This window comes from Culex quinquefasciatus, chromosome 3, assembly GCF_015732765.1.
Source record: "Culex quinquefasciatus strain JHB chromosome 3, VPISU_Cqui_1.0_pri_paternal, whole genome shotgun sequence".
Taxonomy (NCBI): Eukaryota; Metazoa; Arthropoda; class Insecta; order Diptera; family Culicidae; genus Culex; species Culex quinquefasciatus.
The window spans coordinates 45,998,959-46,281,582 of NC_051863.1; the positions used below are offsets into that span (position 1 = coordinate 45,998,959).

At 36.4% G+C, this 282,624-nt stretch overlaps 2 protein-coding genes and 3 long non-coding RNA genes across 7 annotated transcripts; 3 read left to right on the plus strand and 2 right to left on the minus strand.

Annotated features, from left to right (window-relative positions):
* The first annotated feature begins 9,402 nt into the window (after window positions 1-9,402).
* On the plus strand, window positions 9,403-204,825 carry LOC119768692 (homeobox protein caupolican). The gene is made up of 2 exons (XM_038259274.1): window positions 9,403-11,075; window positions 200,562-204,825. Exons 1-2 carry the CDS (start codon window positions 10,096-10,098, stop codon window positions 200,842-200,844), a joined length of 1,263 nt encoding a protein of 420 aa, XP_038115202.1. The 5' UTR covers window positions 9,403-10,095; the 3' UTR covers window positions 200,845-204,825.
* LOC119768693 lies at window positions 114,335-115,371 on the minus strand. Its single transcript, XR_005278154.1, has 2 exons — window positions 114,594-115,371; window positions 114,335-114,532 (listed from the first exon to the last, which is right to left on the minus strand). It is a non-coding gene; the product is annotated as an uncharacterized LOC119768693 (long non-coding RNA).
* On the minus strand, window positions 162,981-171,203 carry LOC6044717 (antigen 5 like allergen Cul n 1). 3 transcript variants are annotated; one of them, XM_038259276.1, is made up of 4 exons: window positions 171,174-171,194; window positions 163,664-163,920; window positions 163,342-163,583; window positions 162,981-163,272 (listed from the first exon to the last, which is right to left on the minus strand). In XM_038259276.1, exons 1-4 carry the CDS (start codon window positions 171,190-171,192, stop codon window positions 163,026-163,028), a joined length of 765 nt encoding a protein of 254 aa, XP_038115204.1. In that variant the 5' UTR covers window positions 171,193-171,194; the 3' UTR covers window positions 162,981-163,025. The 3 variants fall into 3 exon arrangements, with proteins under 3 accessions (XP_038115204.1, XP_001862170.1, XP_038115203.1); XM_001862135.2 differs by lacking the exon at window positions 171,174-171,194 and adding an exon at window positions 163,978-163,997; XM_038259275.1 differs by lacking the exons at window positions 162,981-163,272; window positions 163,342-163,583; window positions 163,664-163,920 and adding exons at window positions 170,173-170,464; window positions 170,533-170,774; window positions 170,859-171,115 and having other exon boundaries at window positions 171,174-171,203.
* Window positions 198,084-198,577, plus strand: LOC119768694. Its single transcript, XR_005278155.1, has 2 exons — window positions 198,084-198,113; window positions 198,191-198,577. It is a non-coding gene; the product is annotated as an uncharacterized LOC119768694 (long non-coding RNA).
* A 13,731-nt stretch (window positions 204,826-218,556) lies between the features above and the next one.
* On the plus strand, window positions 218,557-219,425 carry LOC119768702. Its single transcript, XR_005278161.1, has 3 exons — window positions 218,557-218,658; window positions 218,728-218,784; window positions 218,969-219,425. It is a non-coding gene; the product is annotated as an uncharacterized LOC119768702 (long non-coding RNA).
* The last annotated feature ends 63,199 nt before the right edge of the window (window positions 219,426-282,624 follow it).

Below are 282,624 nucleotides of genomic sequence, written 5' to 3' on the forward strand. Positions count from 1 at the left end.
GTGCAGCTATTAATGGCTCATTTTTTGATCTTCACAGATGATCAAAAATCGATGTAAATCCTGAGATGTTTATACAAAACAAGTTTCAATTTTGACGTGCTATCTTGACACACCCTGAAAATTGCTGCAAGTGCGACAACTGGCCAAAATGATTTCAGAACGCGTTTGACACACGTACATGCCCGACTTCCGTAAACATTTTTAATTGGGACTCAGCAAATAAAATTCATTTTTACTTTATGTTCCAAATTAAAGTAAAAAAAATTGTTATCACATATTTCGACGAATAAGACATTCTATTTTGTATTGTTAGTTAAACTTTTCACTTTCGCCTCGAAATCGTTAAATCGCGTGGCTAAACTGCTTCAACTTAAAACCTCTCCCTGCCACTAGAAAACGGAAGTCATTACCCATCGAGGTACGTTCGACAGTTCATTAATCGCAAACGAGAGTGATTCATTCGGCGAGAAAACCAGCTGTGACACGCCATGCGCTGAAACTGTGCCAACCGGAGCCCTCGGGGGAAAGAATCGAACCGTGTCTTCATCAATCTTCCGTTTTTCGTTGATGGCCCGTCGATCCGTGGACAATTTCGGACCCCGTTCAAGATTGCTGCCTGTCCGAGGGCAAAAATATGATGATTTTAAATATCACCAATTCCTTAGAAACAACCATCAAAGCTGTTTTTTTGCATTGATGCACATGCAAAAAGCAAAAAAAACTCGTCTAAATTAATTCAAAGGTTACCCCTCGTCGAAGACCTAGACCACTAGGGGACCGCTTGGACCTATCAAAGGTGTCCAACTTGCGCCATCCTGAATTAGACGCGCTTAGCCGTTGGCCATCGGGCACCTGTTTGACCAGATTTTACTATAGAGCCACGGGCAAAATGAGAAGAAGAAGCAAAAAACTAATTCCAATCAGCCGATTTCGCGAACTCACCTACACGGCGACGGTCATCGGCTGCGAGGAGGTTCGTGGCGTATGACACAGCAGTCTCGCGGGGGTTGGACTCGGGCGCGGTAGGTTTGCCTCGCGGATACGGAAATTTTTGAGCATACCTACTTGAGGAAATCGGTGCGTGATACAAGTGGTAGCAGGTTTTTTTTTGAACATTTTTTGAAACTGTTGTCTTCACGACATGATACACTCAATTACTTTGATTTATTGGGCATGATAAGCTAAAATTGCAGGCAAAATTTATATTTGAGAAGGCAGGTGAATTCTAAATGCTTTCAATACCAATGGTTTAGATAAAAGTTGGTAATATAACGATAATTCATACTATTTTGCTTTCAAATTTTTTAACAAAGAGGAATTTTATATTTTTTATGGCAAAAAAATACTTAGATGGTAAAAAGTTACTTAAAAACATTATTCATGATAATTTGAATAACTAAGTGAAAACAAAGGCTTGTTTTCACTTACCTAATTTAAATACTTTACTTAGCTAAAGTTTTGAAATGGTAGAAAATGTTAAGTGACACTTATCGTGACTTCACTGCTAATAAATCCATTATGATATTGGAAACAGAATCTCTACTTCTCGATTAAAGTGCGCACCGACCCGTAAGGCCCTGACCATTGGATTACATTAGAAAAGTGACCATAAAACCAAAAGTCGTGCAAGTTCTTTCGTCCTCTGAACCACAACCACGATCACGTCCCCCACCTGGTCAACAACGGCCGTGGCGGCAGCGATTTACTGACATAATTTTTATCTCCTCCATTCCATCAATTCCCGGCGCGAGAGCTAATCACTTTTACTTTTCAAGCCCCCCGACCGGACTTCCCAGGCAACCTGTGTTGATGGCTGGAGCCGGTTCCACCGTGTGCCGCTAAAGGAGACTCGTTCTCTGCAAATCCCAAAAAATATCTTATTTTTTATATTTATGTAATATTTTGTGAACTGATTTTTTCAAATCGTTTTATATTTCTTTTAAAAATATTCAAAAACTCAATCAAGATCCTAAAATGGCGACTTCCCAAAGAACCTTCAAACTCCTCTCCACGGGGCCAGGCGAGAAGCCGAAAATTTCCTGTCGCACAACAAACAACCTTCCGTAACGTCATGATTCGAATTCCCGGACGCTTCGAAACCCGGACACTTCAACTTGTTTCATCAATTATTTGGATATAAGTTTGCATTATGAATGTCAAAACTGTGTTATTTGTTGAATTCTAACAGCAACTTTCATTTAAAGTTTGTTTAAACGCTGTAGTTAATGCCAAAACAATTAAATTGAATTAAATTATATGTTCACCAAAAATGCGAAACATTTCAACGGAAATATTTCATAGGCGTCCGAAGCACCGGGAAGGCAAAGCAAAAATTTATGTTTTTGATTTTCTTAAATTCTAGTCATTTTTTATATAAACTATCAATTGTTTTGATGTTAACAGCTTATTTGAGACCTAAAGAATGCCATTCACTAACATTTCAGTCCAAATTTGTGCGATTCATAAGCAAAATCGAGTGTCCGGAATTCGAAGCAAAAGTGTCCGGATTTCGAATCAGCTTTTAACAGTGTCCGGGATTCGAAGCACAACAAGTCATTTTAATTTTCAAATTCTGATCAAAAATGGCTAGAAAAGACATATTTTGCAAGCATTCTCTTAAAACTGACTGATTATACTAAATCCTGATGATATTTCTACATTTCCAACTTATTACATGATTTTTTCCCAGCTATAACAAAAATAATATGGTGCTAAGTGTCCGGATTTCGAATCATGACGTTACATGGCTTGAGCCTCCAGCAGCAACCACCGCCAGGGGTCCTCGCTGGAAGAGTTTTTTTTGCACGCGTTGTCGTGGACGTTTCGCTTTCATTGGGTCGTGCGGGATGTCCCCTCCGCCTATGGTTTGGCAGTTCAGCAGTGGCTGCTTATCAAACTGACTGTTTTACCTTGTTGGTTAAGTCACAAAACTAAAGTGGTTAGAGGAAACAATGAATGGTTTTAATTTTGAGAAAATGTTTTTTAAGGGATTATAAATATAAATGTTCTTTAAACTAGTTTTATCATCAAATGTGAACTCTTTTAAAAAGAAATCTTTTAGTAGTTAAAAGAATTTCTGTGTAGTATCGCATGCATAATAATACACATAACCTTTGTGAGTAAAAGCCCTTTTCTCTTCCGTAGGGGAGCTGTGGGGGTAAGACGGCCAGGCGGGGTAAGACGGCCACCCCACTGTTTTACTAAGTATACTAATGAATATTACTAAAATGTTAAGCAATACTGTTCCTCATGCTAAATAAAGCATATGGAGTCACCTATGCCAAACCTATTGTTTGGAATAGTAGAAAAATAGCTCAAAATAAACAAATATTTTTTCTACTTGAAACTGGATGTAATTTTTATGATTTACAACTTAAGCATTTTGATCAGGTAACTTTATGTGATACTTTCTTTAAATATTTTTTCATGTTAAATAAAAGTTTTCCCAAGATTATGTCCCTCGAAAAAGTTTAAAAAATGCGTTGAGGTATTTGCAGTAATTTGGGGGCAAGACGGCCACCTCCACGGGGGGTAAGACGGCCACCCGTTATTTGTAAATTTGGTTTGATAAAGGTTGCATTTTTGAAGGATTTTAGACTGTTAAGGCATATTTAAGACATATTTGACATACTTTTGATAAAACTATCATTTTTTTATCAAAATGCTGTTAACTGCCGGTTCGTCAATATCCCTTACTGTGATATAGCAAAATTCATTGAATAGTATGAAATCCATTCAAACTTTTAATAAAAGTCGCTAATTCAATATTGTTTACATAATTTTGATTTACTAATTCTAATTGAAATACACAAACCAGTTAATTTGCATTATATTGGGTATATTTTCGTGTAAAATTTCATAGTTTTTCATGAAATGTGATCGCAATAATATGAAATTCACAGAGCCAAAATATAAAATTTGTTGAATAACATTTTTCTTCACATTTGAAACTTGTTTTTTTTTTCAGCCAAAATAGTCATGATTTTAAGAGAAGTCTGTTCAACCAATCATGTAGGTATTTGGGTGGATTTAGCAAAGTTATCAAATTAATTTATAGCACTGACCGTCTTACCCCACATGGGTGGCCGTCTTAACCCGCGTGTTTCATATATATACGATTTCAATTACTTTTTTAAAATTGTTGAACTGCCCATGTTCGCATAAATGTCCCATATGCAAAAACAGCAAGCTGAGAAAAACGCATTTGAAGTTTGTCCCACACATAAGGTTACGTGTTACGTTGTTTCCTCCTGATTTCTAGAACAAAGTATTGGATGTTATAGGCTTTTCTGAAAGATCTCGCGATTCTGAACAAAACTGCATCACTAACTCAAAACCGATGAAAATGCATATGGGACATTTATGCGATCAGGGACAGTGAAAAGTATTGAAAATTGGTTTTTAGACCAACTAATTTATGTCATTTCTGTAATGGACTATTAGTAGAACAATATGTACCTGATTTGAGATCAAAATAATCTGTGGTGTTAATTTTATGAGACTTCTCCCTTAGGGTGGCCGTCTTACCCCCATCTCCCCTACATGCTTTTATTTTACACATTTTCTCATACAACACTACAAGCTTTTGCTCACAAAGGTGAGGTGCGTACTTTTGCACTGATTGTAAATTGTAAATTGTAAATTGTAAATTGTAAATTGTAAATTGTAAATTGTAAATTGTAAATTGTAAATTGTAAATTGTAAATTGTAAATTGTAAATTGTAAATTGTAAATTGTAAATTGTAAATTGTAAATTGTAAATTGTAAATTGTAAATTGTAAATTGTAAATTGTAAATTGTAAATTGTAAATTGTAAATTGTAAATTGTAAATTGTAAATTGTAAATTGTAAATTGTAAATTGTAAATTGTAAATTGTAAATTGTAAATTGTAAATTGTAAATTGTAAATTGTAAATTGTAAATTGTAAATTGTAAATTGTAAATTGTAAATTGTAAATTGTAAATTGTAAATTGTAAATTGTAAATTGTAAATTGTAAATTGTAAATTGTAAATTGTAAATTGTAAATTGTAAATTGTAAATTGTAAATTGTAAATTGTAAATTGTAAATTGTAAATTGTAAATTGTAAATTGTAAATTGTAAATTGTAAATTGTAAATTGTAAATTGTAAATTGTAAATTGTAAATTGTAAATTGTAAATTGTAAATTGTAAATTGTAAATTGTAAATTGTAAATTGTAAATTGTAAATTGTAAATTGTAAATTGTAAATTGTAAATTGTAAATTGTAAATTGTAAATTGTAAATTGTAAATTGTAAATTGTAAATTGTAAATTGTAAATTGTAAATTGTAAATTGTAAATTGTAAATTGTAAATTGTAAATTGTAAATTGTAAATTGTAAATTGTAAATTGTAAATTGTAAATTGTAAATTGTAAATTGTAAATTGTAAATTGTAAATTGTAAATTGTAAATTGTAAATTGTAAATTGTAAATTGTAAATTGTAAATTGTAAATTGTAAATTGTAAATTGTAAATTGTAAATTGTAAATTGTAAATTGTAAATTGTAAATTGTAAATTGTAAATTGTAAATTGTAAATTGTAAATTGTAAATTATAAATTGTAAATTGTAAATTGTAAATTGTAAATTGTAAATTGTAAATTGTAAATTGTAAATTGTAAATTGTAAATTGTAAATTGTAAATTGTAAATTGTAAATTGTAAATTGTAAATTGTAAATTGTAAATTGTAAATTGTAAATTGTAAATTGTAAATTGTAAATTGTAAATTGTAAATTGTAAATTGTAAATTGTAAATTGTAAATTGTAAATTGTAAATTGTAAATTGTAAATTGTAAATTGTAAATTGTAAATTGTAAATTGTAAATTGTAAATTGTAAATTGTAAATTGTAAATTGTAAATTGTAAATTGTAAATTGTAAATTGTAAATTGTAAATTGTAAATTGTAAATTGTAAATTGTAAATTGTAAATTGTAAATTGTAAATTGTAAATTGTAAATTGTAAATTGTAAATTGTAAATTGTAAATTGTAAATTGTAAATTGTAAATTGTAAATTGTAAATTGTAAATTGTAAATTGTAAATTGTAAATTGTAAATTGTAAATTGTAAATTGTAAATTGTAAATTGTAAATTGTAAATTGTAAATTGTAAATTGTAAATTGTAAATTGTAAATTGTAAATTGTAAACTGTTAATTGTAAATTGTAAATTGTAAATTGTAAATTGTAAATTGTAAATTGTAAATTGTAAATGGCAAATTACAAATTGCAAATTGCAAATTGCAAATTGCAAATTGCAAATTGCAAATTGCAAATTATAAATTGTTAAATGTTGATTAACAACAATGCTTCCAATCAGCTCAGCTTTGGAACCAACCCTGGAGGATAGTCTCCCCTTTTCTGCGCGATCGAATAGTATGTGGCCGATAAAAAACAAACCCACCGATAATGGGCCCGCTTGGCAGGAAGCTTTGCACGCGCGTGGAGAAAATCAGCGAAAATAGCCTGACCAAAAGGCCCGCACTCACACTCGCGCGAATGATAATATTTACATTTTGGGCTCTCGGCGGGACTTTGCGGCTTGAAACGCCGAAGAAGAATCCACTGCTGGAAGCTCGAAACAACCGCGCGAATTATCACGATCTTCGACTGGATCGCGTCATCGCGTTGTCGTCGTCGGAGATTTTCACTTTTTTTTCGCGATCTCACACGAACTGTCAAGCTGGAGTGATTTTGGGGCTGTTGTGTCGCAAACGATGTGTTTGTGTGATTGGAAATTTGCCTCTTTTGAGGAATGCAGACAAACAAACGCGCGAGCAAACAGTATCAGTGACATCGAATTAAGATCTTAATTGAGTTGCTGAATTGAAGCAATTGTTTGCGTAGATTTTGTTGCTAGTGCGGTTACACAAAAGTGTTAGCTAAGTTATCTACGGCAATCTTCTGTGCATAATTGATTAATATATAACACAACTCGACATTTTTTGAGTTGATGTAAGTAAACTCATTAGATTCGTCAAGGTATGATAGATTTGGGCTCCCTGAATGCGCTACGATTAACAACACAATTGAATATCAGTGACTTCACTGTCAACAAATAAGATTGTAAATTTCGGGTATAAATGCTATGAAACTGTGTAAGGAGCGGCCGTGGCTGACTGGTTACGGTGTTCGCTTTGTAAGCGAATGGTCCTGGGTTCGATTCCCATCTGCTCCCAACGAGAAATCATAGAACATATAAATCTTGAAACTCTGAACATTAACGAAAAATCAAAGTCGCTCGAGTCGGGGTTCGATCCCCCGTCCTTTGGATTGGTAAGCAAAAATGCTAACCACTAGGCCATCGCGACTTGGTAGGCTATAATTGGAATAAGGAATACTGTTACTGTTACTATATACGTGCTGGGCCCTTGTCCATTTGACAAGGGTTCGGAAGTTCTAAATAACGTTTGAATCCGATTGATGCAAACGTTCTTCAGGGTGGGGCTTGTCGACTCAAGCTGAGGGACCTCGCGCTCGGCTAGCCAGCGTAGAAATGGGTCACCGAAGCTCGGCAGAGCTAACACCATCCAAATGCCTATGCGAGTTATTTGCATGTATAGAATGTAGATCTAAAAAAAAAAAATGCATGGAAACAACTCAATTTGTAAGAAGCGACCGCGTGGTCCCGTTTGGTTGGTTGCACACATACATACATACATACACATACATAAATGCTATGAAACTGTGCATACACGATTATCTAAGGAGGTTGCAAAAATAAGGGGGTGCGCATTCCCATTTTCTACCATTTGTACGCGTAATTTACAATTTCATTTGTTGGCAGTGAGTAAATCTTTCCCTGTTCCTGAGGGGAACACCCGTGAAGGGTATCGGGGCCGGCATTTACAAAGCGGATTCAGTGACAGTTTATTAAACAACTTAATGTTAACATGGTAAGGTTAATGTTAACATTCCATAGGTTGTCTTCCTAAGGTGTCGTGATAAGGTCCAGTTTGTGACGACCTTCCCTTTACTAAGCAATCGAATCCAGAAGGGAAAAAATCGCCGGTTGTGTTGGTCCGAGCCGGGATTTGAACCCTGATCTACCGCTTACGAGGCGGAAGCGTTACCACTGGGCTACGTGGCTCGGTCTATTTGTTAGCAGGAAATTCACTAAAATTCAATTCTGTTTATTGGAATGTGTTCAGAAAGGTCAAATATATCATACCTTGACGAAACTGAAGAGTTTACTAAGACATCAACTTGAAAGATAAATAGTGACAGGATCACCTGAAATGATGTTCTAAACATAATTACAGTCCAGACTCGATTATACTAAAACCTCAGGAAAATTTACTTTGGATAATCGAATCACGAAAAAACAATTAGGAATCTCATTTTAAATTGTTTAGCTTGAACTAAATCCCTAAACCTTCAATTAATATCATCTAAAATGAATATTGACATGAAATTTTCAGACGTACTGATAAATTCGATAAAAACAATAAGTTGAATTGAATAAAATAAAATGGAGTTCATTAGTTGTTTTTTTCTTTTTTGTAAATTAGAAAAATGGTCCTAAAAGTTAAAAAAATATTTACTTCCGCTTGAATTTTAAACATTTCCTGGGAAACGGAAAATATGGGGGGGCACATTGGATGGCAGAGCTTCGTTTTCTGGAACCTTTTTGCTGAGCCTCTGACAAATTTGTTGGAGGGTTAGGATGGAAAGTTTTATTATATTTTAAACACAACAAATATGTTCATTTGAACGTGATCGTGCTATCTTGTCGCAGGTTGTAAACAATAACAAACGCGATTTGTTTGACAGACCACTATCTGCATTGTTACGAAATTTGGTTGCCGGAGTCCGGAGTTATGATAAAAAATGTTTACAGTAGTCGGGAATGTACGTGTGTCAAACGCGTTCTGACTAAATTTCCTATGGCCAGTTGTCATACTTACATTAACCGAGCGGGAACAAGATCCGCCGCCGCCGCCGTATGTTTCGGTAAAAGTGGCTAAACCCGATACCATTAACTAATCTTTCCAGTTATTACATTACCACCCAAGCTTTTCACGCCACCTCTCAGCCAACTCTCCCCCTCATTGGGACAATTCGCCGTCGTCACCGTCGTTTCGTTTGCATCTCTCTTTCACCACTCTCACATTTCTTTTTCACTGTTTGAACTGAGAGTTGCGAGAGATTGAACGATTCTCTGGCTTGAGAGAGTCAATTCGCGCGCACATGATTCGCTGAAAAAAAACAGGTTTCATTCACACTTTTTCGCCGGTCTCAGCAACATTGTACTCGTCGCTCCGGAAGCTTCACTCTCTCTCGTAAAAGCTCCGAAAGCTCGCTCTCCCTCTCCGCAAATCAACGCGCGATCAAGTCAAGTGGATCGCCACCTGGCTCACCTGCACGTGTGCGGGTTAGTCTACCTTCGACGGCCGCCCAAATCGCATCGTTGAGGCGCTGAACTCACGAGTCTACTCGCGAACGTAAGATTTACTCCCGCGATCGCAGATCATTCGCGCGCGCGCGCGAGAGAGAGTGTGTGATAACAACAAGTGAAAGGAGGGCGCGATCGCGCGGTGAAGAGATATTCCCGAAGTGTGGTTGCGAAACTTGACGTGCTGTGGTGTGAGGAATTCGGGAATTCGTCAACGGCGAGGACGACGAAGAGGAGTCGGGTGGTGGAACAGGCTCGCGGGAAGGTTGTGTTATTGTTTTGAGCGTTGCGAGGATCGGCGTTTGGCCAGGTGATTCCGTACAATAGCTAAGGGGTTTTGAAGAAGAAAAATCAGCGAGCGGTGAAAAGTTTCGCTTTTCGCGATTTGGTTCGGTGGAGACGAAGACGAGGTTCTGAGATTTGACGGTGCAGGGAAGATCGGGCCTGAAATCGAAAGGGCCCCCGGTGAGGAGTTACTCTAGTGTGACGGGACGGGGTTTGTGCGTTTTGTTTGGGGCTTTTTTTTCTCGTGTGTACGTAAGTGTGAAGAAGGCCGATGATGATGGCCGGTAGTGCTTTGTGGTCGCCGACTGGAAAATAATACAGCGACAGGAAGTGAGAGATTTGAGTGTTGTTATTTTTTTTGAGGGGTAGATAGTCAGACGATAGAGACGAGGACGCGATGGAGAGCAAAGCGGAGATTCGCTCAAAGCCGATCCTGAGTCCGACCCGCTCGTTGGACGAGGGTTTCGAGAGTGACCCGGACCGTATCTCGACGGATTCGGAGCACGGAACGGCGCAGACTGCACCGGCGTTCGACGTTCTGCAGCGAACCGATCGCGATGGAGTTCAGCACACACAGATCGCACGGCGAACCCAGGACGGTGGTCCGCTGGCCAAGGACAGTGGCCCCGAGAGCATCCTCTGCCTTGACGGAGAGATCGAGAACGAACTTCGCAGCAAGCTCGAGAAGACTACCCTGGGACGACCTCCAACGGGACTCCAACCGCAGAAGCAAAACCCCAACAACCAGCAAGCTTCCCAGCAGATCCGTTACCGTCGAATTAAGACACGTGCACCGCCACCTCCCCTGGGAAGCTATTACTACCAGAAGCGATCCCAGTCGGTGGATTCCATGAACCGCGCTAATCTACACCACACAAACCCCTACGAACCACCCGGTGGCGGAATGTCCCCCCACCTGGTCGACATGGTCAACAGCCACGGCGACGTCCTGGCCGGCCGGTTCGTACGTGTCTCGGTTGATCCGCGCCACCAGGCGCCGCCACAGCATCAATCGCTCCAGCATCAACCGCTCCAGAACCACCCGTACCGCCACTCGTCCCTCTCGACCAACAACATCTACAAGTACTGTCACGCATCGACGCCAATGACCCACCACCACCAAATGCACTCGATGCATCACAACCATCACGGTCACCAACATCACCACCACCATCACCACTCCAACCCGCAACGCAACGGCAATCTGTACTCACTGCCGCCGCAGTACGGCGGATTATCCGCCGATCCGGACCCAACAATGATCCAGTCACAACCTCCGATAAGCGGAGGAGCAGGAGCAGGAGGAGGTCGCAGCTACAAACATTTCAACCACGTTCCAGTGTGCTGGACGCAGTCGATACCAAGGCAAACTAGACGGTAAGTTCCGCCGCGCAAAGACTTCCGAGGGCCGGTAACGGATTGATTGTGCGGGTATTCGAGGCACGTAGGAGCCGGCGCTCGGCCGGTGCGTGGCTTAAAACTATTGGCAAACATGGCACGATTAGCGCAGGACATTCTGCGTTGGTCAGTGCCCTTGACGCGGTGCGTGCGCGCCGGTGCGGCCGGTGTTGTAGTTAACGGTGCGGCAGGGGTGAAGAAGGATAAAGATTTAGAACTATTATAGGTTTATGAGCCAGCATGAGCCGTTTTCATGGACCATCATAGATCGGTGTTAACATGGACTTCAAAATCATTATAGAGTTGTAAATGACGTCAGCTTGTAAAACCTAGCGCGATATCATTTGAGTATTGCAGAAATTTGAACGCGGTATTTGAATACGTTTCGAGATTATGAAATAAAAATTGTCGAAATTGTTGGTTTGACTAAAAATTGGTTCGTCCGTACAAGTCTCCAAACAATGTTGGTAGCTGTCCTTAAAACTGGTTTGTTAATATAAACTCTATATTAACTATATTAACAGATAGGGGAGTTTGGGGTAATATGGACAGTGGGGGTAATTTGGACACCCCTTTAAAAATCACGTTTTCTTCGGATATAAAATGAAAACGGCAATTTAAGTGATAAGGCTAGTACTAGTAATGGCCTAGGAGTATGCACAAACCAAAAAAGTTGGAATAGGTAAAGTAGTTTTGATATAATGTGTAAAAGTTTCCAAAGGCCGGTTGACACTGCCTTAAATTCTAATATCCTAACCTTCAAGGAAATAAGGTTTTGCAGGAGTTATATGGCAAAAAAGTGGACATTTTTTGTTTAAGGGGGTTGCTTAGACGATGCCTGAGATATGTACGTATACAAATTGTGCATTTTATCCTTTTAGTATAGTGTGCCTGATCCAAAATCAATGTTTAAATCATTTCAGTATTAATGATTAAATTATGTATACTACACCGAACTATTTGTTATCTTCCTATTGAATTATAGTTCTATCACAAAATCATTATTTAAACCTTAGATGAAATATTGTAAGCAACACTTCAAAATATGAAGCAATTACAAAACCAGGTTGAAGGATAAAAAACATGCTCAAAAAATCAAATGTTAAACTTATTCTTCAACGTGTGTCCAAATTACCCCACAAAAGGTGTTCATATTACCCCACAAGGCATGTCCAAATTATCCCACAAAAATGTGGGGGTAATTTGGACACCTTTTAATTTTTGCGATAAAAATGGGTTTTTCATCAAAATTTATCTAAATGAATGACATTTTTCCATCAAATATGGTCTCTATTATCCTCTGGTGTCATCCACATTCCTTTAACATATCCATACAGCCCGTAACAGAGAAATTTCCTTAGGGTATCCAAATTACCCCACACTCCCCTACACCCTTATAATTTGACTTAGTTTTTCATCAAAGGTGAAGTTAGACAACTTTTGTTCACGAAAACATTGTTTTAGTTGTTTTTAGTTTTAGTTGATTTGAATATATTTTCATGAATATGTGCTTTATTAGCTTAGAAATAAAATAAAATAATATTTAAAAAAAAACTAGCCGTAATTATAAATAGTTTAATAGTTTAGAGTTTCTAGTATTGAATATCTAATTTTGAACAAAATATTGCTCTTTTAAAAATAATAGAATTTACCTCATTTGCAATATAGGTTTGAAACAAAGCATCGTTTAAACAGATATGCACTGTATAATAATTTTTGTTCAAAATATTAAAATTTCCATAAAATTCTGTATTTGAAAAAAGGTTTATTAAATGTTGTACACTGTTTTTTTTACAAATTATCGTTAAATCTAATCAAATGAAAATCTATACAAAATTTTCGCTTAGGCAGATATCCATTATCCAATGTACATTATCCTTTCTACAAATATTGTAAATATCAAGCGGTATTTGAAATATATCTAATTGAAAATTTAAAACTAACGAACTTTTGCATCGTTAAATACTCAAAAATGAAAGTAATATTCATCAGGGAATGGTGAAAGGTTTTGTGTCAAAAAATGTGTAATGTTGTATCAGGAATTGTTGCATTTTAATCAGTTTCTGGAGAATTTTCATCAGGTTAAAAATTTTAAACACTTTTTAGGTGAAATCACTCAAAAAAGAGAGTGTAAATTTTTTTATGTGTTTGTGCCTTACCCAATAAATCTACCCCTAGATTCCTTGAAAAAGGCTCAAAACGGGTCGAAACGTCGGATGAAGAGTACATACAAGTGTTTTGATTCCCCAAACAAACCAAAAGCCAAACCTAACCTAAAAAAAATACTGATACGGTCGAATAAACAGCAGGATCAAAAAAGAGATTTTTTATGTTCCAATATTGCAAATTAAGAAAAGTAGCATAACTTGATTTTTTTTACATCATTTAAAAAATGGAAAAAGACTGCAAAGGTTTTGACTGATTTTTTTTTAAGAAGTTATTATACTTTCTGTTATCGCTAATTACTAAGAGCCGATAAAACTACCGATTTTCGATAACGACAACAAACATTACGATCGTTAAGAACCTAGAAAAATCGCACCGAAATCGATGATTGTACAAAATGTGCATGTCAGTCATAACATCCCCATTAGGTATTTGAAAAAAAAAATGTAAAGTAGAACTACAAATAACTAGATAATTGGTTTAAAATATAAAAAAAAGTAGGGGCGCCAAAATCTATTTCATACTTAATGCTAAATTTATTTTTTCATCATATAAGGGGCGCTCAAAAGGCAGAAAGTTGAAGGGGTTTTAGAAGAGCTTCTCAAAATAAAAACAGCATTAATGTTTGGACAGTTGCATAATGAAGTTAGAGTCATACCTTCCCGACTAAAAATTGTCCCACTGTATGTTATTTGCATGTTAATTTTGCTGTGAACTACAATCAGCCAAATTGTGAAAAATATGGTCATATTTTGAGCTTCTTTGAGATGGGAATTATTTTAATATTAAAGCATATACCTTTCTTTTGAAATTTGGACATTCCTGAGTTTTTTAAAAATGGCCTTTGAAATGTTTTCAGCATGATTTCCCCTTTTAAGCAACTTTGTGCATTAAAATTTACATGCGCTTTTCCAAAATACTAGAGTTTTAAAATAGGAAAACTGCTGTAAATTTTCACCAATAAGATCAATATTATAAGAACCCACAAGTTGTTCTGAACATCACTTTTTTAGTTTTAGCTTAACTGCCCATAATTGAAAATTCGGCTATTATGCCAAATCAAGTATTCCGAGAAAAACGCGTTTTAGTGTTTGACACAAAATCTCCGTCAAGGTAATTTCCCATAAGAGTGGCATATTAGCCGTTTGGTTTTTTGCACCGGCAGCCAAGTCTAGACACTATTTCAGTAAAATTCAAGTTCCATAAGATGCGTTGGAACGTCCTCTACCACCTGGTGCTAATATCTCGTTTTTGCCAAAAGTGGATATTAGCCGTTTTTTTCAATGGTGGGCAGTTAACCGGTGTTGTAAACTTATTAACTTTGAACAAAAAAATATTTTATATTAATATTTTTTGTTTTATGGAAACAGGTTTGCTTTGTGCAAAAAAATAATTTTATAGAATATAAAATTTAATTTAACGAATTAAAATATAAAAAAATGAAAAAGAAAATTATACAAAACATTAATAATTAAAAAAGGTCAAATTATGAAAAAAAATCGAGCATTGTATGGGCAAACCACTAAAAATGAAAAAAAAAAAACAATCATATCTTCATAATAAGATTTTTTTACGTTCGACGTCGGTGTGTTTTTCGATTTTTTCACCTGCCTGCGTGTATCTATGAAGGTACGGCTGGCTCTGGTTCAGGGTATGTAGATAAATAAGGTAAGGCGGGTTTTCAAGCTGTCAAAATAGTTAGCACGAAACCCGGATTTTATATGGAGATTTTCAGAAAAGTGAAGCATTCGACCATTTTCTGGGCAATTTTAACCGGATTCTTTTTCTGTGGGGTTTCTAAGCATGCCAAATTGAACACAAATAATTTTTTCAAAAAAATAAATTCAACTAAACGCGTTTTTTGGTTCAGTTTGGCATGCTTAACAACCTCACAGAAAAAATCGGTGAAATTTGCCCGTAAAATGGTCAAATTTTCACTTTTCTGAAATTCTCCATATAAAATCCGGGTTTTGTGCTAACTATTTTGACAGCTGGGAATTTCCGCTTTACCTTATCTAATCTACATACCTTGGCTCTGGTTGTCTCGAAGACAGTTGCGCCAGTCTGATTTTCGATGCCTTTCCATCGGGTCGCATTATTTTTAATCATTGAGAATTCTGTGCATTAATCTGAAAAATAAATTAAAAAAAAAACAAAACCCTGATGTAATAATCGATTTTAATGAAATCTGAGAAAATATTCTTGCAACTTTATTCCTACAATAATTTTTAATTCAGCCTGTCTCATATTATTTAAAAAACGAAACATAAAATAACTGTGCTCCTGAATTTAGTCATAAGGTCTCTAAATTAAATTATAAAATCAAAACTCGTTGAAGCAATCATTGAAAATTAACATCAATGTATTAAAATGCTCGTAAATTTGGGAGAGGCGCCAAATTGATGTTTCGCCAAGGGTGCCGTGGACCCAAGGTACGGCTCTGTCAATATCAATTTTTTTGTAATGCTATATCTCAGCAACTGTCAGATTTCAAAAATGTCCATCTGTAAAAATTGTAGAGATTTGTGTAGTCCAGTCCATGTCCATTAGGGTGCCCAGAATATGGGACTTTTTTTCAAAACCTTGCTCCACAAGCTGAATATTGTTCCTTGACCTATTTTAGGACTCTGTGCCAAATATGAGCAAAATCGGTCATCATTTACCCATTGATACTCGGAGGTGAAGTTTGTATGGGAAAAATCGAAAAAATGTATGGAAAACCCAAGTTTCTTACGGTTTGGTCTGCACGGTGCGCTTTTTCCATGCAAATATTCTCAAAAGTGGAATTCTTATTGGAAATTTAATGCTCTACAATTTTGTAGAACATTCCAAAGCTGAAAAACTCGATCCTGAAAAGTTATTAGCGATTTAAAAAAGTCATTTTTGTATGAAAAACATTTTTTTCACCAACTTTAGGCTCGGATATCAATGGGTTAATCCCAACCAATTTCGCTCAAAATTTACACATACACGGAGAAAAAAGAGTTCCTAAATTCGTGAACAAGCGTTCATGAAAATGGGAACCTCGAACAAAGTGTTCAAATTCCATGGTACGATTTTGAAAAACGTACCATGAAATTTGAACACTTTGTTCGTGGTTCCCATTTTCATGAACGCTTGTTCACGATTTTGGGAACTCTTTTTTCTCCGTGTATGCTTAAAACAACCCAAAAAACCGTTTTCCGCTTGTGGAGCAGAGGGTCATTTTTTCTGAGCACCCTAATGTCCATATATGAAAAATAAGCGATGAATTGTAAAAAAAAATTTTGGAAAAAAATTAAACGGAAAAATATGATTTTCAATCCATATCTCCATATAAAAGTAAGTCCACGATTTCTTCAGCTCAAAACGTGCCTTTTTTCTTGCTTTAAAAACAAGAAAAGATTATTGTTGATAATTATACAATTGTGACCTGTGGTCTACACTGTGTAAAAAATAATGTAAATTTTGAAGGTGTAATTTTGGAAGGTTATCTACTCTTTTATGGTGTAATTTAACCACAATTTAGACTAAAAAAGGGACATTACACCTGAAAAGTGGTAAAATTACTCATTTTCAGAGGTAAAATTACACATTTTTTTCTGACATAAAAGATGTACCCCTTCCCAGATGTAACTTTTGACTAAAGCAATATAAAGAACATTTCATAGCTTCTATGTTCTGTTGTACTAACCAGATATGAATCCTAGCAAGATTATCAGAAGAGATCCATCGATTTGTTGAATTATTGTTTTGAGGATTTCACTTGTTTTATGTGATTTCATCAGTGATTTGTGAACCCCCTAACCAAATATTATGGTTTGCAAGCTTTTTTCCCACTTCTTCAGATGAATTTTGCAGTTCATCTCTTTGAATACAATTTGTTGCACCTGAAAACCCAGTGATACAATTTTACAAACAAAATTTAGGTTCTAGAAAATATGAGAAAATATTAAACATGCAAAAAATACTGATTGAAGGTTTAAGAATAGGTTCATTATTAAAAAATAAATAAACAAAAACTGGTAAGATAAATGCATAAAAATACTAAAATGTTAAAGAAGAAAATCATAAAAGGAGTTTTTAAATTACCATTTCGATATAAGATATATTCATTAAAAATTATATGAATCATAGATTTGGTTATAGGCTTGGCCATTTAGGCCATGATTTCAACAGGATCTCGACAAATTTCCCCGTTTCCCAATTCTCAACCCACTATCGAGTTTCTCTAATTCGATGATGAATTCTTAATTGACAAGCCTGAAGAGAAATTTGCCCACCGTTCGATGATCTCCACCGGACCGAGTCAACGCGATCGTGCTATGTTGTCGTATGGCGCTTTTTGACGTTTCGGGAAAACAATATTTAATGTTTGACTTTGGATAAACAAAAACAAAAGCGTGCAGTGTAAACAAGAGTAACAAAATGGCGTCAAACTGAAAATTGAAAAAGCTTAATCTGAACTGTATTTCATATCAAGATTCAAATAAAGTGAATAAACCCGGGCAGACGGTAATAACAAAATTAATAATATTTCAATAACAAATCCTGTTAAAATAACAAAAATTGTTATTATTTTATCCTGAAGTTCAACTTCAAGAAGAAAAAATAATAACAGTTTCTGATAAAATAACAAAATTTGGTATTGAAGTGATATTATATTGAAAATGTTTAATAACACGCTAATAAGAGGAAATGTTATACATTTCAAAAACTCTCCTAATAACAAAATTTGTTATTCGTTCGGTATACTGACTTAGAAATAAAAGTACCATAAATCGCCCAAATGGAAAAGTTTCTAAGTGTCCATAACACAATCTGTTATTATTTTTTCTTTTGTTACATACATATGTTTAGATCTTTGAGATAATTTTGTCTAATTTCGTCGGGGTCCTTATTTTGGCCATGAAATGGGGTCCTTAAGCTAAAATTATTCTAAAAAGTTGAAATTTTGAAAGTTGATTTTTTTAATTATTTGATATACCCCCTAAGGGACTCTACTAAAATTGGCAAGAACTATGGGATAATTTTGACCAATTTCGTCGGGGTCATTATTTTGGCCATGAAATGGGGTCCTTAAGCTGAAATTATTCTAAAATGTTGAAATTTTGAAAGTTGATTTTTTTAATTATTTGATATACCCCCTAAGGGACTTTGCTAAAAATGGTAAGAACTATGGGATGATTTTTACCAATTTCGTCAGGGTCATTATTTTGGTCATGAAATGAGGTCCTAAAATTATTCTAAAAAGTTGAAATTTTGAAAGCTGATTTTTTAAATTATTTGATATACCCCCTAAGGGACTTTACTAAAATTGGCTAGAACTATGGGATAATTTTGACCAATTTCGTCGGGGTCATTATTTTGGCCATGAAATGGGGTCCTTAAGCTAAAATTATTCTAGAAAGTTGACATTTTGAAAGTTGATTTTTTTAATTATTTGATATACCCCCTAAGGGACTTTGTTAAAATTGGCTAAAACTATGGGATAATTTTGACCAATTTCGTCAGGGTCATTATTTTGGCCATGAAATGGGGTCCTTAAGCTAAAATTATTCTAAAAAGTTGAAATTTTGAAAGTTGATTTTTTTAATTATTTGATATACCCCCTAAAGGACTTAGTTTAAAATGGTTAGAACTATGGGATAATTTTGACCAATTTCGTCAGGGTCATTATTTTGGCCATGAAATGGGGTCCTTAAGCTAAAATTATTCTAAAAAGTTGAAATTTTGAAAGTAGATTTTTTTAATTATTTGATATACCCCCTAAAGGACTTAGTTTAAAATGGTTAGAACTATGGGATAATTTTGACCAATTTCGTCAGGGTCATTATTTTGGTCATGAAATGGGGTCCTTAAGCTAAAATTATTCTAAAAAGCTGAAATTTTGAATGTTGATTTTTTTAATTATTTGATATACCCCCTAAAGGACTTAGTTTAAAATGGTTAGAACTATGGGATAATTTTGACCAATTTCGTCGGGGTCATTATTTTGGCCATGAAATGGGGTCCTTAAGCTTAAATTATTCTAAAAAGTTGAAATTTTGAAAGTTGAAATTTTGAAAGTTGATTTTTTTAATTCTGGAGTTTTTTTTGAAAAGGACCAAAAAACCAAATTTCCAGTTTTTGCTTTTTGGGTGTTTTTGAAACCGCCTTGAGTCAGGGGTATTAAAAAACACCCAAAAAGCAAAAACTGGAAATTTGGTTTATTGGTCCTTTTCAAAAAAAACTCCAGAATTATTTGATATACCCCCTAAAGGACTTTGTTTAAAATGGTTAGAACTATGGGATAATTTTGACCAATTTCGTCAGGGTCATTATTTTGGCCATGAAATGGGGTCCTTAAGCTAAAATTATTCTAAAAAGTTGAAATTTTGAAAGTTGATTTTTTTAATTATTTGATATACCCCCTAGAGGCTAGAACTATGAAATAATTTTGACCAATTTCATCGGGGTCATTATTTCACCATGAAATGGGGTTTCAAGCTAAAATTAATCCGATAAATTAACTTTTGAGAGTTCTTTTTTTTTATTTTGTTATATTCCCAAACGGAATTGATTAATTTATTGAGAATTTTTGATGTGTGAATAACAAAAACTGTTATTATTTTCACAGAGCCAGGAAGTCGGAGCTGACGTTGAAGTTCGAGCTGGAGTGTGACCTCGGAGACTGCATCGGATTCATCTAATTTTCAGCAACTTTTACTTGGAGTCGGAATCTGTGAAGTCGGGTATTTTTGGAGAGCTGAAGTCGTCGTTGACGTCATATCCTGCATCCAGAGTCGGAGTTGTCTTCAAAGTATGGATTCAAAGTCGCTTGGAAGTACCCGACTCTGCAGCCCTGACTAGTACAGAGGAGTTATGGCAACTGCAGGTTTATTTGCAAATTACAAATAAACCAAAACAATAACTTTTTTTGTTACGGAGACTTACCAGTTCAATAACATTTTTTGTTATTATGCTGCTGCACCTCTCCGCACAAAATAACAAATCTTGTTATTCCTTCATGATTCCTTCTGTGTTATTGGTTTGTTATTGCAACAACAACATAATAACAGTTTAAGTTATTCTTCGAACAAATCTTTGTTATTGATTTTTGTTATTTTAACAACTAATCCGATCATCCCAATAACATATTTCGATCTTCTCACAATATCAAAAACTGACCTTCCCAAGTTATTTCCGTCTGCTCGGGAATTGAACATCTTAGGGTTGGGATATGTGAAGGTCAAAATGGTCAATTAAAAATACAAAATGGCTCTCCTAACTAAATCTTAACAAAAAATCCCGTGCGACAACGTAACACGACCACGACGAAGTGTGATCTACAGCCCTGTCATCTCTAACTGCTGCCCGAAGGAAGGTCGTCTGAATGCAAAACATCTCCGCCCCGGATAAGCTTGGGCAAATTTCTCACGTATTTCGGTCGTCGCCGAACCCCTCGTCGTCGATCCCGGCTCTCCTCGCGATATGCAGATTCTTCGCCACTTGAGCATTCCGGTTCCGTCCGCTCCTGGGAATGATAATAACCTGAATTCCGTGACAGACCTTGGGTCGGCTGCTACTTCAGCGGTTCCTCACAAAAAAAAATCGTTGAAGATGGGCACGGCGGCAGAACTTGGAATTTTTCTGCGCAAAAATGTTGGCAATTTGGAGGGGAATTTTTATGACGCACTTGGGCACGTGGACGCAGGTTGGACCTGGAGGACCATAAAATTTGTTTACGTTGTTTTGGTCTTTCGCTAGATTCTAGATTTCAATCTCTGCATAGAAGAAGGCATTCTGACGACAGCTTGATTGCGGCTACATTCTTGGACGACCAAAGGTTTCTAACTGTGTATAACGGTTTAGATTACGCAGCAAATTTGTATGCGTAGACCTTTTTGGGTTAAATTAAATTTCTTTTTGCTCGTCTATAATTTTTTTATGACATTCCTACCTAGTATCAAATGGCAACTTTTCAAACCCCTTCCAAATTTCTTCCAATTCATTCCGAAAATTAACTGCCTTTGAAATCGCACTTTCGATCTCACCCAAATTCAAAATCATCAAAGCGAGCCCAGCCAAAAATTAACATAATTTCCACTAATTAATGCACTGGTGGGTTCCGTAATTGAGCGGCGCCACTTTTCCCATCATTATCGTCAGCCAGTCCATCTTCAAGTCCGGGCCGATTGGCCTTACGGACCACCCCTCATGTTCGGTTGTGGTTTGAAAATGGGCAAAAATTGGGCTTTTTGGCTCAAGTTTAACGAATCATGCTGGGTTTATGGACTGTTCAAATTAGTTGGTGATTAAAAAAGATTAATCAAGGGAACGCAAAATTTTGAATAAAATGCATGTTTTTTAAAGATATTTAATGAAAATAAATCAAAATTCATCAATTCAAATCTGACAAATTCTCCCTCTATATTACACACTCATATCTCATTACCCTAGATTACCCAACATCTCCAACCCATTATTGTCACACTCATTCAGCGCTCTCGAGGTCAAAAGGATTCCCCACACACAAAACTGTATTTTTCCTCAATGGTTGAAAGATACCGTTCACAACAATCACTTCATTCAAAGCGACGATACGTGATCTGCGTGGTATTTGGCCCCACAACAGAGTGATCCACAACAGAGACCCCAGCTGACCAATCCGCACCACTCCGTATAGCGATGATGAAGTCTTCGCCCAGTCCGATGACCATTTATGTAACACACGTGCCCCGAGAAATCGAGCATTCACCAGCCAAGAGTCCAAGTCCAAGAGATGCTGCGAATGCGAAATAGCAAAACACATCAACGGCCATTATATCCCAATTACACGCGGATGCCGCAGATCTCCGGTGGAGTCCGGTTGCCGAAAGCCTCCACCACACGGCGCGCGAAAGGGTTCATCGGCCCCGGTTGACCAAGGCATCGGCCAACGCAAGCTGCGACGAGAGCCCCTCCCGAAAAGCCCCCACGGGTTGACCGCTGGAGAGTCCCTAATTATGACGGCTTACACTTCATCAAAACTGCGTGAAACAACGGTTGGCGTGGTTCTTGAAGAGATTGCGGTTTGAACTCCGTTTTCCGAGAACACATCGGATCAACATTACTCAACGTTCTACGGAGTACTTTTTGCTTGATGGGTTCTGTGGTATTCAGAGGTACCTCTCTAGAAAATTCTGAAAGTGATAGCTAATTAGTCCACTATTGAACTTTTTTCTCGCACTGTGTAACATAACAAAAAAAAACACACTCTTTCGCAACTTCATTTTCAGACGGGGTGGTCTCGGTGAAATGAATTGGCAAATTGGCCGAGAACTGTGAAAAGTAAATGCGAGTGTTTGTTTGTGAAGGGGGGCTAACAACATGGCAAAGCAGACGCAATGTGCCCAAACGTTTGATCAGGCGGGGTTTGGGCCGGGAAAGGGGATCTCATAGGTGAAACTGTAAACGGTAGAGTTTGGGAATGGTTCGCGTGAAAGAGAGTGTAAAAAATTGGCAATTCATTCGAATATGATCGATTGTGATCGATGAAGTAAGACGGAATTGATACTTGTTGTGGTTGATCCTCCTATTCTTAAAATAAAGTTATAATTCTAAAAGAAAATTATCCATCTATCTATTATTTCTTTACACTGTTTATATAAAAGTAAGGGCAATTTGACGCTATTGCTATATTTTTTGTTATGAGGGTCATCACTTTAAGGTTTTAACCTTCAATTGTTGAATTTGTTCATGAAATTTGTGTTGGAATTTCTAATAAAGTGTTGAACACATTGACAACAATATGAAAACGATCCTATACCACTACAACCAGTGTTATTCTCCTGTAGACGCACTTGGCAGGAACAATACACTAATACACAGAGGTGGCTAAAATAAAAAATGCTACCTTTTTGAATATTTCAGAAAATTTCTGAAATTTTCAAATGGTCATAATAAATAAATTCTATACATATAACTTTTGAATATTTACGGATTTCGCCTTGTAAGCGGAAAGTGATGGGCACGATTCCTGTCTGGCTCGGCAAAGTCAGATCCCTTAAAAGAGTAAATATGCTCACTGGGAATACTGACCGGTAGGGGATGGGTTTCGCCTAGCGGTGTGCTGGGTTTCCAACCCAGAGGTCGTGAGTTTGATTTTCGTACCGGGATGATGAAGTTTTAATAATAATGCTCACAATTTTTATTTCTTTAGTTTTTTGAAGAACATTAAAATAATTAGTCAAAAATTTCAAATTATTAACTTTTTTAATCCACTACTTAAAAGTCCGGCCCAGTTGAATAGGCTAATCTTAATAGTATTGGTTGAAGTTATTTGTCATATTTTTTTGTTTTGAAGCTTGTTTTGGAGTCAGAGTTAAGGGGTTAAGGTGTTACATTAAGATCTGTAGGGGAGAGTGGGGAGACTTGATCCCCTTTTTTTGTATCGCACATAACTCTGTCAATTTCTCACAAAACTATGATCTTTTTGCGTGAATTGAAAGCTTAAACATTCAACTATGTTTGGCTGATAAGGGTATTTCATCAAATAAACTCTTCGAATCATGCCAAGCGTTTAAAAAAAATATTTTAAACCGGCATTTTAAAAATGTAAGAGGTAACTTGATCCCCCTTTCAACATTTTGAAGAAATCTTAAGCAAAATGTTTCTTATTCATCCAAACTTTAAATTTTCTATAAGTTACAGCAATTTCACATAAAACCTGTACGTTTGTGTTCAAAATATAACAAGTTTAGTATGTAAAATATTTAAAAACTTAAAATATTATTTTTTAGACCAAAATCAAGCATGTTTACAAAAGCTGGAAATTTTTGTTTACAAAACTTTTGAAAAAAGGTTCAAACTGCAGTATGTTATGTACAACTATACTAAAGGAAACTATGTATGAAAACCCAGCCCAATTAATTAATCTAGAGGCTGATTCCAGTGACTGTAAAAATGCAGGGATCAAGTCTCCCTAAACGCACTTTTTTAAATAATTGATTGTAAAAATAGTATGACGATAAATTTAACATCAAATGCGTAAGGGTTTTGGAGTTGATAAGTTTATCAAACAATTCACATATAAAAAATATTTTTTTGAATATTTTTTAGTGTTTTCTATGCATATCAAAAAAAGAAAAAAAGATCTCTTGGAAGTTTTTTGCAGCACTTTTTAGAAAATTGTGTGTAACTCAATCTAAACAATTTTTAATATTTTTTCTTTGTAATCTACAATGAGTTTTAGTCAATTTCGCACAACTTTCTAGAACAAAGCTAATTGTTTTACCCACATGCTGACGAGATACAGGCTTGGGATCAAGTGTCCCCGGGGATCAAGTCTCCCCACTCTCCCCTACACAGTAAAAAAACCATAGAAATATTACATCTGGGAAGTACGTCTTTTATGTTAGAAAAGTGCATAATTTTACTTCTGAAAATGTGTAATTTTGCCACTTTTCTGGTGTAATGCAACTTTTTCAGTCTAAATCGAGGTAAAATTATAACATTCAAGAGGTAATATTCAACCTTACAAAATTACAACTTCCAAATGCACACTTTTATACTGTGTAGGAATAATTCGATTAATAAAAAAAGTTGATAATAGAGTGACACGTGAAAGTGAACTATTCAATAAAGCTGAAAAGTATCTTTTAAGGAATACAAATATGTTTTCTTGGTAATACGTTTAGTCATGTTTTAATTCCTGGGCACCTCATCTTGTTTAGTCAATTATTTGTAAATAATTTTGCATAGTTAATGTCAAATCTGAGTCTTAGATAATTTTCACATCAATTATCTTATTTATATGCTGGAGTCGATCCAAATAAATAAATGAGAAATGAGCGTGATCACAAGTAAAACCATGTTTTAATATAAAAAAAATCGATTACCATCCTATTTACAGCTTATTTAAGACCTAAAAATTTCGTTCCTTAACAATTTAATCTAAATTTGAAAGTGAAATAAGCTAAAAAGAGTGTCTGGTATTCTTAGCAAATTAAGACACTTTACTTGCATGTCAGCCATTTTTCATTTATGGGGAAATTAATCAAAACTAGTTTTCTAAATTATCAAACTCTGAAAAAAATATATAGACTGACAACATTAAATTAATTAAACACATTGATCTCACAAAAAACTGGGGTAGAAAAGTATCCCCCGCAATCCACCGCGATCAATTTTTGACAGTTCGACGCCATCGAATAATTTGATGAATTTACCGCGGTTAACCAAAATTAAATTACCAATGCAACTTTGATGAGTTCATGTCCCTTTTTCGCAATGAAATTATCCTCAAAAGTGGCAATCCAATTGGCCAGTGCCAGATTCATAAACAATACTAAAAATCTACCTGATTTGCTGATGAGCGCTCATTGAGCGCGAGCGCATGCGTTGAGCATAAGCGAGCACGAGCTACCTGTTAAGACCTCATGCTCATGAATGAGCGAGCACGGATTCTGGCTCGCTCGCTCATTCGCAACCCTGCATACCACTGACTATAAAACAGCTCATTTACCAGTAAGAAAAAGTCATGCTTGTGCTTGAACAGCCTTCTACTTTGTAGATGTAAACAAAGTGGGATCATTCGAAAATCACGTTACGCATTCTCTATATTCATCACCCAGGTCCAGATCGCAAAAATTAATAGAAAATGGAATTGTGAAGCTTTCGTGCCTTCAGAAGACTTGTTGCAGATGAAAGGAGCAACTTTTGGATTGGTTGAAGATTAGAGTGGTTCACGTTAAGGATGATTTTGAAAATCGCACATTTCAGGAATATTTTTGAGAATTTTTTCGTCTTGCAGAAAGTTGTTGTTCTTGCTAATCCAAGCAACTTTGTCGAAGACACCAAATTTTTAGCTCGTAATCTACGCCTTCTACGATCAAATATAGAGAAAGCTTCTAAGCAAGCCTTCAAAAATCAGTTTTTTGAATGTAGCAATTCAGGGTTAACTTTTAGAGCTCTAAAAAACACGCATTTTCATTTTTGGCAAGTCAATTTGGACTTAAAGGTCAAAAGTTGCAGACATTTTAAGGTAAAGAAGATGCAAATTTAAAACTTAAATATCTTGAAAAGACGCAATCCAAATTTCAAGTGGCAGGTTGCACTCGAAAAATTTTTTGCATGTAATTTTGCCCACTGAATCTGAATCTGCCATCAGGATAGAACCAAAGTGTCAAAATATTGATTTTTGGTCATATTTTAGGTTTTTATTTTATACACACACTGCAAGCCAGAATTTCAACATTTTGAAATGTATTAGGTTGATTTGCAAAAAAAAAAAAAATAAATTAAAATTAAAAATGATTTTTTCATGAACCCGAATATGCTAAAAATGATTCTATACTCAGCGGAATGCATTTTTAATTGATTCAATTTCGAAACAAATTTTTAAGTTTTTAGAAAAGCTTGTTTTTGCCACAATCGAATCACAAGCTTTTTTTTGTCTTTTTTGGATTGTGAAGCTAAAAAATGAACCCTAAACTACGCTAAACTGGTTTTGAAGTTTTAAATCCAAGATGAGATCCAGAATTTAAGACCAAAATGGCGGTGATGAAATAGTGAAAATTTAGTACTTTAAAAGGCAATCAACTATTCAAATTTGACTAAAATGGGGTCACAGAACTCGAGTATTATGTTACAAATAAGAAAGTAAAGGCATTCGAAAAAGAAATGTTTTTGTTCATGTTTCATACAAACCATCGGATAATCGAGATTCAGATAATTGAAACCCTTCGGGTAATCGAGACTGGACTGTACAGCATTTTTATACAGCATTTAACCACGAAAACAGCAAGATTCGAAAAAAAGTTCTCCGATCGAGCTCAAAATTTTTCTGAGAGTTCCTTGGCCAAAACAATTAGATTCGTATTTTTTTGTTAGGCCATTTGGGTGACCGACGCCGTGTTGGAGTGGTCTGAAAAATTGCCATTTTCGTAATTTTTCGCAAAAACCACTTTTTTTCAAAAAATCATATCTCCACGCCATTCAATTTGATTTTAACTGTCTTAGATGCAAAAGAATGGTGATTAGTTTGGCTATTTGGGAAAAATATAAGAAAGTTCTAGAATCTAGCTTAACATTTGAAAAGGTCGTAAAAAAACGTAATATGGGTCATTCCACCTGAAGTGTGCAAGAAAAAATGCAAATTTGAAAATTACCATCTCCGATTCTGCTCAAATTTAGCAGAGCTGATGAGACTATCAAAACATGCAAAAATCCCGAATTTCATCCAAATCGGACCACCCCCTCCATTTTTGTACCCTCCCAAAGACTCCCAAAAACTTTAAAATTCGATATCTCTGGAACGAAACATATTCCTTTCTGTCGATAAGTGATTCTTATGTAAAATCGGACGGGGAATACGATGGCGAGGTCAAATTCAAAAAATAAATAGGGCTGTTTTGAGATACGGCCATTTAAAGTTTTCAATTGCGCAATACAGGTAGAAAACATATTTTAATCTAAATTTTGATCACAGAAATGGATTCTACGTCCAATTTCCTTCAAAATTGAGTCTAAGACCGACCCTCTAAGATTTGTGGTTCCTGAGTTATCGCCGTTTCAAGATAGTGGTTTTGCTCAAAAATCGCCAAAAAGTCGATTTTTTGGGAGGGTACAAAAATGGAGGGGGTGGTCCGATTTGGATGAAATTCGGGATTTTTGCATGTTTTGATAGTCTTAACAGCTCTGCCAAATTTGAGCAGAATCGGAGATGGTAATTTTCAAGTGCTGTTCCGCTTCAGATGGAATGACCCATATGCTGTTTTGAAGGTCTCGGGTCCAAATAGCCTATATTTGAAAATATGTTTACCTGATTCCTCGGAAAATTTTACATAATATAAGTAGTACAGTTTTGTTTTCAATTTTCTGAGATACAATTTTGTAAAAATAAAAACTGGGTTTTTTGACGTGCCACGCGCAAAAATGGAAAAAATTCGAAAACGGCAAAAAATTTACTTTTTTCACTAAAACTGCAATAACTTGAAAATTTCAGCGATGAAAAATTGCGTATTTCAATTACGAAAATGTTGGGACCCTAACACGTCTGCTGTAAAAAGATATGACGTGTCACAAGATAGCACACAAGCGACGATATTTTAAAATGGCCCAAAATTAGCATCAGGTTCCTAGGTCCAAATAATCAGATTAGTATTTTTTTATTTACAATTTTGGATGGAATTTTGGTTAATTGGTTCCAAAAGGCCAAATTTTCAAAAAGCCAACAATAAATATGTTTTTTTTCAAAACCCCATTTCATTGAGTTCATTGAGTTCATTAGAGTTTTTCAATTTGACTTGCCTTATTATTTACGTAAGCTTATTTACTATCCAGGTTTCTACCACACTGAAAAAAATATTCTATTTACAGTTATGAGCAATGTAATTAAACTTATATCTGTAAGCCCATACATTTAATTGAAATGTGGTCAAAGACAAACTTATGGGAAATTGGACGAGCCTAATTCCTCAAAAATTTTGAGCAAAATAAAATCGTAACATTAACATTAACTATTTAACTTAAAAACTGAAAAATCTCATGTAAGGGGCATGTATTTTTGTTTCAGTGTATTTTTTTCAGAAAGCTTGTCCAATTTCCTACAAGTTTGCCTTTGACTACTATTTGATACGATGCAACGGCTTCGAGATACAGTATTTTTTAAATTGCAAAATACCAAAATATTCAAATAACTTACGCCCTTCTCAAATGTTACTTTCGAGTACTATTGGCTCCATGTACACAAACATGGCTTATATAGGCCTACACCCAAAATTCAGAATCGAGATAATCGTTCTCTCAAAATTTATTGAGGGCTCAGTGCCAAAATCGATAGAATAATGGTACCAACTCACACCATCATAACAAATGAGTTCATTCGTTAGTTGAATCAATAAATCACCAACAAGTGTCATACATCGACTTCTGACTTCTCCTTGGTCACTAAGCTGTGGTGGCCGAGGCAGCTAAGTCATTGGATTGGTTTGTCAAAGGTCTCTGGTTCGATTCCCGTTTTCGACACTTTTGGTTTTTTGTTTGACGGATGAACTTTTTTTGCAAATGAACCTCGAGAGAATAGTTCTATCGCCCATCTCGAGCTGTGTTCTCTGCGTCCGTGAATGGTACCACTATTCTCTCGACTCGAGACCATCATTCTCTCGGACTAGCGCTGCCAGTTTTGGGTGTAGTATAACATGTCTGCAAAGTTTCATTGAAATCGGAGAGGGTCGGGTACAAAAGTACCAGAAAAATTCCTGATTTGAGCTGGAATTGCTCGAATTTGTGTATGATTTTCCCTGTTTCAATTATTTTTACTTATCAGCATCTTCCTTTTTCAAGAATCAGTTCGTGAAGACCTAAAAAATAATTTTCAAAAGATCATGTTTTTGCTCATCTTATTTGGTAAATCGTTCAAAACATATTGTATTGAGTCATTGGTGGGTAAAACACACTACATTGTCAACAATCAGGCCTCCTCAAAACAATTGATTCTCCCAATCAATAGCATCAATCACCCAAACGAAACCAAAAGTAAATTTCACTATCATTCACCATCGATTTCCCCGCTCTTTTCACCAGACTTCGCATCACCCAAAACGAGAATCACTTTCGTTTCACACAATTTTCCCCACCATCGCACAATCCGCACCGGCGGCCAAATTGAGCTCAAGAAGCATTGTTTTCCCATTGAAATGCGAGCTTTTCACTTTTCTTTTCAACTTCTGGCACCTGTTTTTTTTTTGTGTTTCTTTTATTTTGGCTTCTTTTTCTTCTAGTTGTGTGTGCATCAGTTCCACCACCCCCACGCTGAGCCGTCATAATCGGCAGCAGTGAGTCATTCATTAACGCGCGCGCGCGCAGTTGTTTTGAGTTTCGAGAAGGGGAAAATTCGGTCAAGATGAACTGCCTTTCCACTTTCGATTGATCGCAAAGTGCAGTAAAGGATTGCGGGAAGAAGAACACGTTTATTCGAGTATTTTTGAAAATACATAAGTTGGGCAAATGGGTTCTTGGATAAACCCGCAAAATGACCTATAACATTACCGAGCGATTCAGCCGCATATTTCCCGCAAAATATAACCAGATTTACCAGAAAAGCCTGCCTCCCAGCTATAAACCTAACCATAACGGACCAGAACCACTAAACTGTCCGGAGTTCCAAAAGCATTAAATTATCACATCTTCAAGGACTACCACTAGAGCCGACGCCAGACTCTATCGTCAAACGTGCTGATATTCTTCAACACACAAATTCGATTTCGGCAAACATTTGAATAAAATCACCATAAATCGGACTCCAAATCTATATTACGTTTGCGGCTCCCCGTTACGGGTGACGGGGTGACATTTGTATTCGGCATTCGGATTGGTTCGTCTGAGATAAAAAAGTGGAGACGTTCCGCGTGGACTTAATTCACTTGGCCATTGGACGGGCCATATTTCGTGATGATGACACCGGCTTGTTATTTCATGGTAGATTTTGTATTTTGCATATCTGTACAAAAAAGTTCGTCATTCATCGAGTTGTACTCACGGTTACGACACGACTGTCATCCACATACAAAGCGAGTGAAGTCAAAATCGAACCAAGATCGAACCAAGTTTTTAGCGCGTGGCATTTGAAAAGGTCGTATGCGCATCGGACATAAATTCCATAAATAAAAACTTTTTTCAGTTTTTTTTCTTTAGAAAGATTTATGTTTAATTTCAAATTTGAACCAAGGGAACAGCATATAATTCCATTGAGAACCTAATGTTGGCATATCAGCACTTTGGTGTTCAGTTACAGCTAGTTTAAAGCTATTTCGACAGTATTCTGAAAACGTAGTTCATTTTAATACAACGGAAATTAAATATCAAACAAATTTTATTTTGTTTCCAGGAAACTGAAGCTATTCAGTTCTCGATTCAGTTTTTAGTTCAGTTCAGTGTGTTGTGTTGTTTTTATTGAATGGCCAAGTAGAACTTTGTTTTATTGATCTAATAAATGTTAAATGTAAAAAATAACGTAGTGCTTGTAACTATCTCGCATATATATGCAAAAAAGTAAAAACCGAGGTAGAAACTAACAAAACACATAATTTGAGAAAAAAATGTATTTATTTCATACGACCTTTCAAAAAACCATACGTAAACAATATTGACAGCGCCTCTGGTGGGGACTTCAGGAAACTGCATGCGTGTCAGATCCCTGGTTGTACTGCGGTTAAAGAGATAAATTATAATTTCAGATCAACCCTAGTTCAACTGCGAAGGCAACTCATTTATAAATAGTACCCACAAGTGGCTTTTTGCAAGTAACAAGTTCGTAAGGCCAAGATTTGACGCGCAGCGGCTTTCTTCTTTGAGAGCCATATGTGAACGGGTTGCCCCAAAACCGGTCTTCAGCGGAGACGATTCGGCCGGACGACACTAGCGCAGATATTGCGTTACTACTGTACGGTGAACGCACCGAGCAGATATTTACCTTGCTGGCTGGTTACTACCTCGACAGGTGAGACCTGTTTTGGCAGTATTCGGTAATTGGAAGTCTCTTCTGGCGACGCGGTTGGACAACAGCTGCGAGCGTTTCTGCAAGTTCAAAGGTCACTGAAGGGTTTCTGATGGAATGAACTTTGTATGCTGGAAGAGTTGTGAAGAGGATCAATGAGAAAAAAATTCAAACTCTGATTTTACAGTTTTCAAACAAAAAGTATCAAAAGGTATGTTTCTATTATCCGAATATCGATTATTCATCAGTTACAGGCTGTAACTTACAGTCATGAACTTAACATACAAAAGCAAACAAACTCAACGTCCTGGTTCTAGAGTTTCTCCACAAATGAATCTAGATTTGGTCAACGCTTAACATCTCGCGCGTGTCCAAACCACTTCATTCTACAAATGAGGAAACAAAGCACCTTGGACCAGTCCACCTTTGCCCAATAATTACTCGAGCGCTCCCCATCATTGCAGTCGAACCACCCGACTCTTCTTCCCTCAACCGAGAAACTTTTCAGGGATAACAAGTGTGACACAAGTTTTGCGCTCGCCGCCACCTCTTCAGGTTTCGTTCACTCGCAAGGAAGCTGCGCCATTAAAGTCTTATTGCCGTGCCCCGGAGTTGCCACGTACATATGACGGCCCGCCGAACTTCCTGAACCCCACAACACTCTCGAGGCGCTACTTCCTCGTTTCTGCGGGTTCCCAGCCTGATGGCTATTACCTCGTTGAGAACCTCTCGCTCTCTCGAGCTGTGCGCGAGCCCGTGATCGGCACAATCTCATCGGAGTTTTAATCTCTTCCTGGCCCCATCCATCCAACCCCGAGCGCGCGCTGACTAGACTGCTGCAGACAGCTCAACTCAACTTCAGCGGCAGACTTTGGGCTGCTGCCGGGTGTGGGCATTCCTGTGAGAAAACTTGCTCGTGGCTTGCGGGGGAAAATCTGGTCGCAGCTCTTGAGGCGATCGTTGAGCAGAAACGAGCTTGTGAATAATTGCAAGCGTTTAGCCATTAGCCACATCGAGAGCTTGGCACCTCACAGCACTGGCAGGTGAGAGGAGGTTGGCAGCTGCAGCAGCAGGTCGTCGGAGGGAGGCGACATCTCTCTGACGTTTATTGGTGTTTTTAGCGAAATTTTGGTTTGAAACTCAAGATTTTTCAGTACATTTTTTTTCAATCTCTGAATATGCTGAAAAATAAACTATAACTGACAGAGAAATGTTCAAATTATATCGAGATGCAGATTTTAACAAAGTTTTAGTAGTTTAAAATGTTAGAAACAATAGTTACGATGAGTATGCTAAAAAAAATTTTTTTAATGATTTTCTTATGAAAATTAAGTTCAAATCTAAAAACTGACTCCAATTTCTTTATTCTTTTGAGATATGATGTGACACCTCTGAATGCAGAATCATCTATTTGAGTAGTGTCAGAGAAACTTTTTCTGAAAAGGCCTACTCTAAGTATGCTTTTGAAATCTAAATCTTGAAACACTCGAGATTTGTTGAAAAATCATTTCAAAATAGTGGGAATTCCTACGACGAAATGTTTTTAACATTTCAATTCTGTTTTTGACTTAACGGTTGAAATTCATTCATTTGGCTCAAAAAAGTTGGAATGATAACTTCAACTCAATGGTTCTCGGGCATAACTCAACCAATCAAGATGATTTTTCTTTCCAGTGATTTGTTAGGATGTCTAAATGATTCTAGAATTTTGCAGCACTTACTTTGATCAAATATTTAACTTTTGCGATCAAAAACATCGTTCCAACTTTTTTTTCGCGTTTAAGGAGGAGCAGTTGTTTTAAAAAAAGTGGAACGATTTTTTCGGTCGCAGAAATTTTGGTGAAGACTCGTTAAACCTGTCCCGTGTGCATGAAGAAGGCCGGTTTTCAAAAAGTTTATTTAAAAAAATAATAAAAATATTAATTTGCTTTTCATATAAAAAAAATTAGTGAGATTTTTTATTTTTGCATTTATTCAAAACGTAAAATTTCAAAATCGTCATACTACGAGATATTCCTTGAGGGTCTTCATCCAAAATTTCAGCCAATTTGTGCCTTCCAATCTCGAGACATCGTGGCACTCGTTAATCAACTCTGTGTTTCGAGAAAAACGCTCAGAAAGTTTGACAGTTCGTTTTACGCATGGCATAATTTTTAGGTTAAATCTTCTCTAAATCAGTTAAATCATAAAATATCTTCATAAAACTTTCAGGAGTGGTTAAAAATCAACTTTTTAGTGAATTTAATAAATTTTCTGTAATATTAAATTTTGTGAATTTCTACATGTATCAACAATCAAAAAAAAATTTTTTTGAATCTGATAAAAAAAAATTAAAAAACTAACTTAATCCACCTAGGTATGTGGTTGGAGCCTTCCTCACAACAATGGCTGTACACAAGTTTCATCAATTTTTTAGATCCGGCTTCCAAAAAGTACATCGATATCACTTAAGTGGCCTCGTGTCTCGAGACAGGGTTGCCAGATCTTCGATGTTTTGCACTCGTTGGAAAGGTCTTTTGATAACCTAAACAACAATGGGTCGGATAGTGAATCCGTACATAGTTTACATACATTTAAGTGAGATCCGGCTTCAAAAAAGTACATCAATATCACTTAAGGGGCCATATCTCGAGACAGGGTTGCCAGATCTTCAATGTTTTAGACTCGTTGGAAAGGTCTTTTGATAACCTAACTAACGATGGGTCGGATGATGGACTCGGACATAGTTTACATACATTTAAGTGAGATCCGGCTTCAAAAAAGTACATCAATATCACTTAAGGGGCCATATCTCGAGACAGGGTTGCCAGATTTTCAATGTTTTAGACTCGTTGGAAAGGTCTTTTGATAAGATAACCAGCAATAGGTCGGATAGAGGATCCGGACATAGTTTACATACATTTAAGTGAGATCCGGCTTCAAAAAAGTACATCAATATCACATAAGTGGCCATATCTCGAGACAGGGTTGCCAGATCTTCAATGTTTTAGACTCGTTGGAAAAGTCTTTTGATAATCTAACCAACGATGGGTTGGATGATGGACTCGGACATAGTTTACATACATTTAAGTGTGATCCGGCTTCAAAAAAGTACATCAATTTCACATAAGTGGCCATATCTCGAGACAGGGTTGCCAGATCTTCAATGTTTTAGACTCTTTGGAAAGGTCTTTTGATAATCTAACCAACGATGGGTTGGATGATGGACTCGGACATAGTTTACATATATTTAAGTGAGATCCGGCTTCAAAAAAGTACATCAATATCACATAAGTGGCCATATCTCGAGACAGGGCTGCCAGATCTTCAATGTTTTAGACTCGTTGGAAAGGTCTTTTAATAAACTAACCAACAAAGGGTCGGATGGAGGATCCGTACATAGTTTACATACATTTAAGTGTGATCCGGCTTCAAAAAAGTACATCAATATCACTTAAGTGGCCATATCTCGAGACAGGGTTGCCAGATCTTCAATGTTTTGGACTCATTGGAAAGTTCTTTTGATAAGTTAACCAACAATGGGTCGGATGGTGGATCCGGACATAGTTCACATACATTTAAGTGAGATCCGGCTTCAAAAAAGTACATCAATATCACATAAGTGGCCATATCTCGAGACAGGGTTGCCAGATCTTTAATGTTTTAGACTCGTTGGAAAAGTATTTTGATAACCTAACTAACGTTGGGTCGGATAGTGGAGCCGGACATAGTTTACATACATTTAAGTGAGATCCGGCTTCAAAAAAGTACATCAATATCACATAAGTGGCCATATCTCGAGACAGGGCTGCCAGATCTTCAATGTTTTAGACTCGTTGGATAGGTATTTTAATAAACTAACCAACATTGGGTCGGATGAAGGATCCGGACATAGTTTACATACATTTAAGTGAGATCCGGCTTCAAAAAAGTACATCAATATCACTTAAGTGGCCATATCTCGAGACAGGGTTGCCAGATCTTCAATGTTTTGGACTCATTGGAAAGTTCTTTTGATAAGTTAACCAACAATGGGTCGGATGGTGGATCCGGACATAGTTTACATACATTTAAGTGAGATCCGGCTTCAAAAAAGTACATCAATTTCACTTATGTGGCCATATCTCGAGACAGGGTTGCCAGATCTTCAATGTTTTGGACTCGTTGGAAAGGTCTTTTGATAACCTAACCAACGATGGGTCGGATGATAGACCCGGACATAGTTTACATACAGTTAAGTGAGATCCAAATATATGTGAAAACACATTTTTATACATAACTTTTGAACTACTTATCGAAACTTCAATCTGTATAAAACTCGATCTATGGGATCCTAAACCAAGTCGAATGCAACAAGTTCGGGTCAAATCGGTTCAGCCAGTGCCGAGAAACATGAGCTAGTTTGTTGGTCACATACATACATACACACACACATACACACACACATACACACAGACATTTGTTCAGTTTTCGATTCTGAGTCGATATGTATACATGAAGGTGGGTCTACGACGTTTTTATACGAAGTTCATTTTTAGAGCAGGATTATAGCCTTACCTCAGTGAGGAAGGCAAAAAAGTTAAAATTTAAAATGCATTAAAATACACCTGTCCAGTTGTTTTACAATCATAAGTTAACAAAATTTCTACGTATTGACGAAAATATTATTTTCGTGACAAAACAAGTTTTTGCACAAAAGCTAAATATGATTATCATTTCAGAAAAAAGGTGTCTTAGATTGTTTTGAGTTGATTAGACTTCTATTTCCATTGAAATTGTCCTGTTTTATGAACAAAAATTGTTTTTCCCCTTGATTTTTCGAACCAATTTTGAAGGAGATCGACATAAACGTTGAAAAATATTTGCAACGGCCTTACTTTTTATTTGACAATAAATTATTCATTTTTCTAAGCACCAACTCCACCTCTTAATAAATGAAAGAAATCATTTTTTTACCAATTTCGAATCTTTATAAAGCATCAGAACTACGAACAGTTTAGATTTTAAAAAAACTTCGAATAGCAGAGTTTACTTGTTTCATAAAAAACTTAATCAATGTTTTGCAAAAAAAAAAAATTTCAGGGATCTTTTGACACCACTTTGTAAGACTTGAAAGCTTATAGTTAACGCCACGAAATTTTTCGAAATATGTCTCGTATGATACCAAAACTTGCCCCACACTTAAATTCTGCTACAGATTCGGATGAATTTTCTACAAGTAATGACCATAGATAACTAATTTGAAGTAGAACTTTTCATCGATCACTCCGTGACGCTACAACGGCATGAGAAATAACGAAATTTTGACCCTTTTTGGTATCATACAAATTATTAAGTCAAGTTTAAGTTGTTATAAACATTTCCAATTGGTAATTAAAATTATTAAAATGTAAGACCTGCCAGCCAAAATGTGTCGTTTTTTGTCGTTTTGTGTCTACTGTTTATAACAAAAAAAAACTAGAAAAATCGAGAAACTATAAAAACTGAAAACGAGTGAAGCTTAAATCAAATCGGAAGTACTACATATTTTTTTACAAAATGTAGGTACAGTTTTCAAGTTAAACCTACATTTAAGAATACATAGTTTTTAGGTTTTTTTTTAAGTTTAAAAAATAACTCTGTTCATTCAAAAGTTCAAGAGCATTTTCGTTAAAAATATGTTTGAAAAGCTTTCCTATAATTTTTATCGGAAGCTTTCAGAATCGCGCAATTAGTTTCTTAGGTACAGTCTTACAAAGTATTCGAATCGATAGAATTGAATTTTTCTAAGTGTCACCTAATTAGCTTGTAATATTGGTCCGATTTTCAACGTTTGCAAAATTTTCTGATCCAATGAAAAATTTCCATATGGATAAAAACCATGAAATATGGAAAATAATCTATTTTAAGACCTTTAGAAAAGTTAAGCTTGATTTTAAAATATTTTCACTGAAAACGTTAGCAAATTTCGCAATAGTTTCAATTTTTATCATTGAAACTCGGACCAATAGTTCCAACATTGCAATGCATTGAAGATCGTGTACTTTTGGAAGGTTGTTTAGCCTCACAAGCTGGACTATTTTCTGGACATCTTAGGAAGACGACCTGGTGAATATTTACATAACATCAGAGCAATTCTCTACGAAATCGGTCTTTTTTAAGAATTTTAATTTTTGTGTGAATACAAAGAGGCGAGTTGTTCCTTTTAATTCCGCTATATATTTTTAATATCTTGACAGATACGTATTTCGTCTACTACTTGCAGACTTCATCAGTGTTCTGTTCTCGACTATTTTGTAATTTTTGTATTTTTCAATTCGGCTGAAACTTTTTTGGTGCCTTCGGTATGCCCAAAGAAGCCATTTTGCATCATAAGTTTGTCCATATAATTTTCCATACAAATTTGACAGCTGTCCATACAAAAATGACGTATGAAAATTCAAAAATCTGTATGAAGGAATTTTTTGATCGATTTGGTGCCTTCGGCAAAGTTGTAGGTATGGATATGGGACCATCCATAAACCACGTGGACACTTTAATGAAGTTTTAGTGGCAAAAAGTTAAATAAAAAATCACAAAAAAAATTATCGTGTATCATTTTTTTTTTCAGTGTACTCCCTATCCATACCTACAACTTTTCCGAAGAAACCAAATAGATAAAAAAAATCCTTCAAAAGGTACAGAATTTTGAATTTTCATATATCATTTTTGTATAGACAGCTGCCAAATTTGTATGGAAAATTATATTGACAAACTAATGATGCAAAATGGCTTCTTTGGGCATACCGAAGGCACCAAAAAAGTTTCAGTCGGATTGAAAAATACAAAAAAAAATCGAATGACCGAAATCTGAGAGAACTGCTCATCAAGAACATGTTATTTTTAAGAGTGTACCCCTAAGGAACTAGAAAAGGCAGCCTTAAAAAATGTTTTATTTTTCGAGTGATTCTAGCGCCTTTTCTTAGTGTGAATGGCAAAAACTGTAAACATACTACTTCTATTAAACCATCATCGCCGTATGCAAAACAAGCATTCCGCAAGCAGGATAGAAAGTAAAAGTTCACAACAATCTATGACGCAGTCTGAAGAGGTTGACTTCTTGAACCAACGATCACTCGAAACAACAACAACAACAACAGTGATGATGATTCAACCCCTCGGCGGGCTGAGTTGGGTTGGGTTTTGGATGAACCAAGGGCAGAGCAGCCCAAGTGGACGGACGGCGTCGAAATCGCAACGCATGATTAAGATTTATGACACTTTAGCACCTGTGTGAAATCCACCTGCTGAAAAGGTGATGATGGCTATGGCCGATCAACGTGCGAGCATCCGTCCGAAAAAATGTGTAGTTAAGGATGGAACACATTGAACGCGTTGTCGTAGACGCAACTAACATTCCGTGGAAGTTCAGTTCAATGTCTCTGCAAAACAAATTCCACTTTTGAAAAACTGAGATAACATTTCAATGAAAACAAACCAAGGAACTATAGCAGTCCAAGAAAGTGAACAGAAAACATCGTATAGCTATGCATTGATCGCCCCTTAATCTGTGCATCACTGACCTTATTAAATTATCCCGTTTAACTTGAGGAATGTTTCGCATTCCATTCTCTGGAATGGCGTTAAAGTTGATCTAATTAAAATAGCTTCATTCGCGTGACCTGGACTTACAACGCTTTTGCTTTGGACTTTTTAAGACTTTTATTAAATTTATAATAATTTTTAACATATAAATTCGTCAATATATGACAAATTTGTTGAAATTTATTTTCATCACTCTGCAACCAACACCAAGTTATCTCCCCAACATGAGGGTTAACCGACTTTGAACCCAAAAAAAGTGCATCTAATTTTCACCACCCCTTCTCGAAGCGGGTGCTCAACTTGATTCACTATTAGTGAAAATTGCGCTCCGGCGAAACTGGTGCATGCAGGTCACACACTGCTGTGGCTGCACAATTAATTACGATCGCCCAATTAGATGCAATCTTGCGAGGAGAGCGCGCGCGCTAGCGGCTTTAGTGCTGGTTGAAGCCACAGACCGCACCCATCAGCAGCGGGCCCACCCTTAACCCTGTTAGAGTTTTTTTAATACCCGAGCAGACGGAAATAACTTGGGAAGGTCAGTTTTTGATATTGTGAGAAGATCGAAATAAGTTATTGGGATGATCGGATTAGTTGTTAAAATAACAAAAATCAATAACAAAGATTTGTTCGAAGAATAACTTAAACTGTTATTATGTTGTTATTGCAATAACAAACCAATAACACAGAAGGAAATCGTGAAGGAATAACAAGATTTGTTATTTTGTGCCGAGAGGTGGAGCAGCATAATAACAAAAAATGTTATTGAACTGGTCCATAACAAAAAAGTTATTGTTTTGGTTTATTTGTTATTTTGCAAATAAACCTGCAGTTGCCATAACTCCTCTGTACTAGTCAGGGCTGCAGGTACCTCCAAGCGACTTTGAATCCATACTTTGAAGACAAGTCCGACTCTGGATGCAGGATATGACGTCAACGACGACTTCAGCTCTCCAAAAATACCCGACTTCACAGATTCCGACTACAAGTAAAAGTTGCTGAAAATTTGCTGAATCCGATGCAGTCTCCGAGGTCTAACTCCAGCTCGAACTTCAACTTCAGCTCCGACTTCCTGGCTCTGTGAAAATAATAACAGTTTTTGTTATTCACACTTCAAAAATTCTCAATAAATAAATCAATTCCGTTAGGGAATATGACAAAATTAAAAAAAAATGAACTCTCAAAAGTTAATTTTATCAGATTAATTTTAGCTTGAAATCCCATTTCATGGTGAAATAAATGACCCCCATGAAATTGGTCAAAATTATTTCATAGTTCTAGCCAATTTTAATAAAATCCCTTAGCGGGTATATCAAATAATAAAAAAAATCAACATTCAAAATTTCAACTTTTTAGAATAATTTTAGCTTAAGGACCCCAATTCATGGCCAAAATAATGATCCGGTTGAAATTGGTCAAAATTACCCCATAGTTCTAGCCAATTTTAGCAAAGTCCCTTAGGGGGTATACCAAATAATTAAAAAAATCAAGTTTCAAAATTTCAACTTTTTAGAATAATTTCAGTTAAATGACCCCATTTCATGGCCAAAATAATGATCCCGACGAAATTGGTCAAAATTATCCCATAGTTCTAAACATATTTAACAAAAGAAAAAATAATAACAGATTGTGTTATGGACACTTAGAAACTTTTACATTTGTGCGATTTATGGTAATTTTATTTCTAAGTCAGTATACCAAACGAATAACAAATTTTGTTATTAGGAGAGTTTTGGAAATGTATAACATTTCCTTTTATTAGCGTGTTATTAAACATTTCCAATATAATATCACTTCAATACCAAATTTTGTTATTTTATCAGAAACTGTTATTATTTTTTCTTCTTGAAGTTGAACTTCAGGATAAAATAATAACACTTTTTGTTATTTTAACAAGATTTGTTATTGAAATATTATTAATTTTGTTATTGCCGTCTGCCCGGGTAGAAGGTTAAAATCTGGAGTTTTTTTTTTTTTTTTTTTTTTTTAAAGGTCCGATAAACCAATTTTTCAGTTTTTGCTTTTTGGTTGTTTTTTAATACCCCTGACTCAAGGTGGTTTCAAAAACACCCAAAAAGCAAAAACTGGAAATTTGGTTTATTGGACCTTTTCAAAAAAAAATTCCAGAATTAATCAAAAACAATCAAAAGTAACTTTTAAACAAAAATAAACGGGAATTTACTAGCTTTCAATTCTGTTGATTGGAGAGTGTTTAGAGAGTCCAAATAAATCATATCTTGACGAAACTGAAGTGTTTACTGATATCCATTTCAACAAATTTAATATTTTTATTTCAAATCTTTTCAATATTTTTGAACAATAATTCGTAACCAATCTCTCTGTTTCTCAAATTGAAACATTCGAGGGTTAATGTGCCAAACCAAACGACAGCAAAGAGAAAAGTGTTCCACCGCTGAAAACGCTCTCGACCTGCTGTTGTAAATCTCCGCTCGCGACTCCAAAAGCTCGCCAATAAAATTTCAGCGAAAAGCCTGTCTTGCCGAGAGTGTTGTTATCTTGATGAAAACAGAAGAAAAATGCTCCGAACCCAGAGAGACCTTTAACAAGGCAGAAAACTTGAGTGTGAGATTTGCTCCAGAAGTTCCAGCAGCAGCAGCAGCAGCAGGAGGGACGATTTGGCAGTTTACTGCAGTTTTATGACGACCCAATTTTGGCTTTAACATTTCTTCTGCTGAATATAGGGTCAGATTCGGAGGCACCCACCGGTGCGGACGGAGTGACCTATACAAAAGCCCCTGGCAAGACCGAGAGATATGGCCTTGCCGTGGACAATTTGTACTAATAAAAGATCATGGGGAGCATGAGAAATGCATGTACTAAGTGGTGTAGCTTTCGTGTGTAAGGTTGGCTGGGTTTATGTTTTATGTGAAATGTCGGGAAAGTTTACTTTATGAATGGGAACTATTAGTTAATGGTATTAATAAAACTGCACAGATTGTCTGGACGTGATATTGTTGGCCAAAAGACGTGATATGAATCACTTTTATTCCAAGGAGTTTGACATTTTGTATGAAAGAAGTGGTTCAATGATGTCACAAAATATTTCTCAGTATAAAATATCAAGTTATAATTAATAAAAATTTATTGAAATTCAGCGAAACATAGACATCAGCCTGTCCCATTTTGAGGTCATGTCGAGGAATTTCAGGTGCTCACTTCTTAAATGATAGATTATGATGTAAGGAAAAATGTTTTCTTAGACAAGAAAAAATAATAAAATACTTTCTCGCACCCCCTAGTCAATTTACTAAAAAAAGTCACTTTTTTGAACAAATTTTCTAAAATCGCTTGGAATCAATACAAAAACTGTTTCGATCAGGTGTGTATTATCTTCAAACGATAGGTTTTTGTCCATAGATTAAGATGCACTATCAATATTGGACCAAAATTTAAGTTTTTGGACTCTCCCAGGCGGATTTGTGTCGAAAAAATCGCTTTTTTTCGAAACTTTTTTCAAAAATGTTCATTTAATTTAGGGTAGAGAGCTCATTCCAAAAGGGTATAGCTCCAAAACATCACTGTTTACACGAAATTTGATTTCAGATTCGGATTCAGCGGCCAAAATTACTATAAAAAGCATACCCTGACCGTTGAGACATATGCTTGCTACATCGTGTAATTAGTAGGCCTTGCTTCTGAATTCTGAGAAATTTTGAAAATTGGCACTTTTTTCCTCACTAAAACTCAAATATCTCGGCTCTGGAGTGTCGAAATTGGATTTTTTCAGAGAGAAAAATGTTCGCCATAAAATTTCCTATAAGCTGCATGTATTGATTTCACTGAGAAAAATAGGCTACCCTAAATTAAATAAACATTTCTGAAAAAAGTTTCGAAAAAAAGCGATTTTTTCGACACAAATCCGCCTGGGAGGGTCCAAAAACTTAAATTTTGGTCCAATATTGATAGTGCACCTTAATCTATGGACGAAAACCTATCGTTTGAAGACAATACACACCTGATCGAAACAGTTTTTGCATTGATTCCAAGCGATTTTAGAAAATTTGTTCAAAAAAGTGACTTTTTCAGTAAATCGACTAGGGGGTGCGAAAAAGTATTTTATTATTTTTTCTTGTCTAAGAAAACATTTTTCCTTACATCATAATCTATCATTTAAGAAGTGAGCACCTGAAATTCCTCGACATGACCTCAAAATGGGATAGGCTAATAGACATTCATCAAACTTAAGTTTAATCTGAATAAAATAAAACATAAGAAAATGACTAAAAACTGGAAAAAAAATATTAACGTAAAGATCGAAACCAAATCAGGAAAATTATTCAACATTACGTGTGCAACAGTTTTTTTTCCTTCCCTTCGAACCGATAACAAGCTTGAAAGTATGGACTTACGCGTAGGTGGCCCCAAGGTATTTACCCTTAAGGTTGTAGGAAGTGCAGCAAGGGCAAAGAGTTTTGAAGCAAAATAGCAGCGCATGCACTCATGTTATCACACCATTCACCTCGCAGTGAAGCTGGCTCAATGGTGTGAGATTTGTCTGATTAAAAAAAACGAATATTTAGCACTTTCATTATGGGCTGGTTGGTGCTTTACTTTCAATTCGTGAGCTGCTTTCCATAGGTGTTTGATCGTTTGTTTAGGGCCTCCCCTTTTCAAAAGGGATTCTATTTAAGCTAAAAACATTTATCAAGTAATAGATTTCATAACTTAACATAATTCTAGTTGTTTAAAACGATTGAAAACTTGAATTTTTGAAAAGTTTAAAATATTTTGAAGAAAAGTGTTAAAATTTTTGTGAAAACAAAATAATTAAAATAAGATTTCTTGATATTTTTTTTTAAATATGTAATTGAAAAAATCGCCAAACCCTAATCCGTAGAAGAGAGAGAGTCTTTGCCACACTTTGCGCAATCAACTGCGCGCACGGATGGGATGCTCTCGTTTGTTGTGATCGCAATAAGCTGCTAATAAGCTGCGATGTTTACATTTTGGATAGTAGGAGACCACAAACTACGTTGCTCGGAGACTATGTTTTAAACGTCGATTGTTCGACAACAACAATAATGCGAAGCAGAGTGCAAAAGTATGAGTTATACTGAAAAAAAGCTTTATATCCACAAAAAAAATATTTGTACGTATTCACCATAATGATTTCCATAATTTGATTTTAACAAATTGGTACAAGAATCGAAGCAATTCATTTATGCAACAAAAATAAAGCAAGATAACATAAGAACCAAGGCTGTTAACAATAATATAATCGAGCTTCGATGACGAAGGGTTCGATAACGAAAGATCCAACCAAATCATTTTGAATTTTAAAAGTTTTCACTATGAATATATTTTTTGGTAATACTTACTATATTGCCAAAAAAAACTAAATTTAAATAAATACCCAAAAAATAAGGGCAATCCTCCGCCAACTCACACAGCAGTTGCCCTCTTCGATTTGCGTGAAACTTTGTCCCAAAGGGTAACTTTTGTCCCTAATCACGAATCTGTTTTTTGGAATACTCGTGACGGAGGGACGGTACGACCCCTTTCATTTATGAACATCCGAAAAAAGAGGTGTTTTTCAAATTGCATCCAAATTACAGCTGAAACGGTAATGAAATAGAAATTTGGTGTCAAAGGGATTGTTATGTAAAATTGGACGACCGATTTTATGGCGCACTCAAAATTTCTAAAAAAAAACATATATAGCATCGAAAAAAAAGACTAAAAAAGTTTTTAAAACGTTGCCATTTTCCGTTACTCAACTGTAAACATGTTTGGAACATGTCATATTAAAGGAAATTAATGTATTTTTTTAAGCTTCATTGACCCAGAAGGTTTTTTTTTTTCATTTAGAAAAAAAAATTCTTTTTAAAATTTCGTGTTTTTTCTAGCTTTGCAGGGTTTTTTTTTTCAAAAGTATAACAATGTTTTACAATGTTGTAGAGCAGACAATAAAAAAAGTGTGAATTATAAACATGAGGGGTTTGCTTGTAACAATCACGAGTTATTGCGATTTTACGAAAAAAAAAGTATAATTTTTGGTGATATAGCAACATAAAAATACTCAAAAAAATAACAATAAATCGTATTTTTCGAAAATATAGAAAAAAAATAATTTATAATATTAATATCAAACAAAGTGAAATTTTTATGCATTTTCAGTTTTGAGAGTTTTGTTTGTAAAATACTAAAATTTTCAAAAAAAAATCCTGATTTTTTCCGAAAATACTCACATTTTTTAAAATCGTAATATGTGTAACAAACGAACCGAAATTTTGTATGTATTTTCACTTTAAAGCGTTTTTTTTTTTTTGAAAAATACCAAGATTTTTTCAAATTTTCGATTTTTTTTCGAAAATACTCACATTTTTTAAAATCGTAATATGTGTAACAAACGAACCGAAATTTTGTATGTATTTTCACTTTAAAGCGTTTTTTTTTTTTGAAAAATACTAAGATTTTTTCAAATTTTCGATTTTTTTTCGAAAATACTCAATTTTTTATAATTCGCTATTTGTGTAACAAAAGACCTAAATTTTTGTATGCATTTTCACTTTTTATAGATTTTTGTGTAAAAAAAAAACTAACAAAATACAGTATTTGTTAAAAATTACTCAAATTTTATTCACAAAAAATATGGTTATTTGTGAAAATTAGAGTATTATGCAAAAAAAATTAATCATGTGAAAATACATGCGAAATCCACTTGGTTTGATACCCATATTGCAAATTGTACAAATTTGAGTAGTTTCGAAAATTTGGTATGGCTGGTACAAATTAAATTTAATGTTTTTGTCACCCCCCTCTTCAAAGTTGGTCCAAAAAAAACAGGGGGCAAAAAAATATTTTCTCATAAACATCAAAATTTCAATGAAAGTTTAAGAGCAATCAGCTGAAATCAATTTATAAATTTTTTTTCCCCTGCGTAAAGAATCATTTTTTGCATATTTGATTTGAAGTTATTTGAATTTTTGAAAATTTTAGATGTTTAGTGACGCAAAAAGTTATTATGCGCTGAAATTTTTGTTTTCGTCAAATTTTACATTTTTTTAAAACTAATGAGGCTGGTACAAATATTTTTAAAAGTTTTTGTCACCCCCCCCCCCCCTCTCTTCAAAATTGGCCCGAAAAATCAGGGGGCAAAAAAATATTTTTACAATAAACTTCAAAATTTCAATGAAAATTCAAGTGCAACCAGCTGAAATCAAATTAAAATACATTCTTCTGCGTTTTAAATCATTTTTAGCATGTTTGGGTTTATTAAAAAATCTTAAGATTTTTTGAAAATTTTCGATGCAAAATCTTTTTTTTTCGATACAATTTTTGTTTTTGTCAGATCTTAAATTTTTTGAAAACTAATGATTGCAAAACAACTGAACAAGTGTAAAATGCATTTTAAAACACATTTTTCATTTAAATCTGTAGACTATGGCTTGTTATTTAAATTTTTATTTTTTTGCCCCCTTGACCTCGGCCAGGGCCGAGGGACAAAAACTTTTTTAAATATTTGCATCGGCCTGAGTGCAAAACAACTGAACTAGAGTAAAATGCTTTTTTAAACACTTTTTGCATTGAATTGTTGAGTCTACGGCTTGTTATTTGAATTTTTAGATTTTTTTATTCCCCCCCCCCCTCGACCAAGTCAAAGCCAAGGGACAAACACTTTGAAAAAAAATTGCAATTTGTAAAAATAACAGTATTATACAAAATCACTTGAAAAAACTAACTTAATCCACCTATGTGGTTGGAGCCTTCCTCACAACAATGGCTGTACACAAGTTTCATCTATTTTTTAGATCCGGCTTCCAAAAAGTACATCGATATCACTTAAGTGGCCATATCTCGAGACAGGGTTGCCAGATCTTCAATGTTTTGCACTCGTTGGAAAGGTCTTTTGATAACCTAACCAACAATGGGTCGGATGGTGGATCCGGACATAGTTTACATACATTTAAGTGAGATTCGGCTTCAAAAAAGTACATCAATATCACTTAAGTGGCCATATCTCGAGACAGGGTTGCCAGATCTTCAATGTTTTGGACTCGTTGGAAAGGTCTTTTGATAACCTAACCAACGATGGGTCGGATGATGGACCCGGACATAGTTTACATACATTTAAGTGAGATCCGGCTTCAAAAAAGTACATCAATATCACTTAAGTGGCCATATCTCCAGACAGGGTTGCCAGATCTTCAATGTTTTGGACTCGTTGGAAAGGTCTTTTGATAACCTAACCAACGATGGGTCGGATGATGGATCCGGACATAGTTTACATACATTTAAGTGAGATCCGGCTTCAAAAAAGTACATCAATATCCTTTAAGTGGCCATATCTCGAGACAGGGTAGCCAGATTTTCAATGTTTTAGACTCGTTGGAAAGGTCTTTTGATAACCTAACCAACGTCGGGTCGGATAGTGGAGCCGGACATAGTTTACATACATTTAAGTGAGATCCGGCTTCAAAAAAGTACATCAATATCACTTTAGTGGCCATATCTCGAGACAGGGTTGCCAGATCTTCAATGTTTTGGACTCGTTGGAAAGTTCTTTTGATAACCTAACCAACGATGGGTCGGATGATGGACCCGGACATAGTTTACATACAGTTAAGTGAGATCCAAATATATGTGAAAACACATTTTTATACATAACTTTTGAACTACTTATCGAAACTTCAATCTGTATAAAACTCGATCTATGGGACCCTAAACCAAGTCGAATGCAACAAGTTCGGGTCAAATCGGTTCAGCCAGTGCCGAGAAACATGAGCTAGTTTGTTGGTCACATACATACATACACACACACATACACACTCACATACACACACACATACACACACACATACACACAGACATTTGTTCAGTTTTCGATTCTGAGTCGATATGTATACATGAAGGTGGGTCTACGACGTTTTTATACGAAGTTCATTTTTAGAGCAGGATTATAGCCTTACCTCAGTGAGGAAGGCAAAAGGCATTCAGAATTTCGCTTAGTTTGATATCCAAATTGTGAATAATGAAAATTTGAGTATGTTCACAAAAAATACAATATTTTGTGAAAATTCAAAAAAAAAAACTATTAAAGCCAAAACTTATACAAAATTTTGCTTCGTTTGATACCCATATTGTGAATTTCGAAAATTTGAGTATTTTAGAAAATATACGGTATTTTATGAAAATTTTAGCGTTTTGTAAAAATCGTTTGATTTGATACCCTGTGCTAGAAATTTTATTTAAAGTTTTTGTCGATGTTTAGTATCGCAAAACAGTTTTTGTCGCTAATTTTTTTGTTTTTTTTTACATTGCTCATAACTAAAAACATAGTACTTTTTTCAGTGTAGTATAGTAACCTGGATAGTAAATTAGCTTATATCTGTAAGCCCATACATCCAATTGAAATGTGGTCAAAGACAAACTTATGGGAAATTGGATGAGCTTTCCGGTAAAATATTTACGAGACTGAAAAATCAAGTTTGTCATATAGAAATTGCCAAAAACCATCAAAAAACCTATTTTTTCAACATTTTTATTTTTAAAACCGCTGTAACTTCAGGATTGGACTTAGGACAATGGTCAACATGGAGACTTTTATGTAAAATTGTCTGGAGAATTGACTCTCGTGTTCGGGTTTTGAAAATTTTGACGTTTAGAGCACTTTTCAAAAAAAACAATTTCAGTAAATGATTTTTGTATTTTTTTAGGTGAGTTGCTTCATCCTGCATTTTTCGTGAGTTTCGTGAGTTAGGCTATTTTCACAAAAAAATTGAAAAAAAATCGTGGGCTCACCTTCAAATTTGACTTCAAAACTTAAAAATCGAAAAATCTCATAAAAGTGGAGTTTTTTTCTTTCAGTGTATTTTTTTTCGGAAAGCCCGTCAATTTTCCTATAAGTTTGTCTTTGACCATTTTTTATACGATGCAAAGGCTTCGAGAAACAGCAATATTTAAATTACGAAATACAAAAATATTTAAAAACACTTACGCTCTTCTCAAATGTCATTATCGAGTGTAACTGGCTCCATATACACAAAAATGGCTTATATATTTCTAGGATATCATGTCTGCAAAGTTTCATTGAAATCGGAGAGGGTCGAGAAAAAAGTACCTAAAAAATCCGGTTTTGGGCTGGAATCGCTCTTCAAATGAACTAAATATGATTATAAACGCAGGAAAATGCTTTTTAAGTGATTTTCAGTTGAATTAACTATGATTTTCTTTAAAATTTTGAAGTTATTTGAAAAAACATTTTTTGCCCCCTGATTATCCTAGCCGATTTTGAAGGGGGGGGGGGGGGTATTTTAAATTTTTGAGCGCTAATAAATGGTATAAACCTCTAAAACTTGTGATGAAAAAAACCTGAAAAACTGTAGAACATGTTGAAAATATTATTTAAACGCTTCGGTACAGATAAAAAGCAACTGGGACCATAACTGACCAGTCCGGAACCGATTCTGTGTACCCTAGAAGAGTTCAATCATATTAATATCCATGAAATTGTATGTCAAGCTCTATTGGACCCTATTTGGCAGCTCCGGAACCAGATCCGGGCACCCTGAAGGAGACCAAATGACCATTTTGTTAAAACAATATCGTGTGACGTATCAAACTTATTAATTTAATCGTATCAATCTGATTTGATCAAAAAGTGTAGGTTTAAGATATTTTTGTGATCATATAATTTTTCACCTTAATTTCAAAACAAAGGGAAGCATTAGGTTACGTTGCATTCACCACACATTCACCGTAAGTTAAGAAAAGTGATTGTTTGGTGGTGTTGAATTTCCCCTTTCACGTGAGTGTTTGTAATCATGATGATGGAACGTGATCTATACGCAAAAAAACAGAACGTCAACAGACCATGGATAGATTTTGCAAACGGAACGCTTTGAAGCAAGTTGTTACTGCGCATCGTCTTGCCAGGTGATAATTGGAAACCATCATTGTGATGATGCACGTGCTTATTGTGTTGTTTTTTGACACGTGACTGTCATTTGTTTCGAGGGATTCACAATTGAGTAATTTTTTAGTGTTATACAAATGTATTGTTAAGTAATATTTCTAAACTCTGTTTCTGAACATGCATTTCAGTATAACTTTTATTAAAAATTGCAATAAAAAACATTTCTGTCTACGGTTACAAAGACGAAACCACGTTCAACCATCTCTAATTTAGCCAACCCCAGTTCAGTGAGAGTTAGTCAGAGTTCTTCTCACACACACTGCCTCGTGCGCACATTTACCACGTGTGCCTAATCACTGTTATTTAATGGCGAGTATTCGTTTTCAGCGAAGGGAAATTTCCCGCACACTTTCCTGCAAGAGAAAAGGAAAACGAAAGAAAATTTGCTTCACCCTCCCAAAGGGGAAACAATACAAGCAACTAACGCAACGCTAGTTAGGAACTAAGCCGTTGGCCTTTCGGCTTGTGTTTTTTTTTTTGCTTCTTTCCTCCCTTTAGTTTTAACTTTTCGGCGCCAATGTGCGGAGTGAACTTTTTCGAGGTTTATTGGCAAAAGGTGATTGGCTGCTGCTGCTGCTAGTCAGGCTAATCAAGCCGCAAGTTTTGCTTACTTTAGTAGAGCATGCTAACCCGCGTGTTGTTTCAGAAGCAGTTGGTGAAACGAAAGTTACCTTGCGAAAGGTTACTCACAAGTTTGGCAAAGGTCATTGAAATTAGTTGCCGCAGGTTTACAGAAATCAACGAAACATGTTTGCTTTTCAATTGCTGATTCCGGAACTGATGAATGGTAGTAATGAAGTTTGCGAAAAGTTAATGAACCTCCAATTCAAAAATATATACTAAATATAATATCAATAAAGTAAGCGTACGTAGCTAGTAACTGATGCATTTGTTGTGCATCTTAATTTTAAAAACTTTTTTCACCCGCCTTTGTGATTTGTGCCTTCCTCACTAGTTACCAAAAATGGATTACACAACTTACTTTAATATGCTAACTACATCATTTGAATTTGGTAGGAATCAAATTCCACAAAAAAGATCTTTTCGAGATATTCGTTCATACCAAACTTCCTGTCTAACTAAATCAATTTTTGAACTCGACAGAAAGCTTGCATTCAAATTCAATTTCAAAACTTGAGTCGAGGCAGGCTTCTCGTTTAACTTAAGAGGTCATATCTTGTGACAGGAATGCCAGATCTTCAAACTTCTAGAGTCGTTTGAAGTGGCATCATCCAGCGATCCAATATTGCAAAGGAGTTATTCAAAAACAAAATAGACCGATTCTTAGCGAAGCTACACTAAAATGTCACTTTTTTTCAATTTTCAATGTGATTTTTTATATGATAAATTTCATTTTAATTATGCTCTAATAATTGCAATGTGCTTTAAATCCGTTTTCTTATCTGAAATGCCAAAAATATTGACCAAATAAGGTCTGCAAGTCATTGATTGGGAGAGGAGTTTTTTCATAAATCTGCTCCTTTCGTTGTCCCGTCACGAAAAGAAATGGCTGGCAAAAACTCAAATCTCAACCAAATCTTTCAGTTCAAGGAGCAAAAGATTCGTTTTTCAATTTGTGATAATGTGTAGAAGAGCAAAAGTTTAAAAAAATCAATCTGGCAAAACTGTGTCGATTTTTTTGGTGTGCCTTTTAAAATTCCAGTTTTACGATGTTGTCCCGTCACGCTACATTTTCATTTCAGGAGAAGCACAGGTATAATATTGTTCATTATGCATGTCATTTCTATGTTGGGAAATCAATTATCTTTTCAAATATGTAATAACATTGGGGGGTTTCTTCTTTAATTGTGCCACTACAGCCAAAACGCTGAAAAAAACTTGGGAATTTTTTGAAAAGAAGCCGAAAAATCGGTCAATAGCAGATTTTTGATAAAAATCAAAAAATATTGTAAAATAAAATTTAATATATCTTCACACATTTTTTGATAAAGAGCACCGTTTAAAAGTTGCACTTGAAAGTTAATTATTCCAAGCAATTTTCAGTTTTGCAATCAAAAAAAAAGTTCATGAAGGTTAAGCAATCCTGCAAAAAAAATCCAAAAGATAAGAATATTTCCTACATTTTTCATTTTAAGCTTTGTTGATCGTAGAATTGATTGCTAGGAGAAAGCCTCCAAATTTTTTGAATAATGCGACAGCTGGTAAACTTAATAAAAATGTATCTGTTAGGAAATGTTCTGCTTAAAAATACTTAAAAGTGTACAAACTATTGAAAGGGCTTAAAACACTTCATAGGCATTTTCAAATGTTAGGCAAAATATTTTAATTTCAAATATATGTTTATATGAAAGAGCGGAAAATTTTACAGAAGTTTATTTTTTCAGCATTGAAAATCGGACCCATAGTTTAAGAGCTATCGCAAATTAAAATATGCGAGCTAATTAGATGAAACCGAGAAAAAAAAATCAAATTTTTACAGGCTTTATGGGAGCGTTCTTTTATTCCGTAACACAGTTGGGGGAGGAGGTTGAAAGCTTTGTTACACTCCATACAAATTAAAAAAAAAGTATGGAAATTTTTGTTACGAGGGGTAGGGGTCCAAAAATATTTGTTTTGCGTTACGTAATAAAAGAACGCTCCCTATACCCGCTTTATCGTCAACAACGTTATAAAAGTTGTAAAAAAAATTTTTAACTCTTCAAAAATATTTTTGCAATAATTTTTTTTCATCATGTGTTTTAAAATTGCAAAAAATATAATTTTTATATAGAAAAAAAAATTGTTTTAACTCCACTTCATCAAAAATATTGTAAAATCATTTTCGATTGCAACTTCAATTTTGCATCATAAAATTGAATATGTTTCACAAATATTTCGATTTTTCCAGCAACCACATTTATATGTTTTCGAAACTCTTTTACCAAATTTTGTAACATCCGTAATAAAAAGAAACATACTTATGTACAGTCCAAACTCGATTATCCGAAGTTCGATTATCCGAAGGTTTTTATGGGACTTGATTGCTTTAAAACATACCTAATTATTTTTTTAGTATTTTTCAAATTGATTTAAATCACTTTAGAGTAGTTTAGGGGCTGGGTGATGAATAGAGAGGATGCGTAACGTGATTTTCGAATGATCCCAATTTGTTTACATCTTCAAATTAGGAGGATGTTCAAGCACAAGCATGACTTTTTCTTACTGATAAATGAGCTGTTTTAAAACCAGTAGTATGTATTTTATTTTGTCTAGTTTTTAACATTTTTTGACGGAAAACTGTCGCGTTTCGATCGATTAGAAAAGATTTTTCTTTTTTATGAGTGACGAAGACCTGCGGTGAGAGTGTAAATTTGTAACAGATAAATTCCCTGGCTGATTTTGGAATCCTGCAGCTCTTGCTGGTCCAGCAAAAAATCATCGCCTATTCAGCGAAGCTGATCCAACAAACAGAGAAGTTTTTCTTTTAACCAGGTTTTCAAACGGAATCAAACAGTAAAACTGCTTCTGGATGGACACAACTGCATCGACTCTATAAACAACTTTCATTCATTGTTATAAAAGAAATGACGATCTCGCCTTCAACTTTCTTAAGATTTCTTGACTTCAACTCCAGGTACTCAAAAGCCATGCATTTTTCATTACTGCCAAAAAAACAATTTTTATTAATCGATAACAATACTTTCAACTTTTGGGGAACAGTAAAATGGATCCCCTTTGACAGTTCGAAATTGAGGTCGTTTTGCGAACCACTATTCAGCACCCAGTTTATGGGTATACTAAAGCTCAACAGTAAAAAATAAGAAAAAGAAAAAACATTTTTCGTTATTCGATTATCCGAAATCTTTCTGATGCCCTACAGTACAGCAATTCCCCACGAAAATAGCAAACAAAAAAAGTTGTCCGGACGGGCTCAAAATTGGACTAAGGGTGAAATTATTAGACCCGTACTTTTTTGTATGGTCTTTTTGTTGACATACCTACCTACCTACGGAAATATGACGAAAACGGGAAAAAAGATTTTTTTTTTCACTTAAACTGCAATTACTTTAAAATTTAAGCGATGACATATACATTTTTGGGTACCAAATGATGCTTATAACTCAAACGCTCGGGTAGTCATTTGACCCCTATTTTTTTTTTTAAATCTCATAACTTTTTGAAGAATTGACCAATTTGGATGCTTCTGGTTGCAAGAGATCCAAATTTGTCTATATTTTGAACTGTCAGATGGGGGACAAATATGGTCCATTTCCACAGGAGATATTCCGGATTCCGTTGGGGTACCTTGACCGTCCTATTTGGGGTTCGGATCAATGTAACAATAACTTTTTCACAGAACAATGCCGGAAATTATGCAAAACTTCAAGGCATCCTGCAAAAATAATTGACATGGTTAAGTCCTACGGGGCACCGGAGCCGGTCCCAGTTGGGGACCAATCTACATCAGCTCAGTGAACCGTTTCCGGTTGGGACCTGTTCCGGTACACGAAGGTCTCGACCATGTCATGTATCTATACAGGATGATGTATTTGGATGATGTCTTGAAGTTTTGCATCATTTCCGGCATTGTTCTGTGAAAAAGTTATTGTTATATTGACCCGAACCCCAAATAGGAGGGTCAAGGTACCCAAACGGAATCCGGAATATCTCTGGTAAAATCGGACCATATTTGTCCCCATCTGACAGTTCAAAATATAGACAAATCTGGATCTTTTGGAACCGGAAGCATCCAAATTGGTCAATTCTACTAAAAGTTATGAGATTTTAAAGAAAAAATAGGGGTCAAATGACAACCCGAGCGTTTGAGTGTTATTTGAATTACGATAATAGAAACTCATATGCAGTTTTATAAATGTCTTCATAAGCCTCATTGTGATACCAGATGCGACGTTCGTTACTTAACAAAGATCACATAATATATCCCCTTGGGCCTCAAACAATCGTTTCAACAAATTCCCCCCTTCGGGAATCCAATTCCCCCCGGCACTTTCTTTCACCGGAACCTCCACCAGCGTTTTTATTTTTTTTTCGCTAACTCAAATCTCGGACCCCCATGCTGTCCAACAAATCCGCGTCAACGCGCATCGCGTCCGCCTATGTAAATATGTGTATGTTGTATATCTGCATCTAACCAAAACCAGTCACCGGAGTTGGTAATAAATTTCAAACACCACGGGCGCGCGAAAAAAAGCCCGCGCTCAACGAGATAACACCCAGCGACGAACCCAGGTTCTCAGGCGCTGCGCGGAAGTCTTCGCTCGGCTCTGGGCCAAACTCACCCCCCGACTGGCAGGCTGATTGTGGCCTTTCTCTTTATTACATCACGATTAACAAAACAGCAACATCGTTCCGAACGGCCAAACCGGTGCGGTGTCCAGGAATGGGAAGAAAGGGTGAGGAAGGTTGGTGAGGTTGAAGTTGTTACCGATTTTTTTTTTTCGTCTTGTCTTGTTTTGTTTTTGTTTTGGGAGAAAGATTTGGAAAGGCAAGGGGAGGGTCAAGCTGCTCACGGCAAGTGAGTGAGCAAGGTAAAAGGTGACTAATTCAACTAAAACTTCAAGTGGGTCAGGTTATTTACCCTGAACAGTCAAAATTTTTGGACATTTTTATTTCGTGTTTAAAAATGTAATTTTTGCAACTTTTATTGTACAAAGAACTTCGCTTCTTTTGTATTTTGCCTTTCTTACTAAAGAAAGGTATAGGTTTTACTTTATGGCTAGATGTCATTTTCATCATCGTAAATAAGACGATTCAGCATGAATTTTAATCGGAAAAATCGCTAAAAAAAACACACTGCATCGATTTTCGACGCTCTATCGATTCATCTTGACAGAACTCGTATATCTTAAACTCTCAAATTTTGATGAAATAAATTCCGTGGGGATCGAGTGATGTTCGCGTGTGGTAAAATTTTGTCAAATTTTGTGTCGCGTTGTTCTCAGCTCCCCTAAATCAGATTTTGATTCTTCTGAATGCAGATGAAAGCTACTGTGCTTAACCTGGGCGAGTTGCCACTCAAATTTCGAAATATCCTTCTGTTTCAATTTCATATCTTTTCTTTGTCTCAAAATTGCATTTTTCGAGCTCTACAACCTCCCAAATTTTAATCGAGGTTCATAATCTAGTTCTGGTTCTAGTGGCAGTGCGTGGCCGAATGGTTACGCTGTCCGCTTTGTAAGAGGATGATTCTGGGTTCGATTCCCATCTGCTCCAACCTTCCATCGGATGAGGAAGTAAAATGTCGGTCCCGACCTTGGTTGTTAGGCCGTTAAGTCATTCCAGGCGTAGGAGTAGTCTCCATGCCATAAGTACAAACAACACACCAAACCAAGCCTACTCCGGTGGAATCGCTGGTGGCGGTTGGACTCGCAATCCAAAGGTCGTCAGTTCAAACACTGGGGTGGAAGGTTCCTTGGAGTAGAAAGAGGGCTTTCGGACTCCTAGGTTCGAGCAGAAACTTGCAATAGAGACCACAAAAGACTCGGGGGTCGTTAATGTGGATGGTTTGATTTGAATCTAGTTCTGGAGTTAGAGCCGTTTGATTGACCTACCATAAGAAAAAAAATCTCTAAAAAAAGGTAAAAGCCCACCTGGTGACTTTCGCCAACATTTTTCGTTTCTAATTTTATCCGAAATTTCTTTCTACATTCATAGTGCAGACCATGAGTGAGCATCTGAAACAAATTTGACATCTATCGGCAATCCCGATCAATTTTAAGAACGATTTTCTTTTTGCCTTTCTTACTAAAGAAAGGTATAGGTTTTACTTTATGGCTGGGCGTCATTTGCATCTTCGTAAATAAGACGATACAGCATGAATATTAATCGGAAAAATCGCAAAAAAATCACACTGCATTGATTTTCGACGCTTCGTCGCCAAGTCGTCAGGTTGAGCTTCGAATACTGGCGCGAGAATGCTGTCGCATATATTTTGTGGCTCGAGATATACTCGTTTGTAGTAGCTTGTCTACCGATGATTCCTACAACATGTAAGATATCGTAGCTTTTCGGTATTTTTTGCCCTGTCCATTTTTGCATAACTGTCCAATGTTTATGTTTTTTTTTTTTTTTTTTTTTTTTTGAAGATCGTTTTCAAGATTTGCAATGCTCGCGACGCCAATGGCTTTCTACCTAAGGTATCGTGATTAAGTTTGTAGTGGTGTTGTTGTAAAAATAGCTATCTCTGACTATCTCACTTTCGAAGCAGCTGAATGGCAAGCTTCCCTGCACCGTGCGGCACACGCGGTTCACTTGTACCTCAGTTTTGCTTTGCGCCTGCTTTGTTCGGTTTACACCATCTCGCTTCAAGAGATTTTTTGTTTTGTGACAGGCACTTTTTTGTGGCTTGAACTTTGGTTCATAGAGGAAAAAATCGTGACGCCAGAAATGAACTCAAATCACTCAAAGTTCATTTTGAGAGTGACTTAAACAGTTCGGCCTTGTTTGACAGCTAATTTGTCCCCTGTTTTCTGTGGGAGAGAAAAGGTCACTCACAAAATGAACTTTGAGTGATTTGAGTTCATTTCTGAAGTCACGATTTTCTCTTCTATACGCTGGGTTCATGCCACGGGTGAGTGTCAGATACGAAATCGTACCGCTGGTACGATGAACCAAAATACCAACACCCAAATGGGCTCGTACCGAAGCTAGAAAACCAAAACCGCGGTGTGCGTTGTCACTTGCGCATGGGAAGCTTGCCCAAGTAACATTTTAGGCTTTATCAAAGCTGTCACAACCGCTATAAAACCTATCAGCCAAAACCAACATTAAAACCCCTTAGTCGTAACAAACTCCCCAGAACCTTGATAAACCCCACTTAAAACCCAAAAGGACCTCCGCAAAAGGTTGTTACGGCCTATTTATAAAACCTACATAGGAGTTCAAGGCTTTACAACTGAATCCTAACAACATCCTCAAAGCCTTGATAAAACCTTTGTTAAAACCTAGTCAGGAGTTATGGAAAAATGACATTTCATACGTCTTCAAACGTCTTATGCCAAATAGGTTTTATTTTGGCAAAAATAAGTCTTCGTCTTGCCAAATGAAATTATGGAGATGGTTGTCAAAAATGGCGATGATAAATAAAAGATATTAGAGGTAATCCAAATAATTTGAAAGCTTATTTCTCGCAATTGATGGCTCAAATTCAGCTGCGGTTGAAATTTTATTGATAAATGTAGGGGAGATAGAGCCAAAAAATTCAACTCGCTTCATCAAAAATCAATATTTTGTAATCATAGTGTTTAATGTAAAAAAATATTTTATTGCAATTCTTTGAAAAAAATGTTCAAAATATTTTTAAACATCTATCGCTATATTAATCATACCAGAAATTCAGCATAAATGTGTGTTTTCATCAAATTTAAATCAAATTTTTCAGTTTTCTATTTTTTCAATCAAGATGGCGGTCAATCATAATCAATCATAGCACGCGTTTATCGCCATATTTATGCACTGCTATTTGGCCGCGATAATTGCTCTCTTAGGAGCTTATGGTTTTAAGTGAGCTTTTTACATGCCTAATGGCACTTGACAGCTACAACACCCTAGGTTTTAACAAAGCATGCGATAAAACCGTTTGGCATGGCATTGCCATCTGGTTTTCAAGCCTCTATTAAAACTTTCATAAAACCTTATTGAAAGCCAGTCGGCTTTTATTTCCACCCGGTTTTATGTCCGAGGCATAAAACCCTGTTAGAACCTATTAATTAGCTCTTGCTTGTTGGTTGCGGTGAATGCCCAAATAAAACTATTAAGCAATCAAGATGCTACAATAAAACCTCAATAAAACTTGGTGGTGGCTAGTTGGTTTAAAAATGTTACTTGGGTGCTACGCTCGCGTTTGTCATAAACGCTTGTTTGATTAAGAATATGTGCGATTAAAAATATGGAGTTTTTTTTTTGAAAAGGTCCAATAAACCAAATTTCCAGTTTTTGCTTTTTGGGTTTTTTTGTAACCGCCTTGAGTCAGGGGTATTAAAAACACCCATAAAGCAAAAACTTAAAATTTGGTTTATTGGACCTTTTCAAAAAAACTCCAGAAATATTCTTTTTGAATTTCGTTTTTAATTTCTTTTGAAAAACATATCACTTTGCTTTCATCATAATATTTTTTGTATCATTTCACTTTCTTTTGTGCTGACGTTATAAATAAACAAAGTCGATGTCATGAATTGAAAGAAGTTCTACCATAGTTATATTCTTTAGTATGAAAGGCTCTATCTCATTCCAGGTGCGATTAAATCGGAATTTAATACTCTTGACTGCAAAATAACTGACCCGGTAAAAAAAATTTATTTAAAAACACTTTTTTCTTTTTATTGCATTTTTTAAATAAGTTTTTTTTTATTTTGTCAGTACGTATCTTAATTAACTCTAAATTTTTAAAATGTCTCCTCATAAGAAAAGACATACCTGCTCAAAACAAGAGCAACCTTTTTTCCCAGGACGGCCTCGTCAAAGATCGCAGCTTACACCTCGACTTGAAAAACCAGTTCGCACTGCACTGAAGTGATTACCCGAAATAAAAATCTTGGTGAAGGTAATAAACAAGTAACGCGAACATTCATAACCGAAATCACGCGCTGGTTGATTTTATTTTTGGCATCATTTGTTCGCTAGAATCTGATGAGAATTTATAATATTTTTGTGATTGAATTGTTTTTTGATTTGAATTTCAAGCTTCTAATATTTTCTCTTTTCATTTCTTTTCAGGTAAGCAAATTGAAAACGATGTCGATAACCACACGTGTAAGTAAATTAAAAATTTCAGGGCTCCAACAGAAAACAATCGCAAAACTAATACATTCATCTAATGAATTATTACACCATTTTGGTTTCACTTTCTATGGATTTGCTGGCCTGCCAAGCCCGTTAGGCTCAGCTTGGTTTTCACAAATTTCTGGGTGGTCTGCAGCAGCAACCAAGTCCAGCACAATCTCCAGCGACGACAGGTCATCACCGTGAAAACTACATCTTACTTGAGGTGAATGTAATGCTGAGCGGACAGCGAGAAAAGCTGGTCAAAATTGGCTTATTTCTTGATGAAAAAAAGTTGTTTCACTGATATTTTGTGGAATTGTAATTGGTAACTTTTGACCACCTCCAATCCCATCGTGCACCCTCTCTCGTCAGCGAGTTTGAACAACGCGGAGCGCTCGAAAAATAACAACTGCTCGCGATGAAAATGATGAGCGAAAACATGAGATCATCTGTGCTAATTACCATTTGAGTCATAAATTGTGTGAAAAGAGACGGAAATTTGCCAGCGCCGTGGAAACTTTCCAAGGGGGAGAATTTTCCTTCACGCTTCCACGGTAGCAAAATTGAAGAAGCAGAAGAAAAAAACAGACGTCACGTTGCTCGTGTAATCTCAGTTTAAAAGTGCAAAATGAATAATATATGAGACTGGACGTGAAAAGTTCGTGGAAATCTGCGTTGGTGAAGTTAAAGCGACCTTTATTAACAAAATTAACGACACTTTAAAGATCATCCAGAATGGTGATCATTCTTAAGGGTGAGTCTTATAAAATACTCACAGATTAAATCTGAATCGACTTATTTACATAACTGTCCGTAAAGCATTGCTCATTTCGCACACACGAAACAATAAATACGCCGATAGTAAATTTTATGACTCATATTTTTCGCATCAGATGGTGCAGCAGCAGTGCTATAAATTCAGTGTTTTGTTTGATTCTGAGAAGTGTTTTAAGCGGAGATTTTATTTGTTGATTAAGAGGAGCTGCAGCAGTTCCATTGGCGGTGATATTATGGTTATTAGATAATTTATGCGCTCCAATGACCCGGTCATTTTATGGCGACTTGGGTTTGGAATGATTTTCCTTATGGCTTGGGCAGCCACGGGTGGCATTTAATGTTCTTTTTATATGATTTAGTTTATGTGTGCTTCCTTAGGTCAAAATTTCTAAAAAATAGTTTTACAAAAATATCACTAATATTCTATTTCTTTTACCATTGCAAATAAATAAAAAAATGCAATTTTAAAATCTCAAAAAAAAAATATTTTTTTTAGTAATGAAATTCTGAAAATATTCACGCATGCTTTATACAATTATATAATTAATTTAGCAATGAATTTTTAACAAAATAAATACCTTTATGAAATTAAATTTTGTTATCCTATGCCTAGGCTTAGTGATTTTTCACGCTCGAAATTGGCTAATTTCACGGGGACCTCAATTTTAAAACACCAATTTTCACGCAAATTTCGCGGAACATGAAAAATGTTTAAATAGCTCTGAGAATCTCATGTTTAAATCACAGAAACTACTTTTCTTGCTTCATTATATATTATTCTACAATAAACAAAAAAATCTTTCATAAATTTGAACGTGACGCAACAACAAATTCTTCTAATTTTCAAAAATGATTCCACCTAGTTTATGGATGGACTCTAAATATATTTTGAAATAAAATGTAGGGCATGCGTATTCTCATTTATTGAGCTGCTTTTTTCAATTTTTCGACACATAAAGTTTAAAAGTTTTCGTTGATTTGCTTCATTTTATTGAATTTCATATAAAAGTAAGATTTAACAGTCTTGTCCAGCAAAAATGAGTGAAATAATTTGATTTTTTTTGTGACATTTAGCAAATTATCATTTTTTTTTAAGTTTTCCCTTTTCGAAATTTAAATTTTAAATCAAAAGTAAAAAAATAATTTAGTTTGTAACGAAATCAAAACTTTTATGCAAAATGAAAACAAAAACAAAGTCGTTTTTTTACTTGAACAGGAAAAATCCACCCAAAAAATCAAATATCGTTAAAATTAAACAGGACTCAGAAAAAATCTGTAAAATTTTTATAACTTGATTTCAAAGCTTTCATTTTATTTTTAATAAAACAAATCATGATTCTTTTAATTTATTTTGAAACCATACTTTTCAAATAAAATAGCAGTAAATTTGTCATTACAGCAAATAAAAATATTACTAAACTAATGATAAGTTTCTAAAAACACTGCAAAAGCTGAAAAATTCTTCAGCTGAAAAAATTAATTAACAAAATATATTTATTATGTTGTTATTTTGAAAAAAAAGAAAACAAACATGATTTGAGGAAATTGATAAATTTTACGAATTTCACGCCGTCCACGAAATCGCCAAAAATCACTAACCCTATGTTATTAAATGAACAAGGGAATTCACTGACTTAATTCTACAGTAGTTCATAAGATTATGTTTATTCCTATTTGAGCTAGATAAATCATTTTGAGAAAAATCACTACAGTTTCACACAAACATAAAATTTCACGGGTTTTTGCGGAAAAGGCCAGATTTCACGAATTTCACGCTGTCCGCGAAATCGTGAAATTTCACTAACCCTACCTATGCCCAAGCTAATGCTAACATTTTTCAAGTTTTAAACCGAGTTATGATTTTTTGGATCAATACTGATTTAAAAAAAATCGAAATACTGTTCGCAAAAATCGATGCAATATCGAATTTGCAATCAAAAAGTACTCTTGTGAAATTTTGATAAAGGGGACCGTTTTCAAGTTACAGTCATTTTTAGGTAACTTTTTTGAAATTAATCGCAGTTATTTTTTTTTTAATTAGAGCCCATGTTTGCCCACTTATGAAAAAACATATTTTTGAAAAGTTGAGAAAATTCTCTCTATTTAGCTTTTATGAACTTTTAATAAATCAATATTAAGATTTCAAAAGGATCTAATATTAAATGTTTGATCCTTTTGAAATGTTAGTCTTGATTTAGAAAATATGAATTTTGCTTTCGAAAAGATCGCAAAAAAGATAATTTTCTCAGATTTTGTTATTTTGTTTTCAAAGGTGGACAAAAATGGGCAACAAATAATAACAGCGACTTTTTCAAAACACTTACCTAAAAATTGGTCAGCGAACGACTGGACAACGCGTACCATAGGTACATTATGTACCGTATGTACCGTAGGTATAAAATAGACCCACCAAGTGGTCCTTTAGCCTCTTGTCCTGTAACTCCGATACCCTGGCCTCCCCGCGGTGCTGGCCGGGATACTAGTAACCATTGCAGAGATCGGGTAACCAACCCCCGGTGGAAACTTTGGTAGTATGCTGACAGGGTAAGGGGGGCTCCACCCTCTTCGGAGGGTGAAGCTGTACCGTTAGGCTTCGAGACAAAAGCCCCCGTTACGGTGTCGAGAGAAAACCGCAGCTGGGTCCCGGAAGCTGCAAGGTGGCAGCCCCACCCCGAGACTAGGTATTCGCAGCCCTGGTTAGGCGGCATACCGAAGCAAATCACCAACTCAGAAAAACGAAAGAAGAAATTCAGGACGGATTAATCGGCATCAGACCAGGCGATGTAAAAGGACAACGATTGGAAACTCGGTACTTGGAACGTTCGAACTCTCCAAGATCCTGCACGTGCTGGCCTTCTTGCCCGGGAGCTGCACAAGCTGAACGTGCATGTGGCCGCCATCCAGGAAGTTCGATGGCCCGGTCATGGAGAGCGAGAATTCACGGCGGTGGACCCCATCGCCAACACCTCTTTCAAGTACCACATCTACTACAGTGGCGGCGAAAAGGCGATGCACGGAGTCGGTTTCGTAGTGATTGGGGATCAGAAGAACCGAGTCATCAAGTGGAAGGTGGTGAATGACCGGATCTGCGTGTTGAGAATAAAGGGCAAATTCTTCAACTACAGCCTGATCAACATCTACGCTCCGACGAACGACAAGCCCGATGACGAGAAAGACGCTTTCTACGAGCGTCTTGACAAGACCTATGGAGAGTGCCCAAGACACGACGTGAAGATAGTCATCGGAGACGCAAACGCGCAGGTCGGAAGGGAAGCCTTCTTCCATCCTGTCATCGGCAAGGAGAGCCTTCATCCTCGCACGAATGACAACGGCCTACGTTTGGTCAATTTCGCCGCAGCCAGAGGAATGGCTATCTGTAGCACCTTCTTTGCGCGCATGAACATTCGGAAGCACACCTGGCGACACCCGAATGGCGAATCGTGCACACAAATCGATCACGTTTTGGTGGAAGGTCGACACTTCTCGGACGTGATGGACGTCCGATCGTACAGAGGACCGAACATCGACTCTGATCACTTCCTGGTAGCGTGTAAAATCCGAGCTAGGCTGTCGAACGTGCTGACCCCGCGGACTGCGAGGATAGCGCGGTTGAACGTCCAGCGCCTCGCGAGCAGCGACGTTGCTGCAGAGTACAGTCGGAAGCTCGACGAGCGGATCAACGAGGACGCGCCTACGGGTAACCTGGACGAGCAATGGGGAGCCCTCCAGAGCATCGTCAACACAACGGCTACCGAAGTGATCGGCACGACCAGAGGACGCAAACCCAAAGGGTGGTTCGATGCGGAGTGCCAGCGAGTGACGGACGAGAAGAACGAGGCCAGGAAGCGTATGCTCGTTAAGGGTACGCGCCGAAACTGTGAGCGATACAGTGAGTTGCGAAGAGCAGAGAAACGAATCCACCGCCGAAAAGAACGGGAGTACGACGAAACGGTACTTGCCGAAGCGGAAGCACAGTACAACGCGAACGATAAGCGGAGGTTTTACGCGACTGTCAACGGTGTAAGAAGGAAAACCACGCCTTCCCTGTGATGTGCAACGACACGGAAGGCAACCTGTTGACAGACAAGACTGCGGTGGCGGCTAGGTGGAAGGAGCACTTCCAGCAGCTGTTGAACGGTGAGGCACGAGAGGGAATCGTCGAGGACAGGATACACGTTGAGGAAGATGGAAAAGCTGTGGACCCGCCTACGTTGGAGGAAGTAGCTAAGGCTGTTAAAGAGCTCAAGAACGGGAAATCCGCGGGAAAGGACGGACTTCCGGCCGAACTTTTCAAGCACGGGAGTACGCGGATGACCGAGATTCTGCACCAAATCATCCTACGCATTTGGTGCGAAGAACAGCTTCCGACCGACTGGTTAGACGGGCTCGTCACCCCAATCTACAAGAAAGGGCAAAGACTCGATTGTGCCAACTATCGAGGCATCACAATCCTCAACTCAGCGTACAAAGTACTATCCCGAATCCTGTGGAGCAAGCTGAGACCCTTGACCGAGACCTTTGTCGGCGAATACCAGTGCGGTTTTCGAGCGGGTCGGTCAACGACGGATCAGATGTTCACTCTGCGACAAATCCTCGACAAGTTCCGGGAGTACAACCTGCAAACACACCATTTGTTCATCGACTTCAAGGCGGCGTACGATTCAGTCAAAAGAAACGAACTTTGGAAAATTATGCTAGAACACGGCTTTCCGGCGAAGCTAATTAGACTGATTCGTGCAACGCTCGACGGAGCAAAATCAAGCGTGCGAATAGCCAACGAGACATCTGAAGCTTTCGTTACGTTGGATGGATTGAAGCAGGGCGATGCTCTCTCGAACTTACTGTTCATCATAGCGTTGGAGGGTGCTGCGCGAAGGGCAGGCGTGCAAAGAAACGGAACACTCATCACTAAATCGCACATGCTGCTTGGATACGCTGACGACATCGACATCATTGGTATCGACCGTCGTTCAGTGGAGGAGGCGTTCGTCCCTTTCAAGCGGGAAGCTGCGAAAATCGGACTGACCATCAACACTGCCAAGACCAAGTATCTGGTCGCTGGCAGAGCGCGTGGCAGTGCAGGTGATGGTGTTTCGGAGGTGGAAATAGATGGAGAAAGATATGAGGTGGTGGATGAATTTGTATATCTTGGTACACTCGTGACGTGCGACAACGATGTGAGCTGCGAAGTGAAACGGCGGATTAGTGCTGCAAACAGGGCCTTCTACGGTCTTCGTAGCCAGCTAAGGTCCCGCAGCCTAAGGACGCCTACGAAAATCACGCTGTACAGGACCTTGATACTCCCTGTAGCTCTTTACGGTCACGAGTCGTGGACGCTAAAGGAGGCTGACCAGAGAGCACTTGGGGTCTTCGAGCGGAGAATCCTGCGTTCTATCTTCGGCGGCAAGCAAGTAGGAGACCGGTGGCGCAGGCGCATGAACTTCGAGCTGTACCAAGACTACAAACATGCTGATATCGTAAAAGTCATCAAGCACGACAGGCTAAAGTGGGCTGGACATGTAGCCAGAATGTCGGACGAGCGGGCGGCTAAAACGATATTCAGCAGCGAACCTGGACGGGGTCGTCGGCTTCGTGGAAGGCCTCGTACGCGTTGGCTGTGTGCAGTCGACGAAGATGCAAGAGCGGCCAACATTGTGGGCGACTGGAGACGAGCGGCCCAAGATCGAGCATCCTGGAAATCTTCGATTAGTTCAGCGTTGGGTCGATAGACCTGTTGCTGATAAAGTAAGTAAAGTAAGTAGTAAGTACCTAAAAATTGGCTATAACTGGAAAACTGTGCACTTTATCAAAATTTCACTCCAGTACTTTTTGATGGCAAATTCAATTTAATATCGAAAAATGAAGTTGAACAAATTTTTGCGACCAATATTTAGATTTTTTTTAAATCAGTATTGATTCAAAAATTCATAACTCGGTCAAAGATTTGTTGTCCAATCTGGAAATTTCTGTAAAAATGGCATTTGATGTCCCCTAAAACAAATCAGAAAATAAAAAAATATTGTTATTTTGCAAATAAAGTTTTAGTAACAAAAAGTGAAATTAAAAATTACCAAAAATTGTTTACCATATATAATTTTTTTCAGTGTAGTTCTTATCTATGCCAACAACATTGCCCAAGACACCAAATCGATCAAAAAAATCCTACAAAAGAAACAGATTTTTGAATTATCATCTATCTGGAAAATTATATGGACAAACAAATGATGCAAAATGGCTTCTTTGGGAATACCGAAGGCAAAAAAAATGTTTTAGCCGGATTTAAAAATACAAAAATTAAAATTAAATAAAAAGACCCTTTTAAAATGTTAGAGTTGGTTTCAAAATTTGAAAAATATTTTTTGTGGTTTCTATGGTTCAAATGTTTTGTTTTTTTTTGCCCCCTTAAACATATCTAAAAGTTTCAAATCTAAAACTTAAAAAAAGTTAATAAAAAAAGTGCCAATTTTATCCGTGAACTGTTTTGAATTAGAACTCAATACCTAGAATTTTCTCAAAGACACCAAATCGATCAAAAAATTCCTTCAAAAGATACAGATTTTCAAAATACCACTTTTAATGGGCAGCTTGTGGAGCCTTGTATGAGTGAACCAATGACACAAAATGGCTTCTTTGGCTATAGAGATGGCGCCAAAAAAGTTTGATCCAAATCAACAATTACGAAAAATAGCAAAATCGGGCGGTTTCGTAGAGAAAATTTAAAATCTCTAAACAATTTTTGAAACATTTCTAAAATATTTTTTGATAGTGATTGAGATAGTAAAGAGTAGCTTAAACTTTTTTTTTTATGATCTTGAATTACCCTTTAATTTCCCTCAACAACACGCCAAACCCCAATCCAAGCACAATTATATCCCGCAAAATTAAGGTCACCGACGTTCCAATCCCTCGAGTACACTTCATGTGTACTACCTTTCCAAAAACCTCGAATATCTCAAACTGTAGCCACCTGAAGCAGTCCGCGCCAACCTCCGTCACCTTGCGCGATTACAGTGTGCGAAAACAATTCTCGGATTTCCCGTCCGTCGTCCAGCTCCGGGTCCAAGTCCGGTGACCAACAATAACGCTGATGATGACTAATGAGTTCCGAAAGGCACCTTGCCAATCCACAAGTCGTTCCATTTATTTTTTCCTCACTTGTATCGCCAAAATTCGTTAAGGTGCCAATGAGGCTGTGCGTACAAGAATTTCACCCGAAAATCACGATCTTGCTGTGTGGTCAAGAACGACGACGTCCCGGACCTTATATCTTTGGAGTACCGTAAACCGGGGTGACTTTGATAGGATTTCAATTTGTTTTTAGAATATTTTCCAACAGGTAAGGTTTTTCTCAAGATTATTATTTTTAAAACATGTACTGGGGTAGGCCACACAAAGTCCATGCACTATTTTGGAAAAAAAGTTTTTTCAATAGTGTTTAGAAAAATAGTTACGTTAAAAATTCTTGGTTTTAATTCCGGGGTGACTTTGATAGTCATAGTTTTTCTTGTTAAAATCATATTTAAGATGTTCAAACTTTATTTGTACGTTAAATGTACCATCACTAAAGTAGCTGATATAGTTTGTAAGAAAAAAAAAATCAATGTTGTATTAAGTTAACTAAGTTTATAAGCTTTTTAACAAAATACATATAAATTTTAGGTAAAATTGTTAAAAAGTCGGAATTTTGCCTGAAATTTGTTAAAAATAGTTTTGTTTATAAAATTATCGATTTATATTGAATTTTAAACTGAATTCGAAGCACGAATCACAAGTTTTCACATTTTACATGAAATTTGTTCAACTGAATTTGCCTATAAATTTGGAGATTTTTTTCAATTGTGTTTCAAAAACACATATTATTTATTATTTACAAACTTATTTAACCTTCTCCTAGTGGAAAATTGTCCAAAGAATCCGAAAATGCATTCCGTTTTCCGATTAAAAATCATGTTCATTGAGAAAATCATGACACTTTGAGAAGTTTAAAATAATGACTTTCATCCACATTTTCTTAACTATAATTTACTAACTTTATAAACTTTTCAAAAATTTATGAAAAGTTCTTCATGAGGTACTTTGAACACTTCTCTACCACGGTCAGTATGTTTCTGAACCATTCCTTACGTATTTTAATTGTACTCTTCATTTTGCGGAAAAATCGCAAACCTATCAAAGTCACCCCGGCTATCAAAGTCACCCCGTTTTACGGTACACTCAACCCCCGGTGGTTGGTCACTTTTTCGTTTGACACTCTTCAGTTCGTACCCCGTTGGTTGGTCAAAGTCAAACTAAAAAGTGACGAACTGTCACTTTTTACACATCTCTCATGCACACTATCAAAACAAGGTTTGTTAGTGTGAGTGAACTCCGTGTAAAAAGGGTGTCAAACTAAAAATTGACCCCGTTCGTTTGACAACAGTTGGTGTCAAACCAACGGGGTTTGAGTGTAACTTGAATCTGTATTAACATCAATTTTGAGTGTTACAACTTTTCAAAACATTACTCTGATTGTGTTTTGCCAATAAGGCACACAGAAAGGCTGCCGCCAAAACGTCATATTTGTTTTTTTTTCTTCTGATTCATTGCAAACCGCTCAACCACTTGAGGTCGTTGCTATGTCTGCTGCTGCACAATATTCCTTAACCAATAACAAGGTCCAAGCCTCGAACATGACCATAAATCGAAACATTCTTTTTGGGCAGGTGTCGGGCAGAGTGTTTATTTGTAGTTTGTAGTTGTTTTTTCTCGCCGCCAAACGAACACAACCTGTGGGTTAGCGCCGTTTTTTTCTCGTGTTTTAAGGTTAAATCGCCCTGTAGAGTTTGCTTTCAATAACAATCGGATTATTAAATAAACGTGTGCAGCGAACGCAACCGCTGGTTGCGTTGAAGGAAAGCTTGTCTGTGAACACCAGAAGCAATTGGGGCTGTGGACGAGAAGAAAAAATGTTTGGGATGATTCACCTAGAAGTGAGAAGAAAGTTAATTTATTCGAAAAAAAGATTGGATAATCTTCGAAATCTGCTTCAACTTACACAAAATTTTAGACAACTTTTAGGTCAAATTTAAAATATTGGCAAAAGGTAAAGAAATAAATAAACACTAACAAAACAAGTGAGACGGCCAGGTTACGCAAGGTGCTACACGTAGTGCAAATTGGATTGAATTGGATGATGGGAACGCATTACAGAAGCCATCAGAGCTGGAAGATCAGCAATTAGGTGGTGAAGATGATTCAATGCAAAAGCTTCGCTTTGGTGGTTTTGATAAACGTGTTGAAAGTAAAAGAGTCAGCAGTTAGTTGTGGTACTTTTAAACAAACAATTTACAAAATCAGGGAACTAAAGAAATTTGTAACTTCAAAATATGAGGTGTGATATTAGAAACATTAAACAAGAAACAAGAAACAAGAAACAAAAAACAAGAAACAAGAAACAAGAAACAAGAAACAAGAAACAAGAAACAAGAAACAAGAAACAAGAAACAAGAAACAAGAAACAAGAAACAAGAAACAAGAAACAAGAAACAAGAAACAAGAAACAAGAAACAAGAAACAAGAAACAAGAAACAAGAAACAAGAAACAAGAAACAAGAAACAAGAAACAAGAAACAAGAAACAAGAAACAAGAAACAAGAAACAAGAAACAAGAAACAAGAAACAAGAAACAAGAAACAAGAAACAAGAAACAAGAAACAAGAAACAAGAAACAAGAAACAAGAAACAAGAAACAAGAAACAAGAAACAAGAAACAAGAAACAAGAAACAAGAAACAAGAAACAAGAAACAAGAAACAAGAAACAAGAAACAAGAAACAAGAAACAAGAAACAAGAAACAAGAAACAAGAAACAAGAAACAAGAAACAAGAAACAAGAAACAAGAAACAAGAAACAAGAAACAAGAAACAAGAAACAAGAAACAAGAAACAAGAAACAAGAAACAAGAAACAAGAAACAAGAAACAAGAAACAAGAAACAAGAAACAAGAAACAAGAAACAAGAAACAAGAAACAAGAAACAAGAAACAAGAAACAAGAAACAAGAAACAAGAAACAAGAAACAAGAAACAAGAAACAAGAAACAAGAAACAAGAAACAAGAAACAAGAAACAAGAAACAAGAAACAAGAAACAAGAAACAAGAAACAAGAAACAAGAAACAAGAAACAAGAAACAAGAAACAAGAAACAAGAAACAAGAAACAAGAAACAAGAAACAAGAAACAAGAAACAAGAAACAAGAAACAAGAAACAAGAAACAAGAAACAAGAAACAAGAAACAAGAAACAAGAAAATTCAATTTTTTCAATGAATCATCAACAAATTTTATTTTTTTCGAAATTAGACAATGTTGAATGTGATTTTCGCATCTTCAGATAACAGTAAACTCTTCAATTGACCAACTTTTTGAACCGTAACTCGTAAACCCCAACGTCGTAAGTCTCGAAACCACCAGGGGGGAAAGGGGTGCAAGAGAATCTTCATTATCATCATCATCATAACGATCGTCGTCACCATTGCACCGTGAAGAAGTCACTTGATTTTACGACTTGGTCAATTATTGCTCTCGTGATGCGAAATAAAATTATTATTGAAGAAGAAGCACAAGAAGGTTGAGCAAAGTTTGGTGTCGTACAGTCTAATTAACGTAGCGTAAGGTGAAAAGGTGTGGCTTGATTGCGCTCTCGGGAGGAATTTCTGACCGTTTTGTAGGAGTATCGGAAGCTTCCGAAGTGACCAAGTAGCGAATTATTAAGCTTCGCGAAAGCAATGGGGAGTCATTGCAATGACACGTTACCGTTATCTTTCGTGGTGTCAATGCCATCGTCGCGAAATTGTGAAACGGTGCGATGGTGGTGGGCTTGAATGGCTTTTTTCAGTGGAGTCTGGCAGTTATTTGGCGGTTAAAAGTTATCTGAAAAGAATAAAAAGTGATGCTTTATGCTCAATTATGTCTGAGCACTCGAGTGCTGACGGAAGGTTTGCCTGTTTTTATTCTCATGTGGTGCCTCATACTTGAACCTTAAACCAGAACCGAGGGCATGACACATTTGCAACAGTTCAACGGTGTTATTCAAGGCCATAATGCGTGAAATTTTCTATAATTAATAATTTACTGCCTACTTTCAACATTGATGGGTGGAAAGATAAAAGATTGTTTTTTGTATCCTTTGCCATAACGTTACATATAAGTTTCTGGTTTTACAAAAGATAGGAGAGATAAAACTATTTTGATCACAATTCTATTTTCTGCTTATCAGCACTTTGACATTGAATTACTACTCTGCTAATAAGAGGAAATGTTATACATTTCAAAAACTCTCCTAATAACAAGATTTGTTAGTCGTTTGGTACTCTGACTTAGAAATTAAATTACCATAATCGCACAAAAGGAAAAGTGTCCATATCACAATATGTTATTATTGTTATTATTTTTTTTGTTGAATATGTTTAGATCTTTGGGATAATTTTGACCAATCCATCGGGGTCATTATTTTGGCTATTAAATGAGGTCCTTAAGCTGAAATTATTCTAAAGAGTTGAAATTTTGAAAGTTGATTTTTTTAAATATTTGATATACGCTTTAAGGGACTTTGCTAAAATTGGCTAGAACTATGGAATAATTTAGACCAATTTCATCGGGTCATTTATTTGACCATGAAATGGCTTAAACTAAATTTAATCCGATAAAATTCATTTTTTAAAGCTGATTTCTTAAATTTTGTTATATTCCCTAAGGGAATTGATTTATTTATTGAGAATTTTTGAAATGTGAATAACAAAAACTGTTATTATTTTCACAGAGCCAGGAAGTCAGAGCTGACGTTGAAGTTCGAGTTGGAGTCAGACTTCGGAGATGGCATCGGATTCAGCTAGTTTCCAGCAACTTTTATTTGGAGTCGGTATCTGTGAAGTCGAGTATTTTTGGAGAGCTGAACTCGGCGTTGATGTCAGGGCTGAGCTGTAGGTTAGTCGAGGTTAGTCGTCGACTAACAAGTTCATTAGCAAAAAGGTCGCCCTCCTTAAACAGTTTGGCGCCCTTAGCAGGGCCCAAGAGAAACTTCGCATTTTGCAAATTTGCTAAGTTGCCAAGTTGCGCCGCGAAACGCTACCGCGTTTGTTTTGAATCAACCAGCAGTGCTCTTCAACGTGTTTCGTTTTGATGATTCTTTCCTTTTTTTAGATGCTGCTACGTTGCTGGATCGCTGTTCGTTTTATGCATCGCTAGTGTTGGACCCCTAGGAACAACCCTGGATGCAACCCTGGATGAGCGACACTTGTCGTCATCCCGTTGACATCCACGACCGGAAACCGGTTGTCATAATCCGCGAGCTCAAGAAGACACACGCATAACTTTTTAATAAATTTACTTATTCGCAATAAATGCTTAATTATTTGTCTCCACTCGCGTGTATCATTCGTTGTTTGCACATTGCAACATTTTGGCGACGAGGAAAGTGAAATTACCCCGCAATTTCACCCGCGAAACGAACGCGCAGCACGATGGACAAGGAGTTTAAGGCGATGTTCCAGCAGCTGATGGAGTCGCAGCAGAAGCTCATCACCGAACTGGCCATGTCCCGGACGGCACCACCGACGACGCCCGCGCCTGGTACGTCGACGACGGATGCCCGTATGGAAGCTCTAGCCAACTCCATGACGGAGTTCCACTACGATCCGGAATCTAACCTCACATTCGAGAACTGGTACGCCCGCCATGAGGATACCCTGAAGTGTGACGCTGTCGGTTTGGACGATGCTGCCCGTGTTCGTCTCCTGCTTCGTAAGCTCAGCGACGCCACCCACGCAGAGTACATGAACCACATCCTGCCGAAGATGACGAGGGACTACAAGTTCAGCGAAACTGTGGACAACCTGACGAAGCTGTTCGGCGCTCACGTCTCTCTCTTCTCCAAGCGGTACCACTGCCTCACGCTGACCAAGAGGGCCTCGGTTGACTTCCAGTCGTACGCCGGGCAGGTGAACCGCTGCTGCGAGGATTTCGGTGTGGCCCAGTGCAGCGTCGACGCATTCAAGTGCCTCATATTCGTGTGTGGCCTACACAACAAGCAGGACGCTGAGATTCGCACATCTCTGCTGGCGAAGCTGGAAGGAAACGCGAACATGACCCTGGACAACCTCACCGCTGAATGTCACCGCATCATCAATCTCCGCAAAGATGCGTCTATTGTGGAGGTCTCAAGTGACAAGTCATCGGTGAATGCGATCACCCACGGCCGTTCTGACAGCACACGACACTCATCAGCTGATCAGAAGCCCACTGCAACACGATCGCGCTCCCTCACAACTCCAACAACAACAATCCACACATTAGCAGCAACAGTCGTGGTGGCAGCAGCAAAACAATAACAAACCACGAACACCGTGCTGGAAGTGTGGCGAGCTGCACTACGTGGAGTTTTGTCAGTACCTGAACCATCGCTGCCGGGATTGCAACCGGGTCGGCCACAAGGACGGGTACTGCCAGTGTGTGCGGTCGAATCCAGGTAAAAGCGTCGCGAGAAGTCCAGCCAGCCAGTGCACACCAGGGGATCTACGTGAGACAGCTAGCTGTTCACCGCAACCGAAAGTTTGTGACCGTGGTGATTAATCACGTCGAGCTTCAACTCCAGTTGGACTGTGCTTCCGACATCACCGTCCTCACGGAAGCCAGCTGGAGACGCATCGGACGACCACCATTGGAGCCACCGTCGCAGCAAGCTCGGACTGCTTCCGGACAGCCGCTGGACCTGATCGGCGAGATCGTCTGTGACGTCACGCTGAAAGGAGTGCATCGTTCAGGTAAAGTTTACGTGACCAACATTAACGATCTGAACCTTTTAGGCCTCGACTTCATCGATCTCTTCAACCTGTGGGATGTCCCCCTGAGCACGGTTTGCAACCTGGTGACGTCATCGAAGGACAACGTGGAGTGGCTGAAAGCGTCGTTCCCGCAGCTGTTTTCCGACTCACTCGGATGCTGCAAGAAGGCCGAAGTGAAACTTTACGTTTTGCCAGACGTTCAGCCAGTGTTCCGTGCCAAAAGACCCGTGCCGTTTGCCGCCCTGCAGCCGATCCAAACCGAGCTAGAACGCCTCCAGAAGCTGGACATCATCTCGCCGGTGGAGTTTTCGGACTGGGCTGCCCCCATCGTTGCCGTCAAGAAGAAGTCCGTCAACGGTGAGCCAAACAAAGTGCGAGTGTGCGCGGACTACTCGACTGGCCTAAACAGCCTCATCCAGCCGAACCAACATCCGCTGCCATTGCCCGAGGAGATTTTTGCCAAGCTTACGGGTAGCAAGATCTTCACGCACATCGACCTGTCGGACGCGTACCTGCAGGTGCCCGTCGAGAAGGAGTCCAGGCAGTACCTGACGATCAACACTCACCTGGGCCTGTTCGAGTTCAACCGCTTGTCGCCCGGTGTCAAGTCAGCCCCTGGCGCCTTCCAGAAGATCGTCGAGTCGATGGTTGCTGGCCTCGACGGAGTTGAGGTTTACCTCGACGATGTGCTCGTCCATGGCAGAACACCGGAAGAGCACCGCTCACGTTTGCTGAAGGTCCTGGAACGCATCCAAGAGTGGGGTTTCACCCTGCGCATCGAGAAGTGCTCGTTTTTCATGCCGGAGATCACCTATTTGGGATTCATCGTCAACAACCGAGGAATCAGGCCGGACCCGTCCAAGACGTCCGCCATCTGCAGCATGCCACCCCCGCATGACGTCAGCAGTTTGCGTTCCTTCCTCGGTGCGATCAATTTCTACGGAAAGTTTGTTCGCAACATGCACGACCTCCGACACCCACTCGATGCTCTGCTGCGCAAGGATGCCAAGTGGGACTGGAACGAAAGCTGCCAGGAGTCGTTCGAGCAATTCAAGAACCTGCTCCGGTCGGACCTGCTTTTGGCGCACTACAACCCTGAGCTGGAAACTATCGTCGCCGCTGACGCGTCCAACTACGGTGTCGGCGCGTGCTTAATGCATCGATACGATGACGGCTCGATCAAGGTGGTGTGTCACGCGTCCCGGACGTTGACGTCGGCCGAGCAGAACTACGGTCAAGTTGAGAAGGAGGCTTTGGCGCTGATATTCGGTGTTACCAAGTTTCATCGCTTCATCTGGGGACGGAGGTTCACACTTCACACCGACCACAAGCCGCTGGTCGCAGTGTTCGGGTCCAAGAAGGGAGTCCCGGTTCACACCTCCAACCGCCTTCAGCGATGGGCGCTGATCCTGCTGTCCTACGAGTTTGACATCGAGCACATCTCAACGCAAGACTTTGGCTATGCTGACATGCTCTCGAGACTGATCGACGCGCGGATCAAACCGGACGAGGATTTTGTGATCGCCGCAATCCAGCTCGAGGACGAACTTGCAGCGGCCATGAACGAAGCACTCAACATCCTGCCTGTTACCTTCAAGCACCTACAAGTGGCCACAAGCAACGACAAGCTACTACAAGACGTCATCAAGCATGTCCAATCTCGCTGGCCCGGGGCAATCAAGCTGGTCGATGCTGAACTTCGCCCGTTCTACGCGCGAAAAGACGCTCTCTCCGTTGTTCAAGGGTGTCTCATGCTGGCTGATCGCGTTGTCGTTCCCCAGCAGTACCAGCAGCAGGTGCTCAAGGCTCTCCATCGAGGACACCCAGGTCAAGAGCGCATGAAGAAGGTGATGCGAAGTCACGTGTACTGGCCAGGTGTGGATCAAGACGTGGACGACTTCGTTCGTTCGTGTCACGGCTGCGCTGCGGTGGCAAAGACCCCCACCAAAACTCTGCTGTCGTCGTGGCCCCTAGCAGAGCATCCCTGGCAGCGCCTCCACGTGGATTTCGCTGGTCCTGTCGAGGGTCACTACTTTCTGGTGATAGTGGACTCGTACAGCAAGTGGCCTGAAATATTCAAGACACCAACCATCACAGCGAGGACAACAATCGATCTGCTTTTCGAAACGTTCGCTCGCTACGGGCTCCCAGAGACGATTGTTTCTGACAATGGTACGCAGTTTACTAGCTCGCTCTTCAAGGAATTCTGCGAATCGCTCGGCATCATCCACATCCGCACTGCCCCGTATCATCCCCAGTCAAACGGGCAGGCCGAAAGGTTTGTGGATACGCTGAAAAGGAGTTTGAGGAAGATCATGCCAGGAGCTGAGCATGACATTGGACGATCGCTGCAAATCTTTTTGTCAGCCTACCGTGCCACTCCTAACAAGTCAGCACCTGATGGACTGTCACCTGCTGAAGTCTTGATGGGGAGGAAACATCGCACAACTTTGGACCTGCTCAAACCACCGTCGGAACACCGGGCTGCGCTGCAGAGGAACCAGCGGCAAGAAGAGCAGTTCAACAAACGGCACGGGGCACGAAAGCGTGAATTTGGCAAAGGCGATTCGGTTCACGCAAGCACATTCGTTCACGGCAAGCTGGTCTGGCAAACTGGCACAGTAATCGAACGCGTTGGCAACGTGATGTACAACGTCTGGCTGAACGACAAGAAGCGGCTCATCAGGTCTCACACGAACCAACTCCGTGCTCGGGGGGGCTCAAAAGTCGAGGCCTATCCGGAAGAAGCTGAGTCGGAGGTCAAGCTACCTCTGCACATCCTGCTCGAGGACTTCCAGATCATCGAGGATCCAGTAGTAGCCGAGGATGAACAGCAGGCGCCGCCTGCACCATCGCAACGTCGAGCCAGGGTTCGACCACCGTCGATTCTTCGCCGGTCAACAAGGATTCGTCGTATGCCGGAGAGGTACAACCCGTACTTCTACACCTAAAGGGGAGGTGTTGGACCCCTAGGAACAACCCTGGATGCAACCCTGGATGAGCGACACTTGTCGTCATCCCGTTGACATCCACGACCGGAAACCGGTTGTCATAATCCGCGAGCTCAAGAAGACACACGCATAACTTTTTAATAAATTTACTTATTCGCAATAAATGCTTAATTATTTGTCTCCACTCGCGTGTATCATTCGTTGTTTGCACATTGCAACAGCTAGCATACAATGACCAGTGCTATGGTATATCAGAGTCTGGTCTTTCTATGACATAAACATTTTTGTTCGCTGCGATGATTAAATTGGCTATTTATTTCCAAATCAATAAATAATTACCTTCAGTAGGGATGGGATAGGGAATTAGGACAAAATTAATTTTGGAATTTGTAATTCCTCAGTCTTTTCAATGAAACTTAATTCTGCATAAATGGCCATGAAGGGTGGCATCTTAAAAAACGTTTGCTGAAAATGTCACATTCCTTGAACAAAACATGTGTTTTTGGCAGCAATATATATTTGGGGTACGATTTTCACCAAAAATTTCATAAAATCAACCTTTTGCCTTCCTCACTGAGGTAAGGCTATAATCCTGCTCTAAAAATGAACTTTTGAAAAACAGGTCAAAGACCTATATTCATGTATACCTATCGACTCAGAATCGAAAACTGAACAAATGTCTGTGTGTGTGTGTATGTGTGTGCGTATTCCCCTTGGTACTCAAAATTCTTGCCAAGTTTTCTCGGCACTGGCTGATCCAATTTGAGTCAAACAAGTTGCATTACTTTCGGTTTGGTGCCCCATACTGCACTATTGAATTGTTTGAAGATCCGATAAGTAGTTCAAAAGTTACGTATAAAAAAGTGTCAGAGTTGCGAATCGAGTGCTGGAATTTTGATGCCGGATCTTACTTATCTATATGAAAACTATGGCCGGATTCAACACCCAACCCATCGTTGGTTAGGTAATCAAAAGACCTTTCAAATGAATACAAAACATTGAAAATCTGGCAACCCAGTCTCGAGATATGACCACTTAAGTGATATTTATGTACATTTTGAAGCCGGATCTCACTTAAATGTATGTTAACTATGTCCGGATCCATTATCCGACCCATCGTTGGTTAGGTAATCGAAAGACCTCTCCAATGAGACCAAAACATTGAAGATCTGGCTACCCTGCCTCGAGATATGACCACTTAAGTAATATTTATGTACTTTTTGGAAGCCGGATCTCACTTAAATGTATGTAAACTATGTCCAGATCCACCATCCGACCCATCGTTGGTTAGGTAATCGAAAAACCTTTCCAACGAGTCCAAAACATTGAAGATCTGGCAACCCTGTCTCATGTTATGACCACTTAAGTGATAATTATGATCTTTTTAGAAGCCGGATCTCACTAAAATGTATGTAAACTATGTCCGGATCCATTATCCGACCCATTGTTGGTTAGGTAATCAAAAAACTTTTCCAATGAGTCCAAAACATTGAAGATCTGGCAACGCTCAGTTTCAAATTTTGACCGCTTAAGTGACATTTGTGTAATTTTTTTTATTGAGGAATAGATAGAATTTGTGTCCAAACCCATCATATCACCAAATGTTGGTAAAAAGTGAGGAAGGCACCAACCACATATGGGTCATTCCATCTCAACTGTGCACGAAAAAATGCAAATTTGAAAACTACCCTCTCCGATCCTGCTCAAATTTGGCAGAGCTGTTGATACTATCAAAACATGCAAGAATCCCAAATTTCATCCAAATCGGACCACCCCCTCCATTTTTGTACCTCCCCAAAAAATCGACTTTTTGGCGATTTTTTACCAAACCTCCTAGTTTCAAACGGCGATAGCTCAGGAACCACAAATCTTAGAAGGTCGATCTTAGACTCAATTTTGAAGGAAATTGGACGTAGAATTCATTTCCGTGATCAAAATATTGATTTATTTATTTTTTCTACCTGTATCGTGCAATTGAAAACTTTAAACGGCCGTATCTCAAAACACCCCAACTTATTTTTTTTATTTGACCTCGCCATCGTGTTCCCCGGCCAATTTTACATAAGAATCACTTATCGACAGAAATGAATATGTTTCGTTCCAGAGATATCGAATTTTAAAGTTTTGTGTTTTAGAGATTACCTACATCAGCTTCATTTGCCGCATCTGCTAGAAGCACACAGGCGGGCTGATCAATAACTGCTACCTGGTGTTCTGGGAGATGATTGATTTAATTTTTTTAAAATTTTACGCAAATATTTATTCAAATGGCTCATAGGGAAATACTCGTATGTTTGGCAAATTAAGTCCTCGCTCCTAGTTTCGTCCAATTTGCTCATTTTCACTATTTAAACAACAAATTTTGCAAAACTTTCGATAGAAACTTGCTTGTTCACTTCTTATTGAGCTATTTATCACTCGATTTCAGTTGAAAACGCTTGACGGCTGTAATTGAATGCCAAAGCGCTGATATGGCAACATTAGAGGAACGCTGGAATTAGATGCTGTTCCCCTTGATCAATCTTTTTGTGAAAGGAATATTTATTGGGTTATTTTGAATTCACCGTTTTTTACGTGCCGTCATCTGGGGCGAATCGGGACTACAGTCTGAATAGGGACAGCAGTGATTAGAGCACTTAAAGGTTTTAAGTTTGGAAATGGGTGAAGACATTTTGTTGGTCTGAGTCTGTTCTATCTGAAACCTACCAGAAAAATCAAAATATTGTGCTCTAACATGGTTAAAATGCTGTCCCAATTCACCCCATGTGTCCCAATTCGCCCCAGTTGACGGTGTTGCTAACCGTTTTAGAGTACCTCCTAGGCCATGACTAGGGCCTTTATCATGGGCGGTAGCAAAATAGTGTCATTTAGCAAAAACCCCAAAACCTGCTTTATTATTATTATTATTATTATTATAGTTTATTATTGACACTTTACCATAATTTGGCAAATCTGATTTATGGTTCAAAATATTGATCATATTAAATCAATTTTTATATTGTGAGCCAGCTCCATTTGATTTAAAGATGATTTTGGTCAAGTTACATTTAATAAAAAAAAAACCTTATACGTGAGGACAGCAGTTGTATTGTGTTCCAAGAATCCAAGAATGATAGAAGAAAAAAAAACACTGTTGTTCGGAGGGTGTCGAAATCATCGCAACTAAATTTGGGGAATTAGCCGCTTCGCAGCAGATCAAACTTTGTGATTTTCTTACATTTTTCAGTTTTGTACTTTCCAGAAATCCTTTTTCTACTCCTTGTGATCGTCCTTCATTAGAGTACAACGTATCAACAAATTTTATTAATTTTAATTCATATGTTTTACTCAATTATGTATCGTGCACTTATTGTTCAGTGTTACTAACAAGATTAATTGCATTTTCCTGCTCGCTCCGTCGGAAGTTAATTAATTTTTGCCCAATTTGATAAAGATTATTTATGATGAAATATTATTTCAATAAATGACCAGGTAGCAGTTATTGATCAGCCCACCTGTGTACTTCTAGCAGATGCAGCGAATGAAGCTCATGTAGGCAATCTCGAAAACACACAACTTTAAAATTCGATATCTCTGGAACGAAACATATTCATTTCTGTCGATAAGTGATTCTTATGTAAAATTGGCCAGGAACACGATGGTGAGGTCAAATAAAAAAAATAAGTTGGGGTGTTTTGAGATACGACCGTTTAAAGTTTTCAATTGCGCAATACAGGTAGAAAAAATAAATTAATCAAAATTTTGATCACGGAAATGGATTATACGTCCAATTTCCTTCAAAATTGAGTCTAAGACCGACCTTCTAAGATTTGTGGTTCCTGAGCCATCGCCGTTTGAAACTAGGAGGTTTGGTCAAAAATCGCCAAAAAGTCGATTTTTTGGGGAGGTACAAAAATGGAGGGGGTGGTCCGATTTGGATGAAATTTGGGATTCTTGCATGTTTTGATAGTATCAACAGCTCTGCCAAATTTGAGCAGGATCGGAGAGGGTAATTTTCAAATGCTGTTCCGCTTCAGATGGGATGACCCATATGTGGATTAAGTTAGTTTTTAATATACTTTTTGAAATGGGTCGAGAAGTACCCCAAAGTTTAAAAATATCCGCTTCCAATATTGTAGCATGTCAATACGATTCCTTTGAAAATGTAACACTTCTGAGTGACTTGTTTTGATCCTTTCATTGTATTTGAGCATTATTTTAGTTTCAAATTCCAACATATTTATGGAAAATGTTGGTAAACGATCTGAGAACAAGATAATTGAAATGCGATGGATTTTAACCGAATCGTTAATATTAAGGAGAATAAGGCTTGTTTTCAGTAAGTGGTAACATCTACAACAGCATCAGTGCAAAAAGAAAGAAATCCATAGTTTTTTGAGAAGATCCTATAAACATATGAAACACAATAGTTAATAGGATAATTTCAAAAAATACCTCAGAAAACTGCTTAATTTGAACAAGTATTTTCCTGTGATTTTGTAAAGTATAGAAAAGTGTAGTGATATTGTAAAGTGTTGCATTACGATGTTGTCGCGTCACGCTACATTTTCTTTTTAGGTACAATAATGTTTATTTTAAATGAAATAATTTTGTACGAAAATTAATTATCTTTCCGTACATGGGATTCATACTTGTACTGTTACTGTATAACTGTTGCAGTTTGCCGATAATCAAACCACATTGTATGATAAGTGCACGGACCTGGTTAAAACGTAGTCGGCTTTCGCGGAGGGTTGTTTAAGGGTTCAGGACAAGACGGATAAAATATATCTGTCTTTTTGAAACCCGAGAAAATCTCCGGTTATTCGGATTTGTCCAGTTTCGAGTGTTTTAAGAAAAAGTTAGCTGTAGTGTTTTTTAGGTAATTTAAAGAAAATAATAGAGGTGCAAAAATGACAGTCGAATAATAGATCCGGTTGGATTGAAATCAGAAGTGTGGTACAGGAAGCTAAATGTATTGTGTTGGAAGCCAAGAATTACCCAACGTAGCTGTTATTTTTTTTGTAATCCAAAAACGAATAACTGTTTGTATGGAACGTGGATTTCCACACAAAATATTCAATTGCGCATTTGATTTGAATTTGATTTTTCAATAATTATTTATTGAAAACCAAACTTTTGGATTTGTTCTAGATGGCAAAAATTTACTTTAATTTGAAAATATGATTGTACATCTAAAAAAAATATTGTCATCTAGAACCAGTGTTGCGATTTTGAGCGCTCATCCGCTCATGAGCGAGCATTTTTCGCTCATTCGTGAGGAGGAGCGCGACGCGAGCTAGCTCACGTTTGCTCGTGCTCGTGTTTGCTCATTTATTTTATGAGCGAAAATGCTCATTGCTCGCGCTCGCACTCATTTTTGCTCATTGAGCAAAATGAGCGGTATTTTTTACCTGTAGAGGGTAAACAATTATAACTCTTTTTTCAGCAGAGCTTCGATGTTATTTTTTTTAATGGAGGCTTGAATATAATATTGGATGATAATATTGGATGAAGATATTTTTCATAATTTTTGTTTTGAAGCTTGTTTTGGAGTCAGAGCTACGGTGTTAAATTAATATCTGTACACAGTAAAAAAAAACCACAGTAATATTACATCTGGGAGAGGGTACATCTTTTATGTCAGAAAAATGCGCAATTTTACTTCTGAAAATGTGTAGTTTTACCACATTTCTGGTGTAATGCCACTTTTTCAGTCTCAATCGAGGTAACATAACATTCAAGAGGTAATATTCAACCTTACAAAATTACACCTTCCAAATGTACATTATTTTTTCACTGTGTAGAAATAATTCGATTAATAAAAAATAAAGTTGATAATAGAGTAACACGTGAAAGTGAACTGTTAAATAAAGCTGAAAAATATCTTTTAAGGAACACAAACATGTTTTCTTGGTAATACGTTACGTCATGTTTTAATTCCTAGGCACCTCATCATGTTTAGTCAATTATTTGTAAATAATTTTGCATAATAAATGTCAAATCTGTGTCTTAGATAATTTTCACATCAATTCTCTTATTTATATGCTGGAGTCAATCCAAATAAATAAATGAGAAATGGGCGTGCTCACAAATAAAAACATGTTTTAACATTTAAAAAACGATTTCCATCCTGTTTACAACTTATTTCAGACCTTACAATTCCGTCCTTTGACAGTTTACTCTAAATTTGAAAGTTAAATAAGCTAAAAAGAGTGTATGGGATTCTAAGCCAATTAAGACACCTTAATTGCGAATCAGCCATTTTTCATTTATCGGGAATTTAATCAAAACTAGTTTTCTTAGTTATCAAACTCTGAAAAAATAATAAGCTGACAACATTAGAGTTGCATTGTTAATTTGATTTTGGTTAACCGCGGTAAATTTTCTTGAAAATTTTTGAATTGTTAAAAATCCACCAAAGCATTTACCACATTGATCACACAAAAAACTGTGGTAGAAAATTATCCCCGGCAATCCACCGCGATCAATTTTTGACAGTTCGACGCCAACGAATTATTTCATGAAAATTTACCGCGGTTACTTAAAATCAAATTAACAATGCAACTTTGATGAGTTCATGTCCCTTTTTCGCGATGAAATCATCTTCAAAAGTGGCAATCCAATTGGCCTGTGCCAGATTCATCAACAATACAAAAAATCTACCTGCTTTGCTGATGAGCGCTCATTGAGCGCGAGCGGATGCGATGAGCATGAGCGAGCACGAGCTACCTGTGAAGTCCTCATGCTCATGAATGAGCGAGCACGGTTTCTGGCTCGCTCGCTAATTCGCAACCCTGTCTAGAACAAATCCAAAAATGTGATTTTCCAAAAATGGTTATTAATCTTTACATTTTTTTAAACTATACTGCCGTTCTACGCATAATTGTCCGATGTTCAAAAAAGTGCAACTGAGAAAAACGCGATTGAAATTTTTCGACCATTTTTTGTGTTTCTACGCATAATTGTCCCGGGGGTCCCTATTTACCCCATATGTATCTGATCGCCCCTGTTAGCATATTATCACTCTTATTTGTTATTCTCTTGCGTTACAAAAAGTCAACAAGACACAATGCTTTGTAAAACTAATGATTCCGCGAAGGAAAATACTTGGTGGGACAATTATGCGTAGAAGTACAACGATGGGACAAACAGACTTTGTGTTGTTTTTGATGAGTTTCCTTACAAAGTACTAGATTTTATGTGTTTATCGAAAAGTAAACGTCAAACTAAACCTAAAAATGACAAAAAGTCAGAATCGACCAAAAATGACATGGGACAATTATGCGTAGAACGGCAGTATAGTTCATGAAAAAAATAAGATTTAATCAGCACTTGTTGCATACAACAAGTGCTGAAATAAGGAGTGTTAATGCTATAAGGACATGGAAGGGAAATTAGGTTATTTCGTTATTTAAACGGAATTGTAAAACATATATTTTGCTTGGGATCATTTATTCAAGAAATCTGATTCTCAAATATTTTGACCTTAATTCTCTATGGCTCAAACGTTTTTTGTTACCTTGAGACATGTTTAAAATCATCAGCAAATTACTCCTCAAGGTACAAATTTTCGATATTTTAGCCAATTAAAAAAAATGGGCAAATACTTTTGGCTATGAGAAAGCAACAAAATTGTAAATTTGTTGAAAAGCAAAATTAAAATAAATTCATTAACAGAGCATAATCAAAGTGTATTCTTCAACATCTTAATTGTGTAACAAACCCCAGTGATCGTGCAGCGTCAATTACAATAAAACCAACCACCCTAACAGCTCAATTTCGCACCGGATCAAACGGTTGAGAGCATTTATTGCTGAAAATTTACAATTATCCCATTGTTTTTGCTCACCCAGATTTATTCAACCTGCCGAGTGAGCTTTTCGTTCGCCTCCGCTGATTCAGCTGGGGGGATTAATTAAAAGATCTAATCCACATACCCAAGTACAAGGTTTGACCCCATCACCACGCCCGGTTGCTGGTTGTGATGGTGAAGAAATTTGATTGATGTTTTCGTCTACCCAAAAGTGCGCGGCTCATGAACGGCGTACATCGATTTCATGCCACTCTGACCACAACCTCAAGTCGGTCATGGCTCGGTTGGCGCGAAGAATTCCCAATTGGTGTTCATGTGAAAAATTAAAACAGATCCGCGAATTTCCAGCACACCCTGTCAAGGTGATTAAAATGTGAGTTCACTTTCGGGGTGGTCCCGACTCTAGCTCGTGAAATAATGGTGTCCAACTGTCTTGTAAGCAAAGCTTTCTGATGATGATCTTTTCGGGTTTGTTTTTATGCGGACAGCTCGACAAGGCGCCAACGCCGAGGTTGAATTTTGTTATAGCATATCTTACTTTCCAGGGAGGGGTTTTTGCGCGCAGTTCAACTCCCGAATCATAACCATCGGGTGATTTGGTGCAATTATTTGGCAAATTGCTGCGACTGTTTCAATTGACTGGTCAATTTGCTTTGAATTGAATATTAATGAACAAAAAACATTATGGGATCATGACTCAATTACTCAGTACACAATAAGGCACACAAAAATATAATATTGACAATAACAAGCCATAGCCTCAACATTTGCATGAAAAAAAAAAGTTTTTAAAATTTCATTTTACACTAGTTCAGATGTTTTTTTGCAAGTATTAATTTAAAAAAATGTAAGATTTTACGAAAACAATATTTATTTCGAAACAAAACTTTTTGCGGTACTGTGTGTGTGGTCCAATCCAATACCCGCTAAACGGTAGCGATATTATAGGAAAGTGTAGTTTGTATCAGACTTTGTATATGCCGAATGCGGATACAATTTATCTCAGTCCCGGGTATTAGGTGGTGATAGCCCTCGCGCTGCTTCCAACGACCCGTTTCAGAATGACAGAGCTTCTTGCGGTCCAATTCCGTGGTCGCTGGGCATTTTTCGGCCCGCCTAAACATAGAAGCAAGCATCTGAAGGAAACTCGATCTATATTTAGACTTCCAATCCCGTCAGGCAAATCAGGGATCAGCGATGAGTAATATGCAATATGAGAAGATAACATGTTTCAACACTACGGATCAATTCACCACTTGAGTGTAAACCTTCTGATGGCCGGCTGCTTAGCGTCCCAGACCACCAATCCAGAGGTGTGAGTTCGAATCCCACCTAATTCATTTTCGTTTTTGTTCATATTCAAAAGTTCAAATTCCTGTTTCCAAACTTCAAAGTTACCAGCCGGGATTTGATCCCTGGACCTTCTGCTCATGAGGCAGAAGCCGTAGCCATTAAACCACGGAGCCGGTAACAAAACTTTTTGCGGTACTGTACATTGAAAACTTAAAAAAAATGAAAAGTTTTTTGAATTACTCAAACATGCTGGAAATGACTCTGATTTGTAAGAACGATTCTAAATGGGAGTTAAATAAAATTTGAACCAGCCTAAAAAATAAAAATTAAGGCTTAGTTGAAAAAACTTCAAAAATATTACAATGAATAAAGCTATGGCAATTTTCAATTCAATTTGATGGTCATATCTAAAGGGAAATATTGGTATTTTAAGTGAAAAAAATAGAAACCAACTTGAAAACGGTTATGGAGAAAACAGTATAACTTAAATAATATATACTTTTTCTTTATGTGTTTTAATGGATATACATTTTTGCTCGGGAGACCCTTTTAGATAAAATTATCAGGTGAGCAACTCTCTACGAAATCGGCCGATTCCGCCCATTTTATTTTTTGTATTTTTTAATATGGCTCAAACTTTTCTTATGACCAAATAAGCTATTTTGTGTCATTGGTTCACCATACAAGTCTCCATACAATTTTGGCAGCTGTCCATACAAAAATGGTACGTACATTCTCAAACAGCTGTAACTTTTGAGTGAATGTTCTGATCAATATGGTGTCTTCGGCAAAGTTGTAGGTATTGTTGAGGACTATTGAGAAAAAATAGGTACACGGAAAAAAATACAGATTTTCTAAACAACTTTTTTTTCACAAAAACTTAATTTCCCAAAATACGCATATTTCGATTTTCGAGATTTTTTGATATGTTTTAGGGGACAAAAACCCACAACTTTTGAGCCATAGAGAAACATGGTAAAAAAAATCTGTCGCCGAGGTATGATTTTTTGAAAAAAAAGTGATATCTGGAAAAAAATCTAAATTTTATGTAAAAACAAATTTGACGTAATTTTTAAATGTAAAATTTAATTTCCAATCGAAAAGTACTTCACAGATTTTTTGATAAAGGGCTCCGTTTTCAAGATATAGCAACCGAAAGTTTGATTTCAGTGAAATATTTGCAGCTTTTCGATTTTTAAAAATAGTGATATCTCAGAAACTAATGGTTCGATTTTCAATGTTGAATCGTGAAATTTTCAAATCTTTTCGAAAAAAATACCTTGAATTTTTTTAAATCAATACCCTAACATTTTAAAAGGGCCAAACATTGAATATTACACCCATTTAAAATGCTAGTCTTGATTTATTTTTTTCAAAATATTTTTTTCAAAATATTTTTTTCAAAATATTTTTTTCAATATATTTTTTTCGAAAAGATTTGAAAATTTCACGAATGTTTCATGTTTCAACATTGAAAATCGAACCATTAGTTGCTGAGATATCTACATTGGAAAATGGTGGGTTGCTTAGGTGAGACTTAGAAAACTTCAATTTTCCTGATTCTTTTCCTTAAAGCGGCTGTATCTCAGCAACCCGAGGTCCAATCTTCAATGTCTCTTAGACAATTTTATAACAAAATTTTCTGAACTTTACAAAAAAAAATAGGAATGGTCACTCATGGTCACTATTTTAACACTCAAACGCTCGGGTAGTCATTTGACCCCTATTTTTTTTCTTAAAAATCTCATAACTTTTGGTAGAATTGATCAAATTAGATGCTTCCAGTTGCAAAAGATCCAGATTTGTCTATATTTTGAACTGTCAGATGGGGGACAAATATGGTCCACTTTTACCGGAGATATTCCGGATTCCGTTGGGGTACCTCGGCCCTCCTATTTGGGGTTTTGGTCAAAAAAATAAAAACCATTGCACAGAACAATGCCGGAAATGATGCAAAACGCCAAGGCATCATTCTAATACATCATCCTGCATAGATACATGGCATGGCCAAGACCTTCGGTCACCGAAACAGGTTCCAACCGGAAACGGTTTACTGAGCTGATGTCGATTGGTGCCCAAATGAAACCGGTTCCGGTGCCCCGTAGGACTTTACCATGTACATTATTTTTGCTAGATGATGTATTAGAATTATGCCTTGAAGTTTTGCATCATTTCCGGCATTGTTCTGTGCAATGGTTTTTGTTCTATTGACCAAAACCCCAAATAAGAGGGCCGAGGCACCCCAATGGAATCCGGAATATCTCCGGTAAAAGTGGACCATATTTGTCCCCCATCTGACAGTTCAAAATATAGACAAATCTGGATCTTTTGCAACAGGAAGCATCTAATTTGGTCAATTCTACCAAAAGTTATGAGATTTTTAAGAAAAAAAATAAGGGTCAAATGACTACCCGAGCGTTTGAGTGTTAAAAATTGAAAAACTGCAAATATTTCAAACTTTCGGTGGCTATATCTTGAAAACGGAACCCTTTGTCAAAAAATCTGTAAAGTACTTTTCGATTGGAAATTCAATTTTACATTAAAATTTGTTTTTGCCTAAAATTTTGATTTTTTCCAAAAATCACTATTTTTGCAAAAAAAAATTATAACTCAGCGCAAGATTTTTTACCATACTTCTCTAAAGCTCAGAAGTTGCGGGATTCTGTCCCCTAAAACATATCAAAAAATCTCGAAAATAAAAAAATACGTGTTTTGGGAAATTGACTTTTTGTGAAAAAAGTTGATTTAAAAAATGTGCAATTTTTCCGTGTACCTATTTTTTCTCAATAGTCCTCAACAATACCTACAACTTTGTCGAAGACACCAAATTGATCAGAAAATTCACTCAAAAGTTACAGCTGTTTGAATATTTACATACCATTTTTGTATGGATAGCTGCCAAAATTGTATGGAGACTTGTATGGATGAACCAATCACACAAAATAGTTTATTTGGTCATAGGGAAAGCTCCCACATAGTTTGAGCCAAATCAAAATATACAAATAAATTCCATTTCCGGTTTTGGTAGAGAATTGCTCAGGTGATACTTCAACTGACGATATCTCGAACACTATTCCATTTTTCAATTTAAAAATAATGCGCAACAGTTTTTTTTAAGTATTATTTTTTTTCTTTTGTAGACCATTTCAAATGCAAAACTTTATTAGAAAATTCCGATAAAAAAAAAAAAAAAACATTTTATAGAGGTGCTTTTCTTTTAAGAAGCAAAAAAAAGAAAAGAAACCTGAAAGTAGCTACAACTTGAAAACGATACTTTTTATTATAAAATGGTAAAGTACTGCTTGATTTCAAATTCGTTCTGCTTTATAAATTGATTCTTTATGATTTTTAGACCAGGTTTTCCATATTTTCGTAAAAACACGATGTATACAAAAAAAAATCAGATATCTTATATAAAGGGTGACGAGCGGAAATTTTCGGAAAATAAGCCATTCTGAGACTCTTGATTTCCGAAATATTAAAAATATTATTAGCAAAATTATATTAAGGCAATTGGTGACACTAGATGAGAAAAATTCATAACATAGAAAAAATATAAAGTAAAACTTGTTAAAAAATGCTACTAATTGTTTTTGACTACACGACCACAAAAATTGGGAAAAAAATATTTAATTAAAAAGCTATAACATAGTTAACAAAAAAAAAATAAAGCAGCAAAAGTAAGTGAACTTCTTTTCTTCAAAGTTATTTATGTCAAATTTCAAGGTCATTTAGTGTTTCACATCGGCACCAATATTCAATAATTATTTTATAAAAATTCTGGCATCTTATATTTCATAGAGTTTATGCCCGTAATTGACACAATTCTTTCACTATTTATAGTTGACTTATAGAAAAAGAACAAAACAACTTTCAAATTCTACTTCATGTCGTTGTTTGTCATGAATATTGAATTTTGAAATATTTTCAATTATTGAATAAAAAGTAAATAACAAGTTGCAATCTCTTTCGATCAATTACGGCACGAAAGATTCATTAAAAAATATAAAAAATTCGGCGAGCTTTAACAACAAGTAGAAAAAACCACCAAGTAATGAAAATCGATACAGTTACTAAAATTGATTTTTACCTGTACAACCATGACTAAATCTTCAGTTTTATTTCAAAATATGCAATACACATAGGGAATCCCAAAAAAAAACAAAGCAATCCACTTTAACGACCCCCGGCTCTTTTGTGGTCTCTGTTGCAAGTTTCTGCTCATATCTAGGCGTCCGAAGGTTATGTGTGGTGAGTTACGCAAATGGACCGACGTTTTACTTCCCCATCCGAAAGAAGGCCAGGAGGACAAGGCTGGAATCGTATAATCTACACTCAACCCCCGGTCATTGGTCACTTTTTTCGTTTGACACTTTTTTAGTCTGTACCCCGTTGGTTGGTCAAAGTGTAAAAGGGGTGTCAAACTTAAATGTGACCCCGTTCGTTTGACAACAGTTGGTGTCAAACCATCGGGGTTTGAATGTACAACTTTTCTGAACACACGATATCGATCAGAAAATCGCAGAATTTCATACATTTACATATACATATCTATTTCGTATGATCAGCCTCAAAAATTCTATGGAGACTTGTATGGAAATGACTTCTTTTGGCATTGACAAAGTTTCGTCCAAATAAAAAAAAAATACAAGGAAAAAATCGATTTACGAAATCGTAGAGAACAACTCTATTCTAAAATTTATTGGAAATTTGATCGATTGTGATTTTTAGATCGAAGTCGGTTAAAAGTGGATTAAAATGGAAGAGGGTGTAAAATTGGCAGATTTCAGAATTGAAGAGTTGCTCAAATGTTCAGTATTTTTCCTGATCTTCCATTTGAATTTTCTATGGATCTGTCAAACTACTGCTAAAATTTCAGCGAATACCAGCCGACAGCTGGGCCAGGTTCTGGTGTTGGTCTTCCGTGTTCCGTGGTAATCTGCACACACTCGCACGTCACCGACAAACGGAGCGGACAAATTACGGGCTTGTTGCAGTTTTGTCGGGTGAATCCCCACCACACAAAGTGACTTTTAATAACTCTAACTGTGAACTTTGCTGGTGTCTCTCAGTGTAGGGTTCTTCTTCTGGTGGCGACGGCACCTGATATGCGGTTTCGTTGTTTGTGACATGGATTTCGAGGAGGCCATCTAACGGACATATGATGAGTTAATTGGGGACGGAACTTTGCGGCGGGTGCTCGTTTGCTCATCCTCACGTCCATTAAGTGGTGGCGTTGAGCGGTCTCTGAAGTGATGAATGGTCGTCGTTGCGGAGGAACAATAATGAGCGAGCGTTAGAACAGAATTAGGAGTTCGTTGAGGAAGTCACACTTTGATGAACTTAGAAGCTTTTATACTGTTGGATAGTTTGAAGAGTCTTTAACCTTATGAAAATGAAATAAAAAATATCTTCGAATTTCAAAACTTAATCACCTGAAAAATTAGTAGTACCCAGCTGGAATCTTGAATCATCTTCATTTGCACTAGCTGGATCCCAGCTGGAGAGACCCTGGGCATTCGATGAAATCTGCAGCCACCGGAGAGCAAAGATAAATCACTTCTCATTAATCGGAATCGAACAGTTTTATCAACACGATCGCGACTGCTCCCGTAAGAGAGCTGTCAAATGACGGGGAACCCGCGAGGAACGAAATTAATTTGTTTGTGTTTTGGCGATTCTGAAAACGGATTTCCTTGGAAATTTAAAGGTCAACTTTTTAGCAGAAACTCTAAGATTAAGTTTATGTATATTAATTTCATGAAACATCAAGTTTTTGTGATTATTTCGAGTAAATTGGGTTGTTTCAAAAACACATCTGAATGATCTTGTTTCGATTTTTTGAAACTCATGACGCAACAAATATAACGGAAATTTAAAATCGTCTGCCCATCGAAAGCGCCCCATAATTTATCTAACTAACAAATGAGGCAAGCCGAACGTTCTTACCGGGCACGGGTCCAAAATTCTAGGAAGATTAGAATAGACCGCCCCATGTCCGATAATCAGAATCAGAAGTCCTCCAGACGAATGCGATCCCACAAAGGGGCTTGCTTCGTTTTGGTGGTCCGGATTATAATCAATTTATGGCGGTTCAGTTTTCCCTCTGCGCGTCTAGAACCGTAAATTATCGAATTCTGCTGGCTGGGGTATAAATTTCATCGAAAATCGCGGGGCACACGCTCCAGCTGATTTTCGGGAACCGCCAGCAGCATTCTGGAATGCCAAATTAACAGTTAGAATAATGTGATATTTTCGCAGTTCTATTTTGTTTCTTTTTGCCGCAAACGAGACAAGGGTTATTTATTGATGGCTGAATAAATTTGGAGCGGTTTTTTTCTGAATTTGTAGGATGAACCTATCATTTTGGGAAATAGATTCCAAACACGGATAAACGATTTGTTTACATAGCCTTTCGCCAACGAAATATTAATCAAGCTAGAAACAGTTATTGGTCAGCCTATATTTTTCCTTTTAAAAAATGACCATTCAAAATAACTGGATTTATTGTGCTCATCCGGTGTGGGATGTTCAGCTGATATTTCATGAATAAATTTTCTAACGGTTATCTGGTAGACCAAGCAAATCACGCAAATTCATAATACAATTTTTTGTTCTAGCCGTAGCCTAACATGTTTTACTTTTTTATCTGTATTAGGTAAAAATAAACCGAATATCAATCAAACTTTTAGCACTATTTCAATCCAATTAGGAGGCAAACTGTATACTGTTAACTGCTCAAAAGATTCAGTTTCATGACGTTTAATAACAAAGTTATTAAGTTATTTTTTTTTATTATTTACTTTTACAAAATAGGTTATTTGAGAACAGCCAAAATATTTATTTATTGCTTTAAACGAATTCCTTTGGAAACTGCCAAATAATATCAAAATTCATGTACTTTTTTAAACAAACATTAATTGATAATTTTTTTAAAGAATTTTTCAAATATGGCCATTGGGTAATTCTCTACCAACTCACACGAATTCGGAAAATGTTGCCCCGACCCCTCTTCAATATGCGTGAAGCTTTGATTCGATATCTCACGACGGAGGGGCTGTATGACCCATTACAATTTTGAACATGTGAAAAAATACGTGGTTTTCAATAATTTGCGCCCTGAAATGGTAGTGAGATGTAAATTTTTTGTCAAAGAGACTTTTATGTAAAATTGGACGCCCGATTGGACAACGTACTCAAAATATCGAAAAAAACGAATTACAAAAATAGCAATTGTTAGCTACTCAGCCGCATTTTTTTAACATGTCATTTTAAGGAAAATTTAATGTACTTTTAGAATCTGTATTAATCCAGACGGGTCATTTTTCCATTAAGAATAAAATGAACCTTGAAAAAGGATTAATGATCTGTTTGGTGTCTTCTTATAATAAATCTTTATAACTAGAGTTTACGATGGCGCGAAATCTGGTACTGGGAATATGATTTTTTGAATTGTTAAGAATTGAAAATTCTATTTTAAGCTCAAATTTAAATTGTCAATAGAAAATACTTTACAGATTTTTTTATAAAATGAACCGTTTTCACGAAAAATCATTGAAAAATAAAAAATAAATGGTTTTATTTTTTTTACATTATAGAATTTACCATTTGTTTTGAGATATTGGTACTAGAAAATATCTGTGGTCACTTTTTTGTTTATCTCAGATTTTCGAAACAAATATGTTCAGGAGTGAACAAATATCGAAACTATGTTTTTTATAAACTGGAATTATTACTGTAAAATTTATCTTGAAATAGGAGCAATGTACCAAAAAAAATAACTACTTTTAGAATGCAAATTTAATTTACATAAAAAATCTGAAATAAATAATTTGGTTTTACTGAAATTTATATATTTTCCAAGAAATACATTTTTTTTTCATAACTCGGCTGTAAAATTTGTCTTTGGCTCAAAAGTTTTCCCTTAAAACATATTTCCAAAAAATCGAAAATTAAAAATTTGGATTTTGGGAAACTGCTTTTTTTGTAAGGAAAAACGTTAACTAAACAATCGGCATTTTTTACGTGTACCAATTTTTGTCTGGATAGAAAATTCCTTTAAAAGATACACATTTTAAAATGCACGAACCATTTTTGTATGGCCAATGAACCAATGACACAACATGGCTTCTTAGTTTCAATTTGAGCCAAATAAATCTAAATTCCGGTCTTGCTCAGTTTCAATTTTGTGAAAACTGATTTTCAGAAACTAATTAATCTTTTTCGATTTTTTTTTATTTTCTACTGCTTTCAAACCTGGGTGATGAATAGAGAGCATGCGTAACGTGATTTTCGAATGATCCCACTTTGTTTACATCTACAAAGTAGGAGGCTGTTCAAGCACAAGCATGAATTTTCTTACCGGTAAATGAGCTGTTTTATAATCAGTGGTATGTGTTTTATTTTGTCTAGTTTTTTTTCTTTTTTTTCTGTATAATTGTATGTATTTTCAAGTTTCGATCGTTTAGAAGATGTTTTTTTTTTTCTTTTTTACGGATGACGACGAACTGCGGCGACTCATTTTGCGTTGTCGCAAATAAATTGCCTGACTGATTTTGGAATCCTGCAGCTCTTCCAGATCCAGCGAAAAAAATGGCTAATTCTAGCGAAGCTGATCCAACAAACAGAGAAAAATTTCGTTAATCCAATAGGTTTTCAAAGGGAATCAAACAACTAAGACAGTTTTTGAATGAAAATACAACCGCATCGACTTCATAAACAAATTCCATTCATAATTATAAAAATTACGATTTCGCCTTCAACTTTCTTAAGATTTCCTGACTTCAACTCCAGGTCCTCAAAAGCCACAAATTTGTCATTCGTGCAAAAAAAAACAATTTTCAATGATCGATAACAATACTCTCTACACTTAGCGAACAGTATATTGGTTCCACTTTGACAGTTCAAAATTGAGGCCGTTTTGTGAACCACTATTCAGCACCCAGTTTCAAACCATCAGGGTTTAGTGAATTTGAAAACGTTGACCTTTATGACATAAATTAAAGTCATTTTTGATTTGTAAATTTGATTTTGCTTTTTTCAAATGAGTGTTTAAGGGGTTACATACATGTAGAAAATCACAAAATTTCATATTACAGAAAATTTATTAAATCCCCTAAAAAGATGATTTTCAATCACTTCTGAAAGTTTCATGAAGATATTTCATAATGAAACTAAGTAAGAGACGATTTAAGCTTAAAATTTTGCCATGCGCAAAGTTAACTGTCAAATTTTGTGGGCGTTTTTCTCGTGTGCATGACGAAGCCCGATTTTGAAATTTTGATTTTTAAAAAATTACAAAAATCAAAAACTGACGATTTTTTATATGAAAAACACAAAAAATATTTTTATCTTTTTTTAAAATATTTTTTTTGAAGATCGACCTTCGTCATGCACACAGGACTGGTTAATCGAGTCTTCACCAAAATTTTAAACCGATTTGGTCAAGGCAGTGTTGAGATCTCGTGGCACCCGTTTTATTGAAACTGCTAACTTCAAATAGCTATATCTCATCAATGCTACAACCAAATGACTTCAAATTTGTTTTGTTAACAGATGAATATGTGTATTTAAGTGTCCTTGAAACAGATGATGAATACACAGAGATAAGTTGTTCCTTTTTTATTCCGCTATATATTTTTATATAGTATTTACGGAACAACTCGTCTCTTTGTATTCATAACAATGCGTTCTGCTAAAATGCTCAACCAAACCACAAGATTTTAAATAAAATTAAGTGTGTGCTCACACCAATCTCTGAGTTTTTTGTCGATTTACATGTATGTAACCCCTGAATTAGTGTGTGAACATTTGAATTAAATAAGCAAGCAAGTTTTTACCAGTGAAAAAAACGTGTTTAATGATATCTTTAGTTGCCATCGATAGCAGCATTTCCCCCATTCTGAACTACAGTCATGCCTCGGTTTTGCACGCCTCGGTTTTGCACTGCCCCGGTTTTACACCGTTCAGCTTTCTCGGTTAGGCACGGCCCATGTGCTTTACTGAAGCACAGAGCTTATGGGTTTTTGGCTATATGGGAGACATTGGCTTTAATCGTATGAAAAATCATGCAAACATCAAAAAATTATAGTGTTTTGGAATCGGGATGTTGTCAGTTATCCATTAAAATTATTATTCCATAAAATTCTCAAAAATACGTATTTTTCCTGTATTTCGAAAATGCATTTTTTTTTCTCTAAAGAATCCAAAAATATAGTGTTATGGGTATCAAATGATCAGGTTTTTTCATACATTTCGGATGTAATAACATCATTTTTAGAAAATACTCCAAATTGTCACAAAACTACGTTTTTTCGAAAAAATACTCAAAATTTCAATTTTTACAATATGGGTATCAAACGATCAGGATTTTTTCATACATTTCGAATGTAATAGAGCAATTCCAGCTCAAATCAGGAATTTTTCTGATACTTTTGTATCCGACCCTCTCCGATTTCAATGAAACTTTGTAGACATGTTATCCTAGGCCTATATAAGCCATTTTTGTGCATATGGAGCAAATAGTACTCGAGAATAACATTTGAGAAGGGCGTAAGGTATTTAAATATTTTTGTATTCTGTAATTTAAAAATTACTGTATCTCGAAGCCGTTGCATCGTATCAAAAAGTGGTCAAAGACAAACTTGTAGGAAATAGGACGGGCTTTCTGAAAAAAAATACACTGAAACAAAAATACACGCCACATCTATGAGATTTTTTGATTTTTAAGTCTAAAACTTAAATTTGAAGGTGATGTCGAGATTTTTTTTCGTTCAATTTTTTTTAGGAAATAGCCTAAAATGTTACTAAAAGACTGACGAAAAATGCAGTCCCTCCTAAAAAATACAAAAATCATTTACTAAAACTGTTTTTTTGAAAAGTGGTATAAACGTCAAAATTTTCAAAAACCGGTAGTGGGAATCGATTCTCCAGACAATTTTACATAAAAGTCTCCGTATTGACCATTGTCCTATGTCCAATCCTTGGGAAGATACAGCGGTTTTAAAAATAAAAATGTTGAAAAAACGGGATTTTTGGTGGTTTTTGACAATTTCTATATGACAGACTTGGTTTTTCGGTCTCGTAAATATTTTTAACTGACTGAAAAACCAAGTCTGTCATATAGAAATAGTCAAAAACCACAAAAAATCCCGTTTTTTCAACATTTTTATTTTTAAAACCGCTGTATCTTCCCAAAGATTGGACATAGGACAATGGTCAATACGGAGACTTTTATGTAAAATTGTCTGGAGAATCGATTCCCACTACCGGTTTTTGAAAATTTTGAAGTTTATACCACTTTTCAAAAAAACAGTTTAGCCTTCCTCACTGAGGTAAGGCTATAATCCTGCTCGCAAATTGAACTTTTGAAAAACAGATCGTAGACCTATGTTCATGTATACCTATCGACTCAGAATCGAAAACTGAACAAATGTCTGTGTGTGTGTGTGTGTGTGTGTGTGTGTGTGTGTGTATGCGTGTGTGTGTATGTATGTATGTGTTCAAAATTCTTGCCAAGTTTTCTCAGCACTGGCTAGACCGATTTTGATCAAACCGATTGCATTCGACTTGGTTTAGGGTCCCATACATCGCTATTGAATTGTTTGAAGTTTCGATAAGTAGTTCAAAAGTTATATATAAAAATGTGTTTTCACATTTATCCGGATCTCACTTATATGCATGAAAACTATGTCCGGATCCACCATTCGACCCACCGTTGGTTAGGTTATCAAAAAACCTTTCCAACGAGTACAAAACATTGAACATCTGGCAACCCTGTCTCGAGATATGGCCACATAAGTAATATTTATGTACTTTTTGAAATCCGGAACTCACTTAAATGTATGTTAACTATGTCCGGATCCACCATCCGACCATCGTTGGTTAGGTTATCAAAAAACCTTTTCAACGGGTCCAAAACATTGAAGATCTGGCAACCCTGTCACGAGATATGGCCACATAAGTAATATTTATGTAGTTTTTGGAAGCCTGATCTTACTTAAATGTATGTAAACTATGTCCGGATCCACCATCCGACCCATCGTTGGTTAGGTAATCAAAAAACCTTTCCAACGAGTCCAAAACATTGAAGATCTGGCAACCCTGTCTCGAGATATAGCCACTTAAGTAATATTTATGTAGTTTTTGGAAGCCGGATCTCACTTAAATGTATGTAAACTATGTCCGGATCCACCATCCAACCCATCGTTGGTTAAGTAATCGAAAAACCTTTCCAACGAGTTCAAAACATTGAAGATCTGGCAACCCTGTCTCGAGTTAGGATTGCTTAAGTTATATGTGTGTACGTATTTTTCTGGATCTAATAAAAAAAAGCTGAAATATGTGTCCAAACCACTCATATTACCCATTGTTGGTAAAAAGTGAGGAAGGCATCAACCACGTAGGTGGATTAAGTTAGTTTTAGTAAATGATTTTTGTATTTTTTAGGAGGGACTGCATTTTTCGTCAGTCTTTTGGTTACATCTTATGGCCTATCTACAATCACTTAGCTTAGAAAATTTCACTTAGCTTAGGAATTTGAATCAATGGAAATGAATCTGAGTTTATACAATGAAAAAGTAATCAAATTAGAAACTGACGTTTGGTTTGGAAAATTTCAAAATCTACGGTAAGTTGACGTTTCCATATCAAAGGTAAACAAACAACTGCATAGCAACGTATATCAGCCCAGCAAGTTTTCTAAGTTGATTGTGGATGACGAACGTAAGTTGCAGACTTTCCTAAGTAACTACTTTACTTAGATGTTCTAAGCTAAGTGATAGTAGATAGGCCATTACGGTATTTCCTCAAAAATTTTGAGCGAAAAAAAATCGTGACATCACCTTCAAATTTAACTTTTAAACTTAAAAATTTAAAAATGACATAAAAGTGGCGTGTATTTTTGTATCAGTGTATTTTTATCAGAAAGCCCGTCCAATTTCCTACAAGTTTGTCTTTGACCACTTTTTGATACGATGCAACGGCTTCGAGATACAGTAATTTTTAAAATGCAAAATACAAAAATATTTAAATACCTTACGCCCTTCTCAAATGCTATTTTCGAGTACTATTGGCTCCATATACACAAAAATGAATTATATAGGCCTAGGATAACATGTCTACAAAGTTTCATTGAAATTGGAGAGGGTCGGGTACAAAAGTACCAGAAAAATCCTGATTTGAGCTGGAATTGCTCAATAACAACATTTTTAGAAAATACTCCAAATTTTCACAAAACTACGTATTTTTGAATAAAATACTCAAAATTTCCGTTTTAACAATGTGGGTATCAAACGCTCGTTTTTTTTATACATTTCGAATGTAATAACAACATGTTTTTTAAATATTCAAAATTTTCACCAAACTACGTATTTTCGAAAAAAATACTCAAAATTTCCGTTTTCACAACGTGGGTATCAAGCGATTTTTTCATACATTTCAAATGTAATAACAATATTTTTTGAAAATACTCAAAATTATCACAAACTATGTATTTTTGTAAAACTTTTCAAAATTTCAGGTTCAATTAAATCATTTTTTTCAAAAATACGTAATTTTGTGAAATTTTTTAGTGTTTTCAAAAAATATTGTTATCACTTTCGAAATGTATGGAACATCCCGATCGTTTGATACCCATTATGTAAAAACGAAAATTTTGAGTATTTTTTCGAAAATACGTAGTTTTGTGAAAAAATTGGAATATTCTAAAATTATTGTTATTGCATTCGAAATTTATGAAAAAATCCCGATTATTTGATACCCATATTGTAAAAACAGATATATTGAAAAGTTTTACAAAAATACGTAGTTTTATGAAAATGTTGAGTATTTTAAAAGAATAATGTTATTACATTCGAAATGTATGAAAAAATCCCGATCGTTTGACACCCACATTGTAAAAACGGGAATTTTGAGTATTTTTTTCGAAAATACATAGTTTTGTGAAAATTTTGAGTATTTTCCAAAAATGTTGTTATTACATTCGAAATGTTTGAAAAAATCCCGATCGTTTGATACCAACATTGTATAAACGGAAATTTTGAGTATTTTTTCGGAAAAACGGAGTTTTGTGAAAATTTTGAGTATTTTCAAAAAATATTGTTATTACTTATTACATTCGATATGTATGAAAAAACCCCGATCGTTCGATACCCACATGGTAAAAACGGAAATTTTTAGTATTTTATTCGAAAATACGTAGTTTTGTAAAAATTTTGATTCTTTTTTCTAAAAATGTTGTTATTACATTCGAAATATATGAAAACATCCCGATCGTTTGATACCCATATTGTAAAAATTGAAATATTGAAAGACGTAGTTTTGTGAAAATTTGGAGTATTTTCAAAAAAAATGTTGTTATTACATCCAAAATGTATGAATAAAACCTGATCATTTGATACGCATATTGCAATAACAATATATTTTTGGTTTCTTTAGAGAAAAGAAATGCATTTTCAAAATACAGGAAAAATACGCATTTTTGTGATAACTTTCATGAAATAACAATTTTTAAGGATAGCTTACATCATCCCGATTCCAAAACACTATAATTTTTTGATGTTTGCATGATTTTTCGTGTGGCAGTGCGTGGCCGAATGGTTACGCTGTCCGCTTTGTAAGCGGATGATTCTGGGTTCGATTCCCATCTGCTGCAACCTTCCATCGGATGAGGAAGTAAAATGTCGGTGCCGGCCTTGGTTGTTAGGCCGTTAAGTCATTCCAGGTGTAGGAGTCGTCTCCATGCCATAAGTACAAACAACACACCAAACCAAGCCTACTCCGGTGGAATCGCTGGCGGCGGTTGGACTCGCAATCCAAAGGTCGTCAGTTCAAACACTGGGATGGAAAGTTCCTTGGAGTAAATAGAGGTTTGGGTGCTCTCCCCATTCAAGCCTTCGGACTCCTAGGTTCGAGCAGAAACTTGCAATAGAGACCACAAAAGACCCGGGGGTCGTTAATGTGGATGGCATGACTGTACTCTAGGAACTTGTCAAGCTGAAACCGACTGTGCTTTTTTTTCAAGGTCGTACTCATACACACTTTTGCTCCTTCAGCCACAAACCACAATCGGTCAAAGTTTGCATACGTGCAACAAAAGAATGAAGAAAAGACAAACCATTAAAAGTCTTGCAAGTGCGAAATTCGTCAGATAAATCTGGGACACCTGATGTCGGCGAAAATCTCTCTCACTTTCAGGGGGGTTGAAGTGGTTACAAATAAAAATAAAAGCAATTGCCTGAAGTGCAGTGCAGTTCAGCGCTCCGAGCAGTTGAAACAAGTGATCCACGATCTGACAGAAGATTGTCGAGTTTTCATGGCCATGCGTACGCGTGTTTGGGTCCAAATATGGTGTACACCGTGGCGGCGGCGGTGGCGGCTTATTTGTTTTGCTCATTTGGTTATGTTTTACATTAGGCAATGTGGTCTGAGTAAATAGTGAAAAGACGTGCTTGGTTGACGCAGGTTGACTAAGAGTTCAAATAACAAATTACGAGCGTGAATTAGCCCAGACGTGGGATTACTCATAGGTTAGTCAATAGGTAAGAAGGATCGACGAGAGCAATCTGTGAAGTGTAAATAATACTCGACATGATTTCAGCAATGCTTGATGTTTGAACTTGAGATCAAGTCACTGTTGATGATCGTTTCGGCATATCATCAGAAAAGAACACAAAATTGATTTAAAATCTTCACTTTTTTTTTGTTAAATGAACATCTAATATCGTTTGAACTCCAGGGGACAATCATCAAGCAGGAAACATGACCATGATTTGATGCTCCTTCCCTTACCCCAAACTCCAACATTCACTTTCAATTTCCGCAATCCAAACCAGAAACATTCCCGATTACGAACCATACACTCTTAACCACAACTCAAAGAAGCTGTTTCATAACGTTCCAAATTGAGACATGAGGAGTTCCCTCTCTCTCTATTACAACCTGGGACCTGCCACCAATATTTGACACTCACAGAACGTGTTTTCAATTTCCTTCGACGCCACGTACGAGGAAGATTCGTCGCTTTTACATTTTCATCGCTCAAATCTCCCGGAGAAGGGCCATTCAATTTCCTCTGCGGCGGTGGTGAAGTGATCAAGTCAGCAAATGAGACAACCGCCTTCCCGCAAAGACAAAAGCGCGGTGACGACTTTCCTGTGTGTCCCCGTGTCAAGTGAGAGGCCTGTGAAGCCCGCCAATAAGTCACTTTCGTTGGACCCCTTCCGGGCGTCAACACCGGCTGTGAACTTCGACAGATCAGTGGCGAGACACGCCGAATCAGCTGTGGACGTGACTTTGTCTGTACGAGTCGGGCACTCGTAATGAGGGGTTTTGCTGTGATTGGGGGGAGGGGTTTGCCCGTAATAAGCTATTTACACTGATTGACGGTGTGCAACTGTTGGTTAGATTTGAACGTTAATTGATATGTAATTTGCTCGATCGATGCAGACTGGTTAGCTGGAAAATGAGCTCGCATTCTATGCTACACGGGGACCCGTGGAGTAAGGGTAAGCATGGTTGCCTCTCATCCAGTCGGCCTGGGTTCGATCCCAGACGGACCCGGTGGTATTTTTCGAAACGAGATTAGTCTGATCACGCTTTCCGTCGGACGGGGAAGTAAATGTTAGCCCCGGTCTAGCCTAGAGGGTTAGGTCGTTAGCTCAGTCGAGGTGTAGGGGTCGTCTTCCTGGGTCCTGCCTCGGTGGAGTCGCTGGTAGGCAGATGGACTCACAATCCAATGGTCGTCAGTTCGAATCCCGGGGTGGATGGAAGCTTAGATGTAAAAAGAGGTTTGCAATTGCCTCAACAATCAAGCCTTCGGACACCAAGTTTCGGGTAGGAATCTCGCAAACAAGAATGCCAAGACAATTCTGTAGAGAAAACAATTTATTACATTTACATTTTCAATTGCTCAATGTCAACTTCATAAACAGCGACTCCACGTCAAACCATAGTAAGACGCTGGACGTTATAAACGGACGCTCTCTTAAAAATTGTCGAGAATTAATTATACAAAATAGATTTTAAACATATTATTTAAAATTTATAAAAAAGGAAAACTATATGTTACGTGTTTAAATATTATAAATATTTAAAAAGAAATTTTTATTTCCATGCATTTTTTTAGGAGATTTTGCCACATTTTTTTAAAAAGTAAACTCGTTTATAATGTGCTAATCTATTTAACCCTGAAATTATTTGCAAATTTTTGTTTTTCCCGCATTCAAGAGGTAATTTTGAGCAATTTTTATTCTACGAACAACTTTACTTACCTTATTTTATGTTTTTCTTGTTTCATGTTATTTTTTTTTTTTTAGTTTGCAGTTTTTTTATTTTGGTTAGTTTATGTTTGTTGATGATAGTAAGGTCATGATTCAAATTCCCGGACGCTTCGAAACCCGGACACCTCATCTTATTTTATCAATTATTTGGATATAAGTTGGCATAATTATTGCCAAAACTGTGTTATTTGATGAATTCTAACATCAACATTCATTTCAAATGTGTTTGGACGCTTTAGCCAATGCCAGAACAGTTAAATTAAATAAAAATATGAGTTTACCAAAAATGTGAAACATTTCGCTGAAATATTTCATAGGTGTCTGAAGCACCGGGAAGGCAAAATAGAAATTTATTGATCTGATTTCTTTAAATTCTAGCATATTGTTATATAAAATATCCATTGTTTTGATATTAACAGCTTATTTAAGACCTAAAAAATGCCATTCACTAAAATGTCAGTCCAAATTTGAGCGATTCATCTGTTTCCAAATTTAAAAGCTTTAAGTGCTCTGAAACTGATGTCCCTATCCAGACTGTAGTCCCGATTCGCCTCAGAAGATGGTATTTTTAAATTAAAACCTGGCAATCGAAAAGCAACTATTTTTTTAATTAAATTGTTATACACCCAAAACTGGCAGCGCTAGTCTGAGAGAATGATGATCTCGAGTCGAGAGAATAGTGGTACCATTCACGGACGCAGAGAACACAGCTCGAGATGGGCGATAGAACTATTCTCTCGAGGTTCATTTGCAAAAAAAAGTTCATCCATCAAAAAAAAACCAAAAGTGTCGACAACGGGAATCGAACCAGAGCCCTTTGACAAACCAATCCAATGACTTAGCTGCCTCGGCCACCACAACTAGGTGACCATGGAGAAGTCAGAAGTCGATGTATGACACTTGTTGGAGATTTATTGATTCAACTAACGAATGAACTCATTTGTTATGATGGTGTGAGTTGGTACCATTATTCTATCGATTTTGGCACTGAGCCCTCAATAAATTTTGAGAGAAAGATTATCTCGATCCTGAATTTTGGGTGTAATCATTTGAAGAAAAAATTCAGAAATAAAATAGTATTTTTTAGAATTTCTAAAAAAGTGTATGTCCACTTTTGAACAAAAAAAAAATCAAATAGCTGAGAGAGTTATCTTGAATTGTTATTTTTTTTTTGTTGGAAATCAAATAAATTGATGTGAGATAGATCATTGAAAAGAACTAAAATTTAAAACAACATTTTCCAATAGGTTCTCTGTTGGTCTTATTTTCAATTTTTATTCTATTAAATATTTGTTAAACTTTCCAATCTTTCCATTAAACATATTTTCAAAAAATCGAAAAATCCAGCCTTACATTCAAAAAGGGCTATCCAATTTTAGAACCTATCTCGGGTTAGTTTCCAAAAGATCCTAAACGCCCGTTGTAAACAAAATTGTTTATCGATCGGTTCTCGATTAATTAAGAAATAATTCTATTTTAAATTCGTTTGCATTGTTTATCTGAACGTATTTTAAATACCCTTTACTGCAAAACAGTTAAATTTGAGAAAAATCCAAATATGTGTCGAAGGTGGCGATGGATGTTACAACGTATTATAAACTAATCTGAGATTTGAAAACCAATAGAATTTTTTTCAAAGATTGCAGTTTTCAACATTAAAATCGTACCAAGAGTTCCCGAGCAGGTGGAAATAACTCAAGAATACACAATTACTCGCGAAGATCAAAACCTGTTAAACCAAAATCTCAACATGGTATTGAAAAATCTAGATTAGCTGTTATATTCACTCAGATAATAACAGAGAAATTGTAGTGAAAAAACTGATATTGTTATTATTTTATCTTGTAATTACAAAAAAAAATCATATAAATCATATCAAACGAAGTTCAAAACATGACCAAAATAACATAAAATGTTATTTGATTTTATTCGAAAATTTCAATCAATAACAAACCTTGATATGATAACACTATTTATTATTATTTAATCGATGGGGAAAGAAGGTTTAATAACAAAATTTGTTATAATAACATAACTTGTTGTCAAACTATTATGCATGGATCGATTCCGTAAGAAAATTCAATGACAGGATTTGGGATAATTGCCGATTTGTTATTGAAATGGTATTCTGGTTACAAAGATATCGATAGGCTAAATGGAAAACACTATTTTTCCTTATCCTTAAATTAAATTCTTGGCAATCCTCTATCTCAACATTTATTTGTCCGTTTTTCAACGTCGAAAATTGAAACTTGTAGAAAAAAAATTAACTAACATGGGCACTATTTCAAATACATCAAAAATATACTTTTTGACTGAAATTAATCTTTTTGGTCAAAGAGAAAGTTCAAAAATGAAAAAAAGAAACCTACTTTCGGTTTTTGTGGAGAATTGCTCTAGATAAAAAATGTATATATTTATGTATGTATTTTAATGTGAAAAACAGTAAATAATAAATTTGGTAAATTTTCCTCGAAGTTATACTCCAATACCTACTACACAAATTGTTACACGAAAATCCAAGTTTCTGTAGATATTGAAACCTTCGTTCTATGTTTTGTATTTATTACAGTTTCATTTTTATTTTTTTTTGTTTAATTTGTAACTGAACTTTTCATCTATTACAGAAAACAATTTCAATAGACAACACTCATGAAAAACACATTTGTTCCAAGTTCGAAGCTTCTCCATGTTTTTCCCCCATTCAAGTTTTATGTTTTAACTGATGACTAAATTAGCTTTCCTTCTTACAGTCTCCACGAACCATTGTTTTTACTCTTTCAATGCTTTTCCCTCATTGTTACCTTTCTTCATCGAGTGGTTCTTCAATTCATCGAATCCATTGTTGGCTACTGTCTGAGGTCTTGACGTTTCGGGTTTTGTTTTCCCTTTGAACAAAAACAGCAAAACAAATCAAACACGATCAGGTTGTTAACCCCACAACCTGAACCGACCGCAGCGTTTATCACCCGAGGATCACCCCGGAATGAAAAGTGTGTGAACAGCAACATGGCTAGACAAGTTGCTGCTGCGGAGGCGTTGAACAACTCGTCGTAATCGGACGGCGCTGATTAGGATAACCTGAAAACTTGAAATAGCTTGCCAATGGCGATGAATGGAAGGGGGGGGGGGGTTTGAAATTCAATAAAAATCTGCTTATCATGCTTGGTTCATGTTTTTATTTTATATTTGCAGTAGTAAAGAAACAGCCACACATCATAGAAACACCCACGCCACACTGTCTGCTGGCCAGATGGTCTGATTAGGACCGAATGTAAAGTGTTTTCTGAGCTGCGCCAATCAAGTTTATTACTGGTTGCTGCACGAACGGGCGATTGAGGCTCCGAGATTGGAAGAGACGACGGTGTTTGCAGTTTATGTAACAGTTTGAAGAGCGGGTCGAAATTTGAAAGTTCCCCCGGCTCTAATTAAGATCACAATGTCAGCGCGCACGCTAGTGATGATGATTATGCAACTGATTAGGGAAATTGTGTCAAATGAACCTTTTTTTTGGGGTGCAATAAACCGCTTTCATTATGTTGGACGAGGGATATTCAATTTACAAGTTAAACAAAATCCTTGAAGCTTTGCTATTCGGAATTTATTATTCAATTAATACTTATTGTCGTTCTCATTAAACTGTGTATGTAAAAACATTGAGTTCCAAAACTTTTTCATTTTCTTCATCTTCAAAGATCTAACATCAATCTTTCTTACTCTTTTTATTTCAGGTAAGATCATCCCTCTTACATCGGAGCCTCGTCATCCTCAAAGAATTTCAACCCACCGCAAGTTCCCAAAAACACTTAACCTGAGCTGATAACTCCATCAACCGTTTTACCCCGCCACCATAAACCCATTTCCCTCGAAATCCAATCATATCACACTGCACCGTCTAATGTCAATCGCGCCCTCTCCGGCTGATGGCATCCCAGGAAAACTCATCGCGATAGTTTTAGATTGAAAAATTCCATCGGGTTTGACGGCAGTCCATCAAGGTGTCTCACCAGTCCAGGGGGCAAGGAGAGGCACAAAATGCCATTCCCATTCAATTCAAAGAAGGGGCCATTCCAAGTCGCGGTCCGTGGCCGGTTGACCGATAATATCAATTTAAATTGTGTCACAATTCTCGAAACCTGAAACCCCCATTTCAAGAGCTTTTACGACATCAATTCTATTGCTGAGTGGAGCTCGTGTTTTTTTTTTTATAAACTTCTTATATCTGGTTGCATGTCGGTGGCGGCGATCCTCCGGCCAGAAACCGGGAGCCCAGAACTGTCGTTTAAACGATTTATAGCCATCATTAGGGATCGGGCCGACTGGCACAGGGTTAGACCGCTTCGCCGCACAGGTTTATGCATTTTGTTTAGAGTTGTTTGAGGAAAAAGGTAGTGATTCCTAGTTCTGATATTGACTGACGAAGATCTTTTCTGAGATTTTTCTTAAGACTACACAGGTTAAAAAATCGTCAATATTCGTAAATTATCAAAAATACAATCATATTTATCAAAACTTGAACACTCAACCCTTTACCGATCTTCATTCGCCAATTTCCTCCCCCCACTGACCAATTCCAACCCATCTGAATTGCTTCATTTGATATCTTTCTTGCGAATGCGCTCGATTGCACCCTGGCCGGCGAAATTCAAGTTTTGTATGTTTGCTGAAATGATTTATTTCCCAGAACACATCTGTGTCAGCAGCAGCAGCAACTGCACCTGGAACCGGGTCCTCCTCCTCCTCCTGCTTGGGACCGGGATTTGCGCGGAACGGCCTATATAACCGGGAAATTCGTTCAATGTTGAGGGTTTAAACTGAGCCACACAGTGGACATACTTTGGAAGCCTATTCGTGTTGGGCCGGTAACGGTCACCGTCAATCGAGACAAGAAATGCTTTTTGAAGGGAAAGGCAATTGTTTTTCTTCTTTTGGTACCGTAAACCGGGGTGACTTTGGTAGGATTTCAATTAGTTTTTGGAATATTTTCCAACAGGTAATGTTTTTCTCAAGATTATTATTTTTAAAACATGTATTGCTTATTGCGAGATAAAATCACGTTTCTCCATCGCTGTGAGTGACATGAGATAATTGCCGCCTAACTGCCGCAGTGTAAAAATCAGCAAGTTGAACTGAAATTCTACGTTGATTTGGCTATCAACTTGGTTTGTTTTGAATATTTTCCAAAAAGTCAGCTGAAAACTCAAGGCAACCATTGGCAACAGCCAAAAATGTGTTCTGCGGTTGTCATGCGGCTGTCATGCGACCATTATCTTGCGGTCGTATCACCGCGCGTGAACTCTAATTATTAACGCCCGCAGTAATATTGGGGTAGGCCACACAAAGTCCATGCACTATTTTGGAAAAAAAAAGTTTTTTTCAGTAGTGTTTAGAAAAATAGGTACGTTAAAAGCTCTAAGTTTAAATTCCGGGGTGACTTTGATAGTCATAATTTTCTTTTTTAAATAATATTTTAGATGTTCAAACTTTATTTGTACGTTAGATGTAACATCACCAGGGATGGAATAATCGCGAAAAAATCAATTTCGCTTGCGACCTTTTTTCACCCGCGAAAGAGAGAGGAGGCGCTCTCCCTCCCGAAATTCTCCCAGAAAATCAATCTGCTGATGATTTTTTGTGAATTTCCTTGTCAGCACCACTCAAAATTATTTTTTTCACTTTGTTTACACACGTTGCCCATCTACAAAATGTTACATGCCAATTTCCGACGTGTAACGTTACACAGTGTAGTAGTGAAAGAGATGTTCCGCCGAATAATCAAGATGATGATTTTTTTAGATTCTTTTTACCGATCTTTCGTGATCTTCGGATTTTTTTCTCTTGATGAACATCCAATGATTTTCTTTTGATGATGATTATTCCATCGCTGACCATCACTAAAGTAACTGATATAGTTTAAAAAAAAAACATTGTTTATATTTAGTTAACTAAGTTTATAAGCTTTTTAACAAAATACATATAAATTATAGGTGAAATTGTTTAAAAGTCGGATTTTTTTCTGAAATTTGTTATAACGGTCATTCCACCTGAAGCGGAACACCATTTGAAAATTACCATCTCCGATTCTGCTCAAATTTGGCAGAGCTGTTGAGACTATCAAAGCATGCAAAAATCCCGAATTTCATCCAAATCGGACCACCCCCTCCATTTTTGTACCCTCCCAAAAAATCGACTTTTTGGCGATTTTTGAGCGAAACCCCTATCTTCAAAAGACGATAACTCAGGAACCACAAATCTTAGAGGGTCGGTCTAGACTCAATTTTGAAGGAAATTGGACGTAGAATCCATTTCCGTGATCAAAATTTAGATTAAAATATGTTTCTACCTGTATTGCGCAATTGAAAACTTTAAATGGCCGTATCTCAAAACAGCCCTATTTATTTTTTAAATTTGACCTCACCATCGTATTCCCCGTCCGATTTTACATAAGAATCACTTATCAACAGAAAGGAATATTTTTCGTTCCAGAGATATCGAATTTTAAAGTTTTAAGTATTTGAATTTACCTATAATTATAATATCTACACTCGCCGCATCTGCTAGAAGCACTCAGTCGTGCTGATCAATAATAACTACCTGGTGTTCTGTAAGATGAATTATTTTTTCAATTTTATACGATTTTGAGATAATCAATACCTTGATCAATCTATTTTTTGTTTAAGGAATATTTATTGGGTAATTTTTAATGCACTATTTTTCCTGATCTCAGTGTCATTGAACCATATTAAGTAAAATTTGAACTTTTAATATTTATTTGCAAATGCTACAGAGTTTTTACAATACAATTTTCGAAAATTTATCATTATTCTATTATTTTCATATTTTTTCTAATTCCTCATTTCTTCCCACTTTCTCAAATTATTTCTTTTATTTCTTCTTTTATTTGAAACGAGAACTAATGTAGAGCTGGCTGTAGTAGATGAAATAATTCTCATGGGTTCTAGAGCTTTTGCCATGTGCGGTAGCGAAATAGTGCCATTCAGCAAAAACCCCAAATTCTGCCTTAGGGTTTGAAAGATGGATCATATTAAACCGATTTTTATAATGTGTTTCATCAGAATAATTGATAATTTTTTTTTAATTCTGGTACATTTAATTTCAAAAGCAATACCATATACTTCTGATACATGTGGATAGCAGCTGTATCGTCTTCCAAGATTTCGAAATGATGAAATGACAAACAAAAAAAAGATTATTGTTCGGACGGTGTCAAAATGAACACAACTGAATAATAACACAACTAGATAATAAATCAGATTAATCGTTGTGATTTTCTTACCTTTTTCCAGTTTTATACTTTCCAGAAATCCTCCTCCTTAATCATGCTTCACGAGAGTTTTGTTCATATTAATTCATAATTTTTAACACGATAATGTATCGTACACTTTTTCTTAAGTTACAAGATCAATTACAATTTCCTGCTAGCTCTGCGGGAATTCCATTCTGCCCTGTATTGCGTGTCGTTCTTGCTTTGTACTGTGGGCTAGCACACAAATTCACCGTATACAGCAGTTTCCTACAGTGGTGTACATTACATTTTTGCCTTATTTGCTAACGATTATTTGGGATGAAATCTTAATTCAATAAATAACCAGGTAGCAGTTATTGAACAGCGCTTCTGAGTGCTTCTAGCATATGTAGCGAATTAAGCTAATGTAGGTAATCTCGAAAACTAAAAACTTTAAAATTCGATATCTCTGGAACGAAAAATATTCCTTTCTGTCAATAAGTGATTCTTATGTAAAATCGGACGGGGAATACGATGGTGAGGTCAAATTCAAAAAATAAATAGGGCTGTTTTGAGATACGGCCATTTAAAGTTTTCAATTGCGCAATACAGGTAGAAAACATATTTTAATCTAAATTTTGATCATGGAAATGGATTCTACGTCCAATTTCCTTCAAAATTGAGTCTAGACCGACCCTCTAAGATTTGTGGTTCCTGAGTTATCGTCGTTTGAAGATAGGGGTTTCGCTCAAAAATCGCCAAAAAGTCGATTTTTTGGGAGGGTACAAAAATGGAGGGGGTGGTCCGATTTTGATGAAATTCGGGATTTTTGCATGTTTTGATAGTCTCAACAGCTCTGCCAAATTTGAGCAGAATCGGAGATGGCAATTTTCAAATTTGCATTTTTTCTTGCACACTTCAGGTGGAATGACCCATAACTAGTTTTGTTTAAAAAAATATCGATTTATATTGCATTTTATACTGAATTCGAAGCACGAATCACAAGTTTTCACATTTTACATGAAATTTGTTCAACTGAAATTGCCTATAAATTTGAAGATTTTTTAAAATTGTTTTCCAAAAACACATATTTATTATTATTAACAAACTTATTTAACCTTCTCCTAGTGGAAAATTTTCTAAAGAATCCGAAAATTCAATCATGTTCCTTGAGAAAATCATGACACTTTGGAAAGTTTAAAATAATGACTTGCATCAACATTTTCTTAACTATAGTTAACTAACTTTTTAAACTTTTAAAAATTTTATGAAAAATTCTTCTTGAGGTTCTTTAAACACTTCTCTACCACGGTCATTATGATACTAAACCATTCCTTACATATTTTAATTGTACTCATCATTTTGAGGATAAATCGCAAACCTACCAAAGTCACCCCGGCTATCAAAGTCACCCCGTTTTACGGTACATAATTTTGACAATTCGGATGTCGATTCTTGTTTGAGTTTTTTCTTCTTTTTTTCTTTTTTTGTTGAACCGATTTAGTCAAAACTCATTCGATCCGTCTTGGGGTCCCATAAGTCGCCATTAAAAATTATAAAACTCAGTTAAGTAATTCAAAAGTTATGGATCTCAGATATTTTGACGCAGACGTTGTCCGGATCTATTAAGCAACTCGATGGTTGGGGAATCAATAGACCTTTTCATCGAGTTCAACATATTGAAAATATGACAACCCCATTAAAACTTATGACCACTCAAGTGTTAATTATTTACTTTTTTGAAACCGGATTTCAGATATTTTGATTAAAATTATTTTAATCATGGGACCCATCGTTGGATGCGCAATCAAAAGATCTTTCCAATGATCAAAGAAGAGATCGAAAAACTGCAAACTGTGTTAAGTTTTCACGAAAAAATGTTGTAGGATGTTGTAGGCTCTTTCGAAAGAGCACAAGATTTTGAACCAAACTGCATCAATAACTCAAAAGTGACGAAAATGCATATGGGACACTTATGCGATCATGGGCAGTAGTTATTTTAATTTTAATTTTATTTTGTTTTTTGCCCCCCTCTCCCTTGGCTCCTGCCAGAGCAGAGGGACAAATTTTTTGAAAAATATTTGCATCAGCCTAAGGTGATTTGCTTAAAAATAGTGGTGTTATCGAGGGGTAGCTCACTTCGCGTTAGAAACAGAAAACGCACCAGAACTGGCTCGAATTTCAAGAACGCAGCACAACGCCTTGAGAAGGCACGATAAGGCAAGCTAACGCGCGTTAGCGCTCATAGGGCGGCTTGTTTCAGCTCGAAAGAAGAGCTGCGAGATATGATCTTGCAACCTTGTCATCACAGATCGAGCAGTTTTCCCCTAGTTTTGGCAACCCGGCGTTTGTTTTGATTTTTTCAAGCAGTTGAAATGTTACAACCTGGGCACAACGAAAAATAAAACAATCTTGTGTTCAAAACTTGTGCTTTTGCGTGCTGGAACTGGACTGGTAGGCAGAAAAAGGTGCGGTGCGTTGACCGCGGCCTCTGCCGAAGATGCAGGAACAAGTGCGATGGTGTGCAGCTGAAAAACATACGATTTCCGGAGGCCGTGTGGGAGATAGATGTGGTGGAAGTTCTCCAGGGAGGTTCCGACCGACCGGTTCCGATAGTGCGTGCGTACCAAAAAGGTCCCCGGAATGGACAAGCCTCCGGAGTGCAGACTGCGGCGACGGTCGAGTCCAAGAGGAATGGTTTCGGAAGTTGGCAGAAGAGCGGTGGCAGGAAAATGGAACCGATTCCGTTAAAGATAACCTGTAGGCAGCAGGAGTTACGACATTAATGGCCACACGTCCGACTTGGAGCAGCTGATGATAACAGCACACCAAGACGTGGGCCCTCGCGGGATGATGCTGGTGGTGATAACCATGTTGGAGGGTAAATATTTGAGATAAAACAACATAAATTGGTAGAATTTAATGGAATTTCTTTTTGCAGTATCGACGCGGTCGTGCTGCGATGCGAAAGAGCGTCTACCAGCTGGCCAGTCTCCTGGCTACTTTGATCGTCGGGTCGTAAGGGATAGCGAGATAAGTGATCATCAGGTTTGGTTTGGCCCAGTTGATGAGGGTTAAAACTGAGGAAGTGCGCAACGTGTCGCACGCCAGGTCGGAGACCTACGGAGGGGTTAAAGTTGCGGTTTCCGGTGTGGATATTGGCGTTATGGTTGTCGGCCATAGGAGGATGACACAGGTATACATTATTTTTAAATCGTAAAATAAACTGATTTCAAGTATGATTCTGGGAAGTGTTATTTTTTTCATTACATATTTGTTTGAAACTGTTCTTTATTTTAATTTGTTCTCTATTTATAATATTTCCGAAGTCGTATCCTGCATTTTAGGCACTTGTCCTCAAGCGTTTCATGCTCCGTCAGAGGATTCAGCTGGTTCCGTCGCGGACGTGTGCGGAAGGAGAATTTGTGAAACCTGTCGAATTACCTAACGGCAGGTTCCCGATCGAAGACGCTGGAAGAACTGTACTAGAAAACAGAGGGGAAATTGGGCAATTGTTATTAATTACACATACTATACCATAGCCGGAGATTCCTGGCCACCTGCCATATTCTGATTGCGTCGCCGGCTTCGGCTGGAGCGGGGATGTTGGTGTGATGGTGGCGTCCGCAATCGGGCCAACCGGGAAAAGTCCACGTTACCCCACTGGGAAAGTTCGCATTCCAGCACCAGAATGCGGTTCTGGAGCTGGTTTGACGTCCAACGTCGAGTTTTCCTAAAATGGGGCGTCCGGGATTGCTTCGCCGAAAACAGATCGCTGTCTCGGAGTTGTTTTCGATGGTTTGAATCCTGCCGGTCTGTTCTGGCTGTCCGTCTTGACCGAGGAGGGAGGCTTTCTGCGAAGGAGGATGAAGCGGAACTGCTAATACAGACACCTTTCAGCCTAGAGCTTTTTTTCGCCGGAAAAAGCACCGGCTGTTAACAGTTTTGCTTTGCTTGGAATCGTCACGTTATCCTTCGAAAACCACGTCAATTCCGGGCTACAGTTCTGCAGCCCCGGACATAGAAGTTTTCCTCCGGAATTATGCCATTTAGGGCCAGCGGAAACGTGTTCTGCGATGAAATATAAGCGACCCCGTGTGAGGGCTCTTCGGTAGAGGCGCTTTGTGAACCGCTTCTTCGCGCAAAGGTTGCTTTTTTCCGGAAAAAGAATCCGTTCCGCGAAATACAGTTGTGAAAAGGTACAAAATCTATCCAAACAAACTGCTTGAATCATTTGACAGCGAGAACTGTCAGTTGCACTTGACAGTTCTTGTTGTCAAAAAAAAATCGAGCAGTTTGATGAGAAAAGGTAACCAAAAGGAACAGAAAAGGCGAGCTAACGCGCGTTAGCACAAGAAAAGGTCAGAGAAGGCGAAATAAGAAGAACGAACACTGAAAGGTCTTGTAAAAGGAGCTTTATCGCTCGGTCAAGGCGGAAGTGAACCACCCCTCGGGTGTTATATTATAATTGAAAAATACTTCAAACCGTAAAAAAAATCAAAAAATACCAATAAAAAAGAAATCTGGAGTTTTTTTTTTTTTTTTTTTGAAAAGTTCCAATAAACCAAATTTTCAGTTTTTGCTTTTTGGGTGTTTTTGAAACCACCTTGAGTCAGGGGTATAAAAAACACGTTGCATTAAACGCAGAGACAGATTCTGTGATCGGACTACATTTCACAAAATCAACAGGGGAGGAAGGGTGCGTGGACATACCGTACCAAACGCTCCCAATAAGTTGGGTGTGATGTGCTGGTGTAAATCGGAAATTATTTATATTTTAGGGGAAAAAGTAAATGGGGAAATTGGGGTTGGGGAAATTGGGATTGGGGAATGGGAAAGTGGAGGAATCGATCAGTTCCGCTCTGGGAACGGCTCCAGCTAGGTCAAGCCCTACCACTGACTTTTTGAGTTCCTGATTCTTGATAGATTCGAACGATTTAATGAATTACGCAAGTGTAGTAGTGAAAAAGATGTTCCGCCGAATAATCAACATGATGATTCTTTTAGATTCCTTTAGATTCTTTCGTGCGCTAAAGAGGAGAACCATGCTCACTTTGGATTTTTTTCCTTTGATAAACGTTCAAAGATTTTTTTATAAATCGTTGTTGCTGGTAAATAAAATTCATCCCAAAATGTCCCAAAATGTTGTATTACTAATAATTAAAAATCGAATTGAAAAATTGTTAAAATTGAATTTCGTGGAAAATTCCATATTTCAGCAAAAATAACAACCTGTTAATTATTTTAAAAAAATTAACATAAAAACAAATATTCCAATTCTGTTATTTGTTAAAGTCTTGAACAAAATTTCAATGAAATTAAAATAGAAACATTTTTTTTATTTTAAGCCGATGCAAATATTATTCAAAGTTTGTGCCCATATATTTTTAACTCTGCATAGCTTAACTAACCAAGAAATAACTTGATTTTATTGTAAACAGAATAAAATAGCTCTGTCATCAAGGGTGACATTGGGTCATACAAAAATGCTGAAATTTGTATGACCCAATTTCACCCCCAGATCCAATGTCACCCCTGATAACGGTTCATGTAAACCGTAACCTATAAGAAAAGTAGAATCTGACCTCAATTGACTGTGGTTGCAAAAAAACAGTAATAAATCATGAGCTAACCATGACCCATTAAATTTTGAGAGGAAATCTCCAACGTCCAAAAGAAACTCCTGGAGTGATATAAAATTTACCAACTTAAATGATTCATAACCTCCTTACCTTTAAACACTCTGCCCCATTCCAGAGGTCGCAGTAACTGTCAACATTGTTCCATTTTCAATTGGATTTCCCGTCCATCAGTCAGTGAGCAGGCGATAAGCCAAATGGCCAGTTTAGGCTCCCGCCATCAGCCCTCGGCTCAAAGTCACAGTCAGGTTCCACCGTGCCCAAAGCTGCATGATAATTTACTACCAGAGATAAATCAAATTAATCCATTCTTACGTTCCGTTGCATCACCGCCTCTCTCTCTCTTCGTGGCCACCGGTTGAGAAGCACGTTCTGCTGGTTGTACCTGGCCTGGATACCGCCATCGGGTTCCAGTCGTTGAGTTGTTCTCTGGAAAATCAACTTTAACAGATTTCCCAGTTGTGGAAATCCGGTCTCAAATTCCAACCGGCCGATTTCACAGAGAGGTGAGGTGACTAGTCTCCTGCCGGAGAGAGAGAACCCATCGGAAGTAGGTTACGGGCGACACGAAATGCATTGCGCCGCAAACGAAACTAAGCCACACCGTTACCGAATGCAAACGGAGGAGATTCAGCACCTGACATAGATTTTTCTTTCTTTCTAGTCTTGCGCTGGGATTCTGCTAAGGTGGGAGGGTGGTGGAGGAATGTTTTTAGCAGGTGCCCAAGTAGCCTGGATTAGTCGAGGTGGTGAAAGAACCGGCTGGGTAAAATGCACCAGAGGACCACCAGGAACTGGTTGTAGGATCAGATATTTTGCAAACGGAGAAATTTGTCAGTCGATGATCTTATCAGCAGGGCAGCCGGATTTATCACGGGGCTTCCGTATTTTGTAGTATGTATTTGGCTGATCAAACATTTCATTCAATAGAACAAAATATATTAAAAACAATATATTTTTATCCTATGATTATGAAAGGTCGCTTCAGGCAAATGTATATGCAATATATTTAAATCACACATTTGCAAAACAAGTAAATCGATTTTCAAACTTTAATGTGCTATGCCTATTATTGTCTCTATCTAGTTTAGTACCCTAAAAATGTAGGTTATCACAGTGGCTAGCGATTTCACGTTTTGTCACTAAAACTTGATTTGCAAAAAAACAATATTTTTATTTTTTTACATTTTTTTTCATTTTCATGTTTGGACATAAAATGCCAACTTTTCAGAAATTTTCAGAATGGGCAAAAAATCTTGGACCGAGTTGTTAATTTGTGAATCAATACGTTTTTATTCAAAAATCGAAATACTGGTCGCCAACATTTTTCAACTTCATTTTTCGATGTAAAATCAATTTGGAATTGAAAAGTACTCCTGTGAAATTTGTGCACCATTTTCAAGTAATAGCCATTTTTAGGTAACTTTCTTAAAAATAGTCTCAGTTATTCATTTTTTTTTATTTGTGCCCATGTTTGCCCAACCTTGAAAAAAATAATTTGAAAAGCTGAGAAAATTATCTATGGTTTGTTTTTTGAACTTTGTTGATACGATCCTTAGTTGCTAAGATATTGCCATGCAAAGGTTTAAAAACATCAAAATTGATAGTTTCTGTGTGAGCACTGCCGTTTTACGGCGATATGATGTATACGCCATTGAGGTGATTTTGCTGTAGACACGATTTTCTGTTTTTGTTCATTTTTTCAATTTAAAATGATTAATTTAAAGTCTGCTCTGTAGAAACTGTTCAAAAGTACAATAAAAATGTGGCCCCTACAAAATTTCTTGTTTTTTCCTATTCTCTACGATTTTAAACCACAAACATCATTTGGCCGAAAAAATAGCAATACAAAATCACTACTTTTCCTGCCCAATGATGTATGTATACATTGCTCGATCAAAGCTGGCTTTATTTTTTGTGCCAGCTATTTTGATAGCTGAGCGGATCGCGTAATGCATTGTCCACGTGGATACTTAAAGGGGCGGGAGGGTATTAGGGAGCGTTCTTTTATTACGTAACGCAGTTGGGGGAGGGGTGGGGGGGGGTCTGAGGCCGTGTTGCGCTCCATACATTTTTTTTTAAATTTGTATGGAAATTTTGTTAAGAGGGGGGGGGGGGTCTATAAATCCGATTTTTTGCGTTACGTAATGAAAGAACGCTCCCTTAGCGATTGTCTACGCTCCATAAACACACTTTTTTTTTTGCATGAACAATTGTCCGCAAGGGAGGTGGGTGGGTCTAGAATTTTCAAAAAAGTGTCTACGTGGATGTGGATAAGGTGTCATCCATTAAGTACGTCACATTAAAAACAGCCAAAATTTACTCTCCCCTTTGTCACGATTTCCTTATGCTTTTAACACGCAACGTCACGCTTGCTCAAAACCCCCCTCTTCCCTCAGAACGTGACGTACTTTATGGTTGATGCCTAATGGACGTCCCCTTAAGAATTAAATCGAAATAATGTAATAAAATATTGCCCAGTCTTGATTTGGTCCCAAAACCTCAAATCAACATTCAAACAGTATTGAATTTGACTTCTATCAATTCTCAATGTATACATACATCATGATGAGTAAAATTGGCGTATACATCATAGTTTGTTTGCTTAATAAAATGGGCCCCAGAGCAGTTTTTTGAAAAATTCTTTCGTCAAGAGGTAGCTTTTAAGATTCTTTATCAGACTGTACAATAAAATTGAAAATGTCCAAAATGGCGTATACATCATATCGCCGTAAAACGGCAGAGCAGTTCTCTACCAAAACCGGAAATGGAATTTATTTGTATTTTTTTATTTGGCTCAAACTTTGTGGGGGCCTTCCCTATGACCAAATAAGCTATTTAGTGTCATTGGTTCAGCCAATGAATGATAGAGCCAAACTTTTTGAAGCAATCGGTTCGTATACTATCGCTTAACAAACGCTCCAAGTTTCAACTAATTTGGACACAACAGTTAAAAGATACAGTAAATAATGTAAACAAAAATCTGAAAAGCACGTGTCACAAGTGTGTTTCGAAAGCAAAATTGTACTACGTGTCACAAGTGTGCAGAGAATTCCCATACAAACTAAAATAAGCTCAAATCAATGGTTTAATCGACTTAATCAGTATAATTTTATAAACAAAAGGTTGCATTGCCTTTAGAAAGTATGTGTGTACATAAATTTATGAAAAACAAGAAAAAATTTCCACATTTTCCAACAACATGTATGACGTGTCACAAGTGTGCAAAATCATTTTGATGATAAATTTTCCAAAATCGGGTTAAAGCATCTTGTAGTGTTTGTTAAGAATAGAAAAACGTCATCATTAACTCAATTTCGACCAAAATGGTCTATGTCACAAGATAGCACACAGCTGACGATTTTCGAATGACGATATCTCAGCAACTAATGGTCCGATTTTCAATGTTAATACATGACACATTCGTAAAATTTTCCGATCTTTTCGAAACAAGATGAAGTGTCCGAGTTTCGAAGCGTCCGGGAATTCGAATCATGACGTTATGATCTAATCATCAGTACAACTGCTCAACTGCACAGAAAAAAATCAATTCTCGAAATCGTGAATTAAATTCACGAATGTGAGAACCACGAAGAAATTTATTCATGAGTATGGTGCATTTGCACTATAAACGTGAATAAATTCCTTCGTGGTGCTCGCATTCGTGAATTTAATTCACGATTTCGAGAATTGACTTTTTTCAGTGTGCTTCTAAATAATACAAAAACGGGTGTCCCGGTATAGAATGTATTCCTGACTATAGTCAGTCAATCAACTAATTATATGAAAAACGAAGTTGACTTCATAGCTGTCGATCACCATTGCTAGTAACACCACTAGTGTCTTCCTTTTAACTACAAGGGCCTCGCCGCCCTGGGCTCCTAAGTGTTTGAGTACGGCACGGAGTGACGGCACCGGATACCCATAAATACACTTAGAATTTTTAGAGCGCCCGCCGCGGGATTTGAACCAGCAACCTCTAGATTGTGAGTCCAGTGCGCGGTCCGATTGATCCACACGGGCGGGACTAATTATATGAATTCAGCTTTGTAAACTTTACAAATGTAATTCAACTGGTTTTGAAAATCTAAAAAAAACCCGGCCCAAGTAATTTCTGTTTCTTGACAAAACCAAGCAAGAGCAAGTGAACATTTAGATCATATTGAATTCTGCCATTCCATCACATTTTTCAATAAATTGTAAACATCGATGCTGCAGAATTAAAGAAAATATCCGAATCCCAGGAATTCGCGGAAAATTCACAAAAAAATACCTGGCAATCTTTGTTTGCGAAGGAAATTAGACACTCTCCTTCACACAGAGGAAGCCCTGTCGCCAAAGGACTATCCCTTCACACCAATTAATATTTACTAGTAAAATTTTCAGTTAGTTTTCCGCTTTTCATGCGGATCTGTCAAAGTTTGCTGAATATTCAGAAAGTTTCCATATCGACGTCGCTTTTTGACGTTTTAAAGTATGATCTAAAGCACTAAAGCACACAATGTAAACAATAACAAACACGTTTTGTTTGGATGACCAAACTGTGCATTGTCCCATTGTTTGGTTGAATTGATTGCCGGATTTCCGAATTATAATTGAAAATGTTTACGGTAATGGGGATGTACGTGTGTCAAACGCGTTCTGACCTGAAATCCCTTTGGACAGTTGTCGCACTTACAGCAATTCTCAGATCATATCAAGAGTGATAACAATACACGGAGACTTTCCGGTTTTTGTTGCAAATCTCAGGATTGAAATCGAATTTTGGGGATCTGTGAAAGTTAAAAGGTGAGGCATTGAAAATGGTACCACGACGATTTACTGAAATATTCAGTAGTGGTGGTTTCAGTAAATTTAACCGAATCAAATCCCAATTTGACCCCATTTTTCGCACAAATTGTCCAACCCCTCATCTTGCGTAACGATCTGAGCCCAACAAAAGACACACGACATTCCCGTTGAAAGCATGCAACCCTTCCAACAACAATCTTAATCAAAAACAAGTCAAAAGAAATAATCCAAATCCCATCACCGGGAGATTAAATAACACACGTCAACATTCGTAGCGCGGTGCGCCACCACATCACACACCCTCAAAGAAAGCGAACAAACGAGAGTGAGAAAGAGAGAGGAGGAAGAAAAGTTTGCATTCAGACGCAAAACAGAGGCCCCCGTTTTTTGATCAGCGGATAATTCAACTTTTGGGGGTCCTAAGCTTTTGTTAACTGTCAACAATTCACAGTAAAAATTATTGAGATTGAAAAAAAACAAACAAAAAGGTGGTTGGTTCAGTTAAATTTTATAATTTTAATATTGATAACTATTTTGTTGTTGAGATCATTATTGTGATTTTTTTTAGAGTTCACACACAATCAAATTTGCCGTCGCGTTACCGCATCGCACCCGATGAAAGTGATCGGCTCGAGATTATCAGTTTACGACGTCGCACACGGCCGAACCTAATTCGGCTTGATCCGCCGCCACCGTCATCGTCGTCACCGCATTGTAATAGAGAACCCGATCTGATCAAAGGGGAGTCCGCGCGCGCGTGTGTGTGTGTCGTGCGAGCGGAACCAAATTGTGGGCCATTTCTTTGCTTCCACTAGGTAGATCGCGCGAGTTCGATCGGTCATGGCCCGGTCATTCGGTGACGCATATTATGCAACGGTGACGGTCGGGGAACTGCCCCCTTTTTCCCGCGGTCACCCCTTTCACTACGCTGTCACTTTCGTCGTAATCGGCGATTGATCGGGCGCGCCACCGCGTTGTTGGCCTAGGTTGGGAGTTGATAGAAGCAGGGTTGAATTGGGTTTGGGAAAGTGGGGTGAACGGAATAATTCAATTTATTTTATTTTACTTTTAATTTGTAAAAACCATTCCAAAAAAAAATTACAAAAGTAGTAATGTTAACATGAAAAAACGGGTGCGAGACATTTCGCCTAAAGTCGTTTCGCTGAAACATTTTGCCGAATGAAAATTGACAGAAAACTAACTGTGAAGAATGAATCAAAATTTAAAAAAAAATGCGTGAGTTTTAACATCTTTTTCAAAAATTCCCAGAAATGATTAAAATCAACTTTTATGAGCATTTGTATTTATTGCATTCTTTTGAACCAGGACAGATCTTTGAAAATGAACAGGTTTCTAAATAAAATCTGCAAGTAATTTTTGTATACTTTCTTACATGATCAGTTCTTCGGACTATTTGAAAGATGATTTTATTTATTTTTGGGAGTTTCTGCACTCTTTATAACATAACCTGTTCTTTTAAATAAATTGGTTTCTTAGCATAAAAAAAATCTGTATATTTTGCATTTTTTAAACATAACTAGTTCTTCGGACTATTGAAAAGTTCTTTCAAAATAAATTGGTTTTTCAAAACTAATTTCTAAAGTTTTGGTATTCTTTCGAAAAAAAAACATTCCATTTCTATTAGTTTTAAACATGAACAATGCCCCTGGGCGCATAATTGTCCCATATGAATTTTCATTACTTTGCAGTTTGGTTCAAAACCAAACCAAAAATATCCAGTTCTAGAAATCTGCAGGGAATTTCCTTTTTTCACGACACTCAACATGTAGTCGATTTCAATCTATATTATCGAAAAAAAAAATTCGATTTATATTATCACAAAATGTTTTTTTTTTCGCTAAAATTGTTGTGTTCGTCAAATCTTACATTTTTTTTAAACTAATGATTACAAAACTACTGAACTAGTGTAAAATGCAATTTTAAAACACTTTTTTCCAAACAAATGTTGAAACTATGGCTTGTTATTTCAATATTTATAATTTTTATTGTTTTGCCTTCAGGATTTTAACAGCACGTGGCGCAGGTCTCGCCCAAAATTGCCCAAGTGTGAGATTGTTGTAGCAAATCAATTTCAAATTCAATACCCTTTTAAATTGTTAGTCTTGATTTAAAATCGACAAATTTCATGAATGTTTCATATTTTAACATTGAAAATCGGACCATTAGTTGTTTAGATATCGACATTAGAAAATGGTGGGTTGTTTGGGTGAAACTTAGAAAACTTTAATTTGCATGTTTCTTTTTTCTTTAAGCCGCTGTATATCAGCAACCAGAGGTCCAATCTTCAATGTCTTTTGAACAATTTCATAACACTTTGCACTTTTCAAAAAAAAATATTTTTAGAAGCTCACTGGTCACTATTTTTAAAATCTAATCTAATCTAATCTAATCAAACCCTAGCGCAGCCAATCTTTCGAAGGGATCCTGGAGAGTGCCTTAGGTTAGATGACGCCTAGCACTCTTCTTGTCATTTATTAACATTTGTAGTGCGCCATTGCATCGGAGTGCATTGAAACATCACAAGCGTTAAAGCGGCCAGGCCTACTGCGTAAAGCCGTATCGCAGAGATGACTCGTAATTGGGTTGAGTTTGAGCACTGAGTGTTCGAACAACAACACAATTCTGAATCGACAGGGGAGGAAGAAGCGTAGGGACACACCACCATACGCTCCGAGATTTTTAGCTGTATTTGTTGGGAGCACCATGCTAAGAAGGTTTGGTACTCCGGGACCCTCTGGGATGGGACATTGTATTTCCACGAATGCCCTGGACACTATTTGCCGTGGTTATAGCGCCACAACTCGCTCTCTGTAACAGTATTCCTAATTCCATTCCACGCTCACCAAGTCGTCATGACCTAGTGGTTAGCATTTTTGCTTACCAATCCAAAGAACGGGGGATCGAACCCCGCCTCGAGCGACTTTGATTTTTCGTTCATATTCATCATTTCAAATTTATGTGTTCTTAACTTTCTCGTTGGGAGCAGATGGGCATCGAACCCAGAACCATTCGCTTACAAAGCAAACACCGTAACCAGTCTGCCACGGCCGCTCCTCACTGGTCACTATTTTTAAAAATCGAAAAACTGCAAATATTTCGTAAAAATCTGGTAACTTTTGGTAACTGGTAACGTAACTTTTGGTGACTATAACTTGAAAATGGAGCTTTTTATCAAAAAATCTGTAATGTACTTTTCGATTGCAAATTCAATTTTACATGAAAAAATAAGTCAAATTTGTTTTTGCATGAAATTTCAACTCTTCCATAAATCACTTTTTTTTTCAAAAAATCATAACTTGGCGGCAGATTTTTTGACCATGTTTCTCTATGGCTCAAAAGCTGTGGGTTTTTGTCCCCTAAAGCATATCAAAAAATCTCGAAAATCAAAAAATCCTGAGCAACACGAGAAAGGTGGATAAGCATTTTGATAGCTGGAACTATTTCACAAATTCCGAGCCAACAGTTAACTTTTTCACAAAACTCGATGTGTAAAACAATAGCAGGCCTTTCCAGCTACCTTCGAACGCTGCGCGTTTTGTTAAATAGTTAACTTTTGTCTAGGAATTTGCAAAATAGTTCTAGCGGTCAAAATGCTTATGCGCCCTTTTCTCGTGTTGCTCCAGATTTTTTGACTTTCAAGATTTTTTGATATGTTTTATAGAACAAAAACCCGCAGCTTTTGAGCCATAGAGAAACACGGTCAAAAAATCTGAAAAGGGCGCATATCAAATGTTGCTTTAGAAATACGTATTTTGGGAAATTGAGTTTTTGTGAGAAAAAAGTAGATGAAAAAATCTGCAAAAAAAATCCTTGTACCTATTTTTTCTCAATAGTCCTCAACAATACCTACAACTTTGCCGAAGACCCCAAACTGATCAGAAAATTCACTCAAAAGTTACAGCTGTTTGAATATTTACGTACCATTTTTGTATGGACAGCTGCCAAAATTGTATAAACACTTGTATGGGTGAACCAATGACACAACATAGCTTCTTTGGTCATAGGGAAGACCCCCACAAAGTTTGAGCCAAATCATAAAATGCAAAAATAAAAATGGTCCAAATCGGCCGAAATCGGCTCATATTATAAATTCCAAATTTTGACTTATTTTAAGTATACTTCTTAACAACTTTTTTTTCACCCCACATCACCCCCACTCACCCCTCAAAGCAGAAGCGGAAGGTGACGTCTACGACGTCGCGTACGCACTTGATAGCGACGCGTTACGATTACCTCATCGCCCCGCAATAGCGCTACTTTGAGGCTTGCGTCGTTGATGACCGGTTTTCTTAGCCCAGCAAATTGATCGATGCATGTCTAATTACGTGTCGCGTGACGCCGACCATTCATCGGCAGACAGCCCTAGCTGCTGATGTTGGTTGGCGCAGGATGGAGAAAGATGGTGCGAACTCTCCTTTCACGTGCTTCTTCTGGGTGATAAAATAGCACAAACCGCGGACACTGGCAGGTGTGTGGAGAGCCGCGACACTAAGTGATGCTTACGAAATGCACGTTTACCTGTGGACCACGGTTATGATGTGGTTAGACGCAAAGTGATGGTTAGCGCGTTGATTGATGTTTACGAGAGGGTGGTGGCTTGGTAATCGAGATATGCAATAGGAATGGGAAAAAATACGGTTGCAATTTGCTGTTATCACCTGACACAGATTATACTAACTTTGTATAAACTGTTAATACGCAATCTTTTTCTCTCCTGCATGGAAGACCAAAAGAAATATTCCAAACTGAACATTGAAAAGAACCGTGAACTTTGAAATTCTCTACGTTTTCTCAAATCGTCTTTTCTTGAAATTATTTTATTTGAATGATACTCCATGTTTTTTTCTATGACAAAAAAAGCCATTTTGAATCATATTTTTTCAATACAAGTCTCTTTACAAATTTCCTGGATTCATGGATGGTTATGTGAGTATTCCAAAATCTTTATCTTGAGCAAAGTTGGTTGGAAAAAGCGTAAAATTCGATGTTGTCATATAACCCGTAAAAACATGTTTTATTTGTGATTTGTTCAATATTCTCACTAAATCGTCTTTTAATTTAAATTTAATTTAAAATTTAAAATAAAATATCCAATGAGTGCAAAAGCGTTACATGATTTATGATGTAAAATTGGAGATTTTCAATTATGCGTAAAACATTTAAAGTATTTTTTTGTTTTTTTTTTATTACACTATTTTGCTTTGCTCACTGAGGTAAGACTATAATGCTGCTCTAAAAGTGAACTTTCACAGATCACCTTCATGTATACCTATCGACTCAGAATCGAAAACTGAACAAATGTCTGTCTGTGGGTGTGTACACACACGATGTGGTATTTATGTGACCAAAATTCTCACCAAGTTTTCTCAGTACTGGCTGGTTTAGTGTCTTATACATCACTAGTGAATTGTTTGAAGTTTCGATAAGTAGTTCAAAGTTATGTATAAAAATGTATATTCTCATATATCCGGATATCACATCTATGCCAGCAAACTTTGTCCGGATCCACCATTCAACCCATCGACGGTTAGGTAATCGAAATTTTAAATAAAATATTACAAAACATTGAAGATCTGGCAACCCTGTCTCATGTTATGACTACTTAACTGATATTTATGCACTTTTTTTATGCCGCATCTCAAAGTATGTAAACTATGTCGGGAGCCATCATCCGACTCATCGTTGGTTATGTAATCAAAAGATGCAAGGGCTTACAGATATAAGCTTAATTACATTGCTCATAACTGAAAACAGAATATTTTTTCAGTGTGGTAGAAATCTGGATAGTAAATCATCTTACGTAAATATTAAAACGAGTCAAATTGAAAAGCTGTCAAAGGCAAACATATGGGAAATTGGACGAGCATTCCGGTAAAAATATTTTCGAACTGAAAAATCAAGTCTGTCATATAGAAAATGCCAAAAACCACCAAAAAAGCTGTTTTTTTCATCATTTTTATTTCTAAAACCGCTGTAACTTTGCAAGGGTTGGACTCAGGACAATGTTCAATATGGGGACTTTATGTAAAATTGTCGGGAGAATCGATTCCCATTTTCGGTTTTCGAAAATTTTGACGTTTAGTCCACTTTTCAAACCACCACAGTTTTAGTAAATGATTTTTGTATTTTTTTAGGAGAAACATACCATCCTGCATTTTTCGTGAGTCTTTTTATGACATTTTAGGCAATTTCCTCAAAAATTTTGAACGAAAAAAAATCGTGACTTCACCTTAAAATTTAACCTTTAAGCATAAACGTTAAAAAAAACTAAGAAGTGGCGTGTATTTTTCTTTCAGTGTATTTTTTTTCTGAAAGCTCGTCTAATTTCCTACAAATTTGTCTTTGACCACTTTTTGGTACGATACAACGGCTTCGAGATACAGTAATTTTTTAAATTACAAAATACAAAAATATCTAAATAACTTACGCCCTTCTCAAATGTCATTTTCGAGTACAATTGGCTCCATATACACAAAAATGGCTTATATAGGCCTAGGATAACATGTCTACAAAGTTTCAATAAAATCGGAGAGGTAAAAGAGGTCGGGTGAAAAGTACCAAAAAAAAATCCTGATTTGAGATGGAATTGCTCATTTATGTAATTATTTGAAGCCGGATCTCACTTACGTGTATGAAAACTTTGTCCGGATCATTTATCCGACCTTTTCTTAGATTAGGTATTATTAAGTATTATTATTAGGTATTCAAAATACCTTCCAAACGAGTCCAAAAATTACGTTATGTCTTAAGTTATGACTACTATGCTTTTTAAGTAACTTTTGGTTTCAATGTATCTTACAAACAACTTTGATTAATGCTAGTTGTAAATTATTTCTGGATTTTATTTTGTCCATTTTATGGTAAGGAGTGAGGTAGGCATCAACCACATGGGTGGATTAAGTTAGTTTATTAATAAACTTTGAATCATTTTAAATTTAAATTATCAAAATCCATATTTCAAAGAACCAAAAAAAAAATATCTTGTAAGCTGCAGAGAAATGTGTACAAACAAGTAAAGAAATTGACTATAAAATAATAACTCAACTACTTTCGAAAAAATATCACGTGCATTTAAAAAATAGAGTTATTTATGTCCCTTATTTATTCTGGGAATTTTGATGTGAGAAAACAAAAACTTTTACATAGATTTACCAAATTATTTCACCCAAGAGTTTTTTTTTTACATAATATGAATGTTTTATTTTTAGTTTATCTCGAATCATAAACAAAACGTTGATGATTAGGGGAGCCTTTAGCACTAAACATGTAATAAAACTTCCGCCAGATCAAAAGACTTGAACGATACCAGAAACGGCGAGCGCCACCTTTTCAGCCAATTGTTCGCCGCCATAAAGCGAGTACCCAAAAACAATAAAAATAACAAAGTCTTGTGGGAGGTTTTCCCAAGCCGGTTGGCTAGAAAAAAACGGCCATTGAAAAGTGAGCTCGGAATTTGGCCGCAAGAAGCCGAACGATGACGAAAGTGAAAGTAATTCTCGACTCTGCTCTTGTTGATGTTTTTTGTTTGCTGCTTCTTCTTCTTCTTCTTCTTCTTCTCTGTTTCATTTCTTCTGGACCGACAATCATCGGCGTCATCATCATTGTGGCTCTTACTACTTTGCTCTTGCGGCATTTATCACATCGTGGCCAACCAACACACACAAAAACACACGAACACACAAATTGCCTGGAGCATGTTGTGCATTTTTCTCGCACAGTGGGATCTTTATGAAAGTTTTTTTTCAAGAAAATGAAAAAAAAAAAACAACAAGAGGTTGCTACACTGAAATAAAAAAAGTACCAAATTCCTAAATTCTAGGAATTTTGCCTCCTTTCCTTATTAAGTAATCCAAAAAACCCGATTACTAAATAAGGAAAAGTGGTAAAATTCCTAGAATTTAGGAATTTGTTACTTTTTTTTATTTCAGTGTAGGAAATTGAAATAAAGCTTTTTGGCTCTAGTTAGTGAAACTAAATGAGATAAGAATAAAAGTAAATAAATTCAAAAATATTGAAAAATAAATTATTGATTCGACAGAAATATAAAAAATCTAAAAAACTTTTTAAAGAACACAAACTTTACAATTGTAACAATTCCTTTCCCCCCCACTGTTCAAACCACCAACCCCATCGGACAAAGTGGCCGACAGCGTGAACAAAAAACGATTATCGAATTGTTGAATAGTTTACTCTCTCTCTCTCTCCCAGCATCAAAAGCAGAAGAAGCATCTCCCCACTAGTACTGGCGGTGGTCGTGGTGGCCTCTCCAGAAACGATGACGCTGCTGGCACTGGATGTTTTGAAGTGTGTTGTTGTTGTTCAGAAGACTTACGCACCACCAACCACCAAACAAGCTCGAACAAGTCCAAAACCTGTTATCAGCGTTGGAGCAATCTGTTTTTATTGATGGGCTTTTTTTAACGTGTAAACTGTCTACTACTTTTTGCTCTTCTTTTTTTTTCTCTTGGGGGAAAAATAGTGTGAGAGAATGAGAGAGAGAGATGGATGGTGAAAAAGGGAGCGATTACAAAAGTGTTGTGTTACGTGAGCTTTCTCCTCCTACCTGTTTATCTTTCTCTCTCCTCTAACGTAATATGGGTTACACATATTATGTTATGTTATGGAACGGCGAAGTGGCGGTTATGGTTTGGTCTTCTGCGTTGACAGCCCCCTGCCGCTGATGTTGATGCCGACAGGGAATGTTACTTTCACTTTTGCTTATCTCTCTCTCGTATTCTGGAAGTTCTGGAAAAGATGATTAATGATGAAGAGGTCGAGCATGGTTTAACTGCAGTAAACTGGTTTCTAGATTAGTAGAATGGGTCATAAGATTCAAAAGCAAGACCACACTTGAACAGAAAGAGAAGGGGAATTGTAGTCAAAATTTTTAGATTAAATAGTTGATGTATTAACTTCAAAATTAAAAATAGTGTTTTTGTGTAAATCAAGTTTTAGTGACAAAAAGTTAAATTAAAAATCGCCAATTTTTTTTACCGTGTATCATTTTTTTTCAGTGTAGTCGATATCCATACCTACAACTTTGCCCAAGACACCAAATCGATCAAAAAATTCCTTCAAAAGTAACAGATTTTTGAATTTTTTGTATGGACAGCTGCCAAATTTGTATGGAAAATTATATGGACAAACTAATGATGCAAAATGGCTTCTTTGGGCATACCGAAGGCACAAAAAAGTTTCAGCCGGATTAAAAAATACAAAAAAAATCGAATGACCGAAATCTCAGAGAATTGCTCATCACTGATTCGTCGGTGTTAACATGATGGGGTCCAGGCAGCAGGTTTGGCCGAATGGTTACGCTGTCCGCCTTGTAAGCGGATGTCATGAGTTCGATTCCCATCTGTTCCAACCTTCCATCGTATGAGGAAGTTAAACGTCGGTCCCGGCCTTGGTTGTTGTTAGGCCGCTCAGTCAGGAAATAAAACTTTTTGGTCTTTAATTTAATTTAACAATTTGTTGAAACCATAAAAAAATATTTGTTTGTAAATGGTACTCATCAACATTTACTACTCTGCTGTAGAAACCAAATAGATTCCAAGACACAGATTTCCAAATATGTTTATTCTATTTTCGTATGATCTGCTGTTAAAATTGTTGTGAAAATTAAAAAAAAAAATCATAAAAAACAATCCACTCAGAATATTTAAGCCAAATCAGAAATAAAAGTTTCATATTATTCACGGATTTAGGACTTTCCAAGAATTTAATTTTTAATAGTTCAAAATCATTCAAACTTCAAATGAATGATTATGTGTGAAATACCAAATTGGAGTAATAACATTTTATAATTGCACTCAAAAATGTAGTTTTATATTTACTCAAAATTCACCAATACAATACATTGGGCACCACCGGGAATAGAATATTGAGTTCAAGTCCCAATTATCCTCAAGGTTACCAGTTCACTGCAATAAAAAATCCCAACTCATAAACCTCCCATAAACCACCCAAGAAGACGACTCCGGCAACGACCCAGCTCATCACTCATTCGACAACCGCTCCAATCCAATCAGCAGATTGATGAGTTCACATATTGGCAAATACTACGCACACGACGGTTGAAAAATGATGATGACCGCAGCTTTTGCAATGTCGAAGAGGTTTTCCTTGAAAACTTTACCAAATTCAATCGCTAAACTTTTTTTGTCGTTTTGTTTCAATTTGAGACATTTTTCAAAATCAACCGCCACAACGTTTTTTTTTTTTGGTCCGTTGCTGCACCCAAGTTGCACATTTGCAAGCTTATACACATTTTGGCGCAAGATTTGCATAAGCTCGTCAAGAAGATGCAAAGCTTGAACGCTCGAAAGATCAACAACTTGTCATGCTTGCGGGGTCGCCGTCTTCGGTGGAACTGGTGAACCTTGAGATCCGTAGAGCTTGTAGCAAAACCGATGTCCGGAGAGCAGAGAGGAAGCAGTTATGGCGTGATTAACAGTTATCTTTGAACAGACTCACACGCCCCGTATGACTTCTGGCACCGGTGGAAGTGATAAATTATCCGGTTCAGCACCGGGTTTTTGCTTGTCTGCAAGGACACTCGTTTTGGTTCAGCATGACGCTATGCCGAAGGATGAAGGTTAGCCTAGGGGTTTAAACATGAAACAGTTTGCTGGTTGAACATGTCATTCATATGATTTTGATTTTGAGCATTGAACTATAATTTTGGGAAAATGTTTGTAGAGAAAGCGATTTTTTTTAAGAATTTTGTTGATAGATTTGCAGAATTTTGGTCATCATTCCTTCTCGATTGATTTGGTTTATAACTTAATTTTTATCTAATCCTTTCCTGTGACAAAACAATAGAGTGACAAGAAAAATGGGAAATTTCGGAAAATCCGGTTTGAAACCCCCTGGCTTGGTTCCTTAAGCAAAATTAAACATCTGTGCATATTTTGAGTCAAAACGGATAAGGCGAGAACTAGTTGAAGTTTAGGTATCGCTGTTAAGTGTTGAAATTTGTATGGGAATTTAAATGTATGGGAAAAAGGCAAAATTTTCTTATTTTCCAGATAGATGTTATTAATTGTGTGGAAATTTTGTCAAGAGTGAGATTTTACAATTTTTTCGAAGGGTTCAAAGCGATCCGAGTTGATCCTAAAAAGATGTTATTGATTTAAAAAAGATATTTTTTATAAAAAATTTCTTTACCACCAATGTGTGCAGCGACCCTTAAACCATAGACTAAATATATATAGATACGCCACTCCGCTGTTGGGGCTGGCGACACTACCGCCACGCCAAAATTACACCTGGTGGCAATTCACAGGTACTAATCTACCCTTTGGGAACGTTTGAAAAAAAATCCTCCTCAGTTTCAGTTCAATGCTCAGTGGGTATATCCAAGCAACTTTCGACCAGCAACTGCTGTTTCCAAGAAATGTCAAAACAAAGGCATTTTCATTTTTCGTTTCCTTTGCTGTTAGTTTAGCTTTCTTCGCAAATGTTTTATAAATTTGCTGGTTGTGCCGTTTCTACCATGCAGATTCTAGCGGCGTGAATGTTCCAGTCAATAGATCGAAAGTATTGTGCTCTTCAAGAAAGCAGGTGAGGAAAAAAAATAACAAAAAAATCCTCCATCAAAAAGATTGTTTCGATTTTCACAGCTTCGTGAGATTCTGGAGAACTATGATGGTGAAAGCGAACTCGGAAACGATGAAGCGGAAGTCTGTCTAGCCATCCATGGTGGATGGCAATCAACGTTCTGTCACACATCGGAACAAACTTAAGACCTCGACTTCTGAACAAGCAAGGGAACAAATGCTGCCCCGCCAAAGAAGCTTCTCCTGCCAAAGAAGCCCTGTGATTACCCAAATCATCTGGCACCTGTACAAAAAAACAGATTCCGGTGTTCAACTACAGGTTCGACGGCGAACCTGACCGGAAATGTTCGTCTTTTGCATCTGATCTCGTAAAATATTGCATCTTGAAACTAAGTTTTGAATTGGTTCGAAATGATAGTAAATCGGCCTCATGTTCCAATACTGCTAGTAGTTGTGTGTAACACAATTGGTTTAAATGTATACTACGCAATGTAAAATTCTTGGGAATAAAATAAAAATCTAGTTTTTTTATTATTCTTGTTTTTTCACATTACATAACCGAACTTTGTGCGACTTCTCTTTTATTTTGGCCTGAGGTACTCTGCCAGGTACGGGGCTGGTTTCATTCAAGTTGTTGGGGACACGACACATGGGGTGGGAACTGCTGTGGCGGCCTTGTCAATCGCCATTTTCGCTATCAACTCCTGGTCCTTTATATCGAACATCAACTTTTCAACGACGCGAATCCCATGAATTGGCGCAACCAGTTAGCTGCTGCAGACTTCACTGAAAAGAGCACACGATTTTATAAATTCTACAGATCAAATAGGAGAACCTTGTTGCTGTTCTTACCATTAACGGACCATCGATTCCCGGCAGAGTCCCTGTTTACGCCTCTCGAATATCGTTTGTTGCAACTCACTCACCGCCACAAACAGCGACCACCTCAGTTGGTATCATGGAAACCCTTTAAAACAAAGCAAGTTAGTGGCATTTTTTGATGTCAGGAAACATTAGGTCGAAAAGTGCAGAGTGCTACGATTTTGTTTAGCAATTTAGTACCTGTAACTTGACTGTGGTGGCGCTCGGAGCGCTAAAGGGGTGTCGCCAACTGGATGTATGGCAAAATCCCGAAGTGAGACATCTAGGTAATTAATAATCTATGCTTAAACCTTACCTCTTTGGCTCAAAACTGACACAAATGCTTAATTTTGCTTAAGAAATCGGGCCAGTGGGTGCCTCAGAAATCTTTATTATTTGTCATCTTTTGTTCCCCTTTGCATCACTTTTTTTTCATTTTAGAAGGAAAAAATCGGAAAAATCTTGAAAAATTCTAGTCCAATTTAAAAAAAGAAAATCACGGCAAACATTTCAAATTGACTAAATAATACAATATAGCCCTTGAAGAACATTTAATTTAAAAAGAATAGTTTCTAAAAATACATGAATTTATAATAAAATGTCATGTCCGCATTTTTTATTCAGTCAAGTAACAGAAAAGGACCTACCCTTTTTTTCGAGACAAATATGTTTTTTTTTTTAATTTAGTACGACATCAAATCGAGCGTAAAGTTTTACATTAATTTCCTTTACACGGAAAAAAACCAATTCCCGAAATCGTGAATTATGTTCATGAATTTAAGAACCACGAAGGAATATATTCACGTTTACAGTGCATATGCAGCATACTCATGAATAAGTTCCTTTGTGGTTCACACATTCATGAACCTCAATTCACGATTACGGGAATTGATTTTTTTTTCAGTGCAGACACCAAATTTCCAAATCGTCACCATTTCAGGCTCCATCACGAGATATCAAAATATGGAAAATATGAAATTACTTTTCAGGACAAAATTTTACACAAATCGAAGAGAGGTCGGGGCTACTGCTGTGTGAGTTGGCAGAGAATGACCCAAATACTACTCGGTTGTCAACTTAATTTCAAATTCTAAAAATAATTTTGATTGTGTCAACATTTTGCAAACATCAATATTTATTTTATTTAAAGTTTTTGTCCTTCTGCATTGAATGAGATCATGGACTGCCGCTCTAATAGAGTCCGTCCCCTATGTAAAAAAAGGCGGACCGAGAAAAATGTCCTGGATTATCTACGGTTTTCAGGAATAAAGTACTAAATTTTGAACCGAACTGCATCATTACCTCAAAATTGACGAAATTACATATGGGACGGATTTACTTCGAGCGGCCGTGGAAGGGGCGCAAAAAATATGAAAAAGCTCAATTTCAAACTTCAAGCCTTATTTTCTGATTTTGCTTATTTTTTGACATTTCAGAAAACCTGCCATTTTTGAGAATGTTACGTAAAATTTCCCGAGAAATCCGATCGAAATCGAATCGGATCAAAATATTTTTCTGTTGAAAAAGCTAACCTGTCATTTGCGTCCAACGCAACAAAAAAAAATTGTGAAGGTGTAAAATTGGAAGTTTTAATACTACCTCCAGAGACGTACCTTGGGTTCACGGCGCCCTTGGCGAAGCATCAATTTGGCGCCCCTCCCAAATTTACAAGCATTTTGATAAATTGATGTCAATTTTCAAATGAGATTGGTTGAATTGAAAATTTATTGCAGGAATTAAGTTGGCTAAATATTTTCTTAGATTTCTTAAAATCGACAATGATAGCAGAGGTATGTTTTTTTTTTTAATTTCAGATAAATGCACAGAGTTGAATGCTCGATCACGATACATTTTGCTATAACATGTTAGCAAATTTGATATTTTCTAAGCCTGCATGAATTGATCTGATGTAGTATTAACTTGACTGAATAAGAAAAAACTTTCCCGGATTCGTAATATAATTAGCTGATTTGGCTTTGGATTTAATTTCGGTGTAATTAGAAAATTAGAAAAAAATCCTTCTTCAACATTACAAAATAATAAGTCGATGTCCGTATGCTCGCTTGTTTCATCTAAATAGGAATCAAAGTGGCTTCGAAGTATAATTTTTCAACACGCAGCAGCAAATCCAAATTTCGTCAAAATCAATTAAAAATCATTCAAAATCCAGCGCAATTCATGATAAAACTTATTTTAATGATAATAATAAGAGCATTATATTTGGTGAAAAATATGAAGATAAGACATTTTTATTTATTTTCAATGATTCGTTCATACCATGCCTCAGAATATTTTTTATATTTTTTAAAGTTATGTTTTGCATTGATTTTGTTTTCATCTTCATTTTTTATTTGATTTTTTTTAATAGATTCAATGCATTTTAGACGATTTTAAAAGTAAACAACACCAGTTTAGCTAAAACTGAAAAAGTGATGGTCAGAACAGCTTGTGCGCTCTGAAAAACTTTTGTTTTTCTTCAAAAATAATGTTGGTCTTATTGGTGAAAATTTACTATTTAAAAACTCTAGTATTTTGCAAATTTCAATGCTCGAAATTGCTTATAAAAGAGAAATCATGCTGAAAATATTTCAAAGGCCATTTATTTAAACTCGAGAATGTCAAAATTTCGCAATTCGCAATTCGCAATTTTCAGTGTAAGAACGGGCCTTGACCGATCTTATGCACCAGGTTCCCGACGAACACGCACTGCCCTTACACCTACATCTCACCCTTGCTCTGAGTCAGTACGAGCAGCACGCTAGAACACGCTTTGAGTGTTCGTGCCAGGCATGCACACCTTCTTTTCCGGTTACGCATTTTAACTCGGCCGGGGGTGGTACATTACGTAGGGTTTGATGTAAGTATAAGCGCCTAACCATCTATAGTGTGCCTATCAACTTTCATTAAAGCAAAAACTGTTTTATATTTAGTTTGAATTCAAAAACTAATTGTTATTTGGGACCATCCATAAACCACGTGGACACTTTTTTGGTAATCTCGAACCCCCCCCCCCCCCACCCCCCTCGTGGACAATTGTCCATACAATAAAAATCTTTTTTGTATGGAGCGTGGACAATCGCCATACCCCCCCCTAAAGTGTCCACGTGGTTTATGGATGGTCCCTTTACTGTGTTTTGTTTTCTCCTGGAATCTTCCCTACACACTTAGATTTTTCTACCGTACTCGGTAAAATTTTTACCGAAATCTCAACAGCCGAGTGCACGGTACTCAGCTCGGTAAAAGTTTAAACTACCGAGAGCTCAGTAAACGCTAATCTGACAGCTGGTTTGAACTTTTACAGAGGACCTCGGTAAAAAATTACCGGTTGCTCGGTACATATTCTGAATTTTTACGGTGCTTACGGTAATGGTTTTTTATGGATTGAATTTATTTTCCTTTTATTTATTCAAAAAGATGACCAAATTTATTCACAAACAATAGCTATGTACATTCACAATAACATCACAACTTATTTTTTCTCGATTATTAGCAAAAATGACGACATAAACCAGCTCCTTCTAAAACGGTTCAAAAGATGAAGCTTCGACGTGAGCTGAAAGAAAAATGATTATTCTAAATAGTAAATAATTTAATTTTCTCAAATAAAAAGACACATACCTGTTATTTTGTCACAATTTATAGTTTTAAATTACTTTTTTTCTGAATGTACTCAGAGAAATGTCCGACAACAGCGACCAAATACAAAAAAAATGACAGCTACAAAATGACATAAGTTTCAACTAAGAGACTCGGTAAAACTTTACTGAGCATTCAGTAAAACACATGGTTATTAGCTGAGTACTCGGTAATTAAATTACCGAGTACCAATAATTTACCAGGAACTAGGGTTCACTGAGTAGCTCAGTGAAATAAGTACTGAAGTACGGTACGTTCAGCGATTTTTTTACCGTAGTTCAGTATTTTTCCTAATTTCAACTGACAGCTCAGTAAAATTTGATTTTTACAGGGTAATTTCGGTAAATTTTTTACCGAGTATTGCGTCCCTGATTTAGTGTGTATTGTTGAGTCTGTTTATCTGTTGCTATTTCTTTTGTCGCGGTGTTTTGTTACAATTTTTGGTCCTAAGCATGTTATAAAAGTTTACCAAAAATACAATAGTAATATTTGTGTTAATCCTTTAATCATTCCATGAATTGAGTAAGGGCTCAAATCTCACTTGTTTGAAAAAAAGGGTGAAGATTGAAAACAATAGACAGTAAAAGAGAATTTATTTTATAAAAATCAAGTATCAATAGTAAGAGAACGATGAGCGTATTTTGAAGAATAAAAATGAGAAGATAGATGTATTAGATGGAAAATTAGACGATAGTTAATAAATAGAGATACAAAACAAGCTTAGATTATAGTAATGCTAATTTATAGGACAGATAAAGAATTATTCAAATAAATAAATTCGCAATAACATCAAAAAAGATTAGGCGAATTATAAATAGACTTGATATTACTAGTACATTAAGGACAAGTTATTTTTAAGGAAAAAATAACAAAACAAAGTTTGTTACAGCAGTATCAATTGATAGAAAAGAGTGGAAAAGCTTTGAGAGATAAGAGAATCAAAAGTTAGTAAAATTAAATCAAATGTTGGATATTAAATAGAAGAATCAGTGAAGAATTGGGAGTCAGAAGAGCAAAATAAAAATAGGAGATAGGTGGTAGCTGAGAATGAAGAGAAAAGAAACTCCGTTGTGCGATGTTTCAGGTATATCCACAGCAGTTGACTCAACATACTGCGAATCAAAACAATACCGTCTACAATCACAAATTACTTCCCTTTCCCACATTGTCGCGCCCCTTTCTTTTAGCCGTCTCGACTCTGACCCGCGGTGGTCAAAGGTTTACGATCCGTTTCCACAGGCCACCAGCTAGGTCATCATGAAAACCAAGCCAACGTGGAGGTAAGAAAATAGGACACTCGCAAAGAACCAGAGCTATACTGTTCTGATCAAGATGATTCGGATGATCTAACAGAACTACGGATGTAGTTAGTTACGCTCCTTCCAAGATGTTCCTTACGTGGACGTCAACCGAAGAGCACGCAACAAGGTCAGTGCCATTGCATGCTCTTAGGTATCAATCCTTGGCCTGCAAACTCGAGAATGTCAAAATTTCAAAAGAAAGTTATATGTTGAACTTTCTGCCACTTGAGCGCCACTTCTTTGATGAAAAAATAAAATTAGCATAAGGTAAGAATTTTCACAAACACTTTGGTAGAAATTTTCATACAATTGATTTTTGCGCCCCTAATTTTTTTAAAATTTTAAACAAAATAATCTAGTTATTTGTAGTTATGCTTTATAATTTGGCGCCCTTTCTGTTTCAAATACCTAATGAGGATGGTTATAACTGACAAGAAAATTTTGTATAATCATCGATTTCGGCGCCCCCCAAGAGCTGCCGCCCTTGGCGATCGCCAACTGCGCCAACCCCTAGGTACGGCGCTGACTACCTCTTTAATGATGTTATATTACCTCAATTTAGACTATAAAAAATGGCATTACAACGAAAAAGTGGTAGATTTACACTTTTTTTGTTTTTAAATTACACATTAAACATTAAATCTACCATGATTTTTTTAATATGAAGTGATCTAAGATCGGTTGAAACGACAACAATGATTTTTTGAAAATTGTCGTTTTAGTAAAAATCGATGAAAATTGCCACTTTTTCAGACCACCCTTAAACGGTCTAGGCTAACCTAATGGCCAAATGGTAAAATGATGGTAAAATCGCATGCAAAAGCATGCACATCACCTTCGTCAAAAAACACTGCATGTACAATTTTTCTACACACAAAAAAAAGTTGCAACCGACGGGACTCAAACCCAGCCCCAACAGTGAGGAATTTTATAAAATAAAGCAAAATTTATTTTACACCCAGGCCTTTTACACTCTGAATTACTACTTTAGGCTTCATCCATAAAGTACGTCACGCTAAAATCAGCTAAAATTTACCCCCTCCCCCCCTTTGTCACGCTTTTCCTATACTTATAACACGCAATGTCACACTTTCTCAGACCCCCCTCCCCCCTAGAGCGTGACATACTTTATGGATGATGCCTTATTTGCTGTGTAGGAAACCTACAGACCAATTTTAAGCCCGATCCAAGCACTTTTGTTTCGTCTGTACTATTTTCGTGGGGAATTGCTGTGTGGGAGTATATAATTTTTGTCTAACTTGCGTTAAAAACAATTAATAATAAAATACAAAACTTTAAATATAATTTACACAGGAAAAAAGTACCTCTTTTTTGAGTAATATTACATAAAAAATGTGTAAAAATGTGAACCTGATGAAAATTTACCAAAACCTGATGAATATTCACCAATGCCTGATGTAATATTACTAATTTTTTCGATACAAAATTTGTCACTATTTCCTGATGAATATTACCATAATTTTTTTCTTTGTACATTACTTAGCCGCCATACACTATAGCTCAAAAGATGTCACTTTTGTTCCATCAAAAGATGTTAAAAATGAAAAGAATCGATGAGGGTTAAGTTATTTTTCTGGTAAAATAGTCAGTTTTTTCTGGATGGTCCCTTATCATAACCCACAACTTTGCCAAAGATGTCAAATCGATCTGAAAATATTTTCTCGACGTGCAAACTTTAAAATATTTTCATATATTTTGAAATGTGGATTTATGGAGACTTGTTTTGTGAAACTATTGATACACAATGGCGAATCGAGACTACAATTTGAATAGGAACCGTAATTTTTAGAGCACCTAAAAGCTTTGAACTCGGAAATCGATGTACAAATTTTGATTTTTGTGTCTGTTCTAACAGAAAACATTCAATCTTGATCAACTAACGGTTCCATTAGTAAATGATTCATCATGTTCTGTTCGACGGCAATAAAACATAACTGCATAGCTCGTATCATTAACTTGTTTTTTTCTTCAAAAAAAAAACATTGACAAAAAGTATCTAAATCCTTCACCACAACCTTGCGTGAACCAAATTGTTTAAAACATATCAATAAAAAGTGAAACCAAAAACCGCTGTCACTAGCTTAAACTCCAACAAAACTTCACCGCCACCAGGTTCCGACACCTCGCCAAACTTAACGACCTCCCATAAACTGCCCGAAACGTCTTAATCGCATCGACACCGACATCTTAATCGATGGCCAGTCCAAGAACCAAAGGTTGACCCAATTACCACGCCACACCTGACGTTGTAGCTTGTTTGCCAGAACCGGTCATCAAGGGAGTCCGCTTTTCAAACATCTTGGCCCAAATCTGGACGTCTAGAAGTTCGATTTGTAGCCTTAGCGGATAACCGGGCGTAATCCAACACTTGAGTGCGCACAAAATTACACAAACAAGTTGTGGTTTCGTTAAGGAGCTTTGCCAATTACCCAACTTCCACTCCATTTGAGGATTGTTTCCTGTCTATTTTTTCAGCACAAGCAGGGAAAACACTCAAAAGAACAACAACAAAAATCAGCAACGTTTTAGCGATCGTTGAATCTTTTGGCTTTTGAGTGTGAAAAACAAAGAGTACCTACCTAAGAGGGGTTGCGGAAAGTACCTTTTTCCCAACCCAATTTCCATTATTCTTACGCCCGCGGAAGTGCCAATCAACAGGTCGACGAGCATGCAAAAAGTGAAGTTACCTACCTGGTTAAACTCGCCGAGCCGGGCGGATCAGAATCGGATTCAGACAGAAAACGAGCAACCAGCCAGCCATTAAAATAATAGCTCGCGCAACAAAAGCAAATCTCCGCACGCGGGTTCAACGAAACATCTGCAGATTCACGCGAGATGATGATGATATTACTTCAAATCGAGCAGCGAGGGTTGAAAGTATTATGTCAGGGTCAAATTTTTTTTTATTTAATACAGTCTTGACTCAATTTTCGAAAGTCCTAAGAAAAACAAAAAGATATTTGTTGGTTATTATGGGTAGTTGGGCTCAAACAAGATCCCAAAATAGAAATTTATGAAACAAGTTGCATAAAAGGTGAATTATGTTTACCTGTACAAAATATGACCTCTGAAAATATTGTTTGGAGACTGACTCAATGGTTGTTGAGCTTCCGAAAGAAAATTACACAAGAAAAAATAGGTTTTCTCTACATCATCAGAAATAGCTTTTATTTTTTATTGACGATAACTTAGGTCGCGTCTGATTAAAAACTGAAAATTGGAAAATAGTGTCAAATTTACCGATCCTTCAATTTAAAAAAAAAGATATGTCAACCCTAAAATTTTAAAAGGCTCTAAAACGTATTTAACCTTATCAAATGTTAGGGTTAATTTGAAAACATTGAAATATTCCTATAGGAAAACTCAGAAAATTTAAAGATACCATTATTTTTGACATTGAATACAAAAATGAAACATTCAACGTTTTTTGGTGATGTAGAGAAATCTTTGTTTTTCTTGAATAATTTTCTTTCGGAGGCTGTATCTAAGCAATCATTAGTGCAATCTTCAATATCTTTATGGCAAATTCATAAGAAATTTTCTGATCTCCTTGACAAAAAAAAAATTCGGGTGGTCAAGCTTGGTCATCATTTTTACAGAAAAAAGGTCACGTAATCAACTAAGAATAACTCGAAAACGTTGCAGGTTTTTGAAATATATTTGTGTTTTATACAAAAAAAAATAAAATAGTACTATTTTTTTCAACAAATCTCAATTGTTCCAATTTCAAAAATGGTTAATCTAATTTTTTGCCCAATTTTTTTTTTGAAGTCCTTAGTAATAACTAACTTTTGCTGAAGACACCAAATTAATCTCAATAAACACATTTGCGAAAATTTTTACAGGCTTTTTGTATGGACAAAGTTTTAAGCAAAACAAAAAAAGCTCAGTCTTATGAGAATTGCTCAGCTGATGGTTGAATTTCAACTAAATCTTTCGTAAATGAAATACGCAACTTTTGGTACCCTAAAATCGCTAAAATTTTCAGTTTTAGTGAAACAAGTTGATTTTTTGCCGATTTCGTCAATTTCCCGTATCTCGGAATCCTGTTAATGAACCTCGCCTAATTTTTGATATGTTATGTAAAACTGTCCGAGGAATCCGTTAAAAATATTTTCAGATATAGGCTCTTTTGTTAAGACACCGTCAAAACGGCATTTGATGTTTTCAAAAAAATTTCCAAATGTTAGGCAGTCAAATTTATCATTTTTCATTTGCCAACTAAAATCGATTAAAATGGAACGAAGTAAAGATCTTTTGAAAAAAGTGTTTTTTTTTGTGAAAATTGACGAAAATGGCAATTTTTCAGACCACCCTAACACGGCGTAGGCCACTCTAATTGTCAAACAAAAAAATACAGGATATTTTGCTCAAGAAACCCCTAGGAAATTTTCGAGCCAAATCGAAGCACTTTTTTATTCTTTGAGGCGGTTGCAAATATTTTTTGAAGTTTATGTCCCTCAACTCTGACCAAAGTCGAGGGGGGACAAAAAATGAAAAAAATAGCATAAAAATTGAAATTACGAGCCATGGTTTCAACATTTTGATGAAAAAAAAATTAAAATGCATTATACACCTGTTCAGTTGTTTTGCCATCAGTTGTTTCCAAAATATCTAAGAATTGACGAAAATTTTATTTTTTTTTTTTGCAAAAAATAAAATTATTGCGGTGCAGTTCATTGAAATTTCATAAATATTCAAAACATTGTTAAACTAGCCCAAACATGCTAAATATGATTATTAATGCAGAAATATGCATTTTAGATTGTTTTGAGTTGATTAGACTTTTATTTACATGGAAATTTTGAATTTTTTTGAAATGTCTCAAATTTATAGTGATTTTTAAGCATTATTTTTATTTACGACATAAATTTCTACAAATTGCAGCTTAAAACGGAGGTCAGATTGAAATTTTAGGTAAAAAGGAGTTTAATTTTTTGAAACATACTTTACTCTCTGTAGGGGAGAGTGGGGAGACTTCATCCCCTTTTTTTGTATCGCACATAACTCTGTCAATTTCTCACTAAACTATGATCTTTTTGCATGAATTGAAAGCTTAAACATTCAACTATGTTTGGCTGATAAGGGTACTTCATCAGATAAACTCTTCGAATCATGCCAAGCGTTTTAAAAAAATATTTTTAACCGGCATTTTCAAAATGTTGGGGGTAATATGATCCCCCTTTCAACATTTTGAAGAAATCTTCAGCAAAATGTTTCTTTTATCCAAACTTTTAATTTTCTATAAGTTAAACAATTTCACATTAAACCTGTATATTTGTGTTCAAAATATAACGAGTTTAGCATGTAAAATATTTACAAACTTAAAATTTTCTTTTTTAGACCAAAATTGAGCATGTTCACAAAAGCTGGTAATTTTTGTTTACAAAACTTTTGAAAAATGGTTCAAACTGCAGTAAGTTATGTACAACTATATTAAAGGAAACTATGTACGAAAACCCAGCCCAATTAGGATGATTCCAGTGACTGTAAAAATGCAGGGATCAAGTCTCCCTAAAAGCACTTTTTTAAACAATTGATTGTAAAAATAGTATGACGATAAATTTAACGTCAAATGCGTAAGGGTTTTGGAGTTGATATGTTTATCAAACAATTCATGTATAAAACATATTTTTTTGAATAATTTTGGAGTGTTTTCTATACTTATCAAAACAAAGAAAAAAGATCTCTTGGAAGTTTTTTGCAGCACTTCTTAGAAAAATGTGTGTAACTCAATCTAAACATTTTTTTAATTTTTTTCTTTGTTTTCTACAATGAGTTTTAGTCAGTTTCGCACAACTTTCTAGAACAAAGCTAATTGTTTTACCCACATGCTGACGAGATACAGGCTTGGGATCAAGTCTCCCTGGGGATCAAGTCTCCCCACTCTCCCCTACATTGAAATATCTCAATTGTTAAAAATATTGTTGAACATAGCCAAACAAGCTGAAGGAAGTTTGTTTGCAGGAAAATGTATTTGAAGTTATTTTCATTCATATTTCCATCGAATTTATAAATACTCTTACTCATGATTTTTTGGACCAGTTTTAAAGCCCAAACTATATCAGTTAATCATATTCTTGTGCACATAAAACTTAAAACTAAAAAAGCATTTAGCAAGTCCAATAATTTAAAAAATCATCAATTGAATATCAAACTTTCAAGAAATCTATTTATATGAGTTCAAATTTCAAATAAGCAAAACGAGCACATGTTTATTGAAGCTTGAGTAGTTTGAATTTGATTAAAATTTTCTGTGGCACTTGTAGCATTTTTTGTTAACCCAATTCGAATACAAAAAACTTCCGTTCCGCACTGTACCCTCATACAAAATGTACCTGCTCAACACCTTAACCCATCTCGCATGCATCACCCGCTCGTGGATCTGCCGCGGGCAGCTGAATTGAGCTTTTGGTGATTTGCAATTTGCTTGGATTTTGTTTAGATTGATGTGCGTTTTTATCTTTTCTTCACTTCTTTTGCAAAAAAAATACTTGGGAAATTTGACCGGCACGTACCGCTCTTCTCCTACCCACCACAAACTTGGTTGAGAAAAGTTTTGGCAAGAAAATGGAAGATAATTTTCCAAATTGTCGGAACAATTACCGACCTCCCCAGACCCGCGAACGGAAAGCAAACTAATTGATCTGAGTGGAGTGATTGCGGCGGGGTGGAAAAACAAATCATTTTCAAATGGATCACGATAAGGCACCACCACCTCCACACGGCATTTCCCCGGGCTGTTTTTCGATAGTGAAAGTGGTGAGCTCACCTTTTTCCACTTTCTATTTCGATATGTTGATTTCGGAGGGTGGTGGAACCACGCCCAAGCTTGGGAAAATTTCGATGAGCAATATTGTATATAAGATTAAATTTCAATGATAAATTTTAACTAATTTTGTTTATTTTTCTTTTTTCAGGTACGTTTATTTCTAATATTTCATGGAAATGAGAAAAACTTACGTAAGTTGATAAAAGATTATTTCTATTTTTTTTGTAGTCTAAAGTGTTAAGAAAGAAATTCAAGCGATCTTTGAATTATATTTAAAAAATGTATCTTCTTTTCATTATTTTAACAAGTACATTTGAATAACAAAAAATAGGCACATCTGAAATGCAAACTGCTTGTGCGAAGACATTTTTTGCGGTTTGACCCAAATCTTGATCCATTCACCAAATTAAATTGAAAACAAAATAGAAGTGATAAAATAGCACATTTTTACTACATGATCACGTTTCACATAAATGTAAGCGATCTCTTCTACCAACCAATTGCGCAATAATAGTTTATCATCATCTTCGTGTTTTTCGCTAACGCAGTTTCGCGGCGTTTCTCATCACAGATTCTCTCACACAGGTTCTCCTTTCAAGTGATTATCGGCGATTTTCTGGTCGTCACTCGCATTATCTCATGTTATTTTTCTGTGTTACTGTGCTTCTGCTGCTGTTGATTTCATAATTGTTTTCGTCCCTCTCTTTCTTTCTCTCTCATCGTTTTCGATTTACACATTTTGCATCAGTGATTCATCTGGCTGATTATTTATTATAAACATTGTTTTGCGGTCTAGGCACACGGCGTGAGCTTAAAAAAACAGTGATTTAAATTTTCACGTCATCGAAGTGGCAGAGAGTTGCGAACGTAACAGAAGTCAACGAGACACTTGATCTACTGCACAGCAAAAAAAAGTTGAATTTTGAAATGTTGAAAATTTGGTTGGTTGAATATTACTCATATTACTCAAAAAATGTGTTAAAATGTGAACCTGATGAATATTCATCAGAAACTGATGAAAATTCACCAATTCCTGATGTAATGAACATTTTTTTGCCACAAAATCTGTCACCATTTCCTGATGAATATTACCATAATTTTTTTCTGTGTTGCTGCTGCCAGTGCAATTGAACGAAAGGTTTAAGGGGTTACATAATGTAAATTGGAAAAAAGTTAAAGGTTGGTATGAGTACACACTAAATATTTTTTTTAAATTTGTTTTCAGGGCATTAAATTGTACATTGTCATCTATTAATAAAATATATATCCAGGCATTTGGATGCACCATTGCCGAGATTTAGCTATTTTAAGTTAGCAGTTTCAAAAAACGGGTGCCTCGATATCTTAACACTGCGTTGACCAAATCTTTGATGTCTCACTAAACAGGTCCCGTGTGCATGACGAAAGCGGATTTTCAAAAAGTTTATTTAAAATAAAAAGATAAAAATATTTTTCTGTTTTTCATATAAAATAATCAACAGTTTTTGATTTTTGCAATTTTTAAATGCCTTAATTTCAAAATCGGACTTCGTCGTGCACACGGGATATGCATTGAGAGTCCTCACTTCAAATTCCAGCCAATTTGGTCCATCCCATCTTGAGACATCGTGGTACAAGCAAATCATCTCGGTGTTTTGAAAAAAACGCTCACAAAGTTTGACGGTTAGCATTGCGCATGGCAAAACTTTAAACTTAAATCGTCTTCGACTCACTTGAATCATGAAATATCTCTATGAAACTATCAGGAGTGATTGGAAATCATCTTTTGAAAGGATTTAATGAATAGGTAATTGGAAATTTGATTTTTTACATGTATGTAACGCCTTAAGGTGAAACGGGACGCCAGTTCTAGGACAACTTCTGTTCAGCTAAATTCAATTTATGAACTCGACAGATTGCTTGCTATTGACCTATTAAGCGTCTGCAAATTTACCTTCTTATGTTACGGCATTTTTCTTAAAGATACTTCCATCCCATATCACCTTAAAAGTTAGTTAATTGCATCCAAGCAACTTGGTGTAAAACAATCATTTGAATTATTTGAATTATTTGAATTATTTGAATTATTTGAATTATTTGAATTATTTGAATTTTTTGAATTATTTGAATTATTTGAATTATTTGAATTATTTGAATTATTTGAATTATTTGAATTATTTGAATTATTTGAATTATTTGAATTATTTGAATTATTTGAATTATTTGAATTATTTGAATTATTTGAATTATTTGAATTATTTGAATTATTTGAATTATTTGAATTATTTGAATTATTTGAATTATTTGAATTATTTGAATTATTTGAATTATTTGAATTATTTGAATTATTTGAATTATTTGAATTATTTGAATTATTTGAATTATTTGAATTATTTGAATTATTTGAATTATTTGAATTATTTGAATTATTTGAATTATTTGAATTATTTGAATTATTTGAATTATTTGAATTATTTGAATTATTTGAATTATTTGAATTATTTGAATTATTTGAATTATTTGAATTATTTGAATGATTTGAATTATTTGAATGATTTGAATGATTTGAATTATTTGAATTATTTGAATTATTTGAATTATTTGAATTATTTGAATTATTTGAATTATTTGAATTATTTGAATTATTTGAATTATTTGAATTATTTGAATTATTTGAATTATTTGAATTACTTCAATTATTTGAATTTTTTGAATTATTTGAATTATTTGAATTATTTGAATTATTTGAATTATTTGAATTATTTGAATGATTTGAATTATTTGAATTATTTGAATTAATTGAATTATTTGAATTATTTGAATTATTTGAATTATTTGAATTATTTGAATTATTTGAATTATTTGAATTATTTGAATTATTTGAATTATTTGAATTATTTGAATTATTTGAATTATTTGAATTATTTGAATTATTTGAATTATTTGAATTATTTGAATTATTTGAATTATTTGAATTATTTGAATTATTTGAATTATTTGAATTATTTGAATTATTTGAATTATTTGAATTATTTGAATTATTTGAATTATTTGAATTATTTGAATTATTTGAATTATTTGAATTATTTGAATTATTTGAATTATTTGAATTATTTGAATTATTTGAATTATTTGAATTATTTGAATTATTTGAATTATTTGAATGATTTGAATTATTTGAATGATTTGAATTATTTGAATTATTTGAATTATTTGAATTATTTGAATTATTTGAATTATTTGAATTATTTGAATTATTTGAATTATTTGAATTATTTGAATTATTTGAATTATTTGAATTATTTGAATTTTTTGAATTATTTGAATTATTTGAATTATTTGAATTATTTGAATTATTTGAATTATTTGAATTGTTTGAATTATTTGAATTATTTGAATTATTTGAATTATTTGAATTATTTGAAGTAATTGAATTATTTGAATTATTTGAATCATTTGAATTATTGGAATTTTTGGAATTATTTGAATTATTTGAATAATTTAAGTTATTTGAATTATTTGAATTATTTGAATTATTTGAATAATTTTAATTATTTGAATAATTTGAATACTTTGAATTATTTGAATACTTTGAATTATTTGAATTATTTGAATTATTTGAATTATTTGAATTATTTGAATTATTTGAATTATTTGAATTATTTGAATTATTTGAATTATTTGAATTATTTGAATTATTTGAATTATTTGAATTATTTGAATTATTTGAATTATTTGAATTATTTGAATTATTTGAATTATTTGAATTATTTGAATTATTTGAATTATTTGAATTATTTGAATTATTTGAATTATTTGAATTATTTGAATTATTTGAATTATTTGAATTATTTGAATTATTTGAATGATTTGAATTATTTGAATGATTTGAATTATTTGAATTATTTGAATTATTTGAATTATTTGAATTATTTGAATTATTTGAATTATTTGAATTATTTGAATTATTTGAATTATTTGAATTATTTGAATTATTTGAATTATTTGAATTATTTGAATTATTTGAATTATTTGAATTATTTGAATTATTTGAATTTTTTGAATTATTTGAATTATTTGAATTATTTGAATTATTTGAATTATTTGAATTATTTGAATTATTTGAATTGTTTGAATGATTTGAATTATTTGAATTATTTGAATTATTTGAATTATTTGAATTATTTGAAGTAATTGAATTATTTGAATTATTTGAATCATTTGAATTATTGGAATTTTTGGAATTATTTGAATTATTTGAATAATTTAAGTTATTTGAATTTTTTGAATTATTTGAATTATTTGAATTATTTGAATTATTTGAATTATTTGAATGATTTGAATTATTTGAATTATTTGAATTAATTGAATTATTTGAATTATTTGAATTATTTGAATTATTTGAATTATTTGAATTATTTGAATTATTTGAATTATTTGAATTATTTGAATTATTTGAATTATTTGAATTATTTGAATTATTTGAATTATTTGAATTATTTGAATTATTTGAATTATTTGAATTATTTGAATTATTTCAATTATTTGAATTATTTGAATTATTTGAATTATTTGAATTATTTGAATTATTTGAATTATTTGAATTATTTGAATTATTTGAATTATTTGAATTATTTGAATTATTTGAATTATTTGAATTATTTGAATGATTTGAATTATTTGAATGATTTGAATTATTTGAATTATTTGAATTATTTGAATTATTTGAATTATTTGAATTATTTGAATTATTTGAATTATTTGAATTATTTGAATTATTTGAATTATTTGAATTATTTGAATTATTTGAATTATTTGAATTATTTGAATTTTTTGAATTATTTGAATTATTTGAATTATTTGAATTATTTGAATTATTTGAATTATTTGAATTGTTTGAATTATTTGAATTATTTGAATTATTTGAATTATTTGAATTATTTGAAGTAATTGAATTATTTGAATTATTTGAATCATTTGAATTATTGGAATTATTTGAATTATTTGAATAATTTAAGTTATTTGAATTATTTGAATTATTTGAATTATTTGAATAATTTTAATTATTTGAATAATTTGAATACTTTGAATTATTTGAATACTTTGAATTATTTGAATTATTTGAATTATTTGAATTATTTGAATTATTTGAATTATTTGAATTATTTGAATTATTTGAATTATTTGAATTATTTGAATTATTTGAATCATTTGAATTATTTGAATTATTTGAATTATTTGAATTATTTGAATTATTTGAATTATTTGAATTATTTGAATTATTTGAATTATTTGAATTATTTGAATTATTTGAATTATTTGAATTATTTGAATTATTTGAATTATTTGAATTATTTGAATTATTTGAATTATTTGAATTATTTGAATTATTTGAATTATTTGAATTATTTGAATTATTTAAATTATTTGAATTATTCGAATTATTTGAATTATTTGAATTATTTGAATTATTTGAATTATTTGAATTATTTGAATTATTTGAGTGGGTCTCGTGGCGCAGGGGTAGCGGCTTCGGCTGCCGATCCCGATGATGCTATGAGACGCGGGTTCGATTCCCGCCTTATCCACTGAGCTTCTATCGGATGGTGAAGTAAAACGTCGGTCCCGGTTTCTCCTGTCTCGTCAGAGGCGCTGGAGCAGAAATCCCACGTTAGAGGAAGGCCATGCCCCGGGGGGCGTAGTGCCAATAGTTTCGTTTCGAATTATTTGAATTATTTGAATTATTTGAATTATTTGAATTATTTGAATTATTTGAATTATTTGAATTATTTGAATTATTTGAATTATTTGAATTATTTGAATTATTTGAATTATTTGAATTATTTGAATTATTTGAATTATTTGAATGATTTGAATTATTTGAATTATTTGAATTATTTGAATAATTTGAATAATTTGAATTATTTGAATTATTTGAATTATTTGAATAATTTGAATTATTTGAATTATTTGAATAATTTGAATTATTTGAAGTAATTGAATTATTTGAATCATTTGAATTATTGGAATTTTTGGAATTATTTGAATTATTTGAATAATTTAAATTATTTGAATTATTTGAATTATTTGAATTATTTGAATTATTTGAATAATTTTAATTATTTGAATAATTTGTATACTTTGAATTATTTGAATTAATTGAATTATTTGAATTATTTGAATTATTTGAATTATTTGAATTATTTGAATTATTTGAATTATTTGAATCATTTGAATTATTTGAATTATATGAATTATTTGAATTATTTGAATTATTTGAATTATTTGAATTATTCGAATTATTTGAATTATTTGAATTATTTGAATTATCTGAATTATTTGAATTATTTGAATTATTTGAATTATTTGAATTATTTGAATTATCTGAATTATTTGAATTATTTGAATTATTTGAATTATTTGAATTATTTGAATTATTTGAATTATTTGAATTATTTGAATTATTTGAATTATTTGAATCATTTGAATTATTTGAATTATTTGAATTATTTGAATTATTTGAATTATTTGAATTATTTGAATTATTTGAATTATTTGAATTATTCGAATTATTTGAATTATTTGAATTATTTGAATTATCTGAATTATTTGAATTATTTGAATTATTTGAATTATTTGAATTATTTGAATTATTTGAATTATTTGAATTATTTGAATAATTTGAATTATTTGAATTATTTGAATGATTTGAATTATTTTAATTATTTGAATTATTTGAATTATTTGAATTCTTTGAATTCTTTGAATTCTTTGAATTATTTGAATTATTTTAATTATTTGAATTATTTGAATTAATTGAATTATTCGGATTATAACAAAAATGTACCAGGAGACTTTTTACAATAAAAAACAGTTCATTCACTACATTACTTCATAAGTAAAAAAAAATAAAACAGGATTATAAAAAGTAGTTGTTTTCAACAAAAACAAAACAAGCTCTGCACTGTTACAAACAAAGCAACTACATTACAAAAAGGCCAACAAAACATTTCTAAAATCTACATTTTTCTAAATTCTTAAATCACATTAACCCATTAAACAGATAATTTCCCAGGATTTTTTTTTATTTTTTTGTTTTTTTTTTGCGAAAATTACTTTTTTGCATTCTTGAAGCTTTTTACTCAGAATTCTTCCATTTCCGGATTCAAGCTTGCGATCTCGAGATTGCAAGTCAAAGAAAAGACTGCCTAAGGCACCGATAGAATCTAAATTATACAATAAAAATGTAAAAAATAGGATAGCGCGTACCTCTTTTATGATCTAATATTAAAAAAGTGGCATAGCATTGAAAATTAGGTAAATTTACAGATTTTTCGATACAAAATTAAAAAAAAAACATATCAACACTCTGACGTTCGCCTTTGACATTGAGTGTGCAAGCAAAAATGTAAGTTGTTGTCTTCTTATTCCAAAATTGTGAAAGTTACGGACTCAAGCCTGCAACAATCTGATTTTAAAAATAAACAAACTTTGTTTTGAATTGTTTTGAAGACAGTAAATACTTTAGGGGAAAAATAAAAAATATATCGATAGTTCCAGTAGTTTTGGAGATACTAAAATAGTTGTAACCAAAATCTTGGTGCAAATGCTTTGTGTACCGTTTAGCACAAAAATCTTAGTGAGCAAGACATTTCTACGAACAGTTTTGCAAAAAAATATGTTTATGCATTGAGAATCTTCAATTTTAATCGTGTGATTTCCCCTAAATCTAAAAAAACAGTGACCTCAAAATAAATGTTTCATAAACAATAATATTGATACAGTTTAGTTAACATCCTATTGAACTTTCCAATTGAGACATAATTGAGACACAATTTCATAATTTCACTGAAACTTATTACTTTCCCCCGTTGATCTCAATTCCGCCAAGAAGATAATCCATGTTCTGACCCAAATTCCTACCTTCCATCCTAATACCACCTAGTGTAAGATCAGGTTCACCCAGTACCTACTAGCAACCAGCTCACGACGTGTCAAGTCCACCTCCGCCCGGGGGGGGCACGTCCTACAACAAGTCGGGCACGGAAAGTGTTACGACGACGACGACGACGACACTGACGTTCAGCAGGTGCCATCACAGCCGCATTTCCACTTCCACTTTTCTTTCCTATCCTATTTTTCCCTTACCAGATCAGAACTAGGTGAAATGCTTGCCTGATCTTGGGCAAACCGGTAGTAGGTCGTCCGCCAAGTGAGAGGGCACTACGATACCGTAAGCAAATTACGGTTCGTTTACCTCCTCCGTGCAGCCCGCCGCCGGGTCCTGGGGGTCTGCAGATGAGTTATTAAACTGCACTGCCGGTGTTGTCTCGAGTTGAGTGGGCTTAGAGAGAGGTCTTGCGACTCTACCGTGGAGTGGGGTGGAAGTTGAACAAAACTGGCGATGAAGTGGTTGTTCCAAAGTAACCCCATCTCACGGTGTACAGACAAGTGCAGAAGTGCTTTACGGTTTTCTCGGTAGCGTTCAGGAGCAGCTGCGCTCGTATCGGGGACAAGTCGACAAAGTGACTTGAACGGCGATGAAGTCGCCGAGATAAATGGAAATGGATTTGGTGCAATTGATTAAGTGGAGATGATGAGTGACTTTGCCGTCTCGGAGGTCTCTTGGCGGCGGCCGTAGTGCTGCATGGAAAACGAATCGCATTTTGCACGTTCTGGTTTAGCGGATCGTTACTGGTTGGTCTGGTCTGCTCAGTCAGGATTAGTGCTGGTTTTCATTTCTGTGGAATGTTAGCCAGCAAAAATGGGGACAAATGTTTAAATTGAATACTGCTTTATTTTGTAATTTATCAACGATTTTTCTAAAAACGAAGTAATAACCATAGTAGAACAGCATGTTATTCCATCGTGCACCTTATGTTTGCCTATCAGCACATTGACGTTCAATTACAGCTTCTGAAAGAAGTTTTTAACTAAAATCGAGTAATAAATTGCAGCTCACAATGCCTCACCTTTTGACCATCATAGATTCCCACAGATTGCATTTTTGTCACTTTTTATATGAAAGAAAATTTCAATCTTGTCGTGCTATCTTGACACACCCCGAAAATTGATGTTAGTGCGACAATAGGCAAAGGGATTTTAGGTCAGAGCGCGTTTGACACAAGTACGAGCTCGGTTACCGTAAACATTTGTAATTATAACTTGGGACTCCTAATCTAATCTAATCTAATCGAACACAAGCGCAGCCAGTCCGAAGAAAGCATCCTGGAAGAAATTTTGGTTAGATTACGCCCCAAGTTCTTTCTTGTCAATATTAATGATTGCATTACATCCAAGTAACCCCAAACATGTATTGCAAAAATTAAAGCGGCCAGGCCAACTGCGTTGCATTAACCGCAGAGACAGATTCTGAGAACGGATCACATTTCACAGAATCAACAGGGGAGGAAGGATGCGTGGACATACCGTACCAAACGCTCCAAATGAGTTGTGGTTGGGTGTATAGGTGTAAATTTGGCAAGTAATTAATATTTTTTTAGGAGAGGTAAGAGGAAGGAGGGAGGTAGAATTTGGATTAAGGACATGGAAGATGGGGTGGGGTAGGAAGGATATTTCATTTGATAAATAGAATATAATATAAATTATCTAGCAAAAAAAGTAAGGAAAGATCTCACCAAGGTACTACAAAACATTCGACAAACCGAATATACATCGAATACGATGCTGTTGCTTCACTAGAACATCATCGAACCCAGGCATCCGCAGGTTGTGAACAGCTTCTGGCCTTGCCGGAACGGCTGGAACCAAACGGAAATCCTTTCCGTTACGCTACACGAAAACAAATTACGCAGTGCTTCACTTTTGTCTTCAGCAAGTAGATTCACCTACAGCATAAAATAAATCCGAAAAACTCATCAGAAACTTTCTTGGAATTTTCCAATGAAAAATAACTCTAAACCGAAGAAAAACGTCATATTTTCGGCTCCCTGTAATTATAACTTGGGACTCCGGAAACCAAATTCAACCAAACTTCAGGACAATGCATATAATTGGCAACCAAAAAAAAAACCTGTTTATTATTGTTTACATGACGTGCTCTCGTGCTCTTGTTTATACAAGGTCAAAAATTAAAACGTGATTTTCTCGGAACGTCAAAGTTAGCACGACGGCGTCGAATTGTTGAGATTTGGTGTTTAGCATGTTAGTCAAGTAATTTCCGAACCATGTTTTAAATAAATCTGATGTGTTTTTATGTTGTTATGATCGACTAACATGTTATATTGAGCTATCATTACTAATATGACCAGAATCTGACAGCAAGGAGGGAGTGACGGAGAGGGGGGGGGGCGGTTGAGTTACTTGAATGAGACTACACCTCACCTGGCCAAACCAAAAACAAACTGCTGTCAAATGAATATGTTAAACGCAGAAAAATAACTTTTGAAAATTTTAAAAAGTCTTGGCATGTTGTTAACATTTAGATCTCTTGTCCTTATAAAAAAGGATTTCAATGTTAAAATACGTACATTAGACTGGTATTCTCTAACATTTAAAAAAAATAACTCAAGTGTTACGGAGCGGCGCGCGCAATGTCAGGCATGTACACCCCTCGGCGATGCAAAGAGCAATACGTCGTGTGTCATGTTTGTTGCTCTCATATTGTCACCCCAGCAAACGTCACGAAACGTCAGTCGCGATGATTGGTGAAATTGAAATGAACGAGTTGAATTGAAAGTGTGAATATTTAATATTGTGATTAGTTCAGTAACTTGGATTATCGCTTAAAATTCTCGCTGGACCGCGGGGAAGAACCGGTTGGAAATTTGTTATTACCTAGGGTATGAGGAAACGACATTTATTAATGAATTTATACTAAAATCTTACCTAAAATGTTAAACTAGAGCTGCGGATTGATTACATTTCGCACGAACACGGCATTGCTTATCTGTTGGAGGACAGACACGGATAGGGTGACCAATGTACTTAAAATTAAACTTAAGCCTAGAATAACTATTAATTTGAATAAATTTAGCTTTTAGCGATTCCACATTAATCAACGGTGTGCTGCTCAAAAGAACCCGAAAACGTCCCAACATCAAGCTTAACTGATTATTTTTTTGCTAATTCAGTATTTTTACAATTAATTGATAACGCGCCGACACTCGACTAAACAACAAAAAAAATGATTTCAAAGGTTGTGGTAGCTGAACAAATCATCACTGGGATTATTCAGCAGAACATCGATTTCGCTACTGTACTTGCAGGTGTAATGCCACACGTTCAAAAATAACCTGTCACTGGTCGTAGATGAACAATGTTTGCAAACAACACGAAACAAATTGATTTTACAATGAGAATCAAAAAAATCTTCTACTGATTGATTTTTTTTTTTTCAAAAGTTTGGGAGCGATTTATTGCGTGTGTCGTCTCCAGTCTCTTTTGCGAGTGAGGAAAGTTCGCAAAAGATTTTTTAGTGATTATTCCGTATGTGTTTTTGAAAAAATAAAGATTTTCTTAAAAAATCGAAAATGCGATAATAAATATTGAAAATGTGGTCAAAAAACCTACATTAAATTTACAATCGAAAAGTAGATTACTGTTTAACGGTTTTGGAGTTATACTCACTTTTAGGTTATATGTAATTTTCCAAAATTTAAACATTTTTAACTTTTAAAAAATATTTAATGAAGGAAAGTCACTTTTCGAACAAATATTTTTAGAATACTGATAAAATTTCCTGCTAGAGCGAGATACAGCCTCACAAAGAATTTCAATTGATCAAAGTGATTTTTTTCTAAGTGGGGTGTACCCCATTTGGCATAATGGACATTTGGCATAACGGGTTTTCAAGATGGACGTTTGGCATAATGGACGTTTGGCATAATTGGTCCAAGACATCAGGGACGTTTGGCATGATGGACATTTGGCATAATGGACGTTTGGCATAATTCGTTCAAAAACCATCAAGGACGTTTGGCATAATGGACGTTTGGCATAATTATTACTAGCTTGTTTTTTTTTGTTAAGTATTTGTCATTTTCACGAACGAAAATGAATATTTTTTACCTTTTTCATATGACTTTAAGAGATTATCATTTTTTTTCTATAAAAAATTAGGTATCTCTATATTTTTCCCCCAATAGTCAATTCTTTCCTTTTTGAATAATTCACAATAAATCTTTTCAATGAAATTTTGATATTTTTATTAAATAATTAGTATAAAGAAGAAAATATCTCTTGTTAGCTTAAGATTTTTCCCCTTTCAATATAATTAGCAGTAATTTTTTAAATGAAATTATCCCTTTTATATGAAATTCATGATGAGAAAAACCACTTCAAATTTTCGACAATTGAGCTTTTACAATGCAATTTTCCCTTCTTCTGATCAAAATTTTACTTGAAGAAGGAAATCTCTAAATAAATTCACATTTTTCCCTTCTTTTTCGAATTTAATCGAAAGAAACCCCCCCATTGTTGCAAATTTACTGTTTCAATTAATCAATTAAATTAATTGTTTTGCAGGTGTGAGTTGGTACCATTATTCTATCGAGTTTAGCATTGAGCTCTCTATAAATTTTGATGGAATTATACTCTCGATCCTGTATTTTGGGTGAATGGATGTCGATATTGCTTTTCTTTAAATATTTTGCAATTAAGTTTTTTTTATTCAATTTTCCCATCATTTTTTAAATTTAACTTGAAGAAGGGAAATTCTCTTATAGATGTTGTCTTTAAACATTTATATAATTTCTGCACATTTTTTCTCTGTTGGTTTAATTTTTGCAATAAAGTTGTTTATGGAATTTTCCCTTCTTTTATTTATTCAATACTAATCTTAAAGAAGGGACAACTGCCCAAAAAAAATAAATGCTGATTAAATGTTATTTTTAAGAGGGGTAGGTGAAAAACATAAAAATTTTGCGATAGTCAAACATTTAAAGAGTGTCAAAATTTGAATCTTTAAATTTACTTTTCCTTCCATAAGTTGAATTTTATATAAGTAAATATAAATGTTATAAAAAATTTCATAAACGAAGTTTATTGTCAAATATTCAAAAAGTATTGTTTTTAGAGATTTTCCCTTCTAAAAGTTGAATTTAAAATAAAAGAAGGGAAAATTTCATAACTCATTTGTCAAATATTTAAAGAAAGAAAAAATGTACATCCCTTATTAAGGATGAATATTAAAGAAGAAAAAATTGCATAAAAACAATGATTGCAAAATTTTGAAAAAAAAACAAACTGCACATTTTTTGAGAGATTTTACCTTATTTTAGCTTCAAAATAAAAGAAGAGCAAATTGCTTTAAAAAATTTAAATGCATTTCGTTAAAGAAGAGCAAAATGTACATACATTCTTTAGGTTGAATTTGAAAAAGGAGGAAAAAGGGTAAACAGTATAAAATCTTTATTGCTAAATTTCAAAGACTGGCAAAACTTACATTACTTTGTTAGGTTGAATTTAAAATAAAAGAAGGAATAATTGAATACAAAAAATTAGCTGCAAAATATTTCAAAAGAAGACAAATCTCAATATTAATATTTATGAAAAAAATGCATTTTATATTTATGAAAAATTGCATTTTCAAGCTTTATTGAGAAAAAAAAGGAAAAAAATACATCTATTGGGAGAAAATGACAAAGATTCTAGATTTCTTGAAAACAAAAATCATTTTTAAATTAAAGTTATCTGCTTAGAAAAAAGGAAAAAAATAGCTAGCAAAAATTATGCCAAACGTCCATTATGCCAAACGTCCTTGATGGGTTTTGAACGAATTATGCCAAACGTCCATTATGCCAAATGTCCATTATGCCAAACGTCCCTGATGTCTTGGACCAATTATGCCAAACGTCCATTATGCCAAACGTCCATCTCGAAAACCCGTTATGCCAAATGTCCATTATGCCAAATGGGGTACACCCTTTTCTAATCTAATCTAATCTAATTTAATCTAATCTAATCTAATCTAATCTAATCAGACCCTAGCGCAGCCAATCTTTCGAAGGGATCCTGGAGAGTGCCTTAGGTTAGATGACGCCTAGCACTCTTCTTGTCATTTATTAACATTTGTAGTGCGCCATTGCATCGGAATGCATTGAAACATCACAAGCGTTAAAGCGGCCAGGCCTACTACGTAAAGCCGTATCGCAGAGATTACTCGTAATTGGGTTGAGTTTGAGCACTGAGTGTTCGAACAACAACACAATTCTGAATCGACAGGGGAGGAAGAAGCGTGGGGACACACCACCATACGCTCCGAGATTTTGGTTGTATTCGTTGGGAGCACCATGCTAAGAAGGTTTGGTACTCCGGGACCCTCTGGGATGGGACATTGTATTTCCACGAATGCCCTGGACTCTATTTGCCGTGGTTATAGCGCCACAACTCGCTCTATAAAAAAAAAATAAAATAAAAAAATAAATAAAATGTTGTAAAAAAAGTTTTGAGTTCAGTATTTTTTTTTTGTTTAATTTGGTGTAACGTAAATTATTAATTGAATACATTATTAAAGATTCCTCTTCCCTGATCGTGGACAAATGTCCATTCATATATTAACAAAAAATGTCTACGTAATTTATAGAAATAATTAAAATACCTTGATAAAATCAAAACTATACAGATAGCTCACACCACTCAGATTTTAAATTTACTTGAGCTCGTACTTAACTAATAAAACAAATTATTTGTAAAAAATAGTATGTTAAAAATTAATTGATTGAGTGCCTACACTCGTTGTTAAAAAAAAAATCTGCCATTAATTTCCAATATTTTCAATATTTTGGTGACATTATCATTATGAAGGAATAAACAACAATCCACCGTAGGGTGGTTGATTATTGTTGATCCTCATAATAATATAGTTTTGTTTTTGGTAAAATAAAAATGTTAAACCTAATTATGATAGGGTTAGCAGATTTTCAATGTAATAGTATCATTTGAAAGGCCATTTAATTATCCAGCAAACATTGGATCGGATGATTCTGGGTTCGATTCCCATCTGCTGCAACCTTCCATCGGATGAGGAAGTAAAATGTCGGTCCCGGCCTTGGTTGTTAGGCCGTTAAGTCATTCCAGGTGTAGGAGTCATCTCCATGCCATAAGTACAAACAACACACCAAACCAAGCCTACTCCGGTGGAATCGCTGGCGGCGGTTGGACTCGCAATCTGAAGGTCGTCAGTTCAAACACTGGGGTGGAAGGTTCCTTGGAGTAGAAAGAGGTTTGGGTACTCTCCCCATTCGAGCCTTCGGACTCCTAGGTTCGAGCAGAAACTTGCAATAGAGACCACAAAAGACCCGGGGGTCGTTAATGTGGATGGTTTGATTTTGATTGGATCGCATTATCGATCCGAACATGCTTTTATCTAAATATCTGTGAAAGTGTAAAAATACAACTTAAGAGCTAATAACTTTTAATAGGGTTGTCAGATCTTCGATGTATCAGGCTCGTTTGAGAGGTCGTTCAATTATCTTACTAACGAAGGGTCGCATGATGGACCCGGATTAGGGTGCCCAGAAAAAATGACCCCCTGCTCCACAAGCGAAAAACGGTTTTTTGGGTTATTTTAAGCATCTGTGTAAATTTTGAGCGAAATTGGATGAGATTAACCCATTGATACCCGAGCCTAAAGTTGGTGAAAAAAAGTTTTTCATACAAAAATGACTTTTTTAAATCGCTAATAACTTTTCAGAATCGAGTTTTACAGCTTTGGTGTGTTCTACAAAGATATAGAGCATTAAATTTTCAATAAGAATCTCACTTTTGGGAATATTTGGATGGAAGTAGCGCACCGTGCAGACCAAACCGTAAGAATCTTGGGTTTTCCATACATTTTTTCAATTTTTCCCATACAAACTTCACCTCCGAGTATCAATGGGTAAGTGATGACCGATTTTGCTCATATTTGGTCCAGAGTCCTAAAATAGGTCAAGGAACAATATTCAGCTTGTGGAGCGAGGTTTTGAAAAAAAGTCCCATATTCTGGGCACCCTAACCCGGATACCATTTTCATCGAAATATCTGAGATCAGACCTCCAAAAAGTGCATAAATAAAACTTAAGTGATAATAACTTTTGCTAGGGTTATCAGATCTTCAATGTTTTGGGCTCGTTAGAAATGTCTTTTAAATACTCTTCTAAAATTTATAACATTACAACCCTTTTTACGATCATCTGAACTTTCCTCAAAAAGGTTTTTTAGCATAACTTTTGAAGTACTTTAGTAAACGTCATAATTTTCAATAGGGACTTATGGGACCCCAAGACGGATCTAATGAGACCAAAACGATAAAACTCGGTTCAGCCAGTGCTTAGATAATTGAGTGAGAATTTGTTCGGTGCACACATCCACAAATGTTAATAAATGACAAGAAGAGTGCTAGGCGTCATCTAACCTAAGGCACTCTCCAGGATCCCTTCGAAAGATTGGCTTCGCTAGGGTCTGATTAGATTAGATTAGATTAAACAATGCAGGTTTTATAAGTTTAAAAATAAAATAAATTGCCAAATTAGGCAAAATAGGCCTAAGCGTTAATCCGTGTGGCCAATAGCCACGGCCACTAACGCTAACAGCCGTCATGAGCTCGATTCAGGCCGGCCGAAATCGATTTTGAAACCACCGCCGGCAGAGTGGCCAGAAGCCGCCTCAATTGACACCTGCTTGGCCTATTGCACCGCCGCAGTCGATTTACTATTAATCGCGTGTCCCGTGGCGAATGCAAATTAAGACGTTTCGATCGACGTAAAGCCCAAGTCCAAGTCGCAGACCAAAGGCCATGGAAGTTGCGCGCTCCAGTTTCAACGGTCGTTGGCTTTGCGTATACTGTGCGACACTTTCGCGTGATTTCAATCGAAAGTGACCGAGTTGCACTGTTGTTTGACACTTTGGTGCACCCACCAGACAATTGGACTGTGACGAAAATTGGTGGATTTGTTTGGAAAGACTAACAAAGTAACAACTTCACCAGCGATAAATTGTTAAATTGACTCGTGAGAAAGCACTTGAGGGATGTCAGCTAGCCTGCACGTCGAGTGACCAAGTCGTTGAGATTATCTCCGGCCCTGACGGCGAAGTTACGCAAGAAAGTAAGTAGTCAGGACCCGACTTTTTAAACGCGGTGGCAAGTGCAAGTGCGCGGTTGGAAGGTTTAAGCTGACCATCACTTATGGCCAATTATTGCGCGCGCGAACTACCCAAGGTGTGCTTAATTGCTGCCAACTTAAAGCGCTTCAATGGGTGAAGCGGTAAACACAAGAGTTAAAGTTCGCTTCGGTGCAAGTATGTCACTGAAGTTGTAATAATTGACCCGAGTAGAGTAAACACAAAAAAACATTTGAGTACGGAACTTTTCGAATCTGTTTGAATAACGTCTCATTCAATGCCTCTCTTTTTTATTCATCATCAACCATATCTTCAAACTCACATTTTCGACACGACGACTTCGCTGGTGCTGCACAGCCCAGGGTACGTCTTGCTGCAGCCGGTCTTGCAGCCGGAGCATGCCGTTCCCGACACGTACACAGGCTGGTCGATAACGTTGGTCAGACCGTAGTTGCAAACCATGATCGCCTTGTTGGAGGTCGCCGTAGGCTTGAAGGTGACCATCGCACATCCAATACGATCGGTACGGTCGGAGGCAATCTGCGTGAAGTGGCCAATATCCGGACTGCGAAAAGATGAAGAGGGATTCAGTTGGGATTTCTTGAATATCTCAAAAAGCGAAAAAAAAACTTACCCAGAATATCCATTCGGGTACTTCGCGATGTACGAGGGGTTGGCAACCTTGTACTCGTCGTACCACGCGTTGACGAACTTGGTAATCAGCTGCACGTCGGTGAACGTCATTCCGGACCATCCCGAGCTGGCAATGTTCTGCCCAGCGCTGGGGAACGCCACCGTGTTCCGGCAGGCATCGTGACCGTACACGCAACGGCGCGCGTTGGCCGCGGCAATGTCAGCGAGTGATTTGTCCCATTGCTGAAAAAGAATTAAGGAAGGGATCGTTCATTGATTACTTAACGCAAATAACGAGACAAAAATCGACCAAAGCAACTCACCACGGTGGGCATCTTGGCCGCCGCCGGATACGGCGTTTGATTGCCGGAAGCCAGCGTGTTGCGCAGCTTGTTGTGCAGATCCAAGATCAGGGCCTGGTTGGTGGCATCCATGGGGACCTCGCGGCCACTCGATCCGCAGGCCGTGTCCAGCGTGGTAAGACCATTGCAAGCGATGTGCGGCCCTTTTTTAGGGCACAGCGCCAGGTCGCAGTAGTTTTGCTGCACCGACAGCTGGACGCTGATCGCCAGGAATGTTGCTGAAAAGGAAGAAAATTTCAGTTTACTGTTGAAATTTTGATCGAAAGTTCACTTACCTAACACAAGAACCTTCATGATAAGATTGATAGTACTGCAGCCAGAAGGCAATTTTTATACAGAACTCCCGGGGTGCTTTTCAAAACTCGTTGAATTGATGCCATTCATGCGCACATTAGTCGTGTTTCAACCATATTGTGGTGCAGATAAATCCAAAATTGTCTAGTATTTGATATAGTTCGTTTGACGGGGCCGTTGCCAAAAAGACAGCTGAAACATTAAATTTGCTTGGCAAAACAAAGAAACAGTTGTTGGTTCTTGGTTTGAAATTCGAATCAATGAACTTACTCGATACATATCTTTGATAGGTTCTAATAAGGTCACAGACACCTTTCATTCAAGGTTGATCACTTGGCTGAAATAAGTGCTACTAGAAAGTCACGTAGCACTGTTAGTTTTAAAGTAATCCTCCGGGGGAACGACAATTTTTAGATTGCCAATTTTTACAGTCAAAGATGAGACTTCTTTTTTAAGTAGTTCTGCAACTGCTTAAGAAAAACAAATTTTCGTATGTTTGGCTGGTTAGGGATTCGACCCTAATTCGTCCAATTCGTCGCTTTTCACCTTTTTTTTGTGTTATTTTTTCACTAAGATACTCTTTAGATTTAACCAATTTAGATGCTCCACCTAGCATTTTGTTGCACTTTAAACCCTTTCAGATGAATTTAGAATTTTGAAATTTAATTGAATTTTGCCCAAGTTACGGCATTTTAAAGATATTTGAAATTTTTGAACCCTCAAACTTTGTGTCCCGATTTTCCCACTTTCCATTGACCTAGAGTGCTCATATTTTGGCCAGATGCTAATTTTAAAAGTACAAACGACCCCTGAAAATATCAGGCAGATTGGTGAGGTCCAAACGACGTCCCATACAAAGGGGTATTCCCTGTTAGTGGACTCGCTCTTAAATAAAACCGTTTTTTAATCCACCATTAGGCGGCTGGTGCCTTCCTCATATTTACAAAGTAATAATGAAAATAAGTATATGAAAAAAAAATATGCCTGATACAGACTTTTCCAGAAAACATGCAGACTCTCATTTGAAGCAATGTGGCAACCGGGCGTTTCGCATCTGGCGCGACTCTCGCACGTAAACAAAAAGGCCCGGCCTTTTGAGGTAATGCAAAATTGATTCTGAGTCGATATGTATACGTGAAGGTATATCTAGAAGGTATATTTAAGAAGTTCAATTTTCGAGTGATTTTATAGCCTTGCCTCAGTGAGGTGAGCTTGGTTAATAAGTGTTCAAATTACCTCGTGAAGTCGTTTTCAACCAATTTTGAAAACTTTCAAAAGTTTATTAACTATAATTTTGAAAACATTGATAAGTAAGATTATTTCAATACTCTCAAAGTGTCATATTTTTTCTCAGAAATGAATTCAAATCGGAAAACGAACTGTATTACCTGATTCAATAGACAATTTTCACTTAAAAACAGTTAAATAAGTTTAAAAAAAAAACAAGTTTGAAGTGCTATTGAAATCGAATTATACAATTTCTTTAGATAGTTGGGCCTATTCAATTGAACAAGTTGCTTAGGGACCATCTAAAAACTACGTGGACACTTTTTCAGACCGCCCCCTCCCCTCCTCGTGAACAATATCCATACAAAGGGGCCATCCATAAACCGCGTTAACACTTTAGGGAGGGGGGGGGGGGTGTTAGTGGTTGTCGCATACTCCATACAAAAAAATATTTCTTTGGAATTTTTTTTAATTGATAATTACATTTGTTTTTTCATAATAAGAAGTCAGTTGTGGCTCTTGAGCTTTAGTTTGCCTTTCGTGATTTAAACACAGTTTATTTTCATAACCATAAAAGTATATGATTTATCATTTTTGTAACACTTGGTTCCATTGAGGAAAAAAATATGTATTTCTTTGGTATGGGAATTGCCCACGATCAGTAAATTTCACGAATGTTTCATATTTTAACAACTAAAATCGGACCATTAGTTTCTAAGATATCGACATTAGAAAAAGGTGGATTGTTTGGGTCAGACTAAGAAAACATAAATATTTCTGTTTTTAAGGGAGCGTTATTTTATTACGAAACGAAGTTGAGGGAAAGAGGGTCGAATGCTGTGTTACGCTTCATACAAAAAAAAATTGTACGGAGATTTGTTACGAGGGGGGTAGAAAAATATTTTTTAGCGTTACGTAATAAAAGAGTTCTTCCTAAATCTTTGCCTGGCACTATCTCAGCAACTAAAGGTCGTATCAACAAAGTACAAAAAAAGCAAAATATAAAGAATTTTCTCAGCTTTTCAAAATATCTTTCTAAAATGTGGATAAACAAGAACACTAATTAAAAAAAAAGAATAACTGCGACTATTTTCAAACAAAAACCCTTCCTGAAATGGATATTACTTGAAAATGGTACACTTTAAGTACTTTTTGATTGCAAATTCAATTTAACATCGAGAAATTAAGTTAAACATTTTTTGCATTTTATGTTTATTTTTTTTTTATTCAGTGTTGATTCGAAAATTCATGACTAAATCACAGATATTTGGCTATTCTGGAAATTTGGCTTTTGGTTGACATTTGGTTTTAGGGGACATAAAACATGAGAAAATGAAAAAAAAAAAAATAAAAATTGTTTTTTTGCAAATCAAGTTTTAGTGACAAAAAGTGAAATTAAAACATCACTTATTTGTTTTACCTTATACATTCTTACATTTTTCCCAAGACACCAAATCGATCAAAAAATTCATTCATTTTTTTTTTTAATTTTTATATACCATTTGTATTTGTATGGACAGCTGCAAAATTTGTATGGAAAGTTGTATGAAAAAACTTATGATGCAAAATGGCTTCTTTGGGCAAACCAAAGGCACCAAAAAATTTCAGCCGGATTAAAGAATACAAAAATTAAAATTCAAAAAATAGACCGATTTCGTAGAAAATTGCTAAACTATTCAAAAACAAGAATTCATCCAGATAAAAAAAAATACAGAGAAAATCTGTTTGGTGCAAACGAAGAGAGTTGCTCACATGCATATAAATTTTTCGCAAAAAGTTGAACTACACAATATGTTGGCATTAATCGCAAAAGTGACTGATAAGCTTCAAAATGCCAATAAAGTTGTTAAAATATTTTTGAAAGTTAATGTATTTTTGTGAAATTATGACGTACAGTACCGCAAAAAAAAAGTTTTATGCACAAACTTAAAATTTTGTCAAAACTTTGATTTTTTGAAAACATAAGATTTTAAAACAACTTTACCTTACTTTAGTTACTAGCCAGGACCGGTGGTATAGAGGTAAGCGTTGTTGCCTCTCACCTCAGTTGGACTGGGTTCAATCCCAGTGGCATTTTTCGTGACGAGATTTGTCTGATTACGCCTTCTGTTGGACGAGGAAGCAAACGTTGGCCTTGGTCTAACCTAGAGGTTAGGTCGTCCACGTGTAGGAGTCGTCTCCCTGGGTCTTGTCTCGGTGGAGTCGCTGGTAGGCAGTTGGACTTCTAATCCAAAGGTCGTCAGTTCGAATCCCGGGGTGGATAGAAGCTAAGGTGTAAAAAGAGGTTTGCAATTGCCTCAACAATCAAGCCTTCGGACACCTAGTTTCGAGTAAGAATCTCGCCATCGTGAACGCCAAGGCAATGCTGTAGAGCGAGTAACTTGATTTGATTCTAGTATATAATTCATTTTACAACACTTTTATCATTAAAATTTTGAATCCATGGCTAGTATTTTTATCGTTTCTTGTTCTAATTGTAAGACATTTTAGGGCTTTCTGAAAAATTACACAGAATTAAAAATACGTGCCAGTTCCATTAGATTTTTGCCTTCCTCACTGAGGTAAGGCTATAATCCTGCTCGAAAAATGAACTTTTGAAATACAGCTCGTAGACCTATATTCATGTATACCTATCGACTCAGAATCGAAAACTGAACAAATGTGTGTGTGTGTGTATGTGTGTGTGTGTGTATGTATGTATGTGTTCAAAATTCTTGCCAAGTTTTCTCAGCACTGGCTGGACCGATTTTGATCAAACCGGTTGCATTCGACTTGGTTTAGGGTCCCATACATCGCTATTGAATTGTTTGAAGTTTCGATAAGTAGTTCAAAAGTTATATATAAAAATGTGTTTTCACATATATCCGGATCTCACTTATATGCATGAAAACTATGTCCGGATCCATCATCCAACCCATCGTTGGTTAGGTAATCAAAAGACCTTTCCAACGAGTCCAAAACATTGAAGATCTGGCAACCCTGTCTCGAGATATGGCCACTTAAGTGATATTGATGCACTTTTTGGAAGCCGGATCTCACTTAAATGTATGTAAACTATGTCCGGATCCACCATCCGACCCATCGTTGGTTAGGTTATCGAAAAACCTTTCCAACGAGTCCAAAACATTGAAGATCTGGCAACCCTGTCTCGAGATATGGCCACTTAAGTGATATTGATGCTCTTTTTGGAAGCCGGATCTCACTTAAATGTATGTAAACTATGTCCGGATCCACCATCCGACCTATCGTTGGTTAGGTAATCGAAAAACCTTTTCAACGAGTCCAAAACATTGAAGATCTGGCAACCATGTCTCGAGATATGGCCACTTAAGTGACATTTATGTACTTTTCTGAAGCCGGATCTCACTTAAATGTATGTAAACTATGTCCGGATCCACCATCCGTCCCATGCTTGGTTAGGTTATCAAAAACCCTTTCCAACGAATCCAAAACATTGAAGATCTGGCAACCCTGTCTCGAGATATGGCCACATAAGTAATATTTATGTACTTTTTGGAAGCCGGATCCCACTTAAATGTATGTAAACTATGTCCGGATCCACCATCCGACCCATCGTTGGTTAGGTAATCAAAAAACTTTTCCAACGAATCCAAATCACTGAAGATCTGGCAACCCTGTCTCGAGATATGGCCACATAAGTAATATTTATGTACTTTTTGGAAGCCGGATCTCACTTAAATGTATGTAAACTATGTCCGGATCCACCATCCGACCCATCGTTGGTTAGATAATCGAAAAACCTTTCCAACGAATCCAAAACACTGAAGATCTGGCAACCCTGTCTCGAGATATGGCCACATAAGTAATATTTATGTACTTTTTGGAAGCCGGATCTCACTTAAATGTATGTAAACTATGTCCGGATCCACCATCCGACCCATCGTTGGTTAGGTTATCGAAAACCCTTTCTAACGAGTCCAAAACATTGAAGATCTGGCAAACCTGTCTCGAGTTATGATTACTTATGTTATATGTGTGTACGTAGCTGAAATATGTGTCCAAACCACTCATATTACCCATTGTTGGTAAAAAAAGAGGAAGGCATCAACCACATAGGTGGATTAAGTTAGTTTTTTTATATATATTTAAAAGTCAAATTTCAAAGTGAGTCTACGACAACGCATCTATCCTCCACTGTAGATTCTGTGGAATGTGTTTCGTTCATAGAATCCTATCTGCAGTAAACACAACGCAGTGGCTGGCCACTTTGGTTTTGAAGTGCATTTTTGGATGTACTGCAATTATTAATAATGACAAGAAAAGTGTTTGGAGCGAAATCTAATCACAAGACTTTCCAGCATGCTTTCATCGGACTGGCTGCGTTAGTGTTAGATTAGATTAGAATTTTAAGATGCTGTAAGAAGCCTCACGAAAATTGGAGGATTAGTTGTCTTTCCTATAAATGTACAAAACCCATTTAAAAAACGAAACTATTGGCACTACGCCCCCCGGGGCATGGCCTTCCTCTAACGTGGGATTTCTGCTCCAGCGCCTCTGACGAGACAGGAGAAACCGGGACCGACGTTTTACTTCACCATCCGATAGAAGCTCAGTGGATAAGGCGGGAATCGAACCCACGTCTCATAGCATCATCGGGATCGGCAGCCGAAGCCGCTACCCCTGCGCCACGAGACCCACCCTCTTATTAAAACTGAATATTTGAAATGTGGTCTAAACGTCAAAATAATAAAAACCAGATTGTGGGAAACGATTCTCCAGAATATTTTACATAAAAGTCTCCATATTGACCATTATCATAAGTTCAATATTTGTGAAGAAACGGGGGATTTGAAAATAAAAATGTTGATAAAAACAATATTGGCAATTTTTGTTGGTTTTGACCAATAAAAATATTTAAGACTAGATTATTCATTCTCGTCCAATTTCCCATAAGTTTACCTTTGACCGCAAAAAAGCACAAACAAAAGTTCAATTTTAATTGGACATTCCTTTTTATTCATCATTTGTCAAACTTACATTTTCGACACGACGACTTCGCTAGTGCTGCACAGCCCAGGGTACGTCTTGCTGCATCCAGTCTTGCATCCGGAGCATGCCGTTCCCGACACATACACAGGTTGTCCAACAACGTTGGTCAGACCGTAGTTGCAAACCATGATGGCCTTGTTGGAGGTCGCCGTAGGCTTGAAGGTGACCATCGCACATCCAATACGATCGGTACGGTCGGAGGCAATCTGCGTGAAGTGGCCAATATCCGGACTGCGAAAAGACAAAGAGGGTTTCAGTTGGGATTTCTTGAATATCTCAGAAAGCGAAAAAAAACTTACCCAGAATATCCATTCGGGTACTTCGCGGTGTACGAGGGGTTGGCAACCTTGTACTCGTCGTACCACAGGTTAACGAACTTGGTAATCAGCTGCGCGTCGGTGAACGTCATTCCGGACCATCCCGAGCTGGCAATGTTCTGGCCAGCGCTGGGGAACGCCACCGTGTTCCGGCAGGCATCGTGACCGTACACGCAACGGCGCGCGTTGGCCGCGGCAATGTCAGCGAGTGATTTGTCCCATTGCTTAGAGAAAAAAAAAATGAAAAGGTAACGTTCATTGATTACTTAACGCAAATAACGAGACAAAAATCGGCCAAAGCAACTCACCACGGTGGGCATCTTGGACGCCGCCGGATACGGCGTTTGCTTGCCAGAAGCCAGCGTGCTGCGCAGCTTGTTGTGCAGATCCAAGATCAGTGCCTTGTTGGTGGCATCCATGGGAACTTCGCGGCCTCCCGCTCCGCAGGCCGTGGCCAGCTTAGTAAGTCCATTACATGCGATGTGCGGTCCCTTCTTGGGACACAGCGCCAGGTCGCAGTAGTTTTGCTGCACCGACAGCTGAACGCTGATCGCCAGGAATGTTACTGGAAATGAGGAAGATTTTCAGCTTGAAATTGTAATTTTGGTCGAAAGTTCACTTACCTAACACAAGAAGCTTCATGATAAAACTGATAAAACTGCAACCGGAAGACCATTTTTATATAAAACTCCCGGCACACTACTTCAAAATTTGTTGAAATGATATCATTCATGCGCACATTAATCGTGTTTTAACAACATATGGCGCAGAACAATCGACATTTTTAAGTGTTTTATTTGGTTCGGTTGACGGAGTGGTTGCCGAAAAGACAGCTGAAAATGTCAGCAGTACATTGCAAAACAATGATACTATTGTTGGAAATTTGGCTAAAATGAAAGAACCTACCATAATTCTTATCATTGATAAATTCTTTTCGGGAATCGACACTTTCATTCAAGGTCTTTCACCGCTCTTGTTTGCATAAATGTCCTACATGCATTCTAATTTCTTTGGAGTTAATGATGAAATCTTGTTCTAAAGAATACGATTTAAGTATGTAAGTAAACTGCAAATAAAGAATGAATATGTCTCTTAATGGGTTACATACATGGAAATCGTCAAAAATGTCAGAGGTTAAAAAAATATTAGGCGTAATAGTATTATTATAAATAACATAAATCTGACGTTTTCTACGGTTTCCCATAACATTTTCTTTCTTATAAAGGGCCGGATTTTCTGTCCACTTGAAGATAAGTTCATAGTCCCCCGCATAGAAAAAAACCGTTTGAAAATCATTTGTTAAAAATTCAATCAACATTTTACCAAATAGTGTAGCCACTATTTGGTAAATCGTTTTTTTAATTCCTCACCGTCTCTCAAATAGTGAACTATTCCCCATATATGTTGTTAGCAATATTCACTATTTGATTTTTTCTTCTAGCGAAGCTTCATCAAATGCTTTTGAAAGTTCATTTTTGCGTATATATTTTAGGGATTTCACCATTTCTCAAATGGTATTTTAATGGTTTTAAATAGTTATTTTAGCAGTTTTTCATGGTAAATTACGATTTCTGAAAAAGTTGATACAATTTGAAATGCATTCAAGTCAAATAATTCTTATTGGGATTTCAAGGGAATTTCGAATTTTAATATTGCATGACCAAATAACTTCATTTTCATAAAAGCTTTTTATTATTTTGCAATATATACATTTTTAATTTTCTATGGCAAATCTCTGGCTACGTTAGATCATTTCTAGTAGAATCTGAAAAGAAAAACAAAAACACTAAGTATCTATCCTTGAAACAAGGAATTTAGGTTAACTTGTTTATGCTTTCAATGCTGTCATCAGCTGATGCAAAGTCACTTGCGGTTGGCGCCTTCGATAAACAAATGCTGTTCGTAACTTTGGGTTCGATGCTACTATCCGCTGAGAAATTTAACGCCCCGATCGGAACTTGTAAGCCTGATTTTATTCAACCATCAGACTGATCGGAGCGTTACATTTCTCAGAGGGTACTCGCCGACTTCACCAACTTAACCCACCCCGTTATTAGGAGACGTTTGTCAGCTGTTCTTGTCGGTGAGCAACCTGCAGCACATTTCGAGCTGACTGATCCTCACCACAGATCATCTGGATCGTTCTACCTCCGGCTTGCACGCCCACCTCCTGTAGCAGCTACTGGGTGTGTTCGATGTCCATGCTCCCTACTGGAATCTGTTTACACTTGGTGTCCTGGAGCTGTCAAATCTGCTATCTGTTCGCGTCATGCTTGCCCTCCAACTTTAGCGGCACTGCCTCGGCGTTTACTGGTTCGAATTCTCACTTTCGTCTGGGTGATCTGAGTTGGCAAACTATCCGGAGTTTGCTGATGCCTCAGCTCGACCTTCACCTTGGGCCAGCGTTGGGCGCTGGCTCGGGAAGACCTGAGAAAAAGGAGGAGAGCAATCAAACAAAAGCAATTCGAGAATGACATAATTTCGCATATAAAACATACCATATTACTGCAATCACCATCCTGCTGCTGCAGGCGTCAGAATGGCCCTTCCTCCGTCCTGGTCCTGCTCCATCGTGATGACGTACACAAACCGCCGCCGCATTCACTTCCCTCTAGTCCGGGAGGATTTTCTAGAAGAGGCTAACAAGGTCCCCGTCTTCGTGTTGAATCCGCTGAAACCGCAGCAGAACGCAAATGTTACCGATGCAATCGAGATCTTACTGCGCGTCCAGAAATTGCATCATTTTTTTATAATTTTCACTGCAGTGCACTAGCGAAGCACCAAAAAATATTCACGGACGCGATGAAAGGATGCAGCGTAAAAACGTCAAAACAAAAATAAATCAAACCAAATGGTACACGGTTAAGAGAATTAGGTGAAATTGTGCACGATTAAAAATTAAATCTTTGTGTGATTAAGTTTTGAACTAATCCAAATCTAGCAAAACAATGTAAATGGGCCAATGCCGAATCGTAAACAAAGAGTCTATCCTTCTCGTGAGCAGGGTCGGCCTTTTATATTGACATTTGCCCATTAAAGTTGTTTTGCGCACGGAGATAGAGGAGAAAATCGTGACGTCAGAAATGAACTCAAATCACTCAAAGTTCATTTTGTGAGTGACTTCAACATTTTGGCCTAGTTTGACAGCTACATTGTCCCCATTTTTTTTGTGGAAGAGAAAAAGAGGCGAATACTTTATGAAACTCATACCTGTCAAAATTCCTAGCCTCAAAATTTTGTCGCGAGTTGCTTTTCTCCTCTATATCGCTTTCCCGGCTCCAATGGTTTGGCGAAAATAAGTAAATAAAAAGTGAAAAGGGGGAAAAAGGGGTATCAACTGCAAGACTCTTTTATTTTAGCATGAACGACCATGTTCGACGTCCGAAGGCGCCACTCGCAGACCCGCGGCGGACCCTTGTTCCTGGACAGAGACCGAGCATTCCCGCTTGACCACTAGCAGCAGCGAGATCGTAACTACGGTGATCGGAACTTGGACAACCGATAGAACTGCGGTTGGCACCGGATTCTTTCGTCGTCGAGGGGAGTTCGCAGGACCGTGTGCAGAAATGTCAAGAGAACGCGAGCAGGACGATAAAATGTAGAGCAAAGTGTTCAAGCCGGAGTTTGATCCGGAATGTCAGGCGTTGGTTGCTTCGGAGGGCGGTGTTCATTACAAAGGAGCGAGACAGAAGATTTGGCTGTTTTCGATTACGAGCGATCGCTTCGGTACGTGGCCAAGACCTATACCCAGGAGCTGCTACATGAAAATATCATTCAGGACTTGTGCGGCCAGCGGAACGAGTGAATGTGCAAGTTCCCCTAGCAGCATTCCTGGTCAAACTGGTGGTGAGAAAGAAAAATTAAGTAGGAAATGGCGTTCACTAACATCTCGTTATAGATTTCCCTGCGGCAAGGACCACCTGATCAAGGTCGGTAGTGCATTTCTGGTGCTGCTGCAGCTTAGGCCTTTGCCTGTGGTAATCCGGGAAGAATTGTGGTAGCTGCAAAAGGCGGAATATATGGGCTCGTTAAAGTTGCGGCACGGTAACGACCTGCTCGCAATAGATTACCTGTGGGACTGCGATGTCCACAAGAGAAGCATGGTCGACTGCTACAACAGAACAAATGCATCGTCTGAGAGGGAAAGGCCGGCAAGAAACCACTGCGGCAGGCGATCATCTTCGAGAAGTTGGCTCTGTGCAGCAAGGCTGAACGATTTGCGGATCGAGAGGTAAAGCTATTTGATCTCCTGATGGTAGACCATAGCTTTAACCAACTTTCATCCCACTTTAATTTACATGAACAGCATAATAACAATCGAGCGAGAACATCAAGTACATCTGGACGTACGAGATTTACCAGCTGCTGTGGAAGCAGGCCAGGCGGAACCACCAAATCCGAAAGCCGAGACGTAGGTACTGATGGACACCTTCAGCAAATCCTGTCCAGCCAGAATCAGATCAGTGATCAATAAGCAGTACTGGGACCAACAGCTCTTCCGGTAGTGCCGTGGCAAGCTCGCCCAACGGAACGATGACGATGGAATGGGCAGGAGTTCTGCCAAGTCGTATGTATCACGAGCAGCACTAGCAGCATTAGCGCAACTGTAAGCATAACCCCCTGATAGCGGTTAACGCTTATGCAAAGGTTATCAGAATGTGTAACTGCATTAAACTGGGCGGTTTGCAGTTAGATTCGGCAGACACATAGCACCTCTGGTGAGGAGGTCGTGCAGATCTATATGTTTTGGATAACTGCGCATTTGACACATTCTGTTGCTCCAGACTTCCAGTTTCGGAAATACATCATCAAACAAGTGGACGCAGGCAAAAATATGTATAAATGATAATAAAAGTTCTTAAACATATGTAATTCCTAGTTTTTTTTTTTTCAAATTCCCTTAAAAACACATCAACTTATTCTTTTCGGAGTGCGGTTCGGTGGCTTTCACTTGCGGTTTGTTGCGCGAATTTTCGAGTGTTTTTCGTGGGTCTTGCTGGAGTATTTTGGTTCGTAAGATGCAGTTTCACCAGCGGATCATTGTGGTGGTCGAGTTTTGCTGTTGGGGGTTAATTTAATTGCGAAAAGTCGTAATTTCTGAACCCAAACAGAGATTTTTTAAGTCGACTTTTGTGTTGATGCGTGTGAAAGGGAAGAGTCGACCAAGCGTGCTTGTGTGTGGTGGTTTAAAGATGACACAAACCGTCGTGGTGCTGTGTCCCTGTATTGGTGGCTTGGACAAGCAAGAGCGAGAGCCGAACTATGAGAGAGCACGTTTTAGTGAGAAGTGGGCGGGTGGGTGGCAGCATGTGTTTCGAGCAGCAGAGTCGGGGACGCTTCACTGTTTGGGTGGAGAGAGCCAACTGTATCGTCGGCTATTCCCAAGCGTGGAGAATGAGAGAGAAGCAGCTGTCTGAAGCAGAGAAAAGGTTTGGCCAAGGGAATGTCTACGTAAGGTAAGATTGTTCTTAGCTGAACTTGTGTTGGTACTGGATGGAAGTACCTACTGCATAAGATAGGCCCGTTCTAACACTGAAAAATGCGAATTACGTAATCGGGAGAAACTCTGGAGTTACTAAGACTTACTAAACACTCTTCCAAGAGTTTTTGTCACAATATTATCATTTTCTTGTTAAACTCATTTGTATTTTTCCACCCACAGAGAGCGAGTTGTGGCGCTATAACCATGGCAAAAGTGTCCAGGGCATTTGTGGAAATACAATGTCTCATCCCAGAGGGTCCCGGAGCACCAAAACTTCTTAGCATGGTGCTCCCAACGATCAATTGCCTAAACAAACAGGAACGTGAGCGGGGGATCCCCACGTTTCTTCCTCCCTGTAGATTCAGAACTGTATTGCTGTTTGAACATTCGTGTTAAACTCAATCCAATTCAACGAATCATCTTTGCGGTTAACTTTACGCAGTAGGCCTGGCCGCTTTAACTTTTGTGATGTTTCAAAGCAATTTATTGCATTGGGGCACTGCAATTGTTAATAATGACAAGAGGATGCTAGGCGTTAATCAACCTAAGGCATTTTCCAGGATGCCCTCGAAAGACTGGCTGCGCTAGGGTTAGATTAGATTAGATTAGATTAGAAAACACATCAACTTATTCTTTTCGAAAAAAAAAATTAAGAGAATCTGACAAATAATAAATTTATGTTCAAGAATATGATCAAATTCTAGCACCATTTAAAATTTAAATTAACAATTTTGCAAATACTAACTATTTGTGAAAACATCACCACCATATTTTCAAACCAACAATTTGACAAATCGTTATTATTTCCCATAAAGTAATTTGATGTTTCTTTATGTTCACTAAATCATCCTCGTTCATCCGGGCCACCACTGCACTGCTATGTTGTCTCACGAGAAGTTTGCAACTCCTCAGATATTTCTAGTCCACATACCTTCCCATAGTGTCGTTGCATCGAATGATCGCGTCCGACCAGTTTGACGACCAATTCGCAAAACCATAATTCATCTTAATCTCACGACGAGGACTTGATATGGATCCTGCAGTAGAGAAGTGCAAGTTGAGGTAGGAATATCGAATATCGAGAGATATTGAGATACTAATCTTCAAATTCATAAAAAAATACAGCCAGTTGGAAGCAGCTAGTTGAGCTTCTCTCTTCCTCTGCACAAAGATTCCAAGTTACGACATCGCTCCCAGTATCGCACACACACCGCGGTTGGAGGAACAAATCGCTTGAATGCCGACGGCACTATTCATCAAACGCTGACGTGCGAGAGTACTTTTGCTTTCGTTTCAACGGACGAAGCGCCACGGCGTGTGAAGCCATTTTCCGCAAAAAGGGTTGGGCTGCTTTTGGGCAGAACTTCAGGTCGCTTTGGTACTCTCTTGCCATCATTTGAAATTTTCGAGATAAAAAATGCTGTAGCTATGACATATTCAGATTGGAATTTGTATCAAATTTGTGCAAATGTGACAAGTGAGCACACGATGGCGCGACAGCTCGGAAAGATGCTCGAATTTGATTACGCAGCTGACGAAGTATACAAATGTCCGGCAGCCAGACACCTCCCGGGGAGCCGCCAAGTCATGGTCGTAGCCCACGATATGCAAAACTGAAGGTTGAACCGATTTAGAGGTGATGTACCTTTTTTCGACCCATTAAACTAACAAGTTATTTTTGGGTCTTCTGAATAACTACGATGATTTTCAGCTTAAAATAAGTAAGAAACAGCTGGGTCGAAAAAAGACACCAATGGGTCGAAAATAGATCCACCCACTCTTCACTTTCTTTGTAGACAAATGGAGCTGTTCGTCGGTAGACGTCGTGGCATCTGCAGGCGTGGTAACCGCTCATTACCCGAGAGGAGATATTATCAATTGCTCCCTTGGATTGCAACCTTTGGCACCGGCACCCGAGGATCGGGAAGTCAATCACGGAATCTCGACGATGATGGTATGGGGCGGCACACGGGCGATAGGAAGTAATCGTTTGAACGCGCTAGGGCTGTGATTAGGTTTATCGAGCGCGCGCGCACCGTGTTATCAGATTAAGGGGAAATTATGTTGAATCGATCGCGTAACTGCCTTCTGTATTAATGCCGATCGTCAAACTTGTTTTTGCATACGGGCGATGGGTGGATCGGGCCGTTTATGTAATTTTGCGTTTATGGTTGAAGTACCTGTTTGATTGAATTATTTTGTTCAATTACTGATTGAGAAACATTGTTTTAAAATGTCCTGCAAATATCAGGACTAACTAAACAAGTGATGACGCCAAAAATTTAAAAAATGTTATCAAATATTTTTTCGAAATTCAGCAAACAAACACAATATTGCTACAAATACTTTAAAAAAATGTAATCAAAGCTTATTTTATGAACCCAAGCTTTAAAAAAAACGTTCAGAAATCCACCTTTAGGTGGTTGATGCCTTCCTCTCATTTAAAGTGATTACAACCTCCCTAAAGTGTCCACATGTTTATGAATCTCCCCTAACGTTCGCAGCACCTAAGAGGTCCTAATAAAAATAAGTGATGAGTAAAATAACAGACTACCTACAGACTTTTTGTCAAGATTATACAGACACGGCCTTTGAGGAAAATGTCATCCCTCTACACGGCTTTTTCGTGGCGATCAGACCCGTCCAGTTGAGGTTATGTGAATTCAGACCATTTTTAAAAACGCTTGTAATTTAAGATAGGTAAGTCAGATCTTGAAAATTCTTACTCCACCTAAAAGGTCTTCTCATATGCTTTCTAAAAATTTATAACATGTGAGGGTTTCATGAAAAAACCACCCTTTTTACCATAATTTTAATTTAATATGAAACAGTTTTTTTAACATAACTTTTTAAATACATGATAAAACTGCATGATTTAAATAGCAACTTAGGGGACGTTAAGACGGATCGATTAAAACCATTCTGGCCAAAATCGGTTGAGCCTGTGACGAGATATTCCAGTGACATTGATTTGGTACACATGTCTACATACAGCCAAACACACAGACATTTGCTCAGCTGGTGATTCTGAGTCGATATGTACAAATGAAGGTAGGCCTAGGAGGTCTGATTAAAAAGTTCATTTTCCGAGTGATTTTATAGCCTTTCCTCAGTAAGGTGAGGAAGGCAAAACATTTCTGCCCACTATTTTGAAATGTTTTTTCGAGGAATCAAAAAAATCATTTTTAATTTGATTGGAGGTGTTTTTATCAATTTCAGTAAATAAGTAGAAACATGACACAAACACATAGAATATTTTTTTGCAATTCCGTCTTTTCCGGTCATTCTTGAACGATGAAAAAGCCTACTTTTCTGAACCAAAAAAAACAGTATCGAAAAATAACACTTTTCAAAATAAATGCTGAAAATTTGAACTTGCCGAAAAGTTCGAAAAGTTATAGTTTTCAACATTATTATGATTTAAACTAGGGATGCGGCTATCCGCATATCCGGATATCCGAATATCCGGATAATGATCCGTGCGGATATCCGTTATCCGGATCACCGGATATCCGGATAATTATCCGCACTATCCGTACTATCCGGATATTTTCAACAAAATTTAATGTGGAGCTTTTTAATGATTTTAGTAGTCATTAACCGGTCCCATTTTAAGGTCATGTCGAGGAATTTCAGGTGCTCACATCTTAAATGATAGATTATGATGTTAGGAATAATGTTTTCTTAGACAGGAAAAAAATTTAAAAAAAACTTTTTTGAACAAATTTTCTAAAATCGCTTGCAATCAATACAAAAACTGGTTCAATCTGGTGTGTATTTTGCTTAAACGATAGGTTTTTGTCCATCGATTAAGATGCACTATCGAATATTAGACCAAAATTTAAGTTTTTGTCTTCTCCCAGGCTGATTTATGTTTGAAAAATCGCATTTTTCTAAACTTTTTTCAGAAATGCTCATTTAATTTAGGGTAACCCATTTTCCTTAGCAAAGCCATTGCATGCAGCTTGTAGGAAATTTCACGGCAAACATTTTTTGAGAAAATTCAATTTTGACACTCCAGTGCCGAGATATTTGAGATTTAGTAAGAAAAAAAGTGCCAAAATTTTCAAAATTTCTCTGAATTCAGAAGCAAGGCGAACTAATTACACGAAGTTGCAAGCATAAGTCTTAAAAGTTAGGGTATGCTTTCTTGTAGTCATTTTGACCGTTGAATCCGAATCTGGAATCTTATTTTGTGTAAACAGTGATGTTTTGAAGTTACGCCCTTTTGGAATGTTATTTGCGTGTATTAGCTGAAATTTAAATCGCTTGCAAGTTCGGTCAAATCTCGGGTTCGTTTCGTACCCTTTGAGACATATGCTTACAACGTCGTGTAATTAGTAGGCCTTGCATTTGCTATTTTCGAAACTGACGACCGAGATAAATAATTTTCCATGATGTAAGATACTAACGGCATATTTAGGGAACTCAATACTGATGTTTTGATGAAATAACAACAAAAACATCTTAATTTCAGCGATTTTTGATACGATTTCAAAATTTTAGCTTAAATATATTGAATAAAAACTTCAAAACTTTTACCGATACAAGATTTTGAAAAACAGTTTATCTGACTCGTAACATTTCCCCTAACAAGCTCCAGGATGAATTAGAGAGGTTCATTCAAGTTTTATAAAAAACAACCTTTAGATAAGCCGTGCGTCAATTAATTTATTTGGAAAAACATGAATTCAATAATCGTTTTCAGTGAGGTGCTGGTATTTGAGGTCTTTTATAAGACCCTAACCTTATAATTGGTCTAAATCCCGCACCTCCTGGCCATACAACGATTTTCTCTATTTATTTTTTTGTTTAGATGAAAAAAAATACCCGGATAGTGAATAATTACGGATAATTATCCGGATATCCGTGGATTCGGATATTATCCGGATATCCGTGGATCCGGATATTATCCGGATTCGGATATCCGGATATCCGGATAACGAATATATCCGGCCAAAACCCGCATCCCTAATTTAAACGGTTAGTTGACAAAATACATGAATGTTTGACTTATAATTCCACTTAAAGGATGTTTTTCGGAATTGCAAAAAAAATTGTATGGAACTCGTTGCAAAACTTGATTTTTTCAGCACTCGTCGAATTTATCCAACTCAGTGAACCTCGTTGGATAAATGTACGACTCGTGCTGAAAAAATCCTCTTTTTGCAACTTGTTGCATAAACTACTATTAGAAAATCTCATGGAGTAAGAATGTTAAAAACTGGAAAAAATTGGGTTTGGTAACTTTTTGAATAAACACCAAACATGTTTTTGGAGTCTATAAGTTTCAAGTGACTTCCTTGACCTGATAAACAGTGTAATTAACAATAAAACTACAAATTACAACTTTTCCATAAAATTAGATAGCAACTTTAATTTAACCTTCAGAATTTTTAATGTGAAATTAAACGTTTTTGAAATAAAAAAATGCCTCATGTTTAACTTAAGTTGATGAATTATTTATTTTTTAACAAACTAAAAAATCAAATTCTGTTTCCAAAAGTTTCAAAAATGATCCTAAATTTAATTAAATGCAAAATATGTATTGAAAAACATAAACCAAGAAAAGGGTATCATTTCAATTGATTACATTTCAAAATCTAATGGACTTGAAATTTGATGAATTTCAGGTTAGAATGCATAAGCAGAAAAAAATAATGATATAAAATTTCTAGAATCATTAAAAATTTACAGCCACAATTTAAACAGTTTTCACATAGTACTACAGCCGCAACCGTATAAAACTTTGACAGTACGGACGCACAGTGCTGACACAATTTCTCCAGTGCGTTTCAAATGTTCCCATTCACACTGTACGGATGCGTATGCGAATGGGAAACAGTGTAAATGTTAGTCTTGATTTCGAAATTTTCCTAATATTTATTTTGCGAAACGATCAACTTTCAAAAAACTTCACAAAACTTCAATTTTCTAGTTTCTTTTTCATTTATTCGCTGTATATCAGCATTTCAGTGCTTCAGCATTCGGTATTTCAGGCAGTTTTATTTTTTCCTTTACTTCTCTGTGGCTCAAAAGTTGCCATAAGTTAAAAAATAAATTTACGGATTTTTGGAAATTGATGTTTTTGTTTCAGTGCGCTAGGAGACGGTAATTTTGAGAAATAGATTGCCTGAGATAAAAAAAGTTAATTAAAAATCGACAAAATTTTCTTTTCTGTGTACAAATTTCTATCTGGATAGTCCTCATCAACACCTACACAGAAAAAAATATTCCTGTAAATTAACATGATTTATCATGTACCAAAAAGTATCATGATATCCGATGTATATTTACATTAGATTCATTGGAAATTTACATTAGATTCATTAGAAATTTACATTAGTTTTGTTGGAATAATACAAATCAACTAATTCTGACTGGCAAATGTGAACGATAAGCTCGATTTGGATTTCAGTAAGAAAAGGGTGTGGACCATGTTCTATTTTAAATTTTTTGAAGCGGGCAGCAAAAGGAAATTCTTATTTTAAAAAGTTGTTTCACGGGTAGCTCCCTCGTTGACGGCCGTCGCGTTGCGTGGATTTACATTAGATTTAGATTTACATTGGATAATTAATATCCATGACTCTTCGCTCTTTACATCGTATTTCTACATTACATTGAGTGAGTTTACATAAAAAACTGCAATTACGTGCTGTGTAAATTTACATATTTTTCTGTGTACAACTTTGTAAGGAGCGGCCGTGGCTGACTGGTTACGGTGTTCGCTTTGTAAGCGAATGGTTCTGGGTTCGATTCCCATCTGCTCCCAACGAGAAAGTTAAGTACACAGAATTTGAAATGATGAATATGAACGAAAAATCAAAGTCGCTTGAGACGAGGTTCGATCCCCCGTCCATTGGGTTGGTAAGCAAAAATGCTATCCACTAGGCCATGACGACTTGGTGAGCGTGGACTGGAATTAGGAATACTGTTACAGAGAGCGAGTTGTGGCGCTATAACCACGGCAAATAGAGTCCAGGGCATTCATGGAAATACAATGTCCCATCCCAGAGGGTACCGGAGTACCAAACCTTCTTAGCATGGTGCTCCCAACGAATACAACCAAAATCACGGAGCGTATGGTGGTGTGTCCCCACTAGGATGTAACAAAAATGACTTTTTGGCGGGCATTCAAGGGTTTGTTCCGGTGGGCATACTAAGCCCAAATCCAAAATATGAGCTTGATTGGACGTAACAGGAGCTGGCGCTCCGCCCTCCAATTTTAAAAGGGATTTAACCCGTAAAAAAAGATTTTTTCAAAAATGTCACTTTTTGAGGCATTTTGGCCACCAATGCGTTTACCAAAAACATCACTGGCGTGTAGGCCAGATCCTTGCGCATCTTTTGGTATATATAACATTGACATTTGGAGCACCCTGGAGCTCGGTACAGGCCTTCAAAGTTTGGCATTTTTTCGAAAAATCGGTCCCGGCAAAAAAGATATGCGTCGTGCCTCGCGACGCCCTAGACGCCATTTGATTTTGCCAGGGCCGATTTTTCGAAAAAATGCCAAACTTTGAAGGCCTGTACCGAGCTCCAGGGTGCTCCAAATGTCAATGTTATATATACCAAAAGATGCGCAAGGATCTGGCCTACACGCCAGTGATGTTTTTGGTAAACGCATTGGTGGCCAAAATGCCTCAAAAAGTGGCATTTTTGAAAAAATCTTTTTTTACGGGTTAAATCCCATTTAAAATTGAAGGGCGGAGCGCCAGCTCCTGTTACGTCCAATCAAGCTTATATTTTGGATTTGGGCTTAGTATGCCCACCGGAACAAACCCTTGAATGCCCGCCAAAAAGTCATTTTTGTTACACTCTAGTCCCCACGCTTCTTCCTCCCCTGTCGATTCAGAATTGTGTTGTTGTTCGAACACTCCGTGCTCAAACTCAACCCAATTACGAATCATCTCTGCGATACGGCTTCACGCAGTAGGCCTGGCCGCTTTGACGCTTGTGATGTTTCAATGCATTCTAATCCAATGGCGCACTACAAATGTTAATAAATGACAAGAAGAGTGCTAGGCGTCATCTAACCTAAGGCACTCTCCAGGATCCCTTCGAAAGATTGGCTGCGCTAGGGTCTGATTAGATTAAATTAGATTAGATATTTTTCTGTGTACAATTTTGCTAAAGACACCAAATCGATCAGAAAATTCCTTCAAAAGTTACAGATTTTCGAATATTTACGTACCATTTATGCATGAAAAGCTGCAAAAATTGTATAGAGACTAGTATACGGATTAACCAAGGTCACAAAATGGCCTCTTTGGTCACAGGGAAGGCCCCCACAAAGTTTGAGCCAAATCAGAAAATACAAAAAATAAAAATGGTCGAAATCGGCCAATATCGTTGAGAATTTCTCACAATGGAATTTGCAGTAGAAGGAAAAACTTCTTTAAAAATACCTTATAAATTTGGTAAGGAAAAAGAAAGAAGTAGCAAAGCATAAAACTAGATTTATATTTGTTTTTAATAATTCATAATTTGCCTGTAAAATTATATCTATGTTTTCACAATTATGAAAAGAATTCCTCTAAGATAAAAATTATGTATATTTGCAATTATTGGAATTTTTCTGTACTACCGTAATCTGGGGCGAATCGGGACTACAGTCTGAATAGGGACAGCCGTTTTTAGAGCACATAAAGCTTTTAAATTTGGAAATGGATGTACACATATTGTTGGTCTGAGTCTGTTCTAACCGAAACCAACCAGAAAAATCAAAATATTGTGCTCCAACATGGTTAAAACTGCTGTCCCAATTCGCCCCATGTGTCCCGATTGACCCCAGTTTACGGTACTGTAAATAAGCAAATTCTCAACACCCTTATTCCAGTCCGCTACAATTTTCTCAAACCACATACCTATACTCCTCGTTCAATGTTGCAACGAGTAAAGCACTTACACGGAGCATTACCCGGTTCAACAACATAATATATAGGTCTGATCGTTATCTCTGGCCCGCGCGTGGTCGTGGTCGCGCGGTGGTCCTCCACGGCGTGATAATTACCGTTGAACCGATTATCATACTTTGAGATGCAGTTCACTTTCGCTTAACCGCCAGGTTTGCTGAAATTGATAGCCCTGGTGGTCAGTATGACCGTCAACGGTTTTCTCGTTTTCACACCGATTTTTTTTTCAACTGGTGCTTCGTTGTTGGTTGCAGTCGTCCTCACTTGGCACTAATATCAAGTGATTTTTTCATTTTTTTCATCAAGTAAAAGATTTGATTGATTCGTGAGCTTCAACTGTAAAACATGTTCGACCATAATCTAATTTAATTCCAAAAACCACATATGACAAGACAGCACAACGGGCAACCAGTCGTGGATAATAGCTCAAAACTTATGCTCTCACAACGGAGCCGTTTAGTAAGTGCGGTTGCAGCAGGTCTCTCAGCCCTCGTCTGGCTTGACCAGAGACGCTGCTGTGCAATGTAACATTGTAATATGCACCCTAGCCGCAGATTATGCACATTATGCAAAACACAGCCGGCATGTGCGATCTGAACCGGCGGCTAGTAATGGGTGGTGTGTGGTCAGACCCGCGAAGACCACAGCAGCGGAATCTGTGGGCTCATTAGAACGAGTGCGGTGATGTTACGTAACTTCTGGTGGTTGAGGGCAACTGGCGAAGAACGAGAGTTCTTGAGTGAAAGGTTTTGGTATTGATTGATTATCTTGGCTTGATAGTAAAACCAGTAAGCAGAGCAATTAGTTTAAATTGCATGCCATGGTCTGTGGGCAAAAAGGAGGTTGGCGGTTTTGCCAGAACTTTTCACGTGACATTCAGATGTAACTCATTTCACTGTAATTGATCACAAATGAAACTGTTGTCCAACACTGACTATTTTTATAATCTTACTATTTTGAAGGTAAAAAGATGAGCTTTGTCCGATCATTAATTTAGTGACCAATCAGTTTCATTTGAAGGTTTTTTTTAATCTGAAAAATTGCAAAAAATGTTAAGAAGAAACAATAGACACATCGTAGGGAACGGTGACATGTAAAATGAACTGCCTTCTTTCCCTTTCGGAAGTCTCGTGTTTTTGCGTTTCATACAAGTGCCCTTATAAAGTGTATATAAAGTACACGTATGCGAATGCCGGTGGGTTGATAACACAAATTAATCCTTGAAATTTGGCAAATTTTTAAGGGGATTGTCTTACTTGAAGTTCCATATTTATATTCGTGATTTATCACGCTAAATAAATGTAAGTTTCACAGGAAATTTCATGGAACGAAAAAAATGCTAAGATAACCTAAAAAATTGTATGTGAAACAAATAGTTAATTTTCAGTATTCACGGGGAACATCTAATCAAATTTTGTTGAAATTTCACGGGAATAAACTAAATTTGAATATTCGAGAAAAGTTTTTTTTTTTTAATTAAAGAAATATTTTAAAGCTTAAGTAAGGCGTCATCTATAAAGTAGGGGAAATCTACCCATTTTAATCCTAATAAGTGGTCGTGTTTGAATGATGCTGGATAATCTAGAGTCTCCCTTGAATTTTACTAAAACCAAGTACACCAACGAGTAGAGCAAGTTTTTGTGAACATTTCTGTTTATTTTCACTTTCACTAAAAGTTATTCTATTTCTTTACCAAGCATTTAACAAAAAAATCCCAAGGGTATTCTAATCGAGGCGAATGCATTGGGCCACGCCCATTTTTCTAATATCGGCTTAGTTCTTTTTCTTCCAACACTCTGTCGAGTGTTGCCATTTGCGCTGACAGTTCAAACGAACACTTACGAAAAGTGGCATTTATAGGAAAGTTTCCTGGCATCGCTGGCTGTGCTGCTGGTGGTGTTGACGGCCAGCCTTTGTTCTTTTTGCCTTCGTCTCTCGCTCGGTTTTCTTCAGCCTTCGATTGGAATGCAAAGTGAAAATTGAAACGTCAAACGACTTGGCGCGTTTGTTTTTTTGATGGCGCTTGCTAATTTATTACATTTTTCGGGATTATTCTTAAAGTGAGTGCCTTACTAATGATCAAAAGAACATGTTGCCGGTAGTTGGAAGCAATTTCATATCTTAAGCGCCGTGAAAAAGTAAGCGAAAGTGAAAAGTTAATTTTGGCGATATTCATTAAGCGTTTGAGGGATTCTCGTGTGTGTCACTGTGTGTGCCAACAAAATGATGAGAAGTGGTCTCGCAAAATACAAATTATGATCAAAAGTGCATTAAATGTGATCTTTTTGGCCATTAAGTGGCATACATTTGAGTGCTTACTCGAGGCGGTGCTGTTGCTGGTAAGTTTATAGCCCAAATAGTATTTTTGGAGCTTTAATCGAGCATCAAACTCTCCATATGACGAAGATAGGTGTTTGATTGGAAAGGGTAGATTTCCCCTATGTCATGTTCTTGGGCGGAAGGGGGTCTGAGCAATCGTGACATTGCATTGCAGTATAGGAAAAGTGTGACAAAGTGGGGGAGGGAGGGTTAAATTTTGGCTGATTTTGGCGCGACAAACTTTATGAAAGAAGCTTAATTAAATCTTGAATAAATCGATTTTCAATCTTAAATATTCTTCTGGCATGCTACCTTTAAAATGAAATATTATTCAAATTGTTATTTCAGGGTAATTCTCTACCAACTCACACGAAATCAGGAAAAGTTGCCCCGACCCCTCTTTGATTTGCGTTAAACTTTGTCCTAAGGGATAACTTTTGTCCCTGATCACGAATCCGAGGTCCGTTTTTTGATATCTCATGACGGAGGGGCGGTACGACCCCTTCCAGTTTTGAACATGCGAAAAAGAGGTGTTTTTCAATAATTTGCAGCCTGAAACGGTGATTAGATAGAAATTTGTTGTCAAAGGGACTTTTATGTAAAATTAGACGCCCGATTTGATGGCGTACTCAGAATTCCGAAAAAACGTATTTTTCATCGAAAAAAATACTAAAAAAATTTAAAAATTCTCCCATTTTCCGTTACTCGACTATAAATTTTTTTTGGAACATGTCATTTTATGAAAAATTTAATGCACTTTTCGAATCTACATTGACCCAGAAGAGTCATTTTTTCATTTAAAACAAAATTTTTCATTTGAAAATTTCGTGATTTTTCTAACTTTGCAGGTTTATTTTTAGAGTGTAACAATGTTGTAGAGCAGACAATTACAAAAATTTTAATATATAGACATAAGGGATTTGCTAATTAATATCACTAGTTATCGCGATTTTACGAGAAAAAAAGTTTTGAAAAAGTTACTTTTTGCGTTTCTCTTTGTTTCGTCGTCCGTGTCTGTCGCGGGTGAACATGAACGGCCATGATCGATGACGACCAACTTTTTCAAAACTTTTTTTTCGTAAAATCGCGATAACTCGTGATGTTTATTTACAAACCCCTTATGTTTTTATATCAAAATGTTTGTAATTGTCTGCTCTACAACTTTGTAGAACATTGTTACACTCTAAAAAATAACCCTGCAAAGTTAGAAAAAAACACGAAATTTTAAAATGAAAAATTTTGTTCTAAATGAAAAAATGACCCTTCTGGGACAATGTAGATTCGAAAAGTACATTAAATTTCCCATAAAATGACATGTTCCAAAATTTTTTACAGTCGAGTAACGGAAAATGGGAGAATTTTTAAAACTTTTTTAGTGTTTTTTTCGATGAAAAATACGTTTTTTTCGGAATTCTGAGTACGCCATCAAATCGGGCGTCTAATTTTACATAAATGTACTTTTGACACCAAATTTCTATTTCATCACCGTTTCAGGCTACAAATTATTGAAAAACACCTCTTTTTTCGCATGTTCAAAAATGGAAGGGGTCGTACCGCCCCTCCGTCACAAGATATCAAAAAACTGACCTCGGATTCGTGATCAGGGACAAAAGTTATCCCTTAGGACAAAGTTTCACGCAAATCGAAGAGAGTCGGGGCAACTGCAGTGTGAGTTGGCGGAGAAATACCCTTCAAGGAATTCACCTAGCACTACAATTGGTTTTCAAAAAATTAGTTTACCCTAAAAAATGGCAAAAAAAGCTTTTTGTATATCGAAATTTTACTAATACATATTTAAAATTATAATAAAAGAGACCAATCATACTAAAAGTAAACACAATAAAAAAAATCATTTTATGTCAAGCAAAATGTGTAATTTCACCTCTGAAAGTTTGTAATTTAACCTATGTTCTGGTGTAATGCCACTTTCTCGGTCTAAATTGGGGTAAAATTACATCATTAAAGAGGTAATATTCAACCTTCCAAATTTACACAAGTTTTCTACAGTGAACAATACATTCAGGAAATAGAATTTGTTTAGTTGATTGTCCTTCTTTTTTTGTTAAATATTTCGAAGTATTTTCAAAAAATATATCGGTTTTGTAAACAAAAAAAAATTAAATCGCTAAAATATATAAAAATAATTTTTGACAATTTTTAAGTGCTTTTCTCATTTTGTTTATATGGTGATTGAAATTTTGTAACCATTCTGTTTTAAAGGCTGAAAAATGAATAACATGTTTTTTAAATGGAAACTAATCTTATTTACAGTAAACTGGGGTTAACACATGGAGCGAATTGGGACAGCAGTTTTAACCATATTGGAGCACAATATTTTGATTTTTCTTGTTGGTTTCGGATAGAACAGACTCAGACCAACAAAATGTGTACATCCGTTTCCAAATTTAAAAGCTTTAAGTGCTCCAAAAACTTCTGTCCCTATTCAGACTGTAGTCCCAATTCACCCCTGATTACGGTACACTAAAAACCTTTTTGGGTAAAATATTTGTAAAATTTATTATTTCTATGCATTGATTTCAGAAAATCTTTGAATTTTACGGGATTTCACGGAATCGTAGAGTTTCACGAATTTCACGCTGTCCGCAAAATCGTAAAAATTCACTATTCCGAGTAATGACTGAACATTTTTTTTAAAGCTGATGAGGCAACATTGTTGAAAGCCTAAGCAGCGAATTTAAAAAAAAAATAAATACAAAGTTAGCATTGAAACATGCATAAATAAATTAACAATCGAGGACATTTCGAGAATGTTCTACACGTCATTTTGTCACAAATATTTCTTGGGAATGTCTAATAAAAAAAAAGTGTAGCCTAAACAAATCTTACACAAGCGGAAAACAACGTTGAAACTTGAAGAAATATATTTTTAATTTAAAAATAAATTAGGATGTTTGAAAACCATTAGTAAAAACTAACTAATTAAAAAATATATTCTTTCGGAATAAATTGATTCCATCAGATGATTGTATATAAAATTATTGATCAAAAACTAAATAAAATATAAATTCAATAGAGTGCAAAGAGAAAGACGTTGAGAATCATTGCACTGTACTATCAATTTAAACTTTAATATTTTATTTTTAAATTATATGTTTTGCTCTTTTTTGGGAGGCTCTTGGAAGGTCAAAAAATATAAAATTTAATTCGAAAATGATTATATTTAAAGAAAAGAGAAGAAACCTAATTATGAATAAAAAAAATTAGTTTAGTAAAATTAGTTTTTTAACTAGTTTTTTTTTTTTAGAAATGTAAGTTAATTATTACTATTTAGGCATAATGCAGAAAAACACCATTACATAAATTTCACTTCAAACAGCTAAAATATTATCTGACATTTAGTTGTTTTTCAGAACAACAATTTAAATCAAGTGTAAAAAAAATTTAGAAACCAATCATCAAGTTATCAAAGATAATTTCTAAAACTAACTAAAATTAAGGTGAATGCTTCTATTTTCAAGGCTTCTTTGTTGAAGACTATTCATGATATTTTGCTGGGTCAGAAGCAAGAATCATCAATATCCAATAATATTTGACTGACATCCGGTGTTATGAGTTAAAATTCTGCATGTTTTGTATCAAAAGACATCGAAATCGATTAGAAATTATCCGAGATTTAAATGTCTTATGTCGCATTTTAAATTTCATGGACCCCCTTGAAACAAGACGTAAATTTATTATTCTGAACATTATTAAAAATAAGAAACAACAACACGTCAGAAAAAGTAAAATATGTTACGGTTGAATACAACCTCTTTTTCGATGGAAATTTACCTCAATTTATTGGAATATAAAAGGAAATTACACATACAACATGTAAATTTACATATTTTTAGACGTGATCTTCCACGATTTTGCTAACACAATATAGTAAGTAATACTTTAAAAAAGCACGCCAGTGATAAACAATACAATAAGTAAATAATTGAACTATTATAATAAGATCTATCTGTTAAATTTCAAAAAAAAGCTCTTCAATAATAATAGGAATAATGAGATTTATTATTCTAAGTACACAGCAAAGAAAATTATAGTAATATAACACCTGTACATCAGAAACAATGTGTAATTTCTCCACTTAAAATGTGTACAATTACCATCTGTTTTCTGCAATTCTTTTGCCATCAAATTTGAAACCTTCCAAAAACATTCTATCTTTACTGTTTTTCCTACAACATTTTTTACCAAATCCCAAACTACTCCAAACCGGCATCGTCTAAGTCCGGTGTCGCAAGTCTCAACCTTCGCACGAGAACTGTTTTAAGAGAAAATCAATTTGAAGGTTTTTACACACGCAGGGCAAAAACATCCAGCCATCTCGCAAAAAAACAACAACAATTTCGAAAATCGATTAAACAAAGCACCTTCCAACCACTCGTTGACTTGTGTTGGCCGCCACGACGCTGCACTGACCAACCACAAAATAGCCCCAAACCGTCCGCAACAAGAAAAGTGCCTTGGAGGGTTGAGATCTTGACGAGATTAGGGGTCGGCTCCGCGGCTGTGTCAAGAGGCCACTGGACCACGGCACGAACGCGCGTGATTTCACTAACCACACACAATGAATAATTTTGCTCTGCAGTCAGAGTCAGCAGGTCTGCAAATATTTGAGCACCTTACAAAACGGTTTGCTGCTCGCTCTACCCTTGGACGACCTCCCCGTCCATGAGGTGGAGTTCGCGACTTGTGTTGACTTATGAAGATCACAGCGATTTGTACTGCTAACAGGATTATGTCATTTTGCAAATTTAGACAAGATGGGTAAGGTAGGAGGTCTTCGTGAAGATGGGTACGGGTTCAGCAAACGTAGACATTTCTTGCTTACAACAACTCCAAATCGCCATGATCAGTTTCAAGGGCTTCATCGGTTTTACAATCAGGTTGACGACACACCGGCTACCGCCGGTGATCAATACAAGTGTTGCCAACGAAAACGATGGGTGACAATTTTACGACCCATCGTCGCCGCGTTCATGATGTAACAAGACTTGCTGCTACCCACCAAGAAGACGTTTTTCCAAGCTATTGATCAATATATGCCGGATTATCCGAAGGGGTTGGACCGTGACTAAGCTGGACGTGATTGAAAATGTGGTATGATTTTACGACCCGATTGGAGGCCCCTTAATGTGACGTGACACGGCAGCAGCAGGTCGTTTTATGGGAGGTCCAAACCCCGGTGTGACGTCCACATGAATGGTGTTAAATTATGCACATTGAGGTATTGGGTGTATAAAAGGGTTATTTGATTTGCCAATGAGTAAGGTAAACAAACAATAAATTGGTACAACCTCTTGAGTAAACGTTGTAAAACCTTCAATGCATAACTTTACTTTTTTTAATTTTTCTTTTTCCATTTTTAGCTGATTTAATAATCTTAATAGTTTTCATTGTTCTGTTCATTTACCTAGCTTACAATCCCATACGGTTAGACAAATAACAATTATATTCACTACTGTTTTCTCGTCATAAAATAATAAGTTCAACTTTTCAATGCACAAAAAATAATGCTGAGAAGTTCAATTTTTCTAAACGTCGTTAAAGGCCTTGAAAACTTTTGGCAAGCAAACCTTCCAATAATCACAGACTAGTGGGTTTAAAGTGCTGGTCAACTGACGTGTAGTTGTGTAATGATGTGTCAACAAAGTGTGACTTTCCATCAGGCACTGTTGAAATTTTCTTAAGTTTTTGTTGAATTATAGTTTATTACACGTAAATTTCCAATCGTTCAAAAATCAACTTATTTTTACAGTGTACGTTAAGGTATTTTCTGAGCTTTCTATGATTAGTTCATTTAAAGAGCAAAGCCATTTTTTTTTGTTCGATGCCACTATCCACTGCAAAGCAAAGCCATAGCTCACATAGTAAAAAAAGTTGAATTTTGGAAGGTTAAAAAATTAGTAAAAAAAAAGTAAATCTTTCCCAGTTCCTGAGGGGAACACCCTTGAAGAGTATCGGGGCCGGCATTTACAAAGCGGATTCAGTGGCAGTTTCATTCTCAACTTAATGTTAACATGTTAAGGTTAATGTTAACATTCCATAGGTCGCCTCCCTAAGGTGTCGTGATAAGGTCCAGTTTGTGACGATACACTACCTTCCCTTTACTAAGCAATCGATTCCAGAAGGGAAAAGATCACCAGTTGTGTTGGTCCGAGCCGGGATTTGAACCCCGATCTACCGCTTACGAGGCGGAAGCGTTACCACTGGGCTACGTGGCTCGGTTAAAAAATTAGATTGTTGAATAATACCTCTTTTTCGATGTCATTTCACCTAATTTTTTGAATAAGACCAATTCTCTACGAAATCTGCCGATTTCAAAAGTTGTTATTTTTTTTTTTTGTATTTTGTGACAACACGTTACTTAACCCACCTATAGATGGATGATGCCTTGCTCACATTAATATACTCTTGATAGAGATGTCAGATTTTTATAAAATAAGGCCAATTTAAATCAACAAATAAATTTGTACATTTGAAAATCAAGATTTTTGTTGAACCAACGCCAAAGCAACTTTTTCATCTGAGATCCGGCCTCAAAAAACGATTAGTGCGCTGACCACGCGGACGCGCTGTCTTGTTTTTGCATGCTCATTTTCATTTCTTTTATGTCGCTGTTTGTGTGCTTGGGTGAGTGGTTATTATAACTTATTGGACATCATAAGTGCAGTGCTTCTGGGGACGCGCAGTCCTGGTTTTTCGCGATAATTTTCATCGTAAATGATCGTAAAAAATTATTCCAACTGGCATCGATCGATTTTATGAAGAGTAAAGCGTCATTTATTTACTATTTTTGAAATTTGCTCGCGTTATCTAAATTGAAAATAGTAAAAATATACTGATAAGTCCAGCCCATAGCACTACTGCTCGGTTGGCACGCGTTCGATTAAAAAACATTTCAAATAATCAATTATTCCTCTTTCCGCAGCCGGCTGCCTAAGATTTAAAATTTTCAACCGATAAACAAAATGCTCATGGTCACATCACTGCCACTCGTGAATCCTGACCTCATACCCATCTACTAACCCCCTCAAAACTCATGTGATACTTTGTCGGAGAAGCAGTCGATTGGGCGGTCTCTATCACTCAAGTATCGGACTAACATTCCCATCCACTTCCCCGTGACTCTACCACTGGTCGTGGCCGGCGCCGGTATTGATCAGCATGATAGGGGCCTTTGAGAAGTTGCGAAGCGAGGAAAGATAGCTCCCACTTATCTTCCACGGCTCGTGGATGTAACTTCTGGAGGTCCTGGTCAATAACGGAGTAGCAACTGCGGGTGGGCACCTATGCTTATGCTTATGCTTATGAGATCCGGCCTCAAAAAACGTATAAATATCACTTAAGTGCTTATAAATTTTGATAGGACTGACGTCTTCAATGTTTTGGGTTCGTTGGAAAGGTATTTTAATTACCTTTCTAAAAATATATAGCATGGTGGGGTTTCTTGCCAAAACCAACGTTTTTGTTTATAAATAGTTTCCATACAAAAATGGTTCGGAAAAATTTGAAAATCTGTAACTCTTGAAAGAATTTTCTGCTCAATTTGTTCTAAGTTTGTTTTCTAAGTCTAACCCAAGGAACCCTCCATTTTCTAATGCTGATGTCTCAGCAAATAATGTTCCGATTTTGAATGTTAAAAAATTAACATCAGCAAAAATTTTCGATTTTTCAAAAACATATTTAATTTTTTCAATCAAGGCATACATTTCAAAAGGGTATATATATTGAATGTTTGAACCTTATAAAATGTAAGTCTTGCTTCAAAAAAATTTAAGGTATTGTTTTTAAAAAATCACTATTTTTAAAAATCTAAAAACTACCAATATTTTTCTGAAATCGATCTTTCGGTGGCTATATTTTGAAAACGAGGCACTTTATCAAAAATCTGTATAAGGCAAATCCCGGCGTTGCTACGTCACGAAATTTCTCACTTTTTTTCGAAATATGTTTCGTATGATATCAAAACCTGTCCCAAACATAAACATTATTACAGATTCGGATTGGAAATTGAATTTACTACAAGTAGTGACTGTGGACTGTGGCACATCGATCACACCATTCTTGATCGATGAAAACCCCTACTTTTCTGTACCAAAAATAACAAAATCGAATTGTAACACTTTTCAGCACTTGTTTCGAAAAGTAATACTTTTCAACATTTTTTGATTCAAACGGTTAATTGACAAAATATGAGCGAGTTGTGGCGCTATAACCACGGCAAATAGTGTCCAGGGCATTCGTGGAAATACAATGTCCCATCCCAGAGGGTCTCGGAGTACCAAACCTTCTTAGCATGGTGCTCCCAACGAATACAAGCAAAAATCTCGGAGCGTATGGTGGTGTGTCCCCACGCTTCTTCCTCCCCTGTCGATTCAGAATTGTGTTGTTGTTCGAACACTCAGTGCTCAAACTCAACCCAATTATGAGTCATCTCTGCCATACGGCTTTACGCAGTAGGCCTGGCCGCTTTAACGCTTGTGTTGTTTCAATGCATTCCGATGCAATGGCGCACTACAAATGTTAATAAATGACAAGAATAGTGCTAGGCGTCATCTAACCTAAGGCACTCTCCAGGATCCCTTCGAAAGATCGGCTGCGCTAGGGTCTGATTAGATTAGATTAGATTCAAACGGTTAATTGACAAAATACACTCAAAGTGCGTGTTCGGCCAGGGGCCGACTTCGAGAGGACCGGGTCTACCGCCGACCAACTTCTTCCAGCGGCAACGATGAGGGCGAGCGGACCAGATTTCGGGTTGAATGAAACAACTTGTTGTGGTGGCTCCGACGTGTCGACTTGTCTGCTCGGAGGTTGGATCAGAAGAGATCGATTTATTACACTTAACTTAACAGGTTATTTCACAATCTTAAAACGGCACAAATTATCACAGATGTAAACAATAACAAATCCTACGTTGTGTTCGTTACACCCTTACCAAAAATCATGACATTTTGAGTTCCAAATCCCACTTTTCATACGATTTTTTCAGTTCAACCCATATAACCATTTTTATGGTTGTAGTACCTGAACTCAAAAAATCGTATGAAAAGTGGGATTTGGAACTCAAAAAATCATGATTTTTGGTAAGGGTGTACGTCACTTGGTGACGTGTAAAGAATTCACCACTCTACAGACGGGGGGCTTTTGTTTATACTGCACGAGGTGCAGCGCTAGACGATCTAGGGTGGCGAGGCCAATGTTGATTCCAACAGTGTGTTTTTCGGAATTGCAAAAAATGTTGTATGGAACTCGTTGCAAAACTTGATTTTTTCAACACTCGTCTTATTTATCCAACTCGGTGAACCTCGTTGGATAAATGTACGACTCGTGCTGAAAAAACTTTCTTTTTGCAACTTGTTGCATAAACTACTATTTCATTTGCATATGGTCAAAAAAATGTTAGGTATAAAATTGCAATTTTTTTTCCAAAAAATCATGACTGACCGGCAATTTAATTGACCATACTTCTCGATGGCTCAAAAGTTGCGGGTTGTGGTCCCCTAAAACATATAAATAAAATCTCAAAAATAAAAAAAAATGTCAATTTTGGGAAATTGAGTCTATGTGAAAAAAAAACAGGTAAATTAAACAATCAGATTTTTTTGTGTATCTATTTTTCTGAGCGGTTTTCTTGAATACCTACAAGTTTGCCGAAGACATAAAATTGATCCAAAAATTCCTTCAAATGTTACAGATTTTGGTATATTTACTTATATTGATTTTTTGGTTTGAATAACCCATACAACAAACAAATGGTTTGAAAAGAAAACACACTAGAAAGGGATATTAAACTTTGTCACATATGTGTAATAGGGTGGTCCAAAGTCCTGAACAAAGATTGACCCATCACTAAGCTAAATTCCAAATTTGAGCTAATTCTGACTGGAGCAGCTGCCTTTTCCATATATTTTGACGACTTTTCCCATACAAGCTTCATTAGAGGGAGGGGTTCCCATAATCAGAATGAACTCAAATTTTGAATTTAGCCTGGTCAATCTATGATTTCAGGAGGTAGCCCCGAGAAAGCTCGGATTTTGACCACCCTAATATGTAATCAACCCTAAGCCCATGATCAACAGCTTAACTTGTCAAACAAACCGTCTAGTTCTAGCGTTACATCACCGCTTGAGTACATTAATATTCTCCCCTGAAAGCATTAAAGCCCACGTTAATCCGACACTAATTGAGTTGTCCGTCGTTCGATTTTCCCACAAAGCTCACGCCACGCCATCGATTTCATTATGCAAACTGCCAATCATTTCACCTGCAAACAGCAGCAGCAGCAAGTGCCTCGACCACCCTCGATTTGCATGTCTGGCTGGGTCAAACACCCTCCCGGGGTGTGCTCCCTAAGGGTATACGAGACCGACCACCTTGCCTACAGTTGTCTCCAGTTCACGTGAAGTTGAAGAACACACCAAAAAAATATTAATATTACATTCATCGTAATCATGATTTTAACGCAAATTAAAATCATGTAATCAAAAATTTGATGTAATATTATGACTGTTTCGACGTAGCTTCCCAAACTTATCGTGAATATAACGAAAATCAATTTTACATTAAAGAAAACGTAAGATTCAATTATTTACTACCCAATTTTCAGTCAATTGTGATGCACATAGCTAGAGCGTGTATGTTGATGTAATTTTGTGTTACATTTAACCGAACTCCACGTGGAAATGTTTTGCAGTGTTGAGATCACAAACGTCAGCCATATTTGAAGTTGCGCAAAATATTGTTGTCGTGGCAGCTTTAATTTTATCTTGTTGGAACTGTCCGCAATCAGCAAAAAATGAAGAAAAATTATAACAAAATTTCCTGAGGAGGTAAGTTTTATCTTCATGCCATCAAATGTAATGTACACTAACATATTTTTTGTTTGTTTTTTTTTTTTTCATTTTAGTTTGGGAAATAATCTTGGTGGATCCCGCCACGGATACTGTTCGGATTGAAGCTGCTGGGGCTTTGGAACAATTATTATCCCCGCAACCACTCTCCGGTCCAAGATACAGCTGTCAAAAGGTGCTCTGCGTTCCGGGAAAAGGTTTCCCGGAAGGTCTACTTGTCGTCAGCAGCCCCTGTTGGAGGAGACACAGGTGACGAGAGTTCGACCGGAAAATGCGAGGTGGCCAAGACCGGATTCCTTAGCACAGATCCAGTTGCGGATCAGGACCGGAATCTTCCAGTTCTGCGGTCAACACAGGTGCGCAAAACCAAAGATGATCATTTCCTCGGAAGTGGATGGAAAAATCAAATAAAAAATGTAGTGAAAGGGAGCAGACCAAAAAAAGAAAAAATAATGATAGTGAATTAAAAGTGAAAGTGTGATAGATAAATGCAAATAAAGAAAAAATATATATGAAAACTTAAAACGTGTCGTTTTTATTTATCCCAATAAGAATGGTCCAGAAATCCAACAAGAAAGTATCCAACAAAATTGCGTCTGCTGTAATTTTACATTCAATAAGTCCTGTCGGTTGAGGCATGTAATTTTAAAATCTGATGTAATTTTAAGTCTTTTTTGACGCTCCAGTTATGTGCATCAAATGAGACGGAATATTACACGATTTTTTCGAAGTGTGAACGCCGACCGGACTGGAGGTGTTTCACACGAGTCATTTGGCACCCGCCGGTTACCACTTGAACTCCAAAATGTGCCCTTTCTGCCGGTTACTTCTAGTCTGGGGTCTAAACAAATTGACCCCTGGTTAGGACAAGAGGTATAGTCGTGCGGTTAAGTGATAGGTCGTGTTGGCTACCGCGAGTTACAGTAGTTTTTTACAGGTAGCAGTTTGCATAACCGTTTCGACCGGTGCGGAGAATTTGTAGAGCAATTGCCACCCGGTTCTAGTCATCAATTCTCGTGGGATTTCTGGGCCAACAGTAGGGTGATCCAAATTTACATGAAAATGTATTTTTTTAATTCTGCATTTTAACTGAGTATGATTTATTTTATGCTAAATTTGGTTTCAAAAACTATTTTTAGTTATAAGATATGCGATTTAATGAAAAATAGAAACACCTTACCCGCCACCACACCGGTTGGTACAATATGGCCGAAAGCTGTGGGGCAGGTTGAGTGATTGAGATTAATGGAATAGTTTGTCCAAGTGGTAATTGCTCTCGCCCTGCTACCAACCGTGGAGCAAACAAGTTCTGACTCCCAGAGGTGGGCCACATGATGGAGGGGTTATTGCACATGAGGCTTTTGAGAAAAACGTGATAAGTACGAGGAATGTTACGGTTTTTATTTTTATTTAATCGAATGTTTGTTTTAAATGCTCGCTACCGGCTGTCGACTAATGAGATGCAGGTATTTACGCTTAAGATAACACTTCATTAGATTCAGTTTAAATGTGAATTCGGTGTAAATTTGGCGCATTTCAAAAGTAAAACATCTCTTCTTTGAGACTACTAACAGTTTGCAAATCACTTTTAAATTTGTAAACAAAGTTTATAATTGTCTTTAGTCTGTTTACGAAATTTTTCAATGTAGAAAAAACTAGATTTATGAACACAATTATGTAGCAATTAACTGCCGCTCGAATCTAGTCCGTCCCATATGTAAAAACAGCAAGCCGAGAAAAACGCACTTTAAATTTGTCCCGCCCATAAGCTTACGTGTTAGAATTTTTCGAAAAAGTGAATTTTCTACGGTTTTCTGGAACAAAGTACTAAATTTTATTGGTTTTTCTGATAGGTCACAAGATTTCGAATCGAACTACATCATTACTTCAAAATTGACGAAATTTCATATGGGACGGACTTGCTTCGAGCGGCAGTTAAGAAGACCCTAAATATGCTTCAATGCGCACATTTCTAAGACCACTTTGGCAAAAAAGCTAAACCCAAGCTCAAAAAGCCAACAGCAATGGCAATGGCATTCGAGTGCATAAACCATGGCGATTTGTTTGCGTACTTTTCATAACCATTTGTCGTTAAGTTATGATTTGCGGTGTGGTGACGCTGAAGTTTATGGCAAACATATAAATACGAGCCCCTAATAGGGCCTAATGATCGTTTAATACGTGCTGGTGACTTAATGTGTCTGCTTATGTTATTTAGGTTTTTTTTGTTGCGCGCGTGGATTGGTAACGCTTTTTTATTTGTACTGTTTTGGTTGTTAGTTTTGAAAGAAGATAAAATCCACATTCATAATTTTGTTAAACAATATTTTTACTTAATAAGTTACCACTTAACATTCTTCTCATGTCGAAATAAATCATATTAAACAAAACTAACTTTTCCGTTTTACTCTCATTCCCCCTTCACAGGTACATCACACCGACCGCCTTGCCCCAGTTGATAGCCCCGTCGAACAAATCGTCGTCGTCCTTCACCGGGGGTGGCACCGGCAGCGGCATCTCCCAGAAGCTCCGCGATCTGGCCACCTCGGCCGGTCTGCTGACGGCGAAGCCGCGGCCCCCGCTCAAGCCGGTCATCAAGTCAAGCTCGCCCCGCGGCGCCGGGGGAGGATCCTCCAGCAGCACCGGAAGTGGCGGTGAATTCCCGAAAAAGGTCACGTTCAGCGCGTTCGCCACCGTGCAGGTCGTTTGACCATGCGGATACAAAATACGCCAAAACTCAACGAGAAACGAAGGGGGGGAGGGGACCAGCACCAAACGACAAACTACAACCCAGCAAATATCAATTATTTCGTGCAATTATCGGAAATAATTCGTTATTTGCACCAACCAACGAACAACGCGAACAAGCACTCGCGACACAACATGCATAATAGTGCGTTTAGACTCCAGACGACTGTGCCAGCAATGACAGCGTTCACAATGTGCAAGAAACCCAGAACCAGCAAAACCGTTTACGAAAAACATCACAACTAAAACACACGTTGAAAAACACTTGCCAGAACACGCGACACACGTGAGACCAGAGTACGGAACACACAGCTCGATAGAACAGTGGCTTAAAATCGGAAAAATAATGGTCAAAATAACCCAACGAACAACCCTTAAAAAACAATTTTGACCAAATTTCACACCAATCTGACCCATTGTGCACTTTGAACCACTAAACGAACCTTTCGATCGGTACCAATTTTCTCGTCAACACAGCAACAACAAAAAACCCAGCCCCGACGATTGCGATCACGTAGCGGCAAGTGGACAAATCAGATCGCGCGACTTACCTTCCCCATGTGGTCCTGGACGTACTCTCGGCTATAAATATATGCAATCGAACTGTATTATAGAACCCCTATATTATGTTAGACAACGAAGGAAAAAAACACACTACACATAAACACCACTCATTTGTGATTTACGAGCCATTTTTAGCCTTTACTAGTAAGTGAACGAGGGGAAATGTTTCCTTTTGCTAACTAAATTTTATTATTCTATTTTTTCAACCGTTGCTCGTCTAACAAGAAATTTAAATACTTCTAATTAAAATCAAAACCTTTTTCCAACATTAGAAAGTGGATTTGAACATTCAGGGTGGAAATGGTGTTCCTTATTATTGCCAGTGTGATTTTTTTCGTTGAAAGATTCAATTTCTTAAAAATATCAGTAATTAGCAGTGAAAGATCTAACTGGCTGAAACATTTTGGGGACCTTTCCTATGATATAAGCTGGCATTTTGTATCATTGGTTCGTCCATACAATTTTGACTTTAAGCTGTACAAAAAATGTATAAAAGTATTCGAAAATCTGTATGATGCACGGAGAAAAATCTGTTCCCAAAATCTTGCATTGACACGCTTTCAAATTTGGAATTAAAACACCTTATTCATGGTTCCGAATTTCATGATCGTTTGTTCACGATTTAGTAAACTGATCTTTTTCGTGCCAGAAGGAGTTTATTGATTGGTATTCCGCAAAGTTAAGGGTTAGGATGAGGATTATTTAAAGAAAAACATTGTTACACTCTCAAAAAAAACTTATTTTTAACAATCTTTTTTGGCAAATTGTTAAATATCTAGTAAACCGTGAACTTTAAAAAGTATAGAAAACGATCTCTAACAATTTCAAATAATCATTTTTAAAAGCAACATCGAAATCGAAAAGCACCTTATTTTTTCAAGAAAATGCACAACTTTCGTGTTAAAGCCATTTCAGGGTGAATTTTAGGTAATAATATGAATATTGTTTGTTTTCTTTCAAAAGTGCACATGAAATCCCTTTCTGAAACTGTTTTTTTCTAGTGGCTGAGATAATGCTCATTGTCGGACTCAAAAAATCGGACAAATAACTTAAATTGAGAAAATTTAGAGAATGGTCAAACATTGTATATTAGGCCTTTTTCAAATGTTATCCTTAGTTTATTGATATTTTGGAATATTTCTACACTGAAACCCCGATGGTTTGACATCAATTTTTTTCAAACGAATGGTGTCACTTTTTAGTTTGACACCGTCTTCACACGGAGCTTACACTTACTACCAAACATTTGGTTTGATAGTATGTGTGAGTCCCGTGTAAAAAAGTGACAGTTCATCACATTTTAGTTTGACTTTGTCAAACCAACAAGATACAAACTAAAAAGTGTCAAACGAAAAAGTGACCAACCCCCGGGGGATGAGTTCATTTGAATGTTTGGAATTTTTTACTAATAGTTTGTTTTCAATGTTAAAAAAGACTAAAAATTGCGAGAAATTGTCGAGACTAACGCTCGTTTAAAAAACAAATAAAACATATTTTTCTCACGTTCAATTCATAGAAATTTTATATCTCGACATCTATTTGTTTGATTTTCAAAATCCAAGCATCAAAATTGTAATCGATTGTTCAATCGTTTGAAAAATGTATTTTCAGCTAGGATCAAACATGGGCACCATTGTTACCTAAATCAAAAATATACATTTTCACCAGACCTAAGTTTCTTGTTGCTAAACACGAAGAAGGTGCATTTCATCGAAAAAATTAAGCTGGTTTTCTATTTTAGTTTAATTTTGTTCAGAAAAAATATCATAGAAAAAATCTTTGATTTTCAAAACTGGGGACAGAAAAGGCAACTTTTTTGAGAATTTTACTCTTTGCATAATCATTTTTTTAGCGAATAAAAACAAATTAATTGAAGTGGTTTATTTAAAGAGTGCCTTTTTTCTGAGTCATCTCATCATACCTTCAACAAAAGACGCAACATTGATCAGAAAATCACTTTTTAAAACACAGATTTTGGAATACTGACATACCATAGTTGTGTGGACAGCTACCAAAAAACGGTTATTCGTTCGATCAACAAAACAATTACTGAAAAGAAAATTAGATCTTTTAAAATACACCATCAATATTTATAATTTTTTTTTCAAAATTTCCAGCAGACGCTTACAGGATAAAAATCCTGTAAGCAGAATGTTTGAAAAAATCACAAATTCAATTTTGAATAAAAAGTTATTGATTGCGAAAACAAAACATTCGACGTTATCGTACTATCTTGTCGCAAGTCGCTTTTTGACGTTCCAAGAAAAACTCGTTTTAATGTTTGACCTATCCGGAACCCGGATATATAATCAAAGGGCTTACAGTAGTTGGGCAAGTACGTGTGTCAAACGAGCTCTGACCTGAACTCTCTGTGGCCAGTTGTCGCTCTTACAGCAATTTTTCAGAATGTGTCAAGATAGTACGATCAAATTGAATCTTATTTCATATGAAAAATGACAACAATGCACAGAGTTTTCCGGTCTTTAGGGGATCTGTGAAAATCTAAAGGTGTGGCATTGAGAGCAGCATGAAATGACTTGGTTTCGAATTCGTCAACATTGATGTTATGCATTCGCTCACAAGATCTCTATCCGGTTTAACCTCTTAACACCCAGAGGCCTTTCCGGATCAACCTTCATTTACTTTGATCCCATCGAGCAAAACAAACCGAAAACCCAAAATCAATCCCAATCTGCTCGATCAACCACAATCGTTCACCGATCGAGCCGGAAATTGCCCGCTTAACTGGCAACACTTTCACAAAATTAGCCACCACAAGATCAACAACCGATCGGACGCAATTTAAGAAATCACCCCTCGTCCTCTACCCCTTCGAAATAATTACTCCACACGTGAGCAACACCCAACACATCCCACACACGTGAATCGGTAATAACCTCCCCCAACAAATCGGTGATCAAATTGTTCGATCAGTCGGCGCGGTTCACGGTTGTGTTACGCAACACAATCAAAGTCACGTGCTCTGGGTTTATTTAAGACAAAAAAGCGTGTTATTTTATTTTAAATCTTTTCCCTCTAATCGGCTCAGTCCCTCATTTTACACTGTATACTATTGTTGTAAGTAATGTATAGAAAAAAACAATTTAAATCAATCAATTTTAGCTTTACACTTAAGCAATGAATCACAAATAAAGTTACGCTAATCAATTCTAGGGTATGAAAATGTAATAAAAAAACAAATTAAACAAAAGTCACTCAGATGATGTGTGACGCGATTTGGAAACAAGCATCGAAAAACGTGTAAATATTGGCTGACTAAAAGAGCAATGAGCTGGATGTCAAATTTGTAAATAAGAGAAACGAAGTGGAAATCTAATAAAAATGCATACGCACACACAAATAGTGAGAAAGAAGAAAAGGTGCCCTCTGGCGTTGTAATCAAATTATTCATCCGAAAATGCCATAACTTCCAAATTGGGCAATTTCCTTCAGGGGTGGTGGACCGGGAAACCCCTTAAGGTTATTTATCTCACTTGCGGGAAGAGAGTTTTGGAATATTGGTGAGTCGTGGGTATCGAAATTAGTTTCTGTTCTAATATGAGTAATTCTGTTGAGTGCTGCATTTTTTAAAGATATTTTATTTTATAATTATAAGCCATGTAACAACATCCCTGTGTGAAAAGAAGTCAAATATTAGTTTTTTTTTTCATGCAAAGCTCCCTTCAATTTTACGGGCTGGCTATACAAAATAGGCCTGGGAATATTCGCAAAACGATATCTTGAGAAGCGATTTAGGACATTTCAGGGAAAAAAAGGTAAACAAAAAAAATGATTTTTCATCACTAAAACTTTACCTCACAACATAAGTATTTTAATTTATTTTTTTAAAGCTGATGATGATTTATGAAGATATTTGAAAATAAAACTCAACCGTCAATGAGCAACTCTCTACGAAATCGGCCGATTTCGACCATTTTTATTTTTTGTATTTTTTTATTTGACTCAAACTTTGTGGGGGCTTTCCCTATGACCAAATAAGCTATTTTGCGTCATTGGTTCACCTATGCAAGTCTCCATACAATTTTGGTTGCTGTCCATACAAAAATGGTATGTAAATATTCAAACAGCTGTAACTTTTGAGTGAATTTTCTGATCAATTTGGTGTCTTCGGCAAAGTTGTAGGTATTGTTGAGGACTTTTGAGAAAAAATAGGTACACGGAAAAAAATATCTTGAAAACGGAGCCCTTTATCAAAAAATCTGTAAAGTATTTTTCGATTGCAAATTCAATTTTGCATTAAAAAATAATGTCAAACTTGTTTTTGCATGAAACTTCGATTTTTTCCAAAAATCACTATTTTATCAAAAATTCATAACTCGGAGGCAGATTTTTTGACCATGTTTCTCTATATCAAAAGTTGCGGATTTTTGTCCCCTAAAACATATCAAAAAATCTCGAAAATCAAAAAATACGTATTTTGGGAACTTGAGTTTTAGTGAAAAAAAAAGTTGATTAAAAAATCTGCATTTTGTCCCGCGTGCCTATTTTTTTCTCAAAAGTCCTCAACAATACCTACAACTTTACCGAAGACACCAAATTGATCGGAAAATTCACTCAAAAGTGACAGCTGTTTGAATATTTACATACCATTTTTGTATGGGCAGCAGCCAAAATTGTATGGAGACTTGTATGGGTGAACCAATGACGCAAAATAGCTTATTTGGTCATAGTGAAGGCCCCCACAAAATTTGAGCCAAATAAAAAAATATAAATAAAATCCATTTCCGGTTTTGGTAGAGTATTGCTCCAATAAATAAAAATGGATTTAAGAAATTATTAATAGTCATTTTCAGCTTTTTTCCAAAATTTTCAAACATTCAGACCAAATCCTGCAACAATGTGATATTGAAAATAGTCAAACTTTGTTATACACTGAAACCTCGATGATTTGGCACCAAATGTTGTCAAACGAACTTTTTAGTTTGACACCCTTTTTGCACGGACTTCACACACACTACCAAACGTTTGTTTTGATAGTGTGCGTGAGTGCCGAGCAAAAAGTGACAGTTCGTCACTTTTTAGAATGACTTCAACCAACCACCCAGTTGGTTTATTATATCGATAGTTCCCGTAGCTTTTAAGATACTCAAAATTTTGGTGAAGACTGGTTAAACCGATCCCGTGTGCATGATGAAGGCCGTTTTTTAAAAAGTTTATTTAAAAAATAGATAAAAATATTTTTAATGTTTGCATTTTTCAGAAAAATAAATTTTAAAAATCGGGCTTCGTCATGCACACGGGATATGACTTGAGAGTCTTCACCCCAAATTTCAGCTAATTTGGTCCATCCCATCTCGAGATATCGTGGCACCCGTAAATCAACAAATCGAGAAAAACGCTCAGAAAGTTTGACAGTTCGCTTTGCGCATGGCAAAATTTTAAGCTTAGATCGTCTGTAACTCAGTTTAATCATGAAAAATCTTCATGAAACTTTCATAAGTAATTAAAAATCATCTTTTTTGTGGATTTAAAATTTTTTCTGTGATATGAAATTTTGTAATTTTCTACATGTATGTAACCCCTTAAGTCAGAAAAAATGTGCAATATTACCTCAGAAAATGAGTAATTTTACCACAGCCATTTTTTAGGTACTTTTTTCTTGACCCACTCCGATTTCAATGAAACTTTGTAGACATGTTATCCTACGCTTATGTAAGCCATTTTTGTGTATATGGAGCCAGTCACACTCGATGATGACATTTGAGAAGGGCGTAAGTGTTTTCAATATTTTTGTATTTCGTAATTTAAATATTGCAGTATCTCGAAGCCGTTGCTTCGTATCAAAAAGTGGTTAAAGACAAACTTGTAGGAAATTTGACGGGCTTTCCGAAAAAAATACACTGAAACAAAAAAACACTCCATTTTTTTAGATTTTTAGATTTTTAAGCTAAAAAGTCAAATTTGAAGGTGAGCCCACGATTATTTTTCGTTCAAAATTTTTGTGAAAATAGCCTAAGATGTTACAAAAAGACTCACGAAAAATTCAGAATGGAGCAACTCACCTAAAAAATACAAAAATTTACTGAAACTGTTTTCTTCAAAAGTACTCTAAACATCAAAATTTTCAAATGTTTTCTTCAAAAGTACTCTAAACATCAAATTTTCCAATCCTTGTGAAGTTACAGCGGTTTTAAAAATAAAAAATGTTGAAAAAATAGGTTTTTTGGTGGTTTTTGGCAATTTCTGTATGACAGACTTGATTTTTCAGTCTCGAAAATATTTTTACCGGAAAGCTCGTCCAATTTCCCATAAGTTTGTCTTTGACCACATTTCAATTGGATGTATGGGCTTACAGATATAGGCTCATTTACCATCCAGGTTTATAGTTTCATGGTAATATACATTTAGGAATGTGTAATTTTACCACTTTTCTGATGTTATGTCACTTTTTCAGTCAAAATTGAGGTAAAATTACATCATGAAAGAGGTAACATTCAACCTTCAAAAATTTATTTAAAAAATCTGGCATCATTTTTAACTGTGTTGTTACTTGGTGAAATATTCCAAGTTTAGCATTTTACATGAAATTTGCATTTGGGCTCTATTTTTATATATTCCTATTGTTCATTTATGAACAGAAAAGTTTATTAATCGTTTATGTTACAAGTTACTTTTTATTAGATTTTTTTTAAAGTAATTTCAATAATGTTAGACAATTAGGAAATTCGTGTCAGGAAAATTTTGTTGGTGTTCAAATAATTGCCAAATATGTTATTTGAAGTCGAATATTGATAGATGAAAAACAGTACAAATATATTACTTTTAAAAAAATTTACAGTTATTTAGAAAAATCATATAAAATAGATAAAATAATTTCGATGGTTTATTTTGATATATTCCGCAACATTTCGGGAAAGATCCTTTCTTTCACGAGGCCTTATGTTAGACTTGCTGTAATTTTTTTATTTGCAACAACCTTATATACTTATTTCCTTAATGTTTCAAAAACCCATGATAGTGTGCCAATTTGTTATTTTGCATAACTATGTGAAACAAAAATAAAATATTATACAATTGAGAAAAAAGAACTAATTACGAAAGAGCACATTTTTCAAACCGCATTCACCCTGCGAGTTTCGTGCGTTCAAGCTTTGCGTAATCCGTTCCACCGGTAAACCGAACGGGAGGACAGGTGACCTTCTCCGCGCATGGAAGTCGCCCGGGGAGAAAGGTCTCGTCGTCCAACTTTGGGGCGGCACAAGTATAGGGGCAAGTATAGCTTGGGTCCAAATTTGTCAACCCAACGGACGATGGCATTTCAAGCTTCGAGTAGGGGATCACTTGAACGGAACGTTGCACCAGTCGAAGGAGAAAAGTTTGTGTGTGACATTTGGCTTTGTTTGGCGATTGGTAGGTATACATAATGATTTACTATTGGCAGCGAGATTTGTTTTTGGTTGCGTGTTTGTTTGATTGCTTAGTACGGGTAGTAGATGTTGATTAGGCAAGCCTTTTATGTTTTCATTATTGGTTTTGCATTATGGCATATTTCTTTAATTTTTTTGCAGCATTAATCAGAAGATATAGTAAACAAAATATTAATGTTATACCATTTTGTCTTCATCTCATAAGGAACGTAACATGTTTTGAAGCCCTTGTATGTACTCTAACAAGATCAACTCCGTCTTGTTTGTTCAAAAATAGTTGAAGCACACACTCACTAAGTGCACAAAATGGGCAAAAACAATGAAATTAATACCCTTCTTTTGCGACACACAAAGCACTAGACAAGGTGTAGTGTGCAAGGGTCCATGTGCGTGAGCGCACTTGTAAACCATACCATCTAGCGATCCACTTCTTGGCTGGAGGTCTGAAACGAGAGCACTTGTCTTGCACTTGGTGTGTACCCTTCCCGCGGTGTACATAACCTAGAGTTGAACAACTTTAAAGTTGAAAATAAAATGAACAAATTTAAGAAAAATCTAGATTTCCCAAGAAGAGTTATGAATGCAATATTTTCAATATAGTTTGATTTATCGTTAAAAAACGATTTAATAAAATTTTCACGAGACTAAAATTTCAGATTAGTCCATAAAACGTACTTCAAGTGTAAGAATGTGTCTCAACTCCACGTCCAATAGCATTGACTCCAGAACTTCAGCATTACACGGATGAGCGTTGAAGTCACTCGAGTAGAATGTATTGGATACCTTTGCTTGAGGGCTTTGCTGAGAGTACACGCACTCGCCGGTCACCCCTAGACTTTGGACTGTTGAACTTTCGTCATCGTTCCCTCTCTAATGGTTTCGCGAGAATACGGTGGCATTTCCAGGCTAGGGTAAATATACCCATTCTAATCAAACACCTATCTTCGTCATATGGAGAGTTTGATGCTCGATTAAAGCCCCAAAAATACTATTTAGGCTATAAACTTACCAGCAACAGCACCGCCTCGAGTAAGCACGCAAATGTATGCCACTTACTGGTCAAAAAGATCAATGCACTTTTGATCATAATTTCTATTTTGCGAGACCATTTCCATCATTTTGTTGGCACACACATCCACACGCAAGATGAGAGCATAACTGTTTAACGAAAGTCGCCATCAATATCTTTTCACATGCGCTAACGTTTTCACAGTGCTTAAGATATGAAATTGCTTCCAACTATCGGCAACATGTTCTTTTTAACATTAGTCACTCACTTGAATAATAATCCCAAAACGTGTAAATAATTAGCAAGCGCCATCAAAAAAACAAACGCGCCAAGTCTTTTGACGTTTGACTTTTGACGACCCATTCCAATCGAAGGCTGAAGAAAACCGAGCGAGGAAGAAGGCAAATAAAGAACAAAGGCCGGTCACCAACACCACCAGCAGCGCCTGTTGGAGTAAGCCAGTGATGCCAGGAAACTTTCTCTATAAAAGCTACTTCTCATGAGTGTTCGTTTGAGATTTCATCACAATTGGCAGCACTAAGCAGACCCAAAAGAGAGTTGGAAGAAAAAAGAACTAAGCTGAAAACAGGAAAATGGGCGTGGCCCAATGCATTCTCGTCTGATTAGAATACATTTGGGATTTTTTTTTAATGCTTGTTAAGGGAATTTAATAACTTTTAGTCAAAGTAAAATTAAACCGAAATGTTCACAAAAAGTTGCCCTACTCGTTGGTGAATTTGGTTTTAGTAAATTTCAAGGAACACTCCAGATTATCCAGCATCATTCAAACACGACCGCTTATTAGGATTAAAATGGGTATATTTCCCCTAGTTGTCAAGACTGGTGACGGAAGTATCACTCTTCAAATCTTATCACATTAGAAAAATGATAAGATGCAGTTTTGAGTATTGGTTTCCTTTATTTTATAAATTAAGCAGAAAAAAAACAAATTCGTAAAAAAAATAGCAAATAAGGTACATATTGATTAAAAAAATGAAGAAAGAGAAACCCTACAATCAATTGATTATTTGATTTATACTAATTTAGAATTGTATTAAATTATGTTTCAATTGTTTCTGTCAATAAGAATCAATTAAACTAACTGACTAAAATGTCTTAGGTCGCTGCAAATATGTTTAAACATCAAGGTCCTTGTCGAGGGAACACACCTAATTTAAAAATTAAAATTTTAATTTTTTGTAATTGTTGATGTTTTGCAATCGTATCGAGATTTAGAAGATTTGTTTTATTTATTTTAAAATTATACAAAATAAAAACACAATATTGCAATTGTAATTTTATTGAAACGACCGATATCTGATAGTTTACTCTGTCTATCAGGGCAAGGAAGTATTAAAAATGATTACATACTAATTCATTGATTTTAAATTTGAAGTTTTTAAAAAATAAACACTTGATAAAACATTCAAACCCCGACGATTTGACACCAACTGTTGTTAAACGAACGGGGTCACTTTTTAGTTTGCCACCCCTTTTACATGGAGTTCACACACACTACCACACGTTTGTTTCCATAGTGTCATGAGCGCCGTGTGAAAAGTGACAGTTTTAGTTTGACTTTGACCTGGAGGATTTGAAGCAAAAATACTTTTTTCAAACAAAACCGAAATCCAAATTATGAGTGGAATGTTAAAGCATGAAAAACAAACAAATCTTTCTGATTCTTGTTACGAAATGTGGAATTCGTTCTTACGTCTTTTTTTTTTTTGTTATCTAGACACTCAAGTTTTTTTTCACGATTACATAAGATTAATTACTTAATTCAAAGGTTATTTTAAAATTAATTCAAAGATTAGAAGATTCAATTATTGTCAATTCCTATTTTTTTTTTATTTCTTATGCAAATCATTTCAGGAAATATCAGGGAAGTATAAATAACAGAAACGAAAACAAAAATTATTTTGGATTGTAATGCTCTCATCACTCACTCAAGACTTCTAAAGTTTTATAGCCATCTTATCTGACAACACCACTTAGTGTATGTTAACATTAATATGTATCCAGTGGGATGCATCTCACTAGCAAACAACGCAGAATGCATTCAAGCTGAAAAGATAAACATTTTCCCAAGTCTGAAATCCGCTTAATTTATTTGCATTTTTCACAACTGATACAAAATGTCACGGACGGCCAAAATCTCTTCACGAGGCGGCTCTTATGTGTCGATTTAGAGGTGTTTTTTTTTTCGCAACAACACGTCCCACAGAATCGCCAATCGATCGTGGCAACATCACGACCACCCCGCGTGTTGAGATGCACATTTGAACCATTTAAATCGAAATACGCCGATCTCTGCACGCGCTGACCACTTATGACGTGTGCCACGAAATCACGCGCGCCAAAGGAAAGCTCCAAATTCGTGCGAAAAAGTGTAGAAAAAGAAGGAAAAAAAGTTAATTAATCATTCAAAGTGAAACCCGCCGTCATTTGGATGGGCATGTCGCAAATTATGGCAATGTTTTGCAAACTGCAGCGGCCAGCGATGCTCGCGGGCAACTTTTGACTTAAAAAGAAGGCTTGGCGCAAGTCTGTAACAACACAGAAAAAAATCAGACAAGCAAAACCGAGCAACAATCAATTGCAATTAATCATCATTTTCGCACATTTTGCAGTCGCAAGATAAGCGGCAGAGTTTGTCAGCGGCCTATATGTTATGTGAGCTCCCCGCAACTTGTTTGACAACCGTTGGGAATTATATCCGATGCGGTTCGTTCGAATGTGACCATGTCCTTCGGCTATAGATTTCGTGTTGTCGTGTGAAACATGTTCCTGCGAGCATATCTTGGAAATTATCAAACACTTTTTTATGTAACATTTTAAACTAAATTCTAAAATGAACATTTTTGTGTCATGAGCATGAGCAAGGTCGACTGCCAATGAGCTGCTACTCCCTTATTGACAGATCAGCTGAAGTCAAACAATGAATCAAAAATTATCAATGGGAGTCAACCACTGTTTAAATTCTGAAGATCCTTTCTTTCTTAGTCAATATCAATACCGGCGCCCTCCCAAGAAGCCTGCACACGAAAAGTAATTCGATCTAAAATTTAACAATCCAAATAAGCTGGCTTAAAATTGTTGAAACAGTATTGTTTTTGGATGAATTAGCTAAAATTACAGGTAAATTTGCCATCTTGGGATTGGAGAAACAGCTAACTTTGATAGATATCTAGATATAGACTGTCCAATGTTTGACAAATCCGAACGAGCAGGGCACCTAATGCCTTTAAAGCACATCAAGAAATAGTGTGAAATAAATAATGTTACATTAATTTGAATTCAATTAAATTAAGTGAAATTAAGTACAATCAAGTTTCAATAAATTATATATAATGTTAATAAAGTTAAATCAAGTTTTATTAAGTTAGACGAAGTTGAATTTAAATTTAATCAGTTGATTGAGTTAAATTAAGAAACATTTGGTTTTATTTGTAATAAAAAAAAGTAGTCTTTTTGTTGATTTATGTTAAATTGATTAAATTTAGTTAAACTATGTTAAATTGATTTAATTTAGATAAATTATGTTAAATTGATCAAATGTAGATAAAACTAGTTGAACTTAGTTTAATTTAGATAAATTTAATTAAATTAAGCAAAACTTAGTTTAATTCAGATCAATTTAGTTGAAATTTGTTTATTTAGTAGAATTTGACATAATTTGGTTAAATTAAGTTATGTTATGTTATATTAAGAAAAATCAAGTTAAATATAGAAAAATTATGTAAAATTAAATAGAATAAAATAAAATTAAGTAAAATTGAGTTGAAATTAAGTTTTATGTTTTTAACACAGTTAAAATATGTTGTATATTTTAAATGAAGTTTAATTCAGTAAAGTTAAGTTAAGTTAAATTGAACTAAATTTTGTCAAATGTGGTTTAACTTAGAAATTCTTTATTAAATTTAATTGAACTTAGATACTATTGATTAAATAATGTAACAATTGGTACAATTCAGTTCAATTTAATGTTGTTTTGAAAAATTTAGCTGAAAAATTGCTCAAATTTGGTAAAATTTAGATATATTTGGTTAAGTAAATTAAGTGAAATGTAGATATTAATTGATCTTAATTTCATATAAATACGAGGTTAAATTAGATAAATTTAATTTAATGTCAATAAATATAGTTAAGATCAGTTTAATTTTGGTGAATTAAGAAAAAAATTGGTTTAATTTCGTGAAATTTAGGTAAAATTTAGTACTGTTAGATTTATGGTTAAATAAATATTTTTGCCTTCCTCACCTTACTGAGGAAAGGCTATAAAATCACTCGAAAAATTAACTTTTTAATTAGACCTCCTAGACCTATCGTCATTAATACACATCAGCTCAGAATCACCAGCTGAGCAAATGTCTGTGTGTTTGGCTGTATGTAGACATGTGTACCGAATCAATGTCACTGGAATATCTCGTCACTGACTGAGCCGATTTTGACCGTATTGGCCTCATTCGATTCGTCTGGAGGTCCCATAAGCCCCTATTGAAATTTATAAGATTTCGTAAAGTACATCAAAAGTCATCCTTAAAAAACTGCTGCATATAAATTTCACAATTTGCAAAAAAGGGTGGTTTTGCATGAAAATCTGCCATATTATATATTTTTAGAAAGGTACTGGAATGACCTTTCTTGAGGATTAAGAATTTTCAAGATCTGACTTACCTATCACAAATTACAAGCAGTTCAAAAAATGGTCTGAATTTACATAACCTCAACATTTTAGGGGGGTTGGAATCACTCTATAAATGAAAGGAAGGCATTAACCACCTAAAGGTGGATTAAGTAACGTTTTTTAAAAGAGGTTATAAATTATATAATTTTCAAAAATCAGGAAAAATACAAATTAAGAAAAAAATGACATTTTGTTCACGTAAGTAAAACATATTGCAAATATGGACAAATAAGTTTAATTTAGCAAAACTTAAACTGATAAATTTATGTAAGTTTAATTGAGTTTAGTTTTCTTTTATTTTGTACTTTGTACTGTTTATTTGTATTTATCTGTATTTTAATCAAGGTAAAATAATTCAAACAAAATGAATAAAGCTGAATTAAGTTAAATTTACTTAAATTTATTTAAATTTGGTGAAATTTGGTTTTACAAAAAAACAACAGCAAAAGTATAAAAATTAAAAATGCTAAAATACAAAAAATATTTTGGTTCAATTAAAGAAATTTAAGTTATATTCGAACTATGTTAAATACCAAACATAGTTTAAATATAACTGTAAATTACTATAACTGAACCAACATATTTTTTCTATTTTTGTATTTTTGTATATTTTGTAAATTTGTCAAAGGAATATCTAAACAGAGCTGTGCGATTCGGATGGTCAATTATAACTAAGTTAAAGAAGCCTCAAATCTATTGAAACATTCAAATAACGTGCTTGACTACCAAAAAACGTACCAATATAATAATACCAATAATAACACCAAAAAAATAGTATTTTTCAAAAAAAAAATCAGCTTTGCAGGCAGCAACGGATTTTTTAAAATGATTTGACAATTACTAGTCAAAACAATCGAAAAATTAGTTGGATGTACCGAGAAACGTGGCAAGATCAAGTAGAAATAGCAGAAAAAGTATGCTATTCTAACCATAACACCTACCAAGAATAGTGGCAAAGTTGACTAAACAAGCTTAAGATAACAGTGGAAATATCTGGATTCGCTGCCATTAATGGAAAATATTGAAAATTATTCCTAAAAAAAATAGTTGAAATTGTGTAAAAACTCGCTGAGCTAACCATAAAGCTTACTAGAAAACCTTAAAATCTAGCTAAAATATAGCTAACAGACTTTCTGAAAACATACAGTTTTTGAGACTGACAGCATTTTTTCAGCTTACAAATTAGTAAAATTTACTAGGGTAATTCTCCGCCAACTCACACAGCAGTTGCCCCGACCCCACTTCGATTTGCGTGAAACTTTGTCCTAAGGGGTAACTTTTGTCCCTGATCACGAATCCGAGGTCCGTTTTTTGATATCTCGTGACGGAGGGGCGGTACGACCCCTTCCATTTTTGAACATGTGAAAAAGAGGTGTTTTTCAATAATTTGCAGCCTGAAACGGTGATGAGATAGAAATTTGGTGTCAAAGGGACTTTTGTGTAAAATTAGACGCCCGATTTGATGGCGTACTCAGAATTCCGAATAAACGTATTTTTCATCGAAAAAAACACTAAAAAAGTTTTAAAAATTCTCTCATTTTCCGTTACTCGACTGTAAAAAATTTTGGAACATGTCATTTTATGGGAAATTTAATGTACTTTTCGAATCTACATTGACCCAGAAGGGTCATTTTTTCATTTAGAACAAAAATTTTCATTTTAAAATTTCGTGTTTTTTCTAACTTTGCAGGGTTATTTTTTAGAGTGTAACAATGTTCAACAAAGTTGTAGAGCAGACAGTTACAAAAATTGTGATATATAGACATAAGGGGTTTGCTTATAAACATCACGAGTTATCGCGATTTTACGAAAAAAAAGTTTTGAAAAAGTTGGTCGTCATCGATCATGGCCATTCATGGTCACCCGCGACAGACACGGACGATGAAACAAAGAGAAACGCAAAAAGTAACTTTTTCAAAACTTTTTTCGTAAAATCGCGATAACTCGTGATGTTTATAAGCAAACCCCTTATGTCTACATATCAAAATTTTTGTAATTGTCTGCTCTACAACTTTGTAGAACATTGTTACACTCTAAAAAATAACCCTGCAAAGTTAGAAAAAACACGAAATTTTAAAATGAAAAATTTTGTTCCAAATGAAAAAATGACCCTTCTGGGACAATGTAGATACGAAAAGTACATTAAATTTCCCATAAAATGACATGTTCCAAAAATTTTTACAGTCGAGTAACGGAAAATGGGAGAATTTTAAAACTTTTAGTGTTTTTTCGATGAAAATACGTTTATTCGAATTCTGAGTACGCCATCAAATCGGGCGTCTAATTTTACATAAAAGTCCCTTTGACACCAAATTTCTATCTCATCACCGTTTCAGGCTGCAAATTGTTGAAAAACACCTCTTTTTCGCATGTTCAAAAATGGAAGGGTCGTACCGCCCTCCGTCACGAGATATCAAAAAACGGACCTCGGATTCGTGATCAGGGACAAAAGTTACCCCTTCGGACAAAGTTTCACGCAAATCGAAGAGGGGTCGGGGCAACTTTTCCCGATTTCGTGTGAGTTGGTAGAGAATTACCCACTAATATTTTGGCTAGATTTTCTATTTTTTGGACCTGGACCTGGTGTTCATTTTTTTTGGTTTGCGCGATAAGGTATTGACATTTCGATGCCTCCCGAGCAACGATGCTATGGGAAGCCGTCTAAAATAAACATTTTTGTTTCAAGTGATGATCTGATCCCGCTGGGTTTTTATTTCGAATGGTCAAAATCGTTCGGGGTCGTAGCGTCCCTTCGTCACGAGATATAAAAAAATGGACTTAAATTACCCGTTAGGACAAAGTCTCACGCAAATTGAAAAAGTCAACTTTTTTTGATTTCGTGTGAGCAGCGATGGAATAATCATCATCAAAAAAAAAACATTAGACGTTCATCAAGAGAAAAAATCCGAAGAGAGCATGGCTCTTCTCTCTCGCGCACGAAAGATCGGTAAAAGGAATCTAAATAAAAAAACATCATCTCGATTATTCGGCGGAACATCTTTTTCATTACTACACTTGCAAGTGTAACGTCACACGTCGAAATATGACCTGTCACATTTTGTAGATGGGCAATGTATGTAAACAAAGTGAAATCAATATTTTTAAGTGGTGCTGACAAGGAAATTCACAAAAAAATCATCAACAAATTGATTTTCTTGGAGAAGTTCGGGAGTGATTTTATTTTGCGTGATTTGCCTCCTCTCTCTTTCGTTGGCTTGCATTGCTCGAGTTTTAAATGTAGACAAAATATGTAGAAGCAGTATTTGAAGCACAAACAAACGATATTCGAAAAAAAAAGAAAAACAATGTGTAGCCAATCGCGTGGAAAATTCAGCATTCCACAATTATTTAAAAACGAATATCAAATTCCACAAATTCCTGTCAAAACTCACCGTAACTCTCATAATTATTTCATCAAAACCTTAACCAGAGTGATTATTCCTTCACAGCGTCAAATCTCGCAACCGCATCCGCGAGCCAGCAGGCAGCAAATTCTTCCCGACACCCGAGAGCTTGTTCTCACTTCGTCCCCCCTCCTAATTGGTGGGTATCAATTTACGCGCTCCCTTATTAATTCCACTCGAATTGGTCCCGCGCCGCCGTCGGAACGCGTCCCTCGGGAAGAATCTGGGCTCAGCGGGATTTGCATGCCACATTCTGTAAAGGGGGTTGAACGACCTCCCGCCAGTTCTGACGTTGAAGTTCTGAGAGCTGGTAATAAGGCTTGTGTTTTGACAACTGTAGCACTAAAGATGATCCGACAGCTCGCCACGGCGGAATGTGCCGAGTCCCGTGTCCCGTTCCTGACGGACGTCGGGCGTTGGTGTCCCTGTCCATCCAACGCCGAGCTTGAGCTTGATTGGATCGGACCATTTGTCCCACGGAGGTGGTCCAGAATGTTTGCGCGTTTGGTCGGACTGGCTGCACGGAGCTGGATTCTGAACTCCGTGCTGCACTAATCATCTGTTGCGTGTCATTTGCGGATGATGTTATAACGTGGTTGATATTTAATTTAGTCTGACACGCGAGAGTACAAGGACTGTCCTCTGTTTCAACTCATGGACCTATTATGTAAGATTTGAAATGTGATTGGATTTCATTGTAAGTCAGCCAAATTTTGAACAAGTAAGAGTTCCTCAATATAATTTGCTTTATTTTTCGACTTAATTTTTCTCAAACAAAGCATATTTTCAGCGAAAAAAATATTTCTGGATATTGAAATCAAATTGCTATACTTTTTCAAAGCAAGCGGTACGTAGTAAGTTAACGAAATTTTATCAGTCCAAAAGTCCAAAAATGATTGTAAATTATATACTCAATTACTTCGGATATTTTACCTCAACATTCGGATCTTTTTTTTTTTTTGGACATTGAATTTGTGATGAACAGTGTTGGATTCTAACGATTATATACAATTTTATTTATTTTATTTTAGCAAATAAATTGATTCCAATTGCACAAAGAACGCACAACTTCATTAGACCCGTATCAGGAATCGCGCAGATTTTATCCACGTGCCCGTCACGTGCATGCACCCAGCTCAGCTGCACTTGCGACAACGACGACGTGTGTATACTTAAGGAAGAGTTACGAAGGCCTGGCTGCAATCATTTCACACGCTGCGATTTGCGTCGTTAATTCGAATCTAATTGCGTCATGATTGGCTTCCCGATGCAGCCTGTTGTTGGCGGGCTCCTCTGCCTCCCTCTTGCAGCTTGGCAAATTTGGTCATCGATTATGTCACGCATCGCGATGCCGCGCCGCCACTGATCGACCGCGCAAACCGCGCGCTGTTTTTGCTCGACTTGATCGTCTTGGTTTAGTTTTTGTGGTTTTTTGCCTTCCTCACTGAGGTAAGGCTATAATCCTGCTCTAAAAATGAACTTTCTATTAAAAGCTCCTAGACCTACCTTCATGTATACATATCGACTCAGAATCGAAAACTGAACAAATGTCTGTGTGTGTGTATGTGTGTGTGTATGTGTGTGTGTATGTGTGTGTGTATGTGTGTGTGTATGTATGTATGTGACCAAAATTCTCACTGAGTTTTCTCAGCACTGGCTGAACCGATTTTGATCGAACCAGTTGCATTCGACTTGGTTTAGGGTCCCATACATCGCTATTGAATTGTTTGAAGTTTCGATAAGTAGTTCAAAAGTTATGTATAAAAATGTGTTTTCACAAATACCCGGATCTCAATTATATGCATGTAAACGATGTCCGGATCCATCATCCGACCCATCGTTGGTTAGGTAATTGAAAGACCTTTCCAATGAGTCCAAGACATTGAAGATCTGGCAACCCTGTCTCGAGTTATGACCACTTAAGGGATATTTATGTACTTTTTTGAAGCCGGATCTCACTTAAATGTATGTAAACTATGTCCGGATCCATCATCCGACCCATCGTTGGTTAGGTAATTGTAAGGCCTTTCCAATGAGTCCAAGACATTGAAGATCTGGCAACCCTGTCTCGAGTTATGACCACTTAAGTGATATTTATGTACTTTTTTGAAGCCGGATCTCACTTAAATGTATGTAAACTATGTCCGGATCCATCATCCGACCCATCGTTGGTTAGGTAATTATAAGGCCTTTCCAATGAGTTCAAGACATTGAAGATCTGGCAACCCTGTCTCGAGTTATGACCACTTAAGTGATATTTATGTACTTTTTTGAAGCCGGATCTCACTTAAATGTATGTAAACTATGTCCGGATCCATCATCCGAGCCATCGTTGGTTAGGTAATTGAAAGGCCTTTCCAATGAGTCCAAGACATTTAAGATCTGGCAACCCTGTCTCGAGTTATGACCACTTAAGTGATATTTATGTACTTTTTTGAAGCCGGATCTCACTTAAATGTATGTAAACTATGTCTGGATCCATCATCCGACCCATCGTTGGTTAGGTATTTATAAGGCCTTTCCAATGAGTTCAAGACATTGAAGATCTGGCAACCCTGTCTCGAGTTATGACCACTTAAGTGATATTTATGTACTTTTTTGAAGCCGGATCTCACTTAAATGTATGTAAACTATGTCCGGATCCATCATCCGACCCATCGTTGGTTAGGTAATTGAAATACCTTTCCAATGAGTCCAAGACATTGAAGATCTGGCAACCCTGTCTCGAGTTATGACCACTTAAGTGATATTTATGTACTTTTTTGAAGCCGGATCTCACTTAAATGTATGTAAACTATGTCCGGATCCATCATCCGACCCATCGTTGGTTAGGTAATTGAAAGGCCTTTCCAATGAGTCCAAGACATTTAAGATCTGGCAACCCTGTCTCGAGTTATGACCACTTAAGTGATATTTATGTACTTTTTTGAAGCCGGATCTCACTTAAATGTATGTAAACTATGTCTGGATCCATCATCCGACCCATCGTTGGTTAGGTATTTATAAGGCCTTTCCAATGAGTTCAAGACATTGAAGATCTGGCAACCCTGTCTCGAGTTATGACCACTTAAGTGATATTTATGTACTTTTTTGAAGCCGGATCTCACTTAAATGTATGTAAACTATGTCCGGATCCATCATCCGACCCATCGTTGGTTAGGTAATTGAAAGACCTTTCCAATGAGTCCAAGACATTGAAGATCTGGCAACCCTGTCTCGAGTTATGACCACTTAAGTGATATTTATGTACTTTTTTGAAGCCGGATCTCACTTAAATGTATGTAAACTATGTCCGGATCCATCATCCGACCCATCGTTGGTTAGGTAATTTAAAGACCTTTCCAATGAGTCCAAGACATTGAAGATCTGGCAACCCTGTCTCGAGTTATGACCACTTAAGTGATATTTATGTACTTTTTTGAAGCCGGATCTCACTTAAATGTATGTAAACTATGTCCGGATCCATCATCCGACCCATCGTTGGTTAGGTAATTGAAAGGCCTTTCCAATGAGTCCAAGACATTGAAGATCTGGCAACCCTGTCTCGAGTTATGACCACTTAAGTGATATTTATGTACTTTTTTGAAGCCGGATCTCACTTAAATGTATGTAAACTATGTCTGGATCCATCATCCGACCCATCGTTGGTTAGGTAATTGAAAGGCCTTTCCAATGAGTCCAAGACATTGAAGATCTGGCAACCCTGTCTCGAGTTATGACCACTTAAGTGATATTTATGTACTTTTTTGAAGCCGGATCACACTTAAATGTATGTAAACTATGTCCGGATCCATCATCCGAGCCATCGTTGGTTAGGTAATTGAAAGGCCTTTCCAATGAGTCCAAGACATTGAAGATCTGGCAACCCTGTCTCGAGTTATGACCACTTAAGTGATATTTATGTACTTTTTTGAAGCCGGATCTCACTTAAATGTATGTAAACTATGTCTGGATCCATCATCCGCCCCATCGTTGGTTAGGTAATTGAAAGGCCTTTCCAATGAGTCCAAGACATTGAAGATCTGGCAACCCTGTCTCGAGTTATGACCACTTAAGTGATATTTATGTACTTTTTTGAAGCCGGATCTCACTTAAATGTATGTAAACTATGTCCGGATCCATCATCCGACCCATCGTTGGTTAGGTAATTGAAAGGCCTTTCCAATGAGTCCAAAGCATTGAAGAACTGACAACCCTGTATCGAGTTATTACCACATAAGTTATACATTGTGTTCTTTTTTTCTGGATCTAAAAAAATTATGAAACCACTCATATACCCATTTTTGGTAAAAAGTGAGGAAGGCATCAACCACATAGGTGGATTAAGTTAGTTTTTTTTGTTTGTTTCACCGCGGAATTGTTATTGTAGGGGTTGCACGCGGCTTCATCTGTACAGCTCGTTAGCGCCTCCACAACCAGAGCGTGATACAGAATGGGATGTTTTTTAGTGGTTTTTAGTATGTTTTTTTTCTGGGGTATTGCCAAATCTTGCAAGATTATGTCAGGTTTATGTTTTGTTAGGGTTCAATAATGTTGGCTGCATGAAAAACAACTCCCGGAAGACTACGGCTAGCTTAACAAGCTAAATTGGATCGAGCAAGATGTTTAGTTTTTGTTTAGGAATGATCATTTTGAGAGAAAAAAAAACTTGTCTTAACTCACCAATGCAATCAAATAAAATTCACTTGTTTCACCAAAACGAAAGTGAAACATATTGAATCACGATGCTGAAAATCTTAAGCAAACTCTAGAAAAAAACATCATAAAAATAGATCGAGTTTCAACAAAATTTAAGTTTCGACAAGTAGTTGAAAAGTTATATATACAAATGTGTTATCGAATATATCTGGATGTTAGATAAATGCCCTTAAACCGTACCAAATATCGTCATATTATATATCGTTGGATAGGTAATCAACCTTTTCGATGAATCAATGAATATTTAAGATTTGACAACCTTGTCTTAAGTTATGACCACTTCCCGAGCATGACTAAATAACAAGGGAAATGCGTAATAATACCTTTCTCTGGTATTAATAGGTGGGAAAAGTTATCCTACAGATGGTTATCCTAGGAATAATTTATAGCGCTATGGCGGCCATCTTTATGGCATGCGGGATAACTTGTCATGGTTATCCTAGGAACAATTTTAAGAGAGAATCCAAAAATTCAAAAAAACGAACAATTAACATTACCTCGACATGTTTCTTGGCAAAACTTACTGCCCTACATTCCTGGAGTATGAAAATTTGGATGTGAATGAAAAAAAATCCAGAAATATTTGAACTTCAAATATTTTAATTCAAATATTCAATAAATTTGAAAATCCTTCTAGGATGGGACTCTGGGTCATTTCCTGGACATGTATTCAGGCAAAACTTGTTGCCCCACATTCCTTGAGCATAAAAATACAACTTGGCATGAGGCCATGTGGAGGAAAAAATTCCAGAAATATTTGAACTTCAAATATTTTAATTCAAATATTCAATAAATTTAAAATCCTTCTAGGATGGGACTCTGGGTCATTTCCTGGACATGTATTTAGGCAAAACTTGTTGCCCTACATTCCTGGAACATAAAAATACAACTTGGCATGAGGCCATGTGGAGGAAAAAAATTCCAGAAATATTTGAACTTCAAATATTTTAATTCAAATATTCAATAAATTTAAAAATCCTTCTAGGATGGGTAGAAGTATTTTCAAATTAATTGAATTGTTGAATTAAAATATTTGAAGTTCAAATATTTCTGGAATTTTTTTCCTCCACATGGCCTCATGCCAAGTTGTATTTTTATGCTCAAGGAATGTGGGGCAACAAGTTTTGCCTAAATACATGTCCAAGAAATGACTCAGAGTCCCATCCTAGAAGGATTTTTAAATTTATTGAATATTTGAATTAAAATATTTGAATTAAAATATTTGAATTAAAATATTTGAAGTTCAAATATTTCTGGAATTTTTTTCCTCCACATGGCCTTATGCCAAGTTGTATTTTTATGCTCAAGGAATGTAGGGCAACAAGTTTTACTAAAATACATGTCCAGGAAATGACTCAGAGTCCCATCCTAGAAGGATTTTTAAATTTATTGAATATTTGAATTAAAATATTTGAAGTTCAAATATTTCTGGAATTTTTTTCCTCCACATGGCCTCATGCCAAGTTGTATTTTTATGCTCAAGGAATGTGGGGCAACAAGTTTTGCCTAAATACATGTCCAGGAAATGACCCAGAGTCCCATCCTAGAAGGATTTTCAAATTTATTGAATATTTGAATTAAAATATTTGAAGTTCAAATATTTCTGGATTTTTTTTTTTTTTTCATTCACATCCAAATTTTCATACTCCAGAAATGTAGGGCAGTAAGTTTTGCCAAGAAACATGTCCAGGTAATGTTAATTGTTCGTTTTTTTTTTTTTAATTTTTGGATTCTCTCTTAAAATTGTTCCTAGGATAACCATGACAAGTTATCCCGCATGCCATAAAGATGGCCGCCATAGCGCTATAAATTATTCCTAGGATAACCATCTGTAGGATAACTTTTCCCACCTGGTATTAATACCAAAATTTGGTATTCCTGGACTTTTAAAAATTTGTCTTACGGATTACGCAAGAGCAAAATGTGGTATCATACTAATTTAAGGTATTGTTTTGATATTGCAAAATTGTTGAATTTGTCAATGTTCGAAGACCACATTTTGGTATTCTTTTGGTATTACAGTATTTTATCAAATTCTTCTGAACCTATGGGAAAATTTTGACACAATAATTAATTTTGCGCTAAAATGATGTCTCAAAGCGAATGCTTTCATTGAAAACCGGAAATTTCAAACTTGATTTTAAACATTTTTGATATACCCCCTAAAGAAATGACTTGAAATTGTGGAAAATTTTCTAAGTCAGGATGCCACATTTTGGTATTATTTTGGCATTGTAGTGTTTCATCAAATTCCTCTGAAAGTATATATTTTTTTATAAATTTTGACGAGATAATTAATTTTGCGCTAAAATGACTTGAAACATAAACATGTTAAAGCTGATTCTCATATTTTTTGATTTACCTGCTAAGATTTTTTTTAAACCGTTGAAATTTCTCTAAGTCGGGATAACCAAAGACTTTGAATTTTTATGAATATTAATCCAGTTTCATTATAATAACAATTATTTTTCAATCTTGTTATTTTTCAGATGCTTCAAGAACTTCAAGCACAGGCCGTTCATCAATGACAAATGCATTCGATGTAGTGAAGAATATCACTAAAAACAAGATGGAATCATCAGGTGAGTAGATTTGGCTGTTGCATATGGATCATTACCGTTTTTTTTTCACTAACTGCAACTGCTGCACTAAAAAGACGTTTTGTGTTGTTGCTCCGCGTTTTTTCGTTTTTGTTTCTAATGAAATTTTTAAGCGTTTGTGAAATTGTTTGAAAATTATGCAACGAAAACGACTTCAAAAATGGAAGTATCTCAAGCAAAGAGGAAGCAATTCGACGTGAAGCTCAATCCGGTGGAGCCAGTTGGTTGCGGACACCGGCAGTCGTGACTACTCTGGATCACTTGGCGGCCTCATCCGGCAGCGCAGCAGATGCCAAGGAAGCGGGGGTTTTCATCGGAGTTGGATTATCCCATCATTTGGTGAGAGCGTTCTAGTTTTGTCCTTGTTATACTGTTGTTCAAATTTCATTATATTCACCAACCAATGACCACTACTTCATTCGTCGGTGAAGTATCCCATCAATCCCTCTCCCCTTCCAAATCCGGATATCTTGGAGGTCGTCAAAGTTCTTAGACATCTCTATAGGGTATCCAACCATCACATCCCTCCCACACTTCCCCCGTTGATCGAGAGGAGTCGACCAAAAGGACACATGAGTGGTAATGTGTCATTCGGCACATTCCTGGCGCATTTATTTTCCTTATCGGCGACAAAAACCTTAAATAAAATGTGTACCAGTTTAATACAAAAATGCAAAGGAAGATTTTTTCACCACGAGTTAATTTATCCAAGGTTTGACATTTTTTGAAAATATTGTTTTCGAAAAGATCAGAAAATTTCACGAATGTTTCATGTTTTAACATTGTAAATCGGACCATTAGTTGCTGAGATATCGACATTAGAAAATGGTGGGCTGTTAGGGTGAGACTTAGAAAACATCAATTTTCATGTTTTAAAACTTTTGCATGGCAATATCGCAGCAACTAAGGGTCGTTTCAACAAAGTTCAAAAAAGCAAAAAGTAAATATTTTTTTCAGCTTTTAATAAGTGGGCAAACATGTGCACTAATTTAAAAAAATGAAAAACTGCAACTATTTTCAAAAAAGTCACCTAATGATGTATTTAACATGAAAACGGTGCACTTTATCTAAATTTTACTAAAGTACTTTTTGATTGCAAATTTGATTTTACATCGAAAAAGGAAGTGGACAAATTTTTGCGACCAATATTTCGATTTTTGAAAAAAATCAGTATTGATCCCAAAATTCATAACTCGGTCAAAGATTTTTTGCACAACCTGGAAATTTCTGAAAAGTTGGCATTTGACACTATTTTGTTGATATGCTTTAGGGGATATTAAAGCATATCAAAAAATATAGTGTTTTTTGCAAATCAAGTTTTAGTGACAAAAAATAAATTAAAAATCACCAATTTTTTTACCGTGTTTAATTTTTTTCAGTGCAGTCCTTTTTTATACCTACAACTTTGCCGAAGACACCAAATCGATCAAAAAATTCCTTCAAAAGATACTGATTTTTGAATTTTCATGCATCATTTTTGTATGGACAGCTGCCAAATTTGTATGGAAAATCATATGGACAAACTAATGATGCAAAATGGCATCTTTGTGCACACCGAAGGCACCAAAAAAGTTTCAGCCTGATTAAAAAATACAGAAAAAAATCGAATGATCGAAATCTGAGAGAATTGCTCTTGAAGCATTTTTTAGAAACTACAGTCGACTCTCTGGCTGTCGATCTTCTCGATATCAATATTGCTCCATCTATCGATGAATTCTTCAGTCCCTTCAATCTGCATACTTCAATTATCTTCATTCCTCGATATTTTCCCTTGCTTGAAGGATCTCTTCCTCGACGGTCCCTTGGATTCTGTTTGCTTTAAAAATCTCTTCCGGTTGTCAATATTGTCACTATCTCATGGTTTGCATAGACATTTTTCTTTGCGAAACGAAGCTTTGAAGGGTGTTTGACATTAGTTTGTTTTTGTTTGCTGGACGTTGCCATGATTCTCTCCCATAGCTGGGTACCAAGAAAAACATATTTTCAATCGAGTCTTCATTTTGCATCGTTCTGTAAACTGATGATTCTCTTCCTCGACGGTCCCTTGGATATTGACAACCAGAGAGGCGACTGTATTTTAAAAGATTTTTTTTTCATTTCATTTGGAATCTGGGTGGCCTTCAACCACGTACATGTCCGAAAGTTTCATCTTACTCATTCAAACCTATTTGCAATTCACTCCACATCCCACAATGTGCGTATACCTCGTTAAAAACTCATAATTAGGAAACGCTCGGTTATGAACGATTTGCTAATTCCGTTACCGATTCGTGTGCGCCCCCTTGATTAGGTTGCAAATGCCGGTTTCGCTCCACATTGCGCGTATTCACGACACATCAAAACTGACGACGACGACGTAACCGATTTGACCGGCTTTGGCCATCTACGGAGAATCGGTTCGCGAATTTCAGGCAAAACTCGTGCACCTTCATCAGTGGTATGCGCTTTAACGCTCGCTGCAAAAGTTAGATCGTTGCGAATTCGACAGGTTAATTCGTTTGCAGATCTGCTTGAACGCCGGCTTCTCTTCCATATTGGCCGATCAAAAGCCGGTCGGCCCGTGTCTTGGGTTGTCCCGTTCGGGTATAATTAATTAATAGCGGAAAGGCCGTCGGCTGGGGGTGCTTTTTTGGAGCTAGCGCCCTCCCCGCGTGGTGGATTCCGTGGCGAGACTTGCATAATTGAAAAATTTGAAGACCTGTCCTGTATTTGGAGCGATGCTGCTGCTGTTGACATTCATCTCACGTCCTGTCGCGCGCAGGTGATGTCGCACGTAATTAGACCTTGCGCGACAACCGGCGTGACCATTTTTATTATTGTCCGCGCTCGTCATATTAGCGATCGATTGACCGTTGCGATAGACACGAACGGTTTGGGTCGATGGCAGCTAAGCGCCCCATTAGTTCAGCAGCGCGTTTCTTTTAATTAGAGGCAAATTAATCCTGCCTGGGCGACTACTGTTGGGCATGTTGGAGGGCCCGGTATGGTGCGAGACCTTCGAAGATGGTTTTATGCAACACGTGCCCGCATTGGGACGAGCGCGATCGTTGGGTCATCGTCACCCCGTGGAGGAACGTTTATTCAACAGCCCGAGCATGGGTAAATAACAAGGGAAATGCGTGATAATACCTTTCTCTGGCATCAATTCCAAATTTTGGTATTCCTGGACCCTTTAAAATTTGTCTTAAAGATTATGCAAGAGCAAAATGTGCTATCATACCAATTTAAGGTATTGTTTTGATATTGCAAAATTGCAGAATTTGTCAATGGTCGAACACCACATTTTGGTATTCTTTTGGTATTACAGTGTTTTATCAAATTCCTCTGAAACTATGGGAAAATTTTAACCAATTTTGACAAAATAATTAATTTTGCGCTAAAATGATGTTTCAAAGCGAATTCTTTCATTGAAAACCGGAAACTTCAAACTTGATTTTAAACATTTTTGATATACCCTCTAAAGAAATGACTTGAAATTGTGGAAAATTTTCTAAGTCAGGAAGCCAGATTTTGGTATTATTTTGGTATTGAAAAGAATCATCAAATTCCTCTGAAACTATAGGATTTTTTTAATAAATTTTGATGAGATAATTAATGCGCTAAAATGACTTAAAACCAAAAATGTTAAAGCTGATTTTAATTTTTTTTTGATATACCCACTGGGTAATTCTCTACCAACTCACACGAAATCGGGAAAAGATGCCCCGACCCCTCTTTGATTTGCGTGAAACTTTGTCCTATGGGGTAACTTTTATCCCTGATCACGAAACCGAGGTCCGTTTTTTGATATCTCGTGACGGAGAGGCGGTACGACCCCTTCCATTTTTGAACATGCGAAAAAAGAGGTATTTTTCAATAATTTGCAGCCTGAAACGGTGATGAGATAGAAATTTGGTGTCAAAGGGACTTTTATGTAAAATTAGACGCCCGATTTGATGGCGTACTCAGAATTCCGAAAAAACGTATTTTTCATCGAAAAAAACACTAAATTTTTTTTTTAAATACTCCCATTTTCCGTTACTTGACTGTAAAAATTTTTGGAACTTGTCATTTTATGGGAAATTTAATGTACTTTTCGAATCTACATTGACCCAGAAGGGTCATTTTTTCATTTAGAACAAAACTTTTCATTTTTAAATTTCGTGTTTTTTCTAACTTTGCAGGGTTATTTTTTTGAGTGTAACAATGTTCTACAAAGTTGTAGAGCAGACAATTACAAATATTTTGATTTATAGACATAAGGGGTATGCTTATAAACATCACGAGTTATCGCGATTTTACGAAACACTCTAAAAAATAACCCTGCAAAGTTAGAAAAAACACGAAATTTTAAAATGAAAAATTTTATTCTGAATGAAAAAATGACCCTTCTGGGTCAATGTAGATTCGAAAAGTACATTAAATTTCCCATAAAATGACATGTTCCAAATGTTTTTACAGTCGAGTAACGGAAAATGGGAGAATTTTTAAAACTTTTTTAGTGTTTTTTCGATGAAAAAATGATTTTCGGAATTCTGAGTACGCCATCAAATCGAGCGTCTAATTTTACATAAAAGTCCCTTTGACACCAAATTATTATCTCATCACCGTTTCAGGCTGCAAATGATTGAAAAACACCTCTTTTTTCGCATGTTCAAAAATGGAAGGGGTCGTACCGCCCCTCTGTCACGAGATATCAAAAAACGGACCTCGGATTCGTGATCAGGGACAAAAGTTACCCCTTAGGACAAAGTTTCACGCAGATCGAAGAGGGGTCGGGGCAACTGATGTGTGAGTTGGCGGAGAATTACCCAACTAAGATTTTTTTTAAAAAAACGTTGAAATTTCTCTAAGTTGGGATAACAAAATACTTTGAAAAACGAGTTAATCGACAGACTGTTGAATTTTTGTGAATTTCCATCCAGTTTCATTTTAATAACACTTGTTTTTCAATCTTGTTATTTTTTAGAATCTTCAAGAACTTCAAGCACAGGCCGTTCATCAATGACAAATGCATTCGATGTGGTGAAGAATATCACTAAGAACAACATGGTATCATCAGGTGAGTAGATTTGGCTGTTGGATATGGATCATTTCCGTTTTTTCACTAACTGCAACTGCTGCACTAAAAATGGTATGAAAATACCAAATTTTGGTATTTCTTGTGCAAATACCAGCTACCAAAATGTACTCTTGGTTGCCCAGTAATAGATGGTAAAATACCATGAAATCATACCAAAATCATGTATGTGGAAGACCACAGGAATACCAAAATCTGATTTTCCAAGGGCGCGGGAATACCTAAAAATTAAACAATAGCAATACCAAGTTTTGGTATTCAAGCAATGTTCAAATATCCAGAAGACCTCAACTTGGTATTGAAATGGTTTTATTTTGAGGTATTATTTTACCCTTGGAATAACATGGTTTGGTATTGTTGTGCCCTTCCACATACAAGACTTTGGTATGATTTCATGGTTTTTTACCATCTACACATTTTGGTCCCTGTTATTAGCCCAAGTAATACCAAAATTTGGTATTCCCGTGTTATTTACCCCTGCTCGGGAGAGATTAGTTTGAAGCTGGAAAATTTTCATGTATAAAGTGTGTAAAAAATCAGACATTTTTAAATACCCTCAGTAGCTTAAATTTGTGCATCCAAATCGGAACAGATTTGCACAACTTTTGCACGGTAACCGATTTTGCCTTTTGCTTGTTCCATAGTTATCCAGTCGCAGGTCGTGGTCGAATCTAATCAGCGCGATTGGTTCGATTGGTCCGCGATACGCACGCTGTGATGGTGTAACCGCGGTTGCAAATTGGACAATTTGCGATGAAATTAATGCAACACGATTTCGTTGTTTTGATCACAGGGGGCTAGTTATCAAACCAATTTAGTGATGGGAAAATCATAAAAATTAAGTTTAATAAATTTTGTATAAAACAGTCAATGATTGAAACATGTATTTTTCGTCAAATATAAATAAATTTGAATAACATTAAAAGATTAGGTTCAAAGGTCAACATTAAGATTTTTCTCTAATAAAACAAGTTTTTCACATCACCGTTTCTTGGGTAATACGGTCATCCCCCGGTTTTGGTAACCTCCGCCGCAAACCTACTGAAAACAATCGCGATGTTTTTTGTGGAAGTGTTTATGATTCACGCGAATTTCTTGACGGCGCGTAACCCGGTCCCAGTCTGCGTGGCCACGGCCAATTGCTCGCGTGTGTGAGCTATTAACGTTTAATTCAAACCGCGGGTAAAAGCAGTTTGATTACATTCTGCCGAAACTGCACGCTGGTCTGTCAGCGGTTGTCCGTTCAGGTTGGATAATCGGTTCAAATCCAGCAGCAGCGATCGTGCTGAGTTTTTTTTTGGAGGCACTTTTTGATGTTTTGTTGGTAGCTTTGTTTTCTTTTCAGGGTGCGTTGGTTATCCAATTTATTCGTGGATTTTAAGAATTAATATTAAAAAAAACTTCTTTTTTACTGTCGAGCTTTTAAGAACTGATCCATTACTTAATCTAAAATAATTTAGCATTTTAAAATCCATGAATGCGGCCAAAATGGCGGAGATGAAATATTGGAAAAGGTTTTTTTATTTAATAGGCAAGCCCTCACTCAAATCTGACTAAAATTCACGAAAAAACATAATCGTTTTAAGACCTCACATTTGATCGATTACCCATTTGATTACACTCTTTTTATTTTTTAGTAATATGTCAAATTTGCTTACCGAGATTTTTTTTATTCATTACAAATACTGTTTTATTACGTGTGATTAGCCAAAGAAGAGACCGATTTACTAAATAAAACAGAGCGATTTATTGTACGTCTTCACTCTTGCACACTCAAGCACTGAATCAGCGACCCGATGAATGGCTGTCATGAATGACGTTTCAGGGGATGTTCACAAACTACGTTTGGGGGTCTTACACAAATGACGCATAATATAACATCTTCCCTGCTTTAAACAAAAATAAAATTCTCCTGAACCTTATGTTCGAAAACTGGAAAAACCACTGAATTTCTCTTCAGCCTGTTCGGCATCTCCACGGGAACTGGCAGCTTAAGCGTGTTTGGCTCTTCCGCTGATCGGACACCGTTGGTCCATACCCTGACCGCTTCTTGATCTGCAACCGATACAACAGCTTTTCCAATCTGCGTCGTTGACTGGTCGAGATTCTGCTTGGACGTTTGGGGCTCCTTACGTGGCTGCTTGCAGACGTGAACTGGCTTCTGTTGCATCCGGCTTGGTACATCCTTCTGGCGGTATTCTTTGCCGGAGTCGATCAGCTGAGAATCTTGAGCTTTTATGCGGTGGATGGCGATCAGGTCATTGGGATAGTGCGGTGCAGATGCGGACACTGAATTGCAGAACTTTACGAATCCCAATTTCTTGCAGACTTGCGCAGACAGGAGAGGGCCATGCTCGACGTCAACCACTTGTAACGAGAGATTGTACTTACGTCCGTTGCGATGGCACGGGATCTTCACCTCTCCCAGGACAGGAATGTGGCCACCACCAAAGCTTTGTAGGCGGCATCTCGATGGCAGCAACTGTGGGCTGTTTTGTCCGCCAACTCTGATTAGCCAATCTCGGCCAACCAGACTGGCGTTCGCACCGGTGTCCAACTCACATTGAACAGACTGCCATGTCTCACCGACGAAGAGATCCAGATCCGCTTGCACGTGGCCACCATAACTGGACTTGTCGTAGATCTGCCCAATGTTCGCAGCATCGCTGCTTTCCGGCTCTGAGTCACTTTCTTCGCTGGTTTGTGCCGAATCACCGCTGAGTCCATACACATCCTTCACCTTCTTCTTCGACCGCTTCTTCCGATCGTTCTTGCATGCCTTCTCAAAGTGATTCTTCCCGCCGCACCGATTACACTTCTTCCCCAGAGCTGGACAGACACCCTTGACAAACTCATGCCGACCGCCGCAGAACTTGCACTTTCTCGCCATTCGCCTCACCTTGTTGACGCCGACGCTCGAACTGCTCACTGCTTTTCTGTGCCTTTCCGAAACTTCTTCAGCGCGACACAGATCCACTACTATCGCCTCTGTAAGGTTCTGGGCCGTGAGCAGCGTCGCACGCAAATGGGACCATTTGTTGGATGTGACAATTTTGAATTTCACCATTTCCGCCTCCAGCACGCCAAACTTACAGAGCTTTGCCAATGCCTTCAATCGTCCCACGAAATCGTCAACGCTCTCCTCCTCCCACTGCTCCATCGAGAAAAACTCAGTCCAATCGATGATCGGATTTCGTTCTCGAACCACCTTCGCTTTGATCGCAGACAGCGCCAGCGCCGGGTCACCCTGTTGCACTTCGGTCAGCTCGAAGTTAAAATACTTCTTGAGCGCCGCTTGGCCAATCACAGACAGCAACACACTTGTCTTCTGCTTGTTCCGCTCAACTGGCCACGCATCCATTCCGACGGCACTCGTATAATTCTTCCAACCGTTCTCAAAGAAATTGTAGTTCCTTTCCATGTCGCCCTCTAGCTCCAACGGGGGCGGAAGAGGAATAAACGGAATGGTAACACTTCCACCAATCGCGCTTCCACCAGCTGTACTCGTACCGGCCGCAGCTTGCCCGGCCATGCTCTTAAACGAGCCTAGAAGTTTCTCCATGGACGCCATAAACTTAGCAAATTGTTTTGCATCCATTTTTTTCACTTCCGGAAAGACACTTTTTCAACGTGGAAACGAATACAAATATGGCCGCCGAACAAGTCCGAACACGTCCGCTGAACGAATCACGTAACGCTATTCCGGAACTTTCGCGAATGATTGTTTCGCCACTCGAACAAAGTTTTTTTCCGCACAGTAACTTCCGCGATGTAAAATGACGCCGGAAAACTGTCACTAAACCACGACTACTTCTGACACCATGTTTTATTACGTGTGATTAGCCAAAGAAGAGACCGGTTTACTAAATAAAACAGAGCGATTTATTGTACGTCTTCACTCTTGCACACTCAAGCACTGAATCAGCGACCCGATGAATGGCTGTCATGAATGACGTTTCAGGGGATGTTCACAAACTACGTTTGGGGGTCTTACACAAATGACGCATAATATAACAAATACAGTTGACTCTCTGGCTGTCGATCTTCTCGATATCAATATTGCTCCATGTACCGATGAATTCTTCAGTCCCTTCAAACTGCATACTTCGATTGTCTTTATTCCTCGATATTTTCTCTTGCTCGACGGTCCGTTGGATTCTATTTGCTCTAAAAATCTATTCCGGTTGTCAATAATTTCATTTTCTCATGGCTTGCATAGACATTTTTCTTTGAGAAACGAAGCTCTGAAGGTTGTTTGACATTTCTTTGTTTTTGTTTGCTGGACGTTGCCATGATTCTCTCCCATAGCTGGTTAGCAAGAAAAAAATATTTTCAATCGAGTCTTCATTTTGCATCGTTCTGTACACTGATGATTCTCTTCCTCGACGGTCCCTTGGATATTGACAACCAGAGAGTCGACTGTATTACAAATGAAATCCAAACGAAGATAAGTTTTTTATTAATTGGAAAAAGAACTCATTACATAATAATTTGAAGAAACTTTCATTTAGGAACTATCAAATATGTTTATAGGATTTGACTCTTTATTTTTTTTTTTTTCATAAAATGATTGGCTTGCAGCATGCATTCCTTTTAACCCTATAAATCTACGATATCAAATAAAAAAATGTAATAATTGAAATAACAAGCCAGAATTTCATCATATCAATGAAAACAACACTGGAAGATGAATTAAACACCCGTACAGTTGATATGCAATCATTAGTTTTCAAAAAATGTAGGACTTGACAAAAAAAATGTATGTAAAAATCGACAAAAAAGGAAAATTCAAAAGATTTTTGAATCATCCCTAACATGCTTAAAATGACGCATGGGAATGCATGTTTATGATTTGAATGCACTTACAGTATGTAAAAAAAGTATTTACACCCCTTGGGCACTTAGCACATATTGTGATAAAACATGTAAACAATTTAAAGTTTGACAGAAACCGAGTACTACGTTTTGTTCAGAAACTGATGCCGAACATTTTGCTACTAAATGCTCATGAAAAGATAATTTCTATAAAAAGTTATATAGCAAATACTATTATAAAAATAAAAAAAGTGCAAAAAAAGTTTGTACACCTTTTGAAAAAATTACATAAATAATGTTATTTGTTGACAAATCACCATAAATCCAGTGTCCCAACTCCAAATAGGCATCCTTGACTGATTAAAAAAATAATTTGGATTGAATATAAAGTTTACTAACTACTTAGTATAAAAGTTTATATAACTCTGGAAATTCTATATAAAACTTATCTAAACTTAATTTTGAAAACATTTAATTCAACTGAATGTCAATATATTACCAAAGACCTGCTGAATAAACATTTTGGAGTGGGTATAACACCGTTTTGGGAGTCTTTGTATCGCTAGAATAGATTTTTCGTTGGAATTTCGTACCAACCCGGAATTACGTCGCCGGAAAATCCGCCGGCATCCGAACCGGTCCACAATTCACAAGTCAACCTATGTGGCATCAGAAAGGGCATAAAATTTCCGATCTTTTGATACCCATACATCTAGGTTTACTATAAAACCCACGTTTTTAAATACCTGGGCAAAAAGTAAGTTTGATCCACGAGAGCAAAAATTACGAAAGTCCATACATTTTTGGCAGGTTGCTCAAACGAAACCATAACAACGTTTTAGCCTAGGTATTTAAAAACGTGGGTTTCATAGAAAACCTAGATGTATGGGTATCAAAAGATCGGAAATTTTATGCCCTTTCTGATTCCATATGGGTTGACTTGTAAATTGTGGACCAGTTCGGATGCCGGCGTATTTTCCGGCGACGTAATTCCGGGTTGGTACGAAATTCCAACGAAAAATCTATTCTAGCGATACAAAGGCCCCCAAAACGGTATAATACCCACTCCAAAATGTTTATTTAGCAGTTCTATGGTAATATATTGACATTTAGTTGAATTAAATGTTTTCAAAATTTAGTTTAGATAAGTTTTATATAGAATTTCCTGAGTTATATAAACTTTTATACTAAGTAGTTAGTAAACTTTATATTCAATCCAAATTATTTTTTTCATCAGTCAAGGATGCCTATTTGGAGTTGGGAGACTGGGTTTATGGTGATTTGTCAACAAATAACTTAATTTATGTTAATTTTTCGAAAGGTGTGCAAACTTTTTTTGCACCTTTTGTTATATATTTGTTATATAACTTTTTATGGAAATCATCTTTTCTTGATCATTTTGTATAAAAATGTTCGGCATGAGTTTCTGAACAAAACGTAGTACTAGGTTTCTGTCAAACTTTAAATTGTTTACATGTTTTATCACAATATGTGCATAGTGCCCAGGGGGTGTAAATACTTTTTTTACATAGGTACTGTAAATTTCCATAGATGATTTGAAGTTTGAAAAAAAAATCCTCCTTTGATTTTTCGAGCCGATTTTGAAGGGGGGAGGGGAGACAAGAACTTTAAATAAAATTTGTACTAGCTTGAATGAAATCTTTAAAATAATGATAACTTGATAAATAACCATATTCAAATCGAATGATGAAATTTCGAAACTAAAATGGAAAATTATTTACTAGTAGTTTATGCAACAAGTTGCAAATCAAGTTTTGCAACGAGTTCCATACAACGTTTTTTGCAATTCGGAAAAACACCCTTTGAACAGAATTATAGGACAAATGTCCCTGCATTGAGTCAATAAATCGTTTTAATAAAAAAAATGTTGAAAAGTTTAACTTTACCAAACTAGTGCTGAAAATTCAAACTTTTCAGCATCCATTAGCATTTGTTTTGAAAAGGGTTACTTTTCGATTTTGTTATTTTTGTTACAGAAAAGTAGGCGTTTTCGTCGTTCAAGAATGACAGGAAAAGTAAATATTCACGACGGAATTGCAAAAAAAAAACATATTTTAACATGAATTTCTAGATATTTCTAAACTTTTTTAAACAACAACAATAACATGTTATTATGTGTTAAGCTGTTTTGGTAAAAATAATTTTGTCTTTGTGTCGGAAAAATGTGTAATATTTTCTCTAAATATGAGTACTTTTACATATCATTATGTGTAATTTCACTTATTCCACATAAAATAAAAAGAAGTAATGCCATAACATTAGTCATCCTTCCAAAATTCAACTACATATTTTAATGACGGATGAATTGAGTCAAGTAATGGCGAGATTTTAAAATATCCAGCAAAAAATAATTTTCTACCGACACATTATTTAAAACCAAAAAGAACCAAAAAGAAAAACAGCGCCGTTTTCAAGTTATAGTTATTTTTTGATGGAAGTTTCTGAAATAATTGTCCATTCTCGTTCATCTTTAAAAAATATGTTCAAAAAGATCAAATAAATCTCTCATTCTCATTCTTAGACATTGTTGATCCGAGCTTTTGTTGCTGATATATACAACTTGCAAAGATTTTATTTTATAAAAAATGCGTTTTTTGAATGTTACCTACCTATGGCGTTTCCAATTTTTAATTGATGATCATCACGATCAGGGAAACAATTGATCCGATTTTCGGTGTAAAACAATTAACTCATTTTTCCAAATTTCAAATCACAGCTTACTATTAAAGGGCTTCAAAAGTATGATTTGTTTGCAAAATCTTGGGTCAAATCATTAAACAATAAATGAACCACGGAATCTTATGACCAATATATCAATGGTGTAAAATACGATATGCACTAGGAGTTACCGTTCTACAAACGTATGTCTCTGTTAGCCATACACGGAAGCGGTACAGACCTATTCCTTGATGAATTGGCAAGATTGCATCATTCATCTTTTTCAAAGATACCGCACAATTTCCTTTTAATATGGAAATCAATACCATTCGACCTTACCGTGTAATACCGGCATCCGAACAAAAAAAAGCGCGAATAAACACCCATTAATTAGTGACCCGTTGCGGATTCCACACCTGGCGCGTACTGACCGCCAGGTCGCACCAAAGGTCACACCATCACCTTAAAGTTCCATCACACCTCACACAACCGTCCCTAACCGATTCATCCTCCTCTAAGTAAGCGCTTACGCGAAGGTGTGCAATATCTGCGGCTACGATCAAACGCATCAGCAGATGAAATCGAAAGCTGAAGAAGAACAAGTCACATCCGGCACTAGACGATGGCCTTTTGGGATTACACGGACCAAAGGTTTGGCTGTTTGGCTAGAGTTATGCACAAGCAGCATACATCACGGAGTCGTCTTCACGGAGAGTTCACCTTCACGCAAATATTGGTTTGGTTGGTGTTAGGGTTGAGGAACCTATTTGGGACTCGTACATCAAGTATCGTTTAGTAATAACCCATGTAATCTATGCTGAAATGGTGCAAGACCAACTTCAGACACCCCACCGCTAAGACTCCATTAGTCGTCTTTGACTTAGGAGGTGCACGGATGGGCTGCAGAGTTTTTGTGGAAGTAGCTTAAGTCAATACGCGCACAGGTCAATCGTGTCGAAGCCATCCGGACGTCCCAAGTTGACGCATCGCGACCTGTGTAACATATGCGTGATGTGTGGCGACGATCGACTAGAGCCTGTTTAGCGCTTGTGATGAGATCTTGTTTGTTATGCAACATACCGTACGATGCTGCGGCCAGGAATGTTTATGTTTACAGTCACCGTGAGACATCGTCCACAGAGGAGTGCACTCTCTCTGGTGGTCTGAAATGCACTTAAGTTCCGGTATGTAGATGAGAAGGCAAGAGGGGCTTAAATCGCAGTGTCCAAGTATGCAAAAGGTTGATGTGGAAAAATATGTGTTCAGGAACTTGTTTTGGAATCGATTATGGTGTTACGAGACAGGCTTGTACAACAAGTGGTGGAAAACTTCCCGGTTTCGAGTAATCAGAACCGAAGACGGAACAGACATTGTCTGAGAAGCCGAAGTCAGAGTCAGCTGATTTTCTCTTGCAGGAACCTAAGTCGGGGTCGGAGTTGGCAATGCGTTAGTAACCGGAGTCGGAGTTGCTAAATTTTGAGTCTTAATTGGAGTCGGTAGATTCTGGTTCTTTTTGGACAGCTGAAGTCAAAGTCGCTAAAGCTGTAGAACCGTCGAAATCAGAGTCGCTAATTTTTTCAGAAGCCGATGTCAAATCACCTGGAAAGCTGCTCGACATCTCCCTGGTCAAGATACTATTTTGTAAAATGTCGCTTATGACACACAGTCGTATCAAGCAGCAGGATGTTTCCATTGAAAAAAAAAAGTTGTGTTAAGTTGGACGTCAGTTATGTGGGATTCCCTAAATCTGGTGTCGTTTTTTATAAAGATGTTGGAAACTGCTGAACTGTTAAACTTAGTTCTGAAAACCAACACGTTTCTTCGAGGATTCTGTGATTGACGGCAAACATCAGATCAGATCAATCAACGACTTCGTCCAACATTAAAAAGAAGTGTTAAAACCGACAATGCACCAAATCGAACACCACCAGTGTGACACGAGGCTGTCACTCACCTTTCACACCATCAGCGCGTTCGCCGGACTAAATAAAGTTGTCACCCCGTTGGCAGTCAGTTGCTGTCACCGCACTCCGAGATTACGCATCGATCAGCGGAAATTGCTTCTAAACGCCTAAACAAGCTTTTTGCGCGCACCAGAAATCAAGATTGGCACCCTTTGAAGCAATAATTTTCTCGTTAGAGCATACGTCGTTCCACGTGTGCTGGGCTTAACTGGGCTGTTTATATGGAAGTACCGCCCGGTTGAAAGATTGACCGTTGCGTAACTTAGTATATGTACCACTTATTGGTGCTTAGTGGAGCCCTAGTTCGAAATTGACCAAACCGACCGGCAACCTTTTACTTGCAGGGAACCCTTTTGGTTCCAGTTTCCAGCAGCAGCAGCAGTAGCTTAAGTCATTAGCTTCAGGAACACAGAGGAAAGTTGACTAATTAATTGTGAATTAAGCCCACATTCCCGACCGAGTCAGTGTTGTAAGAGCGCGTTGCAACAGCCATCATCACGACTCCAGTTAGGACGTCTTCCAACAGGTGTGAAAATGCTCGAATTCACGGAACCGCGTTTATTGTACAACTCACTCATGAGATGTTCTTCCCAGCGCGGTATGAATCACTTAAGGTTAAGTGGCCGGCTTTCAAACGTGCAGCCACGATTCCCGCCAAATGCACTATTGCGGACTTGGAAGACCAAGAAATTGCTACAAATCAGCTTCCCTCCTGGTTTTGGCCACATAACAAGCGTCGAAAAACGTTAGCAAAAAAAAAGCCAAACATGTGCGAGGTGTTACGAAAGTGAATTTCGATCATGTTCGATCCGCGGCTAGTGACTTGCACTAGTTAGTTAGTACACCCGATGCGTGCCCCCCATGCCAGCCGGTCGATCTTGGGTCACACGCGCGCGGAGGCAAAACAAACATCGACCTGGGGGTCCAATACCTGGTGGTGCTTTCTTGATGCACTTCTAGGGTGGTGCATTTATTTGAAACATTACATCTCTTGCTTATTTCTATTTATTTTAACTATTTATTGTTTGTGAAATATGTTTCTGATATCTAAAAGATCTAAAAAGTGATCCACCCTATCGAATCAATTTCGACAAAAAAAAACTCAGTTTGGCCCACTAATAAGGTGCACGAAAGCACCACCACAGTATCATTTGAATACCCATTCCGCATTCGCTGTTGGCTTTCGGTGGCGCGCGCGCTGTAACGATTTGGCTGAGGCCCCCCCAACATAACCTCATATTTCAACATTCAATTAGCATCCGCTATGTTGGCTTGCAGCATATGCACCCTCTTCGACGTAATAAATTGCCAACTGAGCAGTACGAATGCAAGTGCATGCAGGCTTGTTTTTTTTTCATATCCAAACTTCAAATGTAAAACTACCGTTGGAACTGTTGCTGCGGCAGGTTGATCTAGTTTCGGAACGCGGATTTATGATCGGCGGCGGCCGGGAAATAACCTGGGGTGGAAAATGGATGTAAGCTGCTGAAATCGTTACCTAGCATAAAACATGGTGATGATTTAACAGCTGATGAAACTGTAAGGATTACGTTTTTGTTTTTTTTTTTTTTTTTTTGAAATCTGAAAAGAAATGGTTGAGCCAATTTATACATAAAATATATCAACTAATTTTTAAATTTTTAATTTAATTTTCAACTGGAAAATAAAATATTAATTTCAACAAAAAATCAAGAAGAAGCCTCCATTACAATCTATTTCTCAAGATCAGACATGCATCGGCACAATGAGCTCTTTTTAACGGCACTCAGCTTGTTCTAGATGGCATTTTCGTTTAAAGCAACACAGAAAAAAAATCATGGTAATATTACATCTGGGAAGGAGTACATCTTTTATGTCAGAAAAAAGGTGTAATTTTACCTCTGGAAATGTGTAATTTTACCACTTTTCTGATGTAATGTCACTTTTTCAGTCTAAATTGAGGTAAAATTACATCATAAAAGAGGTAATATTCAAGCTTCTAAAATTACATTTACAGCGAAATTTCTCGATGAAACATTTCGCTCTTAGAAGCATTGAAAAGCTGAGAAAATTTGCGTATAAAACACATTTGAAAGTAGCGATGACTATTTTTTCTCCTTAAGGTTGCCCAGAAAACACGCCGTGGCCTAAATTATGCCTTTATGAGGTCCCCAAAAACACCTCGAGATATCGAGAAAAATATTTTCGAGAATTCAACTTAATTATTCCTCACGAAAAGTTTTTTTTTGCGAAAAAAATCCGTCAATACCTCGATATTTTCAAAACTAATGATTGGAAACAATTGTACGCCTGTAAAATGCGTTTTAAAAAACTCTTTTTAAATCAAAACGTTGAAACCTACGATTGTAATTTCAATTTTTATATTATTTTGCCCTCCTCCTAAACTCTGGGGCAACATAGGCACATTCCTTTGTGGACCATCATTCAGTGAGGTACTCCTGGATTTTAGCTCCTGAAAAGTGCTTAAAAAGTGCAAAAATGCCTCAGGGCAAGTAAAAGAGGCGGTCCTCACCAGCAGGATCGGCAGATTTGAAGAAGCTAAAGAATGCCGAAGCGCTACCTGCAAAGCCAGGCAGTTTGAGCAAGGACGCTCAAAAATTGTCTGGAAACCAGTTCGCTACCCTCCCTGTGAACGTGAGCGAGAAGGAAGAATTTGAACGACGGGAAAACATCGTCATCGGACTCGGTGCGAAAGTGGCTGACCGGATTTATCAAATCTGGCGCTTTACGAGCTTCCATTCGCTTGTGTGCTGATGGACTCCAAATTCTGCTACCTACCATAAAGGATTACAACTACGTTCGGGATTTCCTGAACAACACAAAGATCGAATACTACAGCCATGACAATCCAGGTAAACGCCCCATGAAACAGGTCCTCCGAGGCCTGTACGACATGGATGTGAGTGTGCTGAAAGAAGAGCTCAAAACTCTGAAGTTGAACGTGATCGAAGTCTTCAAGATGACGAGACACAACAAGGACATCAAATATCGTGATCAACTGTACCTGGTTCATCTCGAGAGAGGATCGACAACGCCGTCTGAGCTGAAAGCAGTTCGGGCAATTTTCAACATCATCGTGACTTGGGAACGTTATCGCCCAGTGCACCGTGACGTGACACAATGTTCGAATTGCTTGCAGTTTGGACATGGTGGAAGGAACTGTTTAATCAAGAGTCGTTGTGCAACCTGCGGAGGTGAGCACAAAACACAAGCTTGCGAAACAATCAACGAGAACATCGAAGCGAAATGTTTCAATTGCGGCGGCGACCATTCTACCAAGAATCGAAGCTGCCCAAAACGTGCTGAGTTTGTAAAAATTCGGCAGCAAGCGACGACGAGGCACCAACCAAATCGTCGCAAAACACTACCAGCATACACGGACGTGGATTTTCCTGCTTTGGCGTCACCAGGAGCAGGATCTACTCGAGTGGTTCCAAATCTGCAGCCATTGCCGTTGAATCAGCGGCAAAGAGTTGCAGAGAATACAACACCTCCAGGCTTCAGTCAGCAACCGATGGAAAACCAACCAACATCAACGGGTGAAGGCAGTAGTGACCTGTTTTCACCACAAGAACTTCTGAACATTTTCATCGAGATGACAACAACACTGCGTGGTTGCAAAACTCGCCAGGAACAAGTAAGAACTCTTGGAGCATTTATCTTAAAATACAGTTCGTAGTTTACTCGTTCTAGTGATTTTGAATATTTCAATGGATTTATTTTTTTTTAGTTTTAGGTTAGGATTAGTTGCTAAAGTGATTTTTTTTTCTTTTTTACCCAAATGTATTCAATTCAATGCAATAATGTAAAACAATTTGAAGCAAATAAATAAATGTGATCAGTTAATAATAAAACGAAAAGTACAACAAAGATGAAGAGCATTAGGCCATACCACTTATCATGTAAAAGAAATGTAATTATTATAAGAATGTTCAATAAAGACATATTTAATTTCAATTTTTTTAAAAAAATGGCGCAACATAGGCTCATTTTAAATCCCCAGAAACATATTTAAAAAATCTCAAGAAATAAAAAATACGTTTCTTGAGAACAAAAAAAATAGAAATGCCATGAAGGGCATGAATTTTTATCCAAAATCATAAATTACAAAATCTGAAATCTCGATTGAAATTGCAAAATTCTACCAAATTACAATGCATTCTTGAGTGACGTAATGCCAACTGTTCCTATTCAACATAAGAGTGCTATAATATTGATTATAGCTCTGCATTGGGTTTTGAAACTTTAGGGCAGTTGCAAATATGTTCAAACGGAACTTTGATAAACTTTATGTTGGTTGCGTCGGAGACATGGAACAAATGTCATACGATTACCCAGTAGAAACAGATCACGTTCTAAGAGGTCGCCTCTCAGCACGGTGGTTTGGTTCCGTTGGCAGATCGGTGATGCATTCTCACGGTATGAGATAGAACGGGGTTCAATTCCCCGGCGGAATACAGTGCACAATTTTTTCGCAAAATATCTTCTTTATTCAAAGTTTATCACTTTTCAATGTTTCTCACCATGAGACATGTGTTGCTCTAACTCTAACTGCCTGATAGTTGTGTCAGATAAGGCGCAGTCCTCTCCGTAAGTGCTTGATTTGAATCCCGCAGGCTTGAATATTTTTATGTGCAGAAAAAAATACATTCGGTGTGTAACATCAATTGGACAGAAAAAAATTATGGTAATCCCAAGTAACCACAAGCACTAAATTGAAGTATTAATTCAGTACTAAATCAGCACTGGAATGTTTAGAAGTAGTAAATAAGCTTTGCGAATGCTTTAAAGTACCAAAACTTTGCAGCATTACAACTGGCATTAAATCACCATTTACGACCATGAAAATGTGCTTCAAAGCATTTGATGTTTATCAACAAAGTAACCCATCGATACGGGAAACATTTCAATCAGGCACGCTCTTATTGACTTTAATCCTTCTCCCGTCATACCGTTCTAGTAAGCGTGCGGGCTAAGGCGCAGTTCCCCCAGTGTGCATCAGTTTCATTTTTGCATGAACTGGGTTCAATTCCCGCTGATTGAAGTGTTTTTTTTTTTGTACAAAACCGCAGCTTGTAATTGTTTTTTTCGGTTCTGCGAAGTGTTTGGGGAAAACATGAAGTTACGGAAGTGCCGATGTTGTAAAACGTTGTGGATTTGTGAGATGGGTGGGTTTTGCTACAAACGGTTGATTTTTGCATGAGAGAGGATTAATTTATCAATTGTCAAGCGGGGAAAAAACAAAAATGAAATGTTAGCTAACTCGGTCGGCCTCGTGCTGATATTTGAAGTGACAGTAGATTTGTCGTCGAATTTCGCGGAGTGGTACACTGAAAAAAAATAAAAGTACCAAATTCCTAAATTCTAGGAATTTTGGTTCTTTTCCTTATTAAGTAATCCAAAAAACCCAATTACTAAATAAGGAAAAGAGGCAAAATTCCTAGAATAAAGGAATGTAGTACTATTTTTTTATTTCAGTGTAGTGCTTTTATGGTTCGGCAGGTTGTGAGAAATTCAATTGTGTACGTTGGCAGCGTCGGCTGAGAAGGGTGCTGTTTTGATAATAGCCAAGCAGTTCTGCGCTGTATGCCGTCACAGTTTTGACGTTTCTTTACCAGAGTTGGTAGAGTTGCTTGAAGGGTCTGTACAAAAAATCTGCATCAAGAGCGCAAATTGCGGACGGAAGGCGGAATTTAATTTGGTGAGTTTGTTCCGGTTAGCGCATTTAACTTCCTAATAGGCAGATTTCTTTTGGTCAATATTCATTCAGATGACTAAAAAATTACATAAATTGTTTTGTGATTTCAAAAGCCCTTCCTAAAAGACACGCTGGCATTTAGGTTAGACCATTAGCGCGCGTTTTGATTCGATTGTGAGAAGCGGGACCTCGCGGTTAATTTGCAACGTGTTTTTCGGAGCCTTATATGTGATTTTTTTTCTTAGGTCCTTTTTTATAATCGTTAATTGGAAAGCACACCACCGATTTAGTTCGTTTAAGTTATTATTTTAATTTCATTACAATCGGTTATGTGGTGTCCTGTTTTATTTTCGTTTATATTCGTTGATCGTAATAATTTATTCCAACTAGCTGCTTCAGTATTAACTCATCATACTATCGATTTTATGAAGAGTAATGCGTTTTTTATTTACTTTTTTTGGCATTTGCTCGCGTTAACTAAATTGTTCAAACAGTAAAAATATACTGATAAGTCCAGCCCATAGCACTACTGCTCGGTTGGCACGCGTTCGATTAAAAAAAACTTTCTAACTAATCAATAATTTATCTTTCTGCAGCCGGCTGCCTAAGATTTTAATTTTTCAACCGATAAACAAAATGCTCATGGTCACATCACTGCCACTCGTGAATCCTGACCTCATACCCATCTACTAACCCCCTCAAAACTCATGTGATACTTTGTCGGAGAAGCAGTCGATTGGGCGGTCTCTATCACTCAAGTATCGGACTAACATTCCCATCCACTTCCCCGTGACTCTACCACTGGTCGTGGCCGGCGCCGGTATTGATCAGCATGATAGGGGCCTTTGAGAAGTTGCGAAGCGAGGAAAGATAGCTCCCACTCATCTTCCACGGCTCGTGGATGTAACTTCTGGAGGTCCTGGTCAATAACGGAGTAGCAACTGCGGGTGGGCACCTATGCTTATGCTTATGCTTTAACTTGGCCGAGCCTCGTGGGATAAATGCACGACACGTGCTGAAAAATAATCATTTTGCAACTATTCATCTGCCTGATAGTTGTGTCAGATAAGGCGCAGTCTCCGTAAGTGCTTGATTTGAATCCCGCAGGCTTGAATATTTTTATGTGCAGAAAAAAAATACATTCTGTGTGTAACATCAATTGGACAGAAAAAAATTATGGTAATATTTATCAGGAAATAGTGACAGATTTTGTGTCAAAAAAATGTGTAATAAAAAGTCAGGAACTGGTGAATTTTCATCAGGTTCACATTGTTACACATTTTTTTAGTAACATTACTCAAAACAGAGGTAATATTCAGCCAATTCAAATGTTACCCTTCAGATTTTTTGTTAGTAATTTTATTATTAAAACATTCTCTTTTACAAAATGATTCCTTTCTAAACTGTTATGGAAGTCACGTTCAAGGAGAAATCATTTCAACGTTAGCATGTGAATTAATCATAATTTCAAATTTAATCTTTCTCCCACCACGTAATACCAAACCAAGATCATCAGCGGTCACTTTTAATTAAAAATAAATCACCACCATTTAGTGCACTAATGGAGTCATTGTTATTATCTGCTTCCCACAATCCCCGCGCGACCAACCAGCCAGCATTGCGATTGAAAACGAACTCATCCGTACCGGCTCGGAGTGTCGGATCGGAGTTTAACCGAAAAGCGGACGAAAGAGACGGCGCGCCGTGTCGTCTGCGACATTGATAAATAAACATGTCATTCTCTCTGTTCAGTTTTTTCGCGCCCGTTCAAGTCTTGTGGGGTCGCGGCGGGTGGCAGCTAGGGAAAATCGTTCAACGGGCGATTGTGGTGTGAACTATCATTGACTCCCATTGAACTTGATCTTCAGCGCCAGTGTCAGAGTCAAGTCGTCGTCGTCGTCTTAATCGTCTCAGAGTGTTGTAGATGGTATTGTTTTTTTTTTTTGTTTGCGATGGCTCGGAGGTATTTGAGGAAAGAAATCAAGCACTAATTGGTTTCTTAGCTTTATCTGGTATTAGGGGATTTAACTCGGCGGATGTAGAAAGTCACTTTCGCTGAATTATTTGTGTATTAATTATCCGTTGAGGACTCTGAATCATTGGGTCGTTGAACTGTTCAAAACAATTGACAACTTTTTTTCTGAATCCAATAAAAGATCAAATGAACCGCCAATAGAGCTATTTTCATTAGAACGAAGATCGCCTGACTCATCGTCACTCTCGATATGTTTTCTCCACAGGAAAAGGGAATTCTCTGAAGAGAAGTGTCAGGCCACACCGGTAAGGACGTCGAACATCTTCATCACGCGAGCGAAAGTGGCAAAAATATAATCGCTGTCGGTTTGCCATCAAACTAAATGGCGTAATCTCGAGCTGTGGGATTCTTTTGGACAACACGCGCGCCGATAGTTGTTCTTGATGACCAGCCAACACCAACGGTACAAAAAGACTACCTTGCCGATTCCCATCATCAGGGAGTTGACAAAAACGGTACCATCGCGACTAAATGACGTACAGATAATTGAATGGTCTATCGGTCGAAGCCATCTTCCACGCTGGTCGCAGAACACGCCAAGGTAATCGATGTCCTACGAATTAGTTTTTTTTTCTATCATTCTGGCACAGAAGCCACACCAGGATAGTGGACAAGCCCACGAGGAGATGTCACCATCGGCCGTCGCCGCCGCCACGTGGAATAAAAACAAAATTACACCCCGCGCGCGCCTCAAATCGACCAACGTAATGGACCTGGTCATGGGGAATACCGCTTCGGCAGCGGACAAAAACAAATAGTCGTGTAATCTCCTTTCGGTGATCTAAGCATGGGATGGGCGCAATCGGTTGAAGAGATATCGGTCTGAGCTGCACCCATGAGTCCCGGAGAGATTGCTGCGAATCCCACGGGATCGCACTGCGGGAGGTATCACCACCGTGTTTGCGATGACGCGAAACAGTGGTCCAGGTTTGTGCTCGGCGGTGTGCGAGATCACCCTTAAATGGTTTTACAATTTTAGCTATTTTCAAGGTATTTACTATTTTTGCTTTAAAGTTTAGAGAAATGTTCAAATTCCTTAGTAAAATTATTTTGTGGCTGTAAATCATGCCAAAAATGTAACAATTAAAATAATGCATTTTAAATGTTGCAACTTTTCATTATTAAATTATTATTATTAAAAAAAATTGCACTCAGGAATTGCAACAATGGCAAAAAACTGATTTTAGTTGAAAAATACCCAACACAAATTATGTCCGTAATTTGAAGCAAAAACGTTGTCTGCTTCGAATTTCCGGGTAAATTGTTTATTTTGCACAATATGAAATTTGACTACAAAGATGCATTGAGGTTCCCTGTTAGATTAACATAAAATACGGTATATTTTTAAAGCATTCTTCTTAATTTCGGGCTTATACAAATAAATGACCAGCAAAAATTGATGTTGAATTTATTTGACCAAATCCTTACAATAAATGTAAATAATCTAATCTTAGACACATCAAAACATTTACACGACTTTTAATATTTCAAACATTTTTGCCGATTTAAAAGAAAAAAATGCGTTACTAAGTGTAAGGAATTCACATAATGAAGTTAAACTGCTTTCAAGATAAATTCACCTAAAGTTTAATATTTTGCAAAAAAAAATCAATTTATTTAACATTTTCAAAAGTTCCTCATTGTTGTCCACTTCTGAAATTGTATGTTTCGAAAAGTCAAAAAATATCCTACAATTTTTTGTCTTATAATTTTGACTGAGATACAGCATTTTGAGGCTGAAAACAGGGAAATTGAGCATTTTTTTGTTATTATAATCATAATTATTCAGCAAAACAGCTCGACCGAAAATAAAAGTGCTCAGATCAGACTTAAAACTAGACTGAGGGCTCCCTGGCCGAAATTATCAGACCCATCTTTATTTTGTTTGGCCATTACGGTGACCAAGGCCTTTTCTGGGTGGTCCTAAAAATTAGTTGGGCTTTCAAAGAAAAATAATTTGAGGTCCGAAAAGTCCAGCTAGCCATTATAATGCCGTTTTAACGGACCAAAGAGCCTATGCCTGAACATATTTTTACTCTAAAATCTGCTTAAATTAACGCAAATGAGTTGTTTTTAAATAATTGTGTAGTGGGTAGTTACCGGAAAATTTAGCAGTAGTTCAAGATATAAAGTATAACCCCTTAACACAAAATATTTATTGCAATAAATAAATTTTAACTTTGTTAATGTGTAGGATTTCCATCTGCTGAAATCAGAATTTCCTAATTCAACTATCCCGGTTTCACTGAGGTTCAAATAAATGAATTTGCTTAAAATATCTCCAAAACAAAGCACACCGTAAACAACACATTCACCGAATGCCAATTAAGTCAATTTAGTTAAGTTTGTTGTCATGGTTTTCAGCAGAAGGCAAATATGAGTATTTCAAAAAATTTTAGGCAAGATCTCATTTATGGCAGTTTATTAGCATTTGCTTTAGATAATTTCTGAAAGTTATAAACATTGCATGTTCCTAATCAAATTTTCTCAAACATATTTTTAAATTTAAAGCAAGTTGAATAAAAAACTTCCCCACCAAAAAATATTTATTAAAAATTTCTCAATGTTATATGCAATGCGGACTAGATCGTCCAATTCCCGGGATTTCCCGGAAAAATATGTTTTCCATTTCCCGGGAAATTTTAAGGCAAATTCAACGATTTTTTATTTATTGACAAGTTGAAAATACTTGTTCTGAAATAAGTAATTAGCCATGAAAAACATTATTTCTGCATGATTTTTTTTTTTTTTCATTTCAACTTTATGGTCACTGAGACAAATTTAAAAGCAATTTTATTGTTGTAGATTTTTACTGTCCAAACACTTTGATTAAAAAATATTTATAAAAAAAATACTTAGTATTTTTTGTTGAGAATAATATAAAAATATAACAGTATTTATTTTTTTGATTTGGTACGATTTGAAAGACAGCATAAAAAAATGGAAAATGTATAATACTTTCTAAAAGTTTCATGATATTTTAAAAGCATTCACCATTAATTGATCCTCACACTCATTTTGACCATTAAAGTTGCTGTTCTACACAATTCTGTTGCAAAATATTAATCAGAAACAGGATCAGAATAATTTTCGTTAAATTTAAAATCTCCCGTTTCCCGGGAATTTTGTAACCCCGGGAAACTGGACGCTCTAATGAGGACATTAAACTGCTTTGAGTTTTGTTTCATTAAAGCTATAAAATTTGACGTCATTCCGCATTCATTCTTGAAATTTTGTGTTTTAAAGAAAATGCATTTTTCCGTAACGTAACAGGAGCTGGCGCTCCACCATGGGGTATTTCCATATAAGCGAGCGGCCAAAAATATTTTTTTGCTTTTTTGTGACTTTTTTGTGTTGTTTGTACTTAGTATAATGAAAACAAATGAATTTTGATATTTTTCCAAAAAAAAGTTTAATTTTCGTTTTTTCATATATTTGAGGCCACATGCATTAAAGTGGTGAATTTTAATATTCTTGCTCTGTCTATTTGATGCACGGAATGGCGGTTTATGCTATGTTAAAGTTTCTGATTTACGTTCAATCTCCCTCCCTTCTTCTTGAGTTAAAATCCACCTCTCTTTGAATGAATTTCTAATTTTAATAAACGTACCTAAGTACCAACAAAGTCATGAATATCAAATCAATTTCAAAACATGCATAGTAGGTACATTATTTCTTCCTCTGCAGGTAAAATAATATGCTTTTAACCAAGCGTATACGCGAAATCATTAATTTTCCTGCATGAATCAAAATATTCAAAATGGCATAACTCAAAAGTGCACATAAGTGCACTTTGAAATTTAGAGACAAGTTAGGACATGGTTCAAATTTTAGGCTGCAAAATTTTCAGATCGCACAAATGCACACAAAAAAAGTACTCCATTAACAAAGTTGAAAAAAACTAAATTTTGAATAATAATCCATCTTTTTTGATTTTTATTATTTTTTTTTAGCGTGTAAAAGTGTGTTTTGAAAAATGTTATTGAAAAGTTGAATCAATTACCTTTCTGAATATATATAAAGATGCAGGAAAAAATACATAAACAGCTACACAGTACAACTATTAAAAATAATCATTTTTTTGTCAAAAAACATGTTTTTTCTTACCATTTTCGCCTTTGAAGGTCTGCAATTCAGTGAATTTTGATCCTACAACTTTCAAACTCCGGATTTTTCTTAGTTAGAATGTTTATTTTCGAAAAAAAATACCAAAAAAATAATTAGAGTATGTCGGTTTTTCGATTTATGGCCGCCTGAAACCCCATAGTGCGCTCCGCCCTTCAATTTTAAAATGGGATTTAATCCGTAAAAAATACTTTTTTAACAAAAATGTTCATTTTGAGGCACTTTGGCCACTAATACGTTTACCTAAAACATCACTGGCGTGTAGGCCAGATCCGTGCGCATGTTTTGGTATATATGACATTGAAGTTTAGAGCATCCTTGAGCTCGGTACAGACCTTCAAAGTTTGGCATTTTTTCGAAAAATCGACCCCAGCAAAAAGATATGCGTCGCATCTCGCGACGCCCGAGGCGCCATTTGAATTTGCTGGTGCCATTTTTAAATCCCATTTAAAATTAAAAAGCGGAGCGCCAGCTCCTGTTACGTCCAATCAAGCTCATATTTTGGATTTGGGCTCAGTTTGCCCACCGGAACCAGCCCCTGAATGCCCGCAAAAAGGGGAATTTTTGTTACATCCTAATATCTATAAAAATAAGATATAAATTTGCCATGCATTTTTTTACTACTACTTCCAAAATCCAGTTTAAAATCCTGTGGAGTGTTTGAATTGAAAAAAAAAACCTAAGTTTAAATAAACTGGGGAGCAATTCGCCAACAGATTTCTTGATTTTTTGGCGTTTTACGGTGTTAAGATTTTTTCACGGGCTTCCACGTATTTACGAAAAATCACTAGTCATAATTATTATAATAACTTTGATAAAATGAACTACACCACAAAAGACCAGGTGAAAACAAGCTGTTATGGAAAAATAATGTTAAATTACATCTTTTTTTTTTTCATCATTGTCTATTTTTTTAAAATTTCATTGTGGTCATTTTTAACTCTATAAACCTATTCACCATGGCAAACCACCAAAAAGTAATGTATGTCACTAAGTCGCTTTGGAAATTCCACTTTGATACTCTTCAAGGGTGTACCCATCAAACACAGGAAAAACCACTTCTTTATTGAAATTCAAAAATCTTTTTAGAGGGAATTCCAAAATGTTGGACTTTTAAGCGCCACTTAGCCACGATAGAACGTATAGAAATTCGATAGAATTCTCCGCCGAGATACGACAACGAAATGGAAGTAATTAATTTTTTCTCACATTTCCCAGACTCCAAGCTAAGAACTCCAGCTCTGAACCCATCTTGATAATAGCCCGCACACAGGAGTGTGCGGTGTCCGCGCGGGACCCACCCAAACAAACCCGACCCGAAGATTACGGTGACGCTAATTTAGAAATTATTACCTCTGGACGCGTCCTCTCCACACCGCCCCTCCTTTCTTCTGCCCAGGTGGACTTGATGACTTCTAGGGCTCAGCAGCAGGACGGGGCAGAGTTGTCGTGTCCATTACGTGGCCCACCCTTCTAATCTAGCAAACGGGATGAGTACGTCGGACAATTGCCCGGGCACGAAAATGAAAATGACTGCTCGCTCGTGTACGTACAAACCTTCCCCCGGCAAAGTGTTTGGATTAATTAAATTAAATGCTTTCATGTCAATTAATCTTGTGTTCTGCGGGTTGTTTATGTTTGTTTCTGTACTTTTTCGTCGGGAAGCCGCGTGAGAACATTCAGGAATTTCTTTACTATTAGGAGTTTCTGAATTTTATGAAGTTCTGTAAATGCTGTTTTTTGTGCTTTTTTGTTCTGATTTACATAAAAAAAAGCCTGGGTGAAGACAATTTCTGCAACTATGCAAATTCTGACAATAACTCTAATCTATGCAGAGTTGTTCCTAATATTGGTATATTACTAAACTAGTCCATAGCATTCCCACCGCCAGTGACTGATTGCGTCATTAGTCAGCTTGCCATATAAGTTACAAATTCGTTTGAAGATGACATAATGACCGCCCATAGTTTGCCGCCACTTCCGTTTGCGGCTTCCAAAATGAATGTTAGCAGTTCTAATCGTTCAAACCTATCATCACAGAAGATCTCTGAAGAAACTCTTTTGCGTGTGAGAAAATGTCTTACGTTTAGCATCGAAAAGAATGAAGAACATAATAACATTTTGCGTTGGTTTTCGTTGACTAATCGGCTCAAATTGGTTCTATTTTTCCACCATATTTGGGACGGATACTCTATTCACGATTGTCCCATGAGCGTATTTGTCATTGACGTTGGATTCGCCGGTCAATGGCAAATGAGTCATTCAGTTTTCAAATGTTAAACAACTCATGCTTGTCCCCAATATGTGAAATCTCAGACAAATTTTAAAAGAGTTTTTTTTTTTTTTGGTCTGTAAACAAGTACTTCCACTTCCGATCCAACCCTTAAGCTTGATTAACATGAACCATAATTCGACGCGTGATTGAGCTCAATCAGCACAGCTTCTACCTTGTCACTAAAGACAGGTTGTCACCGCGGTCAGTGTTTTGACCTAAAGCGACCAAAAAGTGACCGCAACCACTTCCAGCTCGACGCTATTCTGCTATCTTGTCGCAAGTCGTTTTTTGACGTTCCGAGAAAAACGCGTTCTAATGTTTGATCCAAGAGCACGCAATGTAAACAAAAACAAACACGTTATGTTTGACAGACCGTTCTGTGCATTGTTCCGAAGTTTGGTTGAATTTGGTTGCCGGAGTTCCAAGTTGTAATTACAAATGTTTACCGTAGTCGGGCGTGCGCGTGTGTCAAACGCGTTCTAATCTGAAATCCCTTCGGACAGTTGTCGCACTCACAGCAATTTCCAGGATGCGTCAAGATAGCATACCAAGATTGAAGCTACTTTCATATGGCAACAATGCACGGAGTTTTTTTTTTTGTTGGTTTGCATTGAAATCGAATTTTTGGGATTTGTGATGGTCCAAAGGTGAGCTGCAAAAAAATGGCGTTATTAACTTAATTTTCCCCAAAATGCACGTGTGACAAGATAGCATGGACAACGACGAGTTGTTGGCATTTAGACTTGCCCAGCTTGGAATTGCCGGTGGCAGCATTGACTTGTCTGTGGTGAAGAAAACATTATTAAAAAATGTCCAGAAGAGTGACTTGTTGATCCACTCAAATCACGTTTCGACGATAGGATCATCAAAATCATTGCATTCACAGATTTTTAACTTATATTATGTTAGCTTCTTCAAATTTGATTGCGAAAAAGTAATAAGATGATCAAAACAAACATAAAACATAATCAAACTGTGACCACACAAATCGACTCTAAGATATATTTTCAGCATTATCACAGCAATCACTTTCCAAATGGCTACCACCAGTGAAAATGTTTCCCATGCTGCGAACCGATCCAACATCATCTCTCCAGCTCAGCAGTGCAGTGAAAATCTATTTGATATACAAATTATGACCATTACCGTCCATTTTCCCTTTTATTTCTCAGTAAAAAAAACCCAACCTTAAAATATACGTATGAATGAAATCGAAAACAAACACCGCCCCCGGCGGCGAGGGTCTCGGCGGAAAGTTCAGGTGATTTATTTGACCAACCAACCAGCAAGCGACGAACCTCGCCTCGGTGCATGCAGCAGTGTCGTCGACGATGTTTACCTTGAACTTTTTCTTTCCCGGCTGTCGTCCGGCGGATCAGAATCGGAGCGAAAGTCAACCCATGCGGGGGGCTATTAAATTTCCATTTCCCAGTGATTACCCGCCCTCCTTCACTGGGTATTTTAGAGCAACTGTGGCATTTTCCAGCGAATGTCAGCTGGTGCTGAGTTCCTCAGGAAAAAAAACGGAAATGCTTTATGCCCTTTGCAAGGGGATTACGCGTTATAGCGGCTAGGAGGTAGTCAAAGAATTTACTCCGTTCGTTCTAGAGTTAACCCAATTTGGATGAAGTTTTCAATTTGTTTGTCTATGAGATGAGCTTATATCCCACTTCCATTTTGTATCAAAAGAATTATATTTGTCATGAGTCCATCTCATGATAAGACATTAAATCGCAAAAATTCGTACAAATTAAGGCATCTCGTTACGACCCGTAACACTCTCATCAAAAACTCTTGGCTTGGTTTGTTGTGTTGTTTTTACTTATGACATTGAGACGACTCCTACACCTGGAATGACTTAACGGCCTAACAACAACCAAAGCTGTAAAACGCGATCCTGAAAAGTAATTAGCGATTTAAAAAAGTAATTTTTGTATGATTTTTTTACCAATTTAAGGTTCGGGTATCAATGGGTTAATCTCAACCAACTTCGCTCAAAATTTGTACAGATGCTCAAAATAATCCAAAAACAACGTTTTCCGCTTGTGGAGCAGGGGATCCTTTTTGCTGGGCACCCTAATATGTAGGGTGTCCCCAGGGACACTTGATCCCAAGCCTTTATCTCGTCAGCATGTGGGTAAAACAATTAGCTTTGTTCTAGAAAGTTGTGCGAAATTGACTAAAGCTCATTGTACAAAACAGAAAAAAAAATCCAAAAAAACTCACACAGCAGTTGCCCTGACCCCTCTTAGATTTGCATGAAACTTTGTCCTAAGGGGTAACTTGTGTCCCTGATCACGAATCCGAGGAGGTGTTTTTCAATAAATTGCAGCCTGAAACGGTGATGAGATAGAAATTTGGTGTCAAAGGGACTTTTATGTAAAATTAGACGCCCGATTTGATGGCGTACTCAGAATTCCGAAAAAAACGTTTTTTTCATCGAAAAAAACACTAAAAAAGTTTAAAAAACTCTCCCATTTTTCGTTACTTGACTGTAACAAAATGGAACATGCCATTTTATGGGAAATTTAATGTACTTTTAAAACAGTGTTTCTCAACCGGTGAGGAATTCCCCCCTGGGGGGGAATTTGGTCATTCTAGAGGGGGAATGAGGGTTCAATAGAAATTTAATGTCTTGAATCATTCTTTGCAACTTTCAGTTTCTTTGATTAGTATAACCACTTTTTTCCCAAAAAATAGTAATCAAAGTTTCAATTTCTGTGAATTTTGACAATTCTTGAAACAACAAAATGTTTTTTTTATATTTCTAAGTTATTTGTATTTTTTTTTTGGACACAATCAGATTTTTTTTTGTGACAGATTTTTTTGATGGTTTCAGTGAGATTTTTGCACACTTTGTAACAAGAATGTTTTTTTTAATAATTGAAAGTTAACAAAAAGTTTTTCAAATACTGTTTAAGTTTGTTTGAATTCTTCAAATTTTTGAGAGTAATCTGTCTACATCCGCAGATAATTATGAATTTTATTTAACATTTGTATATATTCTATAATTGTATTTTTTTATTGTAATTTAAACGAAAAGAAGCTCAGAATAGTGGCTTTTCTTGTTCAAGAAAATTTGATCTAATAAACAAACAATCAATCAATCAAAATCAAACCTGCGTAGTCTGTAAGTTTTCTTTAGTTGCGTAAATTACACTTAAATTTGTTATACAAATTTTAATCTTTTTGCAAACCTTAAAAAACATATTATGTTTGTGCATTGATACATACCAGTAAATTAAAAATAAGGGAGGAGGATGAAGTTCTTGAAAGTCAGTCATGGGGGGAATGGATCGCAAAAGGTTGAGAAACACTGTTTTAGAATCTACATTGACCCAGAAGGGTCATTTTGCCTTCCTCACTGAGGTAAGGCTATAATCCTGCTCTAAAAATGAACTTTGTATAAAAACTAACTTAATCCACCTATGTGGTTGGAGCCTTCCTCACAACAATGGCTGTACACAAGTTTCATCTATTTTTTAGATCCGGCTTCCAAAAAGTACATCGATATCACTTAAGTGGCCATATCTCGAGACAGGGTTGCCAGATCTTCAATGTTTTGGGCTCGTTGGAAAGGTTTTTTTTGATAACCTAACCAACGATGGGTCGGATGATGGACCCGGACATAGTTTACATACATTTAAGTGAGATCCGGCTTCAGAAAAACCCATAAATGTCACTTAAGTGGCCATATCTCGAGACAGGGTTGCAAGATCTTCAATGTTTTGGACTCATTGGAAAGGTCTTTTGATAAGTTAACCAACAATAGGTCGGATGGTGGATCCGGACATAGTTTACATACATTTAAGTGAGATTCGGCTTCAAAAAAGTACATCAATATCACTTAAGGGGCCATATCTCGAGACAGGGTTGCCAGATCTTCAATGTTTTGGACTCATTGGAAAGGTCTTTTGATAAGTTAACCAACAATATGTCGGATGGTGGATCCGGACATAGTTTACATACATTTAAGTGAGATTCGGCTTCAAAAAAGTACATCAATATCACTTAAGGGGCCATATCTCGAGACAGGGTTGCCAGATCTTCAATGTTTTAGATTCGTTGGAAAGGTCTTTTGATAACCTAACCAACGATGGGTCGAATGATGGACCCGGACATAGTTTACATACATTTAAGTGAGATCCGGCTTCAGAAAAACCCATAAATGTCACTTAAGTGTCCATATCTCGAGACAGGGTTGCCAGATCTTCAATGTTTTAAACTCGTTGGAAAGGTCTTTTGATAACCTAACCAACGTTGGGTCGGATGATGGACCCGGACATAGTTTACATACATTTAAGTGAGATTCGGCTTCAAAAAAGTACATCAATATCACTTAAGTGTCCATATCTCGAGACAGGGTTGCCAGATCTTCAATGTTTTAAACTCGTTGGAAATGTCTTTTGTTAACCTAACCAACGATGGGTCGAATGATGGACCCGGACATAGTTTACATACATTTAAGTGAGATCCGGCTTCAGAAAAACCCATAAATGTCACTTAAGTGTCCATATCTCGAGACAGGGTTGCCAGATCTTCAATGTTTTAAACTCGTTGGAAAGGTCTTTTGATAACCTAACCAACGTTGGGTCGGATGATGGACCCGGACATAGTTTACATACATTTAAGTGAGATCCGGCTTCAAAAAAGTATATCAATATCACTTAAGTGGCCATATCTCGAGACAGGGTTGCCAGATCTTCAATGTTTTGCACTCGTTGGAAAGGTCTTTTGAGAAGTTAACCAACAATAGGTCGGATGGTGGATCCGGACATAGTTTACATACATTTAAGTGAGATCCGGCTTCAAAAAAGTACATCAATAAAACTTAAGTGGCCATATCTCGAGACAGGGTTGCCAGATCTTCAATGTTTTGGACTCATTGGAAAGGTCTTTTGATAAGTTAACCAACAATATGTCGAATGGTGGATCCGGACATAGTTTACATACATTTAAGTGAGATTCGGCTTCAAAAAAGTACATCAATATCACTTAAGGGGCCATATCTCGAGACAGGGTTGCCAGATCTTCAATGTTTTAGATTCGTTGGAAAGGTCTTTTGATAACCTAACCAACGATGGGTCGAATGATGGACCCGGACATAGTTTACATACATTTAAGTGAGATCCGGCTTCAGAAAAACCCATAAATGTCACTTAAGTGTCCATATCTCGAGACAGGGTTGCCAGATCTTCAATGTTTTAGATTCGTTGGAAAGGTATCTTGATAACCTAACCAACAATAGGTCGGATGGTGGATCCGGACATAGTTTACATACATATAAGTGAGATTCGGCTTCAAAACAGTACATTAATATCACTTAAGGGGCCATATCTCGAGACAGGGTTGCCAGATCTTCAATGTTTTAGATTCGTTGGAAAGGTCTTTTGATAACCTAACCAACGATGGGTCCGATGATGGACCCGGACATAGTTTACATACAGTTAAGTGAGATCCAAATATATGTGAAAACACATTTTTATACATAACTTTTGAACTACTTATCAAAACTTCAATCTGTATAAAACTCGATCTATGGGACCCTAAACCAAGTCGAATGCAACAAGTTCGGGTCAAATCGGTTCAGCCAGTGCCGAGAATCATGAGCTAGTTTGTTGGTCACATACATACATACACACACACATACACACAGACATTTGTTCAGTTTTCGATTCTGAGTCGATATGTATACATGAAGGTGGGTCTACGACGTTTTTATACGAAGTTCATTTTTAGAGCAGGATTATAGCCTTACCTCAGTGAGGAAGGCAAAACGTCGTAGAAGTGAGATCCGGCTTCAAAAAAGTACATAAATATCACTTAAGTGGTCATAACTTGAGACAGGGTTGCCAGATCTTCAATGTTTTGGACTCATTGGAAAGGTCTTTTGATTACCTAACCAACGATGGGTCGGATGATGGATCCGGACATAGTTTACATACATTTAAGTGAGATCCGGCTTTAAAAAAGAACATAAATATCACTTAAGTGGTCATAACTTGAGACAGGGTTGCCAGATCTTCAATGTTTTGGACTCATTGGAAAGGTCTTTTTATTACCTAACTAACGATGGGTCGGATGATGGATCCGGACATAGTTTACATACATTTAAGTGAGATCCGGCTTCAAAAAAGTACACAAATATCACTTAAGTGGTCATATCTCGAGACAGGGTTGCCAGATCTTCAATGTTTTAGACTCGTTGGAAAGGTCTTTTGATTACCTAACTAACTATGGGTCGGATGATGGATCCGGACATCGTTTACATACATTTAAGTGAGATCCGGCTTCAAAAAAGTACACAAATATCACTTAAGTGGTCATATCTCGAGACAGGGTTGCCAGATCTTCGATGTTTTGGACTCGTTGGAAAGGTCTTTTGATTACCTAACCAACGATGGGTCGGATGATAGATCCGGACATAGTTTTCATATAGATAAGTGAGATCCGGCATCATAATTCCAGCACCTGATTCACAACTCTGACACCTTTTTATACGTAACTTTTGAACTACTTATCGGATCTTCAAACAATTCAATAGTGCAGTATGGGGCACCAAAACAAATCGAATGCAACTTGTTTGACTCAAATCGGATCAGCCAGTGCCGAGAAAACTTGGCAAGAATTTTGAGCACCAAAGTGAATACGCACACACATACACACACACACACACAGACATTTGTTCAGTTTTCGATTCTGAGTCGATAGGTATACATGAATATAGGTCTACGAGCTGTTTTTCAAAAGTTCATTTTTCGAGCAGGATTATAGCCTTACCTCAGTGAGGAAGGCAAAATGACCCTTCTGGTTCAATGTAGATTTCAAAAGAACATTAAATTTCCCATAAAATGACATGATCCGTAATTTTTTACAGTCAATTAACGGAAAATGGGAGAATTTTGACAAAGAACTTTGTCCTAAGGTTTCTATACGTGGTGTCAATCCAAAATTTTCGCGAAGCGAAAACGTTACGTGACGAATTCCCCTCTCGGCAAATTTCCCCTCTTTTTGGTGCACGCTGGTTGGATGAACGAACGTTTCCCAATCAGTCGATCGAGAGACGTGAGATTGATGTATCTAAAATCTCCCCCACTCCACCTCATAATTTTCGGATCGTCGACGAGCCAACAAAACTCGGTTCGGTCGGTCCCGAAAATTCATTCTATTGCTGGACGACGACGAGGACACATCAGAAGCAGATGGCCTGGTGGCCCGGTAGCAGACGGCCTGGAGGTCCAGGAGCAGATGGCTTGGAGGCAAGGACCAGCTAAGACATGCCGATCGCGTGAGTCGATCATTGGAACTGGCCACCACCTGGAGTGTCCGGAGGCCCCGGGGATGTTCCGATGGGGGGACATTTGCCGGACCGTAAGAGTTGGGGCAATATGGGTATCAAACTTTATGGTTTTTGATACCGGACATGAAATTTGACATTTCGGCAGTAGTGGCCACAATCCGGAGTGGCCAGAGGCCCCGCGGATGTTCCGATAAGGGGACATTTGCGGAACCATAAGAGTTGGGGCAATATGGGTATCAAACTTTAGGGATTTTGATACTGGACATGAAATTTGACATTTTGGCAGTAGTGGCCACCACCTGGAGTGTCCGGAGGCCCCGGGGATGTTCCGATGGGGGGACATTTGCCGGACCGTAAGAGTTGGGGAATATGGGTATCAAACTTAATGGTTTTTGATACCGGACATGAAATTTGACATTTCGGCAGTAGTGACCACAATCCGGAGTGGCCGGAGGCCCCGGGGATGTTCCGATAAGGGGACATTTGCGGAACCATAAGAGTTGGGGCAATATGGGTATCAAACTTTAGGGATTTTGATACTGGACATGAAATTTGACATTTTGGCAGTAGTGGCCACCACCTGGAGTGTCCGGAGGCCCCGGGGATGTTCCGATGGGGGGACATTTGCCGGACCGTAAGAGTTGGGGAATATGGGTATCAAACTTAATGGTTTTTGATACCGGACACGAAATTTGACATTTCGGCAGTAGTGACCACAATCCGGAGTGGCCGGAGGCCCCGGGGATGTTCCGATAAGGGGACATTTGCGGAACCATAAGAGTTGGGGCAATATGGGTATCAAACTTTAGGGATTTTGATACTGGACATGAAATTTGACATTTTGGCAGTAGTGGCCACCACCTGGAGTGTCCGGAGGCCCCGGGGATGTTCCGATGGGGGGACATTTGCCGGACCGTAAGAGTTGGGGAATATGGGTATCAAACTTAATGGTTTTTGATACCGGACATGAAATTTGACATTTCGGCAGTAGTGACCACAATCTGGAGTGGCCGGAGGCCCCGGGGATGTTCCGATAAGGGGACATTTGCGGAACCATAAGAGTTGGGGCAATATGGGTATCAAACTTTAGGGATTTTGATACTGGACATGAAATTTGACATTTTGGCAGTAGTGGCCACCACCTGGAGTGTCCGGAGGCCCCGGGGATGTTCCGATGGGGGGACATTTGCCGGACCGTAAGAGTTGGGGAATATGGGTATCAAACTTAATGGTTTTTGATACCGGACATGAAATTTGACATTTCGGCAGTAGTGACCACAATCCGGAGTGGCCGGAGGCCCCGGGGATGTTCCGATAAGGGGACATTTGCGGAACCATAAGAGTTGGGGCAATATGGGTATCAAACTTTAGGGATTTTGATACTGGACATGAAATTTGACATTTTGGCAGTAGTGGCCACCACCTGGAGTGTCCGGAGGCCCCGGGGATGTTCCGATGGGGGACATTTGCCGGACCGTAAGAGTTGGGGCAATATGGGTACCGTAATCTGGGGTGAATCGGGACTACGGTCTGAATAAGGACAGCAGTTTTTAGAGCACTTAAAGCTTTTAAATTTGGAAATGGATGTACACATTTTGTTGGCCTGAGTCTGTTCTAACCGAAACCAACCAGAAAAATCAAAATATTGTGCTCCAACATGGTTAAAACTGCTGTCCCAATTCGCCCCATGTGTCCCGATTGACCCCAGTTTACGGTATCAAACTTTAAGGATTTTGATACTGGACATGAAATTTGACATTTTGGCAGTAGTGGTCACAATCCGGAGTGGCCGGAGGCCCCGCGGATGTTCCGATGGGGGGACATTTGCTGGACCGTAAGATTTGGGGCAATATGGGTATCAAACCTAATGGTTTTTGATACCGGACATGAAATTTGACATTTTGGCAGTAGTGGCCACAATCCGAAGTGGCCGGAGGCCCCGGGGATGTTCCGATGAGGGGACATTTGCCGGACCGTAAGAGTTGGGGCAATATGGGTATCAAACTTAATGATTTTTGATACTGGACATAAAAAGTTGCATTTGGCCATTATCTGAAATTAAGCAGTTAAAATATGCTAATGCTAAGCAGTTAAAATATATTGCTTATTAGGCAGGAAGTAATAAATAGACTACTGCAATGCACATTTTTTTGTGCCACTGTGAAAATCTGTTTCTGGAAATTTAGAATAACTATCTCGTAATCATTAAGAGCCCTGTAAAGGGTAGTTTTTAATGTCGGCTGTTCAAATTTCCTTTACTGCCGCCGATTGCTTGCAACAGCCTTGCAAAAACATTCCCGCATCTTGGTAACTTTCGAGTGGTGAAGGAAAGTAAATTGATTTCCACTTGCAATTTCCGTCCCCTTAGTTCGATAGGACGGTTATTATAAGGGGGGAATTTGGACCGGACATTCTAATCGAATATTTCAACAATCATCTTGCAAAGTTCTTTGTCATACTGGTCATGTGTAACATAACCACCTGCACCTTTTTAAATTATGTTTAGTATTTTTTCGATGAAAAATACGTTTTTTTTTTAAATTCTGAGTACGCCATCAAATCGGGCGTCTAATTTTACATAAAAGTTCCTTTGACACACCAAATTTCTATCTCATCGCCGTTTCAGGCTGCAAATTATTGAAAAACACCTCATTTTTCGCATGTTAAAAAATGAAGGGGGCCTTGGATTCGTGATCAGGGAAAAAGTTACCCCTCAGAACAAAGTTTCACGAAAATCGAAGAGGGGTCGGGGCAACTTTTCCCGATTTCGTGTGAGTTGGTAGAGAATTACCCTTATTGAGTAACACACATTTTTCTAAAAAGTGCTGCAAATAACCTCCAAGAGATTTATTTTCATTGTTTTTATATGTATAGGATACACTCAAAAATAATTCAAAAAAATATTTTTTATACATCAACTCCAAACCCCTTACGCATTTGACACATTTGACATCATCATACTATTTTCACAATCAATTGTTTAAAAAAGTGCGTTTAGGGAGACTTGATCCCTACATTTTTACAGTCACTGGAATCAGCTTCAAGATTAATTAATTGGGCTGGGTTTTCATACATAGTTTCCTTTAGTATAGTTGTACAACATAACTTACTGCAGTTTGAACCATTTTTCAAATGTTTTGTAAACAAAAAATTACCAGCTTTTGTAAACATGCAAAAAAAATTCAGCACGAAACAGCTCAAACGACGACTGCGAATTCACGCGAAACGACCGAAACATGTTTACTGTTGCTAAGAAGTGCAGTCCTAGACTTCCCGAAAACTCTCGAACACAACGCCTACATAAAATAAATATTAGGTCAATAAAAATCCGTACAAAGAAAATATCGAAATAAAAAAACGCAATTTACACCGATTGAAAATTTGTATTTATTAAGATTCTGATTCCAGCCTGTAATACACAAATTTCTAAGTATAAACGGCCACGCCGTGTCATGCAACAAGTTGCAAAAATAAGATTTTTTTTTAGCCCGATTCGTAACCATCACACTTTTTCGTAAATTTATCCAATGAGGTTAGCAGAGTTGGAGTTGAATGTTATTTGCAGCAAGATAATTATAGAAAAGTATTATAACATATTTGGTACACAATTTATTTGGCTAATGATTTTTCGGTAAAATTTTAAAGAGGGGAGAGACAAAAAATAAATAAGATTTGATGTAACCTTTTACCATGCCAATAAAGGAACATTTGCCAACATAACTAGCTTCACTGATACTATCATTACCAGATTGGGTTCAACGACCTTCTCGGTGTCGTCGGCAATATTTTATTGGCAACCCAAAGTGAGCCTGCCCGTGTGCCCTTCTGGTCTAGCCAAAGTCCAGAGGCACCTTAGTAGTGGTTCCGATGGTGGTGAGGATGGCAGAGTGGTCCCCGGAGCGCGGATGGCTGTCAGGTATAACCATTCACTTTTTTTTCCTCCCGCAGGGCTCCTCGCTGAACCAAGTCAAGTCGGCGCGCTGATGGCTCTCAAAAGTGGTTGAGCGAGAGCTTCCTTCCTTATACGAGCGAGCGCGGGTTGTTTATAATGCCACCGGGGGCTGCAAAACTGGCCACGCAACCGGACGAGTCTGCTTGGCCGTAGACACCGTGGCATTTATGGACGCATGGCCAGGTCGCCGACAGATGGATGGATGGCTGAAATTCCGCGCGAAACTCCTGGCCCTGGCTGAGGAAGAAGCTGGTTTCGCGGGCCGATTGAGATTTAGTAGTGGTAACTTACAGGTTTTTGGATACTAAGAGATCAGTCTTAAGCCACACAGAAATATGAATGCCTTTTCTTCCGTAGAATGCTACTCTCTAACATCAACTGTCCCTTTCCTTTTTTTCACTTAAAAACTAATGCTTGGAAACCTTGTTGGAAACAAATATTTGCCCACAAAATAAACACACTGATGGTGTATTTATTAACGTTAAACCTCATTGCATTCAATGCTCTCACTTTGAAGAACTCTCCCTTAATCTTCCACCCCATACCTTATCCCAACCTTATCCAAAAGAAATCTTTTGTCAATAGAGAGTTTAAAAGTGAAATTAAGCCCCAACGGTCAGTGTCGCCGGCGTCGTCTGGCGGTCATTGCAGGTACATCTGAGGGCATTTTTCAAATAGATTGCATACCGTTTCGAGAAAACCGCATCGACAAGTAGCGTCCATTGTCGCTAATCACCAGTGCAGATATAGAGACACGGTTCACGTGGCCGCCGCCGCCGCCAGTTGACTTCTGGAGAAAAGTTCGAAGCGCATTGTTTACATGATTTATTACCGCGTCCCCACGACGCAACGTGAGCCGTGATACCACGCAGTCCGTCGAGGTGGAAGTGGTTAGGAAAGACGCTTTTTGACTAAGTAATTGAATATGCGGATAAAAGTAGCCCTATGCAGTTAGACCTTAAGCATTAGCGGATAGTTTTGGGATAGTTGTCTTCTTTTGAGATTTATAAAAAAATAAAATATTGGGTAATTCTCTGCCAACTCACACGAAATCGGAAAAAGTTACATCGACCCTTCATCAATTTGCGTATAACTTTGTCCTTAAGGGTAATTTTGTACCGTGATCATGAATCCGAGGTACATCTTTCAAAGTCTATCTCATGACGATGGGGCGGTACGACCCCTTCAATTTTTAAACACTCGAAAAAATATGTGTTTTTGAATAATTGGTGAAGATTTGGAAATTTGGTTGCAAAGGGAATTTTGACAAACGATTTGATGGCGTACTAAAAAATCCACCAAAACGTATTTTTCATCGAAAAAAATCAAAAGTAGTTTTAAATACTCTGCTTATTTTTTCTATCACCTGCCATATTACACCATTACATTTTGAAACAGTTTCGAAACAATCAGATTTTTTTATTTTTATTATTGCTAACTTTGCACCAAATTCTCAATCTGTGCAAATAATAATGCACACAAAATCTTTGCAAACAGAAAAACATACCCCTTCTCCATTCCGCTCCCCTAGAATAGTGCGTGTCTCGACTGAGCTTTGATGCTTTCGATCACATTCGATCAGTTTAAACCAGGGAGTGTGACTTAGAGAGTTTAGTGATGTGCACTTTGTTGGAGAGCTTTTTACAACTTTCACACCCAAGTAACAAACGATTTGCCTAATACTCTTTACAAGTTTTATTAAAGCTTTGGAAAATGTGACCAAATTTCATAACAACTTTGAATTAATCTATCAAGTTCTATCCTCACTTTTCTTTCAAGATATCTTGAAAACTTTTCTAGTAGGTTTTCAAGACTCGCGGAACAAGTTTTATTTATTGGTTTTGTTAAGTTTTTCAAGCATTCGTCTAAATAAAACCATGTTAAAACCAATTGTGCTAGCAGTGGCATGTTCCAAAACCGTAGAACTTTAGCTCGTAATCTATCATTGGATGAAAACTAACGAGTCAGCATTTTTTGTTTTTTTTTTTTAATTATCAACTTGATTAACCTTCAAATCAATTATTTCAACAGCTAAAACGGCATTTTTTGTACAAGAATATGTTGATTTGTGTTTTAAATTCATAACGCGATTCAGTCTTGGTTAAATCTATATCAATTCTTTCACCGTAACAGTTCTTAAGAAGTCAGAAGTACATTTAACATGAATTTAATCAATAAAAGAATGGTTTAACGACTTTCGCCATATTAAGAGGCAAGAAATTGGGCTGAAAAACGCAGCCATTTTGAATATTTTAGAGAAATCAGAAGTCAGACGTATTTTGGCAAGAAAATCTCAAGGGTTATTTGATTTTTTTCGAGGCATCTTGAAAAATTATTCGTTCAATTTTTAATGGCAAGAACTTTTTGAATATGTTCACTAAGTTATGCATGTTTTATTTTTCAATATCATAACGTTTTCTTGTCAATTTTTGACTTGTATAATCTTATAATATTTGTTTATCAATTTGGGTACACCATAAACCAGAATGGTTTTGAGAATAATATTTTGAATTCAATGAGATCTGGTTAAGGTACGTTTGGTTTTCGTCAAGAACTGTTACATTTATATCTTGATTTATTTCAGTCGCTAAGAAGTCTTCCAGAATACTTCAAAACCATTAATCATTTACACTATATTTATTTGGGTCAGCAAGAGTATTTGAAGACATTGGTAAAACATATCTGCTAGACCAGGGGTTCTCAACCTTGGGTACATGTACCCCTAGGGGAACCAGTTTAACCCCCTGAGGATAATTTTATGGTGGTCAGATAAAGGACCAAATTTGACCTATTTGAAGAATATCTGTACCGTCATGCTTAGGGAATTCGAAGAAAAAAATGTATAGCATTGATTTTTTTTATAATGACTTGAAAAAAGTGCTATTAAATTAAATTGAATTTTTTAATCTGAATTTTTAAGCAGATTTTGAAAATCTTTTAAATGTATATTTTGGGCAGTTTCAAAAATACTTCTTTTAAAAACAATTCGTCCGTCATCAAAAATTTACATTTTGTTTCCCGAATAAAAATTTAAAAAAAACAAACGTATATATGAAAAAAGGCAATGAAAATTCAATTTACAAAACTAGAATGTAAAAAAAACTCATGCAAACGAAAAATTTCATTGCAGCTAAAGTAACAGGAAAGGCGTACCTAGCCTAGAAAAGGTTGAGAACCGCTGTGCAAGACTATATCGTTTTAAAACATCCTTGAAAATTGATCTTCATAACCTCCTAAAATGGTTCAATAGAATTTCAGAATATTGTTGAACAAGAATTTTCATCAGATGAAGTTTTTAATACGGATCTGAATGAAATAAAATCTATTATCAAAAAATTTAAAAATATGAAAGCCCCTGGTGAGGATGGCATTTTTTACATTTTAATTAAAAAATTACCAGAAGCAACTTTAAGTTGCTTGGTCAAAATTTTCAACAAATGTTTTGATTTGGCATATTTTCCCAGTAGTTGGAAAAATGCCAAAGTAATTCCGATTTTGAAACCGGATAAAAATCCTGCTGAAGCCTCAAGCTATCGGCCCATTAGTTTGCTTTCATCTATTAGTAAATTATTCGAAAGAATAATTCTTAATAGAATGATGACGCACATTAATGAAAATTCAATTTTCGCTGATGAGCAGTTTGGATTTCGCCTTGGGCATTCAACTACTCATCAGTTGTTGAGAGTTTCAAATTTAATTCGAAGCAACAAATCTGAGGGCTATTCTACTGGCGCTGCTCTTCTAGACATAGAAAAAGCATTTGACAGTGTTTGGCATAAAGGTTTGATTGCGAAATTGAAAAGGTTTAATTTTCCGATTTATATCGTGAAAATTATTCAAAATTATTTGACGGATCGTACTCTGCAGGTATGTTATCAGAATAGCAAATCTGATCAACTACCTGTACGTGCTGGCGTCCCTCAAGGAAGCATTTTGGGTCCAATTTTATACAATATTTTTACTTCTGACTTGCCTGATTTGCCCCCAGGATGTCAGAAATCACTTTTTGCTGATGACACAAGCATCTCCGCCAAAGGCAGAAGCCTTCGTGTCATCACAAGAAGATTACAAAAAGCTTGGATATTTTCAATTCTTATTTGAAAGAATGGAAAATTACTCCAAATGCTGCAAAACTCAACTTATTATTTTCCCTCACAAACCAAGGGCTGATTTTCTTAAACCAAAAAGTCATCACATTATAAAGATGAATGAGGTAAATTTAAAGTGGGAGGATCAAGTGAAATATCTTGGACTTGGTTTTGACAAAAACCTTACTTACAAGGATCACATTGAAAGTATCCAGGTTAAATGTAACAAATATATTAAATGTTTGTATCCACTTATAAACAGGAATTCTAGACTTTATCTCAAGAATAAACTGTTAATTTATAAACAAATTTTCAGACCTGCCATGCTTTATGCTGTGCCGATCTGGACAAGCTGTTGCTTAACCAGGAAGAAAAAACTTCAGAGGATTCAGAACAAAATTCTGAAAATGATTTTGAAACTTCCTCCCTGGTTCAGCACCAGTGAACTTCATCAATTAGCCGAAGTTGACACTTTGGATGTTATGTCCAATAAGATAATTGATGCATTTCGACAAAAATCATTGCAGTCTTCAGCTGCATTGATCCGCTCTTTATATAGTTTATAAGTTAGTTTTAAGGTATCCCTTTTCCCTTTTGTACATGTAGGACCTCCTACATTTGAAATCACTGAATAGCGAAAGCTACAATATTTCATGAATAAATGAAAGTTGCTAGTATTTAAAATTGAGGTGAAAAGTCATCGTTTGTGATTGGACACTCAATAATATTTTAACTGAATGAATGTACATGGAAAAGAAATTTGAATAAATATAAATTAAAAAAAAAAAAAAAAAAAAAAAAAAAAAAAAAACCTCCTAAAATGGTACACTTTGCACTTAACTCAGCTTTAAATCGTGTTTAATACAGCATGTAGGACTAAAATGTTTTATAACCATTTTTGGCCAACGACTCTTAATAATCTCTTCTAGATTGTTTTAAAACTTAAATTGTTACTATGAAATACGCAATATAGACACTTTACCAGTTTGGTAGGATTCATGTCTTACAATCAGATTGAAATTTCAAAGATTGCTGGTTAATTTGGTTGAAACTTTTATTCGAGACCAAATATTGGGCAAATATGTGATAATATATTTTTTTGATATGTGCATGAATCCATCATGCAATTCTGCGATCCCATATTGGTCAAATTTTAGTTGTTGATTTTCAAATACATTTTTCAGTATTTCGACACCGCCATTTTGGTCGCTATCTTAAAAGCATGTTTGGGGTCATATTCAAGCTTAATTATTCAAAACAAGGCAAGGAAGGTTTTTTCATGATTCGATTATCCGAAGTTTCAGAGGCCGCCGGATAATCGAGCCTGAACTGTACTATTGTGTATGGACTGTGGACAATCGACAAAGCATGGTCGATAGCAAAAATATAATATTTTTTGGAGAACTTGTTCGACAACCTGTTTTGAGGATTTCGTCCATTTATCGAATAACTGAGTTGATCGATAAAAAAACTGCACGTTTCTATCAATGGAAAGTGTTGTTTTCTAAATATTATAATAACATTTTAAATTTATAAACATTTTTTTTTTTGCTTTCATAAAACCAAATTTCCAAATTTTCTCAAAAAACTGATTTAAATATTTATTTTGAAACGGTTATATTATTAGCAACTTTGATGGTATTGATTACAAGTTAATCCGTTGTAATAACTCAAAAATTTCTTGGAAAACATGTCTAAATTTGGATAACTTTAGTTCCCATGTGAAGTAATAGCCCAACATCTCTCATGCAGACCTATACGAAAGAAAGTAAAAGTGTTTTGCAATATATTTTGCATCATTGGAACTCATTAGCCGACGCCGACGCTCATCCTCAACAACTGCAGCAGCTGCTACCTACTGAAAATCACCAAGAAAATGTAAATAAACGAAAATGGGGAAACTAAGAGTCGATGAATGACTGGCAGGCAGGGAGGAAATTTCACAGACACTTCCCAACGGGGATCATTATGCACCGAACTCATGTTAAATGTCGATAAATTTACAGCTCACAACGGCTATATACTAAACAGAGCTGGCGGTTTAGAGAGAGAGGAAAAAGATGAAACATCAGTATGCTTTAGAAAGAAAGTACTACCCGAGCGAACATCTCGTGATGCAAATATCCCACCATCAACATTGTTTTTGACTGCAAATACTTCGTTTGACTGCAGTTGTTTCAACTGTGCAAAAATTTCTATGACTGCACCCAATTAAGCATTTTCTCTCAGTTGTCACTATATCAAATGTTAAACATTTGACTAATGAAGATTTCTAACAATGTGAATAAAAACTTGAAGAAATTTTTACCAGTCAGAAAAAACCTTCGTGATTTAATCGATAGGCCTATCGTGCTAGTTAAAACCCTCAAGTGACGTAGAGTTACATCATGTATCGTAAGCTAAGGAGGTGTGCTCAATTTGATAACATTTTCACGTTCTCCACATGCCACTACCGTTCCGCGAAACCCCTGCTCAATTCCGCTCCAAATTAAGTTTGTTTTTTCACCACTAACTTTGTGGCACATTTCCACGTAAATGAAGTTTAGGGTCTTCAGCAAAGAGAAAAAAAAACACTTCAAGTAACAAGTAACATACATTCACTTCAAGACCCCATCATAAACCCAGCAGCCGGTTCAACGTTAAATTATATAATGGCAGGTTGGCCGGGCATCCTCTCCCTCTCGTGGGCTACGACCAAATTGGTTTCCATGATACCAAATCTTGAATCGCGCGGGGAGACTTCAACGCGCGCTACAGCCCAAACAAGCGACGAACTGCGCTCTCTTTCTTTCTCCACAACTTGGTTTACCATTCTGAAGGGGGATTTTTTTCCTGCTAGTTTTGCACCTTTGGCAGTTTCGGGTGCTCATCTTCATGGCAGATGATGGCCATTAGGGAGTGCACCAAATAAGCACCAGAGCCGGAAGTCGGTGTGCGGTTAACCGTCCAGAATGAACAACTTGAGCAAGTACATTTGCGGCAGTAGGTTAGTGGTCGTCGTTCCCGAAAACAGTTATGCCCTAAAGTACCCCCAGGAAGGGGAGGAAAAATGTCAAACGTGATTAGGTCAGCAGTGCCATTTCGAGAACGTTATCTTGATTGAACCACGGAAGTTGGCTCGCACAAGAAGGTGGGCTTGGCCCAGGCTGGTGACCACCGCCAAGAAAGCCCTCTGAGGCGGAACGATTTACATTACTCTTCACCGCCACCGATTCTGTAGACCATGGCATAATGATATCGATTTACCTGCAACGATGGTCATCGCCCAGATATAGGTATAACATTTATCAATGGAGAAATTTGCGCCACACTCTATATGGCCGCTTGATTGCCAACCTTTTTGCGGGAACGTTGCCTGGGACGGTCGGGTTTCACAAGGCGACGAAACTCTAAAGTTCATACCCAACCCGGGTAAGGTAGCTGCAGCAGCAGCAGCAAACCCACTGGACCATGGGCTAGGTTGGGTTTGCCTAACTTTCAAAACACAGCTCTCAGTGCATATCGACTGACACTGCAATGCAAGCCGATGTTCGGAGCGATTCATGCTTTCTGCACTATCGAACATCACTCTGAAGTGGTCGGAGGAGTTTCGATTTGTGAAAGATCTTCGGCTCGAAAAAACCAGAGGCAGGAGCTAACTTGAGGTAATTTAAGGATCACCGCGGAACAAAACCTGCAAAAATCCTGTTTGGCTACATTACTGAACAAGGGAATATCGAGTAGAAATCCTGTTTCCTTTCGCTGATGCATTGCCGGTGAGCAAACCACGCTCAGAGCAATATTTTTTCAACTTTAAACGTGCAATCCCAAGGACGTTCAGTGACTGTCAGAAGATCCCTTGGACGGATCCTAGCAGAGGCATCAATCCAGACGAAACTTGTTGTGATAACTTGTGAAAATTAAGGAAACTTTTCTTTCAAACTTACTATTGATCATTTACAATATTTACTACTGTTATTATTACCCGCTCAATATATTTATATTGTTTACATTATTTTGAAAGACGAAATCCCTACAACTAGTTTTTTTTAATAAATTACTGCAATTCAATCAAGTCCACGATTTTTTGTATCATGAACTTTTTCAGAAATATTCATGAAAGTTTTTAAAGTATAAGGATTAGGGTGGTCCAAATCCGGACTTTTTTGGGGCTACCCCTTGAAATCAAAGATTGGCCCATCACTAGGCTAAATTCCAAATTTGAGCTCATTCTGACCACGGGAACCCCTCCCTCCAATCGCTTAAAGTTTGTATGGGAAAAATCGTCAAAATGTATGGAGAAAAGCAACTGTTTTACTTTTTTACCTGTGGAAGGTGCCAGAGTTATCCGATTCTTACCATTTCTCAAATGTAGAACCTTCATTAAATTTAGAACAACTTTCCCGAAGACACCATATTTTTAGGATTTTTTCCCGCGAAGTTATTAGCGCCCAAAACTGACCATTTTTGCGCGGCTAGCTGTAAGGGGCTACCTAACAACGATGTTTATTTCCAACACACGTGCTCTCTCTCAGGTTCAAACTCTCTCACGAGCTTGCTTGCCTGCCTGCCTGCCTGTTTACCTACAAGCGCGCTCTGTTTCTCTGCTTGGACTTTTGTCGTCGTCGTCGTTTTCGTTTGCTATCCGCTGCGCTGCGTTCCTGGCATGTTTATTATAATTTTCAACTAAAATAGCAGGTTTGTTTTGAGATATATTTAGCTTATAAATTCTTAAATTATGCACGGAAAAAAATAATTTAAAGAAAAGACAGCTTAGGCTCATTAAACAAAAAATTACAGCAAATGTGCAAATGCAAAAACAAATGCAAATGTTTTTTTGTTTTAATCATGATAATAATTTGATTTTTTTTAATCAGGTAATACAAATTATGTTACTTTAGGTAGTTTGCTTTAACAAAAATATACTTTATTACAAGTCAAGGCAATTTTACAATTATTGCTGCAAATTTTCATTCATACTCTATAAAATTATTACTTTTTGTGCTGTCTGGAAATTTCTTTCTGTGTTCCTCGACCACCTTCAACAAATATTGCAACTTTTCTTAATTTTTTGTCGTTTACCTGATTTTTGTTTTTTGAAAAAAAAAAATAGAGAACATTATCCCTATTTAAAAATTTACTCAATAATAAAAGATGACCGTGGATGAATGACGATCATGGATAAACTAATTCATCGAAATTTTTATTCTCTCTCACACGCTCTGATAATATGATATCTATTGTTAATCACATAATACATTTAATTTTATATCTAAAATCAAACCTGCTATTTTAGTTGAAAATTATAATAAACATGCCAGGAACGCAGCGCAACGGACGGCAAACGAAAACGACGACAACGACAAAAGTCCAAGCAGAGAAACAGAGCGCGCTTGTAGGCAAACAGGCAGGCAGACAGGCAAGCAAGCTCGTGAGAGAGTTTGAACCTGAGAGAGAGCACGTGTGTGCTCGAATTGGAAATAAACATCGTTGTTAGGTAGCCCCTTACAGCTAGCCGCGCAAAAATGGTTAGTTTTGGGCGCTAATAACTTCGCGGAAAAAAATCCTAAAAATATGGTGTCTTCGGGAAAGTTGTTCTAAATTTAATGAAGGTTCTACATTTGAGAAATGGTAAGAATCGGATAACTCTGGCGCCTTCCACAGGTAAAAAAGTAAAACAGTTGCTTTTCTCCATACATTTTGACGATTTTTCCCATACAAACTTTAAGCGATTGGAGGGAGGGGTTCCCGTGGTCAGAATGAGCTCAAATTTCGAATTTAGCCTAGTAATGGGTCAATCTTTGATTTCAGGGGGTAGCCCCAAAAAAGTCCGGATTTGGACCACCCTAATAAGGATACATATTTGCGATAATAAACATCTGAATAAAAGTCGTTGAAGCGTTAAAACCGAATACATATAACTCATAAAAATTAATGAATGCTGTTCAGTTCAACCTGTTTGCAAATAAAACAATAGCAGTTATGGCGAAAAGAAAAATTATTTAAGATTTGTATGCTTGACAACAGCTCGAATAACGATTTAAAGATAGAGAGTCCAATTTCAGGAGTTAAAAAATCCCCGGTTTTCCAACAAATTTCCCGATAAAATTTAAAATTTTGAAAATCGTTTCTATTAAGATTTAACATCAAAGTTGTATAGGACAGCAACTGAAATGGTAAAAATAAGTGTGAGGATCAATCATTTTAATAACTAGACAACTTCAAGAAAATATATAATTTTCCTTGTTTTGAAAGCTGTCGTGCAAATCGTAACAATAAATAAAAAATATCGCAGATATTTTTTGTTGGTAGGTTTTTTTTTTTTTGTTGAACCCAAAACCATAAAATTGCTTTTAAACATGCCTCTGTGACCAGTTTTAAAGAGTGTGATTAAGGGGTTACATACATGTAAATCGGCAAAAATGTCAGAGGTTGGTTTGAGCACAAACTAAAACTTTTTTTAAATCTGTTTTCAGGACATTAAAATTTATATTTTCATCTGTTAACAAAACAAATTTGAGGACATTTGGTGGTATCATTGCCGAAATATAGCCATTTTAAGTTAGCAGTTCCAAAAAACGGGTGCCACGATATCTCAACACTGCTTTGACGAAATCGGCTCAAAATTTTTGTGAAGACTCATTAAACCGGTCCCGTATGCATGACGAAGGCCGATTTTCAAAAAGTTTATTTTTAAAAAAGATAAAAATATTTTTATTTTTTTTATGTAAAAAATCTAAAAATTTTGATTTTTGTATTTTAAAAAAATGCTAAATTTTAAAATCGAGCTTCGTCATGCACACGGGATATGTCTTGCGAGTCTTCACCCAAAATTTCAACCAATTTGGTCTATCCCATCTCGAGATATCGTGGCACCCGTAAATCAACTCGGTGTTTTGAGAAAAACGCTCGCAAAGTTTGACAGTTCGCTTTGCGCATGGCAAAATTTTCAGCTAAAATCGTCTGTAACTTGATTTAATCATAAATTATCTTCATGAAACTTTCAGGATTGATAGAAAATCATCTTTTAAGTTGATTTAATAAATTTTCTGTAATATGAAAATTTGTGATTTTCTACATGTATGTAACCCCTTAAGGTTAACATTAACACATAAAGCTAAAATGAAAAATAAAGCAGAAATTATGTTTTCATGAAACAACTCAGAGTGATTTCAGCTCTTTAACAAATTAGTAATGCTTTTTTTATTTTTTCCTTAACCAAAAAGTTATGTAAATGTAAATGTAAATACTTCCACTTGAATTTCGGGGATTCGAAATATTTTTACGTGAAATTTCGGGAATTATTTTTCCGGTTCGTGAAATAAGACGCGAAAGAAATACGTAAAATTTCGGATAATTTTCATAACTTCGTGAACATTGTATGCACGATGTCATGCAAAAAAAATCATAAAGCTATTAAAAATGTTATGTACGATTTCTTGAGAAAACATTCTTGACAGTTTGGTACACTCTAACCAAAAATCATGATTTTCTTAGTTCAATATCTCACTTTTCATACGAATTTTTCAGTTCAACCCATACAACCATATTGAACTCAGAAAATCAAGATTTTTGGTAAGGGTGTAACATTAGGTTCGTCATGAAAACATGATAATCTCATGACTACACTCAAAGTAAAAAAGTCACCCTTTAAAAGGGTATCGAAAATGTACACTCAAACCCCGATGGTTTGACACCCACTGTTGTCAAACGATCCGATATCCGAACGATACAACGATATGGTAAAAACAAGTCATCCAACAGTGTTTCTTGTTAGAGGGAATCGTATTGACATGCTATAATAGTTGAAGTAGATATTTTCAAACATTTGGGTAGTTTTCGAGCAATTCCATCAAAAATATTAGAAAAAGCTGCCAAAATAACAGGATTTGTTCTAGGAACGAGATTTTTTCAGCAAAGTCACCTACACAACCCTTATAACAGAATTTAGTTTCATTGAGAAGAACCTGAGAAATGGTAAAATCCGTAAAAAAATCACTTTGACCCAATCTCACCTCCAGACCCAATGTCACCCCCACTGACTTGTGTTATTATTCTGTTTTGTTTGGTTTGGAAATCTTCCTAAACACTAAATCTAAGCAAATCAAATCTAACAGTTTGGAAATCTTCCTAAACGCTAAAATTGAAAAAAAAAACTAAAAATCCATCGGCTTAGCTACAGTAGCTACAAGGAACTTCATCAATCGATCCCATTTTTTTAGGATAAATTCGTAACAATTTTATCAAATTCTATTCCGAATTGTGCTTCCTAAGAATATTGATCCCAATTGAAGCACATGCCAACATTTGTGACTGATGGTATCATATTTATATGTGGCGTACTAAAATCTAGATATCACAATTGGTCACATGAATTAATGATTCACACCAGGGGCGCCGACTCTGGAGGGGGCACGGTACTTTTTAATACTAAAAATAGAAAATTTTCCGGAAATCATCATTATTGAGTATTGGGAATCCATTTCAAAACGTTTTTGCTCGTATTCTTAATTTCTTAAAAAATTAATTGGTGTATCATAATTTTGAAATTTTCGATTTTTTTAAGCATTGAATTTCATTGTTATTTCTAAATTTCTGATTTTTTAAATTTCTGAATTTCTGCTTTTGATTTCTTAACATTTTCAAGCCATGAGTTTTTTTAACCCTAGATTTTTTTTATAATATTATAATTTTTTAAGTTTTGGAATATTAAATTTTGTGTATCTGTTATTTTTTTTTCTGAATTGCAGATTTGAAAAATTGTTTATGTTTTAAATTTTGTATTTTTAAATTTCTGAAGTTCTAAATTTATGCTTTTTACTTTTGTTTTTATTGTTAGAATATTTGTGTTGTTGAATTTCTAAATATCTGATTATTTTTATTGTTGACTGTTAGCTACTTCTAGAAAATAAGTGAGAATATGCCAATGAGAAGGAATTCGCCTTCCAAACATTTAAAAAATTCCCCCCAATTAACATTCTCAATCACGTTTTAATAAATTTTCTTTTAAAAAAAATGCATTCCGGATGAAAAAAAAACCTATCACATCGTAATAAAATTATTAAAATTCGTGATATACAAGAAACTTTAACATCTAATCGCCACTCTTACCTATCGATTTCGGAAAACAACCGTGCCCCCCAACATTTTGGACTAGTCGACGCCCCTGATTCACGCAGAACGCAACGTAGATAACCAACCTAACCACCTGAAGTCATTATCGCGCCAACGCTCCACGTGGAAGAAATGGGCAACTTTTTCAAAGAGTTCACTAAAAACGTGCACAAGCACGACGACCTGTGGGACGTGCTCTGGGTTGGCCAGCAGTTCTACCAACTGCTAGGGCTGTCCCCGTTGCGCTATCGCGGCCAAGGGAAGATTCCGGTGCCCAAACGCGTCCCGTGGGGAGCAATCATTTCGAGTGTGGTATTTTTGGGATTTTTCGTGGTTCATTCTGTGTCCGATTTGGCTACCATTAATTCGAGTTCTTACATTTTGAGCAACGGCTTTCGGTGGTTCCAGCAACTGGTTTCAGTGTTTACAAGCTTGGTGGCGGCAATTAATGCAATCTACTGCAAGAAAATCGCCCGGTTGGTGTTTTCGCTGTATGACTTTGATTTAAAGGTACTTTTGAAAATTTCTAGGAGAATAAATGTTGAAGGATGTCTGCCTATCTCTGTTTCAGCTTTCAGCAATTGGATATCCAATGGATCAAAAGTCTCAAAATCGTTGGATAAATTCTGCAGCGTTGCTTATTTCGTCATTTCTTGTAACATTGTCAGCGTTAACTGCTTATCTAACCATAAAAATATCGCATGGATCCTTTCTTAAATTTTCTGTTATTTTCTTCAGTATTTGTGCCATTAACATCGTAATTTCAAACTACAGTGGGCAGAATGTTTTAATGGAATATTGTCTTCAGTTCCGATTCAAATCACTTCACAAGTATTTCTGGTAATAAGTGGTCATTATGTTAATCCAAAAATAAGTAATTGTAATACTTTTCTATTTACCAGTCAACTATTTCCCACAGAACCCGAGCACGTGAATAGTTTCAGACTTGCTAGTATTTCGAAAAATCGCTCACTATTGAACGAGCGGATTGCACAAATAGCGGATCTGCACTACTTTCTGATACAGCTAACGGCCAGGTACAATGGCATTTTCGCTGTACAGCTAATGCTGACCCACCTTGGAGCAACGCTGATAACGATCTTATCCTGGTTCTCTGTGTACCGGGCCGTGGTGAGTGCCGATGGAGACAGTATCTTCGTGGTGTCCATCAACGTGAGCTGGAGCTTGTACTACTCCGTCTATCAGTTTATGTACACCATGATGGGAGCCCAAGTGTCCTTCGAGGTAAACATTTTGGTGTTGCATATCGATTTGAATCATGATTTGACATCATTACAGGCCAAACAGATGGGCAGGGTTGTTACGGACGGCGCGGATCGCGCGGATGGCGCGTTTCGCGCGGATAGCGCGGATCTGGCGCGGATTTGCTGGCTAATTTTGCTCAGGCGCGGATTTCGCGCGGATGGCAATTTTGAAAATGTTTGTTTGTATTTTCTTAGTACGAAACGTCGAAAAATTATTTTTTATATGTTTCTTGTCATTTGTTAACATCTCCGGCTCTGAATATTTAATTTCTTTTGAGTTTGGAGTAATGATTTTTAACCTTATTTATTTTTAATTTTATGCTGGATTTATTCAATTTTTAATTTTGTAAATCAAATATTACAAACTTTTCCCTAAGATGTAGACATTAGAATGTGTAACAAAAACTATTATTGGGGCTTGTTCTGGTGGGCGACAAATATGAGCTTGATTGGACGTAACAGAAGCTGGCCTCCACTTTCGAATTTTGGAATGGAATTTAATCGGTAGAAATATTTTTTTTTCTTAATTTAAACATTCTTGGCGAAAATAAAAAGATCAGAACATTCCAAATTCAAAGCTTCAGAAATTCAAAAATTCGAAAAAAAAATTGTTTCAATAGTTTTTATAATAACAAAAAAAATCAAAATGCATATTATTTTTTTTCGAAATTTCTAAAATCGTAATTTAAAAAATCTGAAATTTCAAAATTCAAAATTTTAACAATCTGAAATTCAAAATACAAAAAATGTTGGTAATCAAAAATTTTAAGATTTAAAAACAAATCAAAATTAAAAAGTCAAAATTTAAAAACTAAAAAATATCAAATTCAAAACAATATAGAAAAAAATCTCAAATCTAAAATGATTTTAGTATCCTTAAGCTTATAAATTCTTAAATTCTAAAATTCTTAAATTCTAAAATCCTAAATTCTTAAATTCTTAGATTGTTAAATTGTTAAATTTTTTAATTCAAAAATTCAAAAATTCAAAAATTCAAAAATTCAAAAATTCAAAATTTTAAAAATTTTAAAATTCTAAAATTCTAAGATTCTAATTCTAAAATTCTAAAATTCTAAAATTCTAAAATTCTAAAATTCTAAAATTCTAAAATTCTAAAATTCTAAAATTCTAAAATTCTAAAATTCTAAAATTCTAAAATTCTAAAATTCTAAAATTCTAAAATTCTAAAATTCTAAAATTCTAAAATTCTAAAATTCTAAAATTCTAAAATTCTAAAATTCTAAAATTCTAAAATTCTAAAATTCTAAAATTCTAAAATTCTAAAATTCTAAAATTCTAAAATTCTAAAATTCTAAAATTCTAAAATTCTAAAATTCTAAAATTCTAAAATTCTAAAATTCTAAAATTCTAAAATTCTAAAATACTAAAATTCTAAAACTCTAAAATTCAAAAATTCAAAAATTCAAAAAATCAAAAATTCTAAAATTCTAAAATTCTAAAATTCTAAAATTCTAAAATTCTAAAATTCTAAAATTCTAAAATTCTAAAATTCTAAAATTCTAAAATTCTAAAATTCTAAAATTCTAAAATTCTAAAATTCTAAAATTCTAAAATTCTAAAATTCTAAAATTCTAAAATTCTAAAATTCTAAAATTCTAAAATTTAAAATTCTAAAATTCTAAAATTCTAAAATTTAAAATTCTAAAATTCTAAAATTCTAAAATTCTAAAATTCTAAAATTCTAAAATTCTAAAATTCTAAAATTCTAAAATTCTAAAATTCTAAAATTCTAAAATTCTAAAATTCTAAAATTCTAAAATTCTAAAATTCTAAAATTCTAAAATTCTAAAATTCTAAAATTCTAAAATTCTAAAATTCTAAAATTCTAAAATTCTAAAATTCTAAGATTCTAAAATTCTAAAATTCTAAAATTCTAAAATTCTAAAATTCTAAAATTCTAAAATTCTAAAATTCTAAAATTCTAAAATTCTAAAATTCTAAAATTCTAAAATTCTAAAATTCTAAAATTCTAAAATTCTAAAATTCTAAAATTCTAAAATTCTAAAATTCTAAAATTCTAAAATTCTAAAATTCTAAAATTCTAAAATTCTAAAATTCTAAAATTCTAAGATTCTAAAATTCTAAAATTCTAAAATTCTAAAATTCTAAAATTCTAAAATTCTAAAATTCTAAAATTCTAAAATTCTAAAATTCTAAAATTCTAAAATTCTAAAATTCTAAAATTCTAAAATTTAAAATTCTAAAATTCTAAAATTCTAAAATTCTAAAATTCTAAAATTCTAAAATTCTAAAATTCTAAAATTCTAAAATTCTAAAATTCTAAAATTCTAAAATTCTAAAATTCTAAAATTCTAAAATTCTAAAATTCTAAAATTCTAAATTCTAAGATTCTAAAATTCTAAAATTCTAAAATTCTAAAATTCTAAAATTCTAAAATTCTAAAATTCTAAAATTCTAAAATTCTAAAATTCTAAAATTCTAAAATTCTAAAATTCTAAAATTCTAAAATTCTAAAATTCTAAAATTCTAAAATTCTAAAATTCTAAAATTCTAAAATTCTAAAATTCTAAAATTCTAAAATTCTAAAATTCTAAAATTCTAAAATTCTAAAATTCTAAAATTCTAAAATTCTAAAATTCTAAAATTCTAAAATTCTAAAATTCTAAAATTCTAAAATTCTAAAATTCTAAAATTCTAAAATTCTAAAATTCTAAAATTCTAAAATACTAAAATACTAAAATTCTAAAATTCTAAAATTCTTAAAATTCTGAAATTCTAAAATTCTAAAATTCATAAATTCTTAAATATTTTTATTTTTATTTTTAAATTCTTAGTTCTTAAATTCTTAAATTCTTGAAGTCTTATTTTATGTTAGAGATTTTGAAATTATGACAAGACATTATTTTAAATATCAGAAATTAAATTTCTTTCGGAGTGAAATTTTAGCAAGGATTTTGGATTACAAACTGTACAAAAAATCTTAGATTTTTAATATTTAGACTTTCGAAACTAAAATTTTTATCATATTATAATTTTAGTTATATTTTTGAAACTTTGAA

Coding starts and splice junctions, on each gene's coding strand:
- LOC6044717 (XM_038259276.1), bottom strand. Junction 163,584..163,663: donor CGGCCAAGATGCCCACCGTG/GTGAGTTGCTTT, acceptor ATTCTTTTTCAG/CAATGGGACAAATCACTCGC. Junction 163,273..163,341: donor TACCCGAATGGATATTCTGG/GTAAGTTTTTTT, acceptor ATCTTTTCGCAG/TCCGGATATTGGCCACTTCA.
- LOC119768692 (XM_038259274.1), top strand. CDS start 10,096: ATGGAGAGCAAAGCGGAGATTCGCTCAAAGCCGATCCTGAGTCCGACC. Junction 11,076..200,561: donor ATACCAAGGCAAACTAGACG/GTAAGTTCCGCC, acceptor CCCCCTTCACAG/GTACATCACACCGACCGCCT.